The sequence below is a fragment of the Schistocerca serialis genome, chromosome 2, assembly GCF_023864345.2.
Source record: "Schistocerca serialis cubense isolate TAMUIC-IGC-003099 chromosome 2, iqSchSeri2.2, whole genome shotgun sequence".
NCBI lineage: Eukaryota > Metazoa > Arthropoda > Insecta > Orthoptera > Acrididae > Schistocerca > Schistocerca serialis.
The window spans coordinates 101,453,462-101,741,819 of NC_064639.1; the positions used below are offsets into that span (position 1 = coordinate 101,453,462).

Here is a 288,358-nt window from a genome sequence, read left to right on the forward strand (position 1 = left end):
CGTACTGGCGGTTCCTCAATCTGAAGCAATGGGACACCTCAGGTTTCAGAAAGTTACAGCCTTCAGGAATTCCCTGTTCCGAAATTCTATTTACACGACCTACGCTATTATTACTTATGTCTAAGCGAATAAGAGTGTGATAGCTGGGAAAACCATTTTAAATCTTTAGAACCGGAGTTACAGGAAATACTTACCATCGCCAAACAAACATGAACGCACCACGCGTCGCACCTGAGGTAGGCTGGTGAACTAGCCCCGTCGACCACAGTTCCACAGGTCAACCAATGGGAACATTATTAACACTGAAAGCTGAAACCGATGAAAGTAGACCTATACGATGATAGGAGTAGAAACAATTCAGTAAACATGTATACGAAAACGAGCTGGTTGCGATATAATTGCGAAGGTGTGTTTCCTAGCCACTGTTTCGATAGATAATCATTTACATGATATATGGAAAACGTGACTAACTCAGTACGAGATATTGCCTTAATCAACGAGACTGGGCATTAATTTCATCATGCTCCTCCCACAACGTTGGCATACGTGGTATATGCATGATGGGAGACTGAAACAGTTTTCTGCAGATGTAAAACGACTTCCGCCGAGCGCTGTTGGCAAGCGGGGGCTATAGGCTTAGGATGGCACAGCGGTCGGTCAGTACCGCTAAGGTCTTTCGAGATCTGTTTGGACGGCGTTTATTTTCAGTTTAGTGTAAGTAACTTTTATTGAATGCTGCACTACACTATTACTTGACACTATTTTTCAACACAGTTCGCAAGTCTCTGTAAAAACGGTCGTAACGTTTCAATCGTCGAATTCCTCATTGTTACAAATCCGCTCGTTGCTCCCGCAGCCATTGGAGAACCACTGTGTGAACGTCATCCCCCCCCCCCCCCCCCACGCCCCGGATGCAGCTGTTCTTCCATGTTGCTGAAAAGTTGGTAACTGCCTGATGCAGGATCTGGACTTCATTGCCGATGCTTCCAAACTTCCCATCGAACACGTTGTGCGCGCCGTGTGGGATACTGCATTGTTGTGCAGGAGAAAAACTCCTCTGCTTAATGTTTCAAGCCTTTTATTTGTTATGGCGTTGTCCAGTGACATTAGTGTTTCACATCGGAGTACTCTCTTCTAACAATGCGCCACTCTTGTAGCATAATGGTCTTAGCGTGGGACGACGTGTCTAACTTACCTTCTGAAGTCGCTGCACACGATCTACATCTACATCTACATTTATTCTCCGCAAGCCACCCAACGGTGTGTGGCGGAGGGCACTTTACGTGCCACTTTCATTACCTCCCTTTCCTGTTCCAGTCGCGTATGGTTCGCGGGAAGAACGACTGTCTGAAAGCCTCCGTGCGCGCTCGAATCTCTCTAATTTTACATTCGTGATCTCCTCGGGAGGTATAAGTAGCGGGAAGCAATATATTCGAGACCTCATCCAGAAACGCACCCTCTCGAAACCTGGCGAGCAAGCTACACCGCGATGCAGAGCGCCTCTCTTGCAGAGTCTGCCAATTGAGTTTGTTAAACATCTCCGTAACGCTATCACGGTTACCAAATAACCCTGTGACGAAACGCGCCGCTCTTCTTTGGATCTTCTCTATCTCCTCCGTCAACCCGATCTGGTACGGATCCCACACTGATGAGCAATACTCAAGTATAGGTCGAACGAGTGTTTTGTAAGCCACCTCCTTTGTTGATGGACTACATTTTCTAAGGACTCTCCCAATGAATCTCAACCTGGTACCCGCCTTACCAACAATTAATTTTATATGATCATTCCACTTCAAATCGTTCCGCACGCATACTCCCAGATATTTTACAGAAGTAACTGCTACCAGTGTTTGTTCCGCTATCATATAATCATACAATAAAGGATCCTTCTTTCTATGTATTCGCAATACATTACATTTGTCTATGTTAAGGGTCAGTTGCCACTCCCTGCACCAAGTGCCTATGCGCTGCAGATCTTCCTGCATTTCGCTACAATTTTCTAATGCTGCAACTTCTCTGTATACTACACCATCATCCGCGAAAAGCCGCATGGGACTTCCGACACTATCTACTAGGTCATTTATATATATTGTGAAAAGCAATGGTCCCATAACACTCCCCTGTGGCACGCCAGAGGTTACTTTAACGTCTGTAGACGTCTCTCCATTGACAACAACATGCTGTGTTCTGCTTGCTAAAATCTCTTCAATCCAGCCACACAGCTGGTCTGATATTCCGTAGGCTCTTACTTTGTTTATCAGGCGACAGTGCGGAACTGTATCGAACGCCTTCCGGAAGTCAAGAAAAATAGCATCTACCTGGGAGCCTGTATCTAATATTTTCTGGGTCTCATGAACAAATAAAGCGAGTTGGGTCTCACACGATCGCTGTTTCCGGAATGCATGTTGATTCCTACATAGTAAATTCTGGGTTTCCAAAAACGACATGATACTCGAGCAAAAAACATGTTCTAAAATTCTACAACAGATCGACGTCAGAGATATAGGTCTATAGTTTTGCGCATCTACTCGACGACCCAGAGAGATGTTCTCTTCAGAAAATTCCGGAACTTTGTCCAAAAATTTTTTCTACGCTTACCTATTTGGTATTGCACGTGATCTCCTTCGAAGTACTCCTCTACAATTGATACACCGCTCCGAATGCCGTTTCCGATGCCTGAAGCAGTCTTGGTACGCCGCTTGCTGGATAGCTCGAAGCGCCGCCTACAAATTTTCTTTTATCTCGTCTATCGTTGCAAATCTTTGTTCTTTCAGTGTGGTTTTTAGCTTTGGAAATAAAAAACGCCCACGTGGGCCAGATTTGGAGAGTACGGAGGATGATGCAGCATAGTGATTTTGTTTTTTTGTGCAATAGTCACGCACCAACAGGGATGAGTGTGCGGGGGCGTTATCGTGATACAAGAGCCATGAATTGTCTCGCCACATTTCAGGCCGTTTCCTTCTCATCCTTCAAAGTCAACGAAAACTATAAGCATGGTATCAGCATCTTTAACTTCTGTCCAGGCATTTTTAGTCCGTGTGAACCATTCGTAACACCGATACGGCTTAACCACCCTTCACCGTAGGCTTCCTGCATTATTTGGTGTGTCTGTAAAGGTTTTCTTGAGTTTCACGCAAATTTTAATGCAGGCGCGTTGCTCCTCTAACTCTGCCGTCTCGAAATTCGCAAACTGTACGACACAACTTTCTACTCAGTACAGCACTGAACAATAACTAACAGACATACAACAATCAAACTTACGGCACTTACACATTAAACACAGGCGTGTGCAGGAATGCCAACTGCATTTCGCACAAACACACCACTGGCACGAAATTACGAATGTTCCGGAATTTTTTGAACAGACCTCGTAGATTGAAAGGTGCCGGCCTGTACCTTGACTAAAAGACCATCTGGCCTCAGTCACTCCTGTACCTTTTATTTTGTGGTTTTTAGATATCCTATGCAAATAAATAAACCTAAAAAAACGTTATTACCGGGGTCCATCTGTACGGTGTCTTTCCTAGATATTGTGGTGAGATGCAAGTTGAAATAAGAATTCTACAATGGCAGCGAACGGGAAGTAACTGGACGCATACCTACTTCAAGATATAGAACACACGATAAACACACGATTACGATTGGTGAAATGTTAATAAATTAGTATTGAAATGTTAATAAATCTGTATTATTGTTTTTAAAATGCACGTGCGATTATTTTACAGCGTAAATTTTAGTAGGTACCACAGTTGTTTGGTATCCAAAGTGAAAAATGTCAGTTACAACTGCACCCACCCCTTACCTTTCGACATTTGAACTCAAGGAAGCAATGAGTTACTGAGTGCTATGCTCTCTTGACACAGTAAAGTAACACGAGCAAACAGACGTCATATCACGGTTACCATCTTAACCTGATTCACTCTATCGCATTTCTTCATCTGTGTCAGTTTTCGCTATCAAGTGCGATACACTCTATTTCCCATTGTCTACCTCACACACCAGATGCAGCTACTTGACCCTCGTTCATTTGACTGTTCATGCAGTAACGTTGTTTTAAGTTGCAACATGATCAAGGGACATCTTTACAAATTTCCTTGCTATCGCTTCAGTATTGCGTTACTGAACGTCGCAAGTTAGCAACGAACGTGTAACGTTGTGTTATAAAAAGACAGACTCTATATACTTATTTTGTTTCCTGGTCAGTGTCACTGTCCGATTCTCTGCGTTTCCGAGACGTCAGTTTTATTTTATGCTTTATTTTTTAAATTTTTTACTTCTTACGAATTAGAAGGCAGTGGACGAAGAACAAGTCCGTCACTCAAGAAGCAAGTTGGAAGACACACGCAAAAAATTCATAAATCGCTATTTCCTCGGTAGTTTTTTTGATACAGCGGAAGTCAGAATAAAGTAGCTATTTCTCATGTGCTCGGTCGAATAAGGTGGATGGAGAAATATTGTTAAAGGGAACAGATGTCTTTCTATAATGGGGTAGAGTCCTCCCCTTCCTTGAAATTATTCCGGGGAGAAAGAAAAGAGATAATTACATTTAAAAGAGGGCGGCCAGGTTCCCGGTGGCAGTGGCTGGCGGTATCAGTCACCGCCATTTTCAAGGCGTGGCCAGAGGAGCGGTAGGCGGGGCTCCGACAGCGGCGAGGAGGGGATCGTTGAAATGGCGTAGGGCGGTGACCGCGCTCTCATTGGTGCGCGGCGGGAGCGGTTCGTGAGCTGTTATCTCTGACGTCGCTCGTCTTCTTTTTCCTTTTTCGCCCCTCGTTTGTTTCGTGTGGGGAGGAACTCCGTCCGCCGCGTGCCAGGCGCAGTCTGCTCGCGGCAGGCCGCGAGGGAACAGTGAGAGGCGGAGGTGGAAATTTATCGCCCAACTACCGTTGCCACGGAAACCGTTTGGGAGGGGGAGGCCAGTGCGCTCGCGGCGGCTCACCCAGTCTGGCGCTGCACGACGGACGGCTAACACGCTGAGGCAGTGACAGCGCACAGCAAGACGTCCGAGGCCCTGTCATTGGCAGTTACGCAAGACCTTGACGACCAACACACCGCCATTTGTGAACTTCGCCGGTGCTGCTACGGTGCGCAGGTCACTGCTCCGGACAGTCGTCGCCGCCTCAGCTGTGTTGCGTATCAGTGACGCCAATCTGCGGCGTGCAGTGAAGTTGACCTTGTACTTCCTCTTTACTGTGTGTTGTGGTTAGCTCCGTAACAAACTTCATAATTGAGTAGTCCACGTACAGAAAAAAATGTATCGAGTGCATTGCGCAGAATGCCAGTGATCTGTCAGAGACGTGTTGCAGCTTGTAAATTGGAATGGCTCTGTAGTGACAGAGATTTAATTTCAGTTTGGCTGGAGTGACGGGTGGACGAAGTACAGTAGCACAGCTTGTCAATTCTCTGTTCTAGAAACGACGATTGCAATCGATCGACAAGCACCTGAATTGTGTGATACAAGCCTGTCGACGGAAGTTTGTGGGTTAATGTATCAGACGAAAATTATAATTTGAGTTTCGAATATGTAGAAGAAGAAGGTGTGCTGCAATATTTGATACACAAATCCTCATATCTGGCAACATACATTTTGCCTAAATTTTGGGATGAAATTTCTAGGAGCAGAACAGCTGCTCCGTGGACTGTATTTTGTGCAATATATATCTGGGAAGTTGTAACTAGGATCGTACTGTACAATACATATCTGGGAAGTTGTAACTAGGATCGTACTGTAGAAGAAGTGCAAAGGGACATATACCTGTGCTGTGTGCTGAGGACTGAGTTACCAGGAGGGGGACAAGATGGATTTGAGCACGCGGCCGTTGCAGCCGCTACCCGAGACAGACAGCGAAGTCAAGCCGCCCACGGATGTGCTGACGACGCGAGTCGCCAAGAGCGTGTTCTCCATACGGTCGCTGGTCGGAGACGAGCTCGCCTGCACCGGTAAGTCCGCACAGCTTCCTCCACGCGCCGTTCCACCGCGGGAAAATTCGCGAACTTTTGTTATTTTCCTTTATTATTTCAACAAATACAACAGCCAGCTACTTCTTGCTATATTTGTATTTGTCCCAACATGCGTTTCGGGCTTTCGCCCCTCTTCAGTTCTCGTAATACATTTTTAAGTCTTCATTGGCACATTTGCAAAAATAAGCAGAACAGTCGATGTGTTAATGATGTGCTACTGAAAATTTAAAAATGCGTTACTCCAACTGAAGACAATGGGACGGATATCGGGACAAATAAAATGTATAAAAATGATCGGCTGTTGTATTTATTAAAGTAATAAAATTCGCAGCCACGGAGCTGAACAGGCAATAAAATAGGTACCGGTAAATTAATGTTCCTTAGTTTCGTTTTGACTGTTCGGGACAGCGCAGATCCAGGGAGGGGCTCTGCGGGGGTAGGACCATAGTCGATTATTGTCTTCCCCCACCCCTCAAATATTACTTGGAACCACTCACGCTCTTACCGTGGCATAAAGACAAGGATTTTAGCAACAGCAAAAACGAAATATATTAAATGTTTTAGTGTAGTAATAAATATTCATTTGCTTGTACTATCAGTATTTAGTACATCGCGTTTACATATCCAAGAAACCGAATTTCAGAAGAACGTGTGCCATGCAAAGAATTTATCAGTTGTAACAATAACTAACTCTTAATCCTTTGTCAGTGTTATAATTTACACGATATAACGTCTAAATGCGCACTCACAATTACCTGCATTCATTTGACACTACGACTGTGGACACAGATCTTAAGACCGGCTGTGTGACAGTGTACGTGGGCATAATGCTGTTTGAGAAGTTAGTCTGTGTACTGTTATTCACTCTTTTTGTTTCTGTGGATGGTCTTTCACTCTGCGTCTTTTCTTACGCAAGTGAATCAGTAATTAGTGCAGTACTGTATCTACCTGTGAACGTACGAACTGTATCGGATTTGTTGTTGACAGCAGCTATGGTAAACCTAAGAATTTACACCTTTACCTGGTTAGAATTTTACGCTTGAGGTGCACGCATGCTGGACCCCATACAAGCAACTGAATATTACCCTCTGTTAGATGTAGCTTGTAGTTTCTAGAACTGCTTGCCATTTTCGTGATCCCTTAGCTTTCACGCCACTTTACTCTCCGAAAGATAGTTCTGAATTATTTTTTTTTTATTTTTTTTATTTTTTTTTTGAGGGTGTTGTATGGGGGAGGGTTGGTGGTATCCGCACCTTCTTGACGGCTAAGTTAATTCTTCGTTTATTTTGGTCATCATCCTTATCCAATATTATTTCATGCTCATACTGCGCAGCATTCATTTTCCCTTCTGCCCATCATGCTTTTGCTTTAGCCCTTACTCTGTCCTGGAAACTTTTGACATCCAGACCTTTTTATCCGAAAGCCACCCTGCTGCAAAAATCTCTGTGTCCTGTATTCCCGTTTCTTCAGGAACCCTTCGTACATCTTGGGTTATGTTACTTTTGTGGGAGGAGACCAAACAGCGAGGTCAGCGATTAGGGAAGGACGGGGAAGGAAGTCGGCCGTGCCCTTTCGAAGAAACCATCCCGGCATTAGCCTGGAACGATTTAGGGAAATCACCGAAAACGTCAATCAGGATGGCCGGACGCGGGATTGAACCGTCGTCCTCCCGAATGCGAGTCCAGTGTACTAACCACTGCGCCACCTTGCTCGGTCGTACCTCTTGCATCCAGCGTACTCTGGATCTCTTGTTCGCAAGAAACTGTAGGATCTGATATGTCAGCCCCTTGATCCATTCGAAGGAAGTAGCTGAAGGACATGCTCCATCTTTTCCTGATGGAATCCGAAATTCTGTCCGTCTGGGTATACAGTAAGTTTTTTGCTCTTCTTCTATATTGATCGTCTCGTGTTTTGCGATATGCTAACATCCCACTGAGAGTCCTTCGTTCCACAAGTTCTTCCCTCTTAACTAATCCTGTTCGTCCGATATTCAGACATTCAGCTGTGTATAAGGTTTCAGGCTGGACAAATGTCAGGTATTGTCAAAATTTTGCAGTGACAGAAAGGTTCTGCTTATTGTAGACTTTCATAGTGACGTTTCATGCTAAATTCATCTGGGTTATTCGTGATTCCATAGCTTCTTCTTTGTCAAACGAGTTATCATCCGATCTCCTCGGTATTTAAATTTCTCTACCCGCTGAATTTTCCCTCTTTCTAACATCATACATGCAGAACCTGTGCTGATGTTCGTCTTCTCGACAGAGAACTCTAAATCTGCTAAAGCCATTTGTGTCTGGAGTCGCCTCTGCCAATAATTTCGGTGATATCACAATATCGTCGGCGAACGCCAAACGGTATACCTGTATTCTTTTTTCCTTGCATCCCAGACGTGAAATGTATCTATTTATTATCTTCTTATCGACCAACTAACATAATGCAACAACTTCTGTTCCTCTTTGAAGGTTTCTGTGTCCTGTCTTTCTCACACCATCTTCTCCCCATTCTCTTTCTTTTCGTCTCTCCACATTCTTCATGATATATAATTTATTTTGCTCTGAAGGCCTTTTAACTTTCGTACTGCGTTCTTGAAAAAGTTTCTTCATGTTGTTTTCGATTTATTTATTCATCTATTAATTATTCATTTATCCTGGAAAGATTAAGGTTGTCAGACACTCTCCTACATCTAACAAGACCTTCTACATAATTTACGTTGAATTAATTGTGACAAGTAAGTTATGAGAGGTCTTACATCTAATATATGATTCTACCTTTAGAAACAACTCTGACATAAAAAGTGCTCGTGGAAAGTAGACCAGCAAAGACAAACTACTAGAAACGTTACTTTCGTGTCAGGATTATCTCTCATACAATGACATTGGAGTTAATTTACTTCGGCTTTTATTACTTTTGATAAACTATTTTACTTCTTTCTGAAAGGCGATTTTCTTTTATAAAAACACACTTTTCTGCTTCAGTTCCGTTGTAATATCAATATTTATTATTAGACCTGTCTTAAAGTACAAATGCTGTCTCTAAGGGTAAATAAAAAGCTGATCTTTTTGTGAGATGCTTTTCGCTTTTTTTGTCTTTTATTTTTATTTTCGAAGTATCTTCATACCCGATTTCGTGAGGTGCTTCTCACGTACGTGGCTCAATGGAACAGCGTCTGGTCGTTCCATTCGGTCCAGGACGTTCTATTCTTAGCATTTGTGTGTAAATTTCACAAATATATTCGCGATTTCAGCAGTCTCTTTTTAAAAGAAATCGGTAATTACTCTCAAAACCAAATAATTACACACTTCTAATACAGCAGATACATAAAATGACCAATATTTATTTGACACAATTGCATTCGGAAGTGCCCATCTACTTAATTGTTCGGTATTTCGTCATTACGTTAGTAGTAAGTGGGACGTTTTTATTTACACGTGGGGAATCTCTTCCAAAAGTCCCGACGTATAATTTCATTTATGCTACCTAAGACATTTTAAATTTTGCTTTTGTGCTTCCCAGGGGAAATATGACAGATCATTTGTTATCCTTGCTCTACATAATTGATAACAGAAAACAATATGAGATGATTAGATTGGAATCAATATGACCTTTTGTGCGCAGAGGACGTTGAATATAGACAACTGAGAAAAGAGCAGCAATCGATTGTGGAAAGCGACGGATTTCTCGATCGATTGCTGCTCTATTGTGCATTGTCTGAGTTAAGACAATCACTACGGGAGACGATATACCCATCCTGGTTACTTTATTTCCGTTACTTACTGTCTACTGCAAGAAACAGATCAAGATTAATTACAAATTATTTAGACAAGATATCTCATAGATGTGAAATTTTCCACATGAGAACTAAGGGGATTCAGTGAAATTTTTGTTACATGATAAATTATTCAAATTTAGAGGTTGCCGATGTAGATAAATATCTAGGGATTACACAACGAAATTTGGAACAATAGTATAGAAACCGTTTTAGGAAAGGCGAACTATAAACTGCTCTTTATTGGCAGCTAATTTTAAAGGTGCATGAAATATATCGAAGAAAATGCTCACATATACCTCGTTCTTCCTTTTCTACAGTATAGCGTCAGTAACAGACAGGACTGACAAAAGTCACTGACAAATTTCAAAGAAGGACGGCTCGTCTTTTATTATCACGGAATAGGGCAGAATTTCACAGATAACGTAAGCAAGATGGTATAATAATAAATAAAACGAAGGCGCTTTTCCCTTTTTATCTCCCACTTATATAGGAAGGAGTGGCCATAGAAATGAAATGGAAGTTGGAGCTTGCACCGGAATATTTAGGTATTAATTTTTCCTAAGCGCTATTCCGGAGTGTAGCGGTAGACATATAGTTTGAAAGTGTTGTCCTCAACCTTCTGTCAAACGTCTAATGGTGAATCACAAAGTGGTCATGTAGAAGTAAATGCCGCCCCTCAGTGTCAAGGTCAGATGTGGTTTTTGTTCTCGTTACTGTTGTTTAAAGACTAATTTTGATTGGCTAATCGACAGACTGCCGACTCATTATTTTGGTACTAGGTTGAATCCGAGTATACGTATAGACAGTGGCGGTAAAAGAGGAAGAAGAATCATCATAATTGCTGGGACTGTGTAAGTATAACTGCGTTGTCTGCCTGGCGTCTCAACTGCAGGCAGGTATTTTAGGGGTGTGAGCACTCTTGTGGGACAGTTAACATACTAGTTGTACCCCTTATTCTTTTCTGCCGTTCATTCGTTGTATACCACGAGCTTCAGAGATCTGTTTGTCGGCAGTGTGACGACAGCGCGGCACAACCTCAACACTTCTGACTACCAGTGTATACATTAACCATTCTGCAGCTTTTGCTGTTCCAGGCATTTAATATCCGGTTCTGAATACCGTAATAGTGCTTTTTTGTTGAGACTGTAAGATCTAATTTTAGTTACAACCTCCTCCATTTAGCTGTTGGCAGCGAGATTTGGATTCATTTTAGCAGTTTCATGTTGTTGTGGTTTAAGTATTGAGGAATAAATAAAAAAAGGTTTCAATATCTATTTTGTTTCTGTGGGGCACCAGTACTCCACGATGCTGAAAATGTCATCGCACCTCCCGGTGTCCACCATACACTGTGGAACGTCTTTTATAAAAGGTGTGTTGGTGACTGATCGGGAATCTTACCGCTTAGAAACTAGTGATTGGTTTGTTTCGTTAAACTATACTGTGTGATTAAAAGTGGCTACTTATCATTTAACTTATATCACGAAATCGCTTATATTTTGGGTTTTAAAATTCTGTCGTCAGTTTCATGTGTCTCAAATGCTGCGTGTCAGTGTCTGTCTTCATGATTTTGATAATAATAACGTTCATTTACTCAGCTGTCTTTCCTATTTTTCTACAACGCTTTATTCGCTAACTTCTGCTAATTTCACCATTTTGCCACCAGATAAAAGCGCAGTACTGTCGGGCAAGCAACAATAATTTATTTTGTAGTGGTATGGCCATTTTAATCAAAACTGTTGTGCTTCTTTACAAATGCCGGTATTTTAAGTCAAGTAAAAAATTAGGTGAATAAGAAATCTTATAAAAGCCAAATTGTATTAAGATGAGTCCGGCTGCTTCTTATTCAGTCGATTTACGCGAACTCCGCAGGAAATAAAATAATTACCTACAATGTACCTGCTCCCTTGTTTATTTTTATTTTTTCTCCCGCTTCTTTATCGTTCCTTCAGACTGTCTTCTAAGTTTGCCATTTTTTTTTACAGGTTCCGGAAGGGATTTAATTTTATTTTTGTGTTTGAATCTTTGCATCTGTCACCTTCATTTCTTGAAAGTTTCCTGAATGTCACTGACCCATATATTTTTGTTTCTTTTTGTAATTTAAATAATGGAAAAATTTGTTTAGATAATTTGTGTGCTTCCGTTATTTACACTTGTACAAAAGCTTAGTAATAATAAATGCAGGTCACTTACGAGTTGGCACTGAGAGTTTAGGAGCAATTCTATTAAGACCTTTGTCGATTCTTTAAATCTACCTTTCATTTCCTTTCCTTTTTAGCCGAAAAATTTTTCGAGACGTTTCTTTTCAGAGATTCGTTCAGTACAATTTTTACTCAACGTCTTCATTTTGCTATTGTCAGTATGAAGCGGGTGTTTATCGGATATTTACTTTTGTTATTAGTATTATGGAGCAAGAAAATTAAAAAAAATTGTAATATCGTACCCCTCAAAATTTCGGTCACACCACCATCATGTCACCAATACGAACAGTCGCAGTTCCTCGCCTTTTCAACAAAGAAATGTTTGATAATATAACGTACAAAACATGGAATACTGTCTAAGCTCAAACCTTTCAGGTTGTACACCACTGCGCGATACGCCCCGCTGAGGTAAACAGAGTAAATAATAATGGCAGTGAATGCGCCTGCAAATCAAGCAGCCAATCCGTAAATGCGAACAATTATGAGGGAAATACCGCCACAATACAAAAGAAATAAATCAAATACAAAGCCGATCTACTCAGCTATGTCTAATGTTGTTACAGTGGGGTGCTACTTTAAGTACAGATCAATGGAAAAAGTGGATAGTTGTCTTCGAAGTCAGATAACGTTAAATAAAATGAAATATCTCTAAATGCCCACTATTGATGCCATTACTACGACGAAATATTTTTCGGTAAAAAAAGGTTGTGTTCAGCTAATGAGGCACATCCTATTACACATTGTTTTTACAGGCACACATTCAAAGGAATTACCCCATAAAAACAATAGTCACTCTTTCAGTACGAAATTACCTCTATTATTACATAACGTAGGCATCATGACAGTTTTGACAAGGCAGAGAAGTTAAGAAAACTGACAGTACACCATAACCAGTTACCTATTATTGTATTATTTTGGTCTTTAAAATCTTATCGCTAAGTGAGCATGCCTTACATGTTCTGTATGAGTGATTGCCTGCTAATTTTGTTGACCGCCCATTTTAAATTAAAGGCTTAGCACAGAAACAGCACAATACTGACGCGCAAGCAACGATGACGCTTGATTGCTGTAAGGAATGTGAACCTAAACATGACAGGGCAGCTACTTGAGTAGATAAATGTCATTCTAATGGACGGAAGGCTCACGGTTTTGCAAGAATCGTTTTTCCGCCTTTTTTCTCTTCTTCTGTTACCACTAGCTCCGGCACTGCTTGGTGTATATAAAAAATACCACCTTGTACTACAGTTCCCAAGAACTGGTTGAGGAAGAAGTTTCACAGATCGAAGGGAGGTTTCAAATGTTCAAATGTGTGTGAACTCTTATGGGACTTAACTGCTAAGCTCATCAGTCCCTAAGCTTACACACTACTTAACCTAAATTATCCTAAGGACAAAGCTTACACACTACTTAACCTAAATTATTCTAAGGACAAACACACACACCCATGCCCGAGGGAGGACTCGAACCTCCGCCGGGATCAGCCGCACAGTCCATGACTGCAGCGCCCGAGACCGCTCGGCTAATCCCGCGCGGCTGCAGGGAGGTTTCATAGGTCGAAGGAAGGTATAGGTCAATACACTTGCATTTACCTTAGGATGCGCTTTATTACATATTTCTCATCGTGCGTATCATTAGTAGTAATAGGCCTATATGAGAGCACTATTTTCGTTTTATTAGAAAACCTGTGGTCTGTCGTGGCAGCAAAAAATTTGCCTGTCGTTAGCAACTGTTGTGACATTTAATTTAAAATATGTTCTTGTAATGAGTTCTGGAGTAACTTGCTGTGTCCGTTTCTGTTTAAGGCTGCCTATAACGTAATATTCGATACCGGTGCTTTAATATCTTTTCTTGTCCACTCAATTTCTATACGCTGTTCATAATTCTGAATTGAATTGCTGTCTGTTCGTGATACAAAAAAAATTCCTGTGAACTTTTTCATGCTGTTCGACAGTCAGAGAGCAACAAATTTTATTTAAATTTAGGTTGTTCTAATAATATCTGTTGCTGCGACATGCTGTCAGTTAATATTGCAATACTTGTAAATCTAAGTATTTTTTTTTAATAGTTCTACATGCTGCACCGCTTTGCGAACACTTACGCCATGATAATCGCTAATATTTTTGATTAATTTAGATATGTGTGCGTGTAAAACTGTCTTTTGCCATGAAAAATCACATTTTATGCAAAATACCCTCACCAAATTCTGTATCTCACACAGGAACAACACATTATGTGAACTATTACAATATTACAAAAAAAGTATATTAACTACTTCAAGTTTCATATAATATGTAAATTAGTAAGCTGACATGTGACCGTTTTATCGTGACAAATGACGAGCGTTCGGCTACTATAAATGTCCGTCACATAATCTCTCATCTATATCTACAATGAACAAAAGTACTACGAAAGAGCTACTGATTTTTTAAATACAAGTCTTCTCGTCTTTGCCGTCTGTAGACTCATCATTCACTTACTTTTCGTTACGTGTAGACTGATTCACTATGTGGTAAACGTTTTTCGTTCTGTGATTCATATCACTGAACTTGGCTGTACCCTGTGTGTGTGTGTGTGTGTGTGTGTGTGTGTGTGGGTGGGTGTGGGTGTGTGAGAGAGAGAGAGAGAGAGAGAGACAGACAGACAGACAGAGAGAGAGAGAGAGAGAGAGAGAGAGAGAGAGACAGACAGGGACAGAGACAGAAGAGAGAGAGAGAGAGAGAGAGAGAGAGAGAGAAAGTGTGTTTGGAAATGAAATGAATTAAAATAATGTCGAGAAAATACAAAAAATTAAATTCACAGTTGAACCAAATTGTTCAAAGTGACTTAATTGTTGCACATTGTAGAGTACAGAAATTGCAGTGAGAGCACTGCAGGGGGGATGTAGGTACATGCAGATAGTGACAATTCGCATTTATGCCTGATGAATGAGATGTATTAACCAAAATGAATTGTGAATTTTACTGACCAACATTGTCTGCATCAGGCTGCAAACACAACACATTTATAAATGGTAGAATTTGCCGGAGGAGGCAATGTGTTATTTTTTATCTGTGACGAAATTCCATTCAAGGACACAGTAAAGAAGAGATGAAACTTTGTACAAGACCGCACCAAATTTTGACACCCATTGTTAATCACTTGAAGATCATACGTAAAAAGAAAATAAATAAATAAATAAATAAAAAAAATTAAAAAAATAAAAAAATTCAGTAGAAATAGCCTTCTCCATTTCACACATTATACTACGATTTTATTTTTCTCTTTAAATTATTTGTTGAGTCCTAGAAACAAATTCATTTAAGTTGTTGACTTATATAAGAGTAAAACTGCTGGAGAGTAAAGTAGCATCGTTCGTTTTCGTATCGGTTCAGCCCTATGTTATAACGCCGAATATGCTTAGTATACGGCACTATGTAAAGAAAATACATTTTTTTGAGGTTGTCGAAACAAATATCGCTCCTGAATTGAAAAGTGATATTAGCTTGTTGGCAGGTTTGTACGTCTCTACTTATTGCTAAAAATTGCCAGTTTGGTCCTGCTATTATTTTTAAAATGTTATTCAAGCGTTCGACCACATCACCCATGGTACACCGTATTTTATAAGAGTTTCTGGTTGTCGTGTTATTATAAGCAAGTTAGCTATCGAAATAGCACGCTGTTAAATCGAGATAAAGTATGTTTCAATTCAATGTTAAGGTCAGCAGAGCCGGCGCACAATGAATCGTTCTAAATAACGTTGCGACTGGCGGTTTCTTGAACACAGTGGTGTGGGCATTCGCCCTCCAATCGCAACCTCTACGTTAAACTGCTCTTCTTCGCTGCGGTGGATCGTCGATGGAAATGCTCACGTCAGTGAGAACACGCTCGTTCCTGCGGCGCGCTATCGGGTCTCAACCACAAAGCGATTTTAATCCAACTCCAGCTAGAGTTCCCAAGAATCTGAAACAGAAGCGGCCACGGCGTCGCGTCGACACTAACTGCAGGCTGTTGAGAGAAATCTGTTTTATTTATCTTCACGCATGGCCCGTCCCACCCACCTTTGTATATAATCTCTTTCTTCAGAAATACTACTACACACTTGTGTTATGCTTGCGTGAAAGATTACGTTTGCAATGCGATCTCATTCGTAGTATCGTTCCGACGTTGTTTACTTCCGTACACATGGATCATTTACCACGAATTTCGAGACAGTCGGTCAGGTATCTTTTAAAATCGAACGAACAAACTGGGCTCGCATTCGGGAGAGCGACGGTTTGAATTTCCTTCCCGCGGTCCGATTCGAGGCTTTCCGTGTTTTCCCTAAGTCGCCTCTGGCAAATAAGAGAATGGTTCCTTCGGAAGGACGTGGCCGATGTCCTTCTCCATCTTCCCCCATCCTTTCGTCAGATAAATGAAAACTACGCCCAGTAAATTTGCGCCTATACAAAAACCTGTGGCCGGCCGGTGTGGCCGTGCGGTTCTAGGCGCTTCAGTTTGGAACCGCGTGACCGCTGCGGTCGCAGGTTCGAATCCTGCCTCGGGCATGGATGTGTGTGATATACTTAGGTTAGTTAGGTTTAAGTAGTTCTAAGTTCTAGGGGACTGATGACCACAGATGTTAAGTCCCATAGTGCTCAGAGCCATTTGAACCATTTTTGAAAAACCTGTGACGTTTGCTCCCAGTACTACTGGAAACTGCCACCTCACTGCGTCACAGTCTTCGTACAGTCTCGTTCACCAGAAATTCTCCGTACGCTCACGCTGAGGCGCTGTGTCGCGTCGACACCGGCATGCAAATGAGCAGAAACGTAAACATGCTGCTGCCGGAAGATGAGCAAGAGCGCCACCAATGGTCGCCATAACATTCTGTGGTTTACCCTCTTAAATACGTACATTGCACTGATTATAGTTGTTTTAAATTTTAAATCCTTCTTTTCCTTTATCTAGATGCATACTCTGTCCTAATATGAAAAATCTTATGTAATGGAACCTTAAAAATTTGTTTATCACTACGTAAGCTATATTACTATGCACATTCCACCGTTTTAAAGAATATCTTAGTTATACGTATGCTACACAACTCAATTACAGGACCACCTTTTCGAAACCTTTTACCGTCTCCCAGTGCGACGCAGAATTTTGAAATTTGGCTCAAAGGTGGTATCTGGAATCGGTGCCGTGTCAGGGGTTTGCCTGCCTGTAGGGGCCTAGGACTACTTCACAGGTCGTCTCTGTTCTCACATGTGTCAGTGTCACACATCCCTCACCCCGCCCCCTCCCCCCCCCTCCCATCCACACCGCCATTGTGATAATACCATAGGAGAGCGCAAAACAGGACGACTGAGAATGCATAAAAACTCTTTGCTGCTTCGGATCAGATTCAGATTTCGTAGAATGGTTTGAACAGTCCCTAGTGGTCGCCCCCCCCCTCCCCCAAATGTCCATAGAGAAGGAGTGAAACATCTGAGGGTGCCAAGAGTGTGGTAGCTTGTCTAGAACGTCGTCAAATTCCTCGTGGCACTGCGAACTGTCGTTTTCGACCACGAAATGTGTGGGAATCAATGCCCAAGGAAAGAGGTGTCTAAACTGACGCTCTTTATGCCATCCGTGTGGCATGTCGTGTCGATTCTGAGCGACCATGTGTCTGAAATGCTTTCCTCGGCCACCCATAAAAAACCGCCTGAGTTTATTGTTGGGTGTCACGATTCTGACCCCCATAGCAGAGACGTCAAAAGAAGGGGTGAAACGTGGGTAAGAGGGGGTGAGACGATCTTTCCATTGTGTGACACGTCCACAATGGCGCTGGACAGAATTTTGGTGTCAATGTGACGTCATTAATCCACCTTACACCTCACACGGTGGTCTTTCTTCCGCATGTGTCGATATCTTGTTATCTTGTTGTTTGAAGCATTGTCGATTCCGAGGATGGCGTCGAAGGGTGCCACGCTTTTACACCATTACAGGGGAAGGTTGTAGGCACCTTCGAGTTAGATTTCAAACGTCGCAGTGGAAGACAATTATGGGATTCCGAAAAAGTGATCCTTCAATTGTGTTGTGCAGCATATATAGGAAGGTGATATACTGTTTCTTCCACTTCGAAATACTGGCCATAATGTTCGGAATTATAGTTATGAACAAAACTATTTTCGTGTTTCGAAGTCACATATAGAGAACGGGCCCATGAGCGCTAGGAGTAAGAGGAGAAACAATGTACATCTTATGTCTCGTATGTACGCCTTTCGCTAGTGTACATTACGTATACCAGGCTTATCCGCAGATCTGGATCATATTTTTTATATTTATTTTAAAGTACGCTTTGACAAGCAGTAGACGGACCATTTTTAAATTCCATATTTGTAATTTACTTTTCATGTTTTCCATTGTAGTTTCTGAAGGGCCGGTAGTTAGTAAAACTTTGCGATCTCATCCGAGACATACTAAAGTAAATTTAGATCACTTTCAGTTTAAAATGATTATTATCGCAGTTCTTGTTCGAACTTCTCCGGTCCTATTCGTCGGTATACAACGTAAGAGCCCTCTATCCTTCTGCCAAGTTGCGGACTTGCGTCCAGAAAAGGTCGTGGACCTTTTCTGGACGCATATTTCACTGGGTACAGTTTACCGGACAGCCTCCCTGTCGCAGAAGAGTTGTTAAACCGCAAACTTCCATTCTTGTAAGCACATCAGCACGTGTTATTCTTAAAACGAAATGAAAAAAAAATGTTAGCTCTAAACCGGAAGATGGAAGGAGGCATAAAATCAAAATAGTGCAAGCAGAAAAAAAAGTTTCGTGGATCATGCTGAAATGTGGTGGAGAGGATATGCTGCTTACGTAACTGCGTCAGTTCTCAATTAAGTGTAGCTACCTATGATGTTGGTATACAACATCCAGGCGCCATTTCGTACGAAAGATCCGTACCTAAAGCCTGGGAAGTTCCGCATGTTACATCAATACACAAGAAAGAGAATAAAAATAATCTGTAGATAATGGGCCCATATCATTGACGTCGATTTGTAGCACGGTCTTCAAACATATACTATGTTCCAAAATTATGAAATGCCTCGAATGAAACGCTCTATTGACACACGGCCAGAATGAACTCAGGAAATACCGTTCTAGTGAAATACAATTGGCTCTTTATTCAGACGAAGTAATGAGTGAGATCGACAAGTTATCTGAAGTCGATTCTACTTTTCCAGAAGGTTTTTGACGCCGTTCAGAAGCGGCTTCTTGATTAAATTACGAGCCTATGAAGTATTGTCTCAGTTGTACGACTGGCTTCGTGATTTCCTTCCAGAAATGTCGTGGTCTTTGGTAACTGACGTTAATTCATGTAGTCTAGTCGCAGTATTATAGCCCCTGTGCTGTTCTTAACCTATACAAACTATTTAGGAACGAAACTGAGCAGTCCTCTTAGACTGTTTGCAGATGCCTGTGCTATTTACAGTCCATCAAACTAATAAGAACGTCAAAACGAATTATTAAATGATTTAGACAAGTTATGTGAATGTTGTGAAATATGGTAACTGACCGTAAACAGTAAAATATATGAGGTGCTACGTGAGTACTGAAATAATCCGTTACTTTTCGGTTATACAATAAGTAACACAAATATATAGGTTGTAGGATCAACTACGTAACATGGGATTTCATTTACAAATAACATAAATTAGAACCATCACACTGAAAATGTTTTGCGGAAGGAGAATCAAAGATTGCGTTTTATTGGCAGAACATTTAGATGATTCAACAAATCTACTAAAGAGACTGCCCACACTACGCTTGTCCGTCGTCTTCTGGAGTACTGCTGCGCATTATGGAGCACTTACCAGATAATTTTTGGATGCCGATGTTTGTAACAGGTGGTTTCAAGGACTTCTGCTGCTCAAACACCTGGAGCCGTCTAGTTTCGGTTTTCCTGTACATCATCCTCAGTGTAATGGAACACCGAAACTGGTTGCGTAAGTAAATGAAATGCAAAAGGGAACACTGGAGGTATTTGAATTTTCATTCCACTTAACGGATAGAAATGACGCTGGACATCGAAAAAATTCAAAGATGGACAGCTCTTTTTACATTATCGAGAAGTAGGGGGATAACGTCACAGATATGACAAGGAAGCTGCAGTAGCAATCATTAGAACAAAGACGTTTATCGTCACGGCGACGTCTCTTCACAAAACTTAAATCACCAACTGTTTCCTTCTACTGCGACAAAAGACTATCGCATTTGGTGCAGTCGTCTCTTTTTTATTTAATTTGTTTACAACAAGTGTCTGGGTTCCTTTACATCATCTTCAGTGTAATGGAACACCGAGAAATCAGAGCACGCACGGAAAGATTTACGTGTTCATTCTTCCCGTATGTTATTCAAGAATGGAACGGTCAACAAATAGTCATCTGAAAGTGGTCTGCGACCCATTGCTAAACACATAACTGTGAGCTGCAGAATAATCATGTAGATGTATAAACTTCGTATATGACAAGGAACTACACTTAAGTGAACGATGTCCTGAAATAGGTGTATTTCCCCATATCCCGTTCGTGCTGCCATTCTTCCCTCGAAACGAAACAAAAGAGGAAGATTAACAGAAGTGGGGAATCGGGCGGAACAGATCGGCCGTGCCCTTCAGAGAAACCATGCGTGAGTCACCTTACTGTAAACAAAGATGGTCGGTTGGGAAGTGGATCCGGCGCCCTATCGAATGCGAGTCCAGTGTTTCCCAGCATGCTAACTCGCTCCGTTCCTTAGAAATGTCCCTTTAACACCGTGCTAGTGTTTGTGCTCTTGATCTTGGCCCTTTTGCGACAAGGAGAGACAAACAACAGCCGTAAATGGAAGCCGAACGAAACACTAAATACCGTCCTCGCCATATCAGAGTTCACTGACTTACGCACTGGCCGTGTCCTGTGTTGTCCTCAAGGTGAACGCTGTTCAGAAGAGAGACCTCGTTGGCCACGTGGAAACTGGTCCCGTCTACACGACACAAGAGACCATTCATCAACGCCACTGGGGTGTATACTATCTGTTCAGAAGTATCAGAATGGTAATGAGGAGTGTGTCCACACTTCGTCCTTATGACGCTATGAACTGTGCTGGCGACGATTTCAGTGAGGTGTGTAACAAGGAAACATTACCAACTCGACCTTACATTTTAAGGAGAAAAAAGGCACACATGTACCATATCAGCTCAAGGAATCGGTCAAAGCCGGCCGAAGTGGCCGTGCGGTTCTAAGCGCTTCAGTCTGGAACCGCGAGACCGCTACGGTCGCAGGTTCGAATCCTGCCTCGGGCATGGATGTGTGTGATGTCCTTAGGTTAGTTAGGTTTAACTAGTTCTAGGGGACTAATGACCTCAGAAGTTGAGTCCCATAGTGGTCAGAGGCATTTGAACCAACCATTTTGAATCGGTCAAGTGCGAACATTTGGGCCATAGTTCTGTCAGTGCGCTGTTATGACCTTCTGAAGGTACAGCATTTAAGCTTCGGCGGGCACGGGACGTTCGTCAATCGCTCTGCCTCACTGCAGCCGCCTCATGCCCAACCACGAAGTTCTACACAGTGGAGCGAGAAAGAGCTCAGTGCATTACTCTTTTCACATTCCTAACACGCTTTCTCCATTGTGTCAAACTGCGCGGTTTCTAACCTGTAGAGCTGGTGCCGGAGATCTCTTTGCTTTGAACATTTTCGTGTTGCGATTCACTAATGCAGTATAAATGAATGAAACGAGTTAATGTGTCATTAAAGTAGTAGCGTAGCGTCACCCATTTATTAACATCGCTGTTGTGGATAATTTCATTTGGATTTTAAAACTGGAAAGTGAAGTACATTGCAGGAGATGCAAATGCAGTGTGATTGACATGATCAAATTGTAAATCGAAAGTCATTAAAATCATTTCATAACCATTCTCCAGTGGCTCACGTTTATTCATTTTGATTTTGAGTAGTATATACAGCTACACAGTATTAACAAGAGAACATTTTAAAGTAATACTAGCTTAGCACCCGCTACTTGGCTCACGTTGACTGTGTGGTTTGCACAGGTTTTTTGTTTTTATTTAATCGAATTTTTATGTTATTACGCCCACTGCTCATGGTTAAATCAACACACTGTGCAAACAGTGTAAAACCATATACTAGTTTTCGTAATTCTAGTTTCAAAATTACCTTATTAGCGACAAATTTTTAAAAAACCTTTCGTCTCCTATATTACACCCTTAGGCGTGGATTATCGAAGAATACCTTCTGAAACGACTAGATCAACACCCTCTCAAAATTTAAAGTTGCTATCCTTAGCGTTTTGGGCTGGCCGATGTTGAATCAGCCATGATATTTCCTTTTACACCTGTGTATGGAGATTGGATATACGAGTATATGTGTGTGAGATTGTCATAATATGTAATATTATTACAAGAAAAATTTTTCGCTCAAAATAACGTGTTCTGGAACAAGATTTCAAAACACGTTACGCAGATGTGGACCTGCCCCCCCACTCCGCGCGTTCCTCTTCCTGCGCCTTCAACATCCAAACATCCAGTGAATTGCCAGCCAGGCTCTTGCTGTCAGTTCGCTGTACAATACTTTGCGCTCAGGCGTTAGGCCCCTAAAATAGGACAGAGCGAGCGACAAACAACTGGCAAGTGTGGAAGTTTAAAAGCTGTGCCTTTAGAAGGCCATAACTGCGTACTATCAGAATAGAGGAGCTGAGAATACAAGTGGTACACGTGACATTTCACAAGAAAATGATCTAAATGCATATTTGGAAAATTAAAGCGTGGATCTCATCTGAGTAACAGAAATACAAGCGATTTCCTGCATAGTGTTTCACACTGTGATGATGAAGCCTAGGCTCCAAGCCAGTGCCTGGACTGCATTTAGAATACAAATAATGTAAGTGAAATTGCGGACAGAAGAGGAAGTTCTGCTATCTTGTTCAAGGTTCAGGTATGTATTTTTTTGAAAGTATGGCAATAGCGCAATGTAATGCTTTGAAGAGTACTTATATTCATTTTTAACGAATGTTTAAATATGCATATTTTGAAATACCATTTTTACATCTTGAGGCACAATCAGCATAATGACACAATAGATTTAAGGTCCTTGAGTCTGGCCGTACATATATGGAATGTGGTAAAGATTTTCGTCTCTCTGAAAAGCCAAAGAAACACTTTAAACATATAATGGTCCCCCAAGACAGGATGGAAGCAGTGAAGCAGGTCGGCAGAACGTTTTCTATAGTGTAAATGAAACCAGAAAACTTCCTTTCAGTTAAACCTATGGGCGCAATAGCAAAGGATAACGTTGTTAGAGACACAAAAGGGAACAAAATACAAAGGAGGAATACCAAGTGGGCTGAATTAACAGAGAAAAATCTTCTAACAATGCAGTTCAAGTACCGACTAAACTGTCATCTTGAGTTTACAGAAGCGGGATTTTGGAGGCCCAATGCTGGTCCGCATCAACACTTCTGCAACTTTTGCATCAAGATGAGTTCGAAATAAAATTTGAGAATTGGAACAATTTTCCGCAGATGAAGAACTACATCGCTCCCATTTATTATGAGTTCTACAACAATATATCTCATTCCAAGATAGGAGTTGCCATCGGTATAAGAAGAGGGAATGGAGAAAGGAGGAGACGTGGCCAAAGAATGGGACGAGAAATACTGAAAAATACAGAGCGCAATGGTACTGCATCACGAGTACTGCCCACGAAGGTCATTTTTCAAGAGATGCCACAGTAGGGAATCTTTATGGTTCTATAGACACTGAGTGTGGAGTGATTATTGAAAGTAACAATGAATAATCTCTCGTATAAGTTGGAAACACACTAATATATTTTCGTTTGGTATCTTAATTTTATATGCTATTAACAGATTGTTTGTCAATTTGTTACATAAATTTCTCTTTAATTACTTATATATCCGTCTTTTATAATGAACATGAACTCTGTATATCATATACCCTGTACTAAAAAAAATCTTCAAAATTAGAACAGTAAATGAAATGTTTTTGCACTTGCACCTGTTTTACTCTGAAAAGTTGTAAGAGACAAGGTGTATAAGTATTTTTAATATTTTATAAAAAGATTTGCAGGGACATTACAGTCTCTAACCATACCTACAACTATACGCGGAGTAACTGACTATTAGGAAAGAAAATCTGATCTTTTGATAGTAGCTCACATGATTTATAAATAGATATTTAACTTTGGTAGTCGTTTACTAAGTTTGTTTCAGCAAGCACTTGTACCACCTATCCTATCAGCCCCTCAATTACGGCCCAAATTTTTACATGGGATCCATTGTTGGCCCTGACATCTTGGAAGTGTGCCTTCTTCTCCTTAAAACATCAGGTCTGGTTTGTGATGCCAGTCCATTTCAGGAGCGTTATTGTCCACAAACCATAGCCTGTGTGGTACCTCGCACTGGTGGTAACATAGTGAGCTGGTAACCAAAACAAGGTCAGAGGCTAGCAAAGCCGTATAAACCGGTTACAGTAATCCACGGAACAGTCCCCGTGAGGTTAGGTCAATGGCACGTGACTAAAGGCTTCAGAGACTAGAGAGAGATTTGCCAGTAAGAGATGTGCCGGCTATTTAGCGGTAAACACTTGTCAGTGGGAGGTGCCACGTGACGTGCAACTGTTCCGCCTCGCGCGGGAGCAAGCTGTCGGACACTACATATAAAACGTGTTGATACCCTTCCGCGTTTGGCGTTTACTTAAGCGCAATAAGGGGACCACACCCTAACCACTAGGAACACCCCTATACCGTAACATCACCTCCGTACTTTACTACTGACACAACATATGCTGGCAGATAATGTTCTCCAGGCATTCAGCAAACCAAAACGTTTCCTTCGGATGGCCACAGGGTATAGCATGGTCCATCTCTACGAATCACTCGTTTCGTAGCCACTGTCCAGTTTTGTCGCTCCTCGCACCACGTCAAGTGTTGCTTAGCAACGGCTCCAGAAATGTGTGCCTTGTGAGTAGCTGCTGTGGCTTATGAGCAGCCTTTTACACTATTCTTTTTAACTCCCTAAACACAGTTACTGTGCTAGCTGGACTGTTGGTAGTCCTTTTGAACTCACGAGTGTTACCTACCGCTAATTTCATGCGATTTTGTACAACCACCCTCCACTGTGCTCGACAGTCCCTGTCCGTCACCACATTAGGTTTACCTGTTCTTGGTTTACCTGTGGTCGTTCCTTCGCGGTTCCACTTCACATCCACAACACCAAACGTCGACCTGGAGGGCTTTAGAAGGGTTTGTTAGGTGACATCCAGTGACTAGTAGCTCGGCCACGTTCGAAGCCACTTCCCTACTGACCTCATAATGCTCCCGGACTCCATTTATACTGGTAGATACGCTTCTCTTGCTACCTAGTGGACTATTGCGCATTGCTCAGGTGTGTACTGATACGTTTGGTTAAGTACACTCGGGTGACAAAATTCATGGTACTCCTCCTAATATCGTCTATAAAACCTCCTTTTCACGGCGTAGTTAAGCATATCGACGTGTCATGGACTCAGTAAGTCGTCGGAAGTCCCCTACTGAAATACTGAGCCATGCTGTCTCTGTAGCCGTCCATAATTGCGCAAGTGTTGCCGTTGCGGGATGTTGTGTAACCAATTGACCTCTCGATTACAAGGCCAACGAAAATTTTTTTTTGAAAAACTTTTTTTTTTACTTTGATAGCTGATCTTTATAGATTTTTATGAGCTGAATTCATATCTAGCCTTAGTTTCTTTGTATCACCCATAGTTTTCGAGCAATACGCTTTTTATTATATAGTACAAAAATCCTTTGCTACACAGTAAACGGGGAAATTAACGAAACGCTTTGTTATAACATAAGCATGGTTTGTATTTACAGTAAGCTACTTAAAACAATGATATGTGTTAATAAAGGTTTCACTTGTCAACTGGAAATGGTTTGTATCTTATTCCTCTTTTTTTCCTTGAAGCTTCTTGTGTAGCTTTTCCTACGATGAGTCGCTAGCTGAATTTGTCGGTGAAGTGACCAACAGTAGTCCCCCATCATGTTGGTGCTCCAGCGGCCTTAGTAGCGTTTTTCCATCACTTTAATGTCCTGGTGAAAACGCTGTCCTTGCTCCTCACTACTATCTCCCATATTCATCAGACCCGAAATAATTGAGCAGTACACTAAATCACCTTCTTGTTGAAAAAACTTGGAAAATGGCTGCTCTCTCATTCTATACATGTATATGCTGGTTCCACAGCCAATAAGTTCTTTTCTTTTAATCCAGAGCCAAGCAATTCAGCTTTGTCTTTCATTAAGCCGAGATCCCTAACCAAATCGTTAAGTTCGGTCTGAGTGAACAATTTGGGCTGTAGACTTTCTGCATTACTACGGAATTCATCACCATCTGGTTCATCTAAATCAGATTGCATATCAGAAACTATTTCTGTTGGAATAGAATTTAAATCATCTGGTGATACAGGAAAAGGCAAATCTGCACCATGCCCTATTGGTCGGATGGCGGACGGAAGGTTAGGGTAGCCCATTACCTCCTTGTTTTCCGAATTATGACCAGTAATATCAACACTGCAAAAGTAGAAATCATCGGAATGATTTCTTGGCTCCATCCATATCATAGGAACAGCAAATCTAAAAGCTTTTTTCTCATTTTTGGACCATTTTCTCAGATTTTCAACACACACTTAACATACTTTATGCGGCGCCCAAGACTTATTTTGATCATCAAGTTTAGATCAAAAGTATGATAGATCAACCTTTTTCACAAAGTCTGTAATATTTCTTTGGTCTTTTTTAGTCACAAATTCACCACAAATATAACAAAAACTGTCAGCAGAGCATTTACAACCACGATTAGATATTGTACTGAGAACATGTACAGGAAACGGGAAAGTGAGGTTAGGTTGACAGTAAACAAAACACCATCTGTTAACACCAAAATAGGAACGACCTTTTTTGCAGGCAAATGTTTTTCACCAGCGCTACCAACGTGATCTACATTCATTACACCTCCTTTTTAAATTATTTGAACTATATATAAGCTGTTAAATTCTTTAAAAAATCGCTTAATTTAATAAATTTAACTGTAAAATGTGAATGAATCGTGAGTGATACGGTTTTTTAGATATCGTATTTGGATTTCCCACCCTAAAAAACGTAAGAATAAGGTATTGTCGGCTAGAATGTTTTTCCATCGTTGGCCTTTGTTACGTCCCATAAATGTTTGAGGGGATTCACTTAGGGCGGTTCAAAAAATGGTTCAAATGGCTCTGAGCACTATGGGACTTAACATCTGTGGTCATCAGTCCCCTAGAACTTAGAACTACTTAAACCTAACTAACCTAAGGACATCACACACATCCATGCCCGAGGCAGGATTCGAACCTGCGACCGTAGCAGTCGCGCGGTTCCGGACTGAGCGCCTAGAACCGCTAGACCACCGCGGCCGGCACTTAGGGCGGTCTGGGTGGCAAATCATCTGCTCGAATTGCCCAGAATGTTCTCCAAACCAGTCGCAAACAATTGTGGTCCATTGAAATGACATTGTTGCTCGGGAACACGAATTCCATAAATGGTTGCAAATGGTCTCCGCGTAGCTGTACACAGCCATTTCCTGTCAGTGATCGGTTCAACTGGACCAAACGACCCAGTCCATTCCATGTAAACACATCTCACACCATTATGGACCCACGACTAGCTTGCACAGTGCCTTGTCGACAGCTTGGGGCACTGGTTTCATGGAGTTTGTGCCACACTCGAACCGACCAGGCCACGGCGTTCAGTCGTCTAGGGCCCAACCGACATGGTCACGAGCCAGTGAGAGGGGCTGCAGGCCATGTCGTGCTGTTAGCAAAGGCACTCCCGCCTTTCGTCTCCTGTCATAGCCCATAAAAGCCAAAGTTCTCCGCACTATTCTAAAGGATACGTTCGTCTACGTCCCACATTGATTTCTGCGGTTATTTCGCGCAGTGTTGTTTGTCTGTTACCAATTATAACTCTACGCAATCGCCGTTGCTGTCGGTCGTCAACTGAAGGCTGTCGGCCACTGCGTTGTCTGTGGGGAGAGCTAATGGCTGAAATTCGGTATTCTCTGCGCCCTCTCGACACTGTGGATCTCTGATTTCTGACATAGAATGTCACATGCATCTAGCTCCAACTACCATTCCACGATCAAAATCTGTAAATTGCCGTCGTGCGGCCATAATCAAGTCGGAACATTCTTACATGAATCACCTGACAAGGGAACCTCCCCATCGCACCCCCCCCCCCCCCCCCCTCAGATTTAGTTATAAGTTGGCACAGTGAATAGACTTTGAAAAACTGAACACAGATCAATCGAGAAAGCAGGAAGACGTTGTGTGGAACTACGAAAAAAATAAGCGAAATATACAAACTGAGTAGTCCATGCGCAAGATAGGCAACACCAATGACACTGGGAGCTCAGGAGCGCCGTGGTCCAGTGGTTAGCGTGAGCAGCTGAGGAACGAGAGGTCCTTGGTTCAAGTGTTTTATCGCGTGAAAAGTTTAATTTATTTTATTTAATTTATGATTATCTCATCCACAAGAAAACCTAAATCGGGCAAGGTAGAAGAATCTTTTTACCCATTCGCCAAGTGTACAAGTTAGGTGGGTCGATAACATATTCCTGTCATGTGACGCACATGCCCTCATCAATGTCGTATAGAATATATCAGACGTGTTTTCCTGTGGAGGAATCGGTTGATCTATGACCTTGCGATCAAATGTTTTCGGTTCCCATTGGAGAGGCACGTCCTTTCGTCTACTAATCGCACGGTTTTGCGGTGCGGTCGCAAAACACAGACAGTAAACTTATTACAGTGAACAGAGACGTAAATGAACGAACGACCAGATCATAACTTTGCGAAAATAGGAAAGTAATTTTCTCACTCTAGGGAAGATTTGAACCGAGAACCTCTCGTTCCGCAGCTGCTCACGCTAACCACGGGACCACGGCGCTCCTGAGCTCACGTTTGTCCTTGATGTTGCCTATCTTGCGCGTAGACTACTCAGTTTGTATATTTTGCTTATTTTTTTCATAGTTCCACACAAGTTCTTCCCGTTTTCTCGATTGATTTGTGTTCAGTTTATCAAGGTCTATCCACTGTGCCAACTTATAACTAAATCTGAGGGGGGTGCGATGGGGAGGTTCCCTAGTGAGTACAAATGACAGCTCCGACGATCCACTGCCCTTTTTACCCTGTCTACGCGATACTACAACCATCTGCATATGCGCATATCACTAGCCCATGACTTTTGCACTTTATTGTAGTGTACGTTACAAACACTACTTCAGATATTCCCGTCAAGTAGTTATTGTTAGCACACTATAGGTGGACAGTCCTTATATTAGTCAACAATACATCCGCCACTTATGAAGCTGCCAACGATTCACGCAGCGATGAAACAAAATATGGCAATGTGGAGGCCAAAGGTTCAAATCTACGTCCAGTAATGCATATCAAGATTTTACGTGGTTGACCTAAACCGCTTAAGGCGAATGCCGAAGTGGATCCTCTGAAAGGGTACGTCAGTTTCCTCGCCCAACCGATGCTTGTGCTCCGCCTCTAATCACGTGGGCGGAACGTTAAACCCTAATGATCCTTTTCCTTCTTTACGAAACGCAAAGCACTTAGTGGCGAGGACCGGGTTTTATATCCTGCTCCCAGCGCGCGTCTTGTCGTGCGGCCGCAGCCACAGAGGTGGACCGAAACTCTTGCCGAACAAGTCTTCGACTTTATTTTGTTGCAAACACTTACTTCCACACATAAATACGCTCTAGTCTTTAAAAAGATTATCGGATATATCGCCTAAATCGAACTGAAAGTTGGCCAGGTGCGAGTACGACTCACGCACTCAGGGTTCCCTGGAGATTTGGTTATGTATATAGACAGTTTATCCATTCTGGGAACAGAGGGTATTGTCGGTTTCTGCGTGTTATCGACATTGATACTGGTAAGATATCGGTTCCAAAGAATGTTTTAATTTCAAGTTTGAAGTCGGAAACAAACAAAGAAATATTTTTTCGTCATATAATTATAACTTAACAATTTTCGGATTTTTCCTTTACTTGAACTGCGAAACCTCGCTTCTTTCCAAATGTAATGATTACAGGGCAATGGCAATGACCGGGAAAGACCCCATGGGTCTTGAAGGGTGAAGTTTCGAGTATCAAAATGAGACGTAAATGGCCTTTTCTTTTGATTAAAATGACTTAGAAACTAAAAATTTTTGCAGCGCCAAGGCACCATAGACCTCAGTACGTGACATAAATTTGAACCTGATACGTCTACTCCCTTCTGATGAAAAGGGTTCTTAACAGTCGGTCAGACAGACAGACAGACAGATGGACGGACAGAAAATCGATCCTACACAGGTTCCGTTTTTTCAGACTGAAGCACGTAACCCTAAAAATAGCTGTAATACGTCGGTTCGGACAAAAGTATTCAGAAGAGTTCCCTTGGTTGTAAAGTGAGAACTGGCAATTCCTTTCGAAATATTCACAACTGCGTACCCCTCCGCCGCACTACCAACTCGCTGCGGCTTACTGAAAAGGATGCAGTTCTACAGAGTGCTGGATATGGGACAAATCACTCTACCCTTCGGAGAAAGACGGAATTTTATTAAAAAAGGAGAGGAAGAAAGATCGGTCTCTCTAGTCAAGGATGACGTTTTTTACTCTTTCCTTAAATTGCTGAGAAAATAATGCTGTGGTTGTTTCACCAGAAAAAGCACTGTCGAATCCTTGTCATACAAACAGCTCCATACCTGTCCTCTATAAGCCACGTTATGGTGTGTACCGAACAGTACCCCACGGTCCATTGCCACTTGATGCTTTCATGTTCTAGTCGCGAACGGAGTGCTCGGGAATGATTGCCGGAAAACTCCGCATGAGTCCGAATCAAATTTTACCTTTCACGAGATATATTTAGGAGGAAGCAAGATATAAGTTGACTCTTCCAAGCCGCGCGGGATTAGCCGAGCGGTTTAAGGCGCTGCAGTCATGGACTGTGCGGCTGGTCCCGGCGGAGGTTCGAGTCCTCCCTCCGGCATGGGTGTGTGTGTTTGTCCTTAGGATAATTTAGGTTAAGTAGTGTGTGACCTTGGGGACTGGTGACCTTAGCAGATAAGTCCCATAAGATTTCACACACATTTTTCCCCTGTTTTGGATAGCCCTTGGGTTAGGGACCATTTGTACATCCACCACAAGGATCGTCTTTGTGTCACTATCCCTACAGTGTAGGGTCAAAGCATGAATGTAACACATAAATGGAGAAAATCGGTTGATTCTTTTTGCATTTGATGTGGTCTATTTTGGGACTGATGGGACTTACGGAGGCACCATTAGTTCCTGGGCGGTTCCTCGGAAAAACCCAAAAAAGGCGTTTTTACTGTATTTTCGCCATCACTAGTTGGGTAGAACCAGCTGACCGTTCCAAGACGGCTATGCTCGGCAAATAGCTGAAATTTTTACAACATATTCCTAAGGCCCCAGTTCGAATAACCTTTAAAATTTTCTAGTCATCCTTATACGTTTCCAAGATATAGAGGTTTAAAGTTACCCTCTTTCTACACGTAAATTCCAATATGACGCGAAATCTTCAAAATGGTTCAAATGGCTCTGAGCACTATGGGACTTAACTTCTGAGGTCATCAGTCCCCTAGAACTTAGAACTACTTAAACCTAACTAACCAAAGGACATCACACACATCCATGCCCGAGGCAGGATTCGAACCTGCGACCGTAGCAGTCGCGCGGTTCCGGATTGCGCGCCTAGAACGCGAAATCTAAACAATAAATAACTGCAGCAAATCGCTAAAATTTATCGGTATATTCTCTAGGAATTCACTTAGATGAGTCAGCTCCCGTTTTCGTAAATCTTTAGCCGTTGCCAAAAAACACCCCAAAAAATGTTTTTGGTTACCAAAATCCAGCCGCGGATCCGGAGGCGGCTATGCACAGCAAATGCCTGTAATTTTTATGATGTATTTCTAAGATCCAGATCTCAAACAGCGTTGAAAATTTTCTTCATATCTCTCTCCGTATCCGAGATACAGAGTTTCAAAGTTATCCTAATTGTACACGTTAAATCCAGTGTGAGACGAAAACGTAGTTTGTAAACTGACGTACCGCAAAGAACGCAACATGCTCCTCCATTTACTTGACTTTAAATTCGGGTAAAAAAAAATTTCGTCTGTTTCTGTGGTCTCTCATATGTCCTTTCAACGACACATATCAAGGTGTCTTCCGCTCCCGTTGGCTATGTCATGGGACTGAAAACAAGTGCCGATCATCTTTTATTTTACATTTAAATTACCTTCTGTTTTCACGGTGGTTGGTGCTAAATTCATTAAGTTAATCAAAACACTGTAGAAATTTTTATTTTTTTATTTCATAAGTTATATTCTCGATTAATAATTTCACTAGGTGGATGCCTTGATCTCTTGTTGGCTCTCAAACTCCTCATCTGTCAGACACTGTTGTTGTGTTTTGCTAAAACAAATATGTAGCATTGAATGTTCGGCGATGAAGTACCGGCGACTGTACAAAATCGCACAATTTATGACAGAGAAATACATCTTCTGCGAAAACCTTATATTAATTATTATTATCTATTTATTTTTACTAAGCGGAGTGGAGCAAAGGTTAAGATGATGGTCTTGCATTTGGGAGGAGCGAGGTTAAAACACCTGTCACGGGTCCAGGTTGTGTTCTTTCTAAACAGATTTAGGTGAACGGGGGAGGGTCGGGCGTGGCTGCTTTGGAAAAGGATCCGGTCGCCTTCTTCGCCAACCTTGCCTAATGAAACCCTTGGGTCGGACTCTAATTTATCTCTTTGCTAACAGAAAGTTGAAACATTCTGCTTTGCATTTCCTTCTCTCTGCAGATGGACAGAGCCGCGGTATACGACGTAATGATGTCCAACATTACGATTTAGATATGAAACCTTTCGCATGATATTACAAATAAACACAATCACACATATAAAATAATTTTTTTAGACACACAAATAAGTCATTGCTCGAAATATTGCAAATAATCATGTTCCGACAGCTATCGAATTGAAATGTATGATGAACAGCGTTTGTTTGAATTGTATTAGACTGTATCCTCTTATCACTACTGGTTACCCTCTGTCAAAAGAGCGGAATTTGTTTCTATGTTGTTTCGCATTTCATTTCGTGAATACCGTATGTATAAAGTGGAAACGAGGAACTCTTTTTCAGTGGCTGAGTAGAGAAGCGTAAGACACAAACACGAAAAAAAGCGAACGTCTCTCTGTCGCTCAGTACTATGAAATTATGTGGAATGACATTTTCCATGCAAATTCTATGGGGAAATACGATGTTCCAGACGTCAACAGATGTCATCCAGGTTGCCATCACAATTTTAAATGCCCTAAGTAACGAATACATGAAGAAAGTGATACAAGGGTATCCGCCTTCGTGAGTACAAATAATTATAAATTTATCGAAGAGAGTTGCAAGGTCATTTTAGTCGCTTCCAATTTATTTTCGGAAATTTGCGATAATTGTTTACTTTAATTTTGAGCTGAAGCTTCAGACCATCGTGCAACATTCAGCAACATTTCTTCTTCATACTTTATTCCGCAGTTTAAAAAAAAAATGGCAGTATTCGGCCTGACTCGTGAGACATTTGCTGTTACACTACTCAGAGCAACGGAATCACGTAGCTGCTCCCAATACATAGTGTCAGATCATTCAGTTATTCTCCGCCCTTGCTTTCGCCGGATATTTGCTACACAGCTACATTTCGGTACAGTCGTTTCTTCAAAAATGGTTCAAATGGCTCTGAGCACTATGGGACTCAACTGCCGTGGTCATTAGTCCCCTAGAACTTAGAACTAGTTAAACCTAACTAACCTAAGGACACCACAAACATCCATGCCCGAGGCAGGATTCGAACCTGCGACCGTAGCGGTCTTGCGGTTCCAGACTGCAGCGCCTTTAACCGCACGGCCACTTCGGCCGGCACAGTCGTTTCTTCCACTTTTCTGGCACTGTCTGGTCAATTTTATGTTGTCAACTCCTAATTTTAGTTGTTAAGTATTTAACGTTTGGTATATAACATCGCCATACGGTAGTGGTGATCTAGCGGATTGAGCACTAGACTCTGGGCCTTGAGGTCCTGCGTTCAATCGTGGGTGGAGGTGGCGATTTTCCTTGTTGCAGTCCTTCCACGGTGGCCCCAGGTCCACTTAGCGTTGATATCAAATGAGCAATGGGGATCATTCGCTAGGGTAAAAGGCAGCTGGGGCCATGGACCCGCTACTGCCCCCTCCCCAATTACCCAGCGAAGAAAGGCTGTACCCCATCCACAGTCAGGTCATTATCCCAGTCAAGGGCTGTGTGCCACAGGTTGCACCTTCATGTTTAGCTTGTATGGAACATCACCAGCATTACCAATAATGTACAGCTGACTGTCTCGCCGCTTTTAAGTCTCTAAGATTTGGCATCTAACGTCTACGTATTATCGCAAAAATTAACCCCTTTTAATTAATAATATTTCACGCTAGGTTGCACGGCGCGCTTTACATCTGGATATTTCGCTTGAAAGGTCGGTATTGTTCGATGTTTTACTTTGCTGTTACACTCTTCTGGGACGTATCATTTTGCTGTCGTAAAAGTAATTAACTACATGCAAATATATACGCCTCCGCGAAGGATTTGCATATTCATAAGGCGATTCGTGTAACAGAGATAAGGAAGCAAGACAGCAAGGTCACACGGTCGTGACACGTGCGCCAGCGGTTACCTGTGAGAAACAGTGCCGTGTTGACACATTAGGCCCGATTTCTGGCCGACGTTGGCTCGAGTAGAAACCGTATCAGCGCCACGGTTCGTTTCGCAGCAGCGCCCCCCTGGAACTGCTTCCAGCGGGGGGTGTGAGCGCGGCGATTCGGTTGTTAGGGTAACGCGCTCGTATTCTGCGCCGTATAGCTTCAGATCCTCGCGTCGACGCACTCTGTCTCTGATGACGTAGACGTGAACACACCGTTATGGACGCATTATAAGAGTGACATATAAACCAAGAATTAAACTTGACAGTTGACGTAAGTAGCGTTAAGCTTCAGAAAAAATATAGCATCAACAGGGCGTATCCCACACCTCTATACTAGTAGCGTAGCATTCTATAGCTGGATCGTCAAACAGCACCGTTATTTCAACTAAAAATAAAAATAAATGCTAACATTAACTGAATTTCTGTCGATGCTTGGTAGAATATGATGTTAATATTAAATAAGGAGCTCTTCCTAGTGTTCTCCAAAATTATATTGATTTGGTTACGAAACAACTTCTTAAGCCATCTTCAGTTGACAAGTGAATGTCGCAAACGCAGATAAAATGACGTGCGACTTATGCAGATATTATTTACGCATAAGACCCAAAAATGATTAAATTAGAGTGTTTACGTAGGAAAATATGATATTTTTTGTCTCTCAAAAATGGTTACATTAACTAAAATGGACATTCACACAAAGAGACACTTTTTAGCTTTTACAGAAAAAATATAACCACAGATACTGTAATGCCGGTAAGCTCCCAGCACGCACACAGCCATAAAGATACTGCTTTCCATTCAGTGGTGTGGATCGCCTCATATCTGGGCCTGCCCTTCAAACAAAACTACAGACAATCAAACATATGGCTTCCAGTTATGGCTGCAGCTCTGCTCTGATTGATAATATACTGTCAAAAAAAGGAAATGCCTAAAATTACATCACTTATGTACGCTGGACAAAGGGAACCAGTCAGTAATTACAAAAAGTGGTGTATCATCCCATACTGTTGCAAAACTACAGACAACCTCGCTAAAAAGTTGAAGTCTCGCGCACTACAGACATATTCTTTATAATATCAAGGACATATCACATTTTTATTCAATAGCAAAGACAAAATGCACTCCTTGGCACAGAGTGACTTGTATAACATTACATGCAAGCACTGTCGGAAAATACGTATCGGTCAGAGAGGCAGAACTGTGGCAATTGCGTTATCTGAACCTGAGAGAAGCTGGAGATTAAATAAGAAAGATTCAATTTTGGCCAACAGTTTTTTAACAGGAAGCCACCTATATGACGTAGAATGTGAAATAGAGAAGAACAGATAGATGGTACTGGAAATCAACAAACATCTGCCACGGAAAGCCAACTTAGTATTACATGATCAAACTGTTTTCTTCTTCCTCTCTAGTAAATTAATTTTTAATTACAAAAAATGGAATGAAACCGTAAATCCAAAATTATTTTTCCATCAACTTTTAAATGTATCTCCGTACAAAAACCTTTGTTTCCATTTTTAGTCAATGTAAATATTTCTGCGTAATAAAAAAATTAATATTTTCCTATATTAACTCTTTACATGTCATAATTCTTGTATCTTCTGCGTAAAAAATACCTTTGTAGTTTGTACGTCATTTTGTCTGTGTTTGTCACATTCATTTGTCACCTGAATGTCGCCTAAGAAGCCGAAAGCCGGTTCGCGACCAAATAAAAACAGTATAATTCTGCACAACATTAAAAAAACCTTAATGCAACCATCAATGCACCTACAGGAAAGAAAAGTAGATTTCACAACTTGCACCAACTAAATACCTTAAATTATTAAAATGGAAGTTTTGCGAATTTAAATAGCGCCATCATTTCCGCGTTCTGCAGTTCGCAAAAGGTGAGGAAAATAAAATATAAACTGCGTTTTTGAGAAATAAGAAAAATGAGGTACAACAATTAGGTCGCGGAAAAAAAGATGATGACGATAAAGCATTCCTTGCTGAAAATGAGAATACATCTAGTGTGTAGAAGCTATTGAATAATGATAATAATAAAAAGATGTAGAAAATGGTGACTCCAACACAAAGAGGATTGAGACTGAACTATATTAATTCCTTATAAGAAAGAAACTCGATATTTTCTAAGTATGGGACTAAATTTGACTGTCGTTTTCATCCCTCACCACCAGTATCAAAAATTAAAACTCAGCTTTTGTACAGTAATGTAAGGGGTGAATCTGGAATAAATGTACGGAGGAATTGAAAGAAACGAGATCTGATAGAAGAAAATCAAATTAAGGGAATCACGTTTCTGCCGGTTACTTTTCACTCGACACTATGAATGCAATCGGGTAATAAACCATAGGTAGTGTGATTCCATCGACTACGTTATTTGATCCATTATCTTCATCTTCCATCGCTCCAAAAAATCACATGTCACTAATAAACGCTGTAGATCATTAAATAAAAATTTATGTCAATTAATGACACAATAATGTGACGTTTTCCTGCTCTAGAAGTCGTTTCTCGATGGCAGTTTGACTGCTCTATTCAACACATTACGAGTAGTTAAGTGAAACAGTTTGCCTGATGCAAGAATTATGCAGACTTCCAGTATCGAAGAAGCACGAGACAGCTTGTTTTGTTGTTCACATTGAACTGTCTTTTACGCATTGCTGCATACACTAACGAAACTTTTTTTTCTGGAAAGCAAAGAGATCCAAGACAACTTACAGTTTGAAATATTGTTACGGACGTTTGAAGCTCCGAGAAAATGCGGGCCACCTTCATTCAGCAATACCGCCATTTTCATAATCAATATCGCTATGCGTCAGATCACCCTCGAAATAAGACAATAACTATTTCTTGCATCTAACATTTTGCATCGTCTGCAGAACTTTTCAAATAGTAGCATGTTTGCGGACCTAAAAAAAGTGAGAGCTCGTTTTTGTTATCTATACTCGCAATTTTCTGTTTCTTTAACAGTAGTCGTCGTCCAAGTTAATTTATCTACACAAAACGGTGGAAGCATAACAGCAGATGTTTACTATGTGAACTGCGCTTGGGAGGGGAATGACAGATACAAGAAAGCGAACGAAATGGAAAACGACAAGAAATAAAAATAATTTTTTAGGCAATTGTTACAAACTTCTCATCGGATTCTGCATTCAGCATATGAAGCACATAAAGTGCAACAGTCACCACATAATTAAACGATGAAATTATAGCAGATGACATCTCAAGTCAAAAAGAAAAACCTTTTACCTGAATAAATAATTTTAGAATAGTTTTGTAGCAGAACGTGAAAGAAGCACAGAGACACTTAAGAAAGACAATATCTCACTGACATATGTACTCGAATAGTACTTACTTCACCCGCGTTTTACGACGAATAGACTAAAATTGACACAGATATGAGTTATCGCACACTAAAGAGGGATAAATATGTTGCCATACCTTTTATCGTTCACAGTAAAACGTTTCGTTTGTAATATTCAGCAACTCAGCAATAAAATACGTAATTGAAGAAATAAAAACATACATGATATTGATGATGAAAGTGGAATATTTATACAGTGTCACTACGTCACAGGCACTATTCATTTTCTTTTATATATATATATATATATATATATATATATATATATATATATATATAATTTGGTATCTCTGTCTGCCAGAGATTCATGGACGACATTTTATTTAGCCTACTTATTTTCAGACTTCAAATTTGCGCGTTTTTATAACCCACTAAATACGTAGAACACTTACACCTCCCGCAGCCAGGAAAAGCTCGAGATAATCTGCCAAATATTACTACATGAGGGGAAGGTTTAGCTTCTTTTGCCGGAAAATGGCTGCACCAAACAAAAGTCTCTGAAAGAAAATAGCTTACTGTCTTCCCATAGCGTTCTAGTAGCAGAATTTTTTATTATTCATCTATATTTCGTAAACAATATTCTCAACTGCAGCACAAGATATTAATAAGGAAATATGAAACTGTGGAACGCAGCTTAGGTTTCTGAAGGTAACGAAGCAAGAACAAGTTAATGCACTACAAGAGGGAGATCTCTATAAACTCGCAAAAGCCATGAGTTGCTTCTCGATTAAAATAATTTTCCGGTATTGTCTATGGCAAATACACGAATTATAAAAAATTGTGTATTAAGCAACACGTCTTACGCTTTCGTGATATGCAAATGATTATAGAAAGCATCCAGTATTCTAGTTTGACACTAAACCACAAATAATTTCTGTTGGTAGCCCTTTGTTTTAGATCATATATGTCGACATTTGCAGCAGAATTTAAACGTTTTTACATTCCAGGATGTCGTCACAGGACAAAAATCAGAATTTGCACAAGTGATAATTAATCATAGTTTTGAAACTTGAATATGCCTACAAACTTAAAATCTAAATTTTTCTGCAATGGAATGTTTCACCGTCATGAAAGCTGAAATTATTTTCGTGTTCTAAGATACTGGAATATGTACCGCCTTGATAAGAAAAAAACAATACTTCTCGCATTATCGAGAAATATATTTGTCGTGGCGTATTAGTGCACGACTGTTTATCTACCTTGAGCTGTCTCCTTGCGGAAAATGTCGCCTAAGGGGTCAGACACATGAGATACGAGGCTTTTGTTATACATGTGTGTACTTACCAATCTTCATCTACATCCATATTCTAGAAAACAGTTGTCGGGTGCATGGCAGAGCATATGTCACATTGAAGCACATATTAGGGTTTCCGCGCATTGGGTGCGGTGAGAAGAATGGCCTTTTAAAATGTCTCTGAACACGCTGTAATTATACTAGTCTTGTTTTCACGGAGATGAAATTTTGTAGCAAGTATTTCTCGGGGTAGATGGTGTCCATCATTTCAGGTTCTTGATCAGATTCGTGGAGCTCTAGGAAAAACAAGCCCTTGACCTTACGTACTAGTCTTTGTTTGTGAACGTTAAATAACCACTGCTAATAATATGAGCTAGTGGTGCCATACACTTGTTTAGTAAGCCATCTGGTTGCAGAGAGACTGCTTTTTCTAGCACCCTAACAAGGAGCCTGCGATAGGTAGTTGCATCTAGGTATTGTAGTGATACTTAGTTTATACGTTTAGTGACTTGTGTAGCTTTATAGTTCTGAACATTTAAAGCTAGATGACAATTTTTACACTTTCTTGCAACCTTTAAAGGTAGGACTGTACTGTAAGTTATGCAGCTGTTTTTTTTTAATTTTTTTGGATAGTACTTTATTACAGACAACCGCAACATTTGCAGGAACTCTCAGGTTACTGTTAATATTGTCTGACAGGTCATTAGTATATGACATGAATAGGAATGACTCCAACAAACTTTTCTGGGGCACGCCTGAAGTTATTTCTACGTTCTCCAATCAAGATAACTTGCAGTGTCCTCTAGGTTATAAATCCTTATTCCAGATGAAGTCATCAGAAATGAATAAAATTTTATCTGTCTGTTACAGAAAATGGTACAAAACAAACTGCTATTACATGCACAGGCGATGAAATATAGCAAATCACCAATTTATGAAGGCACTTAACACTGAGCTATGACGTTTCGCTAATTTAATTTATCAGCAAACGCGCTTGCATGTATTTGAAAATGTTCAAATGTGTGTGAAATCTTATGGGACTTAACTGTTAACGTCATCAGTCCCTAAGCTTACACACTACTTAACCTAAATTATCCTAACGACAAACACACACACACATGCCCGAGGGAGGACTCGAACCTCCGCCGGGATCAGCCGCACAGTCCATGACTGCATCGCCTCAGACCGCTCGGCTAATCCCGCGCGGCTTGCATGTATTTAATCGTCAAACGTTTCTATGAGGAGAAGGAGTAAGAAAATGAAAACGCACTGAAACACTCATTGCTAGAAATCCTCGGATGAACAGGGTATGGCTCGTAAATGGCGGACGTCGGTTCGACCACATATTATAACATTGAACATAGAAATATGATTCCACCTCTACATTGGGGTTCCACTTACTACCCTCCCCCATCACACTGCCCCCTCTCCCCTGTACTCACATCTATGCTGAACATCTACCATCTTCCGTACTTTACTCTCTCTCTCTCTCTCTCTCTCTCTCTCTCTCTCTCTCTCTCACACACACACACACACACACACACACACATACACACAAACACAAACACATACTCGCCTCTCCCTCACACATACAAATTCCAATACATTCACAAAATTGCCAGTACCCACAACCTCCCAAAAAAAAAAAAAAGAATACACAAAAACACCGTCCTGAGTACAGTACAGATTGAACTCCGTCACATTTGTTTGATGTCAAGTTTTGTAAAGGTTTACAAAAGTGCAGTTAAAAAAATATGCAGAACAAGTGAGTTCGTAAAAGCGGAAAAAAAGACAAACGTGAAACCATTTTTATCCACTGTAACTTTCTCCACTAACAACAATGGAGAAATTAATGCACTTAATAACGGGAAAAAAGACAGAGAGAGAGAGAGAAAACACCTTATGTAAAATGCACGCCAAGTTTACAAAAAAAACTTTTTTTCTAGCTAGGAATAGCAAAACGTAGAAACATGTAAATACCCTATTTTCAGAATGACTATTGAAGATGCTTCTTAAATAAAAGCGAAACGAAAAAAACAATAAGAATTGCAGGTCAGCTGGAGCAGAACATCCCGTCGTGGCAGGTCATTGGGGTAGTGACGCTAAGTCAGACTGGGACTCGGCTGCGATATTTTTAACTGAACTATCTTATGTTCCACTTAAAGTGCTTTAGAAAAAAAACGGAAAACTTTAATCAGGATTTCTGGACGGAGAACTGTATCTCGGTCCTCGTGAGTTCCGCGCTCCATCGGTGTTTTAATTTTTCTTGTCTTACCAGACGTTCGAGGACTGCGTGCGTTGATAGGTGGGGAAACAGTGGTGTTTCATCTACATCGACATCTCTAAAGCCACATTATGGTATCTGGTGACTGTGCCACTGTCAGTTTCCCCTTCCAGTCTCTAAGAGTCTGGGAGGGGGGGGGGGGGGAGCGGGAAGGGGGGGGGGGAAGGGGGCAACGATTGTTGGTAAGCCTCCATGTGAGTTCAAATTTCTCTAATTTCACCTTCACGGTCTTTTCGTGAGATATACGTAGGAAAAAGCTGTGCAATAGTTGACTCTTCCAGGAATATACGCTCTCGGAACTTTAACAGTAGACCATACTGTGATTGATTCAGAACGCCTCTTGTGCGTTGTTTACCACTGGAACTGGCTGGGCATCTCCGTAACCCTTTCACATTTCTGAGAGAGTCTGTAACGAAACGCACTACTATTCTTTGAATATTGTCTGTTTTGTGCATGAATTGTATCTAGTACGTGTCCCAGACTGACGAGGATTATTCAACCACTGGTCGAAAGAGAGTTCTGTAAGCTACCTCGTTCGTGTGTGCACTACACTTCCTAATGATTCTTCGTACTCTGGCGTTTGTCTTACCTGCGGTTAGTTTTATGTAGTAGTCACTGCTTTAATAGCTCCATAAGTATAGCTCCAGATAAGTAATCCATGTTTTGTTTTCAGTGACTGTTCTGCAGTTGTTTAATCTTAGAATAATAGGTCTTTCTGCCTATTTGTTTGCAGTATGTTATACTGATTTTAATTGAGGGTCTACTGCCAATCAGTGCATTAAGGGATGATTCTCTGTAGGTCCGTCTGCTAAAAAAAAAAAAAAAAAAAGGTTCAAATGGCTCTGAGCACTATGGGACTTAAGATCTGTGGTCATCGGTCCCCTAGAACTTAGAACTTAGAACTACTTAAACCTAACTAACCTAAGGACATCACACACAACCATGCCCGAGGCAGGATTCAAACCTGCGACGGTAGTGGCCACACGGTTCCATACCGAAGCGCCTAGAACCGCACGGCCACAACGGCCGGCGTCTGTCTGCACTTTCCTACAACTTTCTAGCATTGCAACTTCATTGTAAACGACAGTATGAACTGCAAATAGGTTAATGACACTTCCAACTATGCCAATATACTTATGTGTGGTAGACAATAATGTTCCTGTAACACTCCCTTGGGGTTTGCTCGAACATATTTTCACTTCCAAAGGAAGCATATGGCAAATGATGTTAATGTCCATCACACCTCAACAATAAAAATAAAACATATTGAAATAAAAAATTCGTAGAACGTTGGTGCTACCTACCTCGAGAAATGTAACTGCGATAACACTCGAGTACAAGCAGAAGTAAAGTGAAGGTTTTATCTTTACCTCTGGAAAGTGATTTACAACATTTCACTATCTAAATGGCTGTCAGTGGAAAAGAACAGAGTAAATAAGCCTCTGAAGCGTTTAAGTATGCTTGATCACGAGTGAGTGGACTTATTACCCCGAATTTTTCAGAAATACTGGTTGTCGTTATTAAGTTAGTTAGCAAAGAGGGGGTCACTTGCCCCTAATCTAGGTGGAGTGGGGGCAGTGTGACTTGCATCACATCAGTCTCTCGACGGCCGCTTTATAAACGTCGGCCCTGCTTGTCGCACGCGGAGCTAAAGATAAGAATATTTGCTGCACACTGCCAGAGCTCAGCCTGACGTTTAGCTCGTGTGTACTTTACGTGCGTTGCGCAGATAGCGAGACATTAATGTGACGGCGGGAGCATTGCTCTAGGTGAAGGTAGTTAGAGGTTATTTCTCCAGAACAGGGCATTTAGTGTTTCTGCCAATGAAATTAGTAAGGACACCCTCCGAAGCATAAGAGTGAAAGGATAATGTCAAAATTCTAAACTCGTGTTTGTATTTGTTGAAACTCTTGTTTGTAAGTGTCAGGCTCTTGTCTGAAATACGGGTATAACATTTATTTTGATATCACAATACGTAAATCTCAGTGAAGCGCAACAGAACTATGTCAAAATTAAATTCTGAACGGAAATAAGTGAAGCACATACGGCATGACGCGAAAAATAGGCTTGACAGTACATTAAACAATTCGCCTGCGAGAGAGTAATCCGTTTTGAATGAAATTTTCATATGCTATTTGATTGCAAAACAAATGAGTCAGATTAAAATGTTGGTCCCGAATATTATTAATCTTTATTTTAGTCTTGTACACAAAAACTAAATCGAAACTCTTATTGTAATAACAAGTGAACATAAAATTTAACTCATCTGACTTTTCATAAAATTGTTTGAAAATTCACAAGATAACATTTTACTGAAATCTTCCACTGATCTTAAGCCTCATAACTAATGTGATATTATTCACAAAAACACTGTGACAATCACTACGCCTTACAATGGATATGAACCTTGATGATAATTGAATTAATTAGCCTATCTATGTGCGCGGAACACTTGTCTATTCCTCAACTTGTACTATTAGAGATAGCCATCTGACTGTCCAACACCAAACTTCATTTGCCGTACTTGCGATATGCAATGCAAGACGATATCCTACCAATTTCCACAACATGTTTCCCTAGCACACAACTTGCGACGTGCAGTGCGAGTACACAAACACATTGCTAAGGGAGTGGAATGAAAAATGAGGGGCCAAACGTAACGATTGATAAATGAGAACGAGGACTCCAAGTTAAATTATGCTTCATTACGCCATGCAAAAATTCACATTTACATAAAGTTGAGACACCTAGACAAGTAAGCAAAGTATTTCTAATAACTCTTCAGTGTTACCTTGCTTAATATTTGTATCAGCTATAGTACAAAACTGAATGATGCGTTATAAAAATTCTACTGCAAAGATCAGCCATACGCAGTGTTCGAACAATAAGAAACCACACACTTGCAAAAATGAAAAAAAACTGGATTACATTAACTCTTGGATTTGTAATTCTTTCATTAATATTTGCTCAACATCTTCAATATTCGTCAAAAACATTTATCACAAAATCCTTTTTAAATAACGCCGCCTCCACTAGGCGGCAAGCCAGCTTGCAGGGTATGGATGATGTAAGTTGTGTTGGCTATTTTAAGGTGCATGAAATATTTTGTGGGCCAGTTTTATTTTACATATACAAGCAGATCGTCTTACAATGACGATCTGAGACAATTTGTAGAGATTTCCGAGAACTGGGCCGAAACTGATAAAGTAGCAAATTCCTTATGCCAAAATTAAATTAAATGGAGGGCTATCTTCATGAAAGGAGAATGGTTCGAAATCCAGTATGTGGCAGTGGGAGACGTTACAGAGGAAAATGAAGTAACTGGCAACAGCATTGCAGCTGCAAGGTGGAAACAAAGCCAACACTTTGACAGCAGCGTTTGTGGCATCCTCGATGATGACTGACAGGGACCCGAGGAGGGCGTGGGCACTGCCAGGCAAACGCATCGCATCATAAAATCCGAAGTACATTCAACTAAAATGATAGAAGGTCTTTGGTGGTCGCAGAGACTCGCAGAGACAGGGATCCAGTTGCGTCGGGGGCGTGAATGGCATTTCGTTTCTACATCCTGAGGACTGACGCAGTCAGCGTAAAATGTGGAAACGTCGTTTGTGATGCGACTGAGAATTCCGAGTCTCCTCGAAGTACCTCAGACACTAGTCCAGTAGCAAGGATATATCTATGAATACACTAGTGTATAAAAAAGACGATGTTGTTGTTGTTGTTGTGGTCTTCAGTCCAGAGACTGGTTTGATGCAGCTCTCCGTGCCACTCTATCCTGTGCAAGCTTCTTCATCTCCCACTACCTACTGCAGCCTACATCCTTCTGAATCTGCCTAATGTATTCATCTCTCGGTCTCCCCCTACAATTTTTACCCTCCACGCTGCCCCCCAATACCAGATTGGTGATCCCTTGATGCCTCAGAACATGTCCTACCAACCGATCCCTTCGTCTAGTCACCTTGTGTCACAAATTTCTCTTCTCTCCAATTCAATACCCCCTCATTAGTTATGTGATCTACCCACCTAATCTTCAGCATTCCTCTGCAGCACCACATTTCGAAAGCTACTCTTCTCTTCTGGTCCAAACTATTTCTCACCCATGTTTGACTTCCATACATGGCTACACTCCATACAAATACTTTCAGAAACGACTTCCTGACACTTAAATCTACAATCGATGTTAACAAATCTTCTTTAGAAACGCTTTCTTTGCCATTGGCAGTCTATATTTTATATCCTCTCTACTTCGACCATCATCAGTTATTTTGCTCCCCAAATGGCAAAACTCCTTTACTAATTTTAGTGTCTCATTTCCTAATCTAATACCCTCAACATCACCCGACTTAATTCGACTACATTCCATTATCCTCGTTTTGCTTTTGTTGATGTTCATCTTATACCCTCCTTTCAAGACACTGTCCATTCCGTTCAACTGCTCTTCCAAGTCCTTTGCTGTCTCTGACAGAATTACAATGTCATCGGCGAACCTCAAAGTATTTATTTCTTCTCCATGGATTTTAATTCGTACTCCGAATTTTTCTTTTGTTTCCTTTACTGCTTGGTCAGTATACAGATTGAACAAAGACGATATATCAACAATATTAAATGCTTACACAGCTTTTTCTAACGTGGTACACTTATTTCAGTTAGATATACGTAAATAAAATTTGATTATTCATAGCGTTGCAGGGTCTGGTGAGACAGATGCACATTCCAAGACCACACGTCACCACTTAGGTGTAACATAGGATGTAATGATGCTCTAGATTAATCCATTTGTTCATTGTCTCCTTTTCTCTCCTTCTGTTTCTTATTACCTTATTCTTGCTCTTTATATTATTTGGCATCATTTCGATTGTATGTGATAAATCACTTTCAATTTCAGAAATAAAAGTGGAGCCCTATATTAATTTAGTACGCACCGCATATACACTCCTGGAAATGGAAAAAAGAACACATTGACACCGGTGTGTCAGACCCACCATACTTGCTCCGGACACTGCGAGAGGGCTGTACAAGCAATGATCACACGCACGGCACAGCGGACACACCAGGAACCGCGGTGTTGGCCATCGAATGGCGCTAGCTGCGCAGCATTTGTGCACCGCCGCCGTCAGTGTCAGCCAGTTTGCCGTGGCATACGGAGCTCCATCGCAGTCTTTAACACTGGTAGGATGCCGCGACAGCGTGGACGTGAACCGTATGTGCAGTTGACGGACTTTGAGCGAGGGCGTATAGTGGGCATGCGGGAGGCCGGGTGGACGTACCGCCGAATTGCTCAACACGTGGGGCGTGAGGTCTCCACAGCACATCGATGTTGTCGCCAGTGGTCGGCGGAAGGTGCACGTGCCCGTCGACCTGGGACCGGACCGCAGCGACGCACGGATGCACGACAAGACCGTAGGATCCTACGCAGTGCCGTAGGGGACCGCACCGCCACTTCCCAGCAAATTTGGGACACTGTTGCTCCTGGGGTATCGGCGAGGACCATTCGCAACCGTCTCCATGAAGCTGGGCTACGGTCCCGCACACCGTTAGGCCGTCTTCCGCTCACGCCCCAACATCGTGCAGCCCGCCTCCAGTGGTGTCGCGACAGGCGTGAATGGAGGGACGAATGGAGACGTGTCGTCTTCAGCGATGAGAGTCGCTTCTGCCTTGGTGCCAATGATGGTCGTATGCGTGTTTGGCGCCGTGCAGGTGAGCACCACAATCAGGACTGCATACGACCGAGGCACACAGGGCCAACACCCGGCATCATGGTGTGGGGAGCGATCTCCTACACTGGCCGTACACCACTGGTGATCGTCGAGGGGACACTGAATAGTGCACGGTACATCCAAACCGTCATCGAACCCATCGTTCTACCATTCCTAGACCGGCAAGGGAACTTGCTGTTCCAACAGGACAATGCACGTCCGGATGTATCCCGTGCCACCCAACGTGCTCTAGAAGGTGTAAGTCAACTACCCTGGCCAGCAAGATCTCCGGATCTGTCCCCCATTGAGCATGTTTGAGACTGGATGAAGCGTCGTCTCACGCGGTCTGCACGTCCAGCACGAACGCTGGTCCAACTGAGGCGCCAGGTGGAAATGGCATGGCAAGCCGTTCCACAGGACTACATCCAGCATCTCTACGATCGCCTCCATGGGTGAATAGCAGCCTGCCTTGCCGCGAAAGGTGGATATACACTCTACTAGTGCCGACATTGGGCATGCTCTGTTGCCTGTGTCTATGTGCCTGTGGTTCTGTCAGTGTGATCATGTGATGTATCTGACCCCAGGAATGTGTCAATAAAGTTTCCCCTTCCTGGGACAATGAATTCACGGTGTTCTTATTTCAATTTCCAGGAGTGTATTTTCATGCTGTTCCTTGATGAGACTTTCAGACAGTAAAGCTGAATTTTGATTTCTGAGAAACAACGAAGTCTTACGGTTCTTTCCAAACTCTTGCTTGGTAAACGAACTACAGGGCTTGGAGAAAAATATGGAAACACCGCGAAAAATGCATCCTTGAACTTCAGATTGCAATGTTGTATTTGGCCACGAACGGCACTTGAGCCATGTCCTCGATCATTAGCAGGCCCATATCAAAGATTTATACCATATACAGGGAAAGTCGAAGAACATTGTCTTCTAAGTCACAACGACGGAAGTGTGAGTTGAGTGATCGTGACAGACGGCCATCAAAGAGGGTTGTGACGAAATGTAAGACGACGACAGCTGCAAGAGCCGTTGCAGAAGTGAATGTCGGACTCGCGAACCCTGCCAGCACCAAAACAACACGAATGGAGCTCCAGAAGCAGAGAATTGCACGGAGAGCTGGAATTCCGAAACCACTCATCAGTGACGCAAATACCAGTGATAGGAAAATGTGGTGTCAGAGCCATAAAATCTGGATTATGGAGCCGTGGAAGAAAGTCATTTGGTGTGATGAGTCTTGTTTGACACTGCTTCCAACTCCCAGCCCACTTTACGTTCCAAGAGCGAAATGTAGCGGGGGTCGGAGATAATTTGGCCAACCATATCGTGGTATTCCATGGGCCCCATGGGTACTCTGCAAGGTCACTTTACTGCCAGGAATTATGTGAAATTTTGGCTCTTCAGTCCACTTCTTGGTATAATACCTGTTCCCCAGAGGTGACGCTATTTTCCAAGACAACAGGGCTCCCGTTCAAACATCTCGCATCGTCCAGCACTGGTTTTGTGAGCACGACGATGAATTTACGCATTTCCTCTGGCCATCACAATCACCTGATCTCAAAATTATGGATCCTTTGTGGTTTACTTCAGAGATATGCCTGCGTGATGCAGCTCAATCGTCCTTACCTGAGTTAGCCACTATTTTGCAGGAAGCTGTTGTGAACGCCGACAGTTGTCTTATACTGAAATAGGCCTGGTAATCCGTTGTTATTTTGGTGTTAATAGTTTTTGTCTACTCCTTGTACCAGACCAGAAAATGGACTGTATTGATAATTACGTGGCAGTTGATGATCTGGGTAGAGAGAGATCCCAAAAAAGAAAACAGGAGAAAATGTGTACGTGGCATCTGGCAGCTACTAATTCAGTATAAACAGAGACAAGTAATACGGGTAACTAGGCCATAAGAACCGATACTGTATGACTATTTCGTCGGTCGCCATCCAGAACGACTGAAGATCATGGCGGTGGTAGTGGTTGTGGGTTGGCAGGAGAGCCAACACCGGTATGAGAGGAAGCCGAAAGGCACGCGTTTTAGCTCACGCAGGCTGGCGTGAGGTCTGGAACAGGTCAAGGAAATTAGACTTTAGCAAAAAACGTACGTAGCTGCTGGAATACTTAACTTTAATCCATAAATGGTGAACATCGCTCTTGAGGGTACATTATTCATAATCTCAATAGTAACTGGTAATGGCGCCTTGCTAGGTCGTAGCAAATGACGTAGCTGAAGGCTATGCTAACTACGTCTCGGCAAATGAGAGCGTATTTTGTCAGTGAACCATCGCTAGCAAAGTCGGTTGTACCACTGGGGCGAGTGCTAGGGAGTCTCTCTAGACCTGCCGTGTGGCGGCGCTCGGTCTGCAATCACTGATAGTGGCGACACGCGGGTCCGACGTATACTAACGGACCGCGGCCGATTTAAAGGCTACCACCTAGCAAGTGTGGTGTCTGGCGGTGACACCACAGTAGTTATGACTTAAATCTAACGTAAAAGACTTACGTTAGTCTAATTTTTACTGGAATAACCCTAAAAAAGGCTAACTTATTCTCGAAAAAGGTAACTGTAAAAAACTACGTGGATACCGGTTGTTAGCCTGCTACCATTAAAAAGGTGGATTAACGGAGACATAGAGAAGATTTTCAAAGAAAGAGCTGCGTAGCTCATTATTATCAATTTTTTCCATCATGAGGGCAATACAATTTCTGCTCAGAACGCTCCAAGAAAAACATTCACGAAAGCCATCCTGTATTTTACTTTGAAATTTCTTTGCTGTTCTCAGAAGAATTTCTAGAGATTTGTTATTTACTACAGACACGAGTGACAGGCGCGGCACAAGAGCAAAGAGTGTACACTACACATACACTGAAGAGCCAAAACAAAATGATAACAGTAAATATCTCATGTCATTAGTTATTGGCTCAGCAAAGCTGCTTTGTCGTAGTATTTAATTTCACCGGACTAGTTTCGAGCGTCGCCCATCATCAGCGCTATCTTATTGGTGATGTTCTATAGCGTATCCCAAAGACAGTATCTCGTAATGTTCATATAATGATGCGATTACATGATTTGTAGACTGAAGAGCCAAGGAAACTGGTACACCTGCCTAATATCGTGTAGGGCCCCCACGACCACGCAGAAGTGCCGCAACACGACGTGGCATGGACTCGACTAATGTCTGAAGTAGTGCTGCAAGGAATTGACATCATGAATCCTACAGATATGTCCATAAATCCGTAAGAGTACGAGGGGTAGAGATCTCTTCTGAACAGGACGTTGCAAGGCATCCCAGATATGCTCAATAATGTTCGTGTCTGGGGACTTTGGTGGCCAGCGGAAGTGTTTAAACTCAGAAGAGTATTCCTCGAGCCGCTCTGTAGTAATTCTGAACGTGCGGGGTGTCGTATGCGCCTACTGGAATTTCCCAAGTCCGTCGGAATGCACAATGGACATGAATGGACGCAGGTGATCAGACAGGATGTTTACGTTCGTGTCACCTGTCAGAGTCGTATCTACATGTATCAGGGGTCCCATATCACTCCAACTGCACATGCCCCACACAATTACAGCTTGAACAGTCCCATGCCTGACGTGCAGGCTCCATAGATTCATGACGTTGTCACGTCCATCCGCTCGATACAATTTGAAACGAGACTCGTCCGATCAGGCAACATGTTTCCGGTCATCAACAACCCAATGTCAGTGCTGACGGGCCCAGGTGAGGCGTAAAGCTTCATGTCGTGCAGTCATCAAGGATACACGAGTGGGCCTTCTGCTCCGAAAGCCCATATCAACGATGTTTCATTGAGTAGTTTGCACTCTGACACATCTTGATGGCCCAGCATTAAAATCTTCAGCAGTTTGCGGAATGGTGCACTTCTGTGACGTTTAACATTTCTCTTCAGTCGTCGTTGGTCCGGTTCTTACAGGATCTTTTTCCGGCCGCAGCGATGTCGGAGATCTGATGTTTTACCGTATTCCTGAAATTCAGGGTACACTCGTGAATTGGTCGTACGAGAAATTCCTCACTTCATCACTCCCTCGGAGATGCTGTATCCCATCGCTCGGGCCCCGACTATAGCAGCACGTCAAGCTCACGTAAATCTTGATAGCCTGCCACTGTAGCAGCAGTAACCGATCTAACAAGTGCAGCAGACACTTGTTGTCTTATAAAGGCGTTGCCGACCGCAGCGCCGTATTTTGCCTGCTCATATACCTCTTTATTTGAATACGGATTTCTATACCAGTTTCCTTGGCGCTTAAGTGTATATACCCATATGTAATCAAAATTAAGAGTTTTTTATGAAGTATATACAGTTGTCACTGGCAAATACTGCACATCAGTACAACCCCAAAACAGTTTTTGTCGAACAGTTAATTAATATTATGACGTATTTGCTGCTTGTTTAAACTGAAGAGTACCAAACATACAAGACATTCTAACATGATAAAGTAACTACTCACCAAGATATGAATGCCACCTGATGACGTTACGAGCACGTGAGATTGTGTGGCAAATATACAAGCGGGGAAAAAACGAATGGGAGATCTTTCTAGTTACGACCTGTCCTGCAAATGGAAAAGTCCTCTATTACAAGCAGCTTTGATTAAGATCAGATTAATACAGCGCGGCGCCTGGGAACAAGCACCTTAGAAACGGCGAAGCTGGTGGGCTGTTCGCGTGCTACTGTCGTGAGCGTCTATGGAGAATGGTTGACGGACTGTGGAACGACAAGCAGACAAGGTGTTGGACTTCGACGCCTCCTCACAGGTCTGTCGTTTGGTAAAGCACGACAGGTGGCGATCGGAGGCAGATCTGACGGCAAAGTACAGTGCTAGTGCAGGGACAAATGTTTTGGAGCACACCGTTCAGTGCACGTTGCTGGTCCTGTGGTTCCGCTGCAGACGACGTCAACGTGCTGCCAAGGTGACCCAATGACACTGTCAGCTAGGAGCTAGGACTGCAACGGGCAGGAGGGCCCTGATAACAATACGTTTGACGCCATAAACCTCTAATAATTAGCATCAACAGCAGTGATCTCATGATCATGGAGACGGGATCGTGGATCAATGAAACGCGTCGCCCAATGGGATGAATCACGTTTATTGTTACACAGGGGGATGGGCGTGTTAGGTACCTCGTCATTCTGCTGAAAGACTGTGCGAAACATGGACTGCGCCACGGAAGAAGATCGGTGGGGAGAATCATCTAGGTTGCCATGGGACCTGTGCTAACAATCGAAGGCGCCATGACGGCTGTGGAATAGGTGAACATTATTACGGATCTCCTGCATCCGTTAAAACTCCAGTGACTTAAGGAACACTCCAGTGACTTACGGAACACTACGGTCCACTTGATGTTGATGTCTTGGCCACCAAATTCACCTGATGTGAACCCGATGGAACACATCTGGAATTCTATCTGGCGCCAGCTCTGCACCTACAAACTTCCCACAAGTAATTTACGGGAGTTTCCTGAACTGTGGGTAGACACCTGGTACTACAGACTTTCGGAAACTTACCAACGACTTGTCGAATGCATGCTGTTGTGGATTGGCAAGACAGCCAACCCACTATGAGAGGAAGCCGAAAGGCACGCGTTTTAGCTCACGCAGGCTGGCGTGAGGTCTGGAACAGGTCAAGGAAATGAGACTAACAAAAAACGTACGTAGCTGCTGGAATACTTCACTTTAATCCAAAATTGGTGAACATCGCTCTTGACGGTACGTGTTTTACAGCATCAATAGTAACTGGTAATGGCGCCTAGGTCGTAGCAAATGACGTAGCTGAAAGCTATGCTAACTATCGTCTCGGCGAATGAGAGCGTAATTTGTCAGTGAACCATCGCTAGCAAAGTCGGCTGTACAACTGGGGCGAGTGCTAGGAAGTCTCTCTAGACGTTCCGTGTGGCGGCGCTCGGTCTGCAATCACTGATAGTGGCGACACGCGGGTCCGACGTATACTAATGGACCACGGCCGATTTAAAGGCTACCACCTGGCAAGTGTGGTGTCTAGCGGTGACACCACACATGCCACGTAGAATCGCTCTATATTGCGATCCCACTGTGGAGCACCAAACTATTTAGCACAGCGTTGTAATGATATGGCTCATTATCGTAGATTACTCGCATGGATCTTCGCTAATAGACTTCAAGGCAATTAATGGACCTGCTATTTGTGCAGTTGCAAATCGTTAAACATTAAATTATTCGTTATTGTGAAGATATTCCGTAAGCAGTAGAACTCTGCCTGTGTGTATACTAACCAGCCAGAACATTATGCCTACTGATGTACTATCGATATAAACCCGTCCAGGTGATAGCAGCGTCACATGGCGATTAATGACTGCTAGTCGGACAAACGCACGGTACATTTAGTATCAGCGAGAGCGCTGTCGGTGTGTAGAATGGGGAACGCACGCGATCTATCTGAGTTTCACCGAGGGCAGACTGTGATGGCCCGGAGTTTCGGCACGAGCTTTTCGGAAACTGTACGACTTGTCGAGTGTTTGAGGAGTGCTGTGGTGAGTGTGTTCAACACATGGCGACACCAAGATGAAACCACGTCCAGACGCCGTTGGGCTGGGTGGCCGCTCCTCATTACAGACGTCGTAGGATGGGCAGACTGGTAGAACAGGACAGGCGACGAACAGTGGTGGGACTAACACCAGACTTTAATGCTGAGCAGAGTACAAGTGTGTCTGAAGGCACAGAGCACCGAACACTCCTAAGGATTGGCCTCCGCAGCCGAGGACCCATGCGTGTGCCAACTAACACCATGACACTAGCAACTACGACGGAAATGGGCGCGTCTCCATAGGCACTGGATGTTGGCCTAGCAGCAGAGTGTCAAAGCTTTGCATGGACTGAGGAATCCCGATACCTTCTTTATCATGCCGACGGGAAGGCGCTAATCCGCTGTCTTCTACGGGAACAGCTTCTTGACACTGTACTGCGGGAGGGAGACAAGCTGGCAGCGGCTCCATTATGCTCTGGGGAATATACATGGGTCCAGTGCAACTCGTGCAAAGCACCATGACAGCCAAAGAGTGTCGTACACTGGTTGCAGACCACGTACATCCCTTCATGACGGTTTTCAACCACATAATCAGCCATGTCTCAAGACCAGAAGTGTGATGGAGTGGTTCAAGGAACGCAGTGACGAGTTTCAATCGCCAGATCTAAACCCAGTCGAACACGCCGGAAGATGTGATTGAACGTGGCGTCAGAGCTCATCGCCACCCCTCCCCGGAATTTACGGGAATTGGGTGACTTGTGTGTGCCGATGTGGTGCCAACTCCTTCCAGCCACCTACCTAGGCCTTATTGCTTCCATGCAACGACGCGCCGCTGCTGTTATTCGTGCCAAAGATGGACATTCTGGTTATTAGGTATATGGTCGTAAGGTTCTGGCTGATCAGTCTATGTGCATTCGGTAAAGCAACTTTGAGCACCGTGGTGTGCTCCCTCTTTGGACATAGGTTCCGAAGAAGGAGACAAGTGACCACATGGTTATCATTGCTGTCAATTCAGAATGCCTGTTCAGATCGTCACTAGGTTTTTCTCACAGCTGGAATACCCAAATGTAATTGTTGTTCATTAAGTACTTTAAATGGCGGACATGTAGTGGAAGCGCTGACTAGACTGCTTTACTTGTATTCTGCCATGTTACGGTACACCGAATCCTTTATTATTCTCGCCGGCCGGAGTGGCCGAGAGGTTCTAGGCGCTACAGTCTGGAACCGCGTGAACACTACGGTCACAGGTTCGAATCCTGCCTCGTGCATGAATGTGAGTGATGTCCTTAAGTTAGTTAGATTTAAGTAGTTATAAGTTCTAGGGGACTTATGACCGCAGCAGTTAAGTCCCATAGTGCTCAGAGCCATTTGACCCTTTTTGAACTTTATTATTCTCAACATTTAAAATCTCATCGGTGTAGAAGGACACAGTATCGATGGAAGGGACGATATGGTCCTTCTTCACTAGTTTGGAACACCTGGGCAGGTTTCGGTTGAAGACGTTTTGAAACATCACTCTGTTATCAAGAAGTCCCTGAAGTAGACTTTTCGATGCAGGAAGTGAGGCAGAGAACAAGTGCTCATTCGGCCATAGGAAGCACGTCAAGTAGTGCAGTGTATGGGAATGAGAGCAATTAGAGACTTCTAACAAACTTTACAAATGATTTCAAATCATTTCGAAACTTTTCTTGCTGACAAAACGTTCAAAATACCGAACGGAAAACACATTTATCTCCTACTATATTTTCACTGTTCATACAGAAAAATTTCAGCAGGAGACAAAATGTTTCATTTATTACTTCTTTACCACTGACTGGTATTCGCACAATATTTTGCAGACAGTATCCAAGTCAACCAACACATGCAGCTGCAAAATTGTATCATTGTACGACACATAATTCAGGGGCTATGACGTCATGAACACTGAGACGTGTAAAAAAAACTACCTCTTATTAAAATGAAGCACAAATCACCCAGACTACCCTCATCCAGTTTTTGATAAAGTGAGAACTTAGTCACTTCAAAGAAACTGTAAACATAATTTCAAACCTTTCCTAAAATTTATGTATTTGGTATTGTCTGTTTCATTAGTCTTTGCGTGAACAATACGAAAATAATAAAACCAACATGATTAGGGCATGGCGTCCTCAACCGTATATTTTTTATATGCATAACTTTAAATATTTAATACATTAACCGCATTTGTAAAATAATCAGACGTTTGAAGCCGTCTTATGCATGGGAATTCCTTTCGTTGAAGAATAGTGGTTGGCGGATGGGGGAAGGCGGTATTGATCTTTTCTAATCCGAGTTCATGGTTCGTTTCTAACAGCTTCGTCGTCGATACGGTGTGAATATCTAATATTCCTCCTCCCGTCCTTTATCATAAAGACGATCTGTTGACGAATGCCCTTTCGGATAGTACAATGCGAAAATTTAATACAGTGGGTGGAGTGTCACACACGCCGTCAGTTCGTGAAACGTTTAAACTTCGTACGCCTGTTTTCGTATTTTAACTGTTGATGCATTGTGTTCCTGTGTTTTTGATTGGGTAGGAGTAGAGTATTCTGATATTCGCCTGTAGGGATCTGACAAACAATCTAAACCAGGGGTGCACAGACTGTGGCCCGCAGGCCGCATGCGGCCTGCCGTTGATCTGATGGCGGAACACACCTTCGTTCTTGTAATTTTTTTTTTTTGCTCATCTTTCTTTGCTTCCCGAAATGGGGAGAGCGAGCCTTTGTAGAAATTATTTCTTTCGAGCCCAGTCTAGCTGACATTGGGGCAGGAAGAACTCAGTACAGAATAATATACTGTCTCACGGCATTATATTCTTGAATTTGCGTCCTTTATGTAGTCACAGTAAGGAGATTTCGGTCTGCGGTACTAGCAAATCTGTACAACCTTGGTCTAAACCCGTACCCAATTTTGCTATTGTACCAGATGATCAGTAGCGCGGATTTCCACTTGTCCAGGTTTACCGCCCTGTCGTGTAAGCTATCGTTCTAAATGTTTTAAGATAACCAACAAGTTTAAAGACTGTTTGTCTCATTCTCAATATTATACACGAATATTAGTGAGAACATAAACGGCGGAAAGACAAGCTTTTAAATGGAAATGAAGGTGAGAAGTTCTCTTAGGAGCAGGGATTAAGAGGCTGTTTCGTTGCGGATTGAACCTTGAAATACATGTGGCCAAAGAGCAAATACGCTGCTTGCTTCCTTGCAAAAATACGCTAATGAGCATCTTTCGCAGTAACGAGAAACCCCACAACACTCCTGATCCGTTTAAAAATCGTATTCCTATGTTTTCCTCTCATTATTTAGCGCAAAACTTGTTCACACACAGCTTAGTGATACTAAGTGATACTATACATCTTACAACTGGTACCATCAAAACTACGCCTATTTTCTGGCTACCCATAGTTAGCCACACACCACCTCAGTCTCTACGGCAAGAAAGTGCTCTCGTACGGGAGTACAATAAAAAGTAAAGAATTACACCAGGGAACGTCTCAAATAAAATTCCCTCTCTATTCAGTACGTTCGCAATCAAAGCTCCTCACTCAGAGCGACCCAACTCTTTCCCTGTCTGTCTCTCTCTCCCTCTCTCTCTCTCTTTCTCTCTCTCTCTTTCTCCCTCTCTCTTCCTTCCTATCTGCAGCCGACTCACTCACTCACTCGTTTTCTACTAGTAGTACAACGTCTGAAAGCCAGAGAGTACATATCACGCATGTATTCTGGCATCCAAAGGCGCTCATAGTGTCAAACATTCCAAACAAACTGCTATTTTTCATGATGTACGAGATTTGCAAAGTGTATGTGAAATAAACACGATTTAGAAAAGCAGCCTGTGAGCACTGAAAGACAGTGCCACACACTGCCTATAAAAGTGCGTGTACAAATCGTCTATGTGTTGTTAATTTAAATGACTTCACTTGGCGATAGGCGTATATTTCTCGGAAATTAGTTGTAGGAACGTCAGTAAAAAGATTTGATTAAAGTTACTTGTCTGTTTGCATTGATTCCATTAAGACTTAAATTTTCGTTTTTGCAAAGTATTTCATTCCCTTCTCCTCGTTTGACCAATCTACTTTCGTACTCAGAGAAAATCATTGTGACTTACAAATCGAGGTGTTTGTCACTACACACGTATTATCAAATTTTATTCCATCGCCAGTTTCTGAAGGTCTTAAAAGTCTTTTTCGGTCCGTTAACGATTTGTTTTTGTTTTACGCATTCTGTCACTGTGGACTGGAAACTTGCTCCTGTTACACTCTTTTACATGTCGAATAAATATAACAATAGTTTCCTAGTAGCCTGCCAGGGAACGTGAATATGCCACTTACCTCTGACAGTTATTCTTACGTTATCACTCCGATTCATAGCGTCGCGTATGAAATTCGAAGAGGCCTGCCAGAAAGCTTTCTCTAAGCCGTAAACTTAAACGAAACAATTTTCTTGCCGTAGATAAAGGATGTGAGGGATCAATTAAGAACTCAAAACTTTCTTGTAAGGTGCCTGGAGGAAAATTTACCTACAGTTTACCGTTTCACAAACATTTCGGGTCAGTTCTATCGTAGTTTATCTCCGTGAAAGTCTCACAAAAATACGTGTACTTGGACATTTAGTCTGAAAATTTGCATATCTTTAACACATTACAGTGTCTTTTAGGATGATAAGGAAAACAACGTCTAGGTAATTTCGGAGCTCACGGAAATTATCCGTAGATTGCGTTTTTTTCCTTTGTTTGGTACAAGCCTTTCTCTCTCAGCGCGTTTTGTTCGACTTCTTCGCTGCTCCTTCCGATGGTTCGCAACTTCCATTTCTAACACTCAGTTGGCAACGTAATATATTGACATGTTATTACTCCCTCGATGTGGTGGAGCTGATTAATTACATCACATCCTCCTGGTCAACACAGAATCAGTTGTTTCCAATGATCTCGACTACTGCGTTTTACTGAATTCGAGCCATTCATTACGTCTCTCCATTTGTACATCTATGTGTGAGTGCTTAGAGTGATATGCTCGTGGTAGAAGTAGAGAGAAAGACAGGGAAAGAGAGAGAGAGAGAGAGAGAGAGAGAGAGAGAGAGAGAGGGAGGGGGAGGGAGGGAGAGAGAGAGAGAGAGAGAGAGAGAGGGGGGGGGGGATGGGGCGATGGGAGGAGCTAGGGATGTCAAAATAGGTTTGGGTATCAATTAGAGAAGAAATCGTCAGTGTTCTTTCGAACGGAGCCACGCTAATATTCACTCTAACAGATTTTGGAAAATGTGTGTCCTGATGGTGAGACGGAGTTTAAACTCTGTTCGTCGTCGAATCTGAATCCATTGCATTGCGTCACCTCTCTCGGGTCTGCTGTTCCGGTGTAAACGTGCAGCATCGTGAATACTGGGAGATCGGGTGGATTCGGTCTTCGTGTCCTAGACCATCACTCGTAAGATTAGAATGGAGGGAAGGGCTCTAGAACACTAACTACGCATTTGCTCTCACCTACTGAGGTGGCACGTGGTAATCCACTGGATGGCAGCGGTTCAAATCCCCGTCGGGCCGTGAGTGACTGCCCTAATCACTTACGACAAATACCGGGATGACTTACTTGAATGGCCACGACACATGTTCTTTCTCATTCCCAACTTGTGCCCCATCTCTAAAGACCTTGACAATAACAGGACGCGGTCTCAGGCGTCCTGCCAGGGTTCGCGCGGCTCCCCCCGTTGGAGGTTCGAGTCCTCCGTCGGGCATGGGTGTGTGTGTTCTCCTTAGCGTAAGTTAATCTAACTTAGATTAAGTGGTGTGTAGGCTCAGGGACCGGTGACCTCAGCAGTTTGGTACCGTAAGATCTTACCACAAATTTCCTAATTTCCAAAGACAGGGCGCTACACCCTACTTTTCCTTCCTTATTTCCTCCCTCATAGCGGTTCTTTTTCGGTTACAAGCTTTTGCTTATGGCGAATAATGAGATGATTCCTTCGAAAAGTACTAGATGATTTTTTCTGCCCCTTGTCCAACGCGAGCTTGTACTCCATCGCTAATGATCTCGTCATCGAATGGACTTTAAACCCCTAATCTTCCTTTCTTCTCGCTTAATACAGAGAGAAATTCATATTACTGTGCAATTTAAAGCGAAAAGGCTTGGAACTGAAAAACCATGTTTACAGGATTACCTTAGGCGGGTCTCAAGCTCGACAGATTTAGTCGATTTTTTTCAGATCTGGAATTAAAAGACTTTTCACGAGGAATGGTAGTTGGAGCTACGCGTATGGGACATTTCATTTCGAAAATTGTTAGGAAATTCAATATTCCTAGATCCATGATGTCAAGAGTGTGCCGAAAATACCAATTTCAGACATTACCTCTCACCACGAACAACGCAGCCGCCAACGGCCTTCACTTACCCAGCGAGAGCAGCAGCGTTTGCGTAGAGTTGTCAGTGCTAACAGACAAGCAACACTGGGGGAAATAACCGCAGAATTCAATATGGCATGTGCGACGAACGTATCCTTTAGGACAGTGTGGGGAAATTTGGCGCTAACAGGCTATGGCGACAGATGACCAATGCGAGTGCCTTTGCTAACAGTATGACATCGGCAGCAGCGCCTCTCTTGGGTTCGTGACCATATCGGTTGGAGCCAAGACGACTGGAAAACCGTGGCGTGGTCAGTTGAGTCCCGATATCAGTTGTAAGAGCTGATGGTAGGTTTGAGTGCGGCGCAGACCTCACGAAGCCATGGACCTTTGTTGCCAACAAGGCACTGTGCTGTCTCCATAATGGTGTGGGCCGTGTTTACATGAAATGAACTGGATCCTCTGGTCCAACTGAACCGGTAATTAGCTGGAATTGATTATATTCGGCTATCTAAGGATCATTTTCAGCCATTCATGGACTTGATGTACCCAAACAAAGACGTAATTTTTATGAATGACAGTGCGCCATGTCACTGGGCCACAATTGTTCGTAACTGATTTGAAGAACTTTCCGGGAAATTCGAGCGAATGATTCGGCCGCCCAGATCCGCCGAAATGAATCGTATCGAACATTTATGGGACATAGTCGAGAGGTCAGTCCGTGCACAAAATCCTGCACCAGCAACGCTTTCTCAATTACGGTCGGCTATAGAGGCAGCATACCTCAGTATTTCTACAGGGGACTTTCTAACGACCATGCCAAGTCATGTTTTGCATTACTATACTGGAGTATGTCGTCACTATTATGGAAGAACTTGAATATTCGAGAATTCCGTGTGCGTTTTGTAATGGTACTGGGGAACCGGCATGCCGTCCCAATCTAGATATTTTGTGTTGCATGGATGGCAACGGGAACTGTTAAAGAGACGTCTAGACAGTTAAATAAAAGTTGTTGATCTGTCTACCTCAGTTATCAGTAATAACATGTTAGTGATCTTTTTAAGTTGCATCTGTCAATGTGCAACTGAATGAAGTCAGGCTTGCTTCGTTTTGCCAGACCCGTTTTACTTTAATTTATTGAGGCATCTTCATTGGCAGTAAGTATAGATGTCTTTCACATGGGTGTTTGCTTTTATACTGAGGAAGCTATTCTTTCGACTACACCAATAAGAGTTCTTTCCAGTACTACACAAAAACTGCACATACACCTTCCTACCATTTTGGAACAACAATTCTCAGTGTTGTACGCAAAATAACAGTTTCACCAGACGAACTTCAGTCACAAGAAGGGGAAGTTAGCGTTTAACGTCCCGTCGACAACGAGGTCACTAGAGACGGAGCACAAGTTCGGATGAGGGGAGCATGGAGAAGGAAATCGGCCGTGCCCTTTTTGAAGGAAAAACCCGGCAGTTGCCTTAAGCGATTTAGCAAAATCACGTAAAAACCTAAATCAGGATGGCCGGAGGCGGGTCTGAACCGCCGTCCTCCCGAATGCGAGTCCAGTGAGCTAAGCACTGCGCCACCCCTCTCGGTCACAATCACAAGGCGAAATGAGGCTGGAAAAACGAAAATTGAATTTATTCAATTGCATGTACGTAGATAGAATCCAAACTAGTTATTAATACAACACCTAATTAAAGATGTGCTTTTCCATAACATCAGCTTCGACTGCGACATCTCGAAAAAATCAGTAGCACACTGTACTTGTCATGCAGGGATTGTGAAGGAAGTACAAGGAATCCGATCTGTCGTGAAATGAAAATCACAGTGAAAATCAAAAAAATTGTATTTGGAACATTTAGTTACATCTTGCAACCACTTCTCTACGTAGCAGCGACTCCAGCTTAGACATTCGTCTTAGCGGTGTACCAGCTTCCCAATACCCTCGACATAGTCACCTGTGATTTTCGCCAGATCTATTCGCTGATCTGCAGCTCCCAATCTGTGTCGAAATGCTGTCCTCATGGCCAATGGTTCATGTGAGCAACGAGATAAAAATCAGGGGGAGTTATGTCCCGGCTCTGTGGTGGGTGACCAAACACTTTCCATCGGAGACGCTACGGGAGCGTCTTTATTGCAGGTGCAGTGTGTGACTGAGCACTGTTTTGAGGTAGGACAGTTCCTGATGTCAACATTCCTCTTCGTTTGTTCTGAACTGCTCTCCATAGACGATTTTCTAGCAATGCCTGATCCACTTGGTGAATAATATCATCAGCTGACACTCGATTCCTTCCGTGACTGCCTGCATCATGAAAATTTATACATCCTGCATCAACGCTGCTGCTGTCACAAATGACAGTTACATGTGGGCGGCATGGAATAAAAAAATGGCTCTGAGGACTATGGGACTCAACTGCTGTGGTCATCAGTCCCCCAGAACTTAGAACTACTTAAACCTAACTAACCTAAGGACATCACACACATCCATGCCCGAGGCAGGATTCGAACCTGCGACCGTAGCAGCAGCGCGGCTCCGGACTGGAGAGCCTAGAACCGCACGGCCACCGCGGCCGGCTGGCATGGAATAAGGCGGAACCCCTCACCTCGGAGAAATCAAATGAAAGCATGCACTTCTCACTTGATGGGAGACTCTACCGTTCGATACATATTTACGTGCGCGCAGTGCGCCCATAACTGAAAACTGAAGCGAACAACGGGTGAACTAGACACAACGCAACACGTCGGTGCAAAGCTAGATCGGATTTTCTCTGTGCTTTAAATTTCGCAACCGATCGGACCTTTAGAAAAATAGCCCGCGTATTTGTCACAGCCTATATGGAGTCGCGTAAGAACACTTTCAGCCGCTGCTGCATCTGCGACTGAAATGGCGTTAACGTTTAATAATATAATGACAATGGGCCTTTGTGGAATACTTTCATATTTCACACCATCACAACAGATCTAGCACGTCAATAAAATTAACCTCTTATATCCTCGTGTCTTGCTTTTTTTGCAGATGAGCAGGCACGGACTGGAAAGGAAGATCTGTTAACGTTTGTTGAAGTAGTTCTATTTTTTCCTTTCGTTGTTCATCGGGGCACGAGTAATCGGTAAACGCTCGCGACTGTGCGGTGTACGCACTGTGGGCTGTCCACGTCAACTATCTCTTGCGTAGCGTCGATCTACTCGTCCCGTAACATTGGGACATTTAGATAAAGAGATTCTTAGAAATGATTTAATTATGGATTCTGTCAATCAGCCCTGGCAGCTGGATTTCTACTTTGATTTCTCATTACAGGTGATTTATTAAGAGTGTTCGAGCGAATCGGGCCAGCTTCTTGTCGGCAGATTAATACATGAAACAGCAAAACTGAAGGGCAAATTTCTGGTATGACGTGTGCTACGGAATGGAAATGTTTTACGTCAATATAGTTCCAGTGAAACTCTTTCGTTTCTACGAAGCGAGATGGCATTCTGCCAGGACCCTGTATTCGTGTTAGGTAAAGGTGAGATTGAGATCTTTTGAATATCTGGAAGTAGTTGGTGGACATCGTTACCACACCACATAATTGAACATCAAAGTAAAGATTGTCCGCCTCGGTAGCTGCGGGGTCAGTGTGAAACTGAAGGGGCCCAGTTTCGATTCAAGGCCGGGTGGGAAATTTTCTCCGCTCGGGGACGGTTTGTTGTGTTGTACACGTCATCATTTCACGGGAACCGACACGAAAGTCGCCTAAATGGCGTCAACTAAAAACACTTGCACCCGGCGGCAAGTCATCACACACACACACACAGAGAGAGAGAGAGAGAGAGAGAGAGAGAGAGAGAGTGAAAGGATTGTAGCAATCACAGTGAATTACTATTTCCCTTCACCCAGGGTGAGCGTGAAATACATTACTTTGCATCGTTGTTGGAGAAGAACAGGAAGAGTGCGACCCGAGACGTGAATTCTTTTTTAAAATGATAGTAGCTCTCACCGCGTTATAAGTTGTCAAAGTGTGAAATGGGAATTCAGGAACATCGTTCATCAGTGACTGCGGGACTGCACATTGTCGAATATCATATCAGCGTAAGGGTAGACCGGCAAACTTCTTTGTAGATGCTCAGCTGTATTTAATAAGTAATCATATACTGTTTTTTGGATGTAGGAAAACTTACTTAAGGAAAATGTTACACAATTATTGTTATTGCAGATTAACAGACGTTATAAATAGTAACCATTTTGGAAGCGTGGTAGTCCGCATTTCTACGCGATTAAATATAATAACTAAAAAAATAATTTAAAAAATAATAATTTAAAAAACTGTTATCCTACTAGTATTCAGCGTTAAACCATTATCAGGGAATTTGAGAGGGGTTGTGAATTCAGAGGAACAATTATTCAGTTACGAAACTTTTATCAACAACATCAATATAAAACATGTTAAAATAATCGTAAGAAAAATGACTTACAAAAGATGTTATTTACATCTTGACGTGATTCTTTTATTACATCGCCCTGATAAAACATCTTGTACGTGACTACCACAAATAAACTGAAAATATTCTAAATTACCCTGTACATGTATGCTTTTTGCAATGTGAGCAACTTACAATGCGATCTGAAAGATTACTCCTAAGTACAGAGCAGAAAAAGTCTTACCTTAATGAGCAACACGTATAATGTACAGCACGTAATGAACATACAATAAGTTTGAATAACATAATAAGTATGAAGTATATGCACATATCATCTCCATTATGTACCTATACGTAAGCCATACGTACTGTTCGTGGAGTGAGGGGGCAAGACTTTTTGTTATCCAGTACTAAGAAGGGCCGGGAAAGCTTCAAGAGTGAAAAGTAATTCTGCAAATTTCTCTTCATATTATGATCATAATCTCTTATGCATGCCACTTCGTTACGCCGTTTTTGAGATGTTGTGTAATCTTCTTCCATTAAGTCGTCGTCTAGAATGTTTCTCATCTCAAGCAATCAAATAAATAGGTTTATTAATTCACCTAAATTTCGGAATAGATAAGGTAACAAAGTTCAAACCTTATATTTACTGTTACTCCTGTACATTTTAGTTGTTTCCAATATGCTAATTTCCGTGGCATGTTAACCAAAAGACGTCCATGTCTCACTGTTGCCAGTCAGACCTGGCGTTACACACTGCTTGTAGGTTTAAAGTGTAGTAGACAATTTTTAAAATTTTTGTAAAGGTCTCGTTCATGACTATCCCGCTCCACATATTCAGTACTCACCAAAGTACCCAAATTTATCAACTAGTACGACGCAGTCATTACCAATACTCATTGTCCTTCTTACAGCAGACCGATTATGTGTGAGAAGTTGGGAAATCGGCGGAACAAAAATCACGGTTCGTTACCTCCAAACATTTCTTTTCTATTAATAAGCAGGTTCTTTTATGAATTAGTGTCTAGCACGGGTTGAGAATAGGGTCAGAGAAATCGCCTTCTGCGCGGACTTCTCGTCTCACTTTTATTAAGTGTCCCAGTGCAGATTCTCTAGCTGTTAGACAATCGACCCAGGATACAATAAGTGTCTGGAAAATTTTCAACCTTACCCATAATATTAGGTTTTGGCACAGTGCTGAGTAGTGCTCCGTTTATAGCACGGTAAACTATGGCTAACTGTGGGACCGACGATCGCCCAAGGCAAGTGCCTGACTCTCTCGTCCGTGATTCACATACGTAAACTGGGAAGCTACTGTAAAGTAGCTGGCGGACGGTCGTCAATAACAAGATTAGCCACGTTTTGATGTATTCAATCGCCTGTGGAGGAAGCCTGTTTATGCTTCTATAGGCGCCGAAATCTCTCTTCCCTTCGTCTCATGACCCCTAAGCAGAATATAAAATTGAGGAAATAAAATCCACGTATTTTTAGATACTGATTCAGTAAATTTACTAGGTAGGATTTCATGTGAACTAAGATGCCTTCTGCATGAAATATATTCGCAGTTGCGAATATGGACAACCATCGGCTATATAATGGAATGATGACACTGTAAATTTTTGTCAGTTCGGGACTCGAACCAGGATCTCCCACTTATCGCCAGCGGTCGCCTTACCGATTTCCGGCCGTATCTAAACTTTCATATGTCGTCAACCATGCGTCTACAACCTGTAATCGTATATCCATTATGTATATCCCCATACAGAGGAGACGTTTTAATTGAAAGTAGCTTGTCCGATTCCGGCGGATGAATACTATATTGCAGTGTTTGTGTTATTCCGAGGTACGATGGAATATTCCTTCGGACATGTATGCATTTAAATTAAAACGACTCCCCTGTACGGACTCCGTCCGAACAGGCCTTAGGAGGCCCGACGGCACCGATCGGCCGCCGTGTCATCCTCAGAACACAGGCATTACTGAATGCGGATATGGAGGGGCATGTGGTCAGCACACAGCTCTCCAGGCCGTATGTCAGTTTACGAGACCGGAGCCGTTACTTCTCAATCAAGTAGCTCCTCAGTTTGCCTCACAAGGGCTGAGTGCACCCCGCTTGCCAACAGCGCTGGGCAGACCGGATGGTCACCCATCCAAGTGCTGGCCTAGCCCGACAGCGCTTAACTTAGGTGATCTGACGGGAACTGGTGTGACCAATGCGGCAAGGTCGTTGGCCCCAGTACGGGAATACTGAACATAATTCATGTACGAGTAAAGGTTGTAGACACATGGATGACGACATATGGGAGTTTGGGTATGACTGTGCGTCTTGCTCGGACAGTGTAGTGGTAAGGCGACCGCTCGCTATAATCGGGATATCCTGATTCTAGTCCCGATCTGGCACAAGTTTTCATCGTCGTCATTCCATTATACAGCTGATGGTTGTCTATATTAGCAACTGCGAATGCATTTCGTAACGGCCTTAGTTGCCGCAGTGATTGTTCCTTTGGTTATTCATGCATGTCCAAAGGAATATTGCATCGTACTTCATAACAAGACAGACACTGTAATACAGGGTGTTTATAAATGAACATCGCGATTTTAACGCTTTATAATATTTATTATAATAAACTTGCAGCTATAAGTTATATGTCAAATGAAAGAGCAGCTCAAGCAGTTTTTCCAAGAACCTTATAAATGTTCAATGTGAGCATCATTTGTTACACGGCACACATCAAGTCTATAGCCGAGTTCTTCCCAAACGTTGATAAGTGTGTCTTCAGTGATTGTAAAAACAGCTGCTTCAATCCCGTTTCTTAATTCAGGGAGGTCTGCTGGTAGCGGAGGTACGTATGCACGATCCTTGATGAAGCCCCAAAGAGAAATATCGCGTGGCGCTAGGTCGGATAAACGCGCGGGCTATGTAAAGCAAGCCCTGTCATTGGGCCCTTTGCGGCCTATCCAGCGGTTGGGTGCAGTGAAGTTCAACCAATCGCGTACTTCGCGAACATTTATAAGGTTCTTAGTAAGACTGTTTGAGTTGCTCTTTCATTTGACATATCATTTATATCTGTAAGTTTAATATAATAAATATTATAAATCGTTAAAACCCCTATATTCATTTATAAACACCCTGTATAACATGGTGACGTAACTTGCCTTCTGTTCAACGATTCCTTCGAGGCCAAACATCAGGCAAACGTGATAAAACTGCCAAAGTAGAGCAGTGCTGTAGAATAGGCTACATACGTGTTTTCCGCAGAAGATACAATAAAGAGATACACTGCACTTTCCCAGAACTTTCTCAACAAACCTAAGCCTGGTGTTCGGCTTCCTTGCCATCGATTTCTCCTGTTCACTCCATTTCGTATAGTTTGAGAGTTCGACACACATTCTTTGTGTCTGTTTCCAATACATCAGTCAGTATATTGTCGGAAAATAGTTTAAAGGCAGCCGATTCCAGACTTCAGCTATTGCTATAAAATTGTCTAACTACGGTGAGAAACATGAAAAGAAGAAAAGAAAAACCAATCCATTAACGGCTCAAATTCTGGAACGTCTCACATCAAATTAATCCACGTTGGAATTAAGACATACAAATAATCACTTAAACAAGAATACAGAGAAATATTGCGTACCTCATATGTATGACCCTTTGTTGCCGTCAGAGGACAAGAAAAGTCTCACTACGCATGGTAGAAAAACAAGCAGTTGAGCTTTATGAGCGAGCCACCAGCTCACAGAGAAAAGAAAGACTCGAAGTATAGGTAATTATGACTAAACCGAAGCAATATATGTTAATCTTATTAAGGCAGTTACCGTATCGCAACTTGGAGTCATTCAAAACCATCTTAATCACACAGCAGCAATTTGTCCGTTAATGTCATTTTTTACAAACATCAGATAAGACGTTCAAGATGTATCTTGCTTACCTGTTACATATCGTGTATGATGGAGATGCGTTTACAAAGAACAGAAATGACAATATAAGGAAATGAGCTAGCGTTGTATTGTTCAGTACAAAAAACTTACTAACATGTACGCCAAGAGCAAAAAGATCAGAGACAAAAAGAAACAAAATGCTTTCGGCATGTCAGATCCAATTTACTTTATTGCAGCACATTATAAACGGAATGAGAGTCGACTTAAGTGAATAATATATATCACCAACATCTGTGTTCTAGTGAAATGTAATTTACACGATTATTAACGTGCATAGACTTCGCCAAGTAATCCTTACGATGTATTAGATGTCAGTAGAAAATGCAGTGCATGTTTAATGCAACAGTACTGTAACTTGTTGACGCGTGATTCTGCTTCCACCACGCTGATTTTTATCTCTTTCGTTTTTGCATATTCAGATTGAAATGCTGGTAAGAATGCTACATATTGTGTTTTCATGATATATTCATGGATCTTATTCGCTTTACCTTTCAGTCGTCGAACTTTTGACTTTTCCCATTTATTTTCTGTGTACAAACTGTTCGCATCTTAATAAATACATATAAACCACAACAGGCCACTATCATAAACAACTATCGGTTGACTATCTATCAATTAGGTAATAACTACCAGAAGACACCGACAGCGGCTGCATGGACAGTGCTAATAAATGTGAACCAAGTCTTTCGCGACTGAGCACTTCTATAAAAATTTCTCGGGTTAACTTGCTACTTAAAATGCGGATAAAACCCCATCCTTTCGATGGCTACCACTGTTTTAGTGTCAGTGGAACAATTTTTTTTAAGATAATTGTCTTGTATCGCGTTTTAAATGTTTTAGATTTGTTATTACTGTTTTCGTTTTATCTTTTCATTGATAGTATTTTAAATTAAAAACATAGAACAAGTTTCTTTTATACAAAAACATTACAAATTTTTATTCTTTTTTTCTAAATTACTCAGTTTTTAATTTAATGCTTTCTTCGTCTTCGTTAGTGTTACTTGTCTCTTGGCTGAAGAGCGTGTTGGACGTGTTGGTGACAACGCACTCACCCCACGCGCCTACGGAGCGAGGAGATGAAATAACAATAAATAAAAAAAGATGATTGTCTCCTTCACCGTTATCAATACAGGTTGAACAGGGGCTAGGGCAGCTGATTCCGTTTCATCAAACTTGACGTAAGGAAATGTCTTTTGTGAAAGTAGTTCTAGCATACTACATTATCTCTTTTAAAAGTTGACTTAAGTCTTGTCAACATACATTATTTAACTTCACGGCCAGTTCTAGATTTTTATAGCCAACGTGGTATATTATCGTTGCCATTAGCGTATTATTGAACTATCGTAACCAGATGTGCGGAAAATTCCACACATTTTCTTAATGTTTGTCTCGTTAAGAACAAATTCGTGTGAGTTGTATTTACTTTCATCCAATGAAAATATCGACCAACTTTGCAGAGGCTGTGTTGTTGTAAGAAATTCTACTGATGGCCGTAAACCGTTGAAGTCCGTCGTGAAGCCGTATTGTATGCACACAGGACTGTCGGCTAAAGTTTTATGTTCACTGTCACTGCAAGAAACCAGAAACATGCAACGTGTCTGGTGTACTGGCTGCAAACACACTCTGCCTGACAGGTACTTCTAAGGCCTGAATCTCCAGCAACTGGAGAGGGGGAATAAAGCTGGGTGCTGAGATAACGATAATAAACGAATAACAGAAAATCTGCACTCGTAAGGACAAGGTGCGAAATACGATTTTCAAACATAATAGCTTGTTAGAGTGTACTCTCGTAGTAACGATAAGACAAACTTTATAGGTAAATATACTGCTTGGGATTCGAAATGTCCCCACTTCTGTCATATGGTATATTCCGACAATTGCGTCATATCAGTCACTTCTAAGCATGTAGAGTTCTCATAGAGGAGATCTGGAGATTGCTTCTACGACTTCAATGCGACAATAAGTGCCTGTCGTCGGCAGAAGTATGTTGGTTTTCAGGATAGAGGTCAAACGTTTATAGGATTTGTCGACGAGGAAAAAGTGTTCGATAGTGTAAAGTGGAACAAAGTGTTCGATGTTCTTAGGAAGGCGGATGTAGGACATAGAAAGAAGCAGGCCATATACAATGTGTACCGAACCAAGAGAGAACAATAATAACAGAAGACCAAGAACAAAGTTCTGGGATTAGGGTGTACTTACCAGTATAGGCATCGAAGAAGCGATAGAGTAACTGCTGTTCTCAGTGGAAGTGGAGGAGAATTACAGGATATGTTGAATGGAATAAACAGTCTAATGAGTGCGCACCGAAGAAAGAGGAAAGTAATGAGAAGCAGCGGAAATGAGAACAGCGAGAAACGTAGCGCCTGCAGCGTCAGTATTGGCAACCATGAAGGAGACGAAGTACTGTCGAAGCAAAATAACACAGGGCAGACGAAGTAAGGAGAAAAGAAGTCAACTAGCATCAAACAGCAGCTTTAATTTAGGGAACAAATTTCAGAGAATGTGAGTTTGGGGCGCAGCATTGTATAGCAGTTCAAAATCGTTCAAATGGCTCTGAGCACTATGGGACTTAACTTCTGAGGTCATCAGTCCCCTAGATATAGAACTTAGAACTACTTAAACCTAACTAACCTAAGGACATCACACACATCCATGCCCGAGGCAGGATTCGAACCTGCGACCGAAGAGGTCGCGTGGTTCCAGACTGAAGCGCTTAGAACCGCTCGGCCACTCCGGCCGGCTTGCATAGTAGTGAATCGTGGACCGTGGAAAGACCGTAAAAGAAGGGAATCGAAGCTTCTGTGGTGCTAACCAGAAATGTTGAAAGATGGAGTGGTAAGAGAAGAAAGAGATGAATCGGCGAGGAGAGGAAAGTGTGGAAAACAACGACAAGAAAAAGGGACAGGATGATAGGACATGTGTCGACATCAGGGTTCAAATGGTTCAAATGGCTCTGAGCACTATGGGACTTAACATCTCTGATCATCAGTCCCCTAGAACTTAGAACTACTTATTCCTAAATTGCGTTACAGACGCAATGTGCTGTGCTATGGTTCGGGATGTCACTGAGCGATCCGTCACTGCCATGCGCACAATTTGCCTATCAGCACGTGCAGTGGTGCACCGAGGTGAATGCGATCGACCACGTCGGTCCGTCGTACCCTCCTGCATCCAACGGTCACATATCCGCATTACAGTTGTTTGGTTTCGTCCAACACGACTAGCGATTTCTCTGTATGATAATCCACAATCTCGGTAAGCCACTATCCTTTCTCTGTCGAACTCGGATACTTGATCAAAAGATGTTCGCTGTTGTCTACGAGGCATAACTGATCGTCTTGTGAAACAACCACAAGGTAAACACACGTGCCGAACGTACACTCGTCGAAATCGCCAAGCCTTAAATGGCGCTCTGAGGTGGCGCCACAGGCGCGCGTGATGTGCGTCTGCGCTGAAATTCTAATCAGTTGCATATCTCATCGCTGCAAACTCATGGTGTAAATTTCACTTGATTCGGATGCTTCCTTCAGGGTGTTGCATTTACGGTGGCCAGTAGTGTAGTTCCTATGATACTATTTCGTGGACTTTCTTTAAATACTCTTCTCTTCCACCATCGTTTTCTTTTCCTTTGATTTTCATTTCCGTTGTTAGCTGCATGTGCAAGTTCCAAGTAAGCCGCCGCTGCGATATTTTATCATCCTTTACACTGTAAGACCGACACACGTGTGGCACAAATTCTGTTGCTTTGGTATAAATTAGCCTGCCACATGCAACATACGCCGCAAGATGTTGCTTGTTGTAGCATGCTACAAGACGACGCACGCCACATTTCCGTAGCATGCCACAATGTTGCAAGACGTCGCCCCAGCGTAAACGAGGCCTTAGAGCCAGGTCTGTATTGTATGGTGGATGTGATGTGTTGCGTACGAAACTGAAACCTGATATGAGATCCAAACGTCGTGGAAAACTGTGAGGAGGTGTCATCCTGCAGCAAGATAACGCTCGCCCACATTCTGCCAAACGGACAGCCGATGGAATAAAGGAGTTGAGATTCGAGGTGCTGGAACATCCACCATACATCACAGACCTGGCTCCAAGTGATTTTCACATGTTTGGACCCTTAACGGAAGCACTACAGAGAAGAAGATTTGAAAGTGATGAAGACGTCATTGCTGCGGTGCAAAATTGGTTACAGATACAACCGAAAGACGTATTTTCTGATGACATAAAAAAAAACTCGTAAAACGTCGGGAAAACTGCATTGAAGTCCAGGGAGGTTACGTAGAAAAATAGCGCATGTTTCAGTTTTCTATCATCAGAATAAGTACAGCTTTTCACAAATGTGCCTTTACTTTTTGAATTCCCGTCGTATACCTGTATGTAGATGATTTTGTAAATAAGCTTTACCTATAATGTACTTTTAAAGATATAATAAGGGATGGCTTTTATGATAGTGCATATCGCGTGAATAGTGAGTTTCGGCATTAACATCTATTTATAAATAGCTGTTTAACCATGGGTAACGCCACGGTCCAAGCTAGTAACAGATGTATTTATGCAAACCCCCTAAGACATCCCCCTCACTGGTAAAAGCACAAATCGCACACTGCCTAAACCTGATGACTTCTGACGACGGCAAACGGCCGCTCGGCTTTTCAGTGAAGCTACTGTGGCATTCGCTTAAAGCAATTTACAGAATAAAAAATAAATAGCAGCTAAATTACGTTGACAGGACGAGGTTTTGAGCCCGGCCCTCCAGATTATGAGTTCGCTGCCTTCCATTCGATCCTTTCTAGTTTAGACTTCACGTCTGATAGAAACCTAATTTATGGCTCTGAATCTAATACCCTAGAATCTCATTATGAGGCGATAAGCCAATAAGCGTTTGAAGTATCACTGTAAACGGTAAGAAATGAGCAATTCACATTGTATTATGATTACTTTTTTTATTATAATTTCATTAACTAGTGCGTAATGCACTGCACGTAGAGAGTATTTCAGATCCCCACCATTTTTGGAAGTTCCCTGAATGCGAAATAAATTAGGCGTGCCTGACATCGAACGCGCTGGAGCATGAAAAAAAAAAAAACAAACATTAAAAGTCTCAAAAAGAAGTAAAAATCGGTATGTCGTCTCGCATTATGCAGTGTGGTGTGCAACTCGTAATAAATTCGTAGGTGCTTGCATTTTATCTTTTTCTTCACTCTACAGCTCCTGCGTTGACTGAATGGGTCCCAGTCGAGATCGTACTATTCGGAAGTCAGTAGTATCAACACCACCTGTGGTTCATGTGGCGGTAGTAGAATGTTACGTACGAAATTTCAACTATATGTTAAATACAAACATGTGTTTTGTTAAGTAGTTGAAATGAAAAGATATCACTTAACACCTGAAATTCATGCATAAGCAATCTGCTATTACACCTGAAAAATAAGAATTAGCTAAATAATGGAAACAGAAAAATATATCTGTAAATCTACAAATAGGAGGAGAGGAGGACATGTTTTCTTCATTTTAACCGCAGCAGTGAAAGCGAAACTTGGATTTCGCGTACGTTGGTGGTAAATAAAAGTAATCAGTTAACTCCACTGATGTTCGCGTTCATAAAACCGATTTATGTTCGTGGTCGTGGTGGTGTATTGGATAGAGCACTAGCCTCTTGCCCTGCACGTCCGATTCAATCCAGGATAGGCGAGAGGGTTCGTGGGATTTTCATGGTTCCAGTCCATCCAGGACGGCCCAGAGCGACTCTGCATTATACAGTTAGTAAATGGCTCTGAGCACTATGGGACTTAACATCTATGGTCATCAGTCCCCTAGAACTTAGAACTACTTAAACCTAACTAACCTAAGGACATCACACACATCCATGCCCGAGGCAGGATTCGAATCTGCGACCGTAGCAGTCGCGCGGTTCCGGACTGAGCGCCTAGAGCCGCTAGACCACCGCGGCCGGCTACAGTTAGTATCGCCGTCCTTCCTAGAGGGTAAAAGGCGGCTCGATCGTTGAACTTGCTACCTGCCCCCTCCTAGTGGCGCGGCAAAGAAAGGCTGTAATCTTCTTGCAGTCATGCCAATAGCCCGGCCATGGACTCCTGCCCCAGACTTTACTTTACAACATACAATTAACCTGGACAATACGGCAGCCCAGTTTCGAAGCCTGTACTGCAGTTCGCTGGCTTCCTCTCAGTTTAATTCTCGTAAATTGTTTTGTTTCATCATATCTTGGTTGTGTTTTTGCTTATATATTGCGAAATCTACTAATAGTTTCAAACGTAATCTACAACTGCAAATACAAATTAAAGAAATGCTAGAATGAAGTCCATATGGTTAACGAATTTTGTGTCTTGTTGGTTTTCTTACTCTTGATTGAGCTCGCACTGACACGACACCGTCTGATTAGCTTTACACGTCCGCTGGTGCTCCTGGAGGGTATAAAAACTCTGAAGTCACGATCGGGGCTTGTCTGATACCACGTGTTTGCAGCGAATACTTTTATCTAGAAGCTCTTCCCGGCGACAACACGCAACTGTGTTTGCACCACGACCGGAGGCTTCCGGTAGCAGCTCACTCCACACAAGCCGTGTTGACAGACGGTATTGTACTTCCGTACGTAAAAAGAAGAAAACAGGCCATCGAACACGTGACACCAAACAAGTCCAGTTGCAGAGTTCCTCTTTGCCTCATCGAGCCTCAAATAGTATAACTAAAGTCATTTTTAGGTGAAATTATAGAGTAATCGAGGAAATAGTATCACGCGTGTAAAAATACATAATTGACAGAGAAATTTATTTCCAGTGGTTTCCTTCCAGTTGTGATTCCGAAGTCTAATATCATATTATTACAAGCTAGACATAATGCAATGATGGTTAAAAATTATTCGACTGGCGAATCAGAATACAAGTAATATTTAAATAACACGAACAAGATTTACCTCTTACATCGAACAATACAGTCACATAAAATGTAAAGGCGAGATTACAGGCAATTGAACTCACGATATAGTGACGTTGTTCGTGAAGGTTTAAAGTAATTATTTGGTTGGATCACAGTTTAGATTTCTAGGTGTTAGGATGTATATTCACGTCGTTCCACCCTAAATAGTCCTGACAGTTACTGCTACATAAATGATTCTAAAAGCGTTTCGCCGATCGCTGATTACTTTGAGTTTATTGACATTGTGGATCACCTAAAAATGTTTGCGACAGACTCTGGTCATCTGCTGGCCTCTCTGATTGCTTTGAATTTATTGACATTGTGGATCACCTAAAAATGTTTGCGACAGACTCTGGTCACCTGATAGCCTCTCTGGTCTCACTAACACTTCTTTCGTAACGACGACACGTCTCTGTACCTAAATGCGTCGTATGCGAACTTCGACGTAGAGCTGCAGACGTTACAATTACACTGAAACTACAGTTTAACACGTGCAGTCACGACACTCACTGCTGAGAAAGAGGATATCGTCTCACAGTTGAAGACACACTAGCGCCACTAGCGACAAGAAAATCATTCGTCAGTTGACGTCATTCGTGGTCATTCATGCGGTAAGATTAATTTAGGTTTTTAATTCTTGTCCTACTTACGAAATACTTATTACATTCTTGCATCCTTAGCGTTATCAGGATATGACGAGACTAAAAAAATAAAAAGTAAAAATCATAAGCTGCAATCTCTTCGTGAAGAAACACTCACGACATTGCATATAACTGAGCCAATATTTTCTGGCCTAGTTTTATTTTGCCCGCCCTAAATATATGTAGTTTGTTCTTGTGGTTTGGTACTCTCTTCGATACACAATAAATGTTCTTTGTGCAGTTCCCTCGAATTTCCAGTTCGTGGATGCTTCTTTAATATAACTACTTCTACTTCTACCACCACAACTATTACTACTAGTTCTTCTCCTTCTTCTCCTTTTTCTGCAAAACGTAACTGTGTTGAAAAATTCTAATGTTTGTGGCTCTGATGTGGCAAACAATTGCGGAGTTGGTTTTTGGGTACAGAGAAGAATGTTGTTGTTTTGTCATTTTATCATAACTCCTGTGTGGTGGTTTTCTCTTCAGCTAGAGATGTGGTGACTTATCTAGTACATTAAACAATGAAGGTACAGCACTCAGTTTCCTAGCTTACAGATTCACAAACTGGTTTGAGTTGAAGTGTAGTGAAGAAAACTTCCCTTTATTGTGTATAAAACGTATAATGGGTATAAGTGGAGATGTTTCTCTTGGTTACCGAGGACGTATAGTGAAGAACATTACATCAGTACTTACGTCGTTTGCACAGTAATAACTACAGCTATTACAATTCGTATGTTTTTAGGTTGGATAATACCTACAAGTACTTATGGCAAGAGCAAGCCAATGCTTGTTTTCCTGTGGGTAGTAGGTCAAGTGTTGATGTGTGGGCACTTGATCGCAAAATGGTTAGTCTACACTGACAGGGTAGTCTACTTAGTGACGCAGATACAACCATGCAGTAAACATCAGTCAGTGGATTATGTGAAGTCTTTGTGCGAAGACTGTTCGATTCAGAGAAAAAAAAACAGCCATTAAAGTGATGTGTGTACATTTTAAGACAGTAAAAATAAAAGTATCTGCACTTATATTAGTCACTCCCTCCATATACGAAGTCTTTCTCCAGCTCATCACGTCTTCTACTGATTACTATCTATTTCTTGTTCTTCAAGAGAAACGTTATTTGTCTGTGGGTGACAAGAAAATTGTAACTAAACAGCCGTGTAACGTGTTGCTTAACACCTCTAGTGGGTCCTTAGGTACTCAGTTGAATGACAATTTTTGTTATTTGTTTATTGCTGCAATTTATTGCACGAGATACGCTGCCCTTCGTGTAATCATGTTACCAGTCAGTATAAATGTACTATCCTCATTCAACGGATACTGCACTGGCGAGTCCATTTGACAGTCTTTACAATGTACCTATTAACTGAAATGAGCAGGAGTGTCGCGACTGTAAGTGTTATAATTTGGTAAGACTATGTATTACAGAGAACACATTAACAGAAAAATATTTCATTTAACAACGGAAGTTATGAGTGAACGTATAATCAGAGATTATCACATGCTACAATTTCAGAAAATTATTATTAAGTTTCATTGAGTGCTATTACATAAAAGAAAGCAAATCTTCAGATTTAAGTGGCGTTAGCAAAGGTGAGACTAGAACCCGCCAGGGTAGACGAGCGCGCTAACGCGCTGCTTCCTGGACTCGGGTGGGCGCGCCGGCCCCGGATGGAATCCGTCTGGCGGATTAACGACAACGGCCGGTGTGCTGGCCAGCCTGGATGTGGTTTTTAGGCGGTCTTCCACATCCCGCTAGGTGAATACCGAGCTGGTCCCCACGTTCCGCCTCAGGTACACGCGTCGTAGGCATTTGAAAATACGTCCGCACTATTTCACGATTTACAGTAGACGGAGACAGTTGGGGTACACTGATTACGTCCTCGGGGATACGGAGTGGCGGCAGGAAGGGCATCCGGCCATTCCTAACACTAACATTGCGAAATCCGTTGTAACCACGCCGACCCTGCGATCGCTGCGGGACTATGGTGTAAGCGAAAGATAGAAAGCAAAGGTGAGACTAGTGTGATGAGATTCGTTATACACTACTGGCCATTAAAATAGCTACACCGAGTAGAAATGCAGATGATAAACGTGTATTCATTGGACAAATATACTGTACTAGAACTGACATGTGGTTACATTTTCACGCGATTTGGGTGCATAGATCCTGAGACATCAGTACCCAGAACAACCACCTCTGGCTGTAATAACGATCTTGATACGCCTGGGCATAGAGCCAAACAGAGCTTGGATGGCGTGTACAGGTACAGCTGCCCATGCAGCTTCTACACGATACCACAGTTCATCAGGAATAGTGACTGGCGTATTGTGACGAGCCAGTTGCTCAGCCCACCATTGACCAGACATTTTCAGTTGGTGAGAGATCTGGAGAATGTGCTGGCCAGGGCAGCAGACGAACATTTTCTGTATCCAGAAAGGCCCGTGCAGGACCTGCAACATGCGGTCGTGCATTATCCTGCTGAAATGTAGGGTTTCGCAGGGATCAAATGAAGGATAGAGCCACGGGTCGTAACACATCTGAAATGTAACGTCCACTGTTCAAAGTGCCGTCAACGCGAACAAGAGGTGACCGAGACGTGTAACCAATGGCACCCCATACCATCACGCCGGGTGATACGACAGTATGGCGATGACGAATACCCGCTTCCAATGTGCGTTGACCGCGAAGTCGCCAAACACGGATGCGACCATTATGATACTGTAAACAGAACCTAGACTCATCCGAAAAAATGACGTTTTGCCAATCGTGCAGCCAGGTTCGTCGTTGAGTACACCATCGCAGGTGCTCCTGTCTGTGATACAGCGTCAAGGGTAACCGCAGCCATGGTCTCCGAGCTGATAGTCCATGCTGCTGCAAACGTTGTCGAACCGTTCGTGCAGGTGGTTGTTGGCCTGCAAACGCCCCTATCTGTTGACGCAGGGATCGAGACGTGGCTGCACGATCCGTTACAGCCATGAGGATAAGATGCCTGCCATCTCGACTGCTAGTGATACGAGGCCGTTGGGATCCAGCACTGCGTTCCGTATTACCCTCCTGAACCCACCGATTCCATATTCTGCTAACAGTCATTGGATCTCGACCAACGCGAGCAGCAATGTCGCGATGCGATAAACCGCAATCGCGATAGTCTACAATCCGACCTTTATCAAAGTCGGAAAAGTGATGGTACGCATTTCTCCTCCTTACACGAGGCATCGCAGCAACGTTTCACCAGGCAACGCCGGTCAACTGCTGTTTGTGTATGATAGATCGATTGGAAACTTTCCTCGTGTCAGCACGTTGTAGGTGTCGCCACCGGCGCCAACCTTGTGTGACGCTCTGAAAATCTAACCATTTACATATCACAGCATCTTCTTCCTGTCGATTAAATTTCGCATCTGTAGCACGTCATCTTCGTGGTGTAGCAATTTTAATGGCCAGTAGTGTATATTCACATCCTGCTTACAATGCTGGATGTAGTCACAATTTTTAAGTACAGTGAATGGAGTCCCAGAGGGTTTAATCAATGGGTCCACAGCTCGCTCTAGCGTTTGTGAACAACCTGGTACTTCACGTAGATTAAGCAGAATTCGTACTTCTTGCAAATGATGCGGAGAATAGTTCTTATTGTGGCGTTGAAAGGAATGTAGACCAGAATTTAAAGTCGAGGACACACTATACTTATGAGCGGACGATAATCAGCGCGCATTGACCAAATATGGAAATGGAAATAGATCGTATTCTTTTTGACGGAATCATTTAGGGGTTTACCGGAGATGATTTAGGTAGACGTATGCCAGGGTGGTCTTTACTCAGAGTCCAGCGTTTAGGTGCGGCCTCTGGTGGGAAACGTGCGTCCGTGTGCGTGTGAGTGCGTGCGACGACGGCCGTCGCCCGCGGCCGGCGCTGCGTGGCGGTAGCGGCGCTCTGCTGTTTCTTCAACAACAATCAGCGAACCGCCCGCCTCCCGCAGGCTCATATCCGTTCATTAGCAGAACACTGTTCCACTAATTGCGAACGGCCGCCATTACACGCACGGAAAAGCGGCGCTGCTGCTGTAAAAATTAAGGTTCCGCTTTTATGCTCCATAAAGTTGTGTTGCCAGTAGCATGGGGCCGTAAACCCCCCCCCCCCTTCCCCCCAACCCTTCCACTGCCATTTCACGCGGCCTGTTTAATTTTGTTACATCTGATGCAGGCTATTTGCAGTTTATGTTATTACCGTGTGGTTCAGAAGTCCTGCAACTAAGATTCTACGTAGTAAAGACTACACTTTGTGTTACTAACTTGTTTCGTAACTCAGAACTTGAGCTATAACACTGACTGGGCATTCTTCACAGCTATGACAGTCATAAAGGTGAGAAGTAGGGCAGGGGGAGTTTCTTGTTTGGAAATTTGTGGTAAGTTCCTGTGGGACCAAACTGCTGAGGTCATCGGTCCCTAGGCTTACACTCTACTTAATCTAACTTTAACTTACATTAAGAACAGCACACACACACACACACACACACACACACACACACACACACACACGCACGCCCGAGGGAGGATTAGAACCTCCGACCGGGAAAGCCACCCGAACCGTGGTAAGGCGCCTCAGACCGCACGGTTTCTTGTTTCATTGTGTATTTAACTATGAGAGATGACAACAATAATGATTCGAACCTGCGACCGTAGCGGTCTCGCGGTTCCAGACTGCAGCGCCTAGAACCGCACGGCCACTTCGGCCGGCGATCCTTTGGTGTTCCCCATCTTGTTGTCGTTGCTGTCTTAAGTCCGAGGACTGGTTTGCTCCAGTTTTCCGCGCTATCTTTTCATCTCTTATAATTATTGCAGTGAACGTCCACCTCAACCTGCCTGCCGTAGTTAAGGATTTGTACCTCCATGAACTTGATCTCCCCCCCCCTCCGCCCTCTCCCCCCCCCCCCCCCCACATGACCCTTTATAACCAACTCAGATTTTCCACTTTATGCGAACGGTTGCCATAACGGCTTCGACTATCTGTGCACGAATCATGGCCATACTCAAACTTCCATAGGTCGCCGTCCTGATGTCGCAGTCTAGACTTATACATTACGCATATTATCGTCCAGGAAGAACATATTATCGAATGTGGAGGGCCTGTAATTGGTGGATAAATACGAAATAGCATTGCCTGTGTTACTGAGAAGTACTACGCAATGTTTCTTCGGACATGCATACTTGTTCGAACGAACATTTCATTGTACTTTTTAATAACAGAAACACTGCTATTTCGTGTTTCTTGATAACTTAGGAGGTGTTGTTTCCTACCAAAAACTCTCCCCCCCCCCCACCTCTTTTTAGCCAAATACAGCGAAAAAATTCTTTCCTCTTTCCGATACAGTACCTCTTCGTTTACTTACTCAATCTTCGCATCTCAAACGTTATTCACCATATTTCAAGAGCTTTTATTCTTATGCTACATGTACTATCGATGTTTCACCTCCATAAGACGCTACACACCAGACAAATACACACCAGACAAATATGAGAGGACATAAAACAGTATGTTACAGATGCCACCCCACTCTAAGACCATTGCATAACAAGAGTGGCACACTCTCAAAAGAGAGTTTATGATCTACCGGGTGATCAAAAAGTCAGTATAAATTTGAAAACTTAATAAACCACGGAACAATGTAGATAGAGAGGTAAAAATTGACACACATACTTGGAATGACATAGGGTTTTATTAGAATCACCCCATATTTCTAGACGCGTGATAAATCTCTTGCGCGCGTCGTTTGGTGATGATCGTGTGCTCAGGCGCCACTTTCGTCATGCTTGTCCTCCCAGCTCCCCAGACCTCAGTCCGTTCGATTATTGGCTTTGGGGTTACCTGAAGTCGCAAGTGTATTGTGATCGACCGACATCCGGGACATGCTTTACAGTGCTGTTCACAACATTATTCCTCGACTACAGCTATTGTTGACGAATGATGGTGGACATAATATTGAGCATTTCCTGTAAAGAACATCATATTTGCTTTGTCTTACTTTGTTATGCTAATTATTGCTATTATGATCAGATGAAGCGCCATCTGTCGGACATTTTTTGAACTTATGTATTTTTTTGGTTCTAATAAAACCCGATGTCATTCCAAGCATGTGTGTCAATTTGTACCTCTCTATCTACATTATTCCGTGATTTATTCAGTTTTCAAATTTATACTGACTTTTTGACCACTCGGTAGATTCCCTGCAGATATAGTTCTGCTACGGTACGGTTAACAGCTGCATCACAATAGCGATTGGAATGGTACGGCATATGGAAACGCACTCCAAAGTTGAAGTAGGTGGGACAGTACGATTCTGGTTGGCAAAACGTCTAAAATCCACACAGCTTCACCGTAAAATACTAGTAGCACAGGACCAAATGCAGAGTCGCATGAAACCGTAGGGAAATGGTGGCAACAATTTGAGCAGGGCTGCACAGACGTGGGTGATGTTGATCGGCACGAAAGGCCATCGACATCGACCACAGACGGCAATGTCCAGGCAGTACAGGAAGTGATATGAAGCGGTCGCCGATCTTCCAATGATGAGGATGTTCACGCAGTTGTGGTCTAATGGTCTCACGGTCAAGGAGCAGCTTTTTACAGAGGAGTAAATGAACCGCTGGTTGAAAGTTCCGGCCATTATTCACAGAGCTTTGGAGACTATGTTGAACAATAGTGTAGTGCATGAATTTAAAAAAAAAAATTATTTGTCCTGCCATAATAATGTGTAGCTTACTTCTTTGAGTCCCCTCGTACTTTCAGGAAAGAGTTCCTACAAATTAATTTTTTTTCAAGAAATCTTTACTGCTATTGCCAGTTTGTAATGTCCTCTTTACTTCGGCCATCAACATTTATTTCGTGGCCCAAACAACAGAACTTACCTACGAGTTTTAGTGTCTCATATCCTAATCTAATTCCCTCGGTATCACTCGATTTAATTCGAGTGAACTCTAGTACCACTGTTCTACTTTTTTACTCTGTTTCTAATCTTTTACCATTATTGTACTTTTCATTATGTTCATTTTATAACAAATGTCAAAACGCTACCAAAAAAAAAAAAAACACACACACACATCGCTCTGATACATTTGTAACGTCACTGACAAACCATGACATTTTAGTTTCTTCTCCATGAACGTTTCCATACAAATACACTATGTGACCAAAAGTATCCGGACACGTGGCCGAAAATGACTTAAAGTTCGTGGCGCCCTCCATCGGTAATGCTAGAATTCAATATGGTGTTGGCCCACCTTTAGCCTTGTCGACACCTTCCACTCTCGCAGGCATATGTTCGGTCAGGTGCTGGAAGGTTTCTTCGAGAATGGCAGCTCATTTTCACGGAGTGCTGCACTGAGGAGAGACATCGATGTCCGTCGGTGAGGCCTGGCACGAAGTCGGCGCCCAAAGACATCCCTAGGATTCAGGCCAGGATTCTGTGCAGGCCAGTCCATTACAGGAATATTATTGTCGTGTAACCACCCCGCCATAGGCCGCGCATTATGAACCGGTGATCGATCGTGTTGAAAGATGCAGTCGCCATCCCCGAATTGCTCTTCAACAGTGGGAAGCAAGAAGGTGCTTAAAACATCAATGTAGGCCTGTGCTGTGATAGTGCCACGCAAAACAACAAGGGATGCAAGCCCTCTCCATGAAAAGCACGACCACACCATAACACCACCGCCTCCGAAATTACTGTTGTCACTACACACGCTGGCAGGTGACGTTCACCGGGCATTCGCCATATTCACACCCTGCCATCGGATCGCCACTTTGTGTACCGTGATTCGCCACTCCACACAACGTTTTTGCACTGTTAAATCGTCCAATGTTTACGCTCCTTACACCAAGCGAGGCGTCGATGGGCATTTACCGGCGTGATGTGTGGCTCATGAGCAGCGGCTCGGCCATGAAATCCAAGTTTTCTCACCTCCCACCTAAATTCAGTGGATCCTGATGCCGTTTGGCATTCCTGTGTGATGATCTGGATAGATGTCTGCCTATTACACATTACGACCCTCTTCAAGTGTCGGCGGTCTCTGTCAGCCAACAGACTACGTCGGCCTCTAAGCTTTTGTGCTGTACGTGTCCCTTCCAAGTTTCCACTTCACTATCACATCGGAAACAGTGGACCTAGGGATGTGTGGGAGTGTGGAAATCTCGCGTACAGACGTATGACACAAGTGACACCCGATGACCTTACCACGTTCGAAGTTCATGAGTACCAGGGAGCGCCATATTCTGCTCTCTCACGATGTCTAATGAGGTTGTTGATATGGAGTACCTGGCAGTAGGTGGCAGCACAATGCACCTAATATGAAAAACCTATGTTTTTGGGGGTGTCCGGATACTTTTGATCACATAGTGTAGAATAACATGCAAACTTTCAGAGACATTTTACCCGCAAATGTATTCGTTATGCTGTCACATCAAAAGCACTTACAAACAAATGAAAATTTTCAGTTGTGTGTTTTACGTTTCCTGCTCAATGCTCAAACAAAAATCTTATGATGCTTCTCCAGTTCTTGTGAGAGGAGTGATACTTTTGCTGCTGCTGAAGTGAGTGACTTCTTTTTTTAACAACTTGGAGTAATAGTAATTTTCCTCCTGTGCTCGTATCACGCTTCTGGCAATGACGTTGGGACATATTATCGATCTAATATTCAGGGTTGCATTTCAGATACATGTTAACGAAGAACTTATTTCCCTATGGCTATCTTGGAATGTAATTTTAATCGATGGTACACGCCTCTGGGAGAGAAACTTTTCATTGTCTGTCCTTGCACGAGAATTGAGTCACAGATATCGGCTATAACCGTAAGAGCTTAATAGTATGGCACTAACACAAGATTTCAGTATATTTATCCGTTCTGTGTGTTCTAACAGGTATTACCGTATCAAAGTTATTTTATCTTTACATTTGATAGTGAGAATCTTGTCTGTCTGTCGTCTATACACATTATAAATTAAAGTTCCCGACCGCGGCTGCTGTCCGTATGTTCGGACCAATCTCAGGAAGTAATGTAGGGATTTTGATACGGTTTTCACGGATAGATATACCGAGTGTATAATTTACTAACGCTAAGTAATGCTGAACGTGTAAGTGTATATTATTATCTGTCCCAAATTTAGTTGACTTTTTGAGTGACATCTTGTGGCAGTGGTGGAAGATGGAAGCTACGAGCTGGTCAACTAGGGAAGAGGCGTTGTGTGGCGGTTAGTAAACAGCCACTGCGAATCCAGAGGTCATGGAAGCTTGGACCAAAATATATATCTGGCCTGGTGGTGTGGCGGGAAAGTACATGTCTGAAAATCCTGAAGGTTTTGAGATCGAATCCCACTCCGAGCACGGATTTAGTAGTCTGACTTTCAATCTAACACTCATCTCTCAACGACGCGGAGAGGCACGAGGTTCGGAATCCACTTTAAACAACACGTCGCGTTGGCCCAGTTGGACAACTACGACAGATTAAGGACACAGGAGGTACGGAAGTGACATCCAATTGAAAGACTTGCACCGGGCACTGAGCCATAAAATTATTATCACCTTAACTTAAACACCTACACATATCACACTCTTCGATTTACATTACAAATTAAAGTGCTCCGCCTCGTTTTTTCTATCTGTGTGTTAAGTCTGATCTCAGGAACTACTGTAGCGATTTTGACACAGTTTTCTCTAATAAAAGGCTGGTTCACGAAGAAAGTTTGTATGTATCAGTTCTTACCGCTACGCTAGACAAGTTGTCCGCCCACACATCCTTAACGCTGCCCGTGCGAAAACTGGGCAGGTCCCTAGTTAGGTATAAAAATGTTGTAAACACCAAGAATAAGTAAGCAATTTTGAAACGAGAAAATCTAGCAGCTGCAAAGTGGCTTTAACTTTTATTATTTTACTTGAGCGGAACTGCTGTACTCTGTTTCTACACTATAGTAACTGCTATATGAGGTTATGAATTTAGCTTGGCCGCGTCCGTACAGAATGTTGTATCTGCTCCACAAGTTGTAACTATTTATTAAATATTGCTCCTTCTATTGCCCTTATAATGTTTCATTGTGCGTGAAATGTAAAGAGTGCTTTAAGCAAAGGTAAGACCTGAAGGACAAGAGAAAACACTACGCTACTAGCATGGTACCCAGCCGATAGGCCCAAAGGAGGCCATATGGAATTTTTGTTCAAAATTTAGTAAGGAGATACCTGAATGGTTTACAGCAAATTTTTTGGTAGCGTGGGAGGGTTCTCCCTGGTGTGCGTCGTGTACGCCTTCTCATTGGCCATACCTATAAATCTGTTACATAGTGGGGAGAGACTTTCCGCCTTCAACCATGTTCCAAGGAAGCTATGCACCAGTGGTTAAGCACGGCAGAATCTATAAGAGAAGAGATTTACTAGCACGTTCATTAAATTATCATAGCTCGCCACTCGCAACGTCTGTAACAACAGGCCTGTGACATTGCAGTGGTGGCAGAACAAGCTAAATTTTGTGGAGGAGAGTAAGAAAGCACTAGCCCCAGAGGCAAGGAAACTTGCACCAGAGGCATCATCGAGTACAGTTCGCTTCGTCTTAGAGTTGCAGAGCGAGATGTTGTCAACTTAGAGTAGAATTCAGCAATTCTAAGTCACTACTGCAGCCATCCTCTGGTCTTGTAAACCATTAGAGTGGTAAGCGTGGGCCATATTTCCAGTTACTAAGACGAGTCGAGCATGAAGCCATTTATTTTGCAACGAAGTTGCATTTTGCTAACCTATTACTGCCAGCTAGCTGCACCCACTACACGTTTAAGGGAGAGTACCGGTGTACTTTCATGCTTTCCAGAACTTTTCTGTAGCTCATTAACTTGTTGTGCAATCATTGGTCATATTGGTGAACACAGTTTTATATTCTTTCTACTCTGCATCCACCAGCTTCTGCCAAGGCTATCGTGTTTCCAGTCCCTTGATACCTACCTTCCACACGGAACACGTCCGTATCTCACCACTGACTTCTAGTATCAGGCGCACGCAGTTGACGTCCTCAAGTGTATCGGCCTGAAGGTGGCGTTGGCCTCAAATGGCTCTGAGCACTATGGGAGTTAACTTCTGAGGTCAACAGTCCCCTAGAACTTAGAACTACTTAAACCTAACTAACCTAAGGATATCACACACACCCATGCCTGATATAGGATTCGAACCTGCGTCCGTAGCGGTTGCGCGGTTCCAGACTATAGCCCCTAGAACCGCTCGGCCACCCCGGCCGGCGAATGCGACGTTGTTACAACGTTGAAACTAGTTGCCAAAATAAAATCGACACCTTAAATACAGCTGGAGGAATTTCTTCATTTTTTTAATATAAATATACGAAAAAGGTCAATATGTAATCTGTTATAAGGCAACCACGGTTTTTTTCCACATGCACAGTCATGCGAACGAACATTTTGATAACATCCGTACACAAGATTTTACCGTTGTTTTTTTAATTTGTTTTGGGTTAAACGAAGAGTTAGGGAAAGCTGGAAAAAGACAAAAGAGGGAGAGGGGACGAAGGGAAACTTCCTAAAATACGCTATTCTTGTATTGTTCACTGTGATGGAAGTAACAAGCGCAACGAATGCGTGTAGCCATAGACCATAGATAACACAGACTGCTCATGACGTCATTGTACTGAAACCAACATCTAAGTCACGTGACTCGGAGTGCGAAGCCGAGCATGTCATTATGCATTTATAGTGCACAATTTACGAAGTTTTTTTCAGATCAGATGTTGTGCTTTTTACTAGATGCAGAAGTAAAGACCTTCTCACATGCTCAGATTAGTCTTGATTTGTATCTTATAGATTAGGTAAAGTGAGGAAAATCTCAGTTGTGTAAGTGAATTACTTTAACATACTTGCAGAGGTATTTCCATAAATTGAAAGTTAGGATTGATGTTGGTTCTTGGATGAAACCTACGTGAACGACTAAGATTCTGAGACAACATATCGTTAATATCTAGCTCACAACGACAGTATAATCAACGTTCTGTAATATATTACGGTTCCTATCTTGATATCGTTTCGATATTGGGTTAAGCAAAAGTCAGAAAACATACGTGCTTATTTTGTGTAAATACCTGAATCATGCACATAAACGAATTTCCTTTCTTACAAAAGCTTACTGAAGCATTTCAAACATATTCTTGTGCAATCGTTAGAAAACTAATGCTGCGTTCGAAATTGTTATTTTGTCTTCCTCTCCTGTGGAAGTGGCGGACTACAAGAATTCACAGTGTAAATAAATAAATAAAATGTATTCACTAAAGAACAGTCATTCTGTCGCTTGTTAAAAGAACTGTCAATACGTTTCAACTTGACTACACATAAAAACGATAACCACTGCTTTATTATCAGGAATATCGGAGTCCACCTCGATAGCTGAGAAGTCAGCGCGGCAGAATGCAATGCAAACGGGCCCGGGTTCGATTCCCGGTTGAGTTGGAACTTTTCTCCGCTCGGGGACTGGGTGCCTTCATCATCATATCATCCTCATCGATACGCAAGTCGCCGAAATGGCGTCAGCTAAAAAGACTTGCACCGGGCGACCGGTGTACCCGACGGGAGGCCCTAGCCACACGACGTTTCAGGAATTTCTGAGAAACTGTGTTAACTGCACTACTACAAAGAGTACTACAACAGTTCGTTGAATTGTCAAAATCAGTGCTTGATCTCAGCGAGAACCTTTGTCCGCCCCCCGGTAGCTAAGTGGTCAGCGCGACAGAATGTTAATCCTAAGGGCCCGGGTTCGATTCCCAGCTGGGTCGGAGATTTTCTTCGCTCAGCGACTGGGTGTTGTGTTGTCCTAATCATCATCATCATTTCATCCTCATCGACGCGGAAGCCGCCAAAGTGGCGTCAAATCGAAAGACTTGCACCCGGTTAATGGTCTACCCGACGGGAGGCCCTCCTCACACGACATTTTTATTTGTAGCGAGAATCTTTAACTGACAGCTCCACTTCACACAGCGCGTAATGACAGGAAGTCGGCTTTCTGCCCCGAGTCACGTGACTTAGATATTGGTTTCAAGCGTTAAAACGGTAGAGCTAGGGACATGCGCGCTTTATTTTGTATATGGTCAGTGGATGTAGCCACCTGTGTGTATTAGATGTCAGGCGAATAGACTGGTGGTGATGCACGTCAAGGGAACTACGATGTCTGTGGCAGAAGTGGGATTGGCAAACGAATGAGACTTGTCACTACTGCGTGCAGAATGAATTAAATTGGACGTCTTTTTTTGTATAGAAATTCTCATTTGTCATACGTGCTAGTTAGATTAGAATTGTGTGTGTCAGCAGCTCGGAAAGGATGCCTTAGATGACCGTTTCTACCATTCGCTTTGTCTGTTCCAAACTGTTCGTCTACTGCAGTCTCCGATCGACAAAAATACCGAGAAAAGAATAATAAAGAGATTTCAGGGTGTTACTTTTAAGTGAGGCTACTGACCTTCTTGTCAGCTTGACTTTAAACCGTATTTGGAAAACAAACAGACACTGAGATAGCTAATTTAGATAATAGGGGGGTACGAGGACAGCCTTACATTTCTGTGGTGACTAAGACTATATCAAGTCGAGTCGCAGAGAGATAATAAAACGGGTTTTCGGTTAAAAATGGTCGCAATCATCAACTGTAAGTTACGCCACGTGCCCACGAACGTCTCCTTTACGGCACATAAATCAAGGAAAAGTAGTCTAGTCAAGCGTTTGACGTAAAGCAAACTAGCCGAAAGTATTATCTTCACCTGGCAGAGAAATTAGCGTGGATAGAAATAATCGCTTTGCGACTGCGCCTGCACGATTCTTGTATTGTTCACAGTAATGCGAGTAACAGGCGAGACGAATGCGTGTAGGCAACCGTTCACGTTGGACGTTAAGCAGGCAGACTACCTGTCGTTCCGGTTTCGGGTTGGAAACTGCATGGCTAACTAGCTTATGTGTGGGCTATACTAGCAAAGACTGGCAGTAAGGGACATGAATGATACGTCTTTCCCAGGAAAGTTCTGTAAGTACACACATGTCACTCTGCTCTTGTAAGCGACATATGACGATCAGAAATGAATTTTTTTAATACATGTTTTTCGTGAAAATCTTCCGCAGAAGCTGTTACAACAAGTTTTTTGTCATCTTAAACGTACTGAAAATTGGTGATTTTTGGAGGATAATATTTGGAGGATCGCTTACGCAATTTGTGTTCGAGCTAAGGGTAGTGATTTTTGTATTTATTTAAGTCTGACTCGATAGGCGTCCGCGACGTGGCGCGTGATCTTAGCCGTCAGCAAGCCGAGATCGGGCTTCTGGCGGAGTTTCCGCGAGACGTTTCAGGTCCCATGGGGCAGTGATGCCAATATTTGTCTGCATGCAGGAACTGGCAGCTTGCTTTTCAGAAATACGCGTGTAATCGAATGTCTGGAAAATTCACGAAACTGCATGCTGTGATCAGGGTCTGCTAGTCTCGCTTAAGAGTTTGAGAGTTTCCAATGAAGTAAGATCTCTTCCCAGTAAAAATGCAAAGGGTGAAGGTGCACTGTGGTATCAGAGTAAACGAAATTGTTGACTCTCTCGCTTGGAGGGCTATCCATCATTTGAGAAAGACATATGACCATGTTCGGTGACATACCTTATCCATGATGTGCCTTGCAGAATTACAAGTGACACCTATCCCACCAACATGGGTTAGAACATTACTAGAGATGGTGTAAAACATACCTGTTCGACCACGGTACACCTTTGGGAAGTAGCATACAAAATTCATTGTCAGGATGTTTCGTCTCCATTTTAACCAAGAACTGTTCAGACAGCACAACTGGCGCGGAAAATAGGGAACACAAATACTTTCGTCTCCCCGTTGTGATACCATGCGACAACCAATTTACAGCCGTGCTTAGTGTCTTGCGGGCAAAAACTACCTGATAGTTGCAAAAAATTATACGTTCATATACAAACAAATATTTAATTTTTTAGCAGCTGGACACATTACGGTGTAATTACCGTAAAATGGTCAGACAAGTATTTTATTAAGGGAGGGTTGCCTAAATTATACCGCTTTCGAGATTTTACTTTATGGCCTAAACAAGTTAAAAAATTATTTAAAAAATGCCATCCTCAACTGCAGGATGAGGGTGGCACTATATTTAATTTTCTAAACATTTGGAAGTGGAACAAATTAGGAATCTGGTTTCCGAATGTTTGCCAGTGGATGCGTAATTGTACCACATTTTAATCTATGTCCCGAAGCTTAAAGAAGTCTCAGGTTAAGGAAATTTTCCATACTTCTATTCTCACATCAGTATTTGCAGGCACACATGGACTGCTCCTCAACTCACAGGCTCGTTGTGTAGGCCTGCCATGGCGTTCTTGATATCATGGGGCAGTCTGTTCCCTTCTGCAATGCCGAACGCAACTTTTCTTACGCCTGGAAGGGGTAAACCGAACATAATCATTTGAAATATAAGAATATACCCTCCGAAAACGTTTTCAACTTCGAGGGGAAAACATCTTATATCCCAGTTGTTTTCTTCTTTTTAGCATGTCTCTTAATTGTTGATCTAGGCACATTTTATATGAATGCACATTTATGTAATCCACGATCCCCATGAAAATACGCTTGTACAACTAAATATAATTTATCTGTGTTCCAGTTTTCATAACGCCTTTCTGTTGTCATACTGTAATACAAAATAATTATTTAATAAATAACTTAGGGTAAAGAACACATCGTTTATAAATATTATGTTACACTAGTAAAACTAAACAAAGTTTTTAAAGCACACCGTACGAGCAACTTTCTCAAATTGTACTGTTACAATATAGTAAGCTTATAACGGTACGCTATAAGCAACGTCGCCATTTTCTCTTTGTGAATTTACTACATACGAATCACAACAAATACAGATTTTCGACTGCCTGAAAACTAAGATTACTTTATGTATAGTCATTCATAAATAAAATATTATGTTACCACCTGTCTTATAAGAATAATTCTCTTCGCCATGTACAAAAAAAGTTAGGTGAGGACTACAACATAATCAGTGTTGTCTTCAGTCGATCTCTTCCTCAACAAATAGAGCCCATAGCTGAAAATATGTCTCTAAGAAGCACGCAGTTCACGCTAATCCTACTAAATGTCGGTTAGTACAAGAAATACGAAATTTATGACAGTGGTACAATTAGCGACCGTCATAATATAAGCAACTTTCACCTACTAATATAATGTTTGCTCGTTATAATTTGTGGAATATTATGTATCGGAGGCTATGTGAATGTATAATAACCGGAGGCCATAAATAAATAAATTTTAAGAAATGGAAAATAAGTCACCACTTACCGGGGAAGTGTTATTAGTCGGAGAAATGTTATGATCAATGAGAATACCCGCGTTTGGGTCGAAAGCAAAACACTGGAATGTATGAAAGGCCTCATGTTCAAACAAATTCGGGAATTGCTTGGAACTCGCGAATCTAGGAATCGGTGTAGAATGCGAGTCGAAGCCTTACAGGAGGGAGGTGGTCTTAAAAAGTACTACATACTTCTCAAGTTGAAAGTAAATGATCGAAAGTGATCGACAAATTATGTTTCTAGAAGAATTTAAAACTACGGCTGTGCTGTGCGATTGGAAAGTAATGGAAACTAGTGGAAAAGTTACACGTTCGAAAATGATTACTAATAGCTCGGTCCGGTTCCTGCGAAGTACACTGGAGTAGTTAGTACTATTTACAAACGAATAAAAAGTCTTTTCTTAATAGTTCCATTTTTCTCCGGCAGGTGGCATTTTAGTGATCTCAAAATTATTTGTTGTGTTCTTCTGGCACTTGCAAATAGAAGTACTAGTCGCGCAAACTAATTTGACACTTGGCGTAGTGACTGATGGAAGCGGCCGTAAATACATTCCCCATTTACAGTCGCTCCCATCTGCCATTGCGCCGAGTGCCGACTTAGTTTGCGCGAATAATAATGTAAACCGGCTATTAACAGAACAGTGACAATTGAGGAAAGTATCTCACTTACTGGGAATATAATTATCACAACTCACAATTGTACTAGACCACTAAAGATAATGTTAAGTCATCCGAAGCATTACGTAAGTGTCTATGAAAAATTCAATTAATTTGGAATTATTTTTTACTTTATTGAATACATCCTGCATATTTCCACACAGTTCGGTACTCCTTGCGATTTTTCTATTTCTTTTCATCTTCGTACTGACCAGCTAGGATGACGTAACAAAATCAGTTTCCTTCTTTCTTTGGTGTTTACTATTTTTCCACTACTTCTTCACGTTTCCCCATGTTTTCTTTTGCTTTCGTCTGTTGATGTCGTTCCTGATATCTCATTTCCTCCGACTTGAAAGCTTTCTAAATTTAGTATTTTATTCTCAAAAAGTGCAGTTCTGTCATTCCGGATTATTTCTTTTTGTTTCATTCTAGTTCTTTTCTTATTTCTCTAACCCATGCTATTGTAGATTTCTTCTTCCAGAAATACAGCCTTATGTGTTTCGTTCGTCTATTCTCATTCATTCGGTAGAAATGTTCAAAGATGATTAATCTCTTCTTTGCCGTAACTTCGGATAATTTCTCTAAATGTTCGTAGATTTCCTGGTTATTTCACATTTCTCAACTAGTTGTAGTTTGAATTGCACCGATTGTTTTTCTAATATATGACCTTAAAGTAGTTGTATTCTGTACAGGTTATAGTTTAGCGTCTAGCGTTCACATGCACGTAAACATTCTGGTCTTACCACTGTAGTATAGGTTTTTAGTTTGGTTTTTCTAAATGTTCATTTCTTCTTGTAGATACTTTTTGTCAAACAATATGTAGTTTCCATCTTATTAACTCTTTTTCTCTATGCGGATTTTTCTAGTCCAATCTGCTGTATAGTTCCTCCAAATTATTTAAATTTACTAACTCCCTCTATTTTAACTATTTGAGTTTCTATGTCCTTCAGCGCATTTTATTATGTCTGTCATAATTTTTTAGATGAAATTTTGAGATCAGTTCTATTCGCTATTTGTTTCAGAAGAATTTTCTGTGTCACTGTTTCTGTCAGAATTTCTGAAAGTATCGCAAAATCGTCTGTAAAATTTAGGCAATTTACCTTAATGCCATTCGATTTTCTTCCTAGTATTATTGTTCCACTTTTGTGACTTTCTGCCTCACAATTCTAGATCCTTGCAATATTTTATGTAATACAGTTAAACAGTACATGTCACATGTCAAATGCCCTCCCCCTGTCTGACAACAGTTTTTATTTCAGTCGCTTAATATTCCTCTCGCATAAATTTAACTTTATTTATCCCATCTGTTACAGTTTCACAAATTATGTTTGCTAATTTTGCTCTAACACCAAATTCTCTAATGTTTTATGTTTTCTTTGTCTCGCCTCAGAATCAAACTCTTTCTGGAAGTTAATAAACGATACCAATATGGATTCGGTAGTTATCATTCTATGGTGAATTATTGATTTTAAGTCAAAAATGTGTTCTGTGCAAGATCTTCCCCTTCGAAAATCACCCTATTATCCTCCCTGTTCTTTGCCTAAGGTTTCTTCAACTCTGTTCAGGAGAATTTTTAATGATATTTTTAATGTCACTGGCAAACCGCTCCTCTTTTCTATTTATTGATTGTACATTTATACTGTTAATTTTAGATCATCTGGTATCCGTTTTCCTGTAGTAAGAGGCTTTTTATTTTATACCGTCAACGTTTATCTCACCTAAAATTAATATGCAAAAGGCACTAAAATCGTTCAACACTATACCGACCCACTGTAACTAAATTGGTAGTTACATGTGAAATACGAGATTTTTGATACCAGAAGATATATATACTGCAGTTCGAGCTAATGTGATACTGTGCAGGTTCATGTGACAGATGGTTGGTAAATGTCAATGAAAACAGCAAGGTTGACAATTTCTTTGAAGTCCAACGTACCGTCCATCATTTTAGAGAGTAGTTGTTGACTTGAACAAATGAGTATTTTGGAATAAATCTCTCGGACATTCGCCTGAAGCGTTTTAGGGTTCGTGCGGGAAGACTTAATCCAAATGACTCTCCTGAAGCTCGAATTGCGTACTCTGCTCCAATGCCTGAACCACATCACTAAGGGATGCGGCGAGTCTCATTGTAGCGCAGGTACCGTAAGTCGTAAAAAGTAGCGTTATTTCTCACTGCGCACGTCTCGCAACACAAGCGTGAAACATGAAACACCAAAGAGAAATTTATTTACTGTGAAAACTGTAGTTATTTAGTTGGAGACTACTCAGTGTTCTGTAATTTCTCTGGCCCACGTATTCGTCTGCTGCGATTTTCTGCAATCGCCTAAATCTGAGTAAATACACAAACTCATTCTCTCTCTTTTTTACAAATCTGGGACTGTTTTCTTACGGAACATAACAACATTATATCCGCAAGCAAGTGCGTTCTTTTCCGCGCTAAAATGAGAATTTGGAATGTATGTGAAAGAGAGAGAGAGAGAGAGAGAGAGAGAGAGAGAGAAGGGGGGAGAATTAGTAGTAGTAGTCGTATTGTCATGCATGCTGTATAAGACTACAGTTACGAGATTTACAAATGCAGACAGCCATTTGTTAGCTGCACCATAAGCAGTCATCAGAATTTTCTAAAAGTTTTATCTTGTCGCCCAGCCATTCTTCTCCAGCTGATGCCGTCCCCTTCATTTTATGATGATTCTGACGCTATTTTACTTCCAATATATTTATTTTCTGTTTGCCCTGCCCTTGGTTATCTTTCTCAATAATTTTGCATTCAATATATTTATTAAAAACTTATTGTGCCTAAAGACTTACGCTTAAAGTTCTTTTCCTATTTTGGAAGGTTGCTAATAGGTTTTTCTGCGCATTAATCTCTTTCAAAACATCTTCATTGGGTTTTGTTTTACTGACGAATTGGTACTCATCAGCCTCCTCAGCCAAATTTACGTCTGTTCTATTAGTTTCATTACTCCAGGTAAGCGTTTTGACAGACTGTTCTTTCTTCGTCTTATTAGACGACTAGTTCATTTTTTAGTTGTCTTCTTTCACTGACAGTACGTCTTGTAGTTGTAATTCTCATTATTGTCTTGTGTATTTAAGTTAAGTAAATAAGATTTTTTTTTAATTTCATTTCTTTCAATTTTAATGTCATATGTCCTTTTCATTTTAGATTTGCTTAGTATCCAAATTTTGGTTTTTCGAATATCTCTTACTTTATGCACTGTTTCTCTGCCTACATTTAATGTCATCGCCCGTTAATTGGGACTTAATTATTTTAATTGCAATTAATATGAAAAGAAATTCTTGGTTGTGAACTATTTTCATATTAAAATGAAAAGCAATGGCGGCAAAGCTGAAAGAAACTGGAGCCTGTTTCTTTAAATGACTGACTTAATTCAGAACTTTTACGAAAGTTAACCCAATTTCTTCTGAAAGTAGCAACGGCCCACAGTTTTGGCTTGGAGAGCACATCTTTTGGTGAAATTTGTTACTGACCGTGAATTTAAATTTGTTTCCTTTCAAAAGTTAGTATTAAACTGATTATCGGACTTCGTAATATTGAAATGATTGCAGGTTCTATCATATTTCACAAACTAAGGACTACGGCGCATCAAATGGCGCACGCAAACTATAATAACCAAAATAAATGCTTTCGTATTTGAGAAAACACACAAAATCATCAATCTGTAAAGAAAGGACAGACCTATAAATGAAATATGGTTTAACTTTAACAGCATATTTTAATACATACGCTATTCCACACAGCCTAATATTTAAAACAAATTATCCTCTACGTGAAACGCGCGATATTCAAACAGACGCACTTGGTATTCTAATATCTATTAACAGTTCCTGCTGCAAATAATTAAGTAACAGTCTTAAGAAGTAACAGTCTTAAGTCTCAAGGAATCTGTAGAATTAATTGCGGAACTTGAACCAAGCTAACCGAGAGAGGCAAGCACAGTGGCAAAAAGAAAAGAGCCAAAGAGCAGGGCAAAAAGAAAAGAGCGGTGCCCTTGTTTCAGTACGATTTGTATTAATTGCACAGTGTGATCTTCGTATAATTATCGATTGAGGTGTTTGGCATAGTTTACTTTGAGTAAATTTTGTGTCAAAGTAGGGGACGTTGTGTAACGAATCAAATGCTTCCTAGAAATCAACGACACCAGTACAGATTTGGTAGTTACTATCCTGTGATGAATTTATTATTTTAAGTTAAAAAAAATTTCTGTGCAGGATTTTTCCCTTCGAAAATCATCGTGATATTCTTCCAGTTCTTTGCCTAATGTTTTCATACTTGTTACAAATTTATAACGTATATTCTCCAGACGTTTTTTGCTAAAAACTGTTAAGACAATATCATCTGCAAATTCTGTGCAGTGATCGGGAATTCTGTTTACTTCAACATCAGATCATTTTCCTTCGAAGATTTTCAAAGGTATTTCTAAGATAAAGTTACAAATATGGTGATAATGAAGATCCTTACCTTAACCCTTTTCACCATGAGTGCCGTACTGCAACTCATGAGGTCCCGGTTTCAACTCCTGATACTTATTGTGATCTATACCGTTGGCACCGCCTTTTATCTACAAAAAATTTAAATTCTACAAGAAACGGTAGACCCCTCTAAAAGCGGCAGGCATAGTCTGTCGTGGAACTGGAGGAACGCAACGGTACGCTACCCTAAATAACAACATTCTTAGCAAAGAAAGCTCAGGTATTATGCAATATCATTTACTATTGTAGCTGTATCTCCAAATGTAGCTCATTATTACCTCTCAAACCCACTTCATAAAGTATTTAGCAAGAAGTATTTGTCTTTGTCTCAGTTAAATTTAAAAAAATTGCTACTAAAAAGAATATAAAAGAGTTGTACTTGCAGGGTAATATAGACTAGTCGGGAAATGTTGAACAGGTTGTTAAAAACACAGGTAATGCAATAAATATGAGTAAAACATATTTAATGTACACAAAATACAAGTCCAATACTAATCTTAATTTTTTAGTCTTAAGAGAAATGCTTATCAATATCAGAAAAAGTAATTTGATATATAAACTTCAAAAATCTGCTAAGTGTACTAACTTCGAAGCACACTTTTGAAACAGAACTTTTTTATGTAATAGAAGTGATACATTTCAGTCTGATCTGTTTGTAGGAGTTATAAATACACTCTTCATTCCGAGCACCGGCACAGCAGGGATGGACACATATTTTACCAAGGATTCCATATTGCCCGCCAGGCAACACAAAAACAGAACCACCTTTATGCATAGCTAAAATATCGAGCGATGCCTAAAGATGTACCGCTCTTGTATTTAACAAATTGTATGGTTTTGGTCATTATTGCATATTTTTGGAAACTTACTTGCAAAAATTTTGCCAATCTACGGAAACAATTTTCTGCACCGTAACTCACACGGTGTCTGGAGACTAACTGCACTCGCTACAGAGCATGGCGGGAATATTTTGGTGTACTACATGCATCTCCCGCTTGTGAGCACCATTCGACAGATCGGAATATTCAGTAATGTTTCAAGTTTATCTACATCTACGTGGTGTTCAGTCTAAGCTGTATGCCTTTAAAAAAACACCAGATGAACTATTAGTTTTACAACTACTACACAATGACACCACTGAGCACCTCGCCTATAAATCCAAAACGCATACTGCAGTCATAAATCGTACTAATAATACGGGCACAGTAGGCGAAAACTTAAACCCAGCGAATTACTAAATACACAATTGAGGACGTAACGAGTCAGGAAACACTTTTAAATCGAACGAAAATTAAATACTTGGAGGTGATCAAGTGCGCTGAGAAACAGTTAACTTTGTGCCGGGGAAGTATGCTCGTGTTGTGCGCCTGCGCCCCGCACAGTTGTTGAGAGAACCGGTAAACCAGTCTTGTATTTACTTTAAAAATCAGCCAAGCAAACACGTGTTTCCAGTAGTCATTTGCTGCCACGAAAGAACAGGGTTCGCATTAGCATTGCAGACCCTTATGTTTCACATGCTGTTCTGCAACTACTTAACGACCTCGGTAATAGCTTAACGATGCTCTTCGGTTTTTGCAGTACCGTGTGTCGACGAACAAGTTCTTTCAGATGGGGCAGTAAAGCGAGAATCATTGCTTGTATGTATGCAGACAGACTGATTCTATTACAGCTGCCAGCAGCAGTATAAATATCACTATTTGCTTTGTGACTGTTAACAGCAGATGCGCTCTCCTAGTTCCGTACGTATAACTGTGTGCACTTGCTAGTCCGCATGCTTAGCAGAGCCGCGACACGGTAGCTCAGCGTGTTCCGCCGGGTCTCCGTGATAGAACAAACTGAGTGAAGGGATCAACAACGGACTTCAACGGATGCCATGTGACGCCCGCTACGACTTTGAAGACTTCTTTGTGGTTGTTATTTTATTAATGTTCTTTTCATACTTTCCAGTAATTTTGAGAGAAACGAAATATTAGTACAGTGATGGCAAATGACTTTAATCAATATGTATTTCGTGAAGTAGTTGCCTCTGCTGGAAATTCTACAAGTAACGGGAGATATTATAACATGTTTATGCATTGTGAAACTACTGTCCCTGTGAGTTTCCCAAAAAAAATTGATGTCTTATGCATTAGTGAATGGAAATGTGCAAAATAAAGTGGTATTTTTATGTTTAAATCACACACAGCAGCAATCACGCGTACTGCAAACGTAGCTGAACTAAGGCACTCGATTAATTCTAGAGAGTGAGATTTTCAATTAAGGTTGTCATCTATCTGTAATACGAAAACCTTAATAGTTTCTCCTTTTTGTATTTTATATTTTTCAGAAATTATTTTTATAGCTTGTTGAGTTCTGTGACAAGTACTGACTGTTATATACAGAGCCTTGTCAAAATTCAAAGATAATCAATTTTGCACCGAACCATCTGTGGATGTTTAAGAATATTTTGTTAGGTACGTCGCAGTAAGGAGTTTGGTCCTGCATTTTTTATTCTCATACTTGTATCATCTGCAAAAAGGACAAAATTTGCATCTTCTGAAAGTGTAAGCGGTAGATTATTTACGAAACATGAGAAGCAACAGGGGATCAAAATTGAAACTCGTAGTACACAACGCCTGAGTGATTCAAATTATGGGTGCTTTTTGTAATGCGATTACCGTCTAACTGATGCACACTGTTTTTTGCCATTCAAATAAGAAAAAAAAAAACATGGGATAGTTGTCTTGAACTAAACATCCTGTAATAGTTTTACTACGGGTTTTATCAAAATAACCTGAATACTTTTAAGACAGTTTATAGCATCTAAAACTCCTTTTGAAGATGTAAGATGCAATTAAATCTTATGGTATCAGCTCTTGAATTCTACGCACATTGTCGATTTCTTTCATAATACTATTAGAATCAGTTTCTTCTGAGTCGGATGGCAATTGTCTGGAGCGCAGCTAACTGCTGCCATCACGTATGAAAACCCCTCTACTCTCGCGGTTGGTTACACTGGTAAAGAGTTTACGAAACAATCTCGAGTCAACAGTTTCGACCGGCCGTCGTGTCAAACTGTCAAATGATAACAGTTCAGTAACTCTTCCTGGTCTATTTTCACAAAAGAGTGAAGCGATATATTTTAAGATATGTGTGAGACAGAGAAGTTAAAAATTATGGCCCCCATTATTGCGATATCCTAAACGGTTGAAGGCTACGGCAATGACCGTGTAATAAGAGACTTTTAGATAATCTCGCAAACTCTTGTCACTACTGTTGCGTAATATTGATGCGTCGGGAAATGGTAGACGTTAAGTATTCTTTCCATAAAGCGGAAAGCAGAAGTTAACTTAAAATGAAACATGTGTAGTAATTTACTGAAAGAAATGTAGTAAACAGTTTTCAAATATAATTCTGTTTAAGACCAAAAATTAAGAACAACACAGACAGATATGCATAAGGGATAATTTAAATGAACGAGCAAGTATTATTTTAATGAAATACACTAACACAATATAAAAGCGTGGAGAAAGAGTTTTCACGTATTCTGGATTCTGGGTGCGTCGACGAAGATGAGATGAAATGATTGGCACGGCACTAAACCCTGGTTCCCGAGCGAATAGAATCTCCGACCCGGCGAGGAACTGAATCCAGGACACTGCGATCAAGGGGCAGCAACCACTACACCGCGAACTGCGAATATCAAATATTGATTTCAAACGTCTACCTCAATGATCTCATGAAATCGCGAGAAGGGTTGGGAAACGCTGGTACATTATCAGCCACGATACCTGTAGGAGCTTAATAGTGATCAGTTGTAAACCATTTACATAAACTGTGTAGTAACAGTTTGATTTCACGTCATCTGACGGAGGATCGAAATTCTGGCTGCCGTAAGACTAGTGCACTTTGACCGCGGTAGTTACTTTTACCACTCATACGCCGAAAGTTTTACAGCTCTCTGGTGGTTCTCAGTTGGATATCTATTAAATACTGTTTGATGGTAAAGTTCCATTAATATACGCTACATGGCGTCATGTTGGCCGTCCAGTGTGGTCGTGCGGTTCTAGGCGCTTCAGTCTGGAACCGCGTGACCGCTACGGTAGCAGGTTCGTATCCTGCTTCGGGCATGGATGTGTGTGATGTCCTTAGGTTAGATAGGTTTAAGTAGTTCTAAGTTCTAGGGCAGTGATGACCACAGATGTTAAGTCCCATAGTGCTCAGAGCCATTTGAACCATTTTGCGTCATGTTGTGCCGATTTTCTTCGCAAAAGGTGGTGAAACTGTTGCGACTTATAATTGTATACGAAAAAGTGTATTAAAATGTGGTTGTGCAAAATCCATCGATATCGTTTAACTACAAAGTCGTCTAAGTGTTTAACTATATCATACATATGTTATAACATATATATGTTACTCGACTAATTCTCAAAACAGATCACCGATTAGTTTTTTGTTCACATGTGTATATCTGCCATTATGTTACGATTTCTGAGGCCATATGCATGTTTTGGGGTTGCTTTGACCGTTGGTCATTGTTAGGTTTATAGGTTTACTAAATAGTGTTGATGCTAATCACAGTGTGGCACTAAGGAATACAAACACCAGCCATCAGCATACTGTATATACCAAGCCTCATTTGTAATTTTTAATGTGCCTCCCACTAACAGAAACTAATGTCAGCCATATACTGCTCAAATTGTAAGCTGTTGTATTAAGGCAGTGATTCAGATATAACGTATAATGTCAAATATCTTCGGGAACAAGGAATGAAGTTTGCTTGGCCACAGGTGCCAGATATTGCCTCAATAAATGAAGAGTGGCTAACCTTAGTTCCAGCTGCACCGAATATTTTGGAACGAGAATTTGGGTTTAGGATGGATCAAATTTAAGGTATTACGCTCAACTAAATTGGGAGCTACGTGTATGGCAATCAATCCTAGTACCTTTCATTATATTTATAATTTTCTTGATGGAGCATACTGTTTTGTCTATGTACCGTATTAAGTTATTTTTTATGAGCCTTGATAAAACACTTATGAAAATTTTAGATCAATTTATTTGTTTCTGGGTGGTCAAAGTTTTATTGTGCTTTTTAAAAATTGACCGGAAATGGATACGTGTGGTGGAAGTATAGGCTGATCAATGTATCCCCAAATCCACGCTAACTTTGACCACCAACAATTCTTTCCATTACTTCCTCCGCACTTTAGAAAATGTATTGTACTATTTTAGCATGCAATCCTTTCACACAATCCCCTATGTTCACTAACAATAATATCATAGAAGTTTAAAAACAGTCATGATAATCACATTTTAATCTGAAAACTGATATACGGTACAAAAAATAGGTGACGCAGGACGAATTTTCAGAATTATTTGGAACATATATATGACGGTAGTATCTGTGCCCGCGGTGGCTCAGATGGATAGAGCGTCTGCCATGTAAGCAGGAGATCCCGGGTTCGAGTCACGGTCGGGGCACACATTTTCAACATGTCCCCAACGAAGTTCATCAACGCTTGTTTGCAGCTAGGGTGTCCATTTAATTGTCATTTTATTTGGAACATACCATTGTACGTGACAGGACTGTAGCATGAGACACTGTCAGGTGGAGCTCTGTGGAGAGAAGCAAGGCGATGAAGTGAATATGATGAGCCTTTGACGATACAAGACACACGGTCGCTTTCTTCCTTCTTTAAAAATAGAAAGGCATAGCGTTTACATTTATGGCATTAACTGCTAGTGTCGGTTCTGTATACGTTGAGGAGAAATTTCTTTATTTGTTGGGTATCTCGCTAGCGGGAACTTTACCCGGTAATTTACTTTGTGTGTGGCTCTACTATCTACTTGGTAGGACCACCCGCCATTTATAGCGGTCTCGATGTCACCAGGCCTTCCTCTTCGCCGGATAAGTGGGTGTGTTGACCCTTATGCTACTTGTAATATTTTGAATCTGTCTTATTAGATCTTTCCAGGACTTTCAGCATTTCGTCGACTTCGTGTAAATAGCGTGCTTCGACGTTGGACAGCACGTGGAATATTTTCTGCAACGCCTTATTTTCGATGGTTCTGTAGCCTCTGTGTGTCCATAATGGACCGAGGGAAAGTCTTGTAGACAGTCAGTCCGCAGTTTATAGAAAGCTCAGCCTTAGCATTACACATAGTACTCAGTACAACATCCCAAGCCGCTGCTATTTCCTGCTTGTAACTTGAACGATTTGTTGTCGCCATATAAGTTGCTTGTGAACTGCGACACCAATATATTTCACTGTGTCGGTCCAATGAAACGGTTCTCCGAAAATTTTGGACTCTGGGATGGCAGGTCTGTGGCATTTTGTGATAATCATGGCCTGACTCTTGGTGTCGCTGAAACCAGTACGCAATTGTAATGGCCAGGCTTCTAGCGCTTGACAGGGCTCTCGAAGTCTACGCATTGGCACTGGGGGGCCACCTGCTTCTCGTGATAATCGCTGTGCCATCAGCGAAGATTGCTCGCATAACTCTTGGCAATCTGGTGCAAGTCCGAAGTGTACATGGAGTACAGTACCGAACCAAGAACTGACACTAGCGGCACAAAGGCATTAATTGCTCTCTCTGTTGAGGTAGCTTAGCTGACTCGAATGACGAAAGCCCGCTGTTCGAGAAAAGTTTTCAGTAACCGAAAGTATGATATGGGTAAGCTCAACATGAAGACTTTATAGAGGTGTCCTTCGTTCCAGGCTCTACTGAAGGCTGTAGCGGAACCTATTAAAGGCTTTACTTTACCGAAGTATGCGATACCCTCCAAATTCAACCAGTTTAACGAGTATTTATGATTATAGAAAAGTTATTGTGCATGTTAACAATGATTGCATAACATGTCTCCATAAACAGTCAACTCATTAAATTATACTGAATAACTGACCCACACAAAAGTTAATATCACTTGATCTCTGATACAGCAAATGTCATCATGTAAAAACACTAAGTTCATCTTAAAAAATTAATATGAAGTACGAAAAATAGTGGCCAACTTACGTATTTTGGATCTCCTTAAATAAAAATCACCCAGTGAAACCTATTTGTTCACTAGGACCGTTTTCACTCAGTATTCACGTAAAAACTCCTATTTTAGACGAAAACCAATGTAATTCTTCATGTTATTTACTTATTTATGCAAATTAGAGAAATCAATTGACAAACTTCTAAAAAACGGCCTTTTTTGTAACAAAGAATTATTCTGTCAAGTCAACAAATCTGTCTGTCATTTTAACAACCTGTTAAATTATGTCACTCGATATAAATTAATAACTTTTCCGCACAAATTACAATAACAGATGTACATGTGACTTATAAACTATATCTCTTTTTAGTAGTTCTTTGACAAGGGTATAAATACAAGCAGCAAGAAGGGTCGGGAGCGGAGTCTGAATATCACTTTGGTAATGTGTGTATGTGTGTTATTGTTCGAGGTGGATAAACATTACAAAGAACATGTAAAAGATGTGCTACTTTGTGTTGTGTCATTGTCTTTGGTGGACAGTGGAATTAAGATGGCCACCAGAGTAATAAATATTTGTTGGTTTCTCTCGTTATTTATCATCAAAAGCACACCAAAAACACGGGACCTCAACTTTTTACCCCCAGACAACCAGATTTAGAGCCAGCATTAGCATCGAGACACAGCAGCGATCCAGCAAGCAGCAGCGATTACCACAATGCATTTTAATGGCGCCAACCTAATATCAAGTGCTAACAAGCTCCGTAAATGGGAGTGAAATAGTGCGATTATAGCAATATCTACTACTAGGTGACCATTTTAAGGCACATAATACTTCGAGGAAGATTGCCCCACTGCACTCCCAATTACTGAAGACCAGAGTTGCTTCTTCTGCTACGCGTAGAAGCTGTTGCGCTGTAGAGTGACTCAAAGTATCCGACATCGTTAAAACAAGTAGAAACTGGTTGTAATTCAAATGGTTCAAATGGCTCTGAGCACTATGGGACTTAACAGCTGAGGTCATCAGTCCCCCGGAACTTAGAACTAATTAAACCTAACTAACCTAAGGACACCACACACATCCATGCCCAAAGCAGGATTCGAACCTGCGACCGTAGCGATCTCGCGGTTCCAGACTGAAGCGTCTAGAACCGCTCGGCCACCAGTGGCCGGCGGTTGGAATTCGAAGTGGAACGAAAACAATCACTGGCATGGCATGCAAGTTCATGCGAATTAACCAAAAATGCAAGGCCTGAGTTGTAATTGGAGTTATGCAAAAGGAAAAGAGAATGTAGGTAAGAGGATGGCCGATTGCCCACTCCCTCTTTCTCTCAACCCGAATTTGTATTGTGGCCCCGATGACCTCTCCTTGTATCTTAATCATCCTACCTTTTATTTTGCTGCGTAACAATGTGTACTTTCTGAAGTACTTCATGGTTTCTACCGATACAGGCTTATCGTGCAGCTGTTAAAAATAAATCAATGGTTGTTGGGACTCCTGTTCGCTGGATTCTCTGTGCTGGACAGCGCTAGTGGTACCACTTTGCAGATCGAAGACAGTGCAGGTTCTCCCCCAGAAGAGCAGAACATTGGTACAAGTGGGCTTCCGCTAAGTATAAATAGTAGCTTAAAACCGAGCCAAGACTGACTGACAAAAGTGAGAACGAATTTAGTACTGAAAAGTACTTACACAGTTAGGCAGCGTAGGTGGGGTGATTGCCCAGTGAATGACTTGCGCTTCTTAAAAAGTGCTTTCTCAGCAGAACGTGTCGTCTGCTTGTGATTCTCTCCCTCTTGTGTCTAAGACAGGGTGACACTTAATGCAGAGGTCTGGTGACCTAGATATGAGATGAATAAGTGCAGCGGTAGGCTGTCATGGTAATTAGTACCAAAGCTGAATCCGTTTCTTCCTTTAAAACTCAGATCATACTTATATTTCCCCTACAGTGGCGAGATGTTTGAGCATCTTAAGCCAGCAATGTATTAAATAAGCTGATGTTTGTAATTCTGTCATAATTATCTGCTAAAAGCGTCAGTAATGTTCATTTAATAAACTCAAAGGTTTGTAATCAAATGTTTTACTTGAATGTTCACAGTCCTGGCCACCCCGCCGTAATATACGAATATAAATGAAACTGTTGCATTTTCAGCCAGCTTCTTCTCATTGACTGCAAGCCACACAGAGGTATACGAACTTAGGCATCAGACGTTTCTCAGCAATGTCACCTACGTTTATTGGGTGTTCCTAGGCACACGGTCAAATTAGTTCTTGCTAAAGCTGTTGACTCTTGCTAAGTCGAACCCAGATAAATCATATTTGTCGATAAATTGAACTAGTTTTCCTGTGTATAAAATCTTTTTCGTATGCAGACCGCTCACATTGCAGTTAACGCTCGAGCTTTCGAAGATTATCGGCGTCTGCTTCGTCAGGAGGTTACTGTCTGCCATGAACGAAGTCTGCTTCCTTTATAGCAGCGTTCAAGCTTGTGATTACCAGATGATATCTCTCACAATTCTAATTACCTGGGGCTAGGCATCACGTGCGCAAATAGAGGAATCTTTAATGCGGCAGTATATGCCCTCCTCCCTCCCACACCAAACTGAGGAGGTGTCATACAGACATGCCGCGGCGAAAGACTTTGATGTCATAGTTGTCCTGCCTTTTTAAAAGAAACTTCAGTAAAGTTAAGAAATCCCGCATATTTTTGAATACTTGATAAATATTAATATAAACACTCTATAATTTGAAGTCAGCGGCAATTTCACACTCGGTAATTCGACTCTTCCACCCCTTGCGTCGATAACTGTTTCAAAATTCAGTTCTTCGCGAAATTCCTTCCTATGAACAATGGGTAGTATACTACAGCACATAAATCTTTTGCAAAAATGACTTCAAAGAAGGAGAAACGTTTAGCTCTTGCTGGACCATCTTCCTATTTAGGAGAAAATGTAACACTCGATTATTTTTTATATGTTAACGATTATGATGAAAGTTGGTGAAGAAGCAAAGTCAATTTCGTCTGTGTCTCCGGAAGACGCAAAGTTGCCATTAGAAAGGTAGCCCAAAAGCATGCTCAGAACAGCAGTAGATGATGATGTATTTTCGACTTTGGCGACAATAGAATAAGTGCTCATCGAAGCACGACGGAAGTCACTAAAGCAGAAAAGGATCACTGATTGCTTTTTTTTGTACCGATTACCCTTATCCGTATAACTAAACAGCTACAGCTGTCACCCAGTCATCCAACATCGGTTGCAGGATGCCTATCCTGCTGCTTCCAGGGACTACAAAAATTTAATTTACGATGTTTCATAAAATTACTGACCGAATTTAAAAATTGAAAATGCGATCATAATTTACTCATTAGCAGGTGCAGTCCTATGTCAAAGTTTCAGCCTCTAAATCGATCATCAATGTTGGAAACTTCATATGTATTGAGGTAGTGTCATTCACTGCACACGAAGTACTGATTCATATATTCATCTAGTATTTAGAGTGAGAACACCTGGCGACTTCCAACAAACTTCACACATAATATCAAACCTTTACGAAACTTTTTCTCTCTGACACACTGCAAAATAATTAAATATGTTTTTCGCTTACCATATTTTCTCTGTTTGTGCAGTAAAACTTCAGCAGCAGACTTCAGCACCAGGCATGACGTTTCAGTTTATTACTTCGTCACTGCTAACTACATTCGTAAATAAATTGCAAGCAGTATCCAATTACATGCTCTTACATCCAGTTAAGAGGGGATAACAAAAAAAAACTCACCTTCTTTTTCTTTATTTATTCACATTTTAAGCACAAACTTTCAGTGCACTTGCATTAGCATCATTGTCTAATGCTTGAATCTATTTTTCAAAACATTTCTGAAGTTCATCTTTTGTGATGCTTCACAGAGCCTCCGTCGTAGTTTTCTTCGGTTCAGCGACATCAACAAAACGCTTTTCTTTCATGTCTTTTTTCATTTTAGTAAACAAAAAAAATTCGCACGGGGCGAGGTCGGGTGAGAATGTTCGTGGTGACGAACAGGGATCATACAATATTTTGGCAAGAATTGTCGTACGGAGAGACCTGTGTGAGCAGGAGCATTGTCATGATGGAAAAAAAACAATCACCCGACTGCCACAAATCAGGCCGCTTCCGCCGCTCACAGTTGCGCAATCTTTTCAAAACTTCCAAGCAGGAAGCCTGTTTTACTGTCTTACCCTGCGGAACAGACGCTGAAAGGACGTGCTCAATGGACGACTTCCGTCGCATCGAAATAAATAAATAAACAAATGAGCGTTGTCTTAATGTTTGATTTCACCTGAGGAGTTTTGTTGGGGCTAGGTAAAGTTGAAGTCTTCCACTGGCTTGATTGTTCCTTTGATTCAGGATCGTAAGCACAGCTCCAAGTTTTGTCACCCTTGATAATTTTGGAAAAGAAATTTGGATCGTTTCGAAATTCTTCTTTCAAAGCACAGCATGCTTTAACGCGACATTGTTGTTCAACAGTCAGCAGCCGGGGCACGAATTTTGGCACTCACCCTCTTCATTTCCAAACATCCCGTACAATTCGCCGTACTGAATGCCAAGTTACTCCCTACAGCTCTTCTTCAACGGTCCGTCGTCGTTCATGTGTTCGGACCCTGGAAGGAAACCAGAACGAGGTTTGCCATCAACTGACGTTTTATCCTTTTTGAAACGAGAAAACCACTCAAACACTTGAGTTTTCCCCATAGCATAGTCCTTGTACTCCGTTTTTAACATTTAAGGAGTTTCTGTTCCAACATTTCCAAGCAAAAAAGCAGAATTACACCTCCGCACGCTGTTCACGAAAATCAGCCACCGCAAAACGACAATCACACAGAACAGTTGCCACTATAGACTTTTCGAAAACTAGTTCTGACCTCCTGCAGCGACGACAATCGGCGTACTGACTTTGGAATGTTCGCTCTGTGCACTCTTAGCGGAAAAATGTGGCACTATAAAAGCTCTGACTACCAAAAGATTTGTTCGGTTTCTTTTTGGTACCCCGTCGTATATCAATGCACGACTTATAATACAGGAGATATGTCATGATGAAACATTAAGATGGGTGAAAACCTCAGACTACGTTCACCCAGTATTTAATTCTGAACGTCCAATATTCAACGCCTTAACACATTTCTAGAGTAAATATACATTTGAGGTTTTTTTGCACATGGGATTTCGATTTACAGGAGAGGAGGCTCTCTGGTTTCAATCATTTCTTGATTACACCATGACCAGTCAAATTTTCGTTATTCCAGTTTATTCTGAGGTCCCTTGAACTTGAGAGACGACTGTACTTTGCTTCGTCGAATAATAAACCCTACCAGAAACTGCCCCGGGCGGGCCTCCTTGTCCTCCGTAAGTTTCTAATTTTCACTTGGTTATTTCAGTACCACCCGTTCGTTCGTAAAGCAGCTCGAGTAATTCACTGTCAACGCAGCGATAAACGCTGACCGAGAGAAGGAATGGGGACCAGTGCGCATGCGCTCCGCGAGGGCGGACCTTGTCTGCCCGAGGCGCGCCGACCAGCAGGTGGCTAACAGGCGCCGGTAGCCGCGAGAAGCTTCGTTAGCCGCCCACACCCACGCTCTCTGTACGGCCCAGCTGAGGTGTGTGCCGCCCATTAATACCGCCCTCATCTTATTTTGACCGGCGGCGGCGCGAGCTTGTATTTGTTATTTAAATTCCGACGGCCAACTAAGATTTATAGTTCGGGGGAAAGAGGAGGAGGAGAGAACTGAGCCACTCACACACACACACACACACACAAGCAAGCGCACACACACATACCGCTTCGAGTCATAAGATTTCCCCACGAGGCTGAAACAAATATTTTAGGCAGCTAATGAGATGTGTAACGTCAAAATAAAAGGGAAATAGAGTTTTGGGACGTAGGGGGAGGCGGAGTGGAGGAGGAGGGGGGGAAGTGCCGTAACTCAGGCTCGCGGCGTCGCTGGCCGTCCCTAATTGAGCCATTAGTCAGCCGGGTCCGCGGGCAGGCGACGCGCTCGACCACGATGACGCAGACGTCGGCAGCTCGCCGCGCCCTGCTGGTACTGACGGCTCCCCGCGGGTACAGTCTCTGGACCAGCAGGTACGCATGTTGGACTCTCTCTCTCTCTTCATTTGTTTACGTGTCCCGAAATGCCAAATCACTGCGAGAAGCACCGCCGAGAGAGAGGAGCCCACGTTGATCCCGTGTTTCTTGGCTTCAGGAAAGCATTCGATACAGTTCCACACTATCGCTTAGTGTACAAAATACGATCCTACAGAGTATTGTACCAGATTTGTGGTAAGACTCATAAATCCCTTGTACAATACTGTTTGTGAAAACTGCAACAAATGGTTCAAATGGCTCTGAGCACTATGGGGCTTAACTGCCATTGTCATCAGTCCCCTAGAACTTAGAACTACTTAAACCTAACTAACCTAAGCACACAACACACATCCATGCCCGAGGCAGGATTCGAACCTGTGACCGTAGCGGTCGCGCAGTTCCAGACTGTAGCGCCTGGAACCGCTCGGCCAGTCCGGCCGGCAAACTGCAACACCCAGAAGGAATAATCTGAATCATTCCTAAATCGTGGAATGTGTGGAACAGTAGAACCATAATAAGTGATTAAGACTGCAGAGAGATGGTGGAATCTTGGATCCAGCAGCGACATGGCATTCTCAATGGAGAAAAGTCTTCCGAACTAAGAGTGACTTCAGGCGTGCCGCAGGGGAGTGTCGTGGGACCGTTGCTGTTAACAATATATATATATATATATATATATATATATATATGACCTTGTGGATAACATCAGAAGTTCACTGAGGCTTTTTGCGGACGATGCTGTAGTATACCGAGAGGTTGAAACAATGCAGGAGGATCTGCAACGAAGTGACGCATGGTGCAGGGAATGGCAATTGAATCTTAATGTAGACAAGTAAATGTGCTGGGAATACATAGAAAGAAAGATCCTTTATCATTTAGCTTCAATATAGCAGGCCAGCAACTGGAAGTTAATTCCATAAATTATCTGGGAGTAAGCATTAGGAGTGTGGGAGTTTAGAGTTTGATAGCTATAACATACACACACGACAACCTGTGTGCCACAAAGATCCAGTTAGTAACAGTTAGGCGCACACGTTATTCGACACATTTTACGACTGAAAATATGAATAAATTTCTCCGTAGCTTCTGACGTGTTCTTAAGACTGCGAGAGACGAATATTCTCGCGGGAAGCTATATGGAAGAACGTTGCTTAAGTTACAAAATTCTTAATTTAGCAATGAATTATCTACTGTTAGTGAGATAAAACGAGGATAATGGAATGTAGGCGAATTAAATCGGGTGATGCTGAGGGAATTATATTAGGAAATGAGACACTTAAAAAAGTAGATGAGTTTTGCTATTTGGGGAGCAAAATAACTGATGTTGGTCGAAGTAGAGAAGATACAAAATTTAGACTGGCAATGGCAAGGAAAGCGTTTCTGAAGAAGAGAAATTTGTTAACATCGAGTATTGATCTAAGTGTCAGGAAGTCGTTTCTGAAAGTATTTGTATGGAGTGTAGCCATGTATGGAAGTGAAACGTGGACGATAAATAGTTTAGACAAGAAGAGAATAGAATCTTTAGAAATGTGGTGCTACAGAAGAATGCTGAAGATTAGATGGGTAGAACACATAACTAGTGAGGAAGTACTGAATAGAACTGGGGAGAAGAGAAATTTGTGTCACAACTTGCCTAGAAGAAGAAGGGATCGGTTGGTAGGACGTATTCTGAGGCATCAAGGGACCACAAATTTCGTATTGGAGGGCAGCGTAGAGGGTACAAATCGTAGAGGGAGACCAAGAGATGAATAAACTAAGCAGATTCAGAAGGATGTAGGTTGCAGTAGGTACTGGGAGATGAAGAAGCTTGCACAGGATAGAGTAGCATGGAGAGCTGCATCAAACCAGTCTCAGGACTGAAGACGACATCAACAACACTGAGATGTGCGGATTGTCTGATCTCATCTCCGCTAGCGGTCGGGAACTGAAGTGGAGTGAGTGACTTCGTTTACCTGGCAATGTTGTACCTGTAGGAAAGTGTTGGTATGCGCGACTTCTTTATTTTTACTAGGTAGCTGAGCGACGGGCACCAGTCTTGTTTTACAGGTGTTTACGAATTCTGAAAATCTTCTCTCCTTGAATGCCTGCAACGCTCAGCTGTATCAACTCCCCACGTTTTGTAAGACAAGCAATACGGACGGTGTTGTCAGCTCAGGCGTAGAATGAGGTACCACAAAATGATGAACCAAAACATTACGAGCACCTATTTAGAGGCGTGTTGGAACGCAATTCAGCAGTGATTCTGCGTACCATGGTTTCAACTAGTACTTGATAGGTTTCCAGATGTCTGCGCACAAGTGACACACACATCCCGTAATTTGCGGGTGGTCGCTTTGTGGGCGCGGAGCTATCGCGCTACACCGTCCCAGAAGGGCTCCATCGGATTCAGACCAGCCGAATGTGATTGCGAAGACGTCAACGTGAGATCATTATCGTGCTCCTCAACTCAGTGCAGCTCGATTCTGGCCTTGTGACACGCACAGTTAGCCTGCTGGAAGATGCCGTCGCTGTTGGGGAAGACAGGAGGACCCTTATAATCTTCATGTAGTCCACAGCTGTCACGGTGCGTTCGATTACTACCGCAGGTCCCATGAAAGCCGACGTGAGTGTTCCCCGTAACACGATACTGCTCCCACGGGCTTGCGTCCTTGGCGCTCTGCATGTTTCGAGCAACCTGGATGACAGCGTACCTCGACACGGCCATCGACCTGGTTTAACAACAAACCAGCTTCATCCGGCCAGGCGACACTCCGTTGATCCGAAGTCCTATCTCGATGATCCCGTGCCCAGTGTTGGGTTAAATGGGAAATCGTTCTGGTCCACTGCTGCGAAACACCATGCACAACACTGTGCGCTGAATGGTACATACCCAGAACAGTCGTGCATGCGCCGGCACCGTACTGTGTTGTCAGAGCGCCACAGATCGCCGTCTGTCCCGCTTTCCAGAGCGGGCAAGTCTCCGATCCCTGAGTTCAGTGATGATGGACATCCAACTTCCTGTGGCCTACTCGTGGCTTCAGCGTTCTTCAACCACTCTCCACAGTAGCAAGCGAGCTGACGACTAGCTTCGCCGTTTCCGAGATTCTCGCTCCCGGGCACTGGGCCAAAACAATGTGGCTTTTCTCAACGTCGTATAGGTCGGCGGATTTCCGAATTTGCGTCAGTTGTCGTCCCTAGACTGATTCCCCATTCGTCTCTGCTCCGGTCGTATCCTCCTCTTACCGCGTCACGTGGCCTCAACGCCACCAGGCAGCATACAACCTCGCGGTGGGCAGCAGGCATAATGTTCCGGCTCATCAATGTGACTGTTAAACGTCACTGATTGGCCTTTGGAAATGTACAACTCATATAAACACAAATTTGTCCACTTATTCTGTATCACTTCATTTGTTATTCGTTGCACTGCTAGCTGTTTATAATCAGACTTCTTTCAATATAGTAAGAGGACATTTTTGTGCGTTAATACTGATCCCTAGAGCTTGAACTCTCAAGGTAAACAATTGACGAATGCAAGTGAAGCAAGGCATCTACATCTACATCTACATTTATACTCCGCAAGCCACCCAACGGTGTGTGGCGGAGGGCACTTTACGTGCCACTGTCATTACCTCCCTTTCCTGTTCCAGTCGCGCACGGTTCGCGGGAAGAACGACTGTCTGAAAGCCTCCGTGCGCGCTCCAATCTCTCTAATTTTGCATTCGTGATCTCCTCGGGAGGTATAAGTAGGGGGAAGCAATATATTCGATACCTCATCCAGAAACGCACCCTCTCGAAACCTGGCGAGCAAGCTACACCGCGATGCAGAGCGCCTCTCTTGCAGAGTCTGCCACTTGAGTTTGTTAAACATCTCCGTAACGCTATCACGGTTACCAAATAACCCTGTGACGAAACGCGCCGCTCTTCTTTGGATCTTCTCTATCTCCTCCGTCAGACCGATCTGGTACGGATCCCACACTGATGAGCAATACTCAAGTATAGGTCGAACGAGTGTTTTGTAAGCCACCTCCTTTGTTGATGGACTACATTTTCTAAGGACTCTCCCAATGAATCTCAACCTGGTACCCGCCTTACCCACAATTAATTTTATATGATCATTCCACTTCAAATCGTTCCGCACGCATACTCCCAGATATTTTACAAAAGTAGCTGCTACCAGTGTTTGTTCCGCTATCATATAATCATACAATAAAGGATCCTTCTTTCTATGTATTCGCAATACATTACATTTGTCTATGTTAAGGGTCAGTTGCCACTCCCTGCACCAAGTGCCTATGCGCTGCAGATCTTCCTGCATTTCGCTACAATTTTCTAATGCTGCAACTTCTCTGTATACTACAGCATCATCCGCGAAAAGCCGCATGGGACTTCCGACACTATCTACTAGGTCATTTATATATATTGTGAAAAGCAATGGTCCCATAACACTCCCCTGTGGCACGCCAGAGGTTACTTTAACGTCTGTAGACGTCTCTCCATTGATAACAACATGCTGTGTTCTGTTTGCTAAAAACTCTTCAATCCAGCCACACAGCTGGTCTGATATTCCTAGGCTCTTACTTTGTTTATCAGGCGACAGTGCGGAACTGTATCGAACGCCTTCCGGAAGCCAAGAAAAATAGCATCTTCCTGGGAGCCTGTATCTAATATTTTCTGCGTCTCATGAACAAATAAAGCGAGTTGGGTCCCACACGATCGCTGTTTCCGGAATCCATGTTGATTCCTACATAGTAGATTCTGGGTTTCCAAAAACGACATGATACTCGAGCAAAAAACATGTTCTAAAATTCTACAACAGATCGACGTCAGATAGTGACTATATACAGTTTTACAAATATCCCGTCGTGTTGCTACTCTATCAGTCCTCAAACGCAACTCCATCATTCACATTTCCGGCAGATGAAACATTTTTTTTTTTCGGTCCAATTTTACCATTGACGAGCCAGTGTTTTGATTCGCTCTTCAATTGTTAACTGTGGCTCGTCGATGATCTCCAGTGACATACCGACGCCAGAAGTTGTTAGATTCTGAGAAGAATACTTTTTACAGCATTGAGATTAAAGCTAAAATTCTGGAACGTGTAACATCGTTTTAACGTTTGGACGTAAAACTAAATATGATGTGGTACAAACAAATGAAGTGAGCTGCAGAAAAAGGCTATAAAGGACGTAGATGAGTTAGTAGGTTCTGTGTAAGAGAGGTGCATATGTAAAGGCAGCACGACACAAGACGCTAATGCAACGTGTTCAAGGTTGCAGCTTTGGTGCAGAAATTGAAGCAGGCCTAACGTCGGAGAACGATGGAATTTGGAGAGGTCTATTAGGATCGCAGTATTTACGCATAGTCCACAGCAAGATGCAACTGAGATTCTCTGTGAAGGTACATGGGAATCATTGCAGCAACGGCAGATTAAGAACACTTATAGTGGAGATGGGCTGTAGAACACTTCAGTTGGTCCGCCAAGTATTTCGTGAAGGGATAATCAGACTAAAGGAAGAGTTATTACTGAGTGCACGTAGTGGTGGTGTTATTAGTACCTATACTACAGTACCAAGAGGAATTATGTCGGTAAAAATAAAGAGAGCGTAATTTTCACTATAACAAAGATGTTTCAATCGTCACAGATACTTTTAATATGAAATCAGATAAAGACGCCATCATTCTTCTACCGCCAAGATGTATATGCGAGCAGAATCTGCGTTTAACTAAGTATCTTAGGTTATTTTGGGATTTAAGTCATTTACAAGGTGGCATCTATGTGTCGACAGTCGTTTAGGCGACAGACAGTCTTGTCCTATGTACACGGAAGCACACAAAATAACAGCCAAGATATATGTAAACAAACGACAGATTCACGATAACATTTTGTCCGTTTCTCAGTTGCTAAGAATTATGTGATGTGTTTTAATATAGATACACCGGTTATTATTTTTGCTGCTTCTGTATGCATGGGACAAGTCTGTTTGTTACTTTTTATCTGATGCATGATGTATATCTACATAGACATCTACATCCATATTCTGCAAACCACTGTGAAGTGCGTGGCAAGCTCATGTTTAAATGACTCTTTGTACGCTGTAATGAGTTTAATCTTGCTCTCGTGATCCCTACGGGAGCGATACATAAGCGTTGTAGCGTGACCCTGGGTTCATCATCAGTTAAAGCCGGTTCTTGATAATTCGTAAGCAGGCTCTCTCGCAGTGTACTGAAAATGTATTCGCAGTTCAATTGCTTACACTACACTTGTCTGCCTTCTTCTGGAGTGCTGCTGTACGATGTGGGATCGCCATCAGATAGGATTGACGGAGGACATCGAGAAAATTCAAAGAAGGGGAGCTCGTTTTGTATTGTCGTGAAATAGGGGAGAGAGTGCCACGCATATGATGAGCAAATTGTAGTGGTAGTATTAAAACAAATTAGAATTATATTAATACCTTCAGCTACTAACGGGCGTTGATATATATCAACGGGGACAGGTGAAAATGTGTGCCCCGACTGGGTCGCGAACCCGGGATCTCCTGCTTATATGGCAGATGGTCTATCCATTTTTTTAAAATCTCTTTTTTGTTCGCTTCGTTCGTTGCATCTGCTCTGGGCGGACGTAGTAAGACACCCGTTAAAGTTCGTCGTTGATCGATTAACTCAGTTCTTTTATTACAGAGGCCAGGTACCCCTCTGACCGAACACGCTGAGCTACCGTGCCGGCAGCCATCTGAGCCACCGAGGACACAGAGGATAGCGCGACTGCAGGGACTTATCTCTGGCACGCCTCCCGCGAGACCCACGTTCTCACCTTGTATGTCCACACACTACATTCATAGTGTCGCACCCCAACAGACTCATTACTCGTGGAAGACATTCTTACCAAGTCCCGTAAGATTTAGGGGAATATGTGTGCTCCGCACAGAAGAAGAAGGTCATGGCTGGTGTTGCCAGATCTATATACTTGTATGGATATGGTGTCTGTTCTTTCGGACATGTCCGAAAGAACAGATACCATATCCATACAAGTATTAAAACGAAGGTATTTTTCATGGGGCAGGATGTTTTCATGAAATTTCTGACACTAGCTTTCTCTGACTCACAGCATGGAAATAGTTTGTTGGCAACCACGTCATAGGGAGGAATGATTCGTAATAAAGTAAGAGAAATCAGAGCTCGCACGAATGGATTTAAGTTTTCGTTTTCCCCGCGCGCATTTCGAGAGTGGAACGGTAGAGAAATTCCTTGAAGGTGGTTCGATGAACCCTCTGCGAGGCACGTAATTGTGAACTGCAGAGTGGTATGTATATGTAGATCTAGATATAGACTGCGAAAAGTTGTACCCGTGTTCTCGTAGGAGCAGCAGTTTGGCATTTTCCCTCCGTGAAACTGAAATCGAGGAGTATGCAAAACCATTCCGTGATTACCCCCGCCCCTGCAGCGCACTTTCGGTGTGATCTACGCGACTGTCATCCCTGCGCAATTGTTCCATTGTTCACACGCGGCCGTACGTAACGCCACAGCGACACAAACACACGTAGTCACTACTTCGCCCCCCCCCCCCTTTTCCATCTGTCTTTTTTCTCTGTTTCATTCTCTCTCTCTCTCTCTCTCTCACTCACGCACACACACACACACACACACACACACACACACACACACGCGCACCACACACACACACACACACACACACACACACACACGCGCACACACGCACACACACAGAGTGAGAGAGAGAGAGAGAGAGAGTTGGACCGGCGCTCAGGGACCAACGCTTGCTAATGGGGGCCATTCTTATGCGGCCTATCTCGGCTAATGGGCGCTTAAAATTTCGGCGCGGAGCGAAGTCAGCGCCGGTGACAGCGGCCGGCGTCGTGACCGCTGCTGAAAGGCTTATGAGTGCTGCTCTGTTCCCGTGGGGGCGCGGCGCGCCTTGTTCCAAACACCGAGAGGCCAACAACCGGCTGCGCGGCGCACTGTGCAACAACACCCCACCCCGGCTGCGGGCCGGAGACGAATCACCTCTCGCGGCGGTATCAATGAGCCGCGCTGCACACCTTGCGCCAACAGATGGTGCGCCTGACGTCGCCCGTTAATAACTTATTCCTTCAATTCACCCAAAAGGAAAATTAAGGGGCAACGAAGGCCTCTCCCGAGTCAGGTTATGAACGTCTCTATCGAATCGAGTAGTCAAAACGAGAAAGCCACGGATCTTCGCACGCATAATTTACTGAGACCCACCCATAAAGAAAGACAGTCTTCTCCCGTGAGGTAAGAAACCTTTATTTTAAGTCAGCACGTTTTGGTCGTTTCAATGCCATCATTATCATGCACTACGCTTTTCTTAACGTGCTTTGTAGTGACAGTTTTTAAATCTTCACTTTGGGGAGATACCGCAAGTTCATTTTTCATTTATTAATAATAAACAGTTCTGATTTGAGTAGAGGACGCGGAGGTCAGTTGTAACACTTTTCAGACTTACATCTCTATTTCAGTCATTTGAAAATATAAAATTATGTGCTTCTCTGAAAATAGGGGTTAATGTCTTGTGAAACTTCCTGGCAGATTAAAACTGTGTGCCGGATCGAGACTCGAACTCCATAGTTCGAGTCTCGGTCCAGCACACAGTTTTAATCTGACAGAAAGTTTCATATCAGCGCACACTCCGCTGCACAGTGAAAATCTCATTCTGTTAATATCTTGTGTTTCTAGCGATGGATAATTATTTTCGATACAATTTTATTTTAACGCTGTTTATTTGTTTGTTCAGATCAATGTGCACGTGGTCAGTTATAGCAGGTACGCGAGCCAGTTGTGACGTAATGTTTAAAGGTCTAAAAAAAGTAAGATTTTATGAATAAGAATGTAATATTTTTATGAAAATGGACGTTTTAGACGACATAAACTATAACTTTGACTGACAGGTGTAATCAATTATAACTGAAATGATACGTTAAAACATATAATTAATGAACTAAACAAAAAAATTCTTACGTCGTTATTTCTTTCTCCTAATCACAGCGTAATTACATTAAAATTTGCAATAATTTTTCAGGTTGTACAAATTTTACCACATTAATTATATTTTAACACAATTCCTCAGCCAAGAAAATATTACAGATAATATTATCACTTTTAACACTTCCATCTGTCCACCCCGATAACTGAATGGTCAGCGCGACGGATTGTCATGCCAAGGAGTCCGGGTTCGATTCTCGGCTGGCTCGGAGAGTTTCTCCGCGCAGGGGCTGGGTGTTGTGTTGACACCATCATCTCATTCCCATCGACTCGCAAGTCTCCGAAGTGGCATCAACTCAAAAGACTAGGACCAGGTGACTGGTCTTTCCGACGGGAGGTCCTAGCCACACGACATTTCATTTCAACACTTTCATATTATTAAATAAAATAATCTTTCATTATATGTATCGCTCGTTGTACATGAATTATGTAAATGAAGAACAGTCTACCCATTAATCTTATAAGCAATTGCGACAATCGTAATTAGCTTTTCTGGAGCGACAAACCCAAAACTTACACTTCGCACACTCAAACCCCGAGATTTCCCCATATACACGACACAAAAATAATAGTCTTCTTCCGAAGAGAAACTTTCATTACGATTTTGAAATTCAAGCTTCCTTTTAGTTGCGCTAACCGTTCTTGTAATTTGCTTGTTCTTTATATCGTTTTTAGGGCTTTCCTTTCTTGTGTTCTTCTGCCTTGTCTGCTTCTTCTGCTGTAGGACTAATAATTTTTCTTTATCAGGGGCGATTGTTTTGACAGAACCTTTTAACTTCTGCTTTTCTTGGCGCTTCGGACCATTCCCACAATTCACTTTGGTGTGAGGACGTAGAAGTTCAGGGTAAAATGTTGTTTTATTCTTGGATTCGTTTGCAGAAGAAGTGCTTTTGAAGGTTGAGCAGTCGCAAAAGTGCTAGTTGAACATTCAGGACTTGCAGAAGTCCTAGTTAAAGATTCAGCGGTCTCTGAAGTGCTACTTGAAGGTCCAGGAGTTGCAGAAGTGCTAGTTGAAGATTCAGGCTTTCCAGAGTTAGTATAATTTGAAGGCATGATTGTCCGAGGAGGACTACAAATTGATGGTCCATGAGTCCCAGGAACAACGCTGACTGAAGTCAAGACAGTTTTAGGAAGGCTGCTCGTTGATGGCTCTGGAGTTGCAGGATCAGTGGTAATTGTGGGATTACCAGTGCTGCTAGCTAATGATCTAGAAGACGTAGCCATATCACAGGGTTAGAACTTTATGCAGGTATTTCTTGACTCACAGATGTCTCAAGCAGCTCCGTTACTTCAGGTGGAGCGAAATCAGAATCTTGAAAACCATACCTGTCAAACGGTCAGATTGCTTGTTTCGAAAATGCTGAAGGAATATTACCATTTTAGTTTTCATTCACGAATCATAGGTGCATTAATATTATAATTCTGAATAAATCGTATATGTATGCCGACATGCAGTTGCTGAAGTCTGTGTGAAGTGTATGGCGGAACATATAGGAGAATGATGCCAATTTCCCTGGAAAAGTTTACGGTGGTTGAGTAACGATGTGTTTCGTGGTTATCCAAAAGTAGCAGCTCACCCCTGTCTCTGGTTGGTTTCACGAAGTATTTCATGTAGGCCATGAAATCATCGTGTTGTATCCATCCATAACCATTGGCCATTCCAACACAGACTTCGGAACCTTCTCATATAAAACAGTCAAGGCTTCACGAAGTATTTCATGTAGGCCATGAAATTTTCGTGTTGCATCCATCCAGAGCCATTGGCCATTCCAACACAGCCTTCGGGACCCTCTCATATAAAACAGTCATGAAACATTTGTCTAGGAAATATGAACATGCGCAGAACATGATTACTAAGGGCACTGATCACCAAACCCGTCGTAACAAGCGAGCCTCCTTCTGTTGACCTAATTTCACCAATTTCCTTTTTTCGTTTCGCTGGTAATATTTTAGTAGCGGGTTATACAGTTGCTACATCACTTTCGTCGTCATTGTAAATTTCATGGGTCTCCAACTTGTGTTCATCTAATTCTTTCGGAAGATTTTTGTAGGATATTTCGACACTTTATGTGTTAAAACCGGTAGCTCTAGCGAGACTTGAAGCCTCTGACTGTCGTACGGATGAGTATGAATTCCTTTCCAAAGTCATTTAACTATTCCTCGCCAGCCATTTCTTTCTCAATCCATGTACGTGGAATTTCAATATCATAAAAAGTAGCACACTGGTAGACTAAACGAAGTAACTCACGTAAAATAAATTTGCAGCTCGCTTCTCATATGGAAACAACTGTTCTTCTTCGGTACTAAACACACGACTGGGATGTCTGTGATCAACTTTTAGATCTTCACCTTCTTGCTTTTTTTTTTTGACAAAATCTGTGTAAAAGCACTTGACATTTACCAAACCTTTTTTACAACACTGCGAATGCTTTTCTCTGAGCTGATAAACTTCTTCATAAGCCACTTCCGAAAGTGATTGAGGTATTTAAGCTCTATCAGTATTTTAATTCGATTACATGAGATCCTGAGAATATAGAATAAGATATTTTATTGCACACGTATTGTCTTATTCACAAAATTTACGATAAAGTCATGAAAGTACTCACTAGTCTTCGGAATTCGGCAGCGGAGACGATGGTAACATGTTACAGTCGTCCCCGGGGCCACTGTTACAAACCTCACTGAGTCGCATAGAAAACATTAACATGGCGCAGCGCTGATTTGTCTCGGAAAGATCCGTCTTAACCATAAATATTCTGAGGGAACTATAAATAATCTACGTCTACATACAGTTTTTTTGTTGAAATTGCTTACTTGCAATGATGTAGGAGGAGAAAACCAAGAGACAAAAATACAACTTTTTACGGGTAAAGACAAACTCCTATCGCTATAACAGGCGACCCGCAACTAAGGTCAGTTACCAATATAACCCGCGAAATCTGAATTGTTACAATAGACCACTGTCACTTTTGTCGTAGGTCTCCCCAACAGCCGGCCGAAGTGGCCGTGCGGTTAAAGGCGCTGCAGTCTGGAACCGCAAGACCGCTACGGTCGCAGGTTCGAATCCTGCCTCGGGCATGGATGTTTGTGATGTCCTTTGGTTATTTAGGTTTAACTAGTTCTAAATTCTAGAGGACTAATGACCTCAGCAGTTGAGTCCCATAGTGCTCAGAGCCATTTGAACCATTTTTTTCTCCCCAACAGCCCTTCGACTAATTACAAATAAAATTAGTAGAGTTGCCAGCAGGAGGAAAGTAAACGGAGAGGATTACACGGTCCAGTCAAATTAATGTGACCACTGCCTGTTTTCAACGTCAACGTGCAATAACCAACCAAAGACGGTAGGTGGCAGCACTTGCAGCGGGGGGTATACAGAGCGTGTAGGGTGAGGGGGGGGGGGGGACGCTGAAAACGGTGCAGTAGTTGTGGTAATACAGAAACTGAGCAATTAAAATGACGTCCAAAAGCAATGATCATTGCCTTTCAGGCCAAGGGTGGAAGAATTTCCGAAACGGGTAAGTTTGTAAACTGCTCGCGTGCCACCCTGATTAAAGGATACCGTGCACGGCAAAATGGCGTTAGCCTAAACCGGTACCAAGGCAGCTGCGGTGCACTACGGTCCATAGATGATCAGGGTGAACAACAGCTGCGAAGATGTGTGTGGGCGGATAGAGGTGAAACTGCTGAGCAACTGACCGGCCAGGTGAGCTGCTGCGTACGGGCCTCCTCAGCAGGCATCTAGTCCATTCACCCATGGTAACTGCTGTTCATCGGTGACGAATGACGGAATTTGCACGCCATTACCGAAGCTGGACGTCCGTTGACTGGCGACAGGTGGATTTTTCATATGAATCACGTTTAACGCTGCACGGAACAGATGGCCGTTGGTACATACGGTATGAAACGTCTGAAAGCGAACACCATACGCTAGCCGTCAGAAGGGTCCCGGCTGGAGGCACTGACTGGGTGACCTTGTCATTCTGGATGGCACAATGGATCAGCGCAAGTATGCATCCATCCTTGGGAAGGAACCATGCACAGTCTGTTTTTCCTCGGCACAATGGTATCTACTAGCAGGCAATGAAACGCATCACACAGCTCGCAGTGTGCTTGCATGGTATGAAGAGGGGCAGAATGAATTTACCATACTCATCTGGTCACCAGATTCCCCGGATTTAAACCCAGTGGAGAACATCTGGGACCACCTCGATCGGGCTGCTCGAGCTGCTCGCGCCAAGGATCCTTAACCAATAAACTTAGCGCAGCTGACCACGGCACTGGAGTCATCATGAGTCCGCAGCCCTGTCGATACCTTCCAGGACCTCACTGACACTCTTCCTGCACTTCTCGCAGCGGTTCGTGCCACGAAAGGTGGTTATTCAGCCTTCCGATAAGTGGCCACATTAATGTGAATGGACAGTGTAGAATCGTTTCATTTCTACAAAAATACGCTGCCTGACGAAAAACGGACTGCATGGGAACTTAAGGGTAGCCATTCTCGTCGTCAATGTTAGGGAACGAGTTCGGCACCTTTTGGTTGCTGTTTGTGTACTTTCAGGCGCTAGATCAGGCGGCTGGCTGAAGTGGTATTGGAGCGGAAAGCGGGGGTTATACGGCCACGCTCTACTTCTACCATAGGATAACCAAATCCAATAATTAATGTGCCGCTCCGTGATAATAGCGGATAAAGGCCAGCAAATAGACGGGGAAGTTTCATAATCCTCTGATCAAACCGATCGTTCGATATACATCAAAATAACGTTCTGTTTGATTTTTATTTTGGCACTTTTCTAGTGATGATTGTTTTCGTGTGCTTTTAGCCGTTCCACGCTTTTCAAGCTAGTTCAGTCAATATCTTATAAACATGATTTACATGCCAACAGAGCCGGAAATTTTTGAGGGACTCCCAATGTCATTTGGACGCTCTGAACTGTCTGTATAATTCGCCATCACTATAGCATAAAATTAAATGAAATTTAATTTGATTCACTAAACTAATACTTAATTCATTCCTAATATCTTCATTTCTTATGCAGTCTTCCCTGATAACATCAGTCACTTTCCTAAGAAATCTCATTTCCGCTACTTGTAGTTCGTTTTTATCGACGTTTCTAGCAATACAGGAGCAATACAGGAGTAGCCACGGTGTGATGATAATTTTAGTTTCGTTTCCTTCCGTCATAACTTGGACAAAGAAATAGAAAATAAGATGATCAAATATCAATTTGTGGAATGATAAACAAAACATTCCAGAACAAAAAACGAAATGGAAAAAAATTAAAATTTTGTAACACCATGACTGCATCTGTAATGCTGTATGGAAGTGATTCGTGGATCCCTAAAAACGTCGATAAAATCAAACTACAAACACTGGAAATGAGATTTCTTAGGAATATGAGAGGTGTTACCAGGGAAGACCGCGTAAGACATGAAATTATCAAGAATGATCAAACAATGGAAAATCCGGGAAGGAACAACGCAATATTATGACAAGCATAAGTGCTACTCACTTTATAGCGGAGATGGTGGGTCGCAGATAGCACAACAAAAAGACTGTCAGAAATTAAGCTTTCGGCCAACAAGACTTTCATCGGAAATAGACAACATACACACACACATTCACGCAAACGTAACTCACACACAGATGACTACAGTCTCTGGCTGCTGAGGCCGAACTAGACGTTTATAACATTAATGAAAAGACCGAACAAAATAAAACGCTATCGAAACGTCACCTACAAACAGTGAATGCAGAGAAAATCCCAAGTAGGTGGTAGTGAAAAGTGAAGACGGAACAGGCGCAAGTGCCTAAACCCTGAACTGCAGGAGAAGAAGAGAGGTCATTATACTGACGAAGGATTTGTTTGACGCCACGGGAACGACCTCACAGGCCAATAAAATAAAAGCAGTAGCCTCCGCTGAAATGGGGGGAGGGACAGTGGCAGCAGTCGTGGGTGACCGTATTGGGACGCTACTGACAGGTGTAGCAAGCAGCTACCTCGAAAGCTAGAGAAGAAGACGCTGTACTGTCTTTCCCTAGCTTCAAGTTGGATGGCCGCACGGTTTGAGGCGCCATGTCACGGATTGCACGGTCCCTCCCGCCGGAGGTTTGAGTCCTCCCTCAGGCATGGGTGTGTGTGACGTCCTTAGGGTAAGTTAAGTTACTTTAAGTAGTGTTTAAGTCTAGGGACCGATGACCTCAGCAGTTTGGTCCCTTAGGAATCCACACACATTTCATTTTTTTTTTTCAAGTTGCAAATACTAATGCAGAGAGGCAGTCGACGGAAAAGTCGCTAGTGTTGTTTTTATTCTGGAAGGCAAATATACACTTCGCAAGGTTTTTGTTCTTTATTTACTGAGTGAAAAGAATACCTATGAAGCTGTCGACCTGCAACTCTGAACAACAAACGACTACAAGATCCACGCGGTTTCTCGGTTAGGGAATCTACGTTATTAGTAGGTGCTCGTGTTAATGCCATTTCATATAAACTATAAGTAGTTCTCAAGTTGGCTGTTCGTGGAGCACGGCTGCGCGAGTGTTACTAGGACATGCATACGCAACGAGCTGCGGCCATTAGTGTACTGTCGCCATTTGTTCTCAGTAATTCGCAGTGATAGCTGCAATTAGTCCGTTTCTTGCAGGCATTACTCTCGTTGCAGCTCGTGAATGCGCTTGCCAAGTTGTCCCGCCAGGAAACCGCACGTAACATCCTTCGCGCGGCCACTTTATCGGCGATTTCTCAAGGAATGCCGCAGTGGGCTGTAAAGTATGTGTTTTTACGCTGCTCTCCTTACGCAATTCGCTCACTCCACGGTACAACCTGAAATAAAACAGCACTCGTCACGTCCATCATTTCTCGGCTACCCATGTCGGTGCTAAAAATTTTATCTTCTAGAACAAATAACTGTTGTCGGCGAGACCCCGAGCAATTTCTTCTTACGCTTCCGAGAATTACGACTCACAAGCAGAGACGTATTGTCGCCACACGAGAGTGACGAGTGTCTAGCCCAGGAAGCTACTGTGTCCATCTCTTTCCGCAAATGTTACAGGATATATTGTTTTCCAATGAGGGAAACGATACGTTTCTTGTCAAGCTTCTTGACAAATGACAGGTTGCAGCGGTCCCACATCACGTTTATACAGACTAATTGAAGACCTCGTAACAAAAACGATCCTTGTCAAAGATTTACATTTTTCAGGATAGCGGAAAAACTTTCTAAATAGTTGTATTTTTTGTGTGGCCTCTTGAGAATGTCTAAATCATTTTTATGACATTGTACTAACTTACTTTTCATTGTAGCTAATAAGATTATTTATTTATTTATTTTTAAGTTACTATTCTCACTGATAGAGGCTGTTTTTGTCAGAAAATGTAGCTGGGAGTATGAAGGACAGGTGCAGTAATTATACTTTATAAGCCTATAATAAACATTTTTTTACAGAACAAAAGATTACGTTACATTAACGGTACACAGAATTGATCAAACAAACGATCATTGGTCCTCTCCAGTAGCGCCGTCAGATTCAACCGTTCGGCCCATCTTCTTCCTACCGCCGGGCAATTATTGTTTTGAAAAAGTTTCAGCTGCCACTCTTCAAATAAGGGAAAAGCGCCTTGAGAACTTGGGATTTCGACTACTTCATCCTGAGTACATTGTTGTAAGTCTGATTGGAAATTAAGTCATCTGGAAGTTTCACGTTGTTCCGAAGTGCAACAGTACGCGAAGGTCATCTATAACTGTCTGCACAGAATTTTAACTGTTTCAATTTTATACATCCTTATCCCTTTTAATTTACCAGTTTTTTTCTTACGTAGATGGCTTCAAGTAGTGCTCAACAGCTTCTTCCATGCTGAATATCATTGACTGGTCTGCTCTGCAGTTGATGAATGATGTTGGATGTTTTGGAGAAGAGGTAATGACTGCGTCAGAATCAATAGGTACTTCAGTGGCCTGATTCTGTTTCTTACCTCAAATTAAGGATTAATTTTGATCATTATGCTATAAATAATTACCTCTCGCGGGAAAGATGTAAATTATTCTGTTGAACATTTTCAGGCTGTGCACCAGCACACGCAGAAAATACATAATGATAAAATTTTTATTTTGACGAGTTCTTCTCTCTGAAATCAAAAATAAATATCTCTCCAGAGTTGCTTACTTTTCATGTAACGTACTTATAAATAAGTCACTTTTTCCTACCTAAGTCACGTGCCCTTCGCCCATCAGCTTCTTATTCTTTATCACATTCTCCTTTCTTTCTTGACGTTTCTGCATTTTAGGTCACTGAACACTTTCTTCGGTATTCATTACGAAACCTCAGACACTGAGCCGTCTCTTGCCAGAGAGTAAACTGAATTAATCTAGCAAGTACTACGACGGCGACAATGTATATTGAGGTTGCATTGCAACCTACTCTCCCTTATCAAATGCTGTTTTTGCAGAACCATCACATTTTTGACTTTCAGTAACCCACGACAAGGGTCATTTCTGCAATGTCTAATTAGAATCGGGATGGCTACAAGATCGCGCGGAAATATCGAAAAAAAAAAAAGAAAATTAGCATGGGTAATTTTTGATGTGTAATCATAAATTTTTTTTAAAAAAAAGGCACCATTAGAATGTAAACATCAAGTAAAATAACTACTGCCAAAAATATTTAAGACGCTAGGCTGGTCTAGACAAGGTTTGGGTTGAAATCTCCGCCTGATCATCCTGCTTAAAATTCCGCGTTGTATCCCAAAAATCGATAAGGCGCAACACAGGCTAACTGTTCAAGAAAGAAAAGCGCCAGACTGCTACTTCATATCTGCCCTATCCGAGGTCGTGCTCCGTCTTTAGTGATTGTGCCCTCTACAGAACGTTAAACTGCAGTCTTCCTTTTGCAATGACAGACCAAGTAGCTTCCAACTTTGACGTGTCTGCCAGCGGTGCAGACTGCTTTCTACATTATTCGTCAAATGTTAGAGCGGAACGAAAACAAAAAATCCCTATAAATTACACAATGAGTTCTTGTCCGAGTGTTCGTAGCCAGTCGAACAGTTGGAAATGGACAAATGGAGTCTCACATTGACCAATGCGAGGTGCAGTTTAGCAGAAAGAAAAAAAAAGGAAAACTTAATTAGTGGTTTGAGCGAAAATTGAATTGCTTCAAGAACAGCTGCCGCTATGTAAATGAAGTGTCAAAATTTAATCTCTTCAATGTCTAGCTATTTTGCCTAGAAATTACGTTGGTGTGATATTCAACTGTCAAAAAAGGCTTCCTTTGAATCAAGTACTGAATTTAGCAGCTTTCGAGAGGAGAAGACGCTTGGGACGGAAATGGGGTTTCAAAAGGTTTATTTTTTTTTTTAAGGCCAGGCTATTTTTGCACATAAAAGCGCTACATTGATGTAATATTTAAGTGTTAAAATTGTTTGCATCGAATCGAGTACTATATTCAGGACGTTCGAGTAAAGAAGACGCTAGAAAAACAAGTAAGGTTTCCTGAACAAAATATGAAAACAAACACAAAAAAAAGAGTTTTTGTGAAATGATTTGTCTAAAAGTAAGAAATAAAATAGGTTAGAGAAACATTTGATGAATCTTTGAAAGTGGCCCTAAATCATGTACAGCAAATGAGATGTTTCGCTAATCTATTTTTACTTTTAGACAAATCATTTTTACAAACCATATGACCGATATTTACTCGTATTACTTGTATTGACGAAAAGATAATTTTTCAGTACTATTATCAAAATTAATTACACGGCACATCCACTTAGAAGTCTGGACGAATGTTGCAGCAGTTACCTTTAACAACCGAAATTGTATTCACAGTATTTCGTAATTTACATAATAATATTTTTAATATTAGGTCGATCTCACACCAAAAATAGCTTTTTTTTTCCTTTTTTTGTTCACTCAAGCATTTGTCACTATGATTCTGAAATAAATACTTTTTTGAACTTTTTCGTTATTGTTTCCAATTCAGCACCTCTTTTCTGTTATTCATCTTAGCTATTACTGTGTAACGGTCACGTTCTCCATCTCTGGTTTATGCAGTGTATAGGTACACGATACAGTCGGCGAAACCTGTGGACTGCCTATTTCTCGGATTGTCCGTGTGGATAGAATATTCCGTCATCTTTCGGGAATGCTTCCAAGGAAGAAATATTTTTTTTTCTTTCGCTCTTTCTTCATCTTTTTGAAGATAGCAGTACAGGTATCAGCCGAAAGATCGGAAGAAACAATATTCTGTCCCAGAAGGACGCTCGAAAGATTATGGAATAAGTACGCGATGCATTTCAAGAAAATGTTTACGAAATTTTTTTCATACATACGTTTCAACATTTTGATATGCTTTACTCATACGTGGTGAAGTGTAGCAGAAATCGATAAATAAGGTACTACATTAATTGCACATTTAAATGTGTATAATTCGTAAAATCGTCTCTCGTAAATCAAGCAGAGTGGACATAGTTTTCTTAGACATGCCACTGAAGATGACGAGAATGGCGAATGAACTAACGAAATACTCATTAAATACAAAGCGATATCAAAATGTGTGATGGCTCCTACTCCTTAAACTAAAGCGAAATACGTTTTTACAGACTTGGTATCTGAAGCGATGCGTTGCCTACCTGCACGCAGCGTCATAGGGACAAGTATTGAAAATGCGACAACGCATCTCTCCCAACAGAACATTAAATGTCGAGTTTTCAGGAAACCTATCTTCGCTCTGCGTACCACGTGTAGTCCGTTACTACAACAAAGATACGTACACAAGGTGAAGACAATAGATTTCAGTTTCCCAAAGGATATACACAGTAAAGAAACAAATCGCAGACAATATTTCTAGAGCACAAAATTTTGTTTTAACAAACCTACAAGCTTTAGATAGTGTTATTGTCCAAGGCCCAACAATTATTACCAAAAATACGAAAATAGTCCTTATCACTTACAGATGAATCAAAGACGAGACAAATGACAGGAATATGCGTGGATGAATTAGTTCCATTTTCCAGAACTAGAGTTATCCTTCCAGGTGGTACAGAGATCACTGTGTGCCACTGAGAAACAAAACACTAGCGGGGCTGCGAGTCATGGTGATCGGTGTCACTACGGCGCATTTTATAGTTTTTGTATCCGACAGAAAATGTAACTAAAATGAATAATGCATGCAGGTGCGTTAACATAGTTTACTGACGAAACACGTGCGAATGCCCGAGCAATGTCTGCCTCTTCATGTAGGCAACGTATGGACCAGTAGAAAGTTCCGGCGGAATGAAAATGTCGTTAGAAAGCTAATAAAGTTTGGGATTTATTATCAGGCCCAGACACTGACTACTCAAGTATGTAAATCGCTGACAGAGAGAGTTGGTCTTATGCGGCGTGACATAAAATGCAGGAACATATACGGAGGTAAATTTCATCACTGAAGCGCTGGAGACATTATATGACAATGCTGCGAATTTAGAGCCTTTAAATCAAGACAAATGCCGTCTAAAAAAATTAAATGAACACTTGGCTCAGCGAGTGGGGCAACCGTCTAGGGCAAATTAGTAATTAGTTTTGTCGGGAAAGTAATAAAAGCACTTGACAACTTTGTCAAGGAAAGTTAACTCCTCTGCTTGTGTATTACAGATATGTTCCAGGTTATATCTCCGCTTGAGAACGTGAACAAAACAGGAGGTAGGTCGTAATAACATTTCTAAAAGTAGGAGAAAGGCAAGGTATGATAGTTTAACGTCCTGTAAGTGGGTACTAAACTTTTCACTAGGAACAAAGGCTTTCAGCAGCAGGCAACATATTTGTTAATACCACCAGCTATACGATCCCCAGTAGTCGAAGTCACGAAGCCACACTAGGATGGTGGTGCCAGAACTAAGGAAATGCGTGAGAAGCTTTTTGGCCGGGACAGAGAGTGGAACTGATAGCGTGTAAATTTCTTAAGGGGGTGCTGGCATGTCCTTTATCAGCAATGTTAAATTTTGTTAAATGGCGTCCATGTACTTCAGAAACCCACTGTAGCAGTGGAAACGAAAATTTTACTGGAAGAGACTTGTTACGTTCTCAATGTACTTTACTAAAATCATAGTATTTCAGTCCCTCGTTTGTGGAATAAGTTAAAATTTTAGTATAATTTCTTATACTTCCTCCAGTATCCTCCAGTAGTTATACTTTACATTATTTTAACACGGTAGACTCAGTATGTGCACGTTTCAACTCCCTGAAAATTTGAACACTCTGCTCCATGTGGTTCCTGAATGCGAATGAAAATATAAATTTTCAGAAACAGCTACTGAATTTCGAAATGACTAAAACTTACTTAATACATGTTTTATTTTTTATTTTTGCCCAGTCAGAAGCACGCTACACCGTGGTGTATATCGTCTTCTTGTCATTTTCCAAGGATCTCTTTCTTTTCTTCCTTCTGGACTCTTTAGAGGCCATTTCTGCTTCATACTGTGCTTCATCTGTGTGGACCTTGACCATCGGTTGGAGATCTTTGATCCGCGATTAATTCCCACACGCTGTGCCATTTTCACCGTATCGATGTTTTCATCATTTTTTTGGAATGCGAGATCATATGAGATTGCTGAAGGACTCACTTGGATTCTGAATCAGCCCATGCATAACTTTTTCAACAAGTCAGGATGTGCAATGTCTCTGTAAATGGGGGTTATAACTTCCACGAATGCTGCTGGAACGGAATTTTTCCGGTTGTATGAAGTGTTTAAGTAATGTGTGTTACGATACTTGCCCCATGAATTTCATCAGGGAGAGCATAGTTGATGTGTAATTCCTGACGTGCATCGCTTAGTATTATTTTAATTCATCAATAAATTTGACTGTTAGCCTATCCTTTATGGTTTTACCATCGAAAAGTTTCTTGTATCTCAAATTTAATTCCAGCTTCCTAATTCTGGTTCCCGACCTCTACTGCACGTGATCCACGCACCCCAGTTTTGAGATAATCTTATCAAGATAAGCCCGAACTGCTACTAAGCTGTTGTATGGTTTTTAGTTCTCATCGCCTACGAACCTAGTGTAACAAACACCGCTTTCATTCCTGGACTGAAAATTTCAGTGGCTGGAGAGGCCTTCATTTCACCACTTGTTCCTTTAAAGTCATATCACAGACATGTTCTGCTTCGCTCCCTAATTTACGTCTATAACAATGTTTTTTTTTGTTTTTTTTTTAATCTGAAAGTGCATTACCTTTCCGGTATCCATATTTAATTAGTACTTCTGCACACAACATCTGTTGACTTTACGAAAACCTACGATATTGTTTCCGTCAGAGCTACCTAGAGAAACAACACAATTTCGGCTTTGTAGTACTGTAATACTCAGCCTTCAATGTAGAAAGTTACAGACTTCATTTGATCCTGAAGTAGTTCATGCAAAATTGTTAACTTTTTAATCATATGCAGACAATACTTAAAAAACAAACAAAATACTTCTCATGCGAATTTATAATTTTTTATACCATTTTACTAAAAAATTACAAATTTCATAATGAGATAAAAATCCACAAATGAAAATTTGTTTTTTCCATCTAACTCTCTTTAGGCCACACTGTGCAGTGTTAAATCCCAAACCTTGCACAGCATCTCGCGGAGTAAGAACTAAAGATGCCGATGAGGCTATTGAGTTTGGAGGCATGGTTGATTTTGCTCAAGAGGAATATGCTACTTAAGGGGGGTTTACTATCTTTTGGTTCAAAAAATCGATTTTTTAAAATTACATTTGTTGATCCATAAAAGCTGTTTAGAATCCACCCCTGAAACGGTTTTTCCGAATACGGAACGGAAATAGTTGTTAATCGCGGTTGAACAAAAAAAAAAAAAAAAAAAAAAAAAATGCATCTGCCTGAAATCGGCCTTTTTCACGCACCAGTTTTTTTCTTACTGGGGACGAGCTATTGTACTGGTGCTTGGGAGGAAACATACAAAATTCAAATGAAATTTTGAACGCGTGTGTTTGGAAGTTAGCCCTCAAGCATTTGCATTCTGGTGCGAAGACTGTGGAGATTGCTACTTTCCTGGCAGTGAGCAGCTTCAACGAAGGGTATTCAGCAATTCTGAAGACCATGACAACGATGAACGTCACACTGGGACTCTATTCGACGCAGTTCTTCAAGCATGCGGACGATCACCGGATCCTAGCGGCCGAAAACTGTTTGTCACCGGCCGTGCAAGCGGCTCTGGAGCAGCGCAGGATGGCCCAGATCGAGCAGAACGCCCTCTATGAGGAAGAGGAAGGACTAGTTTATGGACCCGGAATAGCAGATTGAACGTACGTTGCATAATATTGCATTTATATGTAGTCAAAAGTTCAAACTCGTTTTTCTCGAAATGATATTTTTCTTTAACTTGCAGTATGGTAACTTCAAATCTACTGAATCGATTGGCATCGTTCTTTGTTTCCGACGAAGCTAACTAAATTTTCTAGAAGTTGTACCACTTTTATTCCGATCCATCGACTATAAATATTTTTACTTGGCCGACGAAGTCGAAAAATCGATGAAAAAACCCTATTTTTTCAAATGGCCGCCATTTTGTTTCCTATGGTCCAAATAACTTAAGCGAGGTACAACTCCTGAAGAATCTTATACACTTCGCTAACGTCAACTCAATTTTGATTTCAGACGAGCCGGCTGACCTCTGACATACCGCGCGTGCAGGTCTACATCGAAATTTTGTTTCGTTCCGACAGCACTTCTGCCTTTGCTCTTCCACATTTCCCGCCTAAAAGATTTCAGTTTGTAGAGGAAATATCAATAAACATTTTCACCAAATTTGGCATTTATATCTATAATATATCCCTAGAAAAAAATTATCCTTCAGTATTTGCAACATTGTGGCAACATTACTCTAAAGTTTCGATTCCGCAGCTATAGAAATCGGATGGTATTGAGACTGGTCGAGCCATGTTCGGAACGCATTTTCACCCGAAGAAGAAGTTCCTTGCAGGTTGTTCGATAGAGAGCGGAAAAGGTGAAAATCTGAGGGCGCAAGATCATGTGCATCAGGTGTGCGTGGAATGGCTTCCCAACCCAACTCCTGTATAGTGTTTTTTGTCAGTCTAGCAGAATGCTGGTGGGAGATATCGTGGAACAGCATAATTTGACGCGATGTTCCTGGTAGTTGTTCTTGGACTGTGTCTGCAAGACGTTACAGTTGTCGCCAACAAATGTCAGGAGTTATGGTTACACCACGGGAAAGCAATAATAGTACACCACACAGTCGCTGTTCCATCAGATGCATAGCATTATCTTTCACAAATGAGCGCAGGTCTTTGTATGGGGAGTTACTGCTTTGTTTGGACTCGGTCATTCCTTTCTTTTTCTTATGTTAGCATAAAGACTCCATTTCTCGTCACCAGTAACGATACAAGATAGCAATGGTTGGTGTTGTTGTGTTATTTGTATCCCCAGAATATACGCAAAGCAATATTATTAAATTAAAATGTTAATACTTCAGCCCTGGGTTTCCATCTGACTGCCTTAAAATCACTTCTTACCTACGCGAATCTAAACTTACACTTTCCTCAGGAACTAAAGCTTTTTCAAAGAATAAATGTTGTTCACTGTTTCAGAAAATTATTTTCAAGTGGAATTCAATAGTGGACTGAATAATAGTGAGTATTCAGACTCAAGTTCTTGACTAACACACGATTATTTTCAAACTATAAACTTTTGTAACACATTTTAAATATATTTTCGTAATGCATATGCTCAAGTAGCCCAAGGATGGGGAAGGAAATCGGCCTAGTCTTTTTAACGGCACCATCCCGATATTCGCCTTAATCGATTCAGGAAAAACACAGAAACCTACATGTCAATAGCTGGATGGGAATTTGAACGCGATCCTGTAGAACACAAGAGCAGTGTCTTAATCACTCACTCTGTGCCTTAGAACTAAACCTTGGTCGATACGGGGCAGTCGACCTACACTAATTTGTTGCTGTTCCCCTCGAAAATAGGTAAGATGTGTGCGTGTGTGTGTGTGTGTGTGTGTGTGTGTGTGTGTGTGTGTGTGTGTGTGCGGGGCCGGCCAGAGTGGCCAAGCGGCTCTAGGTGCTACAGTCTGGAACCGCGCTGCCGCTACGGTCGCAGGTTCGAATCCTACCTCGGGCATGGATGTGTGTGATGTCCTTAGGTTAGTTAGGTATAAGTAGTTCTAAGTTCTAGGGGACTGATGACCTCAGAAGTTAAGTCCCATAGTGCTCAGAGCCATTTGTGTGTGTGTGTGTGTGTGTGTGTGTGTGTGTGTGTGTGTGTGTGTGTGCGTATGTGTATCTGTATCTATTTTTGTGTAAAATGTTTGAAATTCTCATAAAAATAGCTATAAGTGCGAGGGGTAGTCACACAAATTTAATTATCATATCGAATAAATGAAATTACGTAATTAATTATTGTTTGTTTAGGTATATACCAGATGGATATCATTAAACTGATTGTGTTCCGACTCCTGCAGTGTAGGCTCCATACATGGCAGGACACTGAAACGACGTAGGTACGTTCATTAATCGCTGCGCTCGCGTAGTATGCTGAAAGAAATTATGGTTCTACTCTCTGCCACCAGGTGAAAATATGATGCTAAAAGCGGTTATAATGCAAACTGTTTCCTGTTTTGACGTCAGTATGCTGTTTGTTTCTTGGCGGCCCGTGTTAATTTCTTTTGTAAAGTGACTGTTGGTGTAAATGGTTGAAGTTTTCCATACGGATCGCAGTGTCTGTTGAGAAAAATGAGCGTGCATTGCTGGTGAAGGTTTTTTTTGTCAGAACGGCAGCAACAGCAAGCGCTGCATTGCAAGAATATCGATGGCAGAAACAGCTGCGAAAAGACCTCATATCAATTAATGGGCTAAACAATAGATCAAGAGATCTGAAGAAACAGATGAATTAGGTGGTGTAACAGAACGAGAGAGGCGGCCGTTTCCGATGGCAATTGTTGTTGAAGTCTCTGTTGCTACAGCGGACAGTGCAACACATGCCTCAGACTCTCCAGACACTGACCGAGCTGTGTCACAGGAATTGTCTCCCCCTGGTCAAGAGTTCAAAATGTTTTGCGGTGCACTTTACACTGGCATCCTTACGAGATTCAGCATCTCCACCATATGAAGCCTCGAGATAGGCTACAATGGCGTAAGTTTGACCTTTGGTTTCTGTCACGCATGATAGAAATGGGTGATAGGTGGCCGGGGAACACTCTTTGGACGGACAAGGCACATTTTACTCCGCATGCTGGCGTGAATGCACAGAACTGTCCCAGGTATTCTCCAGGGAAGCGTCCTGGGACCTCTGCTGTTCCTGATCTATATAAATGACTTGGGTGACAATCTGAGCAGTTCTCTTAGGTTGTTCGCAGATGATGCTGTAATTTACCGTCTAGTAAGGTCATCCGAAGACCAGTATCAGTTGCAAAGCGATTTAGAAAAGATTGCTGTATGGTGTGGCAGGTGGCAGTTGACGCTAAATAATGAAAAGTGTAAGGTGATACACATGAGTTCCAAAAGAAATCCGTTGGAATTCGATTACTCAATAAATAGTACAATTCTCGAGGCTGTCAATTCAAGTAAGTACCTGGGTGTAAAAATTACGAACAACTTCAGTTGGAAAGACCACATAGATAATATTGTGGGGAAGGCGAGCCAAAGGTTGCGTTTCATTGGCAGGACACTTAGATGATGCAACAAGTCCACTAAAGAGACAGCTTACACTACACTGGTTCGTTCTCTGTTAGAATATTGCTGCGCGGTGTGGGATCCTTATCAGGTGGGATTGACGGAGTAAATCGAAAGGATGCAAAAAAGGGCAGCTCGTTTTGTATTACCACGTAATAGGGGAGAGAGTGTGGCAGATATGATACTCGAGTTGGGATGGAAGTCATTAAAGCAAAGACGTTTTTCGTCGCGGCGAGATCTATTTACGAAATTTCAGTCACCAACTTTCTCTTCCGAATGCGAAAATATTTTGTTGAGCCCAACCTACATAGGTAAGAATGCTCATCAAAATAAAATAAGAGAAATCAGAGCTCGAACAGAAAGGTTTAGGTGTTCGTTTTTCCCGCGCGCTGTTCGGGATTGGAATGGTAGGGAGATAGTATGACTGTGGTTCGATGAACCCTCTGCCAAGCACTTAAATGTGAATTGCAGAGTAATCATGTAGATGTAGATGTAGATGTATGAGGCTCTGCTACGCCACATATCGTGCAGGACATCCTCTGCACACATCTTATGAGACTGTGTGGTGTGCTTCCACAGGTTCCTTCATTCTCGGTTCGTTTTTCATCTAAGTGATGACACCTCGTGGGCCTGTTAGGTGTACAGTGACATCTACACGTTATAAGGATCTCCTTTTGCAATACATGATTCCAGCTTTGCAAGAACTCAACTGTGTCTACACCACAATTCTCATGCTAGATGGAGAGACACCACATGTCTTCTGCCAAGTGAAATATCTGGTTTGAGAAATCTTCAGTAACGACCACATCATTTCTAAGAAATTTCAAGATGTGCGACCTTCTAGACCCTCCAGTCTAAATCCGTATAACTTCTGGTTGGGGAATATATGAAAGATCGTGTCTATCAGGGATGCATCCGGACCCTTCCTGATCAAAGGACAACATACCACTCTGATAACACCGGATATGCTGCGAACAACTGCCGACCACGCCGTGACATGGATGCAGCGTGTTGCTGAGTCAGGAAAGCATATTGAACACAAATTGGAACTTGTGACAGTATCCCAATAAACGTGCCAGAACCACCGTTATCGTGTGATTGATCGTTTCTCCCCTTTTCCCGCTCCAATACCACATTCTGAATGTTTACCGCAGCCATTTCACCTGGTGGCCGAAAGTGACACTATTATTTTTTTTCAGCATACTCTGCGAGCGCACTGATTAATGGACGTACCTAGGATGTTTCAGTGTCCTGCGATGTATACAGCCCCCACTGCAGCACTCGAAACACGATCAGTGCAATTATAATCACCCGATATGTCTGCAGTTTTGGTACATAGTGAAATCCCCGAGCCATAGTGGCGAAACACGACACAAGAAGAAGCAAACAAAATGCCGTATCCCAGTAATAAAGTAGATATTTCAGTGTGCACCTGCATACAAATCAACAAAAACTTACGTAATTTTATTAAAACTTCTACAACCCTTCGTATAGGGACTGCCAGATAATACACGATATGTACAACAACCAAGAGGGAATGATAATAATGAAGAAAGATCAAAGGATGTGTTTGGCTTAGAAATGGTATAAGGCAAGGATGCAAGTTCTCTCTCCTACTGTTGAACCTATACACCGAAGTATTAATGGCAGAAAAAAAATAAAATAAAAAAATAAAAATAAAAAATAGGACTGGGACTGAAATTCACGATGAAAGTGTATGAGTGGGCATAATTTCTTGTAACTGAGACCACGTCAGACTTTCTGCTGATTGCGTGCAAGATGCATCCAGTCTGCATAGTGGCAGCGACGTTTGCTGTCTCGACGACCATACTGATGGGGATGACGTGGATTTCCATAAGACGATCATAGGGAAGTGCCCAGTGTTCACAGAATATCCTTACAAGAGTTCGTGGCTGGTACGAAAATCGAAGCGTATCCTATGACATCAAGAGAAAGTTTTCTCGAATGTTACAATGTAAATAACGGTTATTATAAAGCATCCGGGAAGTCACAGTGCTACTATTACTCCTTTGTGTTTCTTAGCAGGTAACCATGCGTAAGCGACCATTCGTCCAGGACATGTCGGCAGTGGAAAAAATATCACGAGAATAGGAAACACATTTTCTACTAATCACTTTTTTAATGCGCTACGCTTGGACGCACAAGATCTTGGCAAAATGTAAATAGTTCCGCAGGAATGTGAAAAGCAGTGGGTGCGCTCGCTCCTTTGTTATACCAGGACTATACAAATACAGTAACCGCTTGGCTGGCGAATGAGAATTGGGTGGTGTTTGCGTTTTACGGTCCCTTTCACTTCACGCGCCAGATCTTGCGAAAGACTACTCTGTCGTATCAGCTACCCTCCTGTTTTTGTTTCGCACTTGCGTGCTTTTACTGAAGCACATAAGCACTGTTTGACCGAATTTGTTTCCTTCGATTTGGAGAAGAATATTTAAAAGGAGAAAGCAATATTATTTATGAACTGTTTCGTGTGCCAATGGCGTAATGTTTTAGGAACTGGAAAGAGATTTCGGAACAATAGCTGGTGAAATTTCCTGCTATCTCTATAAATTCAATTCTTAACACAAATTTAAGGTACATCGCATTACCTAAAGGTTGCGTGCATCATTATACTGGCACAAAAGCAAGGTTTTCTTGCAGCAGTTTCTGTCTTGTCGATTTTTAATAGTATTTTATTTGTTATTCATCCTGAGCATCAGAAATTTGTTTCGCAGATTTGCGTGTAATTCCAGTCGCATCGATCCTCGATCCGTCTGTCATGTCCAAAAATGAAGTGTTGTGTCGAAATAAGGGTTATCAAGGTGTTACACATTCAATCGCTGTAACGCATCGGTACATTGAACGATACATGGAGCTAGTCGTGGACATTACATTCTCTTTCGCGGTCATTAATCTTCCGACTGGTTTGATGCGTCCCGCCAAACTCTTGACCACAGAGCTGCACCTACACCCAGTGTTCTCAATTATTCGTTCTATATACTCCAACCTCCGTCTTCCACTACAGTTTTTGCACTTTATTGCTCACTCTAATAACATGAAATCTATCCCCTGATGTCAAAATACACTTCCTATCTTCCTTTCCTTCTTCTAGTCAGTGTTTTCCGAATATTACTTTTCTCGCCAATTCTGTTAAGGACATTTAACTTTCAACATTCTTCTCTGATACCATATCTTAAACGTTTCGATTCCCTTTTCTCAAGGTATTCCAGCAGTCCATGATTGCCTTCCATACAATGCTGTCCTTCAGACGGAGTTTCTCAGAAACTTCTTCTCCAAATGATCTATGTTTGATCCTAATATACTTCTGTCCCCGAGGAATGCTAACTTCGCCTGTGCTAGTTTGCTAACTACATCGTTCTTGCTACCAAGGTAGCGGAATTCCCTTAATTCGTATCATACTTTGAGTCCAGTTTTGACTTCAACCTTATCGCTATCTCATTTCTGCCACCCGACAACACTTTTGTCTGCGTATTTCTGACAGAAACACGACAGTTGAACACAAAATTCTAATATCTGACCACCAGCTCTTACCTTCAGAGATACGATTTCCTCTGTGAATATACAGCATCACAGGATCTAGAATTGTCATTTCATCTGTCAAAAAAGTGTTTTGTATATATGAAATTACGTGATTCACCCAATTTGTCACCGGGAACATATCCGCTTCATTATGGACGTCATTACACCAAGCAGTAAGCAAAATCGTAGAACAACTTTATATTGTTTTTGTTGTGTTCTTCAGTCCGAAGGCTGGTTAGATGCAGCTCTCCATGCTACTCTATCCTGTGCGAGCCACTACGTCGCAGAATGACTTCGGCTCTCTCTACGATTTTTAACCCCACATTTCCCTGGAATACTAAATTGGTTATCCCTTCGTATCACCGAGCGAGTGGCGCCTTGGTTGGCCCACTGAACTCGCATTCGGGAGGACGACGGTTCAAACTAGCGTCCGGCCATTCCGAATTAGGTTTTCCTTGATTTCCCTATATCCCTACAGGCAAATGCAAGTTCCTTTGAAATAGCACGGCCGACTTCCTTCCCCATCCTTCCCTAATCCGATGACTGATGACTACGCTGTCTCGTCCCCTCCCCCGAATCAACGAACCACCTTGATTCTCAGAATGTGTCCTATCAACCGATCCCTTCTTTTGGTCAAGTCGTGCCACAAATTTCTTGTCTCACCAGTTTCATTCAGTACCTCCTCATTAGTTACGTGATCGACTCATTTAGTCGTCAACATTTTTCGGTAGCTTCACACTTCGAAAGCTTCTATTCTCTTTTTGTCAAGGCTATTTATCGTCCATGTTTAACTTCCAAAAAATGAGACAGGACTTTAAAGGTAGATGTTTGTGTAATTGCCGCTATGGATGCAACCACAAAAAGACATGCTTGCTTCGCTTCACTCCGAGGTTCCGTCCAGGTCGTAGCTCTTTATCAAATCTTGATGTGGTGACAAACGTTTTTCCTCAATGACAGGCCTAATTTCTCTTACGAACTGTTAAGATTTTTGTTGAATATCGGTATCTACCTCAGGCAATCTCTTGCTAATTTTGTGGGTTATTTTGCGGAGGGCAATCTTATTCTTACATTTAATTTTCTTCACGCAAAAGTTGTAAGCTTTGAACTGCGGTGATTTATGACGGTCAGTTCTCTTCTTTACATTGAGCGCCCAAATTCTCAATGTGCCGTAATGTATTATTGCGTTTTCTTGAGTCTTCAGTATACAATGATAATGTAGTTCACGATTTATCATATCCTGCAAAATTTTTGTGTTTGACAAATGACGAGGTTTTAGCGCGTTTTCAAAATTTTGTAGCACCGTCTTGCTCTTTATCTTTCTTTTCTGGTCCACAGTGTTTTAATTTTCAGGCGCGGTTTCATATCAGTTGCTAACCCATGTCGACACAGATCTGGAGTATCAACATTTCCATCTAGAATGAAAGTTTCACTCTACAGCGGAGTGTGCGCTGATATGAAACTTCCTGGCAGATTAAAACTGTGTGCCAGACCGAGACTCGAACTCTGGACCTTTGCCTTTCGCACAGTAGCTCAGTTGGTAGAGCACTTGCCAGTGAAAGGCAAAGGTCCCGAGTTCGAGTGTCGGTCCGGCAAACAGTTTTAATCTGCCAGGAAGTTTCAAGATTTCCATCGTTTGCCCTTCTTCGTTTTTCCATATCTTTTTTGCATGAACCAGATATTCTTCTGGAGACGTAGTTCGTTGGAGGTGGTGGCTGATAAGATGAATCGCTACTGCCCTGGAAATTCGCCACTGGTGACGTTGCTTCATCCTTCATTGCCATGGCACTATCATTTTCCTCATCTGATGTCTCTTATCTATTAAAAGTGTAGTAACCTCTACAATTACAGAATCCTCTCCGGTCAAGTGTTGCACTGTTTGTTAATAAATACGTAAATAACACGCTCTTCTCCTGTAGGTACGGCCTTTATAATACCAGTTGTTTCCCAATTACTGCCTGTGTCATTGTCCATGGTGAAACACTTACTAACTCTGTAAACGCACTTTCACACCACAAAGACGCATCTGTAACGATCCCTCTGACAACACGATGAATAAAATAAAAGCCTTGATAAAGCACATATTGCCTCCCGGGGTGGCAGTGCGGTCCCTGGAGCAAGCGGCCGGAAACCGAGGCGACGTCAGCGGAGCGTCAGCGCTAACAAGCCGGGCGCACGCCAGGCCAGCCAGAGGGACAAATTGCAGCTTCCGGCCCACACACGCTGCCCCGGCGCCGTCACCTGCCCCCTCTGGTCGTTAGCTCTCCTCTTCTGGTCGGCACCTCTGCTAATGGCAGACCCGCCGGGCCCGCCGCCGCCATTTCGCGCGGGCCGCCGTGTTATTTGGCGAGGTGTCACCCTCCTTGTGGCAGCCGATACGCCAATAAAGAGCGGGGAGCCGCGCGTCAGCGGCCGTACTTATTACACGTCAGGGGCGGTTGGCAGACGTGGCGGCGGCTCGCTGATGACAGCCGCGGGCCGCGCGGCGTGGTGGCCGACACGTGACAGGAAGTGGTCGCTAGTCACACAGGCCACCAGGGCTGCCACCACACCGAGAGCGCTGAGTCACTTACACGCTCAAAACATCGTGAAACAGTCATGACACGTGTTGACCTACTGTCAATACGAGAAAAACGAGGGGCGTTCAATAAGTAATGCAACACTTTTTTTTCTGAAGGCAGGTTGGTTTTATCCAGGATTCGAATACATCATGTCTTTCCCCCATCTTTTTGTTTCAAATCTCTATTTTTCAACGTAGTCTCCGTTCAGTGCGACGGCCTTACGCCACCTTACGGGGGGGGGGGGGGCCTGTAAGCCTACCACTCTACTGGTCGACGTCGGAACCAATGCCGTGCTCCATCAATGACCTACGCATCTTCCAAGTACTGCTTCCAGAAGAGTGCATCTTTCATTGGGTCAAACAGATGGAAATCAGAAGGTACGAGAGACAGGCTGTTGAGTGAATGAGTAAGAACAGTCCAATGAAATTTTATGACCTCCTCCCTGTGTGAGAAGGAGAAGTTCGTTTGCATACTTCTGGGAACACGCAGAAGTCCTTTCTTCAATTCCCTGAGGTTGGCATCAATCAGAATAACCCCATCAGAGTCTCAGAAGATTGTCTCCATGGATTTACCGGCTGAGGGGATTGCAGCCGTTATTAATTGCCAAAAACGAAACTGACGTCATTTAAAGTATTTATACAGTCTGTGAAGTCTCATGAAAAGGCATTATTGTCAAAACTGCTCCACGGCCGGTTCGAAAACATTGTTCCACACGCGCAACATATTATTTGTTTCGCATCTCATGTTAAACACTTCGTTACTGAGCTCGGTTTGGCCGGCCGGAGTGGCGGAGCGGTTCTAGGCGCTTCAGTCTGGAACCACGCGACCGCTACGGTCGCAGGTTCGAAGCCTGCCTCGGGCATGGATGTGTGTGATGTCCTTCGGTTAGTTAGGTTTAAGTAGTTCTAAGTTCTAGGGGACTGATGACCTCAGATGTTAAGTCCCATAGTGCTCAGAGCCATTTGAAACATTTTTTGAGCTGGGTTTTCACACACTCCGGTAGATTTATTGCACAACGATATCATTACATGGCACATAATTTGTACTTGAACGTTTGACTATCTTACTTTTATAATATGTAGATGCCGTTATTGTACTTGACATCAATTTACTTTTGTTCCTGGAGGGAGAATAACGCGTTTTTCGTCGTTGCGGTTTCCCAAACCCAGTTACAATAGGGGAGTCTATCTATTTACACAAATATGATAACTTGAAATTGTAAAATAAATCAACGCAAATGTGGTAAGTTTTTCTACCACTGCGTCTAATATGAAGAGAGGAGAATTTAAAAAGATCATTAGTCTTTCGACGCTAGAAAATTACATCCAACGCAAAGCAGATCCATCATGTAGACTGGCAAGAGCTCGAGTGAGACTGAAAAGGAAATTTAACCCAAATTCCAACGAAACACCCCTAAAAGACATAATTACAGTGCAGGTGCATTATATGTCCCAGATCTAAAAATAGAAAAACCAAACATTGACGCCATACGTGCTTAGCACATCGTTCCAATACGTGAAAGATGATTCAATAATGAAGAAGACAGTGAATCAAATATTACATGTAAGTCAATCAAATATTACATGTAATTAAACGATGTAAGTGGATTTATTCTTCCTCTTTAAAGGGGTAGTAAGATGGGAAAAAAGTAGGTAAAGTGTTTCTTATTTCAAAAGTAATCGCCATGACTGTTACAACATTTATCCCACTGTGAAAGAAGACGGTCAATGAATTAATAGAAAATTTTTGCGGTTGCAAATGTTCAAATATGTGTGAAATCTTATGGGACTTAACTGCTAAAGTCATCAGTCCTTAAGCTTACACACTACTTAAATTATCCTAAGGACAAACACACACACCCTTGCCCGAGGGAGGACTCGAACCTCCTCCGGGACCAGCCTTGCGGTTGCCTGCAGACCATAATTGACCCAGACGTGCACTTCTTTGTCAGAAGCAAATCGACGATCCTGAACGTCTTTCTTCAGGGCTCCAAAAATATGGAAATAACATGTGGAGAGATCGGGACTGTATGGAGAATCGGAGGATTTGGCTCCCCAGCGAAACTTCTACAACATAGTCCTGACAATTTGCCAACAAAATACACGCCCACTTGTTACCAAGGTTATTCCAAGTCCGTTGGAGAAATTTCGGTGCGAAGCCCGTTCACATCCTCTGTGCAGTCCCTGTCTCTCCAAACGCAATTTCCATATTTTTGGAGCTCTGAAGAAAGACATTCAGCGCCGTCGATTCCTTTTTAGGAAGAGGTGCACGCCTGTGTGCAATTATGGCTCCGTAGGCAACAGCTAACATTTCTCCATGAAGCCATTAACGTCTTTTCTCACAGTGGAATAATTGTATTAACAGTTATAGCTATTACTTTTGGATTAATAATCAGTTTACTTATTATTTTTGCAGCTGCCTCGTATTCATTTGACCGCCCCTTATATTTTTAACCATGTGAGCATTGACATTGAAAATTACAAAATTTTTAGGACTCTAAGAAAACCATGATTTCAACAAACAAGACCGCTGAGGCTATTAGAATTCTTTATTGGATAACACGATTGGTTTCGCAAATTAAATTTGCATCTTCAGTTGCTTCAATTCAAAAGTTTCTATTTCGGCTATGTTTGCCCTGCGTACGAATTAGTCTGTTTAAGAGAACAGTGTTGTTACGGAAAAACTAAAAATTTTTGGAATTGATGTATGTTGTGAAGGTTCATTAACGATGTTGTCACCAGTATTTGGACAAAACTCATTGTTTTAGCTCTAAATAAAAAAAACTGAAGTATTACTCTAACTCCACGACACTAATAACGTTGAATCAATTGACCACTGTAACGAAATGTTACGGTTGCCCATGTGTGTATTTTGAACGACGCACTCAGATGGAGAACTTATACGAGAAAATTACCTTCCAAATAGGTTTACACTAACTAGGACAATATTTGATACTAAAGCCACTGTCGGCTCGTTTGTGGACCCATGTTTTCTGGAATACCGGCCGGTGTGGCCAAGCGGTTCTCGGCGCTTCAGTCTGGAACCGCACGACCGCTACGGTCGCAGGTTCGAATCCTGCCTCGGGCATGGATGTGTGTGATGTCCTTAGGTTGGTTAGGTTTCAGTAGTTCGAAGTTCTAGGGGACTGATGACCTCAGATGTTAAGTTCCATAGTGCTCAGAGCCATTTGAACCATTTTTTTTCTGGAATGTTTTTGCTTCTATTGTCGTATATTTTCAACGGTGTTAGTTTTTGCTACTAACTATGACACTGACTGTAGGTAAATTTCGCGCTTGGGTACCTCTGATGCTCCTCCCTACTAAGCGGCTGCTTGTGTCGCTTGCCTCACTGTTTCATAGTTGTGAAACTGTAGCCTTTCCTGACGTACCGAATGTTCATTTAACTTACGCGAATGCACCTGGTAATGTCATCGACAGCGACTGTAGTTCTGTAAGTGAACGCTCCGTCATTTTCAAGGCTCGAGTGTAAAGAGAGATCACTATGCATGACAACTTCATCAATCGCAGGGCAGGGCTGCGCTAACTAGAAAACCGAAAAGTAGCGTATGCCCTCTGGACGAAGCACAACACATACCGTCAACAGATAGTGCCGCCACTGAACCGAAGATGACCAACCTCAGACGATATCGATTGTGAAGCATTAATTGACAACGGCTGAGCAAGTAGTTTTAACTGTGTTCCTCTTTTATTTGAACAGAGAGAGAGTAGGACTCTACCCAGAATTTAAACAAGGTCTTCCGTTCTATTGGTAAGGTTACTTGCTAGTTTAATCTCAACAACGCCCTTAAAAACCTTCCGCAATAACTGGAAGTGCAGGTCAGGATCTCCTGAATTAGTATTCCATCACGTGACCGGTACCGAGGAAACGTCTGCAATCGCAGATTCTCTCGGCTAATGCTCTGTACTCCAGTCCCCTGTGAGATATTATATGACGTGCTACAGCCACAGGGGATACGGCAGAAATCAGCCTTATGCAAACCAAGATCCTTTACAAATCCCGAAATCGCCCTAATCATAGATGGTGTCCGAAAAACACAATTCACACCATGTTTCCTCAGAATGGGGCCGATCCTGTTGTAAATACTACCTGTGTAAAGTAAAACGCTGTGGTCTTAGGCGCCATATCATTAGAATTGCTTTACACGAAGGTGTACTGAAAACTAATGCCTCTGAATTTTTTGTTTGATAACTCTTAAAGCTTTTTAAACAAAACAAAAGCTATTGACATTCTACATCTTTATTCTTCATGTCCACATCTTTATTTCTCAACGTTGTCACCCTGGCGACGAACATATTTCTCGCAACTAGAGACCAGTTTGTTGATACTGTCACTGTAAAATGTTTGAATTTTTATCGGAGCCACAACCTCACCTCTGATTGCGCCGCTTCATCAGGATCGAAGTGAAGTCCTCGAAGTGTTCTTCAAATTTTGGAAACAGACTAAAATCGGATGAGGTGAAGTTGTGACAGTATGAAGGTTGATTGACGACAGTCAAGCCAAGGCATTGGCTTGTTGCGTTTGTGTGTGGACTAGCATTGTCATAGTTAAGAAGAGAGTGCTCCAAGTGCGGCGAAACTCGATTACATCACGCTGTTTCTCACTCACCGACTTAGTTAACCTTACACATCACCATGTTGCACACTACAATTCCGAGCCCTCTAACAGTACAGGACTGCAAATATTTCGATATGAAGGATGAGGATGAAGAATGTTTAACGTTTGCTACATTTAAAAAGCCTCTGAGTTTTCACACAAAAATTTCAGAGGCATTACTTTTCAGCACGCCCACGTACTTGTCGTAACTGTATTTCTAACTTTTCACAACCCTGCTATTTCCTACTAACTGTCCTGTTGAAACTGCAGCCAAACAGCTAATTGCAAAGATGATCATCAAGGAAAGGCGTAAAAATGAAGCACGCCTTGAAATTTAGCTTTACTACATTGTCACGCATGCCAAGTGCCTAAAAACAATGTGCGGCGCAGTGTCAGTTCATAACCCCCATTGATGAATTCTTACAGTGCTGCGGTGTGGCTGTTATTTTGCGTTAGCACCAATGATTTCATTGTTAACGGTGTTAGAGTGGTGTTAGGTATATATCAATAAGAAATGATTCGAAACAGCAGCTTCCATAAAACTATGCACCGCAGAGAATTTAAAAAACAAATGATGAACCTTTCTGGAGACACCCGTGATACACATAGCTGACTTCCCATGTGCTAGGTGGCATTTAGGCAAAAAAAAAAAAAAAAAATAATCCAAGGAGTACACTAAACACAAACGACAGAATTTGCGGAATTTAATCCTAAACTCTTACAGTTAACTCCTAGTATGAAAATTATACAAGCTGCAGAAAAATTAGAACTGTCGTGTCGGCTGTTAACTTCAAGCAAGACAGTGGTGAGAATGTTTGCATTCCACAGGTTTGGTCGCATCTCACGTTCTCTTTCCGATGTCTTCCACACGAGCCACAAATTCAGTCTAGCCGAATAGTGGTTGCGCAAGTCGTTCGGAAGTACTGCTGTGTAGGACACACGGTCTAGATTGTCCCTTGTTGTAATCAGCTACAATCCACTTGCAGTTTTCCTCCTCACTAAATCTTAATTACTATAATGATGAAGGTGGGTGGCTTGCGTGCCTTTACGACGCAGACAACCGTACAACGATTTTGGAGAGGTGTTTGTCGATAGGCCATATCGAGCTACGGTTCCTGGAAAGGGGCAGCAGCCTTTTTAGAAGCCGAATGGAAACAATTTCCATTGCTGACTGTTCCGGACTTCTAAAATTAACCGCCAGGACCTCGTTATGTTGGTACTAGAAACGGATAAAGGAAAAGGGAAACTACATCTTCCATATTTCCAGATGCCATCCATCTCTATTTGTGGCTTAATGGCGATGGCACCCTCTTGAACAAAATACGCGTATTTCAGAGGTAAAATAGTCCCCCATTTAGATCACGAGCATAGACTTCTTAGGAGAATGTCACCACCAAAACTGCCGTTCTACGGATCGGAGCGTGGTATGCTAGATCCCTTAGTCGGGTAGGCAGGTTAGAGAGTTTAAAAAGTGAAATAAATAAGAAAATAGGATTGCCGGTAAGTTACTGCAGTTTGACTGAAAGCAGGGACGGGTTGTACGGCATATCCTGAGACATAAAAAAACATCGGCTTAGTGTTGTTCCGGTGGAGGTAGGTTGCAGTAGTTAAGCAGAGATGAAGAGGCTTTCAAAAGGTCGTGTAGCGTAGAGAGTTGCATCAAACCAGTCTTAGGACTGAAGACTACAACAACAACAACAACGGTAATTAAGCATGGACGACACACGAGCTTTGACGAATCTGTCCGACTATTACCGCAAAGAAATTACACCAAGTACAGAAATTTTTGCCGTTGATATATTTTCGTATTAATTCGATATATTTTTAGTCCATTCCTATACCTACATTTACAAGTGACCATCACAGACGGCCAAAGGCTTTGTGAGTTTTTTAAATCATAGAGTGCCGAAGCGTTCCGTGACCATGTCAGGTGCATTTCGTCGTCTCTTGAACTTAGCTTTTGTCTTCAAAACTTTATCACAAAGCTATTCCTTCAGAAAAAGCCGTATTACATTCTGGCCCCCGTTGAGACGAATCAAAATGAAGTGAACAAGCGTAGCAGCTATCGATGTTTTCAGCACGATTGCCTTTAAATTACCATTTATCGAGAGCCTATAATGACACTTTTATAAATATCGATTTATCGGGTTCCCACTATTTTTGAAAATTACAACAGCTCTACTTTAAATGTTTAACCGTTTATCTAAAATATTTCTTCAATTTTTGAAAGAAACGAAACTGAATTGATACCTGTTATGGACAATGTGAAATATGTTTAGAAATTCTTGTGCTGTATGTGGAAAAGTCATTGTCGTGCGTTGATCTGAGTGTACATACAAATAATTTTAATTCAAATGCAATAACATACCGAATTCCCCTGGATCCATCCGCAAGGTTTTTGGCTTCTACAGTATTAATACACTTTGTTATTCGATGTCCTCTAGCTGCTGAGAACACATGCTGTCATATAGAATATGTATAGGAAATACGTTAGATGAGCACAAGTGTCAACAAAAATCAACAATGTCAATGTAATGGAATTCTTTTTAGTAATGGAGTGACCTGTAATTATAGAGCAGTTAACGTAAGGTCTGCAAAATGTAAACGTTCCATCCGACCAGCCCAAGATAAGATTGCAAGCTCGTTTCAAGAGATTTTCCTTGCAACTCGCTTTAAGCAACACCAAGCAGTATTTGTAACGTGTCGAAGTAGTAATCCTATGTGTTCTGTCACACTTATTAAATCGGAGCAGTTGTCATAACTTACCGCGCATACACTCCATAATTCGAAATTAGTGGCTATCTAACACTGCGTAATCCGAAAGTTTCGTCAAATACTCTTGGTAATTGATTGGGATTCAAATCTTCGAGACACTCCTTTGTTTATTTAACAATGAATAACGTACTAGAGTACATAAGTCGGCTGCAAAATGACTTCAAAGAAGTACACGTGCTTGATTCTCGCAAGACCGTCTGATTTAGGAAAATATGTGGCATTAGATTATTTCACGCGTTTCAATGATTTTTTGAAATGGAGAAGCAGAAGAAGAAGAACAGAAGAGAAGGACGAAGAAGATGAAGGTAAAGCTGGTCCCATTTCTTACTCGACAAGTGGCAAAGTCGCCCATGGAGATGCTGTGCTTGTAACTTACATCCTTAGAATGGAAAGTGGCGACGATATATTTTATGCTTTGGTCACAATAGAAATTTTCTTAACCAAGCACGCTGAAAGTCACTGAAATGGAAAACGATCATACGTTTCTTTTTTAACTTTCTTTCTTTACCGGATACCCTTATTTTGACAATTATTTCTTCACTGCACCTTGATCATTCGAACTGTCATTAAATCTAAGCATTTCTGTTATTCGAAATATTTATGATATTGCTTGAACTTTCAATTCTCCAAATTCGATTGTATTATATCAGTGTTTCTAAGATTCCTACCTGTGTTTTATTAAGTCCTTTTAGTTGATAGGCCTATGTAATGTGGATGACGTAATGGCACAGACTTTTGGTATTGAAGCTTGAGTAATGTGTGTGTGTGTGTGTGTGTGTGTGTGTGTGTGTGTGTGTGTGTGTGTCTGTGTGCGCCAAAAATGGCGCTGTATTTACAGACATCCATACCATGAACCGCTACTCATATTAGGAAGAACACTCAGAAAAAACAGAAGCTTCATTGCAGATTGTTTGCGCATCAACAAACATGAGCAGAAGCTTAGTGCAAAACTGGTACACTACGAAAAAGTTGTGTATGAAACTGTTGTTTCCGTTTCTATGTCCCTGCTCTGGAGACGAAAAACAGAAGGGGCTCGGTTACCCATCTAAGATGACTAGTTCAGCGAGTGCTCGATTCGTGTCGCAGAGAAGTAGCAATCTCGGCTGCGCCTTATGTCTCGCTGCAATGTCAGTGCGTCAATGAAGCGCAGGAGATGGTGGAGGGGGAGGGGTGAGGAGGCGGTAATTATTCCAATTAACGCCGCGGACCGGTCTCTCTCCCTCGGCCCCGCCCAGCAGTAGCAGTGGGCGTGTCCCGCGGCGGGACTTGATTGGCCGGCGGGAGTGTGGTGGTGGGGGGAGGTGACAGCGGCGCCCAGCTAGAGTCACCCCATCTCGCGTCTCGCCAGGGATTATCTCCGTAGCGCGCAGCCGCCGGTGAACGATGGATGCGTCTGGCGCCAGTGGAGGAGCCGGGGACGGCGCGAACGGTCCTACTAGGCTGCCGCGGTTGTACTGGCGGGCGGTACGTGAATAATGCTCATGCCGCGCGGCATATTTTTCTGACGTCGCTAACTGAAGCATTCGGTTAGGGTTACGAGAAGACGTGACAGACTTTAATGAGAACATTTTAACACAGAGACTCTCGGACAAGTGATTAAAGGAGGTTACGAAGCAGCACATCTGTGTCGATAAAGTAGCCTACCAATAAAGATGGTAATAATCCAGATACGAACCAGTGGCGTAAGCAGTTTGCTGTTGTCAATGCTCGCCTTGAGGCATGAAGGGAACGAAAGGGTGTGTGTCAGCGGCTGGTTCCACGCAGCCAATGAGAGAACAGCGGGCAGACGACGTGTCTGAAAACAAGCGACGAAGGAATATTGCCACGTTCTCACGTCGATGTGGATGCTAAGTTCTCCATTTAGTCGGAAAAAAAGAGAAGGAAAGAAAAAAAGACAGCTGGGTTCTCAGGTCACAAGGTATCCACAAGCTCGGAAATTTCGAAATGTTGGGAAAAAACAATCAAATGCTTGTGACAGTCGATATTACAAATTTAATTGCTGCTTGTAGAAATACATTGCCTCTTTTCTCGACTCTCACTGGTAACTCGTAACAGACGCCTTGCCAACCCGTGACACCCCGCCGTGACCGGCTCGACTTCAGCCAATACGCGTAAAAAACGTACTGACTTGTCGTGTGCCGTACAGTCCCCTACAAGGACAGCGCAAAGAAAAACTATAAATCACTTGGCACACGGTGTATTGAGAAGTCTCTATAGAGGAAAGGATTAATGCAGAATGTGTACCAGGACATGTTGATAGGGACAACGAACGTACCGACCAAGTGGAGAAAATGCTGCAGCATCTACATCCCCTACCATTCAGTGATTTTCATTGCACACTCGCCAACCAAGCAAAAAGGAAATGGACGATATTTGTGGACACGAACCGTAGCCTTGAAGGCACATGGTAGTGGACAATTTAGCATCAGACTCCACACCACCCTTGGTTGCATCACTTGGTATTATCAACAGAGTAAGAATAGGTCACAGAAATACTACATATTGATCAGGTGCTAGTAGAACCCGCGCATTGAGGGCTCCGTACGATCTTGATTGCGTATATAGACAATTAATCCATTCCGGGAAGCCAAGATCTCTACCATTTTTGATTATTATCGACATTGATATTGGTCCCAGGGATTCCAAGATTTTTGAGAATGTTCTAAATTCATTAATACAAATGTGACATAAAGTCATGCAGGAAGCAGACGACTATTACTACAATAATCAGTGGTTCTCCGCTCAAGCTGACTGGGTCGCAATGGTGAAAGTCAAACATCAGGCAAGGCATGAGTTTATTTCTCATAAGACACGTTTGGGAATTTTTCAATCATCAGACATCCAGGAGCGACTACTGCACATAGATATCTATCCATCAGACTGGTCTGGTGGATGAGTTCCCAGACGCGTCATGTGAGCACTAAAGTCGTTCCTTTCCCGTTGTTGACTTTTTCCATGGGACCCAGTCAGCCTGAATGCAGAATTACAAATTGTTTTTATTTTATGTTTGACGTGGAGAACAAATGACAAAAGAAATATTTTTTCCTGGAATATAATCATAAATTGAGAAATTTCGGATGTCTTTCTTCAGCTGTACTGCGAAACTGTGTGTTTTGCCAAATTTTATGATTCTACGCCAACGGGAAGTACCCTAAAAGTTTTGATGAGTGAGTTTGCAAATATCAAAATATGTGATCTAAATGACCGTATCTTTTGGCTCCATTGACTTGGGTGCTTACACTCATTACACTGCCAAGGGACAACAGACAGTATGTGACATAAATTTCCATTAGTTACGTCTACCCGTTTCTGAGGAAAAGGATTCTTAACAGTCGGACAGACAGACAGACAGATGGAGAAAATAGCGACTCTGAAAGTGTTCCGTTTTTACACATTGAACCACGGAACCCTGATAAAACGAGACTTTTGTTAAAACTGATACTGTTTTCAAAAAGCGATACCTGCCTCGTTGAAGTGAGCGTTGTGCATATACTAAGAGAATGTGATAACTACAGTCAGCCAAGAACATTGACACTGTACAATATTTTAAAAATTAAGAATTAATTATTTTAGTTCAATTAATATTCTTAATAAAATGATAGGGTTTTTGCCAAATGTATTTGCCATTTTATTACTCCTTGCAAAAGGGAACTTTAGAATTTGAAGAATGTACACTATGTACACTGTCAGTTTGTTTTAATTAGGAGCCGGCCGGTGAGGCTGAGCGGTTCTAGGCGCTTCAGTCCGGAACTGCGTGACTGCTACGGTCGCAGGTTCGAATCCTGCCTCGGGCATGGATGTGTGTGATGTCCTTAGGTTGGTTAGCTTTAAGTACTTCTAAGTTCTAGGGGACTGATGACCTCAGATGTTAAGTCCCATAGTGCTCAGAGCCATTTGAACCATTTTTTAATTAGGGACAACTACATATTTCGAAAAATAAGCATCGTACGAAAAATAAAAATGTCCATGGTGACAAATTTATGTTTTCAAGTGAACATTTATCTGCGCTAGAAATGGCCACCCGCTAATGCCCTAATCCCCCCTCCCCCATGGGAGATTAACTTTTTATTTTAAAATGAAAACGTCCCACTTTTATTGCAGATTGGGATTGTGTTCGAAAAAATACCTAGGGTTTACCAAAAACATATTTTTCCATCGGTAGTAGATGATCATGTGTTAATGTTACCACTGTCCCCATAACACAGCTACTGTGTACCTTCAGAAACATTTTGTATAGTATTATACGCCCAGATGCACGTTTTGAAATTCATGGTATCATCTCTGTACTCATGAATACGCCCTGATTCTCTTCTACTGTTAATGCGTGCCAGCGCTTTTTCATTCACTAAACCATTCAGCTTAATGCAGAGTCACATATTCACTCTATTCTCTAATAAAATGTGCATCTGTTAACGCTTGTGCTGATACGAAATATAATTTTTCCATATGTTATCGACTGCGTAAGACTTTATCAGTCAACAGTTAAATCGCATTGAAGATACGCTTTTCGCTGTTTATATTTATTCGAGTCAGAAAACAAATATAATACATGATGATTACCATTAGAAACAAATGAAAGAAAGAATTACGAAGCTTTTTAAAATTTTATTCGTGAATGAAAACATGGTCTAGGTATGCTGTTTTATTTTTTTGTTGTCTATGGGATTGGCCAATTTCGACTTCTAGTCATTTTCAAGTACGTATCTTAAGCTTCCAGCTTCATTTTACATTACAATATATCGCTAGTACATGTCGACAGCAATATGTCTTACTTTTGTGCTTATGAGGCACAAAAACAATATACTGTTGCATATGGTTACATCTATTGGCCGGCACAAGCAGAAGGCTGTCATCTCATAGTACAGTCACAGCTGTTCATTCAGAAATTACCAAACTCCACTACTCTTGACGGAAATCCTGCGCCTCGTGTCGCAAGCAGATGTTCTGTGCGAGATGCAAGGCAGAGCTGAAAATCCGGTAGGAGCTCCATGGTCTGTGGTTTTCCGCAGTCACAGTTGGTGGTATCCACAGGGTAGTGTCATTTCTGGAAGGTTACTTCCGGATCTTCCGGCTCCAGAACGAAAACGGTCTAGTGACATCAAGACAGTGCAGTTCTGTTCATGCCCAGGTGGGAACGTTTCTAAAGAGAGAGGTCTGGCTGAGTTATTCTCAAGTCGAGAGAAGGACAACTGTTTAGGTGCTGTAGCTGATGATGTTTGCAAGACTTAAGTGCTCTTGAGGAAAATTCTTCTGGACTTCAGCATTGGGGCTGCCGTAACATGCCCATTTAGTGAACGGGTGAGCCTGATTTGTCCCCTCCGCTTTGGTTGTTATTTCACGGCTAATATCTGGTGTCGTCGAGCCAGCAAATTGGTAGAATTTTGCAAGTGGCATAGGTTTATGAGAACCTGCAATACGCCGACACGTTTCGTTTATGCGCCTTGTCCACTATGTTTACGTGGATGGATGTGTACCAGACAAGGCAGCATACTCTGCAGCACCATAACATATTGATAGCGCCGTCATTCCCAGGATTTGTGGTCGAGAGCCCCACCTGTTACCAGTGAACTTGTGAAGGATATCATTTTTGGCTTCCTCTCACATTATCAGAATGCTATTTTTAAGTCAGAATACGATCCAGAGTGCTTCCCAGATATTCTGGGATGGGAGCAATTTACTAACTGTATCCTTTACTATGTGGTGTCAAGTTTGCTAGGTAGCAGATTGTGCTTAAGATGAAACGCTTGCAGTTGTGTTTCAGCTGGGTTTGGACAGTGTTCATAGTTAGAGTAACTGGCACCCAGCAACCTCAAAGCGTCTGTCAGGTGGGCTTCAAATTTTCGGAAGATTTCCCTCAACACGCTAGTGCCAGGTCATCGGTTTAGTGGAAAGATGAATTGAAAGTTGACAAAATTATGTAGACGAGTCTATCTGGTAGTACTTCTCCAATAACGAAACACAATTTCATTTTTCAATGTTTGACCTCAACTATGTCAATCATTATTTGTAATGGTTTGTGTGTGTGTGTGGGGGGGGGGGGGGGGGACACCAAACAGCGAGGTCATGGGTCCCATCGGATTAAGGAAGGATGTGGAAGGAAGTCGGCCATGCCCTTTGAAAGGAACCATCTCGGTATTTGCCTGAAGCCATTTAGGGAAATCACGGAAAACCTAAATCAGGATGGCCAGACGCGGGATTGAACCGTCGTCCCCCCGAATGCGAGTTCAGTGTTGTAGCCACTGCGCCACCTCGCTCGCTTGTTTTTAATGTCATTATTCTTGTTCATTTTGCACACTCATTACTGCTCCACTAACATATCTTGGAGAGTCAGACGTACGAATATGTCTGTGAGTTACTATATAAGTTAGATTTGTCAAAGAAATGATGCTGCCCGTTTTGTGGAACCTGTTGAATTAGTTTTATGACGTGATCATAAGAACGGCACTATTCTTTATTTATGATCCTTTCGGTTGGTTTATGCTTTTGCTAGCTCTTTGTGAATGATTTATGCCTGACCCAAGGAAGCATGAGCTACTCGTGAATGCATTTGTTAATCTCACGGTTACTGATCTGTTATTTAAAGCATGATTATAGAAAATCGTACGTTTGCATCTGTAAATGGGACACCGGCCCCAGTAGTACAGTTACGAAAGTGAGATTTGTTCTTCTGACAAATAGTGACCGTCGCCTACTGTACGACGATTTGGTGAAGAAAAAAATGGCTCTGAGCACTATGAGACTCAACTGCTGAGGTCATCAGTCCCCTAGAACTTAGAACTAGTTAAACCTAACTAACCTAAGGACATCACAAACATCCATGCCCGAGGCAGGATTCGAACCTGCGACCGTAGCGCTCTTGCGGTTCCAGACTGCAGCGCCTTTAACCGCACGGCCACTTCGGCCGGCATTTGGCGAAGATTCGCATCTCTATACTCCTGTGTTCAGAAAGGAAGTACACTGTCCGTAACTAAGCCCTCTGCAACTAAGCGTTAGTGTGAACCGAATATTTCCGGAGTGCCTTTCTCGCAAACAGCAGTTTCAGGATATTACGAGTATTAAAAATCAAATAAATATTACCTTTTTTCTATTTATTTTTTGTAGATTCCTATAAATTCAGTCTTCGGGCCTGGAAATCCCTGTAACGGTGGGTTTCAATAACTAGCTGCGAAATATAAACCGTAGTAAATTCCACTGTAGATACACACCACCGACGAATGTGGGTTGTTTTCACGTTAGTGCCACATACGTCTTTGCAACAGGTAGTAGTTTCTTGCCAAACATAAGCACCTACGATGATGTACGTCAAGTACAATGCTGCCGAAGCCCTCCCACCGCCTGAAACGTTCAGTTCCAACGGTAAGGTGTTTATTCACAATGCTCAGTTTGGGGTCCAACATAGTCTGTATTACTTTGAGCATAAAAGCTTGGGACTCCGTTTATGTTACAGTTGCGGCATGTTGTGAACATATAACTACATGTCACGGCTACCTCGCTTGTGATAAACTGGGAAACGGGAGTGGACAGCATCGCACGTACGAAACCCAGCTTGCCATTTTCTCGCACGCTATGGAGCGAACCATGGATAAGGGACAACAGGCAGAATCCATATTCCTACACACCCTGAAAGTATTTGACACAGTGCCCATTGCAGACTGTTAACAAATGTCCGAGCATGTGGTGTAGGTTCTTATACTTGTGAATATTTAAAACTTTGTAAGCAATGGAACCCAGTACGGTGAGTGTTCATCAGAGAAATAGGTATCGTCAGGATAGTATGATAGCACCGCTCTTGGTCTCTGTATACATAAATGATCCGACGGATAACGTGAGCAGCAAACTGCGACTGTTTGCTGATGATGCTGTTCTGTTTATGAAAGTGTCGTCGTGTGGTGGTTTTAGGGTGGTACAACAAGACTAGGACAGATTTACTGTTTGTTCTGATTAATGGCAACGTGCTGTAATTATCGGAAACTGTAACGTGATGCAGCTGAGTAGGTAAAACAAGCCTGTAATTTTGAAATACAGTATTAGTTTTGTGCCGCTTGACACATCCACGTCAATTAAATATCTAGGCGTAATGTTGCAAAGGGACATGAAACAGAAACTGCATATAAGGTCTGTTGTAGGGAAGGCAAATGGTCAAGTCCGGGTTACTGGGTGATATCTACAGAGGAGACGGCGTTCGGAACACCCGTGCGACCCACTCCTGCGTACTGCCGGCCGGAGTGGCCGTGCGGTTCTAAACGCTACAGTCTGGAGCCGAGCGACTGCTACGGTCGCAGGTTCGAATCCTGCCGCAGGCATGGATGTGTGTGATGTCCTTAGGTTAGTTATGTTTAATTTGTTCTAAGTTATAGGCGACTGATGACCTCAGAAATTAAGTCGCATAATGCTCAGAGCCATTTGAACCTGCGTACTGCTCGAGTGTTTGTGGTCCCCACCAGGTAGGATTGAAACGAGGCATCGGAGCAATTCGGAGGTGTGATGTTAGACTGGTTACCGCTAAGGGTGACCAGCACGCGAGTATTACGGAAATGCTCCATGATGTCAAATGGGAATCCCTGCAGGAAAACGACATTCCTTCCGCGAAACACCCAAATGGTTCAAATGGCTCTGAGCACTATGGGACTTAACAGCTATGGTCAGCAGTCCCTTAGAACTTAGAACTACTTAAACCTAACTAACCTAAGGACATCACACAACACCGTCATCACGAGGCAGAGAAAATCCCTGACCCCGCCGGGAATCGAACCCGGGAACCCGGGTGCGGGAAGCGAGAACGCTACCGCACGACCACGAACTGCGGACCCGAAAGCTTTAAAGAGCCGGCATTTACGACCGACATCAGAACGATCCTGTTATCACCAATGTACATCTAGTATAAAGTCACCGAAGACAAGGTGAGGGAAATCGGGGCTCGTACGGAAGCATATAGACAGACGTGTTTCCCTCGCTCCATTTGCGAGTGGAACTAGAAAGGCAACTATTAGCAGTGGTATAAGGTAGCGCTCACTATACACCGTATTGTGACTTGTGAAGTGCTTATGCAAATGTAGATGAAATCTCCGCATACAAAAAGCAATGTCAAAAGAGTGTTAATGTTGTACAGGAGAAGAAGTAGAAGAAGAAGGAGAAGAAGTGAGAAATAATCTATTAACGAAAGATTGTTGGACGATTCGGATTATCTTAAAAATTCATAAGGGACTTCATTGGAACAGATCGTATGACAATGAAAACTGAAAGATATCAATTGTGGTCCCTCTGCGAACATAGCTGCGTATCTCACTTGAGAAGGGTATGATGGTTCAACGAGTCTTCAGGGACGAGAAAAGAATTAGAGTGCCCGTTATAGCAGCAAACAAAGCTGCAAAGCTTGTATGGACGGTCGTCATAAGTTAAGTGCCACGTCCTCCACCCTTCCACGTGTAACATACATTTAAGTCTATTTATGTACACTCGGAACCCCTGTAGAGTGCTGTTATGTGCACCGCACTATGTTGCTCGACTAACTACGTGTCTAGTTCTTCTTCCGTCTCTGGCGTCGACAACGATTCTCCGTAACGTGCTTGCAAACTGCTTTTAGCTCTCAGAGACCGGAAATAATAAAACTCGCCGCAGTTCGTCAGTTAAGCGAAGCGACATGCCACGCGCGTCTTCAAAGCTAACACGTGTAGTACTTTGAATACAGCGGCCTTATCGTGCAGTTTATGTCGTGTTGTTGTCACTTAGCATCAATAACTCACTTTTCTTTTCCTACCAACGACATGGGTAACACTTCTCTTAACACGAACTTTCTTTTCTTTCTACATCTACATCTACATACATATTCCGCGAGCCACCGTTCGGTGCGTGGTGGAGAGTACTCTGTACCACTATCAATCGTTTTCTTTCGTGTTCTTCTCGCAAACAGAGCGAGGGACAAACGGCTATGCGTCCGTCTGAGCTCTAATTTCTCGTCTCTTATCTTCGTGGTCCTTACGCGAAATATATGTTGGCGGCAGTAAAATCGTTCTGCAGTCAGCTTCAAACGCTGCTTCTCCAGATTTTCTGAATAGTGTTCCTCGATAAGAACGTCGCCTTCGCTGCAGGGATTCCCATTCGAGTTCCCGAAGCATCTCCGTAATACTTGCGTGTTGATCGAAAATACAGGTAACAACCGTAGCAGCCCGCTTTTGAATTGCGTCGACGTCTTGCTTTAATCAGACCTGTTACGAATCCCAAACGCTCGATAAGTACTCATGAACAGGTCACACTGGCATCCTATATGCGTATCTGCCGTCTCCTTTGCAGATGAAGCTCAGTTTCCTTAAATTCTCCCAGTAAACCGAAGTCGACGATTCCCACTCTGTACCATAATTCTCACATGCTCGTTCCATGTCATATCACTTTTCAACGTTACGCAAAGATATTTAAATGACGTGACTGTGTCAATCAGCACACCACTAATTCTGTATTTGACACTTTGTTTTTCCTACTCTTCGGCATTAACTTACATTCTTCTACATTTAAAGCTAGCTGTCATTCACCACACCAACTAGGAATTTTGTCTAAGTCATCTCGTGTCCTCCTGCAGTCATCCAACTTCGACGCCTTCCTGTATACCACAGCATCATCAGCAGAGGACCGCAGGTTGCTGCCCACCCTGCCCACGTGATAATTTATGTACATAGAAATTAAGACCGCTTCTATCACGCTTCCCTGGGCCCTTCTGACGATACCCTTGTCTCTGATGAGCACTCCCCGTCGAGGACAACATCCTGGGTTCTATTACTTAAGAAGTCTTCAAGCCATTCACATATCTGGGAACCTATTCCATATGCTCATATCTTCGTTAACAATCTACAATGAGGCACTGTGTTAAACTGTTTCTGGAAATCTAGAAATATGAAATCTGCCTGTTTGTCTTTATCCATAATTATCAGTATATCACGTAAGAAAACAGGAAGTTGAGTTTCGCAGCTTTCTAACACCGTGTTGCTTTGTGGATATAAGCTCCTCGATCTCAAGAAAATTTGTTGTATTCGATGCGAGAATTCCTTCAAGGATTCAGCTACAAATCGATGTTAGGGATATTGGAGAACAAACTCCGTAAAAGTTAACTTTTTGTACTAGGACTACTGAACTTCAAAATTTCCGCAGTACTGTTAAAATGCTATTTCCAGCATCTGCTTTTCATGTGATTCTTCACTGATGAAGCGAAAGACGAATAGCAGTTCCAGGACATGCCTAAAATGTATTCTGAAGCTATTGATACGTCATTTTGTTTGTTGTTGTTGTTGTTCCTGCTGCTGCTGCTGCTGTTGCTGATGTCTTCAGTCTGATGACTGGTTTGAGACAGCTCTCCGCACTACCCTATCTTGTGCAAGGCTCCTCCTCTATGAGTAACTACTGCAACCCACATGCACTTGTGTCTGGTTACTAAACATGTCTCTTGGTCTACCTCAGTTCCCTCCACACTTCCTTGATGTCTCATAATGCGTCCTATCGACTCCCCCTCTTTTAGTCATGTTACCTCACAAATTTCTTTCCAGTCCAGTTTCATTCAGTACCTCCTCACCAGTTATATAATCTTTAGAAATCTTCTGTAGTTTCAAAAGCATCTATGCCTCTTTTTTATGAACTGCTTATTGATCACGTTTCACTTCCGTACAATGCTGCACTCAAAACAAAGGCCATGAGAAAATACTTCCTAACACTAAAATTTATATTCCAAGGTAACAAATTTCTCTTATTCAGAAACGCCTTTCTTGCCCTGCCGGTCAAATTTTTTATCCTTTCTACTTCGGCCACCATCAGTTATTTTGCTGCCGAAATAGCAAAACATATCTACCACTTTATTGTCTCAATCTCTAATCTAATTCCCGCAACATCGCCTAATTAAATTTACTACATTCCATTACCCTTCTTTTGCTTGTGTCACTGTGCGTCTCATATCTTCCTTTCAAGAGACTGTCCATTCCTTTCAACTGCACTTCAAGTTCTCCGCTGTGTCTGACAGAATTAAATATATTTATTATATTATTTAATCTTTCTTTATTATTAGTGAAAAGAAAGATTAAATAGGAAGAATAAATTACCAATGCCATTAGGGAACCTCAAAGTCTTTTCTTCTTCTTCTTGAACTTTAATTCCTTCTCTAAATTTTCTTTGTTTTCGTTTACTGTTTGTTCAACGCACAGATCGAATAACATCTGTGATAGACTTCAATTACCGGAATGAAACTGGTAGCAGGATACAAGTATTTTCCGTTATATTGCCCACTAACTTTCAGGTAAGCGGGCAGCTGTGTGAATTATCCACATATTCCACGACCGTTTTCCTGTACATGAGACGTTATTATAACTAACAAGGAAGGAAAAATACGTTTTCACAGTTGGCAGCAGTTCCGCTCCCGTGTTGTCTTCAAAAGTGCCGTAATGTTTAATGTATGTGTTGCGGCTATGTTGTGATCGAAAAGTCATTTGAAATGCCCGCGCGTCCTCCATTTGAGATATACGAATGTGTTTCTCATTTTACTTCAGCTCAAGTTACCTGAGAAGATGGATGTATGAATTACATATCAAATTTTGAACGACGAGTTCTTTTTGATTCTCGGACACTGATCTGCGCAAAAATTAACTTTCTCGGCTCGAATCCACTGTTAAGGTGACAGCGAAGATTTTACAAAATTTATGCAGCATATGAGCAGGAATCAGATAAAGGTGTAGAATGTCCTAAATTTTTGGGGGTACATACTGATGAAAACTTGAACTGGAAAAAGCATATTGCTGAACAGCTCAAGCAATTAAGTTCAGCTACTTCTGCCCCTCGTACAGTTGTTAGCATATTTTGCATATTTCTACTGAATAATTTCATTGTTTTCTGGGGTAACTTATCATATATAAAGACAGTAATGATCGCACAAAAACATTCATCATAAATAATCCTTGTCAGTTGGAGAGGAATGGCGACTACAGCACTACTAGATGAAAAAATGACCTTTATTGTTCATTATTAAAGCTGTTAGTGGCTGTCTGAAAGGAGTTCAATACGCACCAAAGTTTGGTTGGTCGTTTGCCCAATAAGACAGAATTTCTGAAATGTAGCAAACAAGTTTTGAATCTAATCTAGAAACATTTCGTGTGGACGAGTCCTTTCATTTCAAAGACATATTTTTATTTAAAAGATAGCAGCACATTTTTAAGTGTAGTTGCATGAGTACGACTGGATGTAAGTTCATTCACATTAATAGGAATCATGTACACATATCATGTAAACTGACTCTTTCACCATCGTTTCGATAAAACGAATGGCTCAAATGATCTATAGAACACGTAACTAACGAATTAAATAAACGTAACACAACATAAGTTTTACACCTTTACATCACGAAACTAATGGCTTCAGTCTTACTATTCTTTGTTTTCCAGCATGGAGAGATGAAAACAAAGAAATCTCGTGCGTTTTATTTACAGAACCGTCCTATTTTGGGTGTTAGTTAACTGACCCGTTAGGAATCTCGCGTTGTTCCTACATTCACTGCAGTAAATTTCATGCGTGCTTAGTCTCTCTTGACGCACAAGTGAGAAGAATCTACTAGAGTAATTTAGTGTTTATTGAGTAGTTTTGTTTGATCAGGACACGGATTTTATGCTGGGGTCAATATTTCTAGTGCTAAGTGTTCTCTTCAAAAGTGCACTGTATGGCCAGAGAATGTCGATACAGACAATCATGGTAACATTGCTTTAATCATTTTATATTGCGATTGGGTGAATCAGCTACGTATTAGTCCATGTGGTATAAGAAGTTTCACGGAAAGTGAGTAGAAGGAAGGAAGAAAAATAATCCGTACGCACAGACACCCCGCCAGTTGTCGTCGGGGGTGAAGTACTGCCCTCATTTATATGTATGACTAGCCATTTAGCAATATTGCGAGGAAACCTAGAGGCAATTAGAGTGTGTGATATTTTTATCGATAGAAAAACAACTATCCAAAACATGATTCTCTTTGCCGAAAGCGGCTAGCACACGCACGTTATTATCCACAAGTATAATTAAGCGAGTTGTCAGATGTGCTTGGCGCAAACAGGTCCGGTGACCACAATTGCATGTCTGTGCTGATTTGCGCCGTTCTCTGGCTGCTACAGGGGGACTGTTGCTCGCAATACGGTTGCGAAGAACAAGCGCTTGCAAATTGTGTGCGACGCGAATCTGGGACTACTCAAGCAAGGGCATGCTGCGTGTCTAATGCAACTGGGAAATACTCTGTAGTGATAAAATTCATGTGATACCTCCTGCTACCGTGTTGGACCTCCTTTTGCCCGGCGTAGTATTGCAACTCGACAATGCATAGACTCAAAAAATCGTTGCAAGCCCTGCAGAAATACTGAGCCATGCTGACTCTGTGTGAACGAACACACCTTTCGATTATGTCCCATAAATGTCCAATGGGATTCATGTCGGGTGGTCTGGGTGGCCAAATCCTTGGCTTGAGTTGTCCAGAATGTACACTACTGGCCATTAAAATTGCTACACCAAGAAGAAATGCAGATGATAAACGGGTATTCATTGGACAAATACATTATACCAGAACTGACATGTGATTACATTTTCACCCAATTTGGGTGCATAGATCCTGAGAAATCAGTACCCAGAACAACCACCTCTGGCTGTAATAATGGCCTTGATACGCCTGGGCATTGAGTCAAACAGAGATTGGATGGTGTGTACAGGTACAGCTGCCCATGAGGCTTCAACACGATACCACAGTTCATCAAGAGTAGTGACTGGCGTATTGTGACGAGCCAGTTGCTCGACCACCATTGACCAGACGTCTTCAATTGGTGAGAGATCTGGAGAATGTGCTGGACAGGACAGCAGTCGAACATTTTCTGTATCCAGAAAGGCCCGTATAGGACCTGCAACATGCGGTCTTGCATTATCCTGCTGAAATGAAGGGTTTCTCAGGGATCGAATGAAGGGTAGATCCACATCTGAAATGCAACGTCCACTGCTCAAATTGCTGTCAATGCGAACAAGAGGTGACCGAGACGTGGAACCAACGGCACCCCATACCATCACACCAGGTGATACGGCAGTATGGCGATGACGAATATACGCTTCCAATGTGCATTCACCGCGATGTGGCCAAACACGGATGCGACCATCATGTTGCTGTAAACAGAACCTGGATTCATCCGAAAGAATGACGTTTTGCCATTCGTGCACCCAGGTTCGTCGTTGAGTACACCATCGCAGGCGCTCCTGTGTGTGACGCAGCGTCAAGGGTAACCGCAGCCATGGTCTCCGAGCTGATAATCCATGCTGCTACAAACGTCGTCGAACTGTTCGTGCAGATGGTTGTTGTCTTGCAAACGTCCCCATCTGTTGATTCAGGGATCGAGACGTGGCTGCACGATCCGTTACAGCCATGTGGAGAAGATGCCTGTCATCTCGACTCCTAGTGATACGAGGCCGTTGGGATCGAGCACGGCGTTCCGGATTACCCTCCTGAATCCACCGATTCCATATTCTGCTAACAGTCATTGGATCCCGACCAACGCGAGCAGCAATGTCGCGATACGATAAACCGCAATCGCGATAGGCTACAATTCGACGTTTATCAAAGTCGGAATTGTGATGGTACGCATTTCTCCTCCTTACACGAGGCATCACAACAACGTTTCACCAGGCAACGCCGGTCAACTGCTGTTTGTGTATGAGAAATCGGTTGGAAACTTTCCTCGTGTCAGCGCATTGTAGGTGTCGCCACCGGCGCCAACCTTGTGTGAATGCTCTGAAAAGGTAATCATTTGCATATCACAGATTCTTCTTCCTGTCGGTTAAATTTCGCGTCTGTAGCACGTCATCGTCGTGGTGTAGCAATTTTAATGGCCAGTAGTGTACTTCACACCAGTCGAGAAACAGTTGTGCCCCCATGACATGGCATATTGTCTTCCATTAAAATTCCATCGTTATTTGGAAACTTGAAATCCATGAATGGCTATAAATTGTTTCCAAGTAGCAGAACATAGCCATCTCCAGTCAATGATTGATTAAATTGGATCGGAGGACGCAGTCCATTCCATGCTAACACAGACCACACCATTATGGAGCCACCACTAACTTGCTCAGTGCCTTGTTGACGACTTGAATCATTGGCTTCATAGGGTCTGCGCCACACTCGAGTCCTACTGTCAGCTCTTACCAACTGAAACCGGGACTTATCTGACCAGACCACGGTTTTCCAGTCGTTTTAGGTCCAATCGATATGGTCACGAGCCGAGGAGAGGCGGTGAAGGCGATATCGTGCTGCTAGCAAAGGCTCTCGCGTCAGTCGTCTGCTGCCACAGGCCATTAACGCCAAATTCTGCCGCACTGTCCTAACGGATACGTTCGTCGTACGTCCCACACTGATTTCTGCTGTTATTTCACGCAGTGTTGCGTGTCTGTCAGCACTGACAACTCTATGCAAACGCTGCTGCTCTCGGTCGTGAAGGCCGGCGGTCACTGCGTTGTCCGTGGTGAGAGGCAATGCCTGTCCGTCCTCTGCCGAAATGTTGCTGAGCGGTGTGAGATCCTTATTAGGTAAGACTGACGGAGCAAATCTAAAAAGTGTAAAGAAGGGCAGCTCGTTTCGTGCTATCGCGCAATAGGGGTGAGAGCGTCACTGATATGATACGCGAGTTGGGGTGGCAGTCACTGAAACAAAGGCGGTTTTCTTTGCAGTGAGATCTATTTACGAAATTTCAATCACCAACTTTCTCTTCGGAATGCGAAAATATTTTGTTGACACCCACCTACGTAGGGAGAACTGATCATCATAATAAAATAAGAGAAATCAGAGCTCGAACGGAAAGATTTACGTGTTCCTTTTCCCCAAGCGTCATTCGAGAATGGAAAGGCAGAGAAGTAGTATGAAAATGGTTCGATGAACCCTCTGCCAGGCAGTTAAGTGTGAATTGCAGAGTAACCATGTAGATGTAGAAATTTGGTATTTTACGCACACTCTTGATACTGCACATCTTGGAATGTTGAAATGCCTAACTATTTCCGAACGCATGTAGCACCAGCTACGATTCCGAGATTAAAGTTGGTTAGTTCCCATCATGCGGTTATACTCACGTCGGGAACTTTTTAACATGATCGCCCGAGTACAGATGACAGCTTCGCCAATGCACTGCCCTTTTATACCTTGTGTACTCGATACTGCCTCCATCTGCGCATATTGCTATTACGTGACATTTGTCACCTCAGTCTACAGTACTCAGTATTTCAATACTCACAGGTATGGCGTGCAATCATAGGTGTCCGTTAAAGGTCTTATGGTGCGGGCGGGGACGAGAGTACTTACCTGTCCCCCTTAAATCTGAAGTAGAGATATTTTATTCCTTACACAGAAAGTGAAAAACCATCAGTTTTCTTTGCTACAATTAGTTTCTTGTGTCACTTATAAAATTTTGTTCTCGTAGCATGATACGTCTCGAAAATGATCAGTTCATTCGAAAATGACTGTTTCACTAGAGTCCTGCCCCATCTCCCACTTCAACCCCCCTTCCGGATAAATTTTTGCAAACGCACATGAGTTCAAGGAATCAGTCGACGTCTGTTACTCTCCACAGACTTGAAAAATTACACTTTCTAATTCTTCTTCTCCTTTGGTGTACGATTCTTACGAGTGGTATCGAATGGATGTTCTTCGGTTTCGTCTGTCCTCTGCCTCTTCCTGAATATTCTGGCAACTTCGTCAATTTTCAATATCATCCAGCACTCCAAATCCTATTCCTTCTCTCCCTACCTTCCCTACAATCATCCCTTGAACGCAAATTCTTCGCAGTATACATAATAGCCAAGCTGTTTACCTCTTTATCATCATTTTCGCTACTTATTTTCGCCTCCTATTCTTAGAAGGACTTCTTCATTGGTAATTCTGTAAGTCTGTTTCAGTTTTAGCGATTTTCCTCTCCAACCAAATTAAAAAACTATCGAGATTTTTTTCCCTCTTTCTTTTTAACACTTCATGATTGCCTGACACACACTACTCCTATTACACTCCAGATAAAGCATTTGACGAACTTAAAACCTTGCACTACTTTATGCTTTAACTTGTGTATTCATGCCCTGAAACATTATCCCTGACCCATGTGGGAATAAACAAAATCCGACTAACCTTATTTTAAAATTTATTAGTACCAAGAACTTCCTCATAGTGGAACCGGAGAGTTAAAGCGGGTTTTAACAGGAGTTGAACCAAGACAAAACTTAAACCATAAACCCTATAACAGATCTCATACAGCTACTGACGTTATGTGTGTGGATTACACCTTACAGATGTAGCTTGTGCGATGGAAATGTGTTAGCTCTCTGTATCCTGCAACACCCAGGAAATGGAAAAGATCTGAATTGGAACGACTGCAAAATTTTATCTCTAAATCTCCGTCTCCGCTTGAAGTCCCACAGCAACAAGAACTTACCTGCGTAGCTGAAAATTTCATTTCAAATAAAAACAGTATCACTGCATCACTGCGGAAGGCAGTTTATTCTCTCTCCGCTTTACAGGTAAAGAAATGAAAATAAGTTCTTAAGAACCCTGTGTTATAGAACACTTAATATACTGTTCAGAAACGGAATACAAAAGCTTACGTTTCACACACATATCCCATTCAACAGACCATCTGTCTTTACATAACCATCCATACACAATATGTAAAGAATATCATCACATATTATCATTAACGCCTGGAATATTATCTGATGAGTTAAAAAACGACGAGGTAAATAACCAGAAAGCTCAGATGGCTGAATAAAAATTGCGTATTGTTTCCGACGTGTGATAATGAAGTTGCGCACTGGAATAAAGACTTAATGTTTCCCACCTTAATTTCGACAGCAAAGTATCTCCCGAAAAGAAATATAATGTTCCAACATCTGAAAGACCACGTGACATATAATCACTCAAATACAGCGTAAGAAAGCAACCAGCAGCCATCTCACCAAAATCCAGAATGAGGTCGCTCCAATGTGCCCATTTCATCATCACCAGCAGCAAAAGAAAGCATTCCTCCAAGCAGTGATAAACGGGTTACTTAAATTATGCCTTAATAATAGGAGAACTGAATATACTGTGCCAAACTGCGCCTAGAAATGGCTGTAATTTTTCCATAATTGATAAGGTCTATAATTCTAAACTTGAAGTTCTTCAAAACAGAGATAGCATTGTTAGTGACAATGCTACAAAAAGAATAAAATTCACCTCGTTTCCCTTTTATGGGAGCCTCTCTTATAAACTCAGTGTACTTTTTCGCAGACTTAATGTTTGAATTGCCATGAAAACCGATAACATACTAGGTCAGCTACTTGTGCACAGATTAAAAATAAAAATAACAAATTTACAACTGCAGTAGTTTATAAAATCGAAAGCACTGATTGCAACGCCTTTTTATAGGCTAGAGAGTCAGAAACTTTAAAAAGAATACACAGAATAGGAAGAGAGAATGCGGAAGACAAATGTACCTTTGTTACTCATTCACTTTCATAACGCCAGTGTCACTAATATTGCCTTTAACCTCGGAATTTTGCGTAAAATGGAGAAAAGTAAGTAAATGAACATTTTATAGTGATCTGAAATCTATAGCCATGTGCACCATAATAAGGGCGACATACTTAGCAGACAAAAAAGTCTGGAAAACATTATCTTCCTGGATGCCTTTCAGAATGTGTTTTGTGTATTATAATGTAATTAAGTTTAGTGCTGTTACGTCTCATTACGTATTACAGCAGGAATATTTATCGTAAACAGCAGACCATGGTCAGTTCCACGTGACTACATGTCGTATTTGCATCGTGTTTGCAAGCAGAGATATCCCTTGCTGCTGCGTTGGCTTGTATCGTTGGTTTCCAAGATAGAGTACATATATCTATGGAATAAGCATAACCAACTGCGTATGTACTCAACATCACACCGGGCTAGTCACGCGATTTCGGAATGACGGTGCTTGTCTACGATTTGCGGTAATACTGAAACTTGAGAAAATTACATGTATTCGCTTTGTGTTACAGACGTTTCTCCCCGTCTCAGTTTTAGTAACAGCTATGGTGCAGTATTTTCGTTGCTACGGATGCAAAGAGAAGAGTATGGAAGGAGATCCAGACCGTTTCTTTTGATAGGTATGTTCAACAAATGTGTAACTGTAAATGTCATAGAGGTATGAGGCACTTTACATGTTGAAAAATATGGAGAACAGTATTATAAAATCTTGCATTGTAGAGATAATTTCCACGATTTTATGGTCACGTATTTACGAGACAAGTGCTAGATAAATTTGCAAGTGTATGTGAGTAAACTGCCAGTTAGTGTATACATATGGGTACTAGGTTCATATGAAAGTAAAATGTATACATGACAGTCTGGTTAATTACCTCCAGTTTAGCCACGTCTTCAAGCCCTTGTGAATATGTAAGTATTTCTGCATGAGACAGATTCCTATACAGTGTCGTTGTAACGTAATTAATTAGAACAGATTCAACAATATGAATCACTGCAGTAGAAAACATAAAAGAAACATGTTTTTGGCTGTCACTTCTTTTAATATTCCAAAATTGGACCATTGATCATGTATTTTTTTTGTGCGTAGTGTCTGGCTTTACTTTTCTGATGAGATAGCTAAAAATGTTATAGATATTTTACTTGTCCATAAAAAGCAGAAGGATGAATAAAGAAAAATGTGAATAAAAACGGACAAGCAGCTGGTGCAAATCGTTTACTGTATTTACTGTAACAATTTCGTGGTTTCAAATTCTTTCCTGTGACACTTCGGTGCCGTCTGCAGTATCATCGTAATGTAACGGATTAGAACAGAGGATTCGACAGTGTGAATAAGCGCATCAGAAAACGCAAAAAAGTATGGTTGTTGTCACTTCTTACCCCGTTACTGAAAGAAACGGATATAAAGTGGAATCTGAGTTGTGATAGTGTGGCGAAAAACGACAACATCATTGTTTTTCACATCTTTAATCCAAAAGCAGTTCCTGGTATCGAATTGTTAAGATCTCTGCAACACGCGTATACAGCGTTTCACGGTACTTACGCTACACGGGCTAAAATGCACCGTCCCAAAATCACATGACTTGAACTGCAGGAAATGTTGTGGACGGAATTATCGCTCTGCGCATCCGAATATTCACTCCACAGAAATTTAAACTCTGTGGTTTCCAAATAGACTTGTTCATCATAGAGTCTCCTGAACGTCGTCTGTTGTGCTTTCTCTTTTTGTACTAATACTTTTATACGTCTTTCTCTCATACATCCTTGTCAGTTTTATAAATTCTGATTGGTTTTGTATTTTATTTAACTTTTAAAGCATTTCATCAGATTTTATCTCATCACTTGCCTCTGCCTGTTTACCTACCTGCTCACTACAGGCCCTACTTGCAACTTGCCTCTCCTCTATTTAAGTGCCACCTCCTTTCACGTCTCGGCAGTCCTCCCGTGTCCTCTCAGGACGCAAGTTGAGGTGACGTATGTCGACAGCATAGATTGTAAACGACTACATACAACATCTGTGTTATATAGTGTTTTTATCATGTTTGTAGACAAGTCGTTTTTCGACATTATTTAGTTTACATAACATATATTCAGTTTAGTAGTAGACGAATTCCCACTACATTAATTTTTAATTTTCTGCTTTTATAAAGTGTATGGACGAGTTTCTCTATATATGAGTTATTGTTGATTATACCTGTTGCTACATTCTTCACCATTTGACTAATTCTGTTGCACTATATTGTTTGATACTGTGTAAATATCACTAGATAATGGAATTGGGAGCCGATCCGGCCGTAGTTTAAAATGAAAAGAAAACTACAGCTGGTGCTGACACTTCATTCAACGCCATTACTAAAGTTGCAAAATCTGCATCGAGATGCTCCATACGCTGGACAAGCGTCTTTCAGAATATTAAAAAACAAAATTGCACCACGAGAGAGTCATCCATATTGGCCACAAATTAATATTCATACAATTATCAACAGAAAAAGCTAAGCTGTAAACGTTGGTGGCCAATGGATGGATGTGCGATGCTCCATCGCAGTTTCACCACGCGGCTGGCAATGATTGTAAACAGGGGTCACGTCGATGCCATGGAATAAAGTGTTTACATACTTCATTCCACTTACACAGTTGAACAGTAACTATCTCCCGTAGGCTGGAGCATGAACAATGGTCGTGGGTGCCAGGGTTTGAGAGAGGACGTGCAGTAGGGCTCACGTGCAGTTGGGCTGGAGTAATCGGCGAATCGCTCGATGTTTGAAGAAGACGATGCCACTATTCGACGATGCCGGCAAGAATGGGTGAACCACGGCCGAACACAGCGTCAAGAAGGTAGCGGTCGACCTAGGGAGAAGACACAATGTGAGGACCGAGCAACAGAGAGGCATTCAGAGCCCAGGACTGATCATTATCATCGATCCGACGTGCAGCTGGTGCTTCAGTGATCACAAGGACCATTAACAGCCGGATCTCAGGAAAGGTGCTGAACTCACGGCGCCCTCTACGTGGACTACCATTGACCTCTGTACACCAACAAGGTTGTTTGCAATGGTGCCGGGTACGTTCGGTGTGAAATCTCATTGAGTGCGACCCCTGAAGACGCACCAGACAGTGGTGGGATACGAGCCCGACTGTCGCCCACCACACGGCCCGCCAAACTGGAGTGATGGTCTGCAGTGCCATTTCATTTCATAGCTGGACCGCTCTGGTCGTCATCCATAGCACCCTCACAGCACAGCGGTACGTCGACGACATTCTACGCCCGCTTCACTGCCCTTGGTGTAAAGCCATCCTGGGCTTACATTTTAGCAAGATAATGCCCGACCTCATATGACGAGAGTTTCTGTTGCTTGTCTTCGTACTTGCCGAACCCTCTCTTTGCCAGCAACGCCACAGGTTCTCTCCCGACCTGAGAACTATTGGAGCATTATGGGCAGGACCCTCCGACCAGCTCGACATTTTGACGATCTTACGCGCCATTAGTACAGAATTTGGCACGATACCACTCTGGAGGACACAACAGCTCCGTCAATCAGTGCTAAGCCGAAGCATGAGGGCTAGACTTGGACCAGTGCGTTATTGACTTGCTCAAGTTGTGAAGCTCTTTCTCTTGGATAAACCATTCAATTTTTCTGGAGGTGTAATCATTAATTTCTCTGTACATTTACATCACATCTATCGATTTCCATCCCATTCGGATAATTGCCTCCTGGTGCATCGGATTTTCTTTTCTTAGAGTGTATTTCTTAATTCTATCGGAATTCTCCCTACTGTTAACAGACTTTTCATCACTTCAAAAACTCCTTTGTCCATACGTAATCTGCTCCTTATTTCCTCCACACAACTTTCATGTTCTGCTACGAAACTATCTAAGTACCTGAATGATTTTACTTACTCCAAAATCTTTTCTTTCAGTGATGTTTTGAGAGAACTTTCACGTTTTCTGATTTTAATCACTTTCATCTTTCGTACCTTTATCCTCCCTACATACTGGTTTTCCAATTTTACGATCCTCCCCGCCGTAAATTGCAGTTCTTACTTTGATTCAACACATATTGCTTGATCATCTGCATATTTAATTTTCTTTATCCATTCTCCTCCTACGCTTATGGCGCTTGCATTTTCTAATGCTTTATCTGTTCATTTCTCAGAGTAAATAATAAAAATCACTGGTGTCAAATAGCACCCTTCTATAATACCTCTTATAATACCAGTCTTATTTGTTTCTTCATCGCCATTTCTTACTACCACTTTGTCATGTGTAGAATTCATTATACGTCTTCTGTCGTTTTACATTCTATATTGGCATCAAATTTAAATGTCTGGAATTCGTTAACAATTTCAAAGGAAGGTCAGAGGTTAAGCCGTGATCAGCCACGGTTACAGCTCTTCATAATCATTCCGGCATTCCAACCAAGTGTTATCCGTCAATCAAAGAAAGCTTAATGTAGGAGGCTCAGACTGGGACCTGAAACCCGTTTCTCTGAAACACGAGTCCAGGGTCTCAACCATTGCGCTGTGTCACTCTGCTTGACAACTCTACCACATTGCATAGTTGGATGGCATAGTTGGATCTGCTTCTATGCGAATGAGAAGAAACGCGACCTTCCGCATGATCGCAGCTTACCTTTAAACCTATCCCACAATTAGCTTCTCAGGTACTTGGGATTTAGGAAACCTACTAAGTAATTACGAGGTGAGAACTCTAAACTGGGGGACTGAACCTCGCAGTAGTAATCAGTTTTTCCAGAATGTCAGCGAAAGTTTCTAACACCATAAATCGATACGTCATCTTCTGTGTCCCCCTCCCTATCTTTCCTTTTCTTTCAGTAGCGGTCTCACAGCGTGACACACAATATAACATGTTTTTATCAGTTTATTTATTTACCGCATGATCCATTTCAGTATTTGTAATACTACATGCATGTATTGTGTGTGTGTTTGGAGTGGAGTGTAACGTAAGTGTTGTATGATGATGATGATGATGATGATGATGATGTGTAACGTCCCCATCTGATGGACGGATCACCATCAGCAGTGTCACATGGCCTCACTTCATGAGACACTGCGGAGAAGTTTGGTATTTAAACCAGGTATACAATCTGGCTATCAGTAACTTTACGCCACCACCCTTTCTCTCCTTGTCGGCCAAATACTGGAAGCGAAAATTTTTTCCACCACCCGGATTCGAACTAGCTTATCCCCAGGTCGAGCACCACCGCACAAGCGTGAGTTAGCGGCCTTTTCTCTTTTCAATCTGTTCGTTGTATTTCATAGCGGCGGACTTCACATAACATCCGATGACGTTCATCGTTGATCACTTCACTCAGTATTTTTATTGCAGAGAACAGCCAGCTCTCTAACCGAACACGCTGAGCTACCGTTCGGGCATCTCGACGAGGGCGACAGGTAATGGAAGATGTTTTCTTGTTATGGTAATACTGAGCTTCATTCTGTAAATTCAGAACTTGAAAAGGTACATTCATTTCACAAGAACTGGCATCTGCAGGCTTGGTAGAAAATTTTAAGTCACAGAATTGGGATGAAGGAATATACGTAAACAATTATTATCTGAAATTGGAAATTTGTGGGAAGTTCTATGGGACCAGACTGCTGAGGTCATCGGTCTCTAGACTTACACACTGCTTAATCTAACCTAAACTAACTTACTTTAAGGACAACACACACACACACACACACACACACACACACACACACACACACACAAACAAACACACACACCCGAGGAAGGACTCAAAACTCCGTCGGGGGAAGCCGTGCGAACCGTGGCAAGGTTCCCTAGACCGCGCGGCTACCTCGCGCGGCTCATTATCTGAGCCATATTGTAATCACACGTAACTTCATATGTTATCTTGGGATGGGGCATGACTCCAACAACGACTGGAGCAACTCTGCCAACACCACATACAAGAGTGAGCTGAGAATGAAATAAGATCAGAATGACATATAGTTAGTATGATGGACATCGTCATTGAAGCTTAACAACAGCAGCGGTAAGTGGCACCAGAAATTCGCGTAATCAGGGAACAACTCATGATTGAGAAATTACTCTTTTTTAAATACCGGACACTGATTTCCTACGAAAAATTGGAGTCTCAGCAGGAGAAATATGTAACAAAGAGTAGCAAAATTGCTTCAGAAATAGGATAAGAGCGTGAAGCACAAATATGAGCTTAATTACCGCATGCGTTACTGGTGCGACAGTGCGATATTGAAGGAATCTGATGACTAACAAAAAGTTCCTGGGCTTAAATCACGACTACTTCAAGAAAAATCTACAATGCATCGGCCTCAAAGCGTCCCCAGGTGTAGCCTATATCTAGTGAAGATGAGGACAAAAATCACAATTTTTCGGTTACATAAGTGGGTGTAATAGAATGGTTTTAGCATTTACAGTGGAGTGAAGCATCTAGAGAACCGCGAGAAGGGACAAGGAGTTGAAGAAGCCGATGAGAATTTTCATGAAACTTTTATGGCTGACAATGAACCATGTCACTGGGCAACAACTGTTCGCGATTAGTTTGATAAACATTCTGGACAATTCGAGCGAATGACGTGACCACCGAAATCGCCCAATTTTTAGTGTTACTATGAGACATAATAGGGAGGTCAGTTCGCGCGAAAAATCCTGCACCAGTAACACTTTCGCAATAAAGAACGGCTCTATGGCAGAATGGCTCAGTATTTCTGCAGGGGACTTCAACGACTTGTTCAGTCTATCATGACACGTCGAATTTCTGCACTACTCTGGGATAAAAAAGGTCCAGCACTAAAATAAATCAGCTAAATTTCGATTACGCGATAAGTCACAAAAATCTGAGGGCTGTAAATTCAACTAAATACTTAGGGATTACAATTACAAATAACCTAAATTCGAACGATCACATAGATAATATTGTGGGTAGAGCAAACCAAAGACTGCAATTTATTGGCAGAAGGCGCAACAAGTCTGCCAAAGAGACTGCTTACACTACGCTTGTCCGCCCTATTCTGGAGTATTGCTGTGCGGTGTGGGATCCGCATCAGGTGGGACTGACGGATGGCATCGAAAAAGTACAAAGAAGGGCAGCTCGTTTTGTATTATCGCAAAACAGGGGAGATAGTGTCACAGACATGATACGTGAATTGGAGTGGCAATCATCAAAACAAAGGTGTTATTCGTTGCGACGAGAACTTCTCATGAAATTTCAGTCACCAGTTTTCTACTCCGATTGCGAAAACATTCTGTTGGCACCCACCTACATAGGGAGCAATAATCATCACCATAAAATAAGAGAAATCAGGACTCACACAAAAAAATTAAGTGTTTGTTTTTCCCGCGTGCCGCTCGAGTGTGGAACGGTAGAGAGACAGTATGAAGGTGGTTCATTGAGGCCTCTGCCAGGCACTTTATTGTGAATAACAGAGTAATCATGTAGATGTAGATGTAGATATTAGGAGGTATCCCATGATTTTTGTCATGTTCAAATTTTTTATTACATTATCGTGTAAAAATTTGAAGTAAATCGATCAAAAACTTTTCGAAATGTTTGGTAACAACGTTTCCCGTTGATATAGTAAATACGTATTTGTATACCACATATGCACAAAATATGTCGCAACCCTTATTAGAGTATCGCGTAAGGATCTGTAGTAAGTAACGACGTTAAACAACGACTCATCTATATGTAGTATTATAGATCTAACTACACATCAGTTGATACCAGTGTTATCAAGTTTTTTCCCCCAACTGAACTCAGTAATGAACCGAACGTTACACCAGCGACACTGCTCCTGGATAGGCTTCCATGTTTTCAGATTAGACATATCTATTTTTGTGTCCTTTGCTCTCAGCGCCCTAGGATCGAGACCTGTGTAAACGCGACCCTGCTGGTATGTACGATGCGAAAAACTACAGGGTCAAGGCCAACTCGAGATAAGAGGTTAAGGGATCAAAGAATCTGCGCTGTGCTTAACTTCTCCCGTAACTATACTCGTTTGTGAGGTCACGAATATCCCTACTAACGACAGCTGACAATCCAGTTACCCGTTCGGTGCTGCACGAGGTTCGCAAACCAGTTGCTCGTTTTGCTCGTGTGTACAAGATGGGAGCATTACTGAGCGATGCGCGGATGCGGTGTGAAAAATTCGCCGCGCAGCATCCTGAATTGCTTCTGGACGGCTGCGGCGTTTAAGCGACAGTCGGGCCGCGTCCCGGCGGATTATCGAGTCGGCAGGTGCGCGCGCAGCCCGGCTCGGAGCGGCGCTCATAATCGCCGCCATTATTCCGTAAACACGGGCCTCGGCGCGGCGGCGTGTCCTCGGCTAGAATTACGCGCCGCGGATGCTCCCACCCATCCCTATTACCCTCGCCTTTATTGTTATTATTAAAGCTCGATAGAGGGCCGCGCTTTATAGGCTTCTTCACACGTTTGATTTTAATCTGGGGAAACTCGGCGCTCGATCAGCACTGGATGGAGCGTAATTTCCGGCGGTCCGCGTCTTCGGCAACAGCGCGGCTCCAGCACGTGCTGCTGGAACTCTGGCAGCTGGAGCGCGAGTGGATCGCGCTGGAGGCTTGTTTGTAGCTGAAACTCGTTCATGCGTGGCGGCTTGTCGGATGTTAGGCACGGGCATCAGCCGATGTCAGAGTGGCCCCTCTGCGGTGGTCGCCTTTTGACGTCATCCCTCGCTGAAATGGCTCCTCCAAACGTCTCTTTGTTTTCAATCAAATATTTGACATGTAGCTCCTTGTATCTCCCTTGTTATCACTTCTGGTTTCGATTAATAACCATCAACGCAGTATCTGTGTGTAACAAAAAACCTTGACATAACCATAAATACAAAGATCACAACCAGTTATACGTGGGCTACACGAGAAGTAAGGAACGATCGGTCTCGAAATGGAAACCACTGTGAAAATCTGCTGGAACTTTGCACATATGTGGCAGTATCTTTAGTGTGCTTGTCGATCGCTTCACGCCACTCTTTTCAGTTCAGAGCGCAAAGTGATCGCGTATAAATGCCTAAAACAACAGTGTCTCCCACAAAGTATGTGGATCTGCTGAGAGATTTCGCCTGAAGCTATGCTGCAAACATAACATAAACGTCATGCATTTCTTTCTTCAAGACAATTTTCAGCCACATTCTGCAGGAGCAATGAAGACGCTCGTGCAGCGTTTTCGATTGGAAGTGTTTTACCACCCACAATACAGCCCTTAATTGGCTGCCTCCTTTGTTCATATCTGCTCACACGAACCACTGGCTACGAAGACAACGTTTTGGCATAAACAGCGAAAGGCAGACCAGCGAAGAGAATTGGCGGGAAGCACAGGCGACTGTTTTCTGTGACGAGGGTGCTGGAAATTCTGTACAACGCCACGACAAATGTCCAAGTTCTAGTGGCGACTATTTAGAGAGGTAACTGGAAGGATACTGTTGCGAATAAAAAAAGTTTTGATTTTCGCTGTGGTTTTCGTTTCGCGACCGACCGGACCTTACTTTCCGAACAGCCCTCGTACAACGCTACGATACGTGTCTATGTCGGAGCGGTGATTATGTGGAGAAACAGCTGGAAGATGTAGCTAACTGTTGCAAATAAAACATTTTTGCTTTCACTCTGGTTTCCACTTCGCGGCCGATCGGACCTTACTTTCCGTATAGCTCACGTAAATGAGGTGGTATAAGGTAGTATTTGCAGAAGTCCAAATATTATTTACGTACTATGTCGTATCAGAACGGCAATGCTATTAATAAAGCCCTATCAGAAGTTATGAATATAAATTTAAATGTTAACATGATTATTTACCAACACATGTGTGTACATACTGTATAACAATCAAAAATCACCATGGTATTATAACTGGTAGTAGCCGACATCAGGGTCCCGGAGAAATACTGCAACACGAGAAGCCATACTGATCCTTCAACTTATCCTAGAAGATAGACTACAAGAAGGTCAATCTACGCTTGTATTGTTTAGTGCGTAACAAAATTAAAGAGTCACTTTTTCGAAACCCTCTAATTGTCTCCCGCTGCAACGCATATGTTTGAATTTTGGCTCAAAGGTGCTTACAACTTGCCTTTGCAATGGTCCAAAGTGTAGCAGCTGGCCTCGAGTACGCTTGAGACAGCGAGGTGACAACATACACACTAAAAGGGCCACAGTTTAGAAGTTTGTGTGAGCTGTGGATGTGTGACACGATGGGAAGGGCGTCATACGGCTTCTTACCCTCATTCACCCCTTGTTTTGGCGCCTCTGCGATGAAGGTCAGAACCGGTTCCGGGATTGCAAAAAGGTAGTCAATGAGCCACCCCTTTCCTTGGCGCATTGATTCCCACACATTTCGCGGTCGTAAAAGGACAGTTTGAAGTACGACGAGCAACAGGACGACGTTCTTGACAAATCTGGCCACTGCTGCCACCCCCTGAGCGTTTCAACCTTACTCTGAGGACATCGTGGGGCTGCAACACCGCTAAACATGATGTCACCCCTTTGGATTGTAGGGTGGCAGCAATTGTCACAGTGCCATATAGGATGGGACCACTAGGGACCCTTCAAAATCGTTCGACGAAATATGAACGGTATCTGACGCTGTAACATGTTATTTTGCTTGTTCTTCCCTCCTTTTTCGCGCCGTTCTGTGTTGTGGTCATGGGAGGTTTCGACGTTCATACATGCTTCAATAAAATGGCAAAGTGTCCCTGTAAGACCACCCAGTTCGACAAGACCATCGGTGCTACACACGCACCTTTCTTAGGCACGTTAAAAAATGTACCTGCAGATTTCAGCCACAAGGCAGCTCTGCCGCCTGAGGGTCAGGCAACCCCTTCGCCACCCTTAATTGAAGTTTGCCTATATCAAGCGGCAGAGCAGTGACAATGTAAGAAGACGCGGCGCTTACCTTGCGAACAAATTTCCTGTAATGTTGTAAATAAAATCACCTCATACACAGACTTCGCAAGGAATGTTTGTTAGTTTGGTTAGGTTACAGCAGTTACTGCAACAAATTAACGTTAAGAGCAAAATTCAAAAATTGCTAACTTAGACACTCATCGGCATGGTATTTGTGGAATGCAACTGAAGTTACTTATGTTTTTTCAAAGAATTATTAAGAGGTTCTCTGAAATGGACTGTTTATTGTATTCTGCAAAACAAATAATCATACCAACAAATGATGTCATATACCTGTATGAGTCAGTAACGAGGGCAGAAAGGTACAAATTTTTGGACGTTCATACTAAAACTTGAACTGGAAAATGTCTATTAGTGAGCTGCTCAAACAGTTAACATCAGCTATTTTTGCTTTTTGTGTAATTTCTAGTCTTGGAAAGAAACGAATCATATTTTGACCAAGCGAGGTGGTGCAATGGTTAGCACACTGGTCTGGTATTCTGGAGGACAGTGGTTCAAACCTGCTCCCAGCCATGCAGATTTAGGTTCTTCGTGATTTCCATAAATCAGTCCAAACACGTGTTTGGTGCATTGAGCTGCCACCTATTGCCCGGTACTCCATATAAGCGACCTCAGTAATTAATAGACATCGTGAGAGAGCAGAATGGGACATTCGGTAGAACTCACGGACTTCGAACGTGGTCAGACGATTGGGTATCACTTGTGTCATACGTCTGTACTCGAGATTTGCACACTCTTAAACACCCCTATGTCCACTGTTTCCGATGTAATAGTGAAGTCGAAACGTGAAGGGACACGTACAGCACAAAAGCGTACAGGCAGACCGCGTCTGTTAACTGACAGAGACCACGGACAGTTGAAGAGGGTCGTAAAGTGTAATAGGCAGACGTCTATCCAGACCGTCACATAGGAATTCCAGACTGCATCAGGATCCACTGCAAGTAATATGACAGTTACGCGGGAGCCACACATCTCCCCGGTAAATGCCAAACGACGCCTCGCTTTGTGTAAGGAGCGTAAACATTGGACAATTTAACAGTGGAAAAACGTTGTGTGGAGTGACAAATCACGGTACACAACGTGATGATCCGACGGCAGGGTCTGGGTATGGCGAATGCCCGGTGAACGTCATTCTGCCAGCATGTGCAGTGTCGACAGTAAAATTCGGAGGCAGTGGTGTTATGGTGTGGTCGTGTTTTCCATGGAGGGGGCTCCCACGCCTTGTTGTTCTGCTTGGCACTATCACAGAACAGGGCTACATTGATGTTTTAAGCAGCTTCTTACTTCCTACTGTTGAAGAGCAATTCGGGGATGGCGACTGCATATTTCAACTCGATCGAGCACCTGTTCATAATGCACGACCTGTGGCGGAGTGGTTACACGACAATAACGTCCCTGTAATGGACTGGCCTGCACAGAGTCCTGACCTGAATACTATAGAACACCATTAGGATGTTTTGGAACGCCGACTTGGTGCCAGGCCTCACCGATCGACATCGATACGTCTCCTCAGTGCAGCACTCCCTGAAGAATGGGCTGCCATTCCCCAAGACACCTTCCAGCACCTGATTGAACGTATGCCTGCGAGAGTGGAAGCTGTCATCGAGGCTAAGGGTGGGCCAACACCATACTGAATTCCAGCACTACCGATGGAGGGCGCCACGAACTTGTAAGTCATTTTCAGCCTAGTGTCCGGATACTTTTGATCCCATAGTGTATCTCCTCCTTCACCCTCGCTGTCAGTCCATCTCCTCGTTCTCCCTTCTTTCTCCACGTTATCGCACTAACAGCAATAGGAGGTTACTGCTTCTTATGGGCATAGTATTCCTTTCCAGATTGGAACTAATATGTGTACCAAATTTGACTGAATTCGTTGCAGGGGTCTAGGGTGAGCTTTTTACCCATGGCTTTGCTCACATGCGCACGTCTCCAATGCATTTGACACAAATTCAATATATTTCACACTTATTTGTACGCACGTTTCAACTGTATATATAGCGAATTACACCCTGCAGTTTCATTTTCTCGCATCTTAATGTTATGACGCCGTATGTCCTGAACTATGTGCTGTACAATATTATATTTTTGCGGGTATGTCCAATGGTAGATATTCCCACTGTCTGCGAATTGTGCTGCCAATAGAGGTAGTAGTAAAGAAGTGATAAATTAAAACGCTCTGCTTTATTTGGCTGATTTACTGCATGAAGAGCGACAATGTAGTAAGCGACAAACTTTTCTCCATTCAACGTTTTGCGTGGGACGACAGCGAGAAAAAACTCCGTAAAGGTTCGAAATCATGTGTAAATTTTGCTGCAGTCGTCTGAGTACTCTCATTCTCAAGCACTGGATGACTAAAGTATGCGTACCGATATTTTAGCTTCGAGGAATACACTCCTACCCCTATCCCTTCGATATGTGGGTGGTCCTTAGCCGCACAGTGATTTTTTCCATGCAGTAAATGATATGTGTACCAAGTTTGGTTGAAATCGGTGCAGTGGCTTAGGAAGAGATGTGGAATATACATACATACATACATACATACGTACATACATTCACTGACAAGCCAAAACGTTATGACCTTTGTCCACCACGACGTTGGAGTCCGCCTGGTGGCGTTGCGGGGGCGTGAAGCGGTAAAAAAGCATCTAAGCGGAGCAGACACGGCGGGGGGATCACCCTGACGAAGTTATGGGCTGCAAATGGGGAAATCCATTGAGATAAGCGACTTTGACAATCTGAAAATTATTTTTACGCAGAGCCTGTGAGCGACAATGGCGAAGCTGGTCGAATGTTCACGTGCTACTGTCATGAGCATCTACAGAGAGAGGTAGAAGGACAGTGAAACTACCATCAGGCGCTAAATGATTGGAAGTCAACGACTCTTCACAGAACGTGGGGTTCGGAGGCTTGCCTGCTCTGTGGTGATCTGTGACATCTCTGCGGAAAGAGGACAATGCTAGTGCCAGCACAAGTGTTTTAGAGCACACCTTCATCGTGCGTTGTTGAACATGGAGCTCTGCAGCAGACCACCCCTACGTGTTCACATGTTGACCCAACGACTTCGTCAATTACGAATGCAGCGGGCACAAGACCACCGCAATTCGACCGTCGGTCAATGGAAACGTCTCGTATCTACAGGTGAATTATATTATTGCAACATTAGGTTGATGGTCGTCTCCACAAGCACCGTCATCGAAGTGGACGGCTGCCCAAAGTGTGCAGCACGCAAGGGACGCAGGCTGGTGGGAGCAGTATTACGCCATTGGAGATATTCTCCTGAAGCCTGCATGGGACCTGACATAGCAATCGAAGAAACGCTGACAGCTGGGAACCACCCGCATCCCTTCATTCTTGATGTCTTCCCTGATGGCGATGTCGTCTTTCAACAATATAACTGTCCATGTCTCGGAGTGAAAATCGTGCTACAGTAGTTTGAGAAACGTTATAGCTTGCAGTAGAAGATCAAGAGTTGCTCATAGATCTTAAGGTACGCGTTTTAGGGCCCATGTTTACTTGACTTTTTTGTTTCGAATGGTCATTCCTTTCATATCCCTGAATATTGGTCATCACTTCTGGAAATCCCTATATAAGAGGGGCGTTAGAAAAGTCCGTGCAATGTCCGAGAGATGGCACAACCGGCGCTTATCTAGGTCATGTTTAGTTAATAGCATCTTTGGAAAGAACGCACACTGAGTTTCAGCCATATTGGTCTCTCTCTTTGTGTTTGGCGTTCGTGTGAATCAAGGAAGTCGAGTGATTGTCAAAAAATGGACGAAAAAGACTTTCGTGTGGTGATTAAAGATTACTTTGTGAAAGGCAAAACGCCTCAGGAGACTAAAGAGAAGCTTGATAAACATTACTGTGACTCTGTACCTTCGATCAGAACAGTTTATAAGTGGTTTCAAAATTTTCGGGAGTGGCCATATGGGCACAAGTGATACTGAACGTTCTGGACGCCCAGCGGAGGTTACGACACCAGAAATCATTGATAAAATCCATGATATGGTGATGGATGACAGAAGAGTTAAAGTGCGTGAGATTGATAGTGCTGTGGGCATCTCGAATGAATGGGTACACAATATTTTGCATAAACATTTGCACATGAGAAAGCTATCCCCAAGATAGGTTCCGCGATTGCTCACGCTTGACGAAAAACGGAATTGTGTGAAGTGTTGCAAGGGTGGTTTGCAACTGCTCAGGAAGAATCCACTGGACTTTAAGTGTCGTTTCGTGACTGTGGATGAAACGTGGATACATTACTATACTCCTGAGACCAAAGAACAGTCTAGGCAATGGGTTAGCAAGGGAGAATCTGCACCAAAAGAGGCTAAGACCATTTCTGTTGTGGACTGGCAAGACAGCCAATCCACAATGACGGAAAGCCGAAAGGCACGCGTTTAAGCTCACGCAGGCTGGCGTGAGGTCTGGAACAGTTAAAGTAATTGAGACTAGCAAGTAAAGTACGTAGCTTCTTGAATACTTAACGTTAATCCATAATTGGTGAACATCGGTCTGACGGTACATGCATCACAAGATAAATAGCAAATGATAATGGCGCCTTGCTAGGTCGTAGCAAATGACGTAGCTGAAGGCTACGCTAACTATCGTCTCGGCAAATGAGAACGTAATTTGTCAGTGAACCATCGCTAGCAAAGTCGGCTGTACAACTGGGGCGAGTGCTAGGAAGCCTCTCTAGACCTGCCGTGTGGCGGCGCTCGGTCTGCAATCACTGATAGTGGCGACACGCGGGTCCGACGTATACTAACGGACCGCGGCCGATTTAAAGGCTACCACCTAGCAAGTGTGGTGTCTGGCGGTGACACCACAATTTCTTCGGCCGGAAAGGTTATGGCGGCTGTCTTTTGAGATTCGCAAGGTATAATCCTCATCGACTATCTGGAAAAGTCGTTATTGGACCGTTTGAAAACCGAGCTGCACGAGAAACGTCGGCGACTGGACCACAAAAAAGTCATTTTCCGTCACGACAATGCACTAGCACACACCTCAGCAGTTGTGGTTGCAAAATTAATGGAAATAGGATTCCAACTCGTTTCACATTCCCCCTGCTCTCCAGACTTGGCTCCCTCGGACGGATATTTGTTCCCCAATTTGAAGAAATGGCTGGCGGGACAAAGATTTTATTCAAGCGAGGAGGTGATTGCAGCAACTAATAGCTATTTTCCATACTTGGACAATTCCTATTATTCGGAAGGGATCAACAAATTAAAACAGCGTTGGACGGAGTGTATAAGTCTAAAAGGGGACTCTGTCGAAAAATAAAACAGGTTTACCCCAAACACGTAAGTAGTTTTTATTTTTGCACGGAATTTTCAAGCGCCCTTCGTATATAGTAAACTGAGTCGTTCGACATCAGTTCGATAGAAAAAAAAAATCGTTCAAATTATCTACAGAACGTGTACCTAACGAAGTAACTAAGTAAGAGAACTTGGCTCAGCGTGCAAAGCGTTACTGCTTTTATCTCCAGATCCGCAGAACGCCGACCGGATAAACGCAACCAGCTTACGAGCGATAGGTTACACATCGGTGCGGACTCGGTACTGCGAGGCGCTCGCTCGAATTAAGTAAGAGCGCGAAGTTTACCGGACGAACAGTGCGCGATGGTTCTCCACGGACCAGTTCTTCCATTAACACCGGCGTAGGCAGCGCCGCGCGCGCTTATCAGATTAACGGCGGTGCGAGGGAATGGCCGGAGGAAAACTCTGGGAGGTGCGAGAGACGTTAACAGCGGAGGCCGCGTCGCTGCACACCGAGTACAGTAGTTGCGTTAACGGAAATTAGTCGAGAGCGGAGAGCGGTGGAGGAGTGTATCGGCGCCTGGAATCTGGACGCCCTAATAAGGCACCAGCAGCCCGCGCCGGAGTTCTCGCCTCGGCTCCGGGAGGCGCAGGACGCTAATAGACGGGAGTCGATCGGCAGTCCGTGTTGAAAGTAGCGCCTCGCCCCCCTAATGCCGGGCCGGTTAATTACGGTGCGCTTCGGCGGCGGCCATTGGCTGATTGCGCCCATTACGCTGCCATCTCCAGTTACAACGTGCCCCGTAGCGCGGCCGCGGGACGTGATCGACTTACCGATCGCGCTGGCCGGTAATTACATTAAAATTGAGAAACTAAAACAGCGCCGAGGAAAAAAGGAACCCGAGGCCCGGGGAGAGGTAGGCCTCCGCGCGGGTATCCTCCTCCCCCTCCTCCTCCTCCTCGTCCTCCCAGGCAGCGGGGAGCGCGTATTAAAATAATACAGAGAGAGATAGGCGTCATTATTAGCAGCGTTTTATAATTATCTAGAAAATACAATCTTTGTGGTTAATTGTATTGGAGACGGGCGGCTTTGGCGCGTTAATACGTTTCGGAATTAAGTGCTGAAATTTTAATTAATTAGCGGCGCGGAGACGCGGGAGTTGGGAGCGCCACTCCCTCCCGGTGCTTAGCCGCAGTATTAATTACTGGGAGGGCACCCTCCGCTGTCTGGCCTCTGTCTGGGAAGAGGTGTCCGCTGCTGTCGCCGGCGTGGTGCGGGCAGCTGTAACGTTGCCGACCTAGACGGAGAGGCCTGCGTGCTCAGAATCGCACAGGTGGAGAACCTGGGTTAAACAGTTGCGACTGAGCGTAGGCTGAGTCTTTTCGAACCATGGGGCCCGATCTGAAACGTAGGCCCAGGAATACACCGAGATGATAAAAGTCAAGGGACAGCGATATGCACATGTACAGGTGGTAGTATCACGTACACAAATACCAGGTGATTAAAATGTCAGTATAAATCTGAAAACTGAATAAATCACGGAATATGTAGATAGAGAGGTACAAATTGACATACATGCTTGGAATGACATGGGGTTTTATTAGAACCAAAAAAAAATACAAAAGTTCAAAATATGTCCGACAGATGACGCTTCATCTGATCAGAATAGCAATAATTAGCACAACAAAGTAGGAGAAAGCAAAGATGATGTTCTTTACAGGAAATGCTCAATATATCCACCATCATCCCTCAACAATAGCTATAGTCGAGGAATAATTTTGTGTATAGCACTGTAAAGCATGTCCGGAGTTATGGTGAGGCATTGGCGTCGGATGTTGTCTTTCAGAGTCGCTAGAGATGTCGGTCGATCACGATACACTTGCGACTTCAGGTAACCCCAAAGCCAATAATCGCACGGACTGAGGTCTGGGGACCTGGGAGGCCAAGCACGACGAAAGTGGCGGCTGAGCACACGATCATCACCAAATGACGCGCGGAAGAGATCTTTCACGCATCTAGCAATATGGGGTGGAGCGCCATCCTGCATAAACATCGTACGTTCCAGCAGGTGTTTGTCAGCCAGTCTGGGGATGATGCAATTCTGTAACATATCGGCGTACCTCTCACCCGTCACGGTAGCAGTTACAAAACCAGAATCACGCATTTCCTCGAAGAAAAAAGGCCCGATAACTTTTTTTTGTTCTAATAAAACCCCATGTCATTCCAAGCATGTGTGTCAATTTTTACCTCTCTATCTACATTATTCCGTGGTTTATTAAGTTTTCAAATTTATACTGACTTTTTGATCACCCGGTAATAAGAGAGTAATGCATTGGCAGAGCTGCCATTTCTACTCAGGTGATCCATGTGAAAAGTTTGAGAGATTGAATGGTACTCTCATTTCTAATTCGGGGTTATGCCTCTTCATGTTCTTAGGGAATGTGATCTTTATTGCGATTTGACGTCATACATCTTGATGAGATGGTGGGCAGTAGTTAATGCTCTTGCTTGCGTGATCTAGGGAAGGAGTAACAGTGAGCTTTACCTGCGTTCAAAGGAATTGGGTCATGTTGTTAGCAAAAGACATGCCGCAAATGCGCAGGAAAGAGGACGTGAAACTGAAACATTTTTTTTCCTTTTCTCCCAATTAACGTTAAAGTCTCTGATTGGTCAAATCGGTGTATGCGGAGCAAAGGGCGCTCTCCCAGCTTCGAATGCCGTGCTCCACCTCGTGTGCCGGCCGGAGTGGCCGAGCGGTTCTGGAAACGCGCGACCGCTACGGTCGCAGGTTCGAATCCTGCCTCGGGCATGGATGTGTATGATGTCCTTAGGTTAGTTAGGCTTAAGTAGTTCTAAGTTCTAGTGGACTGATGACCTCAGAAGTTAAGTCCCATAGTGCTCAGAGCCATTTGAACTTCCACCTCGTGATTGGCTTGTGCTGAAGCGGGGGAAATCTAAGATGTAAATGTGCTTTGCTACCGAGGTGAGGAGGAAAGCGGGCAGAAAGAGAATCTCACTCTTGTACTGGCGGTTCACTAGTAAAGAACTGCAGGTCTCTACCTAAACGGTGAGACTTGTGTCCTTTGCTAGAGCGCCACTTAGACCCTGTGCCAGTCTCCTTCTGAACCATCAGAGGTACTGCTTCTAGCATCATGCACACAACGAGTGACGCGTGATTGCACTTACTTGTCTTCAGTCGGCCGTCTAAACATTTGACATATTCCGTCACGCATAGTTGAGGCACGGAGTCGAATTGGTTTGGCAGACCAGCAAAGGATCCACCTGCACACTGGAATCCACCGGGGTTTCAGAGGCTCATAGGGAAGTACATGCGTTCCGAATTACCCGAATGCGAGACCACATACTTGCATTTTTCGGGCGAGTGCCATTAATAACAGATTGCGGCCGTCCATGACTTCAGTCAAATGGTTCAAATGGCTCTGAGCACTATGGGACTTAACATCTGGGGTCATCACTCCCCTAGAAGTTAGAACTACTTAAAACTAATTAACCTAAGGACATCACACACATCCATGCCCGAGGCAGGATTCGAACCTGCGACCGTAGCAGTCGCGCGGTTCCAGACTATAGCGCCTAGACCCGCTAGGCCACCCCGGCCGGCTGACTTCAGTCGCCGAACGCATGGTGGTGTGCCATCCTGACCAGTAGGATGGTAAGGTATTCACCATGGCGTAGGGCTCCAATATATGTTTCTCAGCACGCTATTCCTTCGAACCATATTTTTCTGTTTGGAATGGTAGAATATAGATGCTTGATGATGGCGTAGTTTTCGTGTCATAACCGGGATTCACGTGTATGAAGTCAGATAAAGCGATTAGTGTTCCGGTTAGTGTCTTGTGTTGATCCGCAGCTGATCACTTTGTCCACAATGGAACCCATGTTAGTGATAGCGTTTGTCAAATAAAAATGTTTGTGTGACGTTTCTTTAGTCATTTTTTTTTGTCTTTTGATTTTAAGGATAAATAAATCTATTGTCATATAGATCACTACTTCTCCCTGAGTTCTCATTAACAGTACCTTCCCACTTTATTATTAAAGTCTATAATTGAAACGTAAGTAGAAGGCTTTCAAGTTTCCAACGTAATTGTGGGCGCACGACGGGATTTAATAGACTTTGAACGCGGAATGGTAGTTGGAGTTGAAAAGATGGGCCATTCTGTTTTGGAAATTGTTAGGGCATCCTCAGTATCAAGAGTGTGCCGAAAATACCAAATTTCCAGCTGTACCTCTCACCATGGACAATGCAGTGACCGACCGTCTTGCGTTGTGCATTCACCACTAACAGACAAACAACACTGCCTGAAATAACCGCAGAAATCAACGTGGGACGTACGACGAACGAATCCATTAGGACAGTGCAGCGAAATTTGGCGTTCAGGGTCCTCGGCAGCAGACGACCGACGCGAGTTCCTTCGCTAACAGCACGACATTGACGGCAGCGTCTCTTCTTGATTTGTGACCACACCGGTTGGAACCTAAACGACTGGAAAACCGTGGCCTGGACAGATAAGTCCCGATTTAGTTGGTAAGAGCTGATGGTAGCGTTCGACTGTTGCGCAGACAGCACGAAGCCATAGGCCCAAGTTGTCAACAAGCCAGTGTGCAAACTGGTAATGGCTCCATAATACTTTTGGCTGTGTTTACATGGAATGGAGTTGGTCCTCAGTTGCAACTGAACCGACAATTGTTTGGAAATGGTTATTTTCGGCTACTTGGAGACCATTAGCAGCCATTCATGTACTTCATGTTCCCAAACATGTCACTGTGTCACAACTGTTTTCAGTTGCTTTGACGAACGTTCTGGGCAATTGGAGCGAAAATTTGATCTCCTAAATCACACGATATGAATCTCATCGAACATTCATGGCACCCAGTCGAGAGGTCAGTTCGTGCACAATATCGTGCATCGGCAACACTTTCGCAGTTATGGGTGGCTGTAGAGACAGCATGGCTCAGTACTTCTACAGGGGACTTCCAACGACTTGAGTCCATGCCACGCCGAGATGGCGCATTACGCCAGGCAAAAGGAGGTTCGGCACGGTATGAGCAGGTATACCATGACTTCTCTTACCTCAGTGTACCTTAGCTTGGTGTGCGACAATTTATGGACCGATAAGTTTATCGAATGCGAATACGAAATAAAGATTGTGGTAACAGATTGATCTATAGAACAACTTGATGACTACATCTGAACGCTATTTCACACAACTATTTTCAACAACCTTTTTTTTATAAAAAGTAAAACTTCAAGGTAAAAATCAACAGACTTATCTATAAAAATAATAAATCCGTAAAACTGTCTGTTTGAACACGCTTGTCCAAAACTAATAGACGAATTTTCACGGCGTTTTCGAAGGCAACTTGAGCATAGCTTGAATGACCGTATAGTCTTTAGTTCATCAAAATCGGATCACGGAAAAAAGATACAGTGATTTAAGGTTTTATGTAAAATATTCGTATCTGTCTCGTTCTCTGTTTGAACACGCTAATCTCCAAAACTACCAGCCGAATTTTGATTGTATTTTCACAGGTAACTTGAGTACAGCTTGGGCACAGTTACGGCTTTACCTTGTCAAAATCGGATCATGGAAAAAATGTTGTGTACGACTTTTTACACGACAGTAAGAAGAGGTTGGCTGCATAGTGATGTGACAGTTGTTGTCGTAGGGAAGCTGGACAGGAGCAGAAATATTTAGTGAACAAGTATCATAGCAAACAGAAGATTTACTTAACTTATATTCCTCCAAATGTAGGAAGATTCGATACAAATCATGCAACAAGAAATAGAGTCCAGCTACTACAGTAACAACGATGGTCACAGAAACGCGACTATATGACGTCTGCACAGCTTCATGTGGCTAAGTGGCTCCAGCGCGAGATGGCTGGACCGCCGCTGCCGACCATTCCATATTGGGGAGGGGGGGGGGGGGGCAGAGGACACTCGAAGTACAGAGCTGCCGGAGGAGTGGCTCTGTGGGCGTGCTTCATTGGTTCCACTGGTTCTCGCACGTTCGCTATCGGCGTCTCACAGAAACTTGTAATTCCATTGCTATGATACCCGTGGGGTAGTATCGACATGCAATACCACAAAAAAGTATTGTAATTGTAAGTTTTATCCAATACCAGTATTATAAAACCAAAAGCAAATGTATCCGCTACGTTATCACGACTAACCCACTGAACCTATTTCGGTCAACAGGTAGGGAGGGCGGAGAGAAGGGCACATTTGATTAACAATCAGCATTGGCGGCCAAAGATTTCCGGCAGACGAAGTCACCCTCGTTCTGCCAATGGCCTTGTCAAAGAGGGCGGAGGAGCGAACAAAGGTTCTGGGCACTCTCTTGTCCTAGGGGTGGGAAATTGCCCCTAAAGGCGGAAGAATCAGTAGTGATCAACGGCATGAGGATGCAGAAGGCAATGGAAACCACTGCATTAAAGACACGTAACGTGTATCCACAGGATATGTGGCCTGTAATTGAAACGTGTCATAATGATCTCTCCATTGGCAAAAGATTCCGGAATAGTCCCCCATTCGTATCTCCCGGAGCGGACTGCCAAGGGGGAGGTGACCATGAGAAAAAGATTGAATAATCAACGAAAGGATAACGTTCTACGAATCGCGGTGTGGAATGTCAGAAGCTTGAACGTGGTAGGGAAACTAGGAAATCTGGAAAGGGAAATGCCTAGGCTCAACCTAGACATAATAGGGGTCAGTGAAGCGAAGTGGAAAGAACACAAGGATTTCTGGTCAGATGAGTATAGGGCTATATCAGCAGCAGCAGAAAATGGTATAACGGGAGTAGGATTCGTTATGAATAGAAAGGTTGGGCAGAGAGTGTGTTATTGTGAGCAATTCAGTGACCGGGTTGTTCTTATCAGAATCGAAAGCAAACCAACACCGACAACGATAGTTCAGGTATATATATGCCAACGTCGCAAGCTGAAGATGAAGAGATAGACAAAGTATATGATGATATTGAGAGGGCAATACAGTACGTAAAGGGAGACGAAAATGTAATAGTCATGGGAGACTGGAATGCAGGTTTAGGGGAAGGAGTAGAAGAAAAGCCACAGGAAAATATGGGCTTGGGCCAAGGAATGAGAGAGGAAAGAGACTAATTCAGTTCCCTATCAAGTTTCAGCTGGCAGTAGCGAATACTCTGTTCAATAATCACAAGAGGAGGAGATATACTTGGAAAAGGCCGAATGATACGGGAAGATTTCAGTTACATTACATCATGGTCAAACAGAGATTCCGAAATCAGATACTGGATTGTAGGGCATACCAGGAGCAGATATAGACTCAGATCACAATATAGTAGTGTTGAAGAGTAGGCTGAAGTTTAAGACATTAGTCAGGAAGAATGAATACGCAAAGAAGTGGGATTCAGAAGTGCTAAAGAATGACGAGATATGCTTGATGTTCTCTAAGGCTATAGGTACAGCAATAAGTAATAGCTCAGTAGGCAGTACAGTTGAAGACGTATGAACATCTCTGAAAAGGGCCATCACAGATGCACAAATGTTGAAAAGGAAAACATACGTACAAAGAAGGTAACTGCGAAGAAACCATGGGTAACAGAAGATAAACTTCATTTGATCGATGAAATGAGGATGTACAAAAATGTTCCACGAAACTCAGGAACACAGAAATACAAGTCGCTGAGGAATGAAATAAATAGGAAGTGCAGGGAAGCTAAGACGAAACGGCTGCAGGAAAAAATGTGAAGAAATTGAAAAAGAAATGGTTGTCGGAAGGTCAGACTCAGCACACAGGAAAGTCAAAACAACCTTCGGTGGCATTAAAAGCAAGGGTGGTATCATTAATAGTGCAACGGGAATTCCACTGCTAAATGCAGAGGAGAGAGCGGATAGGTAGAAAGAATGCATTGAAAGTCTCCATGAGGGGGAGGATTTGTATGATGTGATAGAAGAGGAAACAGGAGTCGATTGGGAAGAGGTAGGGGATCCGGTATTAGAATCCGAATTTAAAAGAGCTTTGGAGGACTTAAGATCAAATAAGACAGAAGGGATAGATAACATTCCATCAGAATTTCTAAAATCATTAGGGGCAGTGGCAAAAAAAAAAAAAAAAAAAAAAAACGACTATTCACGTTGGTGTGTAGAATGTATGGGTCTGGCGACATACCATCTGACTTTCGGAAAAATATCATCCACACTATTTCGAAGACTGCAAGAGCTGACAAGTGCGAGAACTATCGCACAACCAGTTTAACAGCTCAGGCATCCATGTTGCTGACAAGAAGAATATACAGAAGAATGGAAAAGAAAACTGAGGATGTGCTAGGCAACGATCAGAAAAGGTAAAGGCACTAGAGAGATAATTCTGACGTTGCGGTTGATAATGGAAGCAAGACACTTTCATAGGATTAGTCGACCTGGAAAAAGCCTTCGACAAGATGTTCGAAATTCTGAGAAAAATAGGTGCAAGCTACAGCGAGAACAGGGTAATATACAATATGTACAAGAGTCAAGAGAGAATAATAAGAGTAGACGACCAAGAACTAAGTGCTCGGATTACAAAGTGTGTAAGACAAGGATGTAGCCTTTGTCCCCTACTATTCAGTCTGTACATCGAAGAAGCAATGATGGAAATAAAAGAAAGGTTCAGGAGTGGAATTAAAATTCAAGGTGAAAGTACATCAGTGATACGATTTGCTGATGACATTGCTATCCTGAGTGAAAGTGAAGAAGAATTACATGACCTGCTGAACGGAATGAACAATCTAATGAGTACAGAATATGGACTGAGAGTAAATCGAAGGAAGACGAAAGTAACGAGAAGTAGCAGAAATGAGAACAGCGAGAAACTTAACGTCAGGACCGATGGCCACAAAGTAGATGAAGTTAAGGAATTCAGCTACCTAGGCAGTAAAATAACCAATGACGGACGGAGCAAAGAGGACATCAAAAGCAGACTAGCAATGGCTGGTACATCAGAAAGTCTTTGCCCCTATTTTTTAGCCTAGTTACGGCTATAAATGAGAAGTGAACATATCCATTCCCAGCGCCAGAGCTGGATTTTTCTTGCTTTGTGCCGGCTTTATCAACCTGTAGCTCCGTCGCACGGCGCTGCTGTAAGTTGTTAAATATGGCGGTCGTGCGTGGTGTTAGAACAGCAAAGTGTGATTCGTTTTCTATGAGCAAGGAACGAAGCCCCATCTAGATCTACAGGAAAATGCATCCCACATATGGGGAATACTGTCTCGCTTTGAGAACTTTGAGAGGGTGGTGTTGTGAGTTCGACAAAGGCCGTGAAGTCTTGCAAAGCAATGAGCTTTCGAGGAGACCACATTCGTCGCTGACTGACATTTCCCGCGTGGATGCAGTGGTAAAAGCATATCGTCGTGTGCACATGACGGCCGTTTCCCGGAAGCTTGGCGTATAGTATGGGAGTGCTTACCACATCGTTCACAGGTCCTTAGCGTAAAGGAAGGTTTCATGTTGGTGCGTGCCTAAGCAGTTGGATGACGTGATGGAAGGCAAACGAATGATGTTTTTCACTGAATCATCTGGAACGGTACTCCAAAGAGAGTGAAGGTTTCCTAGACCGCATTGTTACTGGCTATGAAACGTGAATACCGTATTTCACGCCAGAATCCAAGCAGCAGAGCATGGTGTCGAAACATAGAGGCTCGCCTTCGACAAAAACATTCCGCTCAGCACCGTCTGTTGGGAAAATGATGTTAACGGCCATCTGGGATAGTAGTAGCCGCTTCTCCTGGATTTGATGCTACAAGGTGCAGCCATGAATGCCAACAGTTATTGTTCCATACTGTCAAGTCTGAGGTGCCATCAGGCTAAGGAATCGAGGGATTCTTCGTGTTGAAAATGTGATTCTGCTCCAGGACAATGCGTGACCACATGTGGAAATCACAACTGCTGAAAAGCTCCGAGCATTTCACTGGGAGATTCTGGACCACACAGCACACAGTCCACACCTCGCTCCCAGTGATTTCCGCGTTTTCGTATCGCTGAAGAATTTCCTGGCTGGATAGTAATTCACAAGTAATGATGAAGCCGAGACAGCAGTTGGACGGTGGTTCCATAGTCAGCCAGACGGACTCTACCGCAGGGGCATTTCAAATTTAGTGCTACGATAGGAAAAATATGTGAACTGGTGGGGAGACTATGTGAAAAATAGTGTAAGGTACGTAGAATAGGATGTATTTTGTCATTACCTGTATGTACCTTAGTATGGCTAATAAAAAATAGGGTCAAAGACTTTCTGATTTGTCCTCGCAGGTGTACGAAGCTACATTGATATCCGACCATATCGTCTATATGCTTCACTTTTTTTGTCAGGCAGTATATTACGACATGCATTGGCTACTGCCATCATTCGATCCAAAACTTGCATTAGAACTCGTGAAGGAGATTTCAGTAAGAGTTGCTAAAAAACCTATACCGAAGGGGGGATGAAACTTTGCGCCCATACATAGTCGTAACGACAATCTATATTTTATCGTCCCATCTGTGAATGTAATATGAAGCAAGGCTCTTAAGGCACCGGGTGTGGGCCGCGTGGGGTGGCCGAGCGGTCTCAGGCGCCTTGTCACGGTCCGCGCGGCTCCGCCCTTCGGAGGTTCGAGTCCTCCCTCGGGCATGGGTGAGTGTGTTGTCCATAGCTTAAGTTAGTTTAAGTTAGATAAAGTAGTGTGTAAGCTTAGGGACCGATGACCTAAGCAGTTAGGTACCGTAAGATCTTAACACAAATTTACAAACATTAGCACTGCGTGTGCATTATGGATGAACAGAAGTCATATCGAGATCTAGTCATGAAGATTCAGGCTTTCATAATGTTACTAACGAAATCGACGTAGCCGATTTCCTGCTACTTCCCTATCCCAATGTATGACAGCGATACGAAGGTTTGTCTTTCAATCCTTACTCATTCCTAATTTTTTTTTCTCCCGCTTGCTTCTACTTTGATCTTTGGCAGTGATTTGTGCGTGGAAAAAATCTCAAATTACAACTTGATTAGGCATACACTTTGCACTATAGGTCTCCCCTATGACTCCGTCTACAACGGCGTCGTTGGAGAGAGGTTCCTGCTCATTACTATGATGAGACCTGTCTTCTAGCTGTCCTCTGCAGGGTCGTCACGACTACCATCGGTGATATTTCAGATGCATGTGCTCTCCAAGGTGCTAGACCAACAAGCCTCCCAAATACTGACTCTTCATTAAGTTTATTTTCTCTAACGTGTTAACATTCAGAAATGGAAGGAAGATTAATTTAATTAGTGTCGTGGATGACGACGATGTCGGACCATGTAGCCTGTGAACACCCACTTCTCTCCTGTCAGTCTTTCTGGCCTCACTCACTCACCTGAGTTTTGCATCTGCAGTGAACCATTCTGTCTATACGCCTTCATTGGGTTCTATTTTTGCTCTAAACCTCCTCCGAGGTCCTCCTCCTTCTAATCCGTTACATAAATGAATCAGACTGGGGCTATACGTCCCGTAGACAGTGACCTTATTGGAATCGGAGTACAAGCTAGGATAGAACAACAGCTTTTACGTAAATCGGCCACATTCTTTGAAAATGGACCAGCCAGAAATTTAACTCAATTGATTTAGGAAGCCGGCCGGGGCGGCCGAGCGGTTCTAGGCGCTACAGTCTGGATCCGCGCGCCCGCTACGGTCGCAGGTTGAATTCTGTCTCGGGCATGGATGTGTGTGATGTCTTTAGGTTAGTTAGGTTTAAGTAGTTCTAAGTTATAAGGGACTGATGACCTCCGAAGCTAAGTCCCATAGTGCTCAGAGCCATTTGAGCCATTTGACTGAGGAAAACCTCGGAAAATATGATAGTGGTTGGTCGGATGGGGAGTTGAAGCACGCTCTTCCGAATGTAAATCCAAATCTGTAACGACAGCAACCTCTCTTTCGGTCATCATTAATTGGAACAAAATATTTGAAGATTAATTGCGCACCGCAGTTTGCTTCGAACAACAGTGGATAAACAATAAGTTAGTGGAACTAAAGTTTTCCTGTAGTGTGTGGGGGAGAGGATAGGAATTAACGCATGTAGTTAACAATAAGGCCAAAAATATTCCACAAGTGCTCTCGAAAAACCCCAATGAGAGAAACTCAGCCTGAAGAATTTTTTACTGCCTGTCCCATGTATGCAGTAGATGAGAAAGATAATCGCTAGGAACCTATAGAAAAGATATTCACTGATAAATAATAACATCTCTCTTTTTCTTAGAAATTTTTCCATCCTTTCTGACTTATGTGGATGACACAAATGCAATTGAAAAGCGTTACGTTGCGTTGAAATTAATCCATTATGAGCTGACCAAGCACCTAGAGCCACATCGCTTTTGGACTTTTCTTTGGAACGTAAAAGGGGGCACTAAAGTTCACTCGCAGCCAGAGTACGTTTATGACGCAATAAACGAGACTAAAGTGGTCATTCGTTGGTTACCGCCAGCCTCACTGAATCAGGATTAATGCACCCGCTTGTGATAAACCGAAGATCTAACTAAGATCGTGGCAACAACTGTCTCGCATACTGCAGCGATAGCGTGGCGCCATCAGGTCAAACGTTTTTATTTATAGCATCAGTATTACAGTCGTGCTGGTCTCAATTACACTGTCCAGGCATTCTTGACATTTACAGTACATCTGTTATGCACCCTGTTATGAGAGGTCTTAAATTGAATATGGACTCTGTTATAAAAAGTTATGGCAGAAATAGTAAAAATAGTAGTGATGATAGCAGAAAAGGAAACCACAATTATATTTGTCTGTAAAGAGCAGAGTAATAAAGACAACAGAATGAGACAAGTTGAGGTGAGAGAGGAACAGGGCAAGAAATGAAGAGAGGAGAACATTTAAATAAAGAGAAAGAGTTGTGTCTGTAAAACTTGGAGGGGAGGTGCAGTTTGCTACACTGTTTGACAGAGAGAAATGGACACATATTTCTGAAGTAAAATCTATGGATATGACAAAACGAAGTGGTTCACTATTTCGAAAATGCTATAGGATAATAAAGTGTACCTAGAATATAGGGTAACTCATTATAGAGATGGAGAGACACTATTTCTTTGCACAATTCAGTATTGTAATCCAGATACATTAATGTGACCACCTGTCCAAATCCTGAACGTTCACCTTTCACAGCGAAGATCGCTGCGAGACGTGCAGGGAGAGTGTCAGTGAGGTACTGACAGGGATGTGGAGCCATGACAACTCTTGTGCTGTAGCCAGCTGCGCTTGGTTTCTTGGCCGAGGATCCATGGATCCATGGGGAATATCGAGCTGGTCCCGCAGATTCTCGACTCGGTTGTAATCGATGTGTTTCGAAACCAGGGGTATACGATAATCTTGGTGCTGCTTGAAGCACGCACGTACACTGCTAGTTACGCCCACTCACTGGACATCCGGTTGAGGTATTGGCCTGCAAAGTCCGGCCTTCGACGCTGATGAATAGCGGTCAGCATGAGCGCTTGAACTATGCGCTGCTGCGTAGGCCCGTAAGCAGCAACGTTCCCTGAACTGGCATTGAGGAGACACTGTTGGTAGCTCCTTGGTTCATCTGGGCGATACACATCACCGCAGCCGTCTTTTACCGCTGTCACCTACGGCTTGTTATACACCACAGTTGCAGCTCCGATTGCGGACAGCGCCATTTTGCCGCACATTCAAGCTGTTAAGCAGATGGTCATAACGTCTTGGGTCATCAGAGCATTATGCTATGGTGGACATAAGCATGGTACTCGAAGGGACCCGTAGCAAAAATCAAAGACACCGTGGTAGATGCGTACTACACTCATGCTCATAAATTAAGGATAAAGCTGATACACGGTGAAACAACGCTCTGGTGGGCGGTTTGCGAGTTTAAATCACCTCGAGGTATGACGATGCGGTGCATTTGACCTGCGGTCGTCGCGCTGTGGCGCTGGCAGTAGTCCACATACGCAGAGGTGTGTTAGTGCATGTCAGAGTACAGTGGAGCGAGCATGTGTGCAGACGTTTTCAGACGTGCTAATAGTGTTGAAAATGGCTCAAGAACACATATTGATGACGTTATGAGTGGTAGAATACTAGGGCGACTGGAGGTTGGTCAAACACAGCAGGTCGTAGCACGGGCCCTCCGTGTGCCACAAATTTGTGATCTCAAGATTATGGCAAAGATTCCAGCAGACAGGAAACGTGTCCAGGCGCTAAAGTACGGGACGTCCACAGTGTACAATACCACAAGAGGACCTGTATCTCACCATCAGTGCCCGCAGACGGCCACAGAGTACTGCAGGTAGCCCTGCTCGGGACCTTACCGCAGCCACTGGAACAGATGTCTGCAGACAGTCTACAGACGACTGAACAGACATGGTTATTCGCTCAGAGACCTGCAAGGTGCATTCCACTGACCCCAGGTCACAGGAGAGCCTGTAAAACCCGGTGTGCAGAACACTGAACATGATCATTGGAACAGTGGTCCCAGATTATGTTCACGGACGAGTCCAGGTATAGTCTGAACGGTGATTCTCGCCGGGTTTTCATCTGGCGTGAACCAGGAACCAGATACCAACCCCTTAATGTCCTGGATAGAGGTCGTGGTTTGATGGTGTGGGGTGGGATTATGGTTCGTGCACGTACGCCCCTGCATGTCTTTGACAGAGGAACTGTAACAGGTCAGGTGTACCGAGACGTCATTTTGCATCAGTATGTCTGCCTTTTCAGGGGTGCAGTGGGTCCCACCTTCCTCCTGATGCATGATAACGCACGAACCCACCGAGGAGACAACTTGGAGGAGTACCTTGAAACAGAAGATATTAGGCGAATGGAGTGGCCTGCCTGTTCTCCAGACCGAAACAACACCGAGCACGTCTGGGATGCTCTCGGTCGACGCATCGCTGCACATATTCAAACCCCTACGACACTTCAGGAGCTCCGACAGGCACTGGTGCAAGAATGGGAGGCTATACCCCAGCAGCCGCACGACCACCTGATCCAGAGTATGCCAACCCGTTGTGTGGCCTGTGTACGTGTGCATGGTGATCACATCCCACACTGATGTCGGGTTACAAGCGCAGGAAACAGTGGCGTTTTGTAGCACATGAGTTTCGTGACGGTTTTCTCAACTTATCACCAATACTGTGGACTTACACATCTGTGTCGTGTGTGTTCCCTATGTGCCTATGCTTTTTGCGCCAATTTTGTGTAGTGCCAGCTGCATAATTCCATGATTGATATCTTCCCCTCAGTGGATGGCATCTTCCAGTAGCATCACTGTCTATGTCAAAGACCAGCATTGTGCTCCAGTAGTCTGAGGAGCATGTTAGGGAGCACAAATTTATGTTTTGGCTAAAACATTCGCCTGATCCGAATGCGTCAGAACGCATCTGTGACGGTAACGGGACCCCGCTCCGCTCCCAGAAGCCACCGAATCTTAATTAACTGGATTTGCCTGGCCTGTACGTAGACATCTAGTACTACACTCTTCCGGAAAACTAGGAAGGACTTGTCGTATCCACGCCACAGAGAATGGTTCCTGTATTGTGTTCCTAAGGTGGAACAATACGCTGTCAAGCAGGTGGTGGCAGTGTTATGGTTGGTCAGCGTATTTTGCGGTAGCTGCTTTTGCTTTATCTCCTGTATTTTAACATTCAGGCACGGATTTAAAAAATATCAGTTTCTAACTATATAATGTTATGCACAGGAGTTTGAAGTTCCTCTCTATCGCTCTAGTTTTTCACAAGATTCCTAAAAAATGGCTCTTTTACTGCAAAGTACTTTTTGTTCTCTCGTGAAACGAAAGCTTTAGTAACGGTTCCAGGCACCGACCTGCTGCTGTTTTTACAGATGAAGGAAAAATGAACAGTGTTTGAGACACTTACTAAATAGCAGTTAACATTGCATTATTGCCGTGAAATATACAAGTATGTTTGCAACAAAATATGAAGTTAATAACAAGGCGTGGTCGATTAGTGGCTACTAGAGTCTGGTGTTCAGAACAATCACGTGCCAACTACCGTGAGGTAGGCGGAGTTGCGGTCGTTTCTTTTTGCCCCGGGAAGTGAAATCCATTATGTGTCTCTGAGAATGGCTGTCGTGTCTAGCGTCGTAATATTGGCTGTTAATTATACTGCCAATAACTTTCATCTGCGTGCTCTTTACGCAATGATCTATTGCTACGGCAGGAAAAATTTAACTGAACGTAAAGTTTATGTGGGTTGCAATCAAAATTTCAAACTAGAAACTCATGCGACGCAATGCCACAGAAAAGCAGACTTATTATCCACTTAAATTTATCGCCGAGAGATGAAAGTGATGTTGCAGTACGAAGAGAGGGAAATGTTTATACGAATGATCAAGACAAGCAGAAACGTGTCTTTTGTGGCGGGAAAAGGATATTGTTTATCAATGAATGAAATACAGATTATAGAACGTTCCACTTATAGTAGATATTCCAATTGCAGTTTTTTGTTGTTGGGACAATTCAGATGTGGCCCGCGCACTATGCATGGCCTGTAAACTCTGCCTTTGTTTCTTGTCTCTTTTCTCTTGTCAAGTCTAACTTCACAGCGAAACCCTGTGAACGATGAAGAAATAATAGTCATGAAGGTCTTTCCCAGTACGAAGATCCTATCTAGAGTACCGTTATGGTAATATTTTCGAACTGTCAAGATTACTTTTTGCAAAACGTTACTCCCGTGCGATGAAGGCTTCTTTTAGTAAACAACTGCATTTCGTCTACCGAATGCCTGAAATATCTATTTTCCCTGCCAATAAAACAGTTGGCAGCTGGCAGCTGTTTCCTCGAGTTTAAGGGCTCAGCACACCGTCACAAAACAGATTTAACTTTCAGACCTCTTAGACAATCAGCCTTTGGAGGAGAATGCAAGATTTTCGGTGGGTCATCGTCTACTCTCACCACAGCACTCCTCTGCAAAATGCTGCTACACGCCTGGACCTACCATAAGCTTACTTCTGATATGTACTGGTAAACGCCTGAGTTCATGGGAAAGACCACCCTCGTAAGCTCCGACTACCACTTGGACGGATTACAGAAAGTCCAACCCATCATCACTACGCAGGACAAAGCCCCCTTCCACCAGATTCCAGAAACTGGCCCCTGACATTCTCTGCAGGAAAAGACGACCACCCCTCAGAGAGAGCCGGACCGTTGTGTTACGAAGAATTTGAGCCAACGTTCACAGAATATAGCCCAAACGGATCGTCTCCTGTAACCTATTCTGATATGTTGGTTAAGCCTGTGCGATTCGTATAAGATAGCACTAATAGGTGGCATCGAAGATGTGAAAATAAGGGTCTACACTACGGCAAGGAAAATACAGGGTGATTCAAAAAGAATACCACAACTTTAAAAATGTGTATTTAATGAAAGAAACATAATATAACCTTCTGTTATACATCATTACAAAGAGTATTTAAAAAGGTTGTTTTTCACTCAAAAACGAGTTCAGAGATGTTCAATATGGCCCCCTCCAGACACACGAGCAATATCAACCCGATACTCCAACTCGTTCCACACTCTCTGTAGCATATCAGGCGTAACAGTTTGGATAGCTGCTGTTATTTCTCGTTTCAAATCATCAATGGTGGCTGGGAGAGGTGGCCGAAACACCATATCCTTAACATACCCCCATAAGAAAAAATCGCAGGGGGCAAAATCAGGGCTTCTTGGAGGCCAGTGATGAAGTGCTCTGTCACGGGCTGCCTGGCGGCCGATCCATCGCCTCGGGTAGTTGACGTTCAGGTAGTTACGGACAGATAAGTGCCAATGTAGTGGCGCTCCATCCTGCTGAAATATGAATTGTTGTGCTTCTTGTTCGAGCTGAGGGAACAGCCAATTCTCTAACATCTCCAGATACTGTAGTCCAGTTACAGTAGCACCTTCGAAGAAAAAGGGACCAAAAACTTTATTGGCTGAAATGGCGAACAAATGTACAACTAAATGAAACTTTATAGCTCCCTTAATTCGCCGACAGATAGTGCTTAGCTCTGCCTTTTGTCGTTGCAGAGTTTTAAATTTCTAAAGTTGTGGTATTCTTTTTGAATCACCCTGTATTTCTGCCGGCCGGGATGGCCGAGCGATTCTAGGCGCTACAGTCTGGAACCTCGCGACCGCTATGGGCGCAGGCTCGAATCCTGCCTCGGGCATGGATGTGTGTGATGTCCTTAGGTTAGTTACGTTTAAGTAGTTCTAAGTTCTAGGGGACTGATGACCTCAGAAGTTAAATCTCATAGTGCTCAGAGCCATTTGAACCAAAATATTTCTCTTTCTGACACGATGTGATACCAATAACATTTTCGTGTGTTGTGTTGGTATGTATCGCACAATAAGACGATTCAAGCGTCATCTTCCACATCTATATCAATATCTATACTCCACAAGCCACCAGAAAAAGGTGTCTGGCAGAGGGTAATTTGTATACCACTGCACTTTCCCCCTTTTCTCTTCCAGTCACGAATGGTCTGTGGGAAGAACGATTGTTGGTAGCTTTCTGTGTTGGGACTTATGCTGGTTTACCTATATGGATATATGTTTTATTTTTTTCTGTCTATTTTTATCGATTCATTCACCTAAGTAGTTCACGACAAACATTAAAATGTGGTATGCCCATAGCAACCAAACCTGTGAAGGTAGTGAGAAAAGATGAACATTAATTTTCTTACGTTTGTAAAAACTGCTATCGGATGTTTCATTGATCTTGTATTGTCTGTCTTTTCCCGTCCATGATAGAGAAAAGACGTGGATTTCTGTTTTTACTAATAATGTGAAATACATTAATTCTTATGGTACAAAGTCAATGTCACTTATTAGCTCCTTATTTTAACTGATCTGTTTGCATTACCGGTATCTGTAATACTTCGGAGATGCAAGAAATTTAAGCAGAGTAAGATGGACGCCGTAACATTGTCTTCAAAGAAGAAGAGGAGGTAAATATCTTCAAGGCTTGAACAACTATCAACTAATACTACAATATTATACGTTACAGTTTTTTTCGTGAATACGAATAATCGTAAGCCTTACCGTTTGCTGTGTGCGTCGCTGTGCATAAACTAGCTGAGACGTGCGTTCTTGATCGAACTCAATATTGTTGCCCTCTCGTGCAGCGCCAGCATATTCCCATGGTCATTGCTCGTATTATTCTTAAAATTATTAATTAATTAGTAGAATCCGTGTGGTTTGATTTCCTCTGAGTTTACCATCGTTGTCTTTTCGTGAGATATTTGGAGGAGAAAGTAATATAAAACTTCTGAAAGCAATATAATTGTTGACGCTTCTGAGAATATACAATTTCAGGATTTTAACAATAAACCTCACCGTGATGGCCAATCCCTCTCTTGCAGCGCCTGCCACAGCAGATGGATCGGCATCTCCGTGACACTTTTGAACCTTTGGCGAAAGACAGCGCTCTTATTTGGATCACTTTTAGTTCCCTTTCAATCGCACCTGGAACAGATCACAGAGTGACGAGCAATATTCAGGTATTGGTGGAACGAAGATTTTGTAAATTACCTCCTTCGACAACCATTTTGTGAAACTTCCTCGCACATTAAAACTGTGTACCGGACCGAGACTCGAACTCGGGACCTTTGCCTTTCACGGGCAAGTGCTCTACCAAGTGAGCTACCCAAGCACGACTCACGCCCCATTAAGTTTGCAAAGTAGGAGACAAGTTACTGGCGGAAGTAAAGCTGTGAAGACGGGGCGTGAGTCGTGCTTGCGTAGCTAAGTCGGGGCCGGCACCGTAGCTCAGGGTGTTCGGTCAGGGGGCTGCTCGCCCTCTGCAATAAAAAAACTGAGTAAAGGAATCAACGATCAACTTCAACGGATGTCTTGTGGCGTTCGCCCTGAGCAAATGCAACGAACAATACCGAACAAAATAAGAAAAAGAAAAGAAAGTTGGTAGAGCACTTGCCCGCTCAAAGGCAAAAGTCCAGGCTCCGGCACACAGTTTCAACTTGCCAGGAAGTTTCATACAGGCGCACATTCCGCTGCTGAGTGAAAATCTCATTCTGGAAACATCCCCCAGGCTGTGGCTAAGCCATGTCTCCGCAATATCCCTTCTTCCAGGAGTGCTAGTTCTGCAAGGATCACAGGAGAGCTTCTGCGAAGTTTGGAAAGTAGGAGACGAAGTTGTGAGAACGGGGCTTGAGTAGTGCTTGGGTAGCTCAGCTGGTAGAGCTCTTGCCCGCGAAAGGCAAAGATCCCGAGTTCGAGTCTCGATCCGGCACACAGTTTCAATGTGCCAGGAAGCTTCATATCAGCGCACACTCCGCTGCAGAGTAAAAATCTCATTCTGGACCATTTTGTGGTAAGTTCCTATGGAATCAAACTGCTGATGTCATTGGTCCCTAGGCTTACACACTAATTGATCTAGCTTAAACTTACTTACGTTAAGGACAACACACTCACCCATGCCCGAGGGAGGACTCCGACGGGGGCAGCCGCGTGAACCGTAGCAAGCCGCCTAAGAACGTGCGGCTAATCCGCGCGGCCCTTCGCCAACACATTCCATCAGTGCGGAAGTGTCACTCCTCCGGACTCTCACAGCCTGCCAGAGCTTTCGCTTAGGTTACAAACTCCACTCCTTCAATTTCAGTCAGTTAAATTCCGCTGAATGTTACCGTTCAGAACGGGGTGTCGTTTCTCCCGCATCACGCGCATTAGCTAGATTGGACGCAAGACAACGACAACGGGAAACTATTAGGTGACGCGGAAGAAATGAATATTTCAAGGTTAATTGCTAGTAATACAAGGAAAGCGAACCTAAGGCGGCCCTAGATCAAACACAGCCGAAGCGTGTGCCGCAGGGGAGGGAGTGGTTCTGACAGCACACAATGGGACCTTAGCGGAGGGTGTTGTTAGCGCGACGGGCGGGGGGCCCAGGACGCGCTCATTGTACGGCCCGGCCCGTGATGGATTGATATTGATTGAGCCGCCAGCAGCAGCAGACGGATTGCTGGCGCCAGTGTCTGTCTGCGTCTACCGTCCTCGCCTCCCCCCCCCCCCCCCCCATCGGTGCCCTGTGCGCTCCAGGAATAGTGGACAGCGCACGACAGTACACGCTCGCTACTCTGTATCACTACGATCTACTATCGCTGATTTGAAACTTGATATATCTAATTTTTCAATAAATCGAACTTATCGTCAAGTCCCTTGGAGCATCTACATACATACTCCGCAATCCACCATACGGTGCGTGGCGGAGGGTACCTCGTACCACAACTAGCATCTTCTCTCCCTTCCACTCCCAAGCAAAACGAGAGAAAAATTACTGCCTATATGCCTCTGTACGAGCCCTAATCCCTCTCATCTTATCTTTGTGGTCTTTCCGCGAAATGTAAATTGGCGGCAGTAAAATTGTACCGCAGTCAGTCTCAAATGCTGGTTCTCTAAATTTCCTCAGTAGTGATTCACGAAAAGAACGCCTCCTTTCCTCTAGAGACTCTCACCTGAGCTCCTGAAGCATTCCCGTAACACTCACGTGATGATCAAACCTACCAGTAACAAATCTAGTAGCTCGCATCTGAATTGCTTCTATGTCCTCCCTTAATCCGACCTCATAGGGATCCCAAACGCTCGAGCAGTACAACAGCACATCGATAAATCGAAAAAAATATTCGGTGTTTGGCATGTTCGATAAATCGAAGCGATTGCATGGCAGACGTTCCAGCAAACCCTACAATTCTAAGTCAGTGTCTACTTAATACTTGATAATTCTAAAATGTTTCGTCAGTTAGATAATTATTTCGTCATTCATCTCTTCGCTATCCTCCTTTATTTTCTCAACAGTGCATAACTAGCTATAGCACACCAGCTGTAAAAGTGACTACAGGTTCTTGTAGATGTGGTCGGTCTATGCTGCAAACGAAAGCCTGTTTGTTTATATTGTTGTCCTTATTTAGGAACTGTGAACATGACAGTATTCAATACGCAGGAAGTTCGAATAAAAACGCCTGCAGTCACAACTTTTTTTCGTGTTTTATTAAATCACACGATGCAGTTAGGACCCTACGGCTCTATCTTCAGGTGCAAATCGTTTACTACACGACAGCAAAATCGGGCACAACAAAAAGTATTGTCATAAGCAATGGCTACACAGCCAAAACAATTGATGATTTGGACATACAAATACACAAAAATAAGACAACAAACGTGAAAAGTAAGAACTGGAAGCGCAACAGCTTCAGAAAAACTAGAAATTAGGACAAGCATAGAGTACACACTTGCTCGAGACTTTCCTGAAGAAAACCTGTTGCGGTCTGCTTGAACTGGCACAGGGAAATAGGAATCCTATTTATCAGGATTCTAGTTGAGCATTATAAATCTGTAAATGGCTCTATCTTCAGAGCTACTGACTAACGCATACGTGTATCTACATCTACATCCATACTCCGTAAGCCACCTGACGGTGTGTGGCGGAGGGTACTTTGAGTACCCTTATCGGTTCTTCGTTCTATTCCAGTCTCGTATTGTTCGTGGGAAGAAAGATTGTCGGTATGTCTCTGTGTGGGCTCTAATCTCCCTGATTTTATCCTCATGGTCTCTTCGCGCGATATATGTGGGAGGGAGGAATATACTGTTTGACTCCTCGGTGAAGGTATGTTCTCGAAACTTCAACAAAAGCCCGTACCGAGCTACTGAGCGCCTCTCTTGCATAGTCTTCCACTGAAGTTTATCTATCATCTCCGTAACGCTTTCGCGATTACTAAATGATCCTGTAACGAAGCGCGCTGCCCTCCGTTGGATCTTCTTTATCTCTTCTATTAACCCCATCTGGTACGAATCCCACACCGGTGAGCAGTATTCAAGCAGTGGGCGAGCAAGTGTGCTGTAACCTACTTCCTTTGTTTTCGGATTGCATTTCCTTGCGATTCTTCCAATGAATCTCAGTCTGGGATCTGCTTTACCGACGATTAATTTTATATGATCATTCCATTTCAGATCACTCCTAATGCCTACTCCCAGATAATTTATGGAATTAACTGCTTCCGTTCCTGACCTGCTATATTTTAGCTAGATGATAAAGGATCTTTCTTTCTGTGTACTCGCAGCAGATTACACTTGTCTACATTGCGATTCAATTGCCATTCCCTGCACCATGCGTCAATTTGTTGTAGATCCTCCATCATTTCAGTACAATTTTCCGTTGTTCCAACCTCTCGATGTACTACAGCATCATCCGCAAAAAGTCTACGTGAACTTCCGATGTTATCCTCAAGGTCATTTATGTATATTGTGAATAGCAACGTTTCTACGACACTCCCCTGCAGCACACCTGAAATCACTCTTACTTCGGAAGACTTCTCTCCATTGAGAATTACATGCTGCGTTCTGTTATCTAGGAACTCTTCAATCCAATCACACAATTGGTCTGATAGTCCATATGCTCTTACTTTGCTTATTAAACAGCTGTGGGGAACTGTGTCAAACGCGTTGCGGAAGTCAAGAAACACAGCATCTACCTGGGAACCCGTGTCTATGGCCCTTTGAGTCTTGTGGACGAATAGAGCGAGCTGGGTTTCACACGATCGTCTTTTTCGAAACCCATGCTGATTCCTACAGAGTGGATATCTAGTCTCCAGAAAAGTCATTATACTCGAACATAATACGTGTTCCAAAATTCTACAACTGATCGACGTTAGGTGTGTATCAGTTGTTCGTCCAATTAACGCACCCTCTTTGCAGTGAGTTTGGTTTCCCTAGTATGGCTGTTCAGCCTGAATGAATGTGACCAGGTGGCTGACGTTTATTTTTTCTGATTTTAACAGCTTCCAATGTGGGATGGTGGTTGTGCCGTTTTTCATACCCGTATGATCCTATTGTACTGTCTCTGGTGATTTTCAGACAAGGGAAGCACACCATACAATCATGCAAGTTAACTGAAAGGAAGTGACGTGCAAATGGAAACGTCTTACTGCAATGATAATTAGTAGGGGTAGTGCAACCAAGCATGAAAATTTGGGTACCACACCATGGATATACACTGAAGCGCCAAAGGAAGTGGTACAGGGATACGTACTCAAATACAGAGATATGAAAACAGGCAGAATACGGCGCTGCGGTCCGCAACGCCTATATAAGACAACAAGTGTCTGGCGAAGTTGTTAGATCGTTTACTGCTGCTACAATGGCAGGTTATCAAGATTTAAGTGAGTTTGTCCGTCGTGTTATAGTCGGCGCACGAGAGATGGAACACAGCATCTCCGATGTATTGGTGAAGTGGGGATTTTCCCGTAGGAGTGCACAGTGAATATCAGGAATCCGGTAAAACATCAGATCTCTGAAACAGTGGCCATTCGTTATCCTGTCCCACTCGCAAACTGACTGAGGGAGACAGCTGTTCTATGCTTCTGTATGAGCCTTGGTTTCGCTTATCTTTTATTCGCGGTCCATAAGCAAGGTGCACAATTGTTGCAGTAAAAGCTTTTCTGCAGTCAGTCGCAAATATCTGTTCTCTCAACTTTCTCAATAATGTTTCGCGAAAAGAACGTCTCATTCCTTCCAGCGATTACCATTTGGGTTCACCAACCACCTCTGTGACACTTGCGTGATGATCGAGTCTATCGGTACCAATTCTAGCAACACGCCTCTGAACTGCTTCGATATCTTCCTTTGCTCTGATTCAGTAGGGACCCCAGAGACGCTAGCTGTGTTCAAGAATGGTTCGCACATGTTTTTTGTACGCTTTTTCCTTCACAGATGAGCTGCACATTCATTGAACTCTCCAAACATACTGAAGTCGACTATTTCTACAACCGACCTTACGTGCTCGTTCCATTTCACCTGACGTTGCAACGTCGGACCTAGGTATTTAATTGATGTGACTGTGTCAAGCGGTACACCACTAAAACTGTATTCGAACATTACAGCATTGTTTTTCCAACTGAATTACCTTACATTTTTATACATTCAGAACAAACTGTCGTTCGTCACACAATACAGAAATACTGTCTTGGTCATCCTGTATTCTCCTACACTCACATAATGTCGACACTTTCCCATATATTACAGGGTTATCAGGGGGTACCGGTGGAAGTAAAGCCTTGAGGGTGGGTCGAGCATCGTGCCGGGATAGCTCACTCAGTGAGAGCATTGTCCTCGAAAGGCAAAGTTCTGAGTTAGAATCCCGAATCTGACAGAAAGTTTCGAGGTCCGCAATGTTTGATGCTGATGTTTAGGGTCTCGCCTGAGGCCTATTGCGATCGATACTGTCGCAAGGATTATCCCTGCACTAGAAGCAGGACTCTTATTGAACATCACTCATACCGCTACATTACCCGCGAGTTAACACACCTCACAACTGTTTCACCTTGTATTTTAATGCGGCGTTCCTCACTAACGCATTTATAAAGAAAGTCAGGAGGCGATCCTATCAATTAATTTCTGTATCATACCCGATAGTTAAGAACCTCACCCCGTTTTTCATTATGGCGGGAAAAAATCGCAACACGAAGAAAGAGTTGCGCGACATAAATGAAAATTGGTAGGCATGTTTCTACATGTAATAGATGATACGTGTTTAAATTTCTAGCCAGTCACACAATAGTGGCAATAGTAGCGCCACTATTAGGATGCAGATCAGGTTTACTTTAAATACACGCTCTAACGGTCGTGGCCGTTAATTACCTTTGAGGTTCGACGTGTTGGGTTGATGCTAGTCAAGAACGCCTTTATGCTGACAAAGACGCCATTATCAACACCTCACTGGCTTGATCGAGGTCGCGTTATAGGGCTACGACAAGCTGGATGTTTCTTCTGCGATACTGCAGAAACACTTGATAGGAACGTGGCCACAGTACATGACTGATATAAGGAGGCCGGGCTCCGAACGGCCACGTGGCACTACCGAAAGGGAAGACCATAGTGTTCGGCGTATGGCTCTGGCGCACCGTACTGCATCTGTAGCAGCAATTTTAGCAGCATTTCGTACCACAGTAACGCAACGGACTGTTACAAATCGGTTACTTCAAGGAAAGCTCCGAGGCAGACGTTACGTATCGTGCATTCCACTGACCCCAAAACCACCGCCATTTGCGACTTTAGCGACGTCAAGCGAGAGCTCATTGGAGGGCAGACTGCAGGTCTGTTTTCTGATGAAAGCTGGTTCTGCCTCGTTGTCAGTGGTGGCCGTGTGCTGGTTAAAAGAGTGCCAGTTGGGGGCCTGCAGCCAACCTGTCTGCGTGCTGGACACACTGGACCTAAACCTGGAGTCTGGGTCTGGGCTGCGATTTCGTATGACAGCCGGAGCACTCTAGTGGCTGTCCTAAGCACCCTGACTGCAAAATTGTACGCCGTAATTCGACCTGTTGTGCTGCCATTTATGAATGGCATCCCAGGGTGGGGGGCTCCTACAGGATAATTGTCACATCGTTCCTGTGAAACACAAATAGCTCTTTATTCACACGAAGTGTTGAGTGCTATTGACAAGAGATTTCATATCGATTCCGTATTTCTGGATTTCCGGAAGGCTTTTGACACTCCACCAAACAAGCGGCTCGTAGTGAAATTGCGTGCTTATGGAATATCGCCTCAGTTATGTGACTGGATTTGTGATTTTCTGTCAGAGAGGTCACAGTTCGTAGTAATTGACGGAAAGTCATCGAATAAAACAGAAGCGATTTCTGGCGTTCTCCAAGGTAGTGTTATAGCTCACTGAGCAGCCGTCTTCGGTTGTTTGCAGATGACGCTGTCGTTTATCGACTAATAAAGTGATCAGAAGATCAAAAGAAACCTCAAAACGATTTAGAAAAGATATCTGAATGGTGCGAAAAGTGGCAATTGACCCTAAATAACGAAAAGTGTAAAGTTATCCACATGAGTGCTAAAAGGAATTCGTTAAACTTCGGTTACACGATAAATCAGTGTAATCTAAAAGCCGTAAATTCAACAAAATACCTAGGTATTACAATTACGAACAACTTAAATTGGAAGGAACACAGAAAATGTTGTGGGGAAGGCTAACCAAATATTGCGTTTTCTTGGCAGGACACTTAGAAAATGTAAAAGACCTACTATGGAGACTGCCTACACTAAGCTTGTGCGTCCTCTTTTAGAATACTGCTGCGCGGTGTGGGATCCTTACCAGATAGGACTGACGGAGTACATAAAAAAAGTTCGTAGAAAGACAACACGTTTTGTATTATCGCGAAATATGGGAGAGAGTGTCACAGAAATGATACAGGATTTGGGCTGGAAATCATTAAAAGAAAGGCGTTTTTCACTGCGACTGAATCTTCTCACGAAATTCCAATCACCAAGTTTCTCCTCCGAATGCGAAAATATTTTTTGACACCGACCTACGCAGGGAGGAACGATCACCACGATAAAATAAGGGAAATCAGAGCTCGTACGGAAAGATATAGGTGTTCGTTCATTCCGCGCGTTATACTAGATTGGAGTACTAGATAATGGTGAAGGTGGTTCGATGAACCCTCTTCCAGGCACTTACATGTGATTTGCAGAGTATCCATGTAGATGTACATGTAGATATACTGCTTCTGAAGCCCAACATGCTTTGCAAAGTGCCTACATGTTGCTCTCGCCTCCTCGATCACCAGATTTGTCTCCAGTGGAGCACATATGAGACGCCGTCACACAGCAACTCCAGCATCATCGACAAACGGCATTAACTATCCCTGTATTGCTCAGGTGCAACAGGTATGGAACTCCGTCTCACAAACTGACATCCCGCACGTGTACAGTACAATGCAGTCACGTTTATATGCTCGCATTCAACGTTCTGGCGGCTATATTGATTTTAGAGTACCGGCATATCATGTTTGTTACGGCTTGTATCGCGCTCACATTCACCTCTGATCTTGCAATGTGTTACATAGACAATTGTATTTCCGAAATTCCATTGCTCTACGTTAAAGCCGGCCGGGATGGCCGAGCGGTTCTAGGCGCTACAGTTTGGAACCGCGCGACTGCTACGGTCGCAGGTTCGAATCCTGCCTCGGGCATGGATGTGTGTGATGTCCTTAGGTGAGTTAGGTTTAAGTAGTTCTAAGTTCTAGGGGACTGATGACCTCAGAAGTTAAGTCCCATAGTGCTCAGAGCCTTTTGAACCATTTTTTTCTACGTTAAATAGATTTTGGTACTGCAATTTTTATTCCTTACGCGTATTTGTGCAGGTAAGCTGACGAGTACCGAGTGAATGTGTTTGTTTGTAGCCGGCAGTGGAAGGCTAGCAGGACGCGAGTGGCTGCTACGAGCAGCCGTTTCGCGGCGTGAGCACGCGACACGAGACGGGCAGCCGGCGGCAGGAAGCGGGCCCATTTGGCACTCGGGGCCACTTGTTTGCGCCCCGGTGCGTTCGGTGACTCGGCTATTAAGCGGCCGCCCCTGTCAGGTCGGGCAGCGGGGGTGCGCCGGTAATTAGGCTCATTAGGTGCGCGGTGGCGGGCGGGCTGTGACGTCAGCGCGGTGCGCCGCCGCTTCCGCCTCGCCTGACACGGCGGCGCCCGCCGACTGCCGGCGACGCATTCCATTGTCTCCGCGGGGGCAACGTCCAAGGTCACGTGACACGGCCCGGCGCCGCCGCCTCGACACCACTACGCCCGTGTCACACACCCGCTACTGCCGTAACATGTGAACCAGTGACCAGGCCGGCAGGAGTTTCTTTCGTTCTATTCTTTCCCATCAGTCTTCCCAATGATTTGCTGTGGTCCACCACGAATTACTGTCCTGCATCCTCGTCTTCATCCCACACGGGAAGTCCGCCATAGGTCGCCCCCTGATACAGTCAAATCTTGTCAGTGTGAAAGAAGGGACACCTGCTTTGGTTTTGGCTGCCAATACTCAACAGTTCCCGAGAAAATCTACATTTGTATGGCTGCTCTGAAAATCACGCTAAAAGTGCTTGGCAGAGGTAACGTTCCAACACCTGACTGAACGATACCTGCGAGAGTGTCATCAAGGCTAAGGGTGGGCCAACACCATACTGAATTCTAGCATTACCGATGGAGGACGCCACGAACTTGTAAGTAATTTTTAGCCAATTGTCCGGATACTTTTGATCACATAGTGTATCAACTCACTCAGACACACGCTACGCGAGATGACTGGTGAAGTGGCTTCGAAACTTTGACAGTCGTTTTCTCGGAAACTATTGAGTGCTGGTGTCTAAGCCAAAACAGGTTCCCTTTATTTACATCCTGCCATGTTTCGCCCTATGGTAGCTTTGCCTTGTCAGAGCAGCACTTGCACCCAACGTCCTCAATTATTTGCTGATGTTTTTACCCTCTACTGCCCCCTCAAGTACAATGGAACGTATTCCTTCACGTCTTAACGCTGGTCCTGTCGTCCACTCTTCTTCTTATCTCTCTCTTCTTCTTCTTCTTCTTCTTGTTAAGGTTTCCCTCATGTTCTCGCTCTTGCCTGTTCCGCGGAGACTCTCATACTCCTCCTTTCTAATCAGATCGCCTGATTTTCAACATCCTTGTACAGCGCCAGATGATAGTCGCTTCGATTCTCTTTGTCTCCGGTCTTCCCACACTACATCAACACACAGCGTAACGGAAATATGGTTACTGGACACAAAACTGTCACTACAGGAGACATGACACTGATGCCATTTAGCACCGCCTCTAGACTAGATAACAGCTCTGTTCAAAGAGAAAGAGAGTCCACACATTTCTTCATCTATGACTCGTATCTAGCTGAAGCCACTCATTGATGATTATAATTACTAAGGCACTTGTTCCATATATCAAGTACACGATAAATGGTATGATGTGGAACATGTCAACAGAACAAACATAGAACACTTATATACAATTAGAAACCTCTTTAATCTAATTTTGAAAACATTTCTACCGTCTGTCAGATATTTTATTTCTGTGAGTAGATTATCAAAGACTTATATAGCTGATTATTTAACCCCTTTTTTCATTAAGGGTAATGCATTTCTTTTTCCCTTCTAGTGCAGTTTTTGTGAATATCCCTGTTACTTTCAAACTTAGATGGATTGTTGACAACAAATTTCATAAGTGAATAAACGTGCTGCGATGCTGTTGTTAATTTTCCTAGCCGCTTAAGGAGATACTTGCACGATGTACATATGTGAACTCCTCACATAATTCTAATTGCTTTCTTTCGTGCAATGAATACTTTTTAACTAAGTAAGGAGTTGTCCAAAATACTATCTCATAAGACATCAGTAAATGAAAATAGGCAAAATACTGTAATTTTTATCTGAAGGTCTTAGGAGGCGTATCATTTGGATTTTCTGGTTTGCCGGCCGAAGTGGCCGTGCGGTTAAAGGCGCTGCAGTCTGGAACCGCAAGACCGCTACGGACGCAGGTTCGAATCCTGCCTCGGGCATGGATGTTTGTGGTGTCCTTAGGTTAGTTAGGTTTAACTAGTTCTAAGTTCTAGGGGACTAATGACCTCAGCAGTTGAGTCCCATAGTGCTCAGAGCCATTTGAACCATTTGATTTTCTGGTTTAAGTTTTCATCAATATGCGCACCTAAGAACATTCAGTTTTCTGTGCTATTTATTATTTCTTGTTGGTGAACTAGGCCAACAGGAGGGAGTACGCTTTTGACAGTACAAAACTGGATGAACTGCATTTTTTCAAAGCTTAACGCTAGCACTTTTATCCAAAACCATTAAATAACTTGCACAACCATGTTGTTTACTGTTTACTCTATTGATGTTTTTTTGCTCGGCCTCACCACAATGTGTATCATCTCCAAACAAGACTGATTCTGCCTCCTGCTTCAAATGAAATGGCAGATCATGAACATAGAGCAGGAACAGTAGTGGGTAAATTTCGAACCCTGTGGGACGCCGACTGTAATTTCTCACCATGCAGATGATGTGACGTTCCCCTTTGTATTACTCAAACAGCCTAAGGTAAATTTCTGCATTCTGTTTCTTAAATAAGAACTAAATCAGACATTTGCTGAATTATGTGTTCCATAAAAAGTCGACTTCTCTAAAGGAATATTATGAAAGACACAATAAAATGCCTTTGAGAAGTCACATAAGATTTTTAGTGTCTTATTGGATATATGGCAACGGCCTTGTCGCAGTGGATACCCTAGTTCCCATCAGACCACCGAAGTTAAGCGCTGTCGGGCGTGGCCGGCACTTGGATGGGTGACTTGGTGGGTTGGAACTTTTGTAGTCTGTATTGTTGATCACTGCGTGTGATACATGAGAATTCACCTCCCAGATATTTAAAAGTATTTATTTGTTCTAGCGGCTTATCGTCAATCATTATTTTTGTCCTTGCATGCTATTTACCATATAATGTCATTATCTTAGTTTTACGTTTAGATTTTGTCATATTATAATCATTTTCCAATTACCAAATTGCTCTCTTTGATTTATCTCCTGAGTCCGCTAAGATTATTTAATCATCTGGAAACAGGGGTCTATATGTAACTTTATTATTAACCTTATGATGGTGCACTAATTTATTCTGCCATGTCTTCATGACGTCGTGTACGTATATATTAAATGATGACAGAATGAATTAGTGCACCATTGTAGGCTTAGTACTAAAGTTATAAATACACTCCTGTTCGCAGATGATCAAATAATCTTAGCGGACTCAAATATTTTCAAAAAGTAATTTTTTTATGGGTCATTACTTTTTCTGCATGTTTTATACATGGCCTTGTCTTCTTGTAAAGAGACCCTAATAGCTATAGTGATCGAAGGTTTCTTGAAAGACTCGCTCGCCATCAACCACCGCAACCGTTGCCCTCTCGTCTTACACATCGTCTGCACGCCATGGGTGAAGTCATTTTGCACGCACCCTACCACAGGAACGATGTATGCAGTGGTAGCGACGTACGCAGTCTTCTGTTTCCCACTGATTTTATGTTACCTGTGAGATCCCTGTATTGGTCCTCCTCATTGTATGTAATTAACAAACAGGTGCTTGTTAGCCCTGATTTACTATAGCGAGGATGACTCGCACTGTCTTATTGATGACCGTTACGTCAAATAGATTGCCACGGATCGTTTAGTCTGTTGTTAACCTGTCGTTCCCGTAAATTTTGTATACTTTATTTTCTAAAGCAGTGAGATTATCTTATGTGCAGTTGGAGGAAGGTGTTTCTTTAAGTGATACGGCTGTCCCAATGTCTGGTGGGTTGTTTTGGCGACCACGTCCTGCCTTTTCTTATATTCGTTCATTGCATGATATGCTCTCATTTAGTTATTTTTCTTCTTCTTATTATTATTATTACTAAGGAGTATACGAAGTACACGGTCCACTCTCATTAATGTGACGTCAACGTCCAATAACCACTCACAGACGGTAGGTGGCAGCACTAGCAGTTGAGGGTAAATAATGTGTGTCGGGAGGACGCGGAAAGCAGTGCAGTTAATGTCGCAATGAAGAAACGGAGCGATTTATTTCACGTCCAAGATGGCATGATCATTGGCTTTCGGGAAGGGGTGGAAGCATTTCCGAAACCCGCAAGTCTGTAAACTGTTCCAGTGCCACCGTGGTTAAATCATATCGTGGATGGGAAAATGGCCCTGTCGAAAACGAGCGCCGAAGAAAGTGTGGAGCACAACAGGATAGACATGACAGGGCTGCAGGACGGCTGTTGAGGCGCGGAAGGGTGAACAACGTGCAACTGCTGAACAACTGCCCGCCCATATCAACCCAGGGGTTGCCAACAACGACCGTTCAGCGAACGTTGCAGACCAAGGTTCTCTGCATAGGGCGCCTCGTTCATGCATCCGAGCGGACTTCTGTTCATCGGCTATACTGAAACTGGATGTCACTGTGAGTGGCGACAGCTGGCGTTTTCAGATGAATCACATTACACGCCCCATCGGACAGATGTCCGTTGGCGTGTACGGCGTGAAACGCTTGAAACGAAGCATCTTGCAATAATCGTCGAAAGCCTCCAGGCCTCAGGACATTCCCTGTGTGATTTTATCATTCTGGAAGGCACAATGGATGCGTCTATTCTTGGGAACCAGGTCCATCCCTACAAGCAGTCTCTTTTTCCTCGGCACAAGTACATCTACTAGCAACGAGGCACACAGCTCGCACTGTACGTGTGTTATTTTAAGAGCACCAGGATGAGTTTATTGTACTCCCATGGTCACCAGACTCACCGCAATTAGGCTCAATCGAGAACCCGTGGGTTCACCTCGATCGGGCTCTTCAGTCGAGAAACCTTGCGCAGCTGGGCACGTCACTGGAGTTGAGGTGGCTCCACATCTCTGTCGCTACCTTCCAGAACTTCACTGGCTCTAGAATGAGATTTTTCACTCTGCAGCGGAGTGTACGCTGATATGAAACTTCGTGGCAGATTAAAACTGTGTGCCCGACCGAGACTCGAACTCGGGACCTTTGCCTTTCGCGGGCAAGTGCTCTACCAACTGAGCCACCGAAGCACGACTCACGCCCGGTACTCACAGCTTTACTTCTGCCAGTACCTCGTCTCCTACCTTCCAAACTTTACAGAGCTGCTGTAAAGGTAGCATCTTGCAATAATCGTCGAAAGCCTCCAGGCCTCAGGACATTCCCTGTGTGATTTTATCATTCTGGAAGGCACAATGGATGCGTCTATTCTTGGGAACCATGTCCATCCCTACAAGCAGTCTCTTTTTCCTCGGCACAAGGACATCTACTAGTAACGAGGCACACAGCTCGCACTGTACGTGTGTTATTTTAAGAGCACCAGTATGAGTTTATTGTACTCCCATGGTCACCAGAAGGTGACCATGGAAGGTAGGAGACGAGATACTGGCAGAAGTAAAGCTGTGAGTACCGAGCGTGAGTCGTGCTTCGGTAGCTCAGTTGGTAGAGCACTTGCCCGCGAAAGGCAAAGGTCCCGAGTTCGAGTCTCGGTCGGGCACACAGTTTTAATCTGCCAGGAAGTTTCATCACTGGCTCTCTTCCTGCACGTCTTGCAGTGGTCCGCCCTCCAAAAGGTGGGTATTCAGGCTTATGACAGGTGGTTACATTAATATGACTGGACAGTGTATAAAAAATGGTTCAAATGGCTCTGAGCACTATGGGACTTAACATCTACGGTCATCAGTCTCCTAGAACTTAGAACTACTTAAAACTAACTAATCTAAGGACAGCACACAACACCCTGTGTATAAAAATGGCACTTTGGTATATACTGACTGATAGGTTACACAATAATTTAAATACGGTATTTTGAGGGCGTCAAGGCAACAGGAAACCGTGCAGAGGCTGTGCTTTCACCGGACGCTTCGTTATTAGGTACAGCCCAAGCTGCATTCGCCGCGGTTCGCTCTGTCGGAGGGCGTGGTCGCAGACAAAGGAAACGGTCTGTGTCGCCATCCAGTGCGTCACAGAGCGCGCAGATTTTATCCCACTTGTCGCTCTCTGCCTGTCAGAGAAGAGCGGTGCAGATGGCTCCCGGATACCCCGCGCTGGATTTGTAGCAATTAGCGGGCTATTATCATCGGTGTTCCGAAGTCGCAGCGCCTAGGGTCGGCGACGGCATTGATGAACATCCGCTATCAACAGGCCCGAGTAGCGCTCGCTAATCTGTCATAATTAAGTAATTATTTGAGCGCTAGCGTTTCGTAAGAAGGTGCAATTAAAAAATCTGAGTAGCTTTTATCTACTGGGAACTCCTGTCGTGGATGTCGCGTAGAAGTCTCGCTGCGTAGCCTCGCCGCGTGTCGCTGCCTATCTGCCGTGTCCATCGGTAGTTACTTTGTAGAGCGAAATTTTTGATGGTGTTATAATTTCCTCTAAACAGCATACCCGAGATTACTCTCTTCCTTTTCAACTGTCCAAGAGGTTCCTCCTGAGCTGCTCCTTTCCTACCTAAAGCCTCGGAACCTTATCTCGTTTCGGCCTTCTTCCTTTCCACTTGCTCTAATTTATACATTTCATGCATAAAACAAGCTACTGTCTCCCTAAAATACAGATAACCAAGAGAATCTTTTTAGTAGATGGTGGCGCACGAGTTCCGTGTAATCTCTAGCAACTGCTTTTTGAAACAAACTGTGTCTGCATACAAATATTGACATAAAATTCGGAAAGTCTTAGATACACGTAGTTGTAAAAAAATATAATGACAAATCGAGGAAACATATAATAACATTAATTATTATTCTTCATCGTAAAAACCGAGCGAGGTGGCGTAGTGGTTAGACACTGGACTCGCATTCGGGAGGACGACTGTTCAATCCCGCGTCCGGCCATCCTGATTTAGGTTTTCCGTGATTTCACTAAATCGCTCCAGGCAAATGCCGGGATGGTTCCTTTGAAAGGGCACGGCCGACTTCCTTCCCTAATCCGATGAGACCGATGACCTCGCTGTCTGGTCTCCTTCCCCAAACAACCCAACCCAACCCATCGTAAAAATGACAATAATCCAGATGACAGGATTAAATCGCTATTATCTCAACATAACCAAAGTGGAGAAAAAAGAAAAAAGAGCCCTAATCGTAGACTGTCACTATTCGGAATGATTATGTGGTTTAAAGAAGAGAGGAAAACACCCATAAAACCCTTATTAGAATAGAGACGTAACATAAGCAATGTGCATGAGCATGCTATTGTCAATTTGACTGCAATGAATGTCTCTGCGCTACACTGAGGAAAGGAACGTCGTCTCGCTACAAGGAGGTGCAGCATCAAGCACAGTTAACACAAAAGAAACATGCGAGTGCGAGCGGAAAGTAATGCCCCCGAATTTCTAATGTGAATACTCTTATAAATATGTTGCAGACGTTGCAGCGCTCGTGTGTCCTTTGGCATTTTCGTGCTGAAGGAGAAGATGCCCCACGTGTGGACGAACTCTTCCAATTCGGAACTAGATTACAGCACGTTGTTTCTCACAAACCGACATTGTTTGGTTACAAACGTCTATATTGTCTGCTACAATGCGGAGCACCCGAGCAGCAGTGTATTGCAACTTGTGTCAGCGAAGTGCCGACTAATATGCATGACATATGATGCCTCACTCTGTATGAAAAACAGAGTTACAAAATTCGCAGGCATTGCTTTTCAGCACGTCGTCGTACATCAGGCCAACATATTCTTCGTGATGATATGTGTAGCAGTAGTAAGAACAATCTAATGACAAACTAAAATAAGGTGTTAAAATACTCGATAAATACTTAAGATGTTAAAAATGTCTTTGCAAGCCCGCATCTCGTGGTCGTGCGGTAGCGTTCTCGCTTCCCACGCCCGGGTTCCCGGGTTCGATTCCCGGCGGGGTCAGGGATTTTCTCTGCCTCGTGATGGCTGGGTGTTGTGTGATGTCCTTAGGTTAGTTAGGTTTAAGTAGTTCTAAGTTCTAGGGGACTGATGACCTAAGATGTTAAGTCCCATAGTGCTCAGAGCCATTTTGTCTTTGCAGCTAATAGAAATGCTAATTGATAGTGCCATGCGCATTTCGTTTCAATCATTTAATATATCATCATTTGTCTGATTTTTGCTTGCATCCGTAACTGTCTTCTGCCTATATATTTTCCGGTATTACAGCGTTTGGCACTGGTGTTTTCGGCAAAGTTTTCTCAGACTTGCAACACCACACATTTCTTGGCGTAAATTGCGACTAAATATTGCACCAGTAAGCGGATTCAAAACTGTTAAACCGATTTATTTTCTGGATAAAATGTCGCTGTAGACAAGCTTGTTTGTTTTTCATTTTGATAGAGAAATAAAGACAGACTTATAGAAAGAATAAATACGCTATGTGATCGAAAGTATCCAGACACCTGACTTAAAATGACTTACAAGTTCGTGACGCCCACCATCGGTAATGCTGGAATTCAATATGTTGTTAGGCCAACCTCAGCCTTGATGACAGCTTCCAAGGAGGGGAAGAAAGCCAATGTGCACTCTGTGTGCATACCGGATGGAGTCATTTCAGACGTGGGAAGGATCCTTCGGGATGCATAAAGAGTACAGACTGCAGCCAGCTGCTGGTGGTGGCTCGCGTCGGTACCAATGATATGTGTAGCTTTGGATTGGAAGAGATTGTCTCTGGTTTCGAGCGGGTAACAGAAGTGGTAAAGGCTACGAGTCTTACTTGCGAGGTGAAAACAGAGCTCATCATATGCAGCATTGTCGACAGGAGCGATTGCAGACCTCTGGTACAGAGGCAATTAGAGACTCTGAATCAGAGGCTCTGACGGTTCTGCGACTGTGTAGGCTGCAGTTTCGACTTGCGCCATAGGGTAGTGGGGTTTGGGTTCCGCTAAATAGTTCAGGAGACCATTACACGCAGGGGGCGCCTACATGGGTAACAGGGGCTGTGAGCCGTGGACTTGGGAGTTTTTTTAGGTTAGAGAGTCTCGGAGTAACACAAAAAGCGCTTCAGTCTCAATGGGTGCAGGTAGAACACAGGAAGTACGTAGATACAGGAACCATCCGTATAACAGCTGTAAATTGTCGTAGCTGTGTTGGAAAAATACCAGAGCTCAAAGAGCTGACAGAAAACACTGATGCTCAAATCGTTATAGGCACTGAAAGCTGGCTAAAGCCGGATATAAGCTCAGCCGTAATTTTTGCGAAGTAGCAAACCATTTTCAGAAAGTGTAGATTAAATATAGTTGGTGGTCGCGTGTTTCTCACTATTAGAGGTAGTTTGCTTTGTACGAAGTTGAAGTAGGTAAGTTCCTGTGTGTCAGCATGGGTAGAGGTCATACAATAATGATCGGATCCTTTTACCATTCCCCCAACTCAAATGATACAGTTGCTGAAAGGTTCAAAGAAAACTTGAGTCTAGTTTCAAACATGTACCCGACTCGTACGATTGTAGTTGGTCGTGGCTTCAATTTATCCTCAGTATGCTGTCGAAAATACATATTTAGATCTGGAGGTACGCATAAAACATCACCCAAAATAGTGCTAAAGGCATTCTCTGAAAATTGTTTCGAGCTGTTAGTTCATGAGACCACTCTAACGGTAAACGGTTGTGAAAACACACTTGACCTCTTAGCAACAAATAATCGATACACGCCTCAGCCGACCCACATTGCCACCTAGCACCACCTATCACAGTCCCTGTCCGTATCCTCCATGGTCACTACTTTGAGATTCCCGACATGACGAAACAACAGACAGCACGCATTCACTTATATCATAAAACCTAAGTAGCCTGGAACATGGTACCCAACAGTCATTGTCAATCCAAACTAATAAACCGCTAAAAGGCGGTACGTCACTGGTTCAGAATCTACTGGACGTATGGCTCCATATGTTCTTTTAGTCAAGCTGTGACACAAATTACTCTTTTCCTAAATTCGACTCAGTACGTCTTCATTAGTTATTTGATGTACTTATCTTCAGCATTCTCTTGTCGCCTGAATCGTTTATCGCTGAGTTTCAAAAAAATGGTTCAAATGGTTCTGAGCACTATGGGACTCAACATCTTAGGTCATAAGTCCCCTAGAACTTAGAACTACTTAAACCTAACTAACCTAAGGACATCACACACACCCATGCCCGAGGCAGGATTCGAACCTGCGGTCGTAGCAGTCCCGCGGTTCCGGACTGCAGCGCCAGAACCGCACGGCCAGCGCGGCCGGCCTGTTGAGTTTCACACCCATACAAGAACACTCGATACAATTGCCTCCAGAAACGCCTTTCTAGCAGTTAAGTTTGTATTCGACAATAACAATTTTTTTTAAAAGATCGCTTCTGTAGTGAGTATTCTCTCTGGTTCGGCCATCATCAGTTGCCGAAATACCAAAACTCGTCGACTATTTCTTCCTCTCTCCTTCTGCAATCCCTTTCGTGTTGTCGACAAAGCCTTCCTCGGTCGAAATACCGACCAGCGGACACAGCAAAACCCGGCGCTCGGGACTTCACGGTGGACGAGATAATTTGACACGAAATGCTTTTACTGAGGAAAGCGGACGCTGGCGGCGACAATTAATCCGAGTCGGCCGCGTACACGACTCTCTGGCATTACGGCCGGCCGGCCGCGGCAGATAGCGCGCAGCGGGCAGCGGGCCCTTCCACTGGCGAGGCGCGGCCGGCTCAGAGCCATGCCGTGGCGGCCCTACAGCCACCTGCTTACTACCTGCTGGTGCCTGCTACCTGCCCCGCTGACGGCTCTATCGCGGGCCGCGGCGTGACGCTGCGGTCGCACGACTGCACGCGGCCGCCGCTCGTGACCGTATCGCGAATTGCGGCCGAGTTGCCGCGGCCGACATCGCTGAGGTTGTCGGCACTTTTGTCGGAAAACATCGTTTTACTGTACTCTCGGCCAATGATTCGCCTATTAAGTAAACTTACTGAGCGTATCGAACAATGGCTGTAATATGGAAGGCTGAGTCGGCCGGTAATAACTTCCCTTCACGACAAGTAGTGAGCTTTGCAGCCTGTAATATGATAAGCCATGTCTCCTTTGCTTTCTTTTTTCTTTGTGTTACGGGACACTCTGCTAAGTCTCATAGATCTCACTTGTATCCTCTTACACTGAAGAGGCAAAAAAAAAAAAAAAAAAAAAAAAAAACCTAATGTTTGAAGTAGTTCTGGAGTGAACTGACACCATGATTCCTGCAGAGATGTCCATAAATACGTAAGAGTACGAGAGGATGGAGATCTCTTCTGATCAGTACGTTGGAAGACATTCCAGATACGCTCAATAATGTTCATGTCTGGAGAGTTTGGTGGCCAGTGAAAGTGTTTAAACCGAGAAGTGTGTTCCTGAAGCCACTCTGTAGCAATTCTGGACGGAGGAGGTGTCTTACTGTCCTGCTGGAATTGCCCAAATCCGTGGAACTGCACGAGGGACATGAATGGATGCAGGTGACCAGACAGGATGCTTACGTACTCTCACCCGTCAGAGTCGTATCTAGATGTATCAGGAGTCCCATATGGCTCCAACTGCACACGACCCACACCATTACAGAGCCTCCACCAGATTAAACAGTCAACTGCTGATAAGCAGGGTCCATGGATTCATGAAGTTGTCTCCATACCCGTACGCGTCTAGATGGATCACGTAACTAATGAAAAATTACTGAACTGAACTGCGGAGAAAATAAATTTTTTTCATAAATCTGACTAGAAGAAGGCATCGGTAGACGGGGCACTTCCTGAGACGTCAAGGGGTCATCTGTTTAGTGCTGGAGGGAAGTGTGGGAAGTGAAAATCGTAGAGGGAGACCAAGCAGATTCAGAAGGATGCACGCTACAGTGATTATGCAGAAATGAAACGGTTTACGCAGGATAGATTAACATGTGGAAGTTTATCAAACCAGTCTTCGGACTGAAGACCACAACAACAACAGTACTCTCAACCCATAAGTCTCATTTCGTTTCCTCCTCCCTTCCTGGGTACTTCACTCTTTTTATCGTATGTATTTTTTTTATGTAACCTGCACTGATGAGCCAAAACATCATGACCACTGCCCACCCCTAGGCTGAGTGCCTCCTGCTGCTGTTGCGGGCACGTGACGCAGTAAGGAAGTAATTTAAGAGGAAGACTGACCAATGGGCAGTCGATATAGCGAATATACGGGTCGCGAATGCCTAAGTTCGTTGATATAAACGTCTTTGACGAAGGACACATTGTTGTGGAGCTGCGGCTAAAAACGAGAATCTCTGAAACAGCGAAGCTGGTCGCCTGTTGGAGTTCTACTGTCGTGAGTACGTATGGCTGAAGGATGGTGAAATAACGAGTAGGCCATATGTTACTGGACGACCACTTTCCATCACAAAACGCAGAGGCTGGTGGTAAGTCTCCTTGTGGGCTCGAATCTCTCTTATTTCATCTTCATAACGTGTTCGCGAAATATACACAGGAGGAAGCTATACAGGGTGTTATAAAAAGGTACGGCCAAACTTTCAGGACACATTCCTCACACACAAATAACAAAAAGATGTGTCCGGAAACGCTTAATTTCCATGTTAGAGCGCATTTTAGTTTCTTCCACCTACGCTCAATGGAGCACGTTATCATGATTTCATACGGGATACTCTACCTGTGCTGCTAGAACATGTGCCTTTACAAGTACGACACAACATGTGGTTCATGCACGATGGAGCTCTTGCACATTTCAGTCGAAGTGTTCGTACGCTTCTCAACAAAAGATTCGGTGACTGATGGATTGGTAGATGCGGACCAATTCCGTGGCCTCCACGCTCTCCTGACCGCAACCCTCTTGACTTTCATTTATGGGGCATTTGAAAGCTCTTGTCTACGCAACCCCGGTACCAAATGTAGAGACTCTTCGTGCTCGTATTGTGGACGCTGTGATACAATACGCCATTCTCCAGGGCTGCATCAGCGCTTCAGGGATTCCATGCGAAGGAGGGTGGATGCATGTATCCTCGCTAACGGAGGACATTTTGAACATTTCCTGTAACAAAGTATTTGAAACACTGGTACGTTCTGTTGCTGTGTGTTTCCATTCCATGAGTAATGCGATTTGAAGAGAAGTAATAAAATGAGCTCTAACATGGAAAGTAAGCGTTTCCGGACACATGTCCACATAACATATTTTCTATCTTTGTGTGTGAGGAATGTTTCCTGAAAGTTTGGCCGTACCTTTTTGTAACACTCTGTATATTGGTTGACTCTTCTAGGAACGTACTCTCTCGGACAGTCAGCAATGTGTGGCAGATGTGACGGCAGAGTACACCGCTGCTGGAGGCACAAGTATTTCGTAGCACACCGTTTATTGTTGAACATGGAGCTCCTCGTCACACGACCCCTAAGTGTTTCTGTGTTGACCCAACGACATCGTGTGTTATGATTGCAATTGGCAAAGCATCACTGAGTTTTTACTGTGGTGCAGTAGAAGCGTGTATCCTGTCGAAGGAATCGCATTTCTTGTTACACCAGGTCGATGGTTGGGTCTTCGCACGCCGTCATCCAGCCGAATGGCTGCACGAAACATCCACATCACCAGAGATGCAGGCCACTGAGGGCCGAATTGTGCTATGGGGCACACTGAGTTGAGCTTCCATGGGATCTACCGAAGGCAACATGACAGCTGTGAACTACATGGACCACCTGCACCGCTTCGTGCTTGAAGTCTCCCCCTATGGCGATGAAATGTTCCAGCAGGATAACTGTCCGCTTTGCAATGTTAGAATCGTTCTGCAGTGGTTTGAGGGGCATTGTAGTGTACTCAAATTGATGTATTTGTCAGCAAATGTGCCTGATATGTACCCATTGGAACACACATCGGACACCAGCTGCGTAACCGTAAACCATCATTCTGTAATTTGCGGGAATTGCTTAACCTGTACGTAGACATCTGGTGCCACGTACTTCTGGAATCCTGTCAAGGGCTTGTAGACTCCAGAACAAGCAGAATTGTACTGTGTTTGAAAAGTGGAACAACACGCTATTAAACAGGTGGTCATAACATCTTAGTTCATTGGTGTATACTCTTTATATGCATACCAAATGCTTGTTCTAATCAAATGAAGCTATATGGTCGCAGACAACTTTTCAAGTCGCAAACGGCTATGATGCACCGGGTGATCAAAAAGCCACTACAAATTTGAAAACTGTATAAATCATGGAATAACGCAGATAGAGAGGTACAAATTGACACATGTGGTTGGAATGACATGGGGTTTTACTTGAACAAAAAAAAGTTCACTAAATGTCGGACAGATGGCGCTGGACAGCAAATCGTCAGTGACTGCGCATGACAATCGTGTATAAAAGGAGCTATAATGAGATAGAGAATCAGATGCGCCAGCAGTCGCAGCATGTTGACGTTACCTGAAAAGGCTCTTTTAGTGAAGCTGTATTATCAGAATGGGGAATGTGCTACTTCAGCGTTACGATCCTATCGCCATAGGAAGGGGATTGGAACGGGTAAAGGTCCGTTGACAAATGCAGCTGTGGCGAGAATGATTTCGAAGTTCGAAGCCACGGGTTGTATAGACGATAGACGCCGTAGTGGCCGACCGAGCACAAGGCGTAATGCTGCTGAAACAGTTCAGGAAGAAATGGAGACTGTAGCGGGTTCGTCTATGCACGGGGAAGTCAGCGCTCGTGCAGTCGCACGTCGCACCGGCATTTCATACACTACTGTTTGGTTGGCACTTAACCGTACCCTATGATGCTATCCGTACAAAATCCATCGGCATCATGAACTGTTACATGGCGATTTAGTGAAGCGGACGGCATTTGCTGTGTGGGCGTCTCAAAAGATGGCGGAAGATGACGACTGGTTGAGTAACGTGTTGTGGACCGACGGAGCTCATTTCACGCTCCGAGGGTCTGTGAACGCCCACAACTGTAGAATTTGGGCTACCGAAAATCGTAGAACTGTCGTGGAAACTCCATTGCACTACGAGAAAGTCACGGTATGGATTGGATTTACCACATCTACCGTTATCGGGCCTTTTTTCTTCGAGGAAATCCGTGATTCTGGTTTTGTAACTGCTCCCGTGACGGGTGAGAGGTACGCCGGTATGTTACAGAATCGCATCATCCCCAGCCTGGCTGACAAACACCTGCTGGAACGTGCGATGTTTATGCAGGATGGCGCTCCATCCCATATTGCTAGACGCGTGAAAGATCTCTTGCGCGCGTCGTTCGGTAATGATCGTGTGCTCAGCCGCCACTTTCGTCATGCTTGGCCTCCTAGGTCCCCAGACCTCAGTCCGTGCGATTATTGGCTTTGGGGTTACCTGAAGTCGCAAGCGCATCGTGATCGACCTACATCTCTAGGGATGCTGAAAGACAAAATCCGGCGCCAATACCTCACCATAACTCCGGACGTGCTTTACAGTGCTTTACACAACATTATTCCTCGACTACAGCTATTGTTGAGGAATGCTGGTGGACATATTGAGCATTTCCTGTAAAGAACATCATCTTTGCTTTGTCTTACTTTGTTATGCTAATTATTGCTTTTCTGATCAGATGAAGCGCCATCTGTTGGACATTTTTTGAACTTTTGTATTTTTTTAGTTATAAGAAAACCCCGTGTCATTCCAAGCATGTGTGTCAATTTGTACATCTCTATCTACATTATTCCGTGATTTATTCAGTTTTCAAATTTATACTGACTTTTTGATCACCCGGTATGTATGCAGACTGAAGTGACGAATGAAAATTTCTACCAAGACCGGGATTCGGACGTGGGTCTCCTGCTCAATAGTCAGATACGCTGACCACTACTCCACCCTGTGCTTTGCACGGCTACGTGGACTACCTTAGCACGTTCCCCGCCTCTATCAATGTTTATACGTTTGTACAGTAGGCGGTTCACATTTAATTAATTGTTGTGAAGTAATAGGGCATGTGCTAAATAAATATATCTGAAGCGGCAGTGCAGGCATCGCTGCGGCCTGTGGCCTGCTGCTGGCGGGACAGACACGCGGACGCGGTGAGAGTCCTCAGCGGCCGCGACGATAGCCGCGGTGGCGCCGGGCAGGGGCCGATAAGGCGGCCAGGGGCCCGCGCGGCGCGCTCCATTAGCTGGGGGGACAGGCGGAGCAGCGGCCGGCTAATGGCCCGCCGTGACACGGCACGCAGGAATCCACGCGCCTTCCGGAGCGGAGCTGAGCTGACGTCAGCCGCGACACATCCGCGATACACGGCCGCAGCGTAGCGCCAAGCCGACCGCTGCTGAGGCGGGGAACGACTCGCACAGCCCACGCAGCGGCACCACTGACCATCCAGCCACGACACACCCAACACTGACGCCGTGGTGCTCACTCGCGTTCATAACCGAGGACGCTAATGTCCGTCGCTACGACGCACTGGTACAGGAGGTACTGGGTTCGAGTCTCTGAATACAAAAAATAATTCTCATCGTCTGTAATCGCCCAGTAGAGAGCTGACAGAATACAACTTATGATCGCGGGACTAAATGCCAGCATGCAAACAAATACAGGGTGCTAAAAAAAAAAAAAAAAAAAAAAAGAAAAAAGCAGGGGCAAGTGCGAGTAGGACTTGCGTTTTGAGGCTTTTGTACTAACTTAATTACCTATATACATATATAGTTCATCTACTGTTTTTGAAATGTTTCAAAACATATAACGTAACTGGTCGTATTTTTCATTGCATTTACTCAGAAGCTTACAGTCTTCACACAACCAAGCCACCGTCAACCTTAGCATCATATATATCAAAATGGAAGTTGTTATATCTAGAATGAGATTTCCCCTCTCCAGCGGTGTGTGCGCTGATATGAAACTTCCTGACGGATTAAAACTGTGTGCCGGACCGAGACTCGAACTAGGGACCTTATCCTTTCGTGGGCAAGTGCTCTACCATTTTTTTTTTCGGTATTGTTCGTTGCGCTTACACTGGGCGGACGTGACAAGACATCCGTTAAAGTTGATCGTTGATTCGTTTACTCAGTTTTTTTTTAGTTTTTTTTATTACAGAGGGCGAGCAGCCCTCTGACCGAACACGCTGAGCTACCGTGCCGGCAACCATCTGAGTGAGCTACCCAAACAAGCACGACTCACGCCCCGTCCTCACAGTCTTCATTTAACTGGAGATATTTCTGCAAAAACATTTGCCATGCAACGTTTGCATATGGGAAACAGGAAACTTCCGCTTCTTCCTGAAACACACGGTACATCAATCCAACCATACTTCTGTCAACTTCAGTCACGAACTGAAGTTCTTGAAAAGGAGTTTTTTTTTCGAACATCGTCAATGAATTCAGCAATGGGATATAGACCCTAGTTCACCATCAATTTATACCAATAAAAATAGCAGAATCTCATTATTATGAACTATATTTCATTTGTACATATTTTTCTGCAACGAATTATGGATTGTAGATCACACAGAGATCATCCTTTTTTTGTATGCAGAGGTAAATGAATAAAAGCAGGCAGAAAAACGTGTACCCGGTTTAGCTAGTTTGACATACATTTCAACTTTACCAGTACCGCTCCCTGAGAAAAAAAGGAGTTTTAACAGACGGACAATATCTTAATTTTATCCATTGTTTGCATTGTTTCTTCTGTGATTGTATTACTTTCATAATAATAAAGAACAACCGCCCTCAGGCACAAATCGTGATATTGTTAACGTGCACAATGCACTTCGAACCCTGGGGGCTCATCTTCAGGTGCTTTGACAGTCTATATCAACTTTATATTTCTTTTAATTCTGGGCCTGGCGGGGTCACATTGTTATATTACCTTATGAAATATAAGTTTATAAAACTATGATAAAACGAAATGTAACTTACTGTTTCTAGTAGCAGGTGTAAACATTCTGCAGAATCATACACCTACTACTAGAAACAGTAAGTACTTTTCGATTTATCATAGTTTTATAAACTTATATTTCATATGATCTTGCCAGGCCAAGAATTAAACGAAATGTAAAGTTGATGTAGACTGTCAAAGCACCTGGAGATGAACCCCCCCGGGTTCGACATACATTGTGCATGTTAACAAAAATCACGATTTCTGGCTGAAGGCAGTTGTTCTTTATTAATACGAGACGGATAATAAATGACGAAGATTTTTTGCAGTATAATTTCAAATTAATGATTTTCGGATTTTTTCTTTTACTTGTAGTGTGAAACAGTAGTTCTTGTCCAACTTCGTAATTCTAGGTCAACGTTTAGTATCCTCTAGGTTTTTGTCAATGAGTTTGCGTGATCGAAAATTTGTGACATAAATGACCGTAAGTTTGATTACATTGCATTTGAAGCTTAACTTTTTGATACTACCAAGATGTCATAGACCTTAGTATTTGACATAATTTTCAACTTGATACTTGTAACCTCTCTGAGGAAAGGAGCTCTTAGCAGGTGGACAGACGGGCGAACAACAAAGTGATCCCATAAGGGTTCTGGTTTTACCGAATGAGGTGTAAAACAGTGCAGAGTATCACATATTGGTGCGGGAGGTGCTATTGGTCAAAACTAATACAAAAATTCCTATAATTATATGTCCAGAAACCAATATATGTGAGATATGGCCGTTTTACTTGTTTCGAGTAACATGCAGTACTTTGTGGTGCAGGCAGGATTCACTAAAGAAGGTGTACTAAACTACCATAATACGTACATGTGGGCAGACGAAACTCCTCGAGAAGTCATGGAGGTGATGCATCACAGTCGCTTCAGTATCGCTGTGTGGACAGGTACCGTCGATGATAGACTCATGGGGCCACACGGTTTTTCCCGGCAGATGAACAGGTGCAGTGTATCTCCAACTTCTGCACGATGAATTACCAGTGCTTTGGAGAACGTTACCCCTCCAGAAAGACAACAACCGTGATTTATGCACGACGCAGTAGAGTCCGCACAGGATACGGTGCCCAATGAGAAGTGACCAGCTTTCGTCCAAGTGCTGGGCGAGTTCATTCGTTTGTTCGGAAGGGGAGGCCGACACTGTCTGCCACTTTTCCGTCACTCGGCGATTACAGAATCGAGGCGCACGCCTTGCAATCTTTCTCAAACGAATTTACGATTTACAGAAAGTATTCTGTAAAATATTTCCTTTTTACGCTACTTGTAGCTTTTGTAGGTCAGGTTCATTATGACGCCCCATCACTTCGTTAAAGGTGTTGTGATATACACGTGGAAGTAAGACACTGCGCGAAATTCGAAAATGTTCACAATGAAAAATAGGGTTCGCTATGATTTTACGTTTGGTGCATATTACATAATATGTTACCACGTATGAAATTTAGCTAACATATTGAATTTTTCTTTAAATTTGGGTGAAGGTCTCTATCTGTTACCAGTCTCTCGAAAATTGATCTGACGTAGCTGACTCATTTGTGATGGCCCTCGCCAGCGATAAGATGATGATGATGTCCCATACTCCGAGGAGCTAAGGGGAGAATGCGGGAGACCCGCACTGCCGACTAGGCAATGTCCTAGCGGAGCTGGTTTGCCATTGCCTTCCTCCGACCGTAATGGTGATGAATGATGACGACGACGACGACGTCACAACGACACCCAGTCATCTTGATGCAGGGAAAATCCCTGATCCCACTGGGAATCGATCCCGGGACCCCACGCGCGGGATGCGAGTACGCTACCGCAAGACCACGAGCTGCGGACAACATTCCCCATACTTCATAAAGGGTCTGAGTTACTGATATGAGACTGTTTTAAAGCCGGCCGGAGTGGCCATGCGGTTCTAGGCGCTACAGTCTGGAACCGAGCGACCGCTACGGTCGCAGGTTCGAATCCTGCCTCGGGCATGGATGTGTGTGATGTCCTTAGGTTAGTTAGATTTAATTAGTTCTAAGTTCTAGGCGACTGATGACCTCAGAAGTTAAGTCGCATAGTGCTCAGAGCCATTTGAACCATTTTTGAACTGTTTTAAAATTCTCTCACAATTGCGTCTGCACAAGATGTTAGTGAGGTGAGACTGTGCAAATTCACCTGTGTAGTAGTAAAAGAAGCGTATTTTAACGTGTCAACAAGAGAAATTTGCAGGTTTTACTCAGAATTGCCACTCATGTCATTTCTCTGAAAGCTACAACTGGTTAACAAGTCAGCCGAAAATAAATCGCTTCGTTTTCGGCGAAATTCTTTTTAGATGCTAACGAAAGTGGAGGTGACAATAGATCCTATTGAATGGTCACCATGGAAGTGCAGGCTTGGAGTGGGTCCCACTTAACATTTGCCCGCATCTCGTGGTCGTGCGGTAGCGTTCTCGCTTCCCACGCCCGGGTTCCCGGGTTCGATTCCCGGCGGGGTCAGGGATTTTCTCTGCCTCGTGATGGCTGGGTGTTGTGTGATGTCCTTAGGTTAGTTAGGTTTAAGTAGTTCTAAGTTCTAGGGGACTGATGACCTAAGATGTTAAGTCCCATAGTGATCAGAGCCATTTGAACCATTTTTGAAACACTTAATATTTACAAAAAATGTGAGTGTGGGCTTCAGTTTAGAACGGCACTTACCCTCCAGCACTCGGCATTTCCATTACAGCGCCTGCCTGCAGACCCTACCACCACCGGTCTCCCCATGTGTGCCCTGCCGTCTGCGCATTTACTGCCCAATGTATTCTGTACGGAATCTACGACACAATTTTCAATGGATCTTACGACACTATCTCACTGCAACTTTTCACGGGTGATGGGTTGGTCGAGGAGATCGGGTATTATGACCGCCGCATTCCCCGTACCTGAATCCATTGGATTTCTGGCTTTTCCGACATTTAAAGGCACCGATGCGTGGCCAACCCATCAACAATGTGCAGACGTTACAGGAGGATGTGACACAATCAGAATGTAGGCAGGTGTATTAGAAAGAATGCGTGATGCACTGCAAAGAAAGGCTGAAGGATGTGTCAGGATGCATGGTAACTATATGCAAAACTGCCAATAGTGTGCACTCATATGTCACAGAGAGATAAGAACTAGAGGATAGATTGGCCTATATCTGAACAGCTATTGGGTCATGGACATGCTCCTGTAGGAGAATGTGGCGCTGTTTTTTTAGATGCACTTTTAATCTCAATAGCCAACGCAAGCGAAGATCCTATTTGTGGAATATTTCCTGAGAGCGATTATTAACTAATCTGTCAATAGTTGCAGTATTTACATTATGCGACTAGTGTCGAACCTTACAGGTTCATTTTCAAGCCTAGCCTACTGAGGATGCACCGACAGTGCCTGATACTAAGAATGAACATCAAAGTGGCAATAAGAGTGAGGGATAGCGTGTTGTACTGGAAACCTGATAAAACCAACCTGGTTTCATTAAAAAAATGTGTTGCATTAATCTGAACCAAACATACGGTGAAAAGTGGACAAGTTTAGATGGACCAACTTCTTGACCCCACGGTTGCCAGATTTGCCTCCTCTAGAATTTTTCTTGTGTATGACATTCGGAAGAAGATCTGGTTGCACGAGATCTGGCTGCAGCAGAAATTATGCGACACACACCAGAGATTTTGGACCGTATGTATCGAAACGTGCGCCGCAAATACACCTTCTGCAAAGAACAGTAGGGTCTTCAGGTGGAATAGTTCCTGTACTGTACACCCATCAGAGCTCATTGTCCCCGCTGTGAAGTGGGAGATACCTGATCTTCGATGAGAATGCAGGCTTTCTCGGCGAATCTCGATGATAAAATCTTCTCGGGTTGACATCCGAGTCAATGCGTTGTTTCAGCAAGTTTCTTCCTTGCCATCTTCGAGCCCCTGATCTTCGACTTTGTTTTACATCCAAACAGTATATTTCCGGATGCGGGTTTATTAAGACCCCCCCCCCCCCCTACAACCACTAGAAGCCTGTAATAGGAATTGTGAAATAACCTTGTATACTCTGAGGTGACAAAAGTCATGCGATACCGCCTAACGTCGTGACAAATCTCCTTTTGGTGGGCGCAGTGCAGCAACTCGATGTGGCAAGGACTCAACAAGTCTTCGAAAGTCTCCTGCAGAAATACCGAGACGTGCTGCCCCTATAGCCGGAAGTGTTGCCGATGCAGGATTTTCTGCGCGACTTGACCTCTCGACTGTATCCTATAAATATTCGATAGGATCCATGTCGTGCGATCTGAACGGCCAACTCACTCGCTCAAACTGTCCAGAGCGTTCTTCAAACCAATCGTGAACAATTGTGGACTGGTGACAGGGCACATATGCGTCCGTAAAAATTCCATTTGCAGTTTGAATCGTGAAGGCCATGAATGGTTGCAAATGGTCTCCAAGTCGCCGAACTTGACCATTTCCAGTCAGTGATTAGTTCAGTTGGACAAGAAGACCTAGTCATTTCCACGTAAACACAGCCCACACCATTATGGAGCCACAACCAGCATTCACAGCGCCTTGTTGACAATTTGGGTCCATAGTTCCGTGAGTCTGCACCACACTCGAAGCCTACCATCACTTCATACAAACTGAAATCGGGACCCATCTGACAAGGGCGCGGTTTTACAGTCGTGTAGGGTCCAATCCAGGAGAGGCGCTTCGGGCGATGTCGTGCTGTTAAGCAAAGGCACTCGCGTCGCTCGCCATAGCCCACTAAAGCCAAATTTCGCCGCACTGTCCTAATTGATACAATCGTCGTACGGTCCAGATTGATTTTTTCAGTTATTTCATGTAGCGTTGGTTGTCTCTTAGCACTGACAAGTCTACGCAAACGCCGCTGCTCTCGGTCGACGACTGAAGGCCGTCGGCAACTGTGTTGTGGGTGGTGAGAGTCAATGCCTGAAATTGGGTATCCTCGGCACACTCTTCACACTGTGATTCTTGGAATACTGACTCGATTTCCAATACTGAATATCCCACGCGTCTAGCTCCAAGTACCATTCCACGTTCGCAGTTCGTTAATACTGTCGTCGACCATAATCGTATCGGAAAACTTCTCACATGAATCACCTGAACATAAATGACAGTTCCGCCAGTGCACCCCCGTTTTATACCTTGTGTACCTCATACTGCCTCCCATCTATGTATGTGCATATCGCTACCCCGTGACTTTTGTCGCATTAGTGTGTGGTCGGGAGGCTAAGACTCTCGTCTGGCCGTTATGCTACAAGCTGATGTTGCCACTGCAAGCAAACCCAATCTCTGACATAACGGTAACAAAGTATGATTGTCTTGGCAGATCCCGAGCCTGCGCCGTCCCCGCCTTCGTCCTCGGAGGGCAGCCGCGAGTCGTCGACGCCCGCGGCCGGCGCCACCCCCGCCAGCCACTGCGACGGGGACTCGGACCACGGAGGCGGCTGCGGCGCGGTGCCCGCCCCCGCGCTGGCGCCCGCCCCCGCAGGCGGAGGTGGAGGCGCGCCCTCGGACCACGACGACCTGGACGAGGCGGATGCCGAGGCGGAGGCGCCGCGGCGCAAGCAGCGCCGCTACCGCACCACCTTCACCTCGTTCCAGCTGGAGGAGCTGGAGAAGGCCTTCGCCAGGACGCACTACCCGGACGTCTTCACCAGGTGAGCGACCGCGCCGAGTGCTTTACTTTCCCGTGAGGGTAGTTTGGAAAGTCCTCGGGACAAAATAGAAAGAAACGACTAACTCAGTGAATTTTTTAGTTTTTCAATCTAGTCTCCCTGCACACTACTCCAGCTACATTCCAGTGCCTTGATCCCATGTCGAAAATTAGATTCCTCCAGCCCTGCAAAATATCCGTCAGCCTCGGCTGTCATTTCCTCGTTCGACGAGACTTTCCGTCCATCCAGGAACATTTTGAGTTTCGACAAGCGATGGAAATTTGATGGAGAGAAATGAGAGGAATAAGACGACTGCGGAACCAATTAGTGTCTTAGTTCATGTATTTTCACCACGCACCGACACTTCCGTGTGCGTGCGAATTCTTGATAAAAGATGACTTCCTTCCTCGCCAAACTTGGCCTATTTTCGCGTATTTTTTTCTGAAATTGGACCGGGAGGTTAACGTAGTATTGTCCCGAAATGGTCTGACCAGTGGGATGATACTCTATCACCAGAATCGCTTTTACCTCACATAAAACTGACTCCATGATCTGTCCGGCCGACGGTGTTCCCTCTACTTTCTTTGGTGGTGATGGTTCCCGTTGCTTCAACTGTTGTTTAGTTTTCGGTTTGTGATAGTGACCCATGTTTCGTCACGAAACGCGGCAATAAATCTCGATGCTTGCTCTGAAAACGGGTCAAATACTGTTCCGACATTTCCGTGCTGATGCATTTCTGATCCTGCGTCAAGGGGCACGGAACCCCTATAGCACATATTTTCCTCATTCCAGTTCCGCCGCCAAAATGTGATATTCTCGTTCTGATGACATCCCTGCAGATTCAGCAGTTCCTTGCCCTTCCAGTCGGCGATCCTCCATGACCAATCATTTCCGGGTTGATGGCACATCTTCGCCAACCACTATGCAGGTCGTCATGTAAGTTATCCCGACCAAATTTAAACTCATTTAGCAACTGGTGAATATGAAGGAGCAGAGTCCCCCAGTGTCTTCTGAAAATCGGCTTGAATTTCGTTTGGTTTCATACCTTTATTTACGAAGTTCTTAATCAGTGCTCGAATCTCGATTTTTTCCATCTCTATATAGGTCACTTTTTTACTCATAACGGATGACGTATGGTTACACGGGAACCTCTTTGAGCTAGTGGTGACATCCAGTGGTAATTCTGCAAATTTTTCAAACTAGCTTCGTATAAATCACATGATCCGCAAAACTGCTGTATTCTGTCATATTCTGCGACTTCAGCTTCCATTATTAATATAGGAGGAGGTTGTATGGACCAAAACAATAAAACAAAGAATAAAAAATTGTCTAGTGAACAAGGGCTATGAAGTGCACAACAAGAGCCATGGTCACTTGTTTAGTATAAGACATGTGTTTTACAGTGGCACAGATGAACAAGTGTTCAAGGCTCTTAAGCTATGCATGTTTACTGGACATTATTCATTGATTTCGCCCATATTACCACTTCTCAAAATGTGGAAATCAAAGAGTTTGCAGTAGAAGAGGTTTGTTTCACAGTACCGAAGATGAATAAATGCTCATAGCTCCTAACCTACTGATTTTAGAGCCCATATTTACTGGACTTTTTTGCTTCGAATAATCCCTGAATTTAAACTGTTCCTCCAGGGACACCTTCTATAGTTTACAATCAAATTTACAGATATGAAATGGAATTTGCTGATGGGATGGCAGAGTATTTGACATATACAATTTTCTAGTGATGTATGAAAACAATGTAGAAGCCACTTTTTTTTTAGATGGCGCAAATCTACGCGATTCATTTGAAGGTTAAATGTTTTTAAGTGTGTATGTGTGTGTGTATAGTGCAGCGAAGACCGCTCCTCGGGGGCTATTTCATGGTTGGCTATCTCATTTTAATGCCAGCTTAAGTATTATGTTGTGTGTCACTTCAGTGTTGATACTACGCTGATCTTGGCCGGAGAAGGGGGAGGAAAGGGGAGAGAAGAGGGAGTGGTTTGTCACATTATGATTATGCTGTCATAGATAAGGACGGTGGGGCTTGTGACATCATGAGTGGTATAACTGTGGTGTTTCTAGTCCACTTGCACTTTTCGTGGACATTTTACTGCAAAGTGAGTCAGATACATCACGGATATACTACTCTGATATATTTGTAAACTAAAGCTGTTAATCATTTCATAATAATCCTGCCCTTTTTATCCTCCTGGTATGCAGCTCTAGCTCTGTGACCCCTTATTTAAATGAAAATGGCTTCATTTTTCAGTCTAAAATTTGTGTTGAAGGTTATACTGTCAGTACAATGAAAGTAACTCATAATCACTGCAGTTATAAGACTTTACCAAACTAAATAAGAACGAATTGAGGTCCTACTCATCCTATTAATCCAGAAATTACATAATATCCTACTAAAAAGTCAAATCTTTAATATTTTTGTGTTATTACTAGCAGTCAGCGGTAACTGAAACGAATAAATTTTCTCTCATCGTTAATTCTTGATGTTGTACACTAAATGAATTTTTGAGTGCGCTAATGCCTCAAATTCGAAGATAATTTTTTTCTTTTATCAGAGTGTCTTCAGTAATGAAATGTTATGTCTATCTATCATATGCCTCTGTTTTGATTTCTCGTTCTCTTATCTTTCTGACTAATTTCTCTTTTTAAATTTTTGCCTTTCGCATCCTCTCTAAGATACTTGTAAACGGATTTGCAGCATTTAGTATGTTAAGTCGTGTTCCTGCTCTCGTTTGTCTGAAATTCTCTCTCGATTTAAGATTTTATTTTGCTTTACCTTCTATAGAACTGTTACAACTTTATCTGTATGCGTAAGTACCTGTGTTAAATAACTGCTCCTCCCTTCTCTGTCTGAATAATATTGATTTTCCCAGATTTCATAAGTCTTTTGACTAATCTGATACAGCTCGACATGATTTCAACTCCTAATCCAATGTCTTCATTTCAGAGAAGCATTGGTATACCCATATCCCGGAATCTCACTAGTCGTACTAACGTTGCCAGTGGTGTGTTACTCTCACAGTATATTTTTGCAGATGATAAGACAAAGTTTGCTTACAAATTTTCCAGACGTTCCTAGAGTTGTGCATGAACATGCGTGGACACACACACACACACACACACACACACACACACACACACACACACACACGCACGCACGCACACATACACAACTGCCATACTTAGTTACAGATACGACAAGGTCAATAAGCCACAATGGTTTGGAAACAACTTGTTCGAATGTTCACGGCAAATATACTGTGAAGAACCAAAGAAATTGGTACACCTGCCTAGTATCGTGTAAGGCCTCCGCGAGCACGCAGAAGTGCCGCAACACGACGTGGCATGGACTTGACTAAAGTCTGAAGCAGTGGCAGTGATAGAGGGAATTGACACTATGATTCCAGCAGGCCTGTCAATAAATCCGTAAAGAATACTAGGGGGTGGAGATCTCTTCTGAACAGCACCTTACAAGGCATCCCAGATATGCTCAATAATATTCATGTGGCCAGCGGAAGTGTGTAAACTCAGAAAAGTGTTTCTAGAGCCACTCTGTAGCAATTCTGGACGTGTGGGGTGTCGCATTATCCTGGAGGAACTGCCCCAGTCCGTCGGAATACACAATGGACGTGAATGGATCATACAGCATACTTACGTACGTGTCACCTGTCAGAATCGTATCTAGAGGTTTCAGGGGTCCCATATCACTCCAACTGGACACGTTCCATGCCTTTAGAGAGACTCTAACAGCTTGAACACTCCCCTGCTGATATGCAGGGTCCAAGGGTTCATGAGGTTGTCTCTATATCCGTACACGTCTATCCGGTCGATACAATTTGAAACGAGACTCGTCCGACCAGGCAATATGTTTCCAGGCATCAACAGTCCAATGTCGGTGTTGACGGGCCCAGGCGTGGCGTAAAGCTTTGTGTCGTGCTGCCATCAAGGGTACACGAGTGAGCCTTCGGCTCCGAAAGCCCATATCGATGATGTTCCGTTGAATAGTTCGCACGCTGACACTTGTTGATGGCGTAGCATCGGAATTTGCAGCAATATGCGGAAGGGTTGCAGTTCTGTCACGGTGAACGATTCCCTTCAGTCGTCGTTGGTCCCGATCTTGCAGGATCTTTCTCCAGCCACAGCGATATCGGAGATTTGATGTCTTACCTGATTTCTGATATTCACGGTACGCTCGTGATATGATCGTACGGGAAAATCCCCATTTCATCGTTGCCTCGGGATTCTGTGTCCGATCTCTCTTGCGCCGACTATGACACCACATTCAGAGTTACTTCAATCTTAATAACCTGCCACTGTAGCAGCAGTAACCGATCTAACAACTGCGCGAGACACTTGTTGTCTTATGCAGACCGCAGCGCCGTATTCTACCTGTTTATATATCCCTATAACTGAATACATATATCTATACCAGTTTCCTTGGCGCTGCACTTTGGACACGACAAGGTCAACAAGCCACAAAGATTTGGAAACAACTTATTTGAAAGTACACAGAAAATATATTAGTATTCCATAATGATGTAGGACAAGCGGTGGATTCTTCCCATGAGCGCAGAATGGCATTACGAAACCAGTATTTGAAATGATAGTATTAAACGGTAATTTTCGTCAGCTGCTCAAAGCTGAGATTGTTAAAGGTTGGAAGTAGATTTTTAGCTTGATGAAGAGTATGCCGGGAAACAGATCTCCTGCTGACGCGTCCACGTCAAAAATGACGCCTCTTCTGTAGCGTAGAGCCTGAGATCAGTAACTCCGATACCAAAACCATAGACCTACGCATAGAAAAAAACATTCAATTACGGAGGTCGTTGGCCATGGCGCCCTTGCCCCTAAAATCACTTGTCTTCTAACTCGATGATGGATCTGGTCGCAGGTCCCTAATTGAATGCGTACCATTACCGGGGCTAATATTTCAGGCGTCGTTAATAAAGGCGGTCGTTAATCAAGCTCGGACGACGGACGGAGCGGCTGCTGGTTGGACACCTCGTTACCAAGACGACGGGCGCCGTCGCTGAGCCGCCTCCGTCCTCTGGAAAACTATATGATAGGCTAGCGGAGGCGGAACACGGCCCCAGCGGCGCCGGGGTCTAGTGAACAACGCGATACTTCGAGAAATGTTATGTAGGTGGGGTCAGCGCTGTTTCTTTTTGTTTTGGGTTGGGGAGTAAGTTCGTAGCGTTTTTCCACAAGTATAACAAATACAAGAGACATATAGAACAGAGATTTTAGTCTTCTCCTTCACTTTTTACAACAGGCTCCCGATGCTGGGGTACGTTTTCGATTCCGCGACTGAGTAAATCACGTGGTTTTGAGGCGAAGAAATCATCGATCTATGTTCGGAGCACATTTTCATCCACAAAGAAATATACTTGAGTGTTGTTCGGTAGCGAGCGGAAAAGATGAAAATCTGAGGCCCAACCCAACTCCTGTATAGTGTCAGCCTAGCACAATGCGGGCGGGCTTTGCCACCGGGTAGCATCACTTCACGCAGTCTTCTTGGTCGTTGTTCTTGGACTGCGTCTGCAAGACATCTCGGTTGTTGGCACACACGCCAGCAGTGATGGTTACACCTCTGGGAAGCAATTAGTAGTACACCACACAGTAGCTGCTTACATTTTTTCTGGATGCCGCAGGCTCTGTACGATCAGTTGCTGTTTTCTTTACGGCCAACTATTCCTTCCTTTTCCTTACGTTAGCATAAAGATACCATTTCTTGTCACCACTAAGATACAAGACAGGAATGGTCGGTGTCGTTCAGAAGCCAGTTAGTGACGACCAAGCATAGATGCACATATGGCCAGCCGCTGATTTTTATGGTTTTAACTTGAAGCATGCAGTACCCATACGCCCGAATTCCGGACCTCCCCCATTGCATGCAAATGTCGCACGGTGTTTGAATCGTCACAGTTCATCGCGTCTGCAGTTCTCGAATACACTGAAGTGGATCACTGTGGATTAATGCGTTTAAACGACCTTCAGCAAACCCACAAGGTCTTCCTGTACGTGGACAGTAACTAATGTCAAAACGATCTTCATTAAAGGGGGGGGGGGGGGGGGGGGTAGGACGTCAAACGGGCCGACTTGGAGCAGGAGAGGCACCACCAAATTAAAATGTGCTGTGGTGCCTCTCCTGCTTCTAGCCGGCCCGTTTCACGTCCTACCCCCCATTAAAACGAGAAAACAATTTTCTTGCCGTGCTGTCCAGTGGCATTATCCTCATACACGGCCCAAATTTTCTAGCGTCCACAGCTCCATTCAGTGTCTCCAAATGACAATATGCAAACTCAAATAACAATAGGGAACTACAAATGAAAATGACGATCTGTAAATAAACCCATAGCAACCAAAATTCCAACATGCAAAACAAAAACGCTACGAGCTTATGTGCCAACCTAGTATTTCAGTTATAGGTGTCATGCGGGTGTCTTATTTACAATATGTCGTTAAGTTCTAGCGAGTGGTAATTTGTCTTGTGTGGTTACTTTATCAGTGTAGGTGTAGCTGAAGATAGTGGAAAAGAGAAAATGTTGGAGGGAGGGGGGGAGCGATGGGTTACGTCACGTCCCATAGAACTGTGTTGAATGAAATACTTAACACATTTTTAGCTTTATACTTTACAACAAATTGTTTTATTGTAAACTGACGCTGTATGTAAAAACCATGAAGTAAGAAGGAAAACGGAGACGCAGACAAAATGCACACAGTTTCCTTAGTGAGGGCAATAAAAGTGGTGAAACCTTAGTTATAATAACATACCACTAATCTACTGCGTACATGTTCACTTCTCCGCAGTTCTTCTAGTTGAGAAACGAATGGCTGTCCCCAGTGATTCTAAATTTTAAAGTCATGAAAGTGTCCCCTTCTGTCAGCCAAGAAAGTTTAGAAATAACGGAGCCTTTCCTACAATATTATGATGTTCTTTACGTAGGCGCTGTGAATACCACATTTCTCGACTGTTCTACTGTGGAGTACCATGTGGGAAAAAATGAACCCCTACATCTTTCCGTGGGAGCTCCGATGCCTCTTACTTTCTTATGATGGTCATTTCTCCCTATGTAGATGGGGGTCAATAAAATATTTTCCATTCGCAGAAATAAAGTTGATGATTGAATTTCGTGAAAAAATGTCACCGAAACAATTATGTGCTGTAAACGTACATTCTCACAGATTTATTCCTCAAATTAAGGTAGATATTTGATAATAGAACGTTTCTTTTGGACTGGAGTGTCATCTTTATCTATGCTTGTCAACTTTGTATGTCCTCCTTGCTTCGTTCGTCATATGATATGTTGCTTCCGAGGTAGCAGAATTCCTTCATTTCACCCACTTCGTGGTCCCCAGTTTTGATGTGAAGTTTGTTGCTAATCTCATACCTGCTACTCCTCGTTACTTTAGTCTTCCTTCAGTTTACTCTCTCTTTAGTCATTAGACTGTTCATGCCATTCAACAAATCCTATTATTTTCTTCACTTTCATTGAAGATAGCAATGGCATCAGAGAATCTTATTGTTGATATCCTTTTACCCTGAATTTTAACTCTGGTCTTGAACCTTTCGTTTATTTCCATCATTGCTTCTTCGATGTATAGATTGAAGAGCAGGGACGGAGGACTGCAGCCCTGTCTTACACCTTCTTAATCCGACCACTACGTTCTTAACACTCCAGTCTTATTGCTCCCTCTTTGTTCTTTGTTCTTGCACATATTGTATAATACCTGTCTTTGCCTATAGCTTACTCCTATTTTTTTCGGAATTTCTAACATCTTGCACCATTTTACTTTGTCGTACGATTTTTATAGATTGACAGATCCCAAGATACAGTCTTAATCTTCCTTGTCATCCTGCCATTATCAAATGCAATGTTAAAACTATCTTTCTGGGGCCTTTCCCTTTCCTGAAGTTAATCTGATTGTCACTGTGGTGTCACTGCCAGACACCACACTTGCTAGGTGGTAGCTTAAATCGGCCGCGGTCCATTTAGTACATGTCGGACCCGCGTGTCGCCACTGTGTGATCGCAGACCGAGCGCCACCACAAGGCAGGTCTCAAGATACGGAATAGCACTCGCCCCAGTTGTACGACGACTTTGCTAGCGACTACACTGACGAAGCCTTTCTCTCATTTGCCGAGAGACAGTTGGAATAGCCTTCAGCTTAAGTCCATGGCTACGACCTAGCAAGGCGCCATTAGCCTTACATAGTTTGATACCTATCGTATGAAATGTCTCATCAAGAATGCTGTATTCACATCAAAGAATAAAAGATAAGTATTCGAGGAGCTGCATACTTTTCTTATGAGAATTCACTACTTATCCTGTTCCAGAATTCACGCCCGTCTGCGTTAGATTTCGGCCTCCTCTATCTACAAGGTGTTGGCACATTTACCAACACATCAGTCACCTAACAGGTCCTCGAATTTCTTTGTCATTCTTTTGTATATTATTCTTGTCAGCATCTTGGATGCATGAGACGTTGAGATAATTACGTGATAATTGTCCAACTTATCTACCTTTGTATCTTAGGAATTGTGTGGATGTTATTTTTCCGAAATTCTGATGATAAGACCCTAGCATCATAGATCCTACACGCCGACTTGAATAGTCGACTGTTTAGCACTTCCTCGAATTATTTTATAAATTCCACAGGAATTTTGTCTACCTCTTCTCACTTATTTGATCTTCTCACTTATCTGATCTTCCTAAGCTCTGCTAAGCTCTGGCTCTAACACTGAATCCTTTTTTCGTCCATATCGACTCCCATTTTGCTTCTATTACGTCAGACCAGCCTTCCTCTATTAGATGTCACCAATGCAATCTTTTCACTTTTCCGCTCTTTCCTCTGTGTGCAACGGTAGAATTCCCATTGCAGTCTTAATGTTCTGCCCTTAATTTTAATTTCACCAAAAGTTGTTTTGAGTTTTCTACAAGCTGATCAGTCTTTTAGACAACTGTTTTTTTTTTTTAATTTCTTCGCATTTTTCCTGCATCCGTTACGCCTTGTCTTCTCTGCAGTCCCTATTTGTTTCATTCCTGACTTACATTACAGTATTTGCTTGTTTGGTTTATTAAATGAAATATTTCTTCTGTACCCAAGGTTTCTTCGCAGTTACCTTTCTTGAGACTATGTTTGTCTAAGTTCTGTTATTGCCCATTTCTCTTCAAGTGAACTGCTTATTGTGACACACACTATCCCAGTATCTTCAGTCTTAGAGAATTCCAGACTCGTCTCATCATTCCTCACTGCTTCAGTGTCCCATTTCCTTCCATACCGACTCTCCTGGACAACTCACTTAAATTTCGGTCTATTCCTCATCATTAATAAACTGTGATTCGAGTGTATATATGCTTCTGTATACACTGTACAATACAGTATCTGATTTGGATTCGAATGGTTCAAATGGCTCTCAGCACATAACGTCTGAGGTCATCAGTCCCCTAGAGTTGATCTTCTCACTTATCTGATCTTCCAAAGAACTATTTAAACCTCACTAACCTAAGGACATGACACACATCCATGCCCGAGGCAGGATTCGAACGTGCGACCGTAGCAGCAGCGCGGTTCCGGACTGAAGCGCCTAGAACCACTCGGCCACAGCGGTCATCTCTGATTTGGGAATCTCTGCCTGACCGTATGAAATTCATCTGAAAATTTTCCTTGTCTCTGAGCCATTTCAAGAATACCCCTCATCCTGTGACATCTGAATACTGTATCTAAGCATCGAAAGCGCAGTTTTCTGTTTGCCTTCCGTCTGTAAAGTTATTTGTAATCTTTTTGTTGAAAGTACCAGATAGCATTTCACGGTGTAGTTTCATTCCGTCGTTGTGCTGCAGTGACAAGTAAATGCAGAGACAATAGAAGATTCAGAGAGATATATGAATAATGATTTTGTTACTCGTAATGAAGAAAATATATCCTTATCCTTTTCGTAGATAAAAGGTTTAATGTCTGTTTTGTCGTATCTTATTGTTCCGTTGCATATCGCTCAGATTAGAAGCGAGTAATATGTAATGTTCTCTTAAATGAATATTGATTCATTTCAAGATTAATCGTGTCGAAACTTTCATGAAAATTAATGAGAGAAATAATCGGTTAATGTTGAACGTGGCCGTATTGAAAACGGAACCAATTTCTTTTGCGTGATAGTCTTGAGTGTCTTTTGGTCCCATTTGATTCACCACCGTTTTAAAAATTGAAGCTACAGAATTAAGAGACAAAATTCGAATATTACTTTCAATTAGATTTTCATATAAAGAATACTGTTTAATAATTAGGTGCTCGCGCAGTTATTAAATAAGTCGATTCCATAAAGATTATCAGCCGAGCTAACATTTTCTAATTCCACAAAAACTGAAAGAAAACCCCATTGATTTCATTTAAAGGATGAACGTACGCTGCAGTCATTACATTTAGACTTGTAGAGAAGGCACAGATTAATTTTATTTTTCTTTGCACTGGGGTCGGCCCATTCTATTGGGTTGGTGCATAAGATCAGCTTTTTCCACAAGATTAAAAAAGACAACAGATACAAAAAACAGAAACTTTAGTCGTCAATAATATATTCTCCTTCACTTTTTACAATAGTCCGCCAAATTTTCGATTGCGCGACTACAGAAATCACGTAGTTTTGAGGCGAAGAACTCGTCGAATCACTATTACAACGAAAGACCACCCAAAGTTACAAATTTCACTTTTTTTATTCACTCGAAGACTAGTTTCGGGCCGGGGTCCATTTTAAAAGTCACCATAACATTGTCATAAATGGTAGTTCCGAAAGTGAAAAAAACCACGTCAAAAATGTGCAAACGAACAGTTACAGCGCATGCTGGAAGTTCATCGAGTCCTGTTCGGAAGCATTCTCATCCGGAAACGAAGTTCCTTGAAGGTTGTTCGATATAGATCGGAAAACGTGAAATTCTGAGGGTGGAAGACTCCTGTACGGTGCTTTTTATCAAGCTATCAGAACGCGGGCGGCGCTATCGTGGAGTAGCGTCACTTCACGCAGTGTTCCAGGTCTTTGTTCTTGGACTGCGGCTGCAAGGCGTCCCAGTTGCTGACGATAAGTGTCATCAGTCATGGCTACACCTCGGGGAAGCAATTCGTTGTACGCGACTCCTTCGCTGTTCCACCAGGTGCATAACAATCTTTTGTGGATGCCTACAGGCCCTTGTACTGATAGTTACTGCTTTGCTTGGGCTCAACCTTGCCTTACGTTAGCACAAAGATATCATTTTCCGTCACCAGTAACGATACAGGATAGGAACGGTCGGTGTTGTTCATGTGCCAAATGATGAGGAGCAAGCAGATATGCACATACGACCACCTGCTGATTTTTGTGGTACCCCTTCACCGGATTTTTGAACCTCCCCCAATTGCATGCAAATGTCGCACAATGTTGGAGTAACAACCTTTCTTCACATTTTGATCACTGTGGATTAATGCGTTTAAACGACCTTCATCAAACCCCCAAGGTCTTCCTGAGCGTGGAGAGTCACTAATGTCAATACGATCCTTCTTAAAACGAGAAAACCATTTTCTTGGCACGCTGTCCAATGGCATTATCTCAATACATGGCCGAAAATATCTGGTTACCTCTGCTTCTGTCACCCCTCTGTTGAACTCAGACAGAGGAATATGTCGCAAATGTTTCGATTTCTCCACTTGGCACTCGATTTTATAGCGTCCACAGCTCCACTCACAAGGGAACCTCCCCATCGCACCCCCCTCAGATTTAGTTATAGGTTGGCACAGTGGATAGGCCTTGAAAAACTGAACACAGATCAATCGAGAAAACAGGAAGAAGTTGTGTGGAACCATAAAAAAACATTAGTAAAATATACAAACTGAGTAGTCCATGTGCAAGATATACAACATCAAGGAACATGTGAGTTCAGAAGTGCCGTGGTCCCGTGGTTAGCGTGAGTAGCTGCGGAACGAGAGGTCCTTGGTTCAAGTCTTCCCTCGACTGAAAATTTTATTTTCGCAAAGTTATGATCTGTCCGTTCGTTCATTGACGTCTCTGTTCACTGCAATAAGTTTAGTGTCTGTGTTCTGCGACCGCACCGCAAAACCGTGCGATTAGTAGGCTAAAAGACATGCCTCTCCAATGGGAACCGAAAACATTTGATCGAAAGGTCATAGGTCAACCGATTCCTCCACGGGAAAACACGTCTGATATATTCTATACGACACTGGTGACGGCATATGCGTCACATGACAGGAATATGTTGTCGACCAACCTAACTTGTACACTTAGCAAATGGGTAAAAAGATTCTTCTACCTTGCCCGATTTAGGTTTTCTTGTGGATGTGATAATCACTCCCAAAAAAGTGATGAAAACACAGGATTTTGTCACGTAAACTAAAAGTAAAAAATTAAACTTTTCGCTCCAAGGAAGAATTGAACCTAGGACCTCTCGTTCCGTAGCTGCTCTCGCTAACCACGGGACCACGGCGCTCCTAGACTCCCAGTGTCCTAGATGTTACCTATCTTCGCATGGACTACTCAGTTTGTATATTTTGCTTACTTTTTCATAGTTTTACACAACTTCTTCCTGTTTTCTCGATTGATCTGTGTTCAATTTTTCAAAGCCTATCCATTGTGCCAACTTATAACTAAATCTGAGAGGGGTGCGATGGGGAGGTTCCCTTCTCAGTACCTGAAAATGACAAGATGACAATATGTAAGCTCAGATATCAACAGTGAACTACAAATACAGTGGCAATCTATAAATAAACCTATAGTAACTCGAATACCAACATGAAAAAGAAAAAAACGCAACAAACTTATGCACCTACCTAATATCATAACTTTCGATTAAGGAAGTGTGGGAACTACCTATTCATTAGTAGTAGTAGACCATTGAAACCCCAGTGATTCGTATGGTGTGGTTCGCAAGTTATTTAGTTTAATTCATAACCTTTAAATCTGTATAGAAGCTAAATGTGAAAGGATTGTTTTAGTACCCATGTGGAGGCCCTTACAGTTGCCATAGATCAAGGTCAACTGCCACGTCTCGCACCTTGCAGGTGTCTTGTCCAAATCCTTTCGCAATTAGTTTTGCTCTTCTGACGTCTAGTAAAGGTGCTAAGCGACACCACCATAAGCAGTCTAAGAGGGCAGCTGGGATAATCTCCAAAATTGTTTATGTAAAGAACGGCAGAAGCCCTATCACATTTCTTTGAAGAATCCCGGCTAGCACTTCAGTTTCACTAGATGACTTCCCATCACTTAATACGAAGTGTGACCTTTCTGTCAGAAAAATTCTAGCTGAAACGACTGTCTAGTGGTAAATAACTTTATTAGAAATTGCTTGTGAGGAATGGTGTCTGGAAATCTGACAATACGGTATCAACTTGAGATCACATGTCGATTGTTGTGATGAATGCAGTACGAAGGATACTTGTTGATACTTCGACTCACTTTCACAAGGGGAGGCCGCCAATTGCGAAATTCAGATTCGATTCATACTGCGCATAATAAAAGCTCATGGCCAGAGGTGTAATGTGGCAAAGCACCAAGATGCACTTCTCAGCCGTTGTCGAGAAAATCGACAGTTAAAAGTAATCGTTGCGGAGAAATACTCTCTACGATGAATGATCTATCTACAGCGTCGTGGCGCAGCGGTAAGCGCGCGGGTCCGGAATCCGAAGGTCCCCGGATCGAATCTCGCGCCATGCAATTTTTTTTATTAATTTCTTGTAATTCAAACATTAATGAATTGCTTATGCATGTTGGTGAAGGCGGATCGCTGTCCAATTGTACCGTCTCCATTTTTCCGTTTTTTTAACAGGGTGTACCAAAGCTCTCACGTCTGCACTGATTTTCGACGATGTTATAAGTTGCGCTAGGGACCGCATCCACCTTCTTTCGAAGTTAGCAGGCAACTACGCTGTTATGCGGCGGCTCGTTTCTGCCCATTCAACATCTGTCCTTCAAGTGTAACGAGCGAGTAACGGAGTCTATATTTCATACCTGCCAGAGCAAATTTGTGTTCGTGGGGTCTCTATTCTAATTCGAACGTTTGACTTACGCTATACGTATTCGTTTCGGAATATCGTTTCTGCGTCTTCCGTTAACTATACGTGGTTAACATTATGAAGACAATTAATAACATTTGTGAAATACAACTTTGTTTGCGGAAAACATAATGATGTTCGAAGTCGCCAGTTTTTCCACGACAAACGACTTTCACCAACTTATTATATGCATAATTGTTGCAACTGATTGCCGGGAATTATATATACACTCCTGGAAATGGAAAAAAGAACACATTGACACCGGTGTGTCAGACCCACCATACTTGCTCCGGACACTGCGAGAGGGCTGTACAAGCAATGATCACACGCACGGCACAGCGGACACACCAGGAACCGCGGTGTTGGCCGTCGAATGGCGCTAGCTGCGCAGCATTTGTGCACCGCCGCCGTCAGTGTCAGCCAGTTTGCCATGGCATACGGAGCTCCATCGCAGTCTTTAACACTGGTAGCATGCCCCGACAGCGTGGACGTGAACCGTATGTGCAGTTGACGGACTTTGAGCGAGGGCGTATAGTGGGCATGCGGGAGGCCGGGTGGACGTACCGCCGAATTGCTCAACACGTGGGGCGTGAGGTCTCCACAGTACATCGATGTTGTCGCCAGTGGTCGGCGGAAGGTGCACGTGCCCGTCGACCTGGGACCGGACCGCAGCGACGCACGGATGCACGCCAAGACCGTAGGATCCTACGCAGTGCCGTAGGGGACCGCACCGCCACTTCCCAGCAAATTAGGGACACTGTTGCCCCTGGGGTATCGGCGAGGACCATTCGCAACCGTCTCCATGAAGCTGGGCTACGGTCCCGCACACCGTTAGGCCGTCTTCCGCTCACGCCCCAACATCGTGCAGCCCGCCTCCAGTGGTGTCGCGACAGGCGTGAATGGAGGGACGAATGGAGACGTGTCGTCTTCAGCGATGAGAGTCGCTTCTGCCTTGGTGCCAATGATGGTCGTATGCGTGTTTGGCGCCATGCAGGTGAGCGCCACAATCAGGACTGCATACGACCGAGGCACACAGGGCCAACACCCGGCATCATGGTGTGGGGAGCGATCTCCTACACTGGCCGTACACCACTGGTGATCGTCGAGGGGCACTGAATAGTGCACGGTACATCCAAACCGTCATCGAACCCATCGTTCTACCATTCCTAGACCGGCAAGGGAACTTGCTGTTCCAACAGGACAATGCACGTCCGCATGTATCCCGTGCCACCCAACGTGCTCTAGAAGGTGTAAGTCAACTACCCTGGCCAGCAAGATCTCCGGATCTGTCCCCCATTGAGCATGTTTGGGACTGGATGAAGCGTCGTCTCACGCGGTCTGCACGTCCAGCACGAACGCTGGTCCAACTGAGGCGCCAGGTGGAAATGGCATGGCAAGCCGTTCCACAGGACTACATCCAGCATCTCTACGATCGTCTCCATGGGAGAATAGCAGCCTGGATTGCTGCGAAAGGTGGATATACACTGTACTAGTGCCGACATTGTGCATGCTCTGTTGCCTGTGTATATGTGCCTGTGGTTCTGTCAGTGTGATCATGTGATGTATCTGACCCCAGGAATGTGTCAATAAAGTTTCCCCTTCCTGGGACAATGAATTCACGGTGTTCTTATTTCAATTTCCAGGAGTGTATATCAGTGCGGACGCGACAGCTTTGGTACACCCTGTTAAACAAACGGAAAAATGGAGGCGGTACGATTGGAGAGCGATCCGCTTTCACCAAGATGCATAAGCAATTCATTAATAGTATATATATACATATATATATATAATTACAAAAAGCTAATAATAAAGAATTGCATAGCGCGAGATTCGATCCGGCGACCTTCGGTTTACGAACCCGAGCGCTTACCGCTGCGCCACGTCGCTGTAGAAAATTACTAATCGTAGAGAGTATTTCACCGCAACGGTTACTTTTAACCGTCGATTTTCTCGACAACGGCTGAGAAGTGCATCTTGGTGCTTTGCCACATTACACCTCTGGCCATGAGCTTTTATTATGCGCAGTATGAATCGATCCTGAATTTCACAATTGGCGGCCTCCCCTTGTCAGTGCCACAAACCCATGGGCCTATTTGTTTCTGCTGCGTTGGTTCTTATCGCTTAATCGGTAGGGTAATCTTCCTAGAGCACCAACGAGCATCACACGAACAGCACAGCTCAAGTTCTGAGGAGCAATAGACTGCTGTTTAAATCACCGAACGTTAGACGGAAAAAGTGAACTACACAACAGAGGAGGCATATCACGCATAGGAGCCAGCGTGCTGCGAAAGCAGTTCCGCGAACGTGTTGGCAATTGCACTTACGCAAGTGAACGCCCAGTACCACTGAGAAGGCCGTTAGAGGCAAATGAAGTCAGAATTGGACAATAAATGAGGAAGATAACCGCGTGATCTCGCCAATGGCTACAAGCAACGTGCACAGTAATGGGCTGCCTTCACAGTGGACTAAAGTTCTCATTTGCGCTCTTCAGATTGAGAACTGCCGTCGATTAGCGTACGGTTCTACTTATGCACGTCCTGAAGCTAACATGACTGCCTTCGCCATGTTCTATTTGGCATTTAACTTTCACCTTGGTTATTGAATTTACAGCGGTATCGTTCCCAGCTGAATTGCAGACATAAGGTACCAACAGACGCAGCTATGATGATATGAAATCCTTATTGCCCATGGAATATAGTGTAACGTTGGCGCTTGAGATAAACTACTATGCTGTAGCAAATATCAGAAGCGATTTGCACTGTCTAAGTTTTATCAGTGACCTCACGTTTTCCCTCGTTTTTCACTCACGTGTCCTTGTTTCTTGCGTTTACCAATAACGTTCTCCCAATCGATTCGTTAAAAAATCGATCTGCCACAGCTCCACTTAAGAAAAGCTAGCTTTTCAAACGCCTCAGTGTTTTTGAATTCATATCTCCATAACTGTGCGTCGTACAATGATATAATTTTGTAGGTACTTTCAATTGTATAATTGGGTACTGTGCCTAAAATAGGCTTCGAATAGAGTCAGTGGTACAGGAGTAATAAAGTAAAAATGTCACTCCTGATACTTATAGTGTACTGCATCAATGGCGAAAATTTATTAGGCCTAAGTGATAAACTTTTTTCTATCATTATTACGTGGAGGGTGTCAGACTTTTCGAGAACAGGCGAGAACTTTCGAACTACTAGCAGAAGACGTACAGGAACCATGCAACGGCACCTGACTAAATAGGTGATCATTTCAGCCGTTTAGTAATGCACAGGGTGTAGTGAATATAAAAGCAGCTATTGCTATTGGTGACTGAAGACGGTTACTAAACACCATTACCTCAAAGTTTATCATTGGAGAGTATGTTTTTAGGTTCGGTGGTACCTTCAAGTACACGTGGCGTTAATACATGTTTTCCGGTGGCAGCATTTCAGGTGTTGACATGTGAATACGTGGACGCAATATGATTGGAATATACTGACGGAGATAAACACTTACTGCTGTAGTTACGAATGCGCAGAAAACTTCAGATGGTAAATTATGTTATGTGTTAACTGAAAGACTCTTCGACGTGGACAAAAAAACGACCAACACACTGATGTGTGTACATATTAATTAACCACCCATAAATATACACTATGTGATCAAAAATATCCGGACACCCCTCCACCCCAAAACATAAATGAATCATATTAGGTACATTGTGTTGCCACCTACTGCCAGGTACTCCATAAAAGCGACCTCAATAGTCATTAGACATCCTGAGAGAGCAGATGGGGCGCTCCGCGGAACTCACAGACTTCGAATGTGGTCAGGTGATTGGGTGTCACTTGTGTCATACGTTGTAAGCGAGATTTCCACACTCATAAGCATCCCTAGGTCCACTGTTTCCAATGTGATGGCGAAATGGAAACGTGAAGGGACACGTACAGGCCGACCTCGACTGTTGACTGACAGAGACCGCCGACAGTTGAAGATAGTTGTAACGTATAATAGGCAGACATCTATCCAGACCATCACACAGGAATCCCAAACTGCATCAGGATCCACTGCAAATACTATGACAGTTAGGCGGGAGGTGAGAAAACGTGGATTTCATGGTCGAGCGGCTGCTCATAAGCCACACATTACGCCGGTAAATGCCAAACGACGCCTCGCATAGTGTAAGGATCGTAAACATTGTGTGGATTGACGAATCACGGTACACAATGTGGCGATCCGATGGCAGGGTGTGGGTATGGCGAATGCCCGGTGAACGTCATCTGCCAGCGTGTGTAGTGCCAACAGTAAAATTCGGAGGCGGTGGTATGATGGTGTGGTCGTGTTTTTCATGGAGAGGGCTTACACCCCTTGTTGTTTTATGTGGCACTATCACAGCACAGGTCTACATTGATGTTTTGAGCACCATCTTACTCCTCACTGTTGAAAAGCAAATCGGTGATGGCGAATGCATCTTTCAACACGATCTAGCACCTGTTTATAATGCACGGCCTTTGGCGGAGTGGTTACATGACAATAACATCCCTGTAATGGAGTGGTCTACACAGAGTCCTGACCTGAATCCTATAGAACACCTTTTGGGAAGTTTTGGAACGCCGACTTCGTGCCAGGTCTCACCGACCGACATCGATACCTCTCGTCAGTGCAGCACTCCGTGATGATTGGGCTGCCATTCCCCAAGAAATCTTCCAGCACGTGATTGAACTTATGCCTGCGAGAGTGAAAGTGTCATCAAGGCTAAGGGTGGGTCAACATCATACTGAGTTCCAGCATTACCGATGGAGGTCGCCACGAACTTTCTCCCTGCTCTCAGTCACCTCCACTATGGGCCCTGTGCACAAGTTTCCTATGGGCTACACGTGTAGTTACAAGAACATCCTGCTCACAATATTTCCTCATGTAAAAGAGTCATAAGCTACACATACCAAATGTATCTTTGGGTAACACGGAGATCATGACCTAAAATATGAATATTAATCTGTCAAACGGAATAGTTAAAGTGAGAGAGTGGCTTACCATCTTTCAACACCCTTTCTTTTGATACCTCTGCGACGGAGGTCAGAACCGCGACGCCCAGCGTTGAAATCACACCGGTTTCTTAGGAGTGGCCTTGGAATTTTGCTGTCCTGTACAAGCTTGGGCCACTAGGGACGATTCAAAACCATCTGACGAAATTTGAACGTAATGCAAAGAAGCTAAGACTGCTTCTGCTTTACCGGAGCTCCTGTTTTATGTCCTCTTGTTGCCTGATCACTGGAAGATGCGACATTGACACATGCGTGAATAAAACAGCGAAGGGTCCCTCATACCCCGTTCGCTATAGCCCTCTGTGGCATTTGCCCACCTTTATTGAGAATCACAAACAGAACCCATGAGTACGTCATAGGCAATTGCAGACGGACGAACCCTTTGACATTCTCGGATTCCAGATGGTGTGCTGTCAGGTGCAAGATCAGCATTGTAGCGGCGAAAGAGCACCAGCGTAGCCTACCTGCAGGCACCGGGTTCTGCCTGCAAAGGCGCATTTTTTATAATTCTCAATAAAGGTGGGCGGGTGCAACTGATGGTTTTGCCGAACTGATGGATCTTAGAGCGACCCAGTGTCGAATTTTGTCAAGAACGTCACCCTGTCTCTCATCGCATTTTCGACCGCGAAATGTGTGGTAATCAACGCCCTAGGGGAAAGTTTCATTGACACCCTTTATGGCACCCTCTTTTTCTGAGCGGTGATACGTCTGGAATGTTTTCCTAGGCCACTCGTAACAGAAACGCATGATTTCAACGCTGGGCGGGGCGTCGCGGTTCTGACCTCCATCGCAGAGGCGTCAGAAGAAGGGGTGAAATGTGAGTAAGAGCGGATATGGCGACCTTCAGATCGTGTGGCACGTCCACCGTGGCATTGAGCAGAACTGTGGTGAAATTTTCTGCCAATGTGACTATCTTAACACACCTTGCACGTCGCATGGGCTTGTGAGGTCTGGCGTTTATTTCGCATGTGTCGACACCTTGTTGTTTGAAGAGTGATCGAGCCCCATGGTGACGTATCAGGTCTCCATGCTTTTGCACCATTACAGAGGAAGGTTGTAGGCACCCTTCAGCCAAACGTAAAACTTAAGTGTTGCAATGGGTTTCGAAAAAGTGATCCTTTAATTTTGTAGCGCAGTGTACTTCGGATTCCACGTTGACTTCTTCAGAGTAATTTTTCGATCTGAAAGTGCTCCGTATAACACGAGAATAACTGCAATTGCACACGGTGGGCAAAATGAACTGACCCGCAAAATATTTCGTGTGCGTTAAGATAGGTAAACTTTCCTGGTAGCAGATGATGTAAGTTGGGTAGCCTACGTTAAATAGAATATCTTCCAGCTCTGCTCCCTTTTGCCCACCTTGTAAATTTCGTAGGGTTACAGGAGGCTCTGTCTAAAAGTAAAGAGCGTTTTGATATGGAGAACCACGACGATGACGACCGGAGAGGAGCAGGAGGAGATAGTCATTGACAATGAATCGTTTCAGAGATCCAACAGCTCTTTCACCTTTTGGTTTCGCGGTATCTAACTTGGGACATTATGTTGCTCCCTGCTTACATACTGATAGTAATTTCTGTACAACTTTACCTACTAATTCAAAGTGCATGGTTAGCTATTTGTGAGATTACACTTCAGATACTCTGTTACTGATGGTTAGCTCTACGTTTGGTCTCCACGTTGCAGTAGAGTTGAAATTGTCTTTTGCCAGCATAATAGCTCCAGTACTTCTCTAGATTAAGAAAATCAATTAAGTACAACAAAACAGTCATTCCTTTTCATACTTTTATTTGTCGAATACCATGTTTCGATATTTTTTGCCATTAATACGATGTAAGGGGTTTCCGTAAACCAGTTGAAACGAATGTTGGAATCGTTCCTTATAGCGGCCACCGCCGACTGGGTCCCCATATTTCTTGTGTTGAGTGAATGTTCAGCCGCTGATGAGAGAAGTGTTCTTGGAACAGCGTATAAATGTGGATATTAGGAGAAGAATATATTGACATTATGATGGAGCGCCGTCCTACGTCAGCAATGGAGGAAGCTATCAATCATTTGACCGTCATATAAGAAAGATTGATGTGCGAGAGAGTTAACTCCGTGTCTTGACTATCAAAGTGACCCGACGTCACATATCTTAAGCTCGTCTTCTGACTGTGCATCACATATCTAGTGTATGATTCATTGCGTCACATGAAAACCTCGTCCCAAGATTCACGCAGCACCTGGAGCCATCCACAACATGCTGGGAATGTACGAACACAGGAGGTCTGACAACAAAAGAAACGCGACAGTTCGCTTTACTAAAGTTGTATTTATTATGTGACACGTTTCATCAGAACCGACCAATTCAGCGGTAGTGTATTTATCTTCAAAGCTGAATCTGTTTGACTTCATGCATTTCCACATTATTTCCTTCCACTGCTTAAAAGCTCTGTACATGTCGTTTTCAATGCAGCTGCACGAGAAGGAAGGAAGGGATATTAGGGTTTAACATCCTGTCGATGACTACGTCGCTAGAGACGAATAAGAAGCTCGAGGGAATAAAATCAATCTTGCACTCTGAAAGTAACCATCTCAGCATTCGGCTTAAGCGATTTAGAAATTTGGATGGCTTGGAGGGAACCCGAACTCTAATTCTTCCAAATACGAGTTCCGTGTCTTACCACTGCACCACCTTGTTCGGTACCGCACAACAGCTCCGTTATATTCATGTTTCGGAGCAGCCAACACTCTGACGCAGAGTTGCACGTGCTGAAGCCTCCAGTCACACGCTTAAGTGACTCCTGGAAACTTCGCAACTGTTCCTACCATGCTACACGATCTCCGCTAACATGTATATTACTGATCCTTAGTATCCAAAGTTGACGTCAGTGACCGTTTGTTTCAATTCTAAATATGTTAAGTTTAGTGTTCCTGCCTTTTACATTACATTAATTTGACACTATCATGTTCCAAAGGCTAGTCCTTGCAGCTGCAACCATATTTGTCTCTCCTCTGCTGAATTTAAGTCCACCCATCAATGAATCCAAATTATTCTTCAGCGGTCTTCTTCTTCCTTTCTTAATTAAAACTTTTTCTTCCAGTTTGGTGGTCAAGATTTCGTTGTGCTGTATCACGTGAACAAAGAATTTTCTATTCCTGTTTTTTATGGTAATGATCAATTCCCTTGTTTCATCTACTTCCTTGAGCACCCATTCGTTCGACTTCTTCTCTCCTTGGCTTATTTTGACTATGCTTCTCTACATCCACATTTCGACTACTTCCAGACTTCGTATTTCCTGTCCTATTTGGACCGATGCCACGCAACAAACCACGCAACAGCCACGCAACAAAACACTCCAGACTAATGCCTCGATGAATTCTTTCCTAGTTTTAATACTTCAAAGAATTAAAGACATTATCTACCAGTGGGTACTGATTTATATCAGTAGGGTAAGTCGAGAATATGTACCAGACCTGGATTCGGAACCTAGTCTACTAAGCAGATGCGCTGACCACTATGCAATCCGGACACAATGGTCATCGCAACTGCACAGACTAGCCTAGCAAAGCGCGTATGACCCTAGTTGTTTTGCACCCTAAAACAAAACAGTACCCTAGCAAACCTCCCATCAGACCTAGATTCTTCAACTTATGCCACACGCTACTGATGTAGTGTCCCTGTTCATTAACCTCATTACTCGCAGCATTTTATCTAACTCCTTCTCCGAATCTACGGTTGATTTTGACGCCTTAATTTGAAAGAACAATTTATTCGACATCGTGTATGTACACAAGAGAGATAGACTGCGACAGGCAGAGGGACAGAGAGAAAGACTGGCGAATACTTAACAAAGACTCTGACGGATCTTATGACTCATAACTATAGTGTGATGTGCTTCGTACTGGTAGCCGAGATCTCTTAAAATAAGAAACACTCATCGTAACCCCTGGTCCGCCAAATATGGTGGCGGGTGGTAAGTTGGTTCGCGCGGGCCCAGCTACTAGCTGCGAAGCAGGCAAACGCCCGGGGCCCATCTATCGATCATTTCTTAATTAGCGTTCTCCTCCCCCTCCCCCCACATCTCTCTCTCTCTCACACACAAACACACACACACACACACACACACACACACACACACACACTTGATCACCTTTGTTCCGACCGAACCGGTCCCCTGGTGTGGAACTCACCGCGTGCTTTTCCCGAGCTCTTATGAAATTGTTACGCTACGCTCTATATGCTTATGAATCTTTCCGATTACAAATTAATTTTAGCTGACATTATTGCGTCAGCTGAGGTGGGTAGTATATTTTTCTCTGTTGTTCCGTGATCGGCCCCTTGCCGTCGTGGAATAACTATGTACCTTTAATTACTCTTACCATTGACTGTATTTAAGAACACTGTTTTAATTATAGATCCAATATTTATGGAAATGAGTGGACCACTATTTTACAAAGTCTTGTTGGAGTGCCTGGAATACTTATTTTCTTTCATCGCTCTTTATACACCCAGAATTTCGGACAAATCATATGTTTTTGAGATGCTATGATTGTGATGTATAACATCGAAGAGAAATTTCTGTGCTTAACTTTTGCGTTATGACAACCTGTTTTCCTTTCCATGGATCCTGCAGTGGTACGACCTTCTTAATGTGGTTCAAATGGCTCTGAGCACTATGGGACTTAACATCTGAGGTCATCAATCTCCTAGAACTTAGAACGACTTAAACCTAACTAATCTAAGGACTTGACACACATCCATGCCCGAGGCAGGATTCGAACGTACGACCGTAGAAGTCGTGCGGTTCCGGACTGAAGCGCCTACAACAACTCGGCCACCACGGCCGGCTCTTAATGTGGGTTAACCTTGTTAGCCAGCAGTAAGTATCTTAGACGATGTACCTTGTCTTCGTCAGACTGCGAGTTGCACGCACGAAAACCGTATCTCACATGCACCCGAAGATAGTTCAATTCTTGTAGAGAGCTCTACGCTCTCGTGGTCTGAATGTAGGTATTAATTTTAAAATGTAACTGGTAAATACTGTTATTTTTAAAAAATCAGTTTTGTAGTCAGCCGAAATCGGTTTCAAATAGTTCAAATGGCTCTGAGCGCTATGGGACTTAACTGCTGAGGTCATCAGTCCTCTAGAACTTAGAACTACTTAAACCTAACTACCCTAAGGACATCACACTGATCCATGCCCGAGGCAGGATTCGAACCTGCGACCGTAGCGGCCGTGCGGTTCCAGACTGTAACGCCTAGAACCGCTCGGCAGCTCCGACCGGCAAATCGGTTTCGTTTATTTCTCCATTGCTACGCCAACACAGAGATCACACCTAACTGTAGTATGATTGTGATAGCCAACTCGGCTGCTCGCAACACTTTGTTCTCTGAAAAGTCACTTAGTGTGTCGCCAGTTTCTCAGTGAACATTAACTATTCAGTGTGAAATATTCTTCCCTAATCGGACATCGTACAATACCATAAAATTTCAAACATTTACCCTTCTGGTTTATATTTTGCGTAATTTGTTTCTACCAGAGATCATAACTATTTCCGCGCAGTTGAATGATATAATCTCTGCTACGTGATATCCACCTTTCAAATTATATGCAAATTGGCTTTATATTTTAGCACTCTCTTCACTGAAGTGATTAAAATGTTCTAACTAAAGAATATCTTAGTGTCAGTTATCATCATGAGCTGACTTCGTATCGCCAGTCAGATTACTAATGTCCTTTTGCTCAGTTGCGGAAGTTTCAATAAACCAAAGATAACTTTTACTTTTTCAGTTGCGTCGGTCTGAGTCTCTTCTTTAACTATTATTTTTATAAAATGACATTGACATTACCTTTTCCAGTGACACTTTTTCAAATATTCTCTTCACAAAATTTTCAAGATAAATCAGAACACCGGCATCTTAAATTAATTCCAACAAGATTACCAAAGTTTTATTGGAACATAATGCATACAGCTTCGTGCCACGTAATAAATTTTAACTTGATGAGCAGATTACAACTTTCAGTATTTCAGGCTCTCAGTTAAAAGTTTTACCGTAAGAGTTATATCTTTCTTTCTTTATTCATTACTAACAAAAATAGGCGCAGCGTGAACTTCATGCTCTTGGCATCTTCCTCATCCCACTGGCCGCCGACTTGATGGGGAATATCGCTGCCAATATCTTTCTGCGTCGCTCACGGAACAAAATAAAACATCTTTTGTAGTTACATGCGAACAGTAAGAATTTCATTAACATGAAGTTATAATTCAAGTAAAACATGAATTCGACTTAATACAGTTCGTTGCTACTGAGAATACCAGTAGAGTAAATCTGGGTAGCTTTGGACCACTTTTTTCCAATTTTTGAAAATAGTGGACCGAAATAAGTTACACATCACAATAGACATCGTAACATTTTATATTTATAGTTACTGAGTGCCCCTCGCGGGGCAGGTCCGGCCGCCATATCGCAGGTCTTATTACATTCGGCGCCACATTGGGCGACCTGCACGCCGGATGGGGATGAAATGATGATGAACACAACACAACACCCAGTCCCTGAGCGGAGAAAATCTCCGACCCAGCCGGGAATCGAACCCGGGCCCAGAGGACGGCAATCCGTCACGCTGACCACTCAGCTACTGGGGCGGACAGTTGATTGTAATGATACGACTGAATATTTCTTATGACTACAATCCACTTCCGTTTCGTTTTCTTTTTGTCTTGAAAAATTCTACTCGCTCTCCAGTATCTCACAAGGAAACTTCTGAAGCGTAAAAGCACCGTAAAAAATAATAATGCTATGGTGAACCTCGCGTATAAAGATCTTCTTCTTCTAAATTCAATGACTGGCCAACAGAATTCAGTGGGGGAAATCTAAGACGAATGAACAAAACTACTGCTTCGTCTTCTAGACGTTACTCGCAATGACCATGACGGCCAAATTTATGAAATTCCCACTTACAGACATATCGACAACCGTATGAAGATGTTGGTGCAGTTTTCAGAGCGTTTACCTCGAAGACTTGACAACGACTCGTTGTCGACTGTTGCCTAGTCTTCGAAGTAAACGCTCCAGAAACGAATTTACGGAAACAGGTATTGATGGCTCCAGTTGTGCAAGTATCGATATATCTGAGACTATACTTGAAGTGCATAGGGGCCTGAAGATGGCATTACAGAGATCCTAAACTCGTTGTCTAAATAAAGTGACTTCCCAAAACATACGGCTATTTGTCAATTTTTCTTGGTAAAAGTTAATTGATTCTGCCTAATAATTTATCACCTGTAGGGGAAGTCTGTCTGCGGTCGGTGTACCATTACTGGTGTGAAACACTTACTTCAAGCTGTCGGGAAAAGTTCCTTCAGTGTTGTAAACAGTCTAGTATCAGATAACGACGGGTGCCGCAATGACTTTTGGAGGAGGGCGCTCAATCCTTCTCGGACTTCTAAGGTTTGGGTTTTCCTTTTCCGCTGAAGAAATAAGGCGGGGTCGTTCCTTTCAAATGCATACGTCCAGCTTCCTTCATTATTTTTCTCCAACCTGATACTGTGCTGTGTCTTCAATAATGTCGTTGCTGCGACATTAAATTATAATCATACGTCTTTTCCTTTTGGTATTATAAGAATGAGTGCCAAGGCTGAAATGTTACTTTCTTTCCTTGAACTGATCTTTCTATATTGGTTTTATTTTGCATTGAGTCGTTCTGGGTTCATTAGCGGTCGTGCAATCCACCTGCCACTCTTACGAACTCAACAAAAAAAGGAGAGTTCTCCCGGCGATTTCACGCTTAAAGAAAGAAAAACATCTCTGCTCGCTGAATAATCATTCATGTAGAATATAACAGCCAAATCTTTACACTGAAAAGTCCTTAAACCGATATCACAATGAGTACCTTGTAACATTATGTGATTGCCTTATCATTTTAAATCATTCACTAATCGAGCAGTCGCTCGGCAACAGCTACAGTTAGCAAATAATGTTGCGAGAATGTAAAAGGTGAACGACCTGTGACGTAACTTATTGTCGAAGTGCCGTCAGGGATGCAGTGAGTTATTGCCTTTGAAAATCGCGGCGCGAGAAACGGACAGAAGAAGAACACTTTTACACATTCTTTTGATGTACGAGATATTCTCGATGAACAGTTGCTCATTTACTCATTTTTTCTCTTGTCTCTTTTAACTTGTATCGGACGCGCTTGTTTTGCAGCCGTATTATTATCGTTAAAAATAATATTATTTTAGTGTTAAGTAAAAGTGCAATACTAAAAGTGCAATACTGCATAGCAATAGATTTATTGTGCCACGTGTATGTGAAAACGTGAAAGGAATTATTTTCATTACGAGAAGAGAAGAGCCGGTCAAAACGGCATCCATGTTAAATCCTTCATTGCAGTGAAAGTTCATCTATTAATTGCCATAAATTCAGAGTTAAATGGAACTGGTGTATGGACTATTTATTTAATATAGAAACTATGTCTCGCTCCTTCATGAAGTTATTTCATTTTCTTTATGTTTCTGCCAAATATAGAGTTCACAGTCACGAATTCTTTCGTCGAAATCGGACGGAAGCTGCATGCGGCGAAATATTTTCTCCGCGCCATTTTCTATTGGTAAATGCATGATAAACTACGGTCCCTTAGGAAATTCATGTTGAGCTATCCAAAAATAATTACATTTTGAATAGGCATTTACTCTCCTCTGCAATGCGACTTCCGACTGATCAGACGATCGAACAAGAAACAGCCGCACACGGTCGGCGTTCGCAAATATATTTCCACCGCTGATTATAGCTATATGTTACAGCACAAAAGTAAACACATTGTTATAATTAGCGACTACGAACGGGGACATTTGTAACTGTATGTTTATGTACACACATTACGTAACCATATCGTTATAACATGTACTGCAAAAGATCGCCAGCGCAATGGAATACACATTAAAATAAACAAATATGACCGAACATATGACTGTTCAGAGTCATGAAGTTGAATGAACCACTTTTAATTAATATAGTTCATTTCGTTGTTTCAGCATATACAAAACAACCTGAAGTGAGTGATACTCATAAAAATAGAATTTGCTGTAAGAATAACATAACAGGAAAAGTTAACTTGAAACTAAAAATCGTGGAATCTTAACTATCAACGAAATGCTCAAAATAGTTATAAACTTTCTTGTGTAACACCGTTAAACTAATCATTCACAAAGAATATTAATTTACCCAACCAGACAGTTGACTGTGATTACTTGAATAACACACAAATGAGAGTGGATGATACCCCAATTATTTGTGAGCAATTGGCGTTAATAGCAAGGAAGACCGCTAGCGGAAGTGCAGGTGGCGTTCCAATACGTCTGAGGAGCTCGCATATGCAATTAAAGGACTGTGTTGAATACTCTGAATCCTGCAACACAAGTTGGGATTTAAAGGACACACAAGTTGCGAGTTATTCAGAGGTAAAAGGACAGAGCTGTTCCCAAACTGTGACACTTAAAACAGTAAAACCATCCAAGGCTGCAGACCAGCGTCTCGGTGACTGAAAATTGCGCGTCGAGGACCGACGCCACTCTTCACCCTCCCTACAGCCACATTCATCCTCTCCAGAACACCAAGTCCTCGAGGGTAGAGTCTATAACCGTTACCAGCCCGACGACCCGAAATTTCTTTTTCCACCTCAAATTGTGGGGGAGAAACTGTTACAATTTTTGAATAGTACCCACTGTGTATATCTTAGTTGTTTTGAGGTTGGCACACCGACTTCTATCCCGCTGCTCATTGGGTGATCCAAAAATACTTGCAGGCGACTGCTGGAGCTACCAGAATACGAAAAGTTCTCACCTGGCTTAGTCGCGTACTTCAGCGCCCTGCAGGGAGTGTGTATTCGTCACGCTTGCGAACAGTTCCGGGACTCGACGGTTACCTCCTGACCTCAAAGGGCGCACACACTGTTCTGCCGACAAAGAACAACTGGAACAGGCGTCCTACGAATTCTGCGACACTTGAGAAACTTAGGAAAAAAGCCCTCTGTTTCGAAGCAACCAGCGGTCCCAGGTTCAACGCCTGAGCTTTCCCACACAGGAGAAAGATATTGTAACTTAACTTCAACACTCACCACATCTGTCTGTGCTCCCACCACGGTTAAAAAAAATTCAGATACACTACTGGCCATTAAAATTGCTACACCAAGAAGAAATGTAGATGATAAACAGGTATTCATTGGACAAATATTCTATACTAGAACTGACATGTGATTACATTTTCACGCAATTTGGGTACATAGATCCTGAGAAATCAGTATCCAGAACAACCACCTTTGGCCGTAATAATGGCGTTGATACGCCTGGGTATTGAGTCAAACAGAGCTTCGATGGTGTCTGCACGTACAGCTGCCCATGCAGCTTCAACACGATACCACAGTTCATCATGAGTAGTGACTGGCATATTGTGATGAGCCAGTTGCTCGGCCACCATTGACCAGACGTTTTCAATTGGTGAGAGATCTGGAGAATGTGCTGGCCAGGGCAGCAGTCGAACATTTTCTGTATCCAGAAAGACCCGTACAGGACCTGCAACATGCGGTCGTGCATTGTCCTGCTGAAATGTAGGCTTTCGCAGGGATCGAATGAAGGGTAGAGCCACGGGTCGTAACACATCTGAAATGTAACGTCCACTGTTCAAAGTGCCGTCAATACTAACAAGACGTGACCGAGACGTGTAACCAATGGCACCCCATACCATCACGCCGGATGATACGCCAGTATGGCGATGAGGAATACACGCTTCCAATGTGCGTTCACCGCGATGTCGCCAAACACGGATGTGAGCATTATGATGCTGTTAACAGAACCTAGATTCATCCGTAAAAATGACGTTTTGCAATTCGTGCAGCCAGGTTCGTCGTCGAATACACCATCGCAGGTGCTCCTGTCTGTAATGCAGCGTCAAGGGTAAACGCAGCCACGGTCTCCGAGCTGATAGTCTATGCTACTGCAAACGTCATCGAACTGTTCGCGCAGATGGTTGTTGTCTTGCAAACGTCCCCATCTGTTGACTCAGGAATCGAGACGTGGCTGCACGATCCGTTACAGCCATGCGGATAAGATGCCTGTCTTCTCGACTGCTAGTGATACGAGGCCGTTGGGATCCAGCACGGCGTTCCATATTACCCTCATGAACTCACCGATTCCACATTCTGGTAACAGTCATTGGATCTCGACCAACGCGAGCAGCAGTATCGCGATACGATAAACCGCAATCGCGATAGGCCACAATGCGACCTTTATCAAAGTGGGAAACGTGATGGTACGCATTTCTCCTCCTTACACGAGGCATCAGAAGAACGTTTCACCAGGCAACGCCGGTCAACTGCCGTTTGTGTACGAGAAATCGGTTGGAAACTTTCCTCATGTCAGCACGTTGTAGGTGTCGCTACCGGCGCGAACGTTGTGTGAATCCTCTGAAAAGGTAATCATTATGTATCACAGGATCTTCTTCCTGTCGGTTAAATTTCGCGCCTGTAGCACATCATCTTCGTGGTGTAGCAATTTTGATGGCCAGTAGTGTATATTCGGACAAAATGAAAATCGGGTAGCGGACCATATAAGGCACTGAGATAAGCTAGTGTCGTACTTAATTTTATAATAGTATATCAGTGCACTATATGTTGAATGGATACTTTTACAACTTTGCTATGTTTTGAAACTTGTGCGCCTCAAATGATACACTATGTGATCAGAAGCATCAGGACACCTATTGGTGGACATTAATATGGACTGGGTCCACCCTCAGCCTTTATGACTGCTTAAGATCTGCGGGGGACGTTGTCAACGAGGTTTCTGAATGTCTGTGGAGAAATGGCAACCCATCCTTACTGAAGAGCCGAAACTAGAGAAGATCATGATGTTGGTCGATCGGGTCTTGAGCGAAACCGACGTTCTAACTCATCTCAAAAGGTTGAGGTCTATACCCAGGCCAGTTCATTTCAGGAAGTGATTCTCCACAAATCGTTGAGCCACAGATGCTGCTTTATTACAAGGTGCATTGTCATGCTGATACAAAGAATCGTCGCCCTCAAATTGTTCCTCTACTGTACGGAGTACACAATGCTATAGAGTGTGTTCATATCCTTCCACGTTTATCGTTTACTCAATCACCGTAAGGAGACCACATCCTTACCAGAAAAAATACCCCTTTATGGTAACATCGCCTCCTTCGTTCCTACGTTATACAGGCACTCGACAAACCCAGACCCTTTTATTGGATTGATACAGGGTACAGCATGATTCATTAGTCCAGTCATCTGTCCAGTCCAGTCCAGTCCAGTCGGTTCCATTCACCTACTGTGCTGTGGCGTCGCTGTTTGCACCACCTCAAGCATTGCTTAGCAATGACTACAATGATGTGTAGCTCTCAAGGAGCTGCTTGATCATTGTAACCATTCGTTTTAACTCCCAACGGACAGTCACTGTACTAGTTGGGCTAGTGGTAGCACTACGGAATTGATCAGTAATTCATTCCGGTGATATCATGCGAATTTTTACCACCATCCTCCGCAATACTCGACGTTCCCGGTCCGTCAGGACGTGAGGTCTGCTTGGTCTAGGTTTAGATGTGGTTGTCCTTCGCGTTTGCACTTCACGGGCGTAGCACAATCAGTCCACTTGGGTAGCATTATACAAACATCAAAAAAAGGTCTGCATCACCTAGGTTGCGAGAGCTGCGGAACCTGTACAGAAAATTGGAATAGAGATCAACATAAACATCAGTTCCGCCCTTTTTATTGCTCATGAAAACGACACATTACACGTTGTACAACCACACAGCGAGGCCTACAGAGGTGGTGGTCCAGATTGCTGTACACAGCGATAGCTCCAGTACCCAGCAGCACGTCCTCGTGCGTTGATGCATGCCTGTATTCGTCGTGGCATACTACCCACAAGTTCATCAAGGCGCTGGTGGTCCATGTTGTCCAACTCCTCAACAGCGATTCGGCGTAGGTCCCTCCGAGTGGTTGGTGGGTCACGTTGTCCATAAACAGCCCTTTTCAATGTATCCCACGCATCTTCGATAGGGTTCATGTCTGGAGAATATGCTGGTCATTCTAGTCGAGAGATGTCGTTATCCTGAAGGAAGTCATTCACAAATGAGCACGATGGGGGGACTAACCGTCGCCCAAGAAGACGAATGCCTCGCCAGTATGCTGCCGATATTGTTGAACTATCAGTCCGAGGATGGCATTCACGTACCGTACAGCCGTTACGGCGCTTTCCATGATCACCAGCGGCGTACGTCTCCCGACATAATGCCACCCCAAAACATCATGGAACCTCCATCTTGCTGCACTTGCTGGACAGTATGTCCAAGGCGTTCAGCCTGGCCGTGTTGCCTCCAAACACGTTTCCGACGATTGTGTGGTTGAAGGCATATGCGACACTCATCCTTTAAGAGAACGTGATACCAATCCTGAGCGGTCTATTCGGCATGTTGTTGGGCCCATCCGTACCTCGCTGCATGCTGCCGTGGTTGCGAAAGTGGTTCTCGTAGTGGACGTCGGGAGTGAAGTTGAGTTGAGTATCATGCAGCCTATTGCGCACAGTTTGAGTCGTAAGATGACATCCCGTGGGTGCACGAAAAGCATTATTCAACATAGTGGCGTTGTTGTCAGGGTTCCTCCGAGCCATAATCCGTAGGTAGCCAACGTCCACTCCAGTAGTAGCCCTTGGGCGGGCTGAGCGACGCATGTCTTCGACAGTTTCTGTCTCTCTGTATCTCCTCCATGTCCGAAAAGAGCCGGCCGCGGTTGCCGAGCGGTTCTAGGCGCTTCAGTCCGGAACCGCGCTACTGCTACGGTCGCATGTTCGAATCCTGCCTCGGGAATGGATGTGCGTGATGTCCTTAGGTTAGTTAGGTTTAAGTAGTTGTGAGTTCTAGGGGACTAATGACCTCAGATGTTAAGTTCCATAGTGCTCAGAGCCATTTGAAAAAAAATGGTTCAAATGGCTCTGAGCACTATGGGACTTAACATCTATGGTCATCATAGAACTTAGAACTACTTAAACCTAACTAACCTAAGGACAGCACACAACACCCAGCCATCACGAGGCAGAGAAAATCCCTGACCCCGCCGGGAATCGAACCCGGGAACCCGGGCGTGGGAAGCGAGAACGCTACCGCACGACCACGAGAGCCATTTGAATTTTGTCCGAAAAGAATCGCTTTGGTACGCTCCGAGACGCCTGGACACTTCCCTTGTTGAGAGCCGTTCCTGGCGTAAAGTAACAACGCGGATGCGATCGAACCGCGGTATTGACCGTCTAGGCATGGTTGAACTACAGACAACACGGGCCGTGTACCTCCTTCATGGTGGAATGACTGGAACTGATCGGCTGTCGGACCCTCTCCGTCTAATAGGCACTGCTGGTGCTCGGTTGTTTACATCTTTGGGCGGGCTTAGTGACATCTCTGAACAGTCACAGGGACTGTGTCTGTGATACAATATCCATAATCAACTCCTGTCTTCAGGAGTTCTGGGATCCAGGGTGATACAAAACTTATTTTGATGGGTGTAAGAGTTGAAATGTCCCTGACGGATCTGTTAGTCGGGTGACATTCAAAGACGTCATGTTATAAGTGACTGAGCTGTCCTGAGGGACCCACTTTTGTGTTACTGCTTCTCTACTCACAGCACAGTGCTCCCTGCCATCTTTTATACTGGTGGGTCCGCCTTTCGCCCTATCTAGTGGGTAATTCCGCATTAAATACTGGTGTGCGGATACTTTTGATCAGATAGTGTATGTATATGTACTACAGTACAAAAGATGCTTTAATTAACGAATTCCTCAATAAGACCCAGACCTTCGTGTTGTACATATAACATTTATTGTTTCAGGGAGGAGCTTGCGATGAAGATAGGCCTGACAGAAGCACGTATACAGGTCAGTTTATTTTACTATTTTGTAAAACCTAAGGTTAATGTTATTCTCTGTACATCCTAATTACATCCCACAAATAATGCGTCGTTTGATGCGACGCTAGATTAAAAATCACATTCAGGATCCGAATTGTATTTCCAGACAAGATCGAAATGATGTATTAAAGAAAAAAGATTAAATTTATAATATTCATCGACATCTCTTTTCTGGACGCGACATTGCTTTTGGCCGCTATACCGCCAGAATTTCACTGTTAATCCATGTGAAATTTAGACGTTTTGCCTACAAGAATCGTACTGTCTATTCTACTTCAACTTGGGACTACGTTTCTAATTGCCATGCAGCTTCGCCCACACAATTTGAAGCACCTGTTTTCCGTATCGCATAAAATTGTGTCTGCAGGATACCTTGAACCCTTACTCTCTTCTGACTACTCTGGCAGTATAACATTCGTAATGTAGTATTAAGGGGAGCCGGAGGTGCCTATGCTGCCCATGTTAAAGTCACTAAGTTTGAGGAACATTTATGAATAAACTACCAAATAGAAAAATTTCAATTTTTTTTACATACAGAGTGTTTTAGTATTGCAGTTATGACAGAGGGATTTTGGAGTAACTTTTCTAGTTTCCTTCCAATTACTTTTTTTTATTAATGACCCAAATTTTTTTACAAATAATTGCTTTATAATTAAACTGAAATGAAACTACTGAACATATTGCCAAACGGCTGTGTTACAATGTAAGTTTGACCACTAGGAGTGCTGTATAAAAATTTCATCTCTCTAGCTTGAGTGGATTTTGAGAAAATGTTCCTTATATTCGAAAAATTCTAATTTACGGGAAATGGCTATCGAAGTTTCTCAATACATTCCTGCACTGTAGGATGGATTATCAGGGTCTTCTTCTTCATCCTCCAAAAGCTTCCTCTTCTGTCTTCTTTTCTGGTCTGTTGTTCCATCATACTTCATATGCCTTTCTCTTCTTTCTGCTCCTCTTATCCTTTCTCTGTCAATATTTCTTAGTGCTCGTACAGTGTTCACCCCAGCTGTAATTCCTAATGCCTTCAGAACTTCCCTTGGTTGTAGGTTGCTATTGCATCATAAATAACAAAGTGCAGTGTTTTATGCTTACAAACACCCTTTTAGGAATCACTTTCCAAATCAAATTGTTTACGCTCTCATTAGGATTCTGCGTCTTTCCGTGTAGACATTTGTGTAACAATTCTGGCTGTGCTAAGTCATGAAAAATTGGTTTTATTGCATATATTTCTTAGTGCTCGTACAGTGTCACTAACATATTCACGAAATCTGTAACTTCCACCAGTCAGCTTCTTGCTGGAAGATGTCACAGGGCTATGGCCGGCCATGTGTTGCTTAGCAGAAGAACACACTGTTTCAGTAATTGCAGTATCGCAACTTGGTATTAGTGTTAATTTTCTTTTCCCTACGTTCTTCCTCTTCTTATATACACGGTTACTAAAACGTGGCATCGTAACCAGAACAACGCTTTACGCAAGAAGTATAATACTACCAACAACAGGCGCAACACTGAACTAATTCGAAACGGTAAACAGCAAAGAGACGATGTTCCGCGCTCTTAGCGCTTCATTTGTCACAGAAAACAATGTAGCAAACCCTTGCACACTCGCTGTATGCGTAACAGGCCGAGAAAATCCCAAGCAGTTCGCCAGGAAGTCACGAGAGGGTGTTAGATGCATTCAGCGGCCGCCCATCTCCTCTGCAGGCGTGGGGGAAAATGGTAATAACTCCACTTCTAGGGCGAGTGGAACAATAATTCAAAGTTTACATTAAAGAGGAATGTTCCTATTAATTTTCGGTAGCATAAAAAAAATCGTAATTTTTTGGATTTGACCACCTCCGGCTCCCCTTAATGGATCAAAGGAGTCAATGCAGTAGCGTTGCAAAAGTCACATGCTAAAGTTAAATTTAATCATGGTGTATGGAATTTGTTGAGGTCAGTCATTGTATCATAAATTGGTGGACTGTAAAGCACTTGATGATGGCAGCAAGCCGACGGAACGCGTCGTGCTAGTAAATACTAGAGGAATAGTAAAAAGTGACTGTAGCAGAAAATCTTTGTTCCATGAAAGGTCAAGTTAGTCTACGTAATTACTTATATAGGTATATAGGTAGAGAACCTGGTATCGGAGAAGCCAGCTAAATTGTTCAGTGGAGCATTCTCTACGCCCTGTTACATTTTTGGACGCTCTTACGGAAACACGCAGTGTATAAGTTGGTCAGAAACAGTCTTAAAAGCTTGTAACTCAGTTGCAGGGTAGGTTGTGCTGAGAAATAATTTTTAAGAAAAACTTCAGTACGTTGCGCCTTTTCAAAGTTAATTAGCATTGAAGTTAGCGAATCTGGCCCTTGTGCGCAAATTCAAGCTGCCTGCCAGGTGCAGTATCGGTTGTTCTCATAGGGTAGGTGCAGCGTACGAAACTGCTCAGTTTTTGGCTCTGGTACGATCCTTACTACCGTGCCATGTTCAGTTTTTGTGTCCTTCTCTTGTTCTGTTTTAAGAAACCAATCGAAGAACACGTTTGACGACAACGTCTTTGGCGGACCGCTCGAATTTGCGCACGCAACGTCTTGTTTGGCTAACGTCAATGCCAACTAACTCGTAAAAGGCCCTAGGTATCGATTTTCTTTTTGAACATTTCCTTCTCAGCACAACCTACCCTTTAACACACTTATAAGCTTTTCAGACTGTCTCTCACGACCTTGTATATTGTCCTCGTTGGTCTATGGTAATCATAAAAAAGAAATAAAGCAGTCATAAACACCAATTTTCTTTTTCAGTGACTTTTTCCATCATGTATAAACTCCAGCGACTGATCGAGGAGAGGGTGCAGAACAAAAAAGGTCTAATGAACATATGTCCGGAAATGAATGGTTTCCATGCTATAGACAATTATTCAATCATACATTGTTACAGAGTCTCCGGTCTAATACCTGCTATACAATGCATCCACAGCTACGGAATGTGTTGAAAATTGTGTTAGACCACAGACTCAGACAATGTATCGTTGAATAAATGGTCTCTAGCATGGGAACCATTCATTTCAGGACGTAAGCTCATTAGACATTTCTTTGCTCTGTATCCTGTCATCGATCAGTCCCTAGAGTTTGTACTCGATGGAAAAAATCACTCTGTATATATCAGTGCAAATTACCACTGCTAACCAAAAAAAAAAGCCTTATATGAACTCAAGTGTGTGGAGACCCCACTGACGGAAGCGCTGTGTGGGACGTCAGCGAATGCACTCGAGTGTGTGTAAATACTGGTGTAGGCCTAAAAATGCGTTACCATCAGACACGTTTGTGGATAGAACGACTTCACTGAGAGAATTCAAATTGGAAGGAGTATACTGTTAGCGATGTTGTAGATCAGAAATAACATGGACACAGTATACCAACTCATTACTCTGATAGGCATAAGAAATTAGTTGACGAGTCCTCAAATTTCCAAAGCGTACTGGTCTTACTAACCGCCGGACGTCCTTTATGAAAAAACGTTGTAGAATTTTGTCACAGCGAAGGTCAGTGGCAGAACGACCGGTGAAGATGCGACAGCTCACGATTTTCATGGTCGTGCTGCTGGATCCAAGTCACTGGCCACAAAAAATGAAAGCGTGACTCTTCTTAGAGCTGTGCAAACAACGCCGTTGTTTGTAGAGCAGCGGTAGAAGGGGTAATGGGCTGATGAGTCACACTGTACACGATGTGGGGGAGGGATGGCCATCTCTGGGCCTTGCAGGTGCCTAGCAAACAGATCAGTCACTTGTGTGGGTAGTTGCGAAATTCTGATGATCCAAAATTAAGAATTTAACTTCCCGTCGCGGAAGGGGTCATTAGAAACGGGAAATTCGGTGAAGGTGGTGTGCTAGTCTGGGCTACTTTCTTGATTTTGGAATGGAGTCTTAGTTTCGCTGGGTGGTAAAATAGGTTCGGGTGTTTATGAAGACATTTGAGGAAATAATACACTTGTAGTTCGGAATCGAAGATTTACTTTCGCAGGTGCTATTGGCCCTGGCTACAAAACAAGGACCACTGTATCTCGGCACGGAGAAAATGAGTTGAATTTGGTGGTTGCCCAACTTAATCCTAAAACAAGTCCAGTCGATCGTCATCTGTGACACATGTGCTGACAACTTTGGAGGTCGTTGCGGTAGAATGGATACTCCTCTGCTCACGCGCAGTTTCAGTTATATCAATGCGTCCAAAACTCTGGCAGTAGCTATGCATCACACTTTGAAGGAAAGAATCCGTTTTCGATGCGTCATAATCTGTGGAAGCCTTCCCCGAACAATGAACTCTGTAACACGAGGAAATTGTAAATGCTTTAGTTGCGCATCTGGTGGCTGGAACGATGAACAATGTGTGCTTAGAGTATCAACTGAAGACATAAAGTTCATAGACGTGTCAGCGATCATATTTAGCACTTTACGAATAATTGTTCGTCTTGATCGCACTTGATTACGTAGTTCGCAGTATCAAAGGTTTCGGCTTCCTGCCATGGTAAGATCTGTTAAAACAAATTAGAAAAATCACTTACGTAGCAGCAATACTTTAACTGACCGAAGGCCAAATCTCTAGAAAAAAATCGAACGGTAGTTATAAATGACTGACGGCTAGATAGTGCCATTGTGAGTATTCTGACACGAATAACGACGTCAGATTCTTTCTACATGCAGATACATGAACAAGCGGTGGCCTTAGGGCGTCCTATACTTGTACAAACACGAACTATACCCGGTAGGAGGCGCTAATGGTGAGGTAACGTAAGTGTCAAGCATCATACGTTCATTAGTTTAAAATAGGAAATTCACAGTCGCTAACTCGAAACGTTACACATAGCTAAAGTGTTTGTGTTAGAATAAACCAGAGATGAAATATATTGCAGCAATATCCATACCTAAAATCAGAATAAAATCTGTAAAATCTACTGACAGAAAAATTGACAACATACAAAACTAAATAAAACATAGCCGCGTGAATAAATTTTAATTAATTACTGTGAATACTGTGTTTTATACTATGGAATCCATGATTCTGGATACTTACCTTACCACATCGCTATCATCCTCTACCGACTACAGTTCGTGTTTTCCTAAGTATGGCACGCCCTTAGGCCATAACTAGCTCTTGTTGATGTATCTGCGTGCACAAAGTGTTTGACGTTGATGCTCGTAATTATGAGGTTTCGTACAATAGTACTTACGATCTCTCCGATAGGCCTATATGGCATGTCACACTTGCTCGGTGTAATATGAGCTATATATCCGTTTTTGGGACCCTAGATTATCTTCTTCACAACATAATAGATCTTTTAATTTCCTCGAAGTGATCGGTATAGGTTCGATACGAAACCATGTCTTGGAAGTATCTTCGCGATTTCCCGGGTAAGGGAGTCGGTTCCCTCTGCGGTGTCGATTTGCGGTGTAGGGCACGCTCAATTGTAGTTCTGGTTATTCATTCTTTTCGAAAATCTCCCTGGAGCATTCGGTTTCTTCGGCGACGTTTTCGTCTGACTACGTACGTACTCTGTGGACCAGTGGTTTCATCATGGAACTCCTCTGTAATGGGTGGTGATGGGTCTTGGGGAGAAGACGAAGTTCGGTGTTCGTGGACTTTCTCTGAATATTGTTTCAGGGATACATCCACTGTTCTCTTCACAGTTTCAGTCTTTAGGAAGAAAATAATACAATCAGTGTTTGGCCGGTACGGCGACAGGGGCAGGTTGTCACAATTTATAATTTTTAATTTTTGAAGAGGCAGTGTTTATAGTTTTTGTTACTACTATTAGTGTGCCTTGTAGTGTGTATCTTTGGCTGTATTTTTACCACAGATTTGTGGCCACAACGGCAATAAGATTTTCAGGTAAAAGTGTTTTGTGAGAGTAAATTTTTGTGAGAACCTGCTCGGCTTCAGATTGGCTGTCATAGAAGTTGCGATTGATTTCAAGGATTATTTGGATCGGAAGAGGAAATTATTTATTTAAAAAAGTTGTATTAAGAGTCATAGTCCAGTAATAATATTGATATAGCACAAATACATATTTAAGATCATTTTAGAAGCTAAAATATTAATTAAAGTAAATAATTAAGAAAATGTTCTCTAACAGCCTAGTCACTTCCGAACGCACTCACACATTTTTGAATTGTATAAAAGTTCTTTAGCCTAGCGGTACATAATTACTGAACCACAGAATATATTCTATGCATTGGGATCCATTATCCCTTAGCCTTACTGTTAGAAAATCATCCAAGATTAACTAAACAAAAACGGTTATCATTGTTAACTCAGTCACCAATTGCAATTTCTTATTCTTTTTTTTTTAATTCTTTTTTGTTTGCATTCTCGTAGTTTTCAGTTGTGTTTCTAAATAGACATATCATTAATTGTTTTACTTTCATTTTTTCTGGTCAATCTGTTAAAACTGCTATATCTCTTGTTGGGGAGTGATTTAGAACTGTATTTTTCTGTCGCCATCCTTTGCTATAGATCTTAACCGAAGAAATGACATGCGCGCAGTTTTGGATCTTAGAGCATTTAATAGATTTTGCCACGCTAATATCAATTGGCAAAGTTTTGAAGTCTTTTGGTGTTAAACCATAGTATGTAAAATAGTTGAAAATAATTCGGATTCAGACTTCACTGAATAAAGTGTCAATTATAACATTAAATAAACACTTACAGCTGCAAAAGCACAGATTAAATCCCGAAAATTAGAGCCAGGACCTGGACACTATGTAGTCCATATTCAGTTTCTTGCAGTCGCACTGTGTTCTGTGTGTACACCGCTAGGGGGTAGCAGCAACTGAGAACCGAGACTCGTGACAACGAACCCCCATGACAACCCACCCCTGTCTCCCATTCGATGTGGCAGTCTCTGTTGCATATACTGACATCGCAACAATTCTGGTGACTCTCTGCTTCGGAGGTCATTAGAGTTTCGTACAGCAGTTGGTAACCCTTCAGGAGCACGCAGTTATCCATATCTCTGTCTGTTTATCTGTCCGACTGTAAGAAAGTTGTTTCTCGGGAACTGACAGCCGTATCAAGGTGAAATTTATGTCACATACTAAGGTCTACGGTCCCTTGGCGGTGTAAAAAAATGTAAGTTTCTAAGTCCATGCAACCAAAGGTTACTACCGTTTGTGTGACACTATTTTGATACTCGAAGCCTCAATCATCAAACCATACAGCGTACTTACCATCGATCATTAGTCATGAAATTTGGCAAGAAGCAAGATTTTACAGTACGCGTAAAGGAAAATAATCCTAAAAATGTTAATTTGTAATTGTACCACACGGAAGTCTTGGAATTCCCGTGACCGTTATCTTACCCGTATTGATATAGATGTTGTTGTTGTTTATATGAAGACAGTAACTGTTCTCGAAAGAATAATGACTAACTGAAACCCTCAGCTGCCGACAGGTGTTGTTGATATACCTCAATTTGGACAGCTGAAAATGTGTACCCCGACCGGGATTCGAACCCGGGATCTGCAGCTTACATGGCAGACGCTCTATCCATCTTTTTTTTTTTTTAGTTTTGTTCGTTATGGTTCGTTGTATTTCGCCGTAGCGGACGTCACATGACATCCGTCGAAGCTCGTTGTTGATCTTTTCACTCAGTTTCTTTATTACAGAGGCCAGTCAGCTCTCTGTCCGAACACGCTGAGCTACCGTGCCGGCAAACACCCGTTCAAGTTGACGTTGATTCCTTGACTCAGTTTATTTTATTACAGAGAGCACGCAGCCCTCTGACCGAACACGCTGAGCTACCGAGCCAGCCTATCCCATCTGAGCCACCGAGGACACAGATGAATAGCACGAATGCAAGGACTTATCCCTTGCACGCTTCCCGTGAGACTCACATTCCCAACTGTCCACAATTCTACATATGTAATGTAGCCGGAGATCCCGGGTTCGAATCCCGGTCGGGGCACAAATTTTCAGCTGTCCACATCGAGGCATATCAACAACGCCTGTCGGCAGCTGAGGGTTTCAGTTAGTCATCAGTTGTTGTTGTTGTTGTGGTCTTCAAAAATGGTTCAATTGGCTCTGAGCACTATGGGACTCAACTGCTGTGGTCATCAGTCCCCTAGAACTTAGAACTACTTAAACCTAACTAACCTAAGGACATCACACACATCCATGTCCGAGGCAGGATTCGAACCTGCGACCGTAGCACCAGCGCCACTCCGGACAGGAGCGCCTAGAACCGCACGGCCACCGCGGCCGGCTGTTGTGGTCTTCAGTCCAGAGACTGGTTTCACGCAGCTCTTCATGCTGCTCTATCCTGTGCAAGCTTCTTCATCTCCAAGTAACTTCTGCAACCTACATCCTTATGAATCTGCTTATTGTATGCACCTCATGTTCTTCATCTACGATTTTTAATCTCCACGTTGACCTATAATACAAAATTGGTGATCCCTTGATGGCCCAGAACATTTCCTACCAACCGATCCCTTGTGCCACAAATTTCTCTTTTTCCCAATTCTATTCAGTATCTCCTCATTGGTTACATGATCTACCCATCTAATTTTCAGCATTATTCTGTTGCACCACATTTCGAAAACTTCTATTCTGTTCTTGTCTAAATTACACTCCTGGAAATGGAAAAAAGAACACATTGACACCGGTGTGTCAGACCCACCATACTTGCTCCGGACACTGCGAGAGGGCTGTACAAGCAATGATCACACGCACGGCACAGCGGACACACCAGGAACCGCGGTGTTGGCCGTCGAATGGCGCTAGCTGCGCAGCATTTGTGCACCGCTGCCGTCAGTGTCAGCCAGTTTGCCGTGGCATACGGAGCTCCAGCGCAGTCTTTAACACTGGTAGCATGCCGCGACAGCGTGGACGTGAACCGTATGTGCAGTTGACGGACTTTGAGCGAGGGCGTATAGTGGGCATGCGGGAGGCCGGGTGGACGTACCGCCGAATTGCTCAACACGTGGGGCGCGAGGTCTCCACAGTACATCGATGTTGTCGCCAGTGGTCGGCGGAAGGTGCACGTGCCCGTCGACCTGGGACCGGACCGCAGCGACGCACGGATGCACGCCAAGACCATAGGATCCTACGCAGTGCCGTAGGGGACCGCACCGCCACTTCCCAGCAAATTAGGGACACTGTTGCTCCTGGGGTATCGGCGAGGACCATTCGCAACCGTCTCCATGAAGCTGGGCTACGGTCCCGCACACCGTTAGGCCGTCTTCCTCTCACGCCCCAACATCGTGCAGCCCGCCTCCAGTGGTGTCGCGACAGGCGTGAATGGAGGGACGAATGGAGTGTCGTCTTCAGCGATGAGAGTCGCTTCTGCCTTGGTGCCAATGATGGTCGTATGCGTGTTTGGCGCCGTGCAGGTGAGCGCCACAATCAGGACTGCATACGACCATGGCACACAGGGCCAACACCCGGCATCATGGTGTGGGGAGCGATCTCCTACACTGGCCGTACACCACTGGTGATCGTCGAGGGGACACTGAATAGTGCACGGTACATCCAAACCGTCATCGAACCCATCGTTCTACCATTCCTAGACCGGCAAGGGAACTTGCTGTTCCAATAGGGCAATGCACGTCCGCATGTATCAAATGCCACCCAACGTGCTCTAGAAGGTGTAAGTCAACTACCTTGGCCAGCAAGATCTCCGGATCTGTCCCCCATTGAGCATGTTTGGGACTGGATGAAGCGTCGTCTCACGCGGTCTGCACGTCCAGCACGAACGCTGGTCCAACTGAGGCGCCAGGTGGAAATGGCATGGCAAGCCGTTCCACAGGACTACATCCAGCATCTCTACGATCGTCTCCATGGGAGAATAGCAGCCTGCATTGCTGCGAAAGGTGGATATACACTGTACTGGTGCCGACATTGTGCATGCTCTGTTGCCTGTGTCTATGTGCCTGTGGTTCTGTCAGTGTGATCATGTGATGTATCTGACCCCAGGAATGTGTCAATAAAGTTTACCCTTCCTGGGACAATGAATTCACGGTGTTCTTATTTCAATTTCCAGGAGTGTATTTATCGTCCATGTTTCACTTCGACACATGGCTACACTCCACACAAATACTTCCAGAAAAACTTCCTGACACTTAAATCTACATTAGATGCTAACAAATTTCTCTTCTTCAGAAACGCTTTCCTTGCCGTTGCCAGTCTGCATTTCATATCCTCTCTACTTCGATCCTCATAAGTTATTTTGCTTCCCAAATGGAGAAACTCATTTAGTACTTAAGTGTCTTATTTCCTAATCTAATTCTCTCAGCATCACCTGCTTTCATTTGACTACATTCCATTATCCTTGTTCTGCTTTTGTTGATGTTCATCTTGTATCCTCCTTTCAAGAAACTGTCCATTTACTTTTAACTGCTCTTCTACGTCCTATGCTGTCTCCGACAGAATTACAATGGCATCGGCAAACCTCCAAGTATTTATTTCTTCTCCATGGATTTTAATTCCTACTCCAAATTTTCCTTTTATTTCCCTTACTGCTTGCTCAATATACAGATTGAATAACACCGGGGATACGTTACAACCCAGTCTCACCCTCTTCGCAACCACTGCTTCCCTTTGATGCCCCTCGACTCTTATAACTGCCATCTGGTTTCTTACAAATTGTAAATAGACATTGGCTCCCTGTATTCGACTCCTGCCACCTTCAGAATTTGAAAGAGAGTATTTCAGTCAACATTGTCAAAAGCTTTCTCTAAGTCTACAAATGCTAGAAACGTAGGTTTGCCTTTCCTTAATCTGTCTTCTAAGATAATTCGTAGGGTCAGTATTGCTTGGCGTGTTCCAACATTTCTACGGAATCCAAACTGATCTTCCCCGAGGTCGGCTTTTACCAGTTTTTCAATTCATCTGTAAAGAATTCGTGTTAGTGTTTTATAGCCGTGACTTCTTAAACTGTTAGTTGGGTAATTTTCACACCTATCCACACCTTTCTTTGGAATTGGAATTACTATATTTATCTTGAAGTCTGAGGGTATTTCACCTGTCTCGTACATATTTCTCACCAGATGGTAGAGTTTTGTGAGGGCTGGCTCTTCCAAGGCTATCAGTAGTTCTAATGGAATGTTGTCTACTCTCGGGGGCTTGTTTCGACTTAGGTCTTTCAGTGTTCTGTCAAATTCTTCACGCAGTATCACATCTCCCATTTCATTTTCATCTACATCCTCTTCCATTTCCGTAATATTGCCCTCAAGTACATCGCCCTTGTGTAGACCCTCTATATACTCCTTGCACCTTTCTGCTTTCCCTTCTTTGCTTAGAACTGGGTTCCTATTTGAGCTCTTGATTTTTATACAAGTAGCTCTCTTTTCTCCAATGGTTTCTTTAATATTCATGACTTACCCCTAGTGATATATGCCTCTACATCCTTACATTTGTCCTCTAGCCATTCACGTTTAGCCATTCTGCACTTCTTGTCGATTTCATTTTTGACACGTTTGTATTCCTTTCGCTTGCTTCATTTACTACGTTTTTATATTTTCTCCTTTCACCAGTTAAATTCAATATCTCATATGCTACCCAAGGATTTCTACTAGCCCTCGTCTTTTTTCCTACTTGATCCTCTGCTGCCTTCACTATTTCATCCCTCAAAGCTACCCATTCTTCTTTTACTATATGTCTTTGACCAGTTCTTGTCAGCCATTATCGATATCGATAACAGGCTCAAATCGATTAGATTCTCCATTCCCGAGAAGTATGAACTGCCTACGTTTTCAGTGGGCGAGTCGTACTCGCACCTAGTCAAATCTTTAAAAAGAGTCAAATGAAAGTATTTGGTTTTAGAGACCTTTTCAAGTCTCAAACATTTATGATGTACGTATGCAGACTGAAGCGCCGAATGAAAAATTTGTACCAACATCAGAATGCGAACCAAGGTCTTTTGGTCACTAGGCAGATGTGCTAAGCACTACGCCGCCCTGACAAAGCCGTGCAGACTACCCTAGCATGCCTCCCTCCTCAGTCCAATTTCTCTTTCACACTCACCCAACTTGGTGTTCTCCATAAACAATATGCCAGGGTGATGTAGTGTTTAGAGTGTCTGTTAGTCACCAGGAGACCCACGAACGAATTCTGGCCTTGGTACAAATTTTAATTCGGTTCATTATACATATATTACGGCAAATAGAAAAAGAATATGAGATGGAGAGGGTGATATAATCATGTGTGTAATAAACTCCTTCTCTGAAAATTTCTCTCCTTCATACCTCCTCTGTGTTACCACAGATGACGTGTCACTGATTTCATTTGTACTAAGACTACAGTACACGCGAGGGGCCTATTTGCTTCCACCGTCCTGAGTGAATCGCATAACTCCTAATTAATGTTCACCAACCTGCGGTCTGTTCTCCGAGACTACCGAAACATCTATGATCTTACAGCCGAACCACTTCGACTGTCATCCAAGTTAGGCACGATCGGAAGATCTGCGAAGCGCTTCGTCTGCCTTTCCGTTTAGCAGCTGTTTACTATTCTGCTGGTAATTAAGACTTTTGAAATAATGGAATGATAGCCTGCTACTGAGAGGTGCTTTTACATGAAATGCAATTAAATACTCTATTTAGTTTTTCTGATATTAATGACAGGAGGTTATTATTTTGGCGCGCAACTTCCGAACGCAGCAGCCAATCGCGAAGAAGCCCCGCACTTTGGGCGATCTCTCTCACGATACACGTACCGAACAAATCATAGTCATCGGTAGCTCACACCAAATTACGTCACTTGCCACTGCTTCCTTCTCAACTGCTCTAAGAAGAGCTTCTTGTAGCCGAATGTGATGGCTCTAAAGCCAGAAATATTACGATATACATCATTCAAAGAAATTCTTTCCCCACTTGTAGGGGACCGATGGCCTTTGTAGTCTGGTCCCTTCAACCCCCACAAACCAACCAACCCACTTGTAGCTAACGAGAGGCAAAAGCACTAACAACTGAAAAGGACATTCATTCTTATTTCATTAACAGTACAGAGTAACCCACCGCCTTGAAATGTAAGGTGGATTGGATGCTTCTGAATCTAATAGCAAAGACTTCTCATTGTTACAGTGTTATTGATATACAGTTGTTAATGCTTTTTTTAAATAATATAAAGAACATAATATATAAAGATTTCTCTGAGGTTACAGAGAATTGAATGCTAAACAATTGTTAGGACAGAAAATATAAACTGTAGAAATTTTGTGAATAATCGCCCAAAATGTAGTGCGCTCCCAAATTTCAGCAGGTTGGTACATCTGTAGGGCCCAACCTGTTTAGGAGCAGCCTCGCGTTTGCAGCTGGCGGTAGCAACTTAGCGCGGTAACTGGAACGGGGACGCTGTTTTCGGAAACATCCATGCGTTAACCCAATTTAGAACGTTTTGTGTCCTTAAAGAGGGACAGCACACCGCTCCAGCACGCACGAGTGCGTACGACGGTTCTTGGACTATTTCTCCAATTTTTTTCCCCCTGCCCCTCTCACTCGGAGCCGCCGGCGGCAGTTCCAGTAGAGAAATTTCACCATGACAAGAGACTGGCGCGGTCCGCAAGAACCAGGAAGAGCCCGTCGCCGAGGGGGGCCGAGGGAGCGGCAATAACGAGAGGAAGCGGGCCATAGCGACCGCAGACCTTTGTTCCAGCAGGAGTCGATGCGCTCCGGCCGAGCAAGAAGTGCGGTAGCCAGGTAATGAACTGTACCGTCGCCCAAGAAAGAATCTAATTATGAGGTTTCTTAATCTTAACTCAACACTCGCCGGCAGCTGGCGGCGACCGCTAAATTGGTTTTCTTCGGCGCGGCCGCCGACGCCGCGGGCGTTTCTGCTCCAGTTGGTGTGCCAGGTGTCGTCGCCGGGTAGCAAGAAGCGCGGCGTGCCCGCCTGCCTGCTTTGGGTGGCCGGGTCGACACCCAGCCACGTGCAGCCAGCGCCACCTCCTGCTGCTTCCTAGTCGTCCCCCCCCCCTCCCCCTCGCCCCAACTGTCCCCTACCAGCTGATATCGGCGCAAGTACGTGGGGTAATTAGAACCAGGGCATCGACTCCGGATTGGGGACTTTTTCGCAGTTTCGGGGAAAATTAGTGCTGTGGGGGAACCTTTGGTGAAACGGAAACCTACGGGAAATAATTGGGGAAAAAAATTCGGTACCGGGGTAATTGGGGAAGTGTTTTGCCTGCCTAGCAATACTACTAGTACCATCTCTGGTATTTTAGTTCAAACCACACGTACTTAGTTATCTACATATTTGTTAGATGTCACCCCATACATCTACATATTTCATGTTGTACTTCCAGTAGCAGAGACAGTAGCACTTCGGAAAGAAACTGTACCTATGTTTTACCCTTTAAAACTTATTTCATTGACATTTGGATGCCACTGTCTCTTAAAATCAGTAGATACACCTTACCTTTCGTTGGAGGCTCTATAGTGTTGACAGAAGAGCCAACACCGTTTTACTAGTGGAGGCCGAAATGCACGCGTTTTAGCTCACGCAGGCTGGCGTGAGGAGGGAAGAACTACATTGACGTGAGGTCTGGAACACGACAAGGAATTAGAATTTAGAAAGCGGACGTAATTAGTTTGATAACTTTAATCCATTAATGACTAACGTCGCTCTTGACGTTACATGAGTCACAATAGTAACTGAATATGGCGCCTTGCTAGGTCGTAACAAATGACGTAGCTGAAGGCTATGCTAAACTGTCGCCTCTGCAAATGAGAGCGTATGTAGACAGTGAACCATCGCTAGCAAAGTCGGCTGTACAACTGGGGCGAGTGCTAGGAAGTCTCTCTAGACCTGCCGTGTGGCGGCTCTCGGTCTGCAATCACTGATAGTGGCGACACGCGGGTCCGACGTATACTAACGGACCGCGGCCGATTTAAAGGCTACCACCTAGCAAGTGTGGCGTCTGGCGGTGACACCACAGGCTCACCACAGTGATACCTTTCCGTGACTTCACTACGATATCCACATCTCCATTCCCGGCCGATTGGGATGTCTATCGACTTTCGTGGGCGTACTGATTTCTGAGGAGACGCCGTATTGGATTTCTTAGTTTTAGTTGAAGATTGTATTTTCTGTGTTTTATATTATAACGTATGACCTATGAACATATGCTGCTTCAGATATAGAGGATCACCCAAAAACACATCGGTACTGGAATGATTTGTCATAATTAAATGGAAGCTAATGAAGGATCGGCGGTTAAGAGCTTTCAGGAAGCGCAAGTAAAAAAAAAAAAAAAAAAAAAAAAAAACTAGTACAGGTTTTTGTGTACACAGTAGCGTGGACAGAGGTGTCGAGTAGCGAAGTGAGATACAGGTGGTTTGCTGATATTAAATCAATAGAACTGAAAAAGTATGACAAAAGGAACGGTGTCACCCCTAGACAATGTTTTTTATTGTTATGGTCGGATTGTTGTTTTTATGTACAAAATAAAAATGTTAATTTGACATGTGCGATAATTTTATGGCCTGAAAACGTAATTCCATCTCTTCAAGCTGCCAACATCCATAACAAATACGAGGGTCACTCCAAAAGGAATGCACACTATCTTTGTAAAAATACAGTTTTCATTCTGCATGTGTGAAAGTTTTACAGTGTGTAGATACATCCTTCCCGCTTGTTTTCAAACTTAGTTCAACCTGTTCTCGTGAGTGGCGCCGTTACAGCATGTCTTCAACATGGCTGCTACACTCGACGTTCGTCCCAGAAGCAACCTGCTGTCATAGAATTCCTGTGCTGTGAAAACGAGACAGTGGGTAACATCCAAAAGCGGCTGAAAAAGGCGTATGGAGATGCTGCTGTCGATCGCAGTACAGTGAGCAAGCAGGTTACGTGATGAAAGCGGGCACGGCAGTATTGAGGATTGTCCTCGCAGCGGCGGGCCTCGTACTGCACACACTTCTGACAATGTGCAGAGATTTAACGAATTGGTGACTGCTGACTGACGCAACGCAGTGTACGAATTGTCACGTTACGTTGGGATAGGGGAAGGAAGTGTTTCCAGAATACTGAAAGTG

At 43.1% G+C, this 288,358-nt stretch overlaps 1 protein-coding gene across 1 annotated transcript; it reads left to right on the plus strand.

Annotated features, from left to right (window-relative positions):
- Positions 1–5,773: 5,773 nt before the first annotated feature.
- On the plus strand, positions 5,774–238,349 carry LOC126455756 (retinal homeobox protein Rx-like). The gene is made up of 2 exons (XM_050091522.1): positions 5,774–5,940; positions 238,015–238,349. The coding sequence occupies exons 1-2, from the start codon at positions 5,799–5,801 to the stop codon at positions 238,347–238,349; spliced, it is 477 nt and encodes a 158-aa protein (XP_049947479.1). The 5' UTR covers positions 5,774–5,798.
- Positions 238,350–288,358: the final 50,009 nt, after the last annotated feature.

What these genes read in the sequence shown, in the direction of transcription:
- LOC126455756 (XM_050091522.1), top strand. Translation starts at nt 5,799, where the DNA reads ATGGATTTGAGCACGCGGCCGTTGCAGCCGCTACCCGAGACAGACAGC. An exon ending in AGACGAGCTCGCCTGCACCG is followed by an intron (nt 5,941 to 238,014) that starts GTAAGTCCGCAC and finishes TTGTCTTGGCAG; the next exon opens with ATCCCGAGCCTGCGCCGTCC.